The sequence below is a fragment of the Serinus canaria genome, chromosome Z (genome assembly GCF_022539315.1).
Source record: "Serinus canaria isolate serCan28SL12 chromosome Z, serCan2020, whole genome shotgun sequence".
NCBI classification, from domain to species: domain Eukaryota; kingdom Metazoa; phylum Chordata; class Aves; order Passeriformes; family Fringillidae; genus Serinus; species Serinus canaria.
Genome location: NC_066343.1, coordinates 4,262,047 through 4,550,404, shown reverse-complemented (window position 1 = coordinate 4,550,404; position 288,358 = coordinate 4,262,047). Strand labels below are relative to the sequence as shown.

At 39.1% G+C, this 288,358-nt stretch overlaps 3 protein-coding genes across 3 annotated transcripts; 2 read left to right on the top strand and 1 right to left on the bottom strand.

Annotated features, from left to right (window-relative positions):
• Positions 1-4,044: 4,044 nt before the first annotated feature.
• Positions 4,045-87,226, top strand: TRPM6 (transient receptor potential cation channel subfamily M member 6). Its single transcript, XM_050986918.1, has 39 exons — positions 4,045-4,128; positions 11,127-11,206; positions 12,007-12,045; positions 23,925-24,105; positions 24,469-24,682; positions 25,498-25,622; positions 26,400-26,571; positions 27,834-28,008; positions 29,329-29,452; positions 30,484-30,556; positions 30,671-30,771; positions 35,004-35,138; positions 35,696-35,749; positions 38,017-38,157; positions 39,446-39,580; positions 40,899-41,179; positions 42,259-42,487; positions 43,056-43,202; positions 43,826-43,960; positions 44,962-45,090; positions 47,162-47,413; positions 48,347-48,521; positions 50,018-50,132; positions 51,769-51,968; positions 54,226-54,358; positions 55,989-57,124; positions 57,819-57,931; positions 58,849-58,975; positions 59,883-59,980; positions 62,311-62,369; positions 63,921-63,946; positions 65,644-65,694; positions 75,786-75,851; positions 78,268-78,554; positions 78,819-78,901; positions 79,438-79,643; positions 81,567-81,618; positions 86,048-86,154; positions 87,058-87,226. The coding sequence occupies exons 1-39, from the start codon at positions 4,045-4,047 to the stop codon at positions 87,177-87,179; spliced, it is 6,162 nt and encodes a 2,053-aa protein (XP_050842875.1). The 3' UTR covers positions 87,180-87,226.
• Positions 87,227-113,134: 25,908 nt separating this feature from the next.
• RORB (RAR related orphan receptor B) lies at positions 113,135-244,186 on the bottom strand. The gene is made up of 10 exons (XM_050986891.1): positions 244,063-244,186; positions 148,115-148,200; positions 143,708-143,849; positions 140,381-140,782; positions 126,000-126,121; positions 124,635-124,767; positions 122,338-122,445; positions 121,117-121,227; positions 116,964-117,076; positions 113,135-116,481 (listed from the first exon to the last, which is right to left on the bottom strand). Exons 1-10 carry the CDS (start codon positions 244,067-244,069, stop codon positions 116,326-116,328), a joined length of 1,380 nt encoding a protein of 459 aa, XP_050842848.1. The 5' UTR covers positions 244,070-244,186; the 3' UTR covers positions 113,135-116,325.
• A 329-nt stretch (positions 244,187-244,515) lies between these two features.
• On the top strand, positions 244,516-263,802 carry LOC127061032 (uncharacterized). Its single transcript, XM_050986917.1, has 3 exons — positions 244,516-244,975; positions 255,212-255,280; positions 263,423-263,802. Exons 1-3 carry the CDS (start codon positions 244,516-244,518, stop codon positions 263,536-263,538), a joined length of 645 nt encoding a protein of 214 aa, XP_050842874.1. The 3' UTR covers positions 263,539-263,802.
• The last annotated feature ends 24,556 nt before the right edge of the window (positions 263,803-288,358 follow it).

The following is a 288,358-nucleotide window of genomic DNA, read 5'->3' as shown; positions in this document are numbered from 1 at the left end:
GCCCGGACCCGCAGGTGAGGGCGGCGCGGCCGGCGGTGACCCCGCTGTCCCCCAGCACGGGCGGTGCTGCGTCCCTCCGTGTCCTTCCTGTCCCGCCGTGTCCCTCCTGTCCCTCCGTGTCCCGCCGTGTCCCGCCGAGCTGCGGAGGCTGTGAGCGATCCTGCCCGGCCGGCTCCAGCGGCGGTGCGCGGCCGGCTCGGACGGAGCGCTCGGCTGCGTCCAGAGGCGCTCGCCGCGCTCGCCGTGCCCTGAGGGGCGTCCGAGCCAATCCGCAATTGGCATCAGGCTCCGTCTGAAAGTCCGGGCGGCTTGCGGGGAGCAGATCAGTGTTAGCTGACGGCAAAGAGAAACGCCTGGGCTTCTGGGGGCTGTTTTACCAGGGATTTGGTGATCTGGGGCCGGTGCTGTTTAGCTCCGTGTATTTCTGCAGACGGGGATTGGAGTGGTTTCATACAAACGCAGAGATCTGCTTGTATTCTAGTGGCCGTGAAAGTCTTTTGGCAAGAAAAAAGACTGCCCACGCTACGGGTAGGCAGTTTTGCCGTAGTGCTATTCCAAATAGCCATGAAGATAGGTGCAACATGTCAGAAAAGTGTCTTCAGCTTTAGTAAATTGTCACTTCTTTCTACTATGATGCTAACTGAATGTTTTTGTTTGTTTATTTGTGGTTTTGGAGGTTTTTTTTCTGTTTGTTTTTTCTTTAAAGATGGAATGTTTGTGATTCAGATGTTTGAGATTTAAAAAGAGAGCTCTGCTACTTTACATAACATTACGAACCTGCCTGATATTTCACACAGATCACACTGTAGCAACACTGCTGTAGCTAAGTATCTTCTGAATGTTTTTTGGATATACTTGCTGATGGAAGAAACGTGTATACAGTGGAATATTCTTTATATGTCTCTTTATGAACACCCTTTTCAAAATACACAGTATCTGCCTCTGTGTAAACTAAGCAAAAATATGAGTTAGTGTTTTGAGTTGTGAACACCTGAAGTTCAACCACAAAATTCTGCTACCAAAACACTGGAGTAGCCAATTTTTAGAGATTCATGTCTTTTGGACCTGTCAGGGGAATTGTAGTGGTACATATAAGAATCAGTGGATACTGATATGAGCCTAAAATGAGTGTAAGGAAATATAATCAAGTTTTCTTTTCTTTCTCTCTGGAGCATGCTCTAAAGTTGTGAATTCAATTTACAGATTTTTGGTAAGTTTATCTTCTACCATAACAACCTTATTTAAAATAGTATCAGGCTTATATAGTAGTATTAAAACCACATTAAGCAACAAATAGGTTATTGTGTTTGAACCAGTTTCCTTAATTGTTTTGTGGCCTGATAAGGAAAAAATGTAGATTTCATGACTGTTACGAGGTCAGGGTGTAGCCAAAACTCTCTTTATAGACAGCAGGCAGGCGCCGTCAGGGCTCAAGGACTGCCTCGTAGTGAATGTATTGAACTATGTTGTTCCTAGTAGTAACCAGAATCAGGAAGAAAACATAACAATCATCCAGAACTATACCAGAAAAAGACATTTCTCTTAGGGCTCCACGGTGACTTTTTTTTTGGTTTTTTTCTTATGGGAACAGGGAGCAGATAATTGTTACTTGTTACTGCTTTCCCCCTCTGCCCCTTTGTGAGCCCCTAGCGAAAGGCAAAATGCCATGTAGTAGCTTGAAAAGACCAGAAGGTAGGTGAGTTTGAAATGTCTACTACTCATAAAGGAAAATATAGTTTCAATAAACATGTCCGTTCAGGCATACATATGATTATGCAGTACAGACAGTACTCCAGTCTGGGCTGTGGGTAAATGATTTATCTGCCTCCATTTCTGTTTTCAAAATGGATGTTGTCACCTAAGAGCATACATCTGGGGCCAGTGAAATCTTGTGAACATGTTGATTAGTTTTGTGGAGAACTTCATGGGCCTGGAAATGGTGGAGGAACTCCTTCATTCTCCCCAGGAGTTCTTGTTTGCCTCTGCATAACCACACTGAGGTGTCCTTAATAATAGAAAAGAGGTTTTAATGGCCATGAAGTCAGAATTGTGCTGTCTTTAAAGTGGGATTGCAGTACAGGACAGCACGTCATAGGAAAGCTGCAGCAGTACAAGGGGAAGGTCAGTCCCTTCGTCTTGCTGTCAGCACTAGGATAAACATGACTGCTGTTACAAATAGGATGGCACAGACTGCTGTATCCCATCTACAATGTCTGACAGTGTGGCTATACTCTGGTCTATGGAAGATAAATGAAACTATTCCAGGAGGAAAAATCTAGGTGAACTATTGCATTACTCTTCATACCTAATTTCCTACATAAATAGCTCCTTCATCCCCCCTTTTTGTGGTTCAGATTATCTTAATTTTAATTTTTACTTAGTAGCACTATGTTAAGTGAAAAGGTGGATCCCTGCATGTGTGTCCTCCAGCAGCCTGATGTATGGGTTTTTCTGTGCTCTCCATGGAGGTGTTAGGTTCAAACAGGGTAATCCAATTCTTTAAGAATTGCAGCAATGAATTTGAGACCCCTCGGATGATACACAGCACAATAAGAACCTGAGGAGGTCACAGTTTAGCAAGCTTTGTTCTTTCCTCTGTGTTCCTTTCAGACAGGCTCTGTCAAATGCTGTGTAAACCTTCCTTGATTCTTGTAATACACAAACTTACTACTGTACAACATGCATTCTAGGTAAAACCTTGTGATCACCTCCATATGACTTGAATTACCAGTTCTTTTGCTTTACATTCTCCTCTCTAACACTTTCCCGCAGTTTTTGAGGTGGTCATACTTTCGCCTCCCCGCTGAAAAAACAGAGACCCTGGTCAGGGGCCATAGCTGTTTAGGTCTCAAAGAAGGCAGGTAGCATTAAAGCACTTGTCTTCATCCTTTCCATAGGATTGCCATTCCTTTGCCATTTCTCTGCCATATTGCTTTTGCTGGTAAATCCTATTCTAAGTTGTACAGTACACTCTGTCCATCATATAGGAACAGAATAAGGCATCTAAAAACAATTTCTGAACTTTCTTGGTGCTCTTTTTACCAGGTCAGGAGCTGGTTGCTGTCATGATGTACTTTGATAAATGGTAGTCAGAGAAAGGGGTTTTTAAAACCCATTGGTGATGTGACATATTGTCTCAGTTTCCAAATCACAAATCCTTTGGTTGCTAATAAAATTGTTGCTTCTGGTTTTTCATAATAATTAAGTCTTAGAGAGGAGAGTGGAGGTCAACCCTCTTCAGTGTTACCAGTAATGGAAATGTTTGACAGATGCATGCCTATCAGCCTTCAGTGGTTTCAGGTATAGTGGTCTGGAATGTGGTAGGCACCATGGTTGCACTTTGGTGTCAGCCCTGTTGTCATTGTTTGAGCCTGGCGCAATGCCAGTGCCCCCCTGAGAATACCTCTTTCCCTGGACATATGTCTTGGAGGTCCCTTCAAGGGCATCAAAAATATTGAAGTAAGAAAATTAGTGTTTCCACGATGGAAATATTTTCCTAGTCAGCTCGTAGTGCTAGAGGTGACTTGGACTAGGTTGTATCTCTGAAGGGTTGGCAGTCTGTTGTGACTCTAGTGCTACTTTAGGCTGCATTGTCAAGGTCAGGCTGTGGAAATAAAATTTTTACCAGCCTGGCCGGGGTGGGATGATCCCAGGTTTGATCAGTCCTAGTCCTATCAATCCTATAAACCAGTGCATTTGATTACCTTGTATTGGGGCAATTTAACCTTCAAAGAGGCATAGCAGAACTTCTACTAGTACATCCCAAGTGCTTATGAAATACATCCATCTCTCTGCCTGCTGCTCAGCCAATGTTTCAGAAGGGCTGTGTGGCAGTGCTGTGCAACCTCAGCCCTCACCTGAGGGCTCGTCCTGTCCACTCTCCTTACAGCAGCCTCCTTGCCCCTGCTTTGTCCCTTCTCTCATCACTTGTGCCACCACAGCCCATGAGACCATCCCAACACAGAGTGCTGCCAGAAGGGTGGGTGGCATTTGGAGCTGCCACTTGAGGGAGAGGAGTTGTCATCATGGTGCAGACAGGAGAGCATGCCTTGGAATATAGCCCACATGCTGGGAGACTGGAGCCACAGCCCATCTTTGTGCCAGGAGGGCAGTGCTGATGGCTGCCAAGTTGTTCTGTGCAGCCTGGCTTAAACTGCAATCACAGCTGCTCCTTTCTGCCTGGCCCCAGGGAAACCTAAGCCTTTGGGAGTCACTTTGGCCAGTGCTGCAACCCCCAGTGAATAAACAAGGGGATAAACCTGGTGAGGTGGAATACGTCCTGGACATGAGGCTGAAGGTGCAGAAAGACCTGGTGGAGATCTTAGGAGGATGTCCAGGTGGTCTCTGGGGCAAAGGGGCACAAAGGGGCCCTGCAGTTCCCTGCGGCTGCTCTCAGGCTATGGGTGACTCTTCCTCCAGCTAGCTTGTTGGTCTGCAATGTTTGATGGGTTGATGATGTAACTTATCTGTCATAAATACCGATTTATTATTAACTGTGAGCTGGCATTGAAAAGGTAAACTTTTTTTTAGAAGGTGCTGTGGAGGACAGAGCTGAGGAAAGAGATAAGACATGTCCAGAGAAGAAATGCAAAAGTGAGACTGACCACACCTTCAGCCTCTTTAGGAATTACCCAATATGTGTTTCCTCTTTCTTTGGAAAATGCAATTTCAGTTCTGTGACCTATTTTGTAGTGTGTGCAAGGACCACTGTATGCAGCTGTCAAACCCCAAAAGATTTTGTTACTATGTGAGACAAGCAATGGAGCAAAAATAATACTGATAGAAATGACAGTGAACAGTCATATGGCTCCAGAGATGAGCTGTGCGGATTGCTCGCATCATGGAATCATAAAAGCACAGAATAATTTGCCTTGGCAGCAACCCTAAAGATCATCTAGTTCTTACCTACCTGCCACCTTCTTCTAGAGCAGGTTGTTAATAAAGTGTGACTTCCTGAGGCCCTTCATGCTTCCTCCAGCTCAATTTTGCAACCTGCATCTCCTTTTCACATCAGATAACTACAGATATATCTGACCTTTAGAGAGTCAGCTCTGTAGTCAACATTAAACCCTGTATTGGGAAAACTTAAAACAGGCAAAAGAAAGCTCTGATATTTACTATCAGATAATTTTTTCTCTTCCCTCTCCTAGTTTAAACTAGGTAGACCTTTGTGCTCTGTGATTTTGAATCCTTTGATGAAGGAACACGTTTGTCACAGCAGTGGGTGGTTGACCTCTGTGATTGCTCAGTGCTAGGTAGGTGAGACCCAATTTTAAAAGGAGCAAGTTGATTAGCTCTTGATAAGATCAAGTGCTTAACAAGTAACGAGAATTGCTTTTCTGTGACTGGCTTTCAAAGTGGAAATCTGAATGAGACTTGAAGCATTGTATTGACTCTCTGAATAATATATTTGAAACATCATTTTCTTATGGCTTCTTGGATTTTCACTTTAAAATTACTTACAATAAGATCATTTAATTTGGGATAAGTAACTTGCTTTGAATAGTTATCATTTTCTGATTATGCTGTATTAATTAATAAAAAACCATCAAATGCCTGACTTTCTTTGGGACTGACTTCCAAAATATTGTTGGTAAGACTGGTAGGAGTGCCCATTAAAAAAATGGTGAAAATTTTTTCTCTGAAAGAGACACAGTAAAACAAGGCATGGTTATTTTTAAAGATCTATAATAATTTTCAAATATGGTTTGGATCAATTTGCCATTTCTTCCTCTATTACTGGTGCCTGCTTTTATTTACTGCAAGTTTTAGGCATCTCCTATAATTTATTCTGCAATTTGGACTGGTTTTTGTCAATTAGAATCTTTAAAATATCTTTACGTATGACTAACTTGTTCAATAATTCACATCTTATGTTGCCCATTGAACTGGTTTTATAAAAGATTATATACAGTATTATATTGTATACAGTGCCAAAATAAACCAAATGTCAGTTTTTAGCAAAGTGACTGCCATCAGCCTTAGGCAGGCTTTTTATTATGTTTACGGGCCACAGTTATGAAGCAGTCAGATCCAAACTGTCAGCAATCACCATGCTTCTAGAACAGTGGGTTTTGCAGTGACCTGCTTTCACTGGAAGGCTGAATTTTGTGTCATGTCACAGAGACTTTTTGCATTTACAGTTGGGGAAACCTGTTTTTATGCAATTCACAGATATCTCCTGCCAGTATAAGATTTTTAGCAACGTTTTTGAGACCTGTTTCAAGGATAAAGCTGAAGAATATAAATTGTGGTTTGAGATTTCTTGTGTTTACTTCTTTTGCAAAATCCTGGGATGTTGGCAGCAGTGTTGAGGTGAGGCTTTGCGTGTCCTTTGCCACCTAGCCCAGTGCCATGGGCTGTGCAGAGGGAGTTCTGCAAACCAGGAGTTCCTCTATTAGCACCTGTATTCTGATCTGGGTGTGCTCTTGGAGCAGTGCTCCTTGATGTGTTTTTCTAAGGCTTTGCATGTTAAGGGGTAGCAGAAAGGTTTACTTGATCAGTTAATAAACTTAAAAAGTACACAGTAATAAACTAATTAAAGGTCTAATATTCCAGACAAAGATTTCCATCAGTTCTTTGTTCCCTGTGTCCCACAAGTCAAGATGAGCTTTTTTCACAAGGAGGGTTTTAGTTCTAGTATTTTCTGCATTTTATTGTCATTCTGTACATGTGTTGGTATTTGTTGTGTTGTGTGGTCTACTCTGGATCAGAAGCACCACACTGGAAAGCCCAATAAAGTCAAAGGGTTTTTGTTTTTTTGGCTAAGCTTGGGTTCAAAATAGTGGAAACAGTTTTATGAGCCTTTGATGCAAGACCCTAATCCAGAAAATCACTTAAGCATACCTACTTAGCTTTTAAGTACAGTTGATTAACTGTGAAAGAAAATGCTACAGCACTCTGTAAAGATTGAATTAGTGTATTTTTGAAAAGCTAAAACACTACTTTTGTTCTGATGAAAAAAACCCTAAAATCTCTCTTCTGAATGACTGACTAGTTATAAGAAGTTCTGTTATCCTTCTCTGACTTGGGTCTGCATTTATCCTGCAAGCACAGGTGACTTCTGTTAGTGTTTGTGCAGTATTTGTGAACACCTAAGAATATGTTTCTAGTGGATGAGGTTGAATTGGTTACTGGGAAATAGTCTCAGAAATTCTGCTGTGACCTGAAATTAGGTACTGTCTTTAAAAGGGGAAAATAGAAAAGTTTCTCAGTGCTACTGAATCTGCAGTCTGCTTGCAAAGGCACTCTGAGATTACCTGACAGTTGTTTTATGATTTGCCATGGTGGACAGGTGGACAGTGAAAGTATTCAAATGAAATTATTTGCACAATATCTTTCAAATCTTAGTGAATTTTAGTGATGAAAATTTTCTGATGAATTCTATTGCTTGTTGTTGTGCATTTCCATAATGTGTAGAATCTTGAACACTGGGGAAAAGAAGTAGGTAAGAAGGACTAGAAAAGCAAAAGCTGCTAGTTAGGAACAGATGCACCACTGTTTTGTAGTAATGGAGATCAGAGGAACCATAGCATGTCTGCGTTACAGAGCCAGTTGGTTGTCCTATGACAGTGTAGCCTGAACACAAGGAAACTCTACAAGACCTGAGAGGCCATTGAAAACCTCTCATGAGTTCTTATTTTACTACATGTGACCCTGGAGTTTTGCAATGTTTTTCTACCCTCCATGGATCCAGAGTGGTGTTCTTTGTTTAGCAATCAACTGTTATATTACTTCATACCATAAGCATGCATGGAGTGGGTGCTGAACCACTAAGTTCCTGGTCTGAAAAGGTTGTGTGAGACAGCCTGTTAGGTTGGAAATCTCTTTAATGCTGGCAGTAATTTAACCAGTTGGTAATGAAGCCATGTAGAGTTTTCAGGGGTAAGGAAGGGTTCAAGATATACCAGCGTGCTTAAGCCCCAAGCTCTTGTGAAATAGTCTTGAGTACTAGCTTACAGGAGCTCTGGTACATTTCAGGTATGTAATGCTACTGCAAGTGACTTGCTACATGTGAAGTTAATTTGGAAAGGGTATAAGAAATTTTAGGATGCTCTGCTTGCAGTGGATTCTTGCACTACCTGTAATAAGAGGAAGTTCTTTCCCTTCTCTGATGTATTTGAATAAAGGTTTGTCACAGACTGCACCATACTAACTTCTCACAAACACCTGAAAATAGTACCTCCCTCCTTCACAGGCACTGAAAGTCAATTTGGATCTTTCAGATATTTATGATTATTAACATCATTAGCAAGGATTTTTGCAGGTATGCTTGAGTACTGAGGCGATTCTGTTAGCCCCATGATCATCTATTGCTTTTTTAAAGAGTGTTTGCTTTCATCTAATTATTTTGAGGGTAAGAAAAGGCTTTATAAAAGTTGTATATGATTCAAAATTTTTAAATGCTTTTTTATTTTGCTAATATTTTGACAAATCTTTTCAACAATGCAGAAATAGAAACCTGGCACTAGTAGTTAAGATCCTTTAGAAAACCCCAGATCTTTGGAAGTGACATTGTGTAGTGGCTTCATTAAACAGAGAGTGCATGAAGAGCTGAGGTATGGTGCTTGACAGAACTTTTCAGCTCTTGAAATACTGTTTTGGCTAAGGCACTGTGTTTCTCTGTTATCAGTACAAATTTGTTGCAGTTTCAGTAAGCTACTTACAACTTGATTGTTCTGCCTAGTTTCCAGCATAACTGTACTTTGCCTAAATGAACTAACCTGTTATGTAAACTGGCTAGTCATTGTGTGATTTCTAATTATCTGCACCTGTCTGGAGCAACAATGTGTCATTAAAAGCAATTGCTGTTGTTTTGTCCAAAAATTGATTGTGTTTCAATAATGGGTGACATTATTCTGCACAGAGATGTGTGCCTTCTAGTTTTCTTTTGCAGGGAATTGAAAAGTGTCCAGAGCAGCATGGTGTTTCATTAGAAAATATGTGTATCTGTGCCTTGCACCCTAAAGCAGGCATAAGTACAGCTAAAGATACTAAAAGATTGTTGTTTTGTATTCACAGTGTAAGCTAATTTTCCTGAGTTTGGTACTTGACCAGTGAGCAGTGTTTATTGTCTGGTCTTGAAGGAGCTGAATATTTCCTGCTGCTCTTGGTTTAGTAAAGCAAATTTCAGAGCAGGGAGAGCAGACACTAACCCCCTGCTTGGCAGTGTTTATTTGTCATAATGCACCTACAGGTTTTGGCTTCAGCAAGTCTTTGCAGGAATGGTGGTGGAGGGGGGTGTGGGCTGAGGCAGAAGAAAGCAGAAGCAAAAATTGAAGCATTCATGCATTTTTGCTGGATGGGTGGTGGTGAAATCAGTGAGGGGAGCAGCACAGCTGGGCATCACAGGGCTGTGTTGCCCTGTCCCTGGAGGCTGCTGAGTCAAGCTCTCTGCACCTGCCCAGACACCCCAGTGGGATGGTGGCACAGTCAGTCTCCTTGTTGATAGCACCCCTGCATTTTGAAGGACCTCTGTGCTAGGCTGGGTTTTTAGATTTTGTCTGCTGTCATTGATCAACAGAAAGAATTTTAAAGAAATGGGTGGTGCATATGTTTCCTTATATATTACAATCTGATCTCTTTCTTTACTTCTGGAAATCTTAATTTTTGAACATTTTGACCTGGCAATGTCCCTTTAATACCATATTATGCAAGGATCTCAGACATTAAAGATATTGGAAAAGTGATTAAAAGCAATTTTCTAAAAACTACTCATGTGCCTTAAATTTCAGAGCCAAACTCTTGCCACTCCATTGAATAAATCAGTCTAGAAATCTCCAAAGCCTCTTCTGTGGCAGGAAATTATAAGCAGCAAACGTAATCCTCAGACTGGTGAGAAAAGAGAAGCCAAAAGTCCCAGACACAGGTCTCAGGACTTCCTTAGAAGAAAAAGTAGGAGGAAAGCTGCAATATGAACTTGGCTTCAGGTCTTTGGTATATCAGAGCAGAAATTTGCCAGTCAGAAGGAGTGTGTAGTTGTATTTTTGTCTCTTTTAGGATTTGGTGGTGAAAAGGATAAATGTCAATGATGGCAGAGATAGATGTACCTCATTGTAGTGACAGGGAATATTTTAATTTTTTGTTGAAATGTAATTAAATTATGACAGTTTCAGAATATTAGTCAGAGTTTTGTGAAAGGAGGTGTACATGTGACAGAAGTCTTTTACAAGACTAGGAATCAAGAGCTAGACTAGAAAAGCCTGCAGTTCAGAAGTCTCCTCTTTCCATTTTTATTTGCCTAGCCCTGAAGTCATAGATGACTGTAAAAAAGCACGAAGTTTTCAAACCCCTTTTCCTAATGATATAATCAGTCTAAAAGTCTAAGTAAAGCCTTAGGTTGAGAAATTAATATTAAGGTTCTGCTGTAAATTGTACATACTCAGTGAAGATTTTACCTATAAAAATTAAGAATAATTACCTAATTAAGTCCCAGAGATTTCAAAGTTCAGCATCCAGCAGTTACTACTCCTTTCAGGGAATTTGGTCCTGATAAACCTAAAGAGAAAGGTTAAAAATGTACAGGGAGATTCTTTGAAAAAAATCAGTGTGCCATAGTGGCTGTTCATTTTGCTGAGCTGTAACAGGCATCACTGACACAGCACCCCAGGAGGCAGGGGAGAAAGCCCACCCCAAGTGCTGGGTCCCTGCTTCTGCATTTCACTCTAGACCCAGGAAAAGGTAACCAGAATGCATCTGTTCTTGACTCTGTGAAGAATAATAAAAGAAGGACTCAACGACCTCTTTCAGATAAAATTAAAATCTTGCCTTTTTTCATACGGCTTTAGTAAGACTGCAGTTTGCTAGTCTGCCGACAGAAGACGAATACAATACTTAAAGCAATTTTGATTAATCCTTCCCACTTTCTCTATTGTACATGTGTTTAACAGAACATCTAAATAATTCTCATGGTGGCAATAAAATCGAATATTGATCTTCTTGGGGAATTCTGTAAAGCTTGGAGTTGAAGGGCTAGAACTGCTGTAGCTTCAGCATGTAGTCTTACACACAACATGATGGGAATAGTTCTGAGATATCTATATACAGCCACATTGTCATTACAGTGCAATTTTTGATATCATGTTCCAAAGTTCAAGAATGCATTTATATTTGAAATGTCTTTTTAGCCCCCCAAATCTTGGATCGAAGAGGCCTTCAGTAAAAGAGAATGTGCCCACATTATTCCCAGCTTAAAAGAACCACACAGGTAAAGCAAGGAAATTTTCTATTTTTCTGTTACATTTAAAAAGAATCAGAATAATTTTTTATGGGCATTGAGTTTGGTTTGGATGGTGTTTTTTAGTGTCATAGGCAATGATTGCTGTCTACAGGTTTTCATGGATCCCGTCCCCAGTCTGTTTTACATGAAACTATTTATTTGAATTAGAAATTGGCAACAATTAATCTTGTTGTGCTTCTTAGATTTGTTGCTGTCAGTGTGGTAACAAAAACAAGTATGGTATCCAATTAAGAAACTGAGTTACATGGAGTTACTGCTGCACCCCATTTTTTCCCTTCCTAAGAATAATTACTGCTGCTGATCACAGGAAGAGATCAAATCTGCAACCTGTGCTTTAGGACCTGAGGAAGCAAACATAACTTGGCATTCTGTATTTTATATTTCACTCTATTCTATTGGAATAGAGTGCACTCTATTCCACTAGAATGCATCTAGTGGATGGTGTGGCCTAGATAAATCTGGAGATTGCGCTCTGAGAATGTAAACTTGTAATTTTGATCATATGGTTTTGAACACATGGATAGTGTAGCAGATGTAAGATAGATAACTCATCTATGAAATGCAGATCTGACATACAGTCTGAGTTGTGAAATGCCACACAAATCACTGAAGTTATCCAGTACATTTTCCAGGGGTTAATGGCGGAGATGACAGCCTGTTTTGTTGTTGATGAGAATTCTTTCACTGTTGAATTGATACTCTAAGAATAATGTTAAAGCTGTCTTATTCTACACAAACATGGATTAATTATCCACTTTCCATCACAGATGTCCTGCAGGATGCCAGGTGTGCCAGAATTTAATCAGGTAAGTGTGCATAAATATATATGTGCTATTTTTACAGTGACCTAGTAATAGGCAATCCTAGTCAAGGAAGCAATGACAAGAGAAATATCCTTCTTGTTTTATGGTCAGAGTATCATTTCTAAGGATGCGCAGGAAATGCTTGGCATAAATATAAGTAGAATAAATGGCGTGATAACTTTTGATTTATTTGCAATAGAAAATTCTACCCAAACACCTTGTGTGCATGATTTTGTTTTAATCTCCTCCTGAGGAATGAAAGGCAGAAATGTGTCTTTAAATAAGAGTCAATTCCAGCTATACCCCAGAATATATGAAGGAGAGTGAGTCTATAGCAACAGAGAACAGTGAGAATTATGGAAATATAAAAGAAAATTAAGGGAGAAGAAAAAGGGTAAAAGAAATATCCCAATAATACGTTTTTTGAAAATTTTTCATCTTCTCTGCAGTGAGGATTGAGTCCCTGCTTTTGGGAAGGCAAACAATAAAAGTTTCATTATTTTGGTGCTTTTAAATTGTGTTACTTTCAGGGAAATTGTATTTTGTGACCTATATTAAATAGTTGTTTTCAATCCAATATTTGTCATTCAGATGGTATTACCAAACACATTTTGGTACTGCGTATTTATGAGAATACATTATCAGTTATTGGAACAAAAAGTTAAACTGTCATTTGTTTTGTGTTAAAGGCATCTGATAGCTGAGGCAACAACTGGTGACGAGAAAGCTGGTGTCAAGTAGTCCCATAATCTGTGTTAACATGATTATCTGCCTTTTCATTATGCTTCACATTTCATTTTGCTTCTGAGATTTACGAGTCATGTTTTACAAAGATCACTGTAAAGGGCTGATATGCAGAGTGGTGCTGGCATTGTAAGGCAACTGATTTGTGTTTCTGTTCAGAGAGTGTGAGCTCCTTCTAAGAGAATGGTCTCATGCATATCTTGCTTTGGAACAGAAGAATAGATATTCAAAGATTTTTGCAGGTCTTTCTGAGAGAAGAAATGCAGGGGGTGCTTCCTGCTAACCTGCAGACACTCAGCTGTATCACAACTAAAGTTACATTGTCCTTCAAAATACAGTAGGTTTGATTTCATCTCAGTCAAGACTACAGCAGTTCTGTGGTTCTCCCCTTCTCCTCCCTCAGACAATGTTGTTAATCAGTCTGGGAAGATCAGTAGGACAAAAATCAACCTACAGAAGTGGAAAACCAAAAGATGAGCTTTCACTAAATCAGCCTCCTAGTCAAACATTGTTTAGCTGCATAAATGTAAATACAACACTAGGAGAGGGAGGAAGAGAAACAGGAAATGTGCACTCCATTGGATGCATTTGTTTTTTTCTTTCACCATTCTCTGTCAAGACATCCTGTATCTTTGTGTGTCTTTTATCTTGTAGTTGTTTCTTTCAGTTTATGCTGGGCATTATCATCCTGTTGAGTTTAATATAAATCCACTTGGTTGGTCTGTCTACGTTTGCAGAATGTGTGTGGGTGTCAAATGCACATTTCAGTCAGTCCTTATCTAGAAAGTACATTTTCCAAATATTAACAGTTCTTGTCTTCTTGAGTATCTCAAAAGGTACAGAGAGCTTTGTTCTAGGAGAATTTTTCTATTTCTAACAAGGAAAAATAATTTCCATGACTGGTTATATTGTTATATTTATTAGATCAGCAGTGAAGCAGGTTTTGGGCCTCCTGAGTTCTGTAGTTTTCCACAATAGGCAAAAAGTCATGTGGATATACTTGATGCCTACAATAATTTGACCTAATATTGTAGGCAAATAAAATCTCCTAATGATTTCTTTTGTAGAGAACTTACAAGGTTTGTAAGCAGTTTGTGAATGGAAACAGTTTGCAAATGGGTTATGCAACTGATTTTTTAACTCTAAGTAGAATTACTCCATTTAGAAGTGGCTAATCAAATTTCCTTACCAGCACATTTGTCCATGCCCCATCCGGTGAGCCGAAATGGGTTTCTATTTACTCTTCTGTGCAATACTTACAAAAACATCCCAGACAGCAGTTAGAATAGACTGACTAAATGAGTATTCAGAAGTGAGGTGTCAATTTCCTGCATCCTTATGCATCTGAGATGTTCTTGCAACTTGTCTATATATCTCACCTTTAAGGCATAAGTTTTAGAAACGTTTCTAAATTGCTGTCTGGGTTTTGTAGTCCAACTCCTGCAGTTGCTTTTACTTCAGTGTCAACCCTTTTGGTTTTCCTCTGTGGCTCAAAGTGTGACTTTTCTAGTAGCCTGCTTTTGTGTTACTGATGATGCCCCCACCTTCTCCGGAAGTTTGGTGAGCTTTTGAGGCAAAAAAGGCGAAGTCATTGCAAAGATGCTTTGTATCAATACATGTTCACCTATCTGTAGGATCACAGAGTAAGTGAGACTGTCAGGGACATGGTATCCAGTATGTTCTGCCAGGGGGATCAGATGAGAATGCTTCACTCAGTTGTGTGAAACCGCCAAGGATGGAGATGATCCACCCTCCCAAGATCCTGACTCCACTGCTGGGTTGTCCAACTGGAAAAAGGGCTGCTTCTTATTTCTAGCCTCAGACTCCACGTTTCAGCTGTGCTGCTGCCTCTCACCCTTCTGCCATACCTCCCTGAAGAGCCTATCTACATCTTCTGCATCCCCTCCCATCTGTGCTGGTGTGTTGTTGGAGCCCCTGAAGCCATATCTCATCCCAGCCTCTACTTAGAGACCAAGGGCTCCAGCTCCACCATCTGTCACCAGAATAGTCACTCTGCCCCTGAAGACTCTCCAGTTTGCTGGTGTCTCTTCTGTGTTGTGGACTGAAGCCGGAGGTGGTGCTGAGGCAGGGGCTCTGTGACAAGCACTGAGCGGAGGGGACAGACCCTGCTGCCCCCTGTCTCTCGGGCCATTCCTGCTCACACCACCCCAAGCATCTGTGGCCTTGATTGCTGCCCAGGCACAAGGATGACCCTGGTTCAGCCCACTGACACCCAGGGCCATGTCCCAGAGCTGCCCTGCCCCTGGGGCTGCACATTCCTTCCATCCCTTTTTCCAGGTGGCAGGTGGACAGGCTGAACAGGACAGGCCCTGTATGGACCCCAAGGAACCCTTCTTGATACTGGCCCAGCCTGGCATCCCTCCCCTGCCAACCTGGCATCCCTCCCACGCTGTAATGTCACAGCCCAGCTGTGGAAGCCTGGTTACATGCTGCAGAAAGCGGTGAGGTGGGTGAGGCATGACTGACCCTCGGTTAATCCTGGCTTACTTCTTTCAATGTTTCCTCCTTCATGTGGCCAGATGCTGGCTCCATGAGGCCTCACTCCTCGATTTTACTTCAGAGCTATGGCCAGATGGCTGACCTGTTGGTCCACAGTGTGGGCTTTTGCCTGTTCTTGAAGGCAGGCATTGTTATGGATGAACAAGGCCAGACTTTCTTGAGAGAAAAAGGCTCCTGTTTATTTAAAAGGAGCTACAGGAGATGGAAGGCACGAGATAGGCTCAGGTCCCCACACAACAAGTCAAAAAAATAACAGTGTGTCTAACTCTCATACACTGCGCTCTCCAGGAAGCGTGTTCCTCAAAAGAACCCCGAACTTAACTGAACTCTCGTTTTTATACCCCCCTCAGGTCCAGGATTGGTGGGTTTTGGATCCGTGCAGTGATTGGCTTGTTTCTGGTGTCCCTATTGGTCTTTACTGCCGTTCATTCCTGACCAATCATTTCCTTGGGGCATCGAATGATTGGTTGGGTCTTTCGTCCAATCACCTTCCTGGGCGCTGGTCCCACTGCACTGTCCCTGTCTCTGGACACCACTCCGTCCCCCTGCCGCATCCTGGGCCCCCCAGAACCTGCACAGAACACCGACCAACCCCCCAGAACAACAGCTCCCCCTCCCAAGGTCACAGCAATCTACTCAACCCCAACTCAACACAAACTGAATCTCAGTTATTACATGCGTGACCTTTACTGTTCTCCAGTTATTTGGGACACCGTGATCTTCACGGCCTTGGAATCTGGCAGTACATGGGCATCAGCCACCTCCCTCAGCACCCTGGGGTGCAGCCTGACCTGTGTGTGAAACAAGTGCTCCTGTGCTAAACATCATCTCAGCCTGCTAATGCCACTCCACCTTGAGCCCTGTGTCCCGGAGTGTAGGAAACTTCCTTCTCCAATTTGCTTTGGCAGAGCATTGAATCAACCAAGCACAATTCGCCTGGGTTGAAAAACTGAGTGCTGACCTTCTGGGTATCAGGAAGTACCTTACTAAAGTGGCTCGCCTCCTGCATTTCCTTCCAGTTGTTTTGGGGTTTGGTTTTGGTTGCTTTGTTAGTTGGTTGTTTTTTTTTTTTAATTTATTTTTTTCACCAGTTAGCTCTCACTCATCTCCACTGAAGACTCTCTTTTAGAATGCTCATCTCCAGAGTCTTGCAGATGTTTACATCTAAGCTGCCCCTAAAGGGACAAGTGGTACAGCTGAGGCCTGAGGCAGATGCATTTGGGTTGTTGGAGGATGTTTGGTCTCTTAAAAGAGAAGTAAGTGAAGAATTTATCTCCATTTCCTAGGGTATATTAACTTCTGAAATGTCTAAGGAGACCTGGACTGTCAGCTGTCACTATAAATTACACTGAAGTTAATCCTGTAGGAGAGACTGAAGCCTGTTGAAGCCTGTGTGAGAGTAATGACTGAATTTGGAATCTGGGTTGTTATTCCAGATGCAAAGCTTTAATGCAAGCTGAGTTTCTGGTATCTTTCTGTCCTGTTTCTGATGAGGACAGGGTTAGTTACTGTCAGAAGCCAACCAGGGGCCTGGCTAGGGCCCAGAGGTTGTTCTTGGCCATGTCAGGTCATTGCCAAGGCTTGGGGGAAAGGGAATCCCTTCTGGGGAGCAGGGGACCCTTCTGGGTCAAGGTAGTGCTGTCTTGTCTATTGCCAGGGGTTTTCCCTGTGAATCGTTCATTTTTTGTGCCCCTTGTCATCAGTTTGTTGTTGCTGTTCATTTCCTTTTCTCGCTGCTGTTTCCAGCAAACTGTTCTTATCTCAACCCATGTTCTTTACCTTTTGTGCCTCCAGTTCTCCTCTCTGGCCCCAGCAGAGGGAAGGACAGGGAGAGGAGGAGGAGGAGCGAGAGAATGGGGCAAGGTTTGACATATATCAGTGGGAACACTGAATTTGGGAATTACAGAATCATGAGGTTGGAGGAGACCTTTAAGATCATTGAGTCCAAGCCATGCCCTAACACCACCTTAACAAAAGCATGGTACCAACTGCCACATCCAGTCTTTTTTTAAGCACGTCCAGGGATGGTGACTCCACCACATCCCCGCATATGATCCCAGTACTTTATCACTTTATCAGTAAAAAACGTTTTTCTAACATCCAACGCAAACTTTCCTTGGTGCAGCTCAAGACTGTGTCCTCTTGTTCTGTCCATTGCTGCCTGATGAAAGAGACCAACCCCCACATAACTACAACCATGTTTCAGGAAGTTGTACAGAGTGATAAGGTCACCTCTGAATCCCCTTTTCTTCAGGCTAAACACTCCCAGCTCCCTCAGTTATTCCTCATGGGGCTGGTGTTCCGAGCCCCTCACCAGCCTTGTTGCCCTCCTCTGGATGCATTCAAGTGTCTCAATGTCTTCCTAAACCATGGAATACCATTCCTAAAACATGGCAGCCTTATTTGGCACCTAATGTGCAGCTGGAAGAGCTGAGATAGCAGAGCCACTTGGAAACAAATTTTATGTGGGTGTTTGTCACAGTAGGTATAGAGTCACTGGTCACAGTGTTACTAGGTCTGTTCATGTGGCTGCGGTACCCGGGGCTGTGTATGATGCCATTTGCGCTCCTTCCAACGCTCTTTCCCTAAGTAGTGGGAAGAATCAAGATTGCTTTGTTGCTCTACTGTGTGATATCAGCTTATGGCATCATAGCATCAAGGGCAATGAGGGTCATTTGTGATGTGTGTTCAGTGTTGCTCTCCTAACCTGATCTTGGGTGCAACCTTTGGGAGTCCCTTAATAATTGCATCAAGTCCATGGATGATTTTCTCCAGCTTTTTGTCCCTTTTTCCTCCTTCAGGCCTGTTACAACAGCTTTGGAGACTTTTGAATTTCTTTTGGATGTTGAGGAAACCATGTTCTTGCTGCTAAGTCTGCCAGGTCCCCCAGTATGGTCTAAACCATGGTTAGAGTCAAGAAAGATTTCTGGGAGGGTTATTCAGAGTTCTGCCCCAAGGATGGACAATCATGAGTGGCATGCAATGTGGAAGGACATGTGCCAATATTTGGAAGACTACTCCAGTGATTTGGAAGGTCACCCCTGATCAACTACAGGACCCTGTTAAAATGACAAAATATATAATGGAAAAATGCTGTGGCAGTTCCAGAGAGGTGCAAAGTTATGCAACGTGCTGGGCTCTGACTGCTCTTTATTGAACACTGCTCAATGTGCCCTCAGGAGGAGGACAGGGAAAGCAAAGCAAGAATCACTGTGGCTGCTCATCTCCACCTGAACCAGAGGAACAGCCCATGCCAGCAGTGGTTGCTCTTACAAATGAAGAAATCCAAGACCAAATCAGTTCACTTCGTAGGTTGAAGAGGAAGTAGGGCCCTCATGACAGGAGGAAGAGGGAGGGCCAGATCCCCTGATCCCTATCCCTGGGTGAGTTGTGAGATATGTGAAAAGATTTCAGCTGCCAGTTAGATGACCTGGCTGCTCTGATGCTTGGGTGTTGTGGCCCACGATATGAAACTCGATGGCAGTGAAGCCAAGCAGCTGGGATGCCTGTTCCAGGATCTGAGCATTGACAGGGGCATTGGGAAGAGGACAGAAGCTCTCAGCCTTTGGAGGTGACTCCTGTCAAGCATGAGAGAAAGGTACTCTCTCAGGGATGATCTAGTAGTGCACCCAGGCAGGTGGGACACCACGGAGAAATGTATCCAGTACCTGGGAGAATTGATGTTCTGGAGGTAATCTCTAGGGATTCAAATAATGTGCATCCAAATGGGGTCCAGTGTGCACAATCCACATGGCAGGAGTTTGTATGGAGCACATGATCATCATACACCAACTCATTGGCATTGACTTCCATGACAGGAGGAGAACAAAGAGCTTCAGGTAACTACAGGATTCCAGCAGTATGAAGATTTTATTTTTTGTTTCCCAACCAACTTGCACATTGGCTGTGGAAAGACTGCCCAAGACTGTCCAGGACTGCAGACAGATTCAAAAGGCTCAAGTAAGGTAGAGAGGAAATGTCCCATTCCCCACCAGTATGGACTTGTGTCTCTATTGGGAGCAAGTGGAGCCCTTCAAGAGAGAAGGTACTGATGATGAGCTAACCTGTGGTTTTTGTTGCATGACCATGGAAACAACGTGTGGAAGTGGGATGGAAAATTCTCCTGAAAACTGCTTTTGCCATAAACCAAACTAAGGTCAACGGACTTGCCCAGGAAATTCAGTTTAGGATTAAAATTCAATTTAGGAGTAAAATAACAGGATGGATGTCATCAAATTCCAATGGATGTGGTCAGCACATTAGTAGCTGTGATCCCAGCCAACCAGCAAGAAAGAAGCATAGGCTTTCCTGGGTGTTGTGGGTTTTTGAAGGATCTGTGTTTAGGATTACAGTCAGATTGAAAGTCCTCTCAACCAAGTGACCTGAAAGAAGAATGATTTTCTTGGGGTCCTGAACAATAAGCCTTTGAACAAATCAGACTAGAGGCTGATCATGCAACTGGCTGTCATGACAGGACAAGATGTGAAGAATGTCCTCTATTTTGCAGGTTCAGAAAATGGTCCTTTCTGTAGTCTTGGGAAAAATATACTTGGGACGCTTAAGGATGACCCTGGGGTTCTGGAGTCAGGGATGCTCTTCATTGTGGAATGGTGCTCCCCAGTTCAGTGCCCCCACCAAGATTCTCCAAAACCACATGCCTCTCTTTCCCACTCCATCTTCCCCTCCCTCTTTCCACTGCAGTGGGGTGAAGCTGAGAATTGGAGACACAAAAAGCAAAAGATCATGGTTTGAGATAAGAACAATTTACTGGAAACAGCAATTTGATAAGAAAAAAAGCAAACAGTAACAACAACAATGTTAATTTAAAAAGCAGAAAAAAAAAAAAACCAAAAAAGAGTGATCATGCAAAATGATCACTGCAGAGCTTGTGACCCCAGCAGGGCCAGCCTCACTGCTCTGTTCCTCTTGGATCTGGCACCACCTGAAACTGTCTCTGGCTTGAAACCAGCTCCCTCCACTACACATACTCATCCAGAAATAATCCCTTCTTCCTACAAGAGAGAGAGATGCTATCAACTCTGCCTCCAGCAATGATGTGAGGTGCTAAAGAGTAACATCTGGGCCCTAGCCATGCCTCATTGCAGCTAGTGCAAGAAATTAACCCTGTCCTGGACAAAAGCAGGACAGGGATACAAAGGATCTGAGGTCTGCTACACTCTAACTGAAATAGACCCTGGCAGTTTATGGAGGGGTTTGAGCTGCTTCAGGAGGGGCACAAAGCACAGCTCCTCCTGGTGCCCTGACTGCCAGTGCTGGGCTGGATGTTCAAAGGGAAAGTCCCTGCCACACATCATGGCACTGATGCTTTATAGAGTAAGTGGAGTGTGCTGATGACACAGTGAGCTTGAACAAGAAAATCCAATTAACCAGGAATCAGGAACTGGCCCAAACCCAAAAATTTTGGTTTTTTTCTCAGAAAAAAACAAAGAGGAGGTGACATATCCTGTTGAGGAGGTCCCACCATATAATCAGCTACCAGAAAATGAAAAGTGATACACTCTCTTCACTGATGCTTCCTGCTATACTGGAGGGACACATCAAAAATGGGAGTCCTATGTGGCAAGTTGCAGAAGCTGTTCAGGGACAAGATGGAGCAAGTCAGGTTGCAGAGCTGAAAGCCATCCAGCTGGCTTTAGATACCATTGAATGAGAGAAATGGCCAGTAGCCCTGCACTGACTTGTGGGTGACAGTAAATGCACTGCAGGGGTGGCTTGAGCAGTGGAAAAAGATAAATAGGCCGTGCAGAGGTAAACCTGTGTGGGCTGCTGAGCTCTGGAAAGACACCAGTGCCTATGCAGAGAAGCTGGCTGTAAAAGCATGTCATGTAGATGCACACACCCCCAGGAGCTGGACTGCTGAAGAGCTTCACTACAATGGACAGGTGGATTTGGCTGCCAAGATTAAAGTGTCTTGGGTGGACCTGGACTGGCAGCATAAGGGTGGATTATTTCTGGCTCAGTGGGCCCATGACACCCCAGGTCATCAGGGAAGAGATGCAGCAATACAGATGGGCTCATGAATGAGGGGTGGATTTAACGATGGACACTATTTCCCAAGTGATCCATAACTGTGAGACATACACTGTGCTCAAGTAGGCTAAGTGGGTAAAGCCTCTGTGGTAAGGGGGATGATGGTTAAAATATAAATATGGAGAGGCCTGGCAGATTGATTCCGTAGATCCGTGGTCCAGAGAGCATGGTATTTAGTGGGTATCAAGTTCCCTGTCATGCACCAGCCTCTGGGAAAGTTGAATGGGACAATGGACTATTAAAACTACATGGAAAGCAATGGGTTGTAGGACCTTCAGATGTTGGGATCTGCATTTAAGAAAGTCATCTGGCTGGCTAATACCAGAGACCCTGCCAATTGAACTTGCCTTGCCCAATCAAAATCTTGATATACTGTAGAAGGGGAGAAAAGAGTAAGGTTTCCATGATGCATATGAGGAATATGTTTGGGAAGTCAGTCTGCATTAGCCTGTCTCAAGCAAAGGCAAACCCACCCATAGGAATGTTTTTTTTTCAATGACCTGGGTACGCTTGGTGGATAACGCAGAGAGACTGTAAAACAGGATGTGTACCTGAAGGGGATTTGATTTTTGTGTGAGAACAGTCTGTAATGTGTGTGTAGTTTTGGTTGCTGAATGACACCAGTTATAAACTGTGTGTTATAACTACCATGGACAGTGAGCATGGACTGCTCTAGATACACTGGTCATGAGCTCGTGGTGCTGCTTGCAACCACCTGACAGCACACCAGCCCTCCTGCCCTGGAAGGCATCTAGGACAGACAGAACCCACAGCCATGGGCTCAATGAATTCTATAGATATCTTGGAGGGATGGCCATTGACCTTGATACCTAAGATGATACCTAAGGTTGTGTGTCTGTATGTGTATATGTATATATATGTATAGACACACAAGCATATGTGTATATGTGTACATATATATATGTGTGTGTGTGTGTGTGTGTGTGTGTGTGTGTATGTATATAATTGGAAGGCATATGATTTGGTCAAGAGATAGATGGCATAGAATAAGGGACCTCATGTCCTCATTCCTGCCAGGACAGGGTTATTTTCTGCAGGAGCCATGAGGGAACATGGTTAGGATTTAAGGATTATTCTCCACCACCTCATATCACTGCTGGGAGTGAGGGATTCTCTCTCTTCCAGAGAGTATCACAGAGGATGGTAAATTGGAAAGGATCCACAGTGAGCATTGAGCCCCGATAGGGCTATTCTCGAGAGTCATACCATGCTCTGAAAGGTATGGGCTGGCATAGAGTGACAGAGGGAGTGGTTAGGTGTTGTCTGTTGTTGAGGGTTTTCTGTGTGAAATATTCATTTCTTGGGCTGTTTATTATTAGTATTGTTGCTGTTACTGTTTGTTCTCTTGTCTCGTTGATGTTTCCAGGAAATTGTTCTTATTTCATTCTGCAATTGTTACCTTTTGCATCTCCAATTCTTCTCTCCAGTGCACTGCAGGGAGAAGGGAAGGGAAAGGGGTGAGTGAGTGAGCGGTGTGTGGTTTGGAGAGTCTCAGTGGGAGCTTTAAAGTGAGGAGTACCATACCCAAAAGTAAGACCTGTGGCTGTTTGGGTCCAGTCTGGCTAGCTATGGACCCTAGCCCGCACAATCTCACATAAACCAAAGCAAAAGACGAGACACGCTCTTCTCCACGTGGGGACAAATGTCCTCTGTTTATTGGCCTCCAAGGAGACACCTCACACTCTGGTGACTCCCCAGGTGGGAAAGAGTGCATTGGCTCATGGTGGGAGACTTTTATACGCGGGGGAATGGGGGCGGAGGAAGAGGAGCACAGCCATTGGGATACAGGCGAGGAGTGGTGAGGGGAGGAGTAAACCAGGGAAGGGACCACCTGGGCTGACACTTGGGGGTGGGAAAAGAGGGAAACCATGTGGTCACAGGATACAAATCATGTGAACAGTGCAAATTACCAAACACCCAGTGCAAACAACTAAATAACTATTTAGTGCAATCCAACACTGTGACAATCTCCCTCAATGCTGCACTTCAGTCCATGTGTTTGGTATATCCACTTTGCTGGCTTCCAAGGCTTAACATAAAGGTAGCCCTGAAATTCTTCTCCTGATTGTTGAGGATAACTGCTAGATCTTTTTTTAGTACTTAGAATAACCAGTAGTAATACTCATAGCAAACCTCAGTGTCCTACAACATTCCTCTGAATTGGAACAGGTCAGAACCTGCATTGCTCAGGTCAGAATTTCTCTATGGGACTCTCAGTCACAGAATCACACAGAATCACACCATGGTTTGAATGGGAAGGGACTTTTGAAGACTGTCTAGTTCAACCCCCCAACTGTTATTAGTGTTCCTCAGAGAACAAATTCTATAGCCAACTAAACATAATTATGATATTCAATGATGTTCAATTCAATGCCACTTTGCTATTGTTGCAATTTTTTTCAACACGGCTAATTTTTACTGCATTCCATGTGAGACAACTGCAGTATTTTTCTTTGCAGGAAGTTATTTGGGCTGCTCACATGTAGATCCTAAAGTTGTATGCAAGTGAGTCTGATATAAAATAATTTCTGTATTTTTCATGTGAGGTGCTGCTGTGGACGGCTGATTGGAGAGCACCCAGGAATAGAATGCAGCTGGCCTGTTTGTCAGGCTGGCTCTCAGAGCAATGGTGGAGAATGGTCTGTGCAAAAACACACAAAGATGAGTCCAACAGATGCATTTGGTACAATCAATTTTCAAGATGGAGACCACACATACCATGCTAAGGTAATAGGTGCTGTGTTTATATGTCTGACTTGTTTTTGCAATTTCAGTGTAAGAAAAGAAAGGCAAGCAAAGACAAAAAATTTTATTGGTGCATATCAGATTGATTGTCTTAAGAGGGCAGGGGAATCAAAAAGTAAACTGGTTTAAAATGTGTGTATATTTTGTGTTGAACTTCACTGTGGTTAGGGATACGCTGTCTGCATTGCTCACGTGCATTTTTGTGCTATCATGTTAGGGTAGTATGACAGCTCAAATCCTTCACAAATCTGTAAGACATTAATCCTTAGAACTTTGTAATGGTTGCCGTTTCTTCTCCTGAAATATTTAAAAGAAGTTTATTTTACCCATTATTTTCCTTTCCAGTATATTAGACTTTCTTATGACAGCAATTTGGATCAGCTGTTGCACCTGATGGTTAAAGAATGGCAGATAGAATTGCCAAAGCTAGTGATCTCTGTTCATGGAGGCATTCAGAATTTCAAGCTTCCCTCAAAGATCAAGCAGGTTTTCAGCAAAGGGCTGGTGAAAGCAGCTGAGTCTACAGGAGCATGGATAATTACAGAAGGCATCAACAGCGGTAGTGTTATTATTTTTCTTTGTTTCACTTTTCCTTTTGGTGTTTTTTCCCTGCGTAACAGCATGTACATTTAGGTCAAAATAGATTGAAATGATATGAAAATTGGTGATATTTTAATACAAAATGAAGCCGTTTTTATTTAAGGAGCAGTGCAAAATTCAAAGAGTGGGATCATGTTAGTTTTCTGGTGACATGCATTCTGCATATTTTAATTAAAGAGCAGAGTATTTTGCATGTCATAAGAAACAATTTATATAGCCAGAACTTATTTGCAGTAAATTTAACTGCTGCTTCTTTAAAATATTTAGGTTCTGTGGACTGTGATTAGTATTTCTGAAACAATTTTCAAAGCTCAATTTAACTTGTGTTTTATAATTGATAAAGTTTTGAATCAGGATAATCCAATAATGAGCCTATTAGTAGCTGAAAATCCCTTTGGACTACTCTCAAAAACTCAGAGGGGTCAGTAAACTGTGGAACTGAAAGTTTTACCTCTTTAGCTGTTATTCAATCTGGTGATCTTACAGGAGAACTGTCCTGGGCATTTATGTAACTAGTGGAGTTTTATGGATGTGAAAAGCACCATTAGGAACATGTTAGGGTATTATTAATCAGAAATATGTGCTGAATTTGAAGCAGTGATACATTACACCTGAGCTGTGAAGAGTACATCAAATACACAAGTTGGGTACAATGTTTGGGTTTTGATTGAAACATAACTACCATACAAATTATGTGGTGTGAAAACTTTCTTGGTGTCCTGTAGCAGGTCTCTGAATATGGAAAAAAAAATTATCATTTGATTATCTGTTTAGGGGTGTCCAGACATGTGGGGGATGCACTCAAGGGCCGTGCCTCACCACACCTGAGAAAGATCTGTGCTATTGGGATTCCTCCATGGGGCATCATTGAGAATCAGAGGGATCTCATTGGAAAAGATGTGAGTTGGGTGCATTTTAATAACAAAACCCTTCATGTTACTGGAATGTTAGAGCTTTCTTGCATAGCTGATTTTCTTCTAGATTAACTTCACTAGTTTGATCTTTTTTTCACTATAATAGAGGCTTAGATTTTACTCAGCAACAGAATTTTGTGACATGTTGAGGCACTGCATTTTGCTTTTTGTGTATAATGGATAGCTTTAAAATACTTCTCTTCTTACAGCAAATTGCCATTCCTTTTAAAAATTATGTAGGCAACTCTCTTGTAGTTGTAAATTGTTTTCCTATATTAAGATTCAGAATGAACAGTCAGGTTAGCAGTGTACACAAATAAGCTATTAATATGTGTATTATTTTATTCACAATCTACTTTATATTCACAAACTATGACTTTATGTGAGGGCATAATCAACTCAAGCATCTAAAAGAACTTAAGTAGTAAGGTAAAATCATTCCTGATAAATGTTAGCTCACGTATTTTTAATGGGACTACAACCCAGGGAAACTATGCCATGGTGTTCCAGCTGTCACCAAGAGTGCCAGGCAGTGACTCTGAGGGTTGCAAACCTAATCAGAAGTGTTTTCTGAAGTATTAATTATGGGTTTGTTACTGTTAAGAATCAAATGCTAAGAATCAAATGTTTGAGTAGCTCAAAAATCATGATGCAGAGTTTAGAACAGCCGCACTGTGATAGAGAAGTACATACAAGTGAGGGAACATAAATTGTGGTATTTTGTTGGTTTCTTTGAGGACATTTTTGTTTTGGTTTTCTCAGGTAGTTTGCCTGTACCAGACTCTTGGTAACCCACTCAGCAAGCTGAGTACGCTCAACAGCATGCATTCTCATTTTCTAATGGCAGATGATGGGACAGTAGGCAAGTATGGGAATGAAATGATGCTAAGAAGGAATTTGGAGAAGTACATATCACTTCAAAAAATACACGCAAGTGAGTATTGCTGTGGCATATCTGTTTATGACGGAAAAACCTACCCTAAAAGATGGGGAGGTACTTTGCATTTCATGTTACATATTGTACATCTTGATTTGCCATAGCTTTCACTGAGGTCAAATGTCGTTAATTGTACGTGTTGTGAACTCTAAAACTGAGGAAAATGAAAAGGACAGCATTTTTATAAAACATTATGCATATGGATGAACTTACAAATGGGTTTCTCAGTTGTAGAGACATCTAAATGACGTAGGTTATTTAGTAAATATTGAGCATTTGCTCACTTCACAGTTTTATGTGGTCACTATTTCACCACTAGATACTTCCCCAGCATTTTGTGAGATGGAAAGATTGTTACATTCAGTGGAACTCAAATTCTTTTTACCATGTTAATTACTTTTGCCCTCATCACTCCTCTCTATTGCGTCTATGACTTCCTCAAGTACAGCAATGAAGAGCGGTTGCAGAAGTAAAACCTTTAGCCAATTTTTGAAAGATTGCATTGCTTCCACCATTTATTTATAGAGTAAATAAGTTACAGTAGAGAAATAATTAAATAAATATTTATTACATAGACAATTATTTCCTTTTATGCACTAGATTATACAAATTATTTGTGCAAGTTCACTTTTACCTGGTCATTCAAATCTTCAAGTACGTTAAAAAGGCATCAGTATGGTGATGTTGATCTTGCTTCCTTTATCTGCTCACATAATAGAATTGACAAACTTGGAAACCAACCCAATTCATAACACGTTCATGTACAGAGCTTTTTACTCGGACTCATATTTTCTTAGTGTGAGCTTTTGCAAGTCAGGCTTTCACTTTCATTTCTATTGCATTGTACTTGAAATTTCTTTCTGTTTTTTTTTGAAAACCTGCCCTGCTGATGTAACACTGGAGAGAATCTCTGAAGAAATACCTGATTACTTTTCTGTGTGTGTAGGTAAATACGTGGCTGTTTAACGTGTTTCAAATGTCCTTGCATGTGACAACTATTATAAAGGGATGAGGGATATTGAGAAGGATGTTCTTTCTTCCTGATAGTTTCAGTTTTTTCAGTAGCTTTTCATGATCTTTTTTGATCAGATTGAAGAAGCTTTCTGAAAGTCTTAAAAGGTGTAAGTGAAATTACAGATGATGAAGGAATGATTTCCTCTCCATGTTGAACCATGTATAAGTATTTTTTCCCTGATGTTTTGACTTTTGTGTGTATGACTGAGATTTGTTTGTAACTGGTTATATGTGTTTTGAAACAGGAATGGGCCAAGGAGTTCCCATAGTCGGGCTGGTGCTGGAAGGAGGCCCCAGTGTGATCCTGATGGTGTGGGAGTATGTGAGGGCCAGCCCAGCTGTGCCAGTGGTGGTCTACGAGGGCACTGGCAGGGCTGCAGATATCCTGGCGTTTGCCCACAAGCACACAGGTGACACGGGGTGAGTAGGGGCATGAAGCTCCTCCTCCTTGGTCTGCCATGCTGGCAGGCACCTGCAAATCCCTGTCTCAAAACTGCTGAGATAATTTCTAATGCTTCTAGTAATGATGCCCCTCTGGTCTTTTGTTAGCTTTAACTTCTGTGCTAGGAGAATGGAGTTTCTTTCTTTCTTTCCTGCCTCAAACTAGTGCTGAGATAATTATTCTCAAATTTACTATGGCTTTTTTGAAGAGAGAAAACTGCATGTAGCTGCGCTGAGTTATGAAATTTCTCACCTTTGGTGAGACACAATCATGGACTATGCCCAGAGTATTTGCTGTTGTTTCAGCTCAGCCATGTCTCCAGCTATCAATACTCTGTATGTGGGCTTGGATTTGTATTGTACAAAACTTTTGAGACTAGAGCAGGGGTTCACTGCTGTAGGAGCCTCAGGCTCCTACAGTAGAAGGAAGACCAAATTTCCTCATCTTTGGTTTTGAGTTATTCAGTGGTAGCCCAGATTTGTCATCCTTGTCAAGGTGTTTATGTCACCACGAGTCCAGTCCCAGCTACAGGCTCTGTTGAACCTACCCTGGTGAAAATTTTGCATCCAAACTGGACATGAAAATATATGCTTGCATAGCAAATTAATATTATATGTAAAAGTTTTTCAAAGTCAAAGAGCATTTTAAATAAAAAATTTAATTTTAAAGAGGTGCTCTGGGTTCACTCCCTTTAAGAAAATGAACTATTTAATCAACTTTATCTCCTAATTGTTTACTTATTGTCTTTTTATGAATATGCTTTTGGATATGTGGTATTTGCTCCTAGTGTGTTGTCAGAGAACTTTTTTCTTCACTTGCTTTTTTCCCTATATTTATGGCATTTAAAAAAAAATCCTTCCATTAAAAAAAAAAAAAAGACAATATGAATGGAAAGGTTAACAGAAAGACAAAAATGAGAAAAAAATGGGGGAGATATGAAGTCTAATGAGCAAATGGTAAGGAATTTCATTTTATGCCTATTTTTCTTTCTTTATTGAAAGAAAGAAAAATCACTTTCAGTAATTTTTAGCTCTATGTTCACAGAAAATCCTTTTAAAATTTTTAATTTACTCAAGTATTGTATTTTCAACAGTAAATATGTATGTCAGAACAAATGTGTATGTGATTAATAATTTATATTATGGGATAACTTTGCTTTGTGTTGAATGACAGATTAAGTCAACAGGGAATTAGAAAAAAAAAAAATTCTCCTAAGTTTCTTCTTTTCTGAAGAGTCATCTGGGTGGGTAAGAAATATCTAAAATGGAATTGTCATTGATTATATGTCTGTTTTCCAGGGATCTGTGTCCTCAGGTGAAGGAGGAGATCTTAATGATGATTCAGAACATATTTAGGTTGGAACAGAAACAGTCCAGTCGTCTCTTTCATGTTTTGATGGAATGCATGAAACACAGAGAGTCTGTGAGTAGGGTGCATGTGCTGAGTTTAGGAAGCCTTCATTTCCTGTTACCCTTTTTGCTCTTTCTCTGATGGGTTGGCATGAGCCCAAGTGTTATATCTAATATAAAGATAGCAAATGTGTCTTTGCCAATCTCTATATTGAGTACCTCTACAGAGCCTGTTTAATTAACTTATCAAGTTTCAGTTTCAGCCATTGTTAGGGGCTGATTTTAGTAGAAGACCAAATATCTTTTTTTTTCACAAGAAAGATCAAGTAATTCCTATAATTTTTTCTCCATTAGAGTCTTATTTATAATTTAGAAAGGTTTCCTTCCATTCTTCTTCTCACAACAGAATTGTGCTAGAATTTGTCTTTGAAACACCGCTAGTAACTGGAAATCCCCTCCCTCCAGCTGCTGGCCAGGCACTTGAGTAAACCATATTGGCTGCCACCAATCACCATCTTATATTCCATGTGCCTTAGCATAGTTTCCAGGAGGATCTGCACCATGCTTGTGCTGAAACTGATTGGCCTGTATTTTCCCAGGTTTTTCTTTTTAGCCTTTTAAAATATGGTAGTTTTGTTTCCCCTTCTCCAGTTTGCTGTCTGTCCCAACATTTCAAATATGATGAATTTCACAGTATTTAGGCAAATAATATTAATTGTACTAATAATCACTAAAATGGATACCACCCAGTACATTTTTAGTATTTTTTGTATTAGTTAATTCGAGTGTCTGTTTTGTAGTTGAGAACTGAGTGAATATCAGCAATGTTGCATTTTTACATTTCTCAGGTTTAGGGGTTAATCAAAAGGAAACAAATTTATGTAGACTCCTACAGTAGGTTTATTCCAGTTTTCCTGGGGTGCCATTGCATTAAAAACCAAAATGGTGCACTTTTGTCTGAAGCAAAGGAAAATTGTGTCTGGACCCTTGCCATTGTTTGTGTTGAAATATGTATGATTTAATCTACCACAGCCCAGACAAAGGAGAAATAACTACAGACTTCTCTGCCTCACCTCAAACAGTGTACTTCTGCAATTCTAACAGATAACCGTATTTGATGCCGAGTCAGAAGATGAGCAGGACATTGATTTGGCAATTCTGACGGCACTCTTGAAAGGTATTGAAAAATACGACCTGTTTTTGTCTGGCATGCAGTCTCACTGACTTATCTTTACAAAGTAAGAGGGTAACATAAATGTGTAAAAACTGATAGATCCTTGCTGCCTCCTAGGTACGAATATATCTGCTTCAGATCAGCTAGATTTGGCACTGGCCTGGAACCAGCTAGATATTGCCAAGAAACACATACTTGTTTATGGACAACACTGGAAGGTACTATTACCTGTTCTTTCTCACCATGTCTTTACACTTTTTTTTGATGACTTATTTTTAATGATTTGCATTTGTCAAGCTTTAATTAATAGTTTGAAGGTTGGACTCAGTCTTCCCTAGTCTACTTCGATATTGAAAGAGCATTATCCTTAAAATAGTGAAGTATTCAACTACACAGTGTGTCAGATCACATTTGTTTTTCCAGAGAGAAGATGATATCCTAATGTTGGTTTTGCTGCGAGCTTTCCAAGCAGTTTCAGTGATACTTCTGGATAGGTATTCTTCAAGCAGGTATTGGCAATCAGTGGTGGTTAGGAATATTTTATTGTAGTTTAGAAAACTCTTTTATCCAACTATATAAACCCCAAAGGGGTGTTGCATCTGTTTTCTAGCTCTAGACAGAAAGGCAGAAATCCCAGAGTAAATCACCAGGTAAAAAAAAAAGTAACATCATTATTTTAGTTACAGTTTCTTAGGAATAGCTGCAATGCAAGAGTTAGGATCTGATTATAAGAGATGTCTCTGCTCAAGATTTTCTCACTAGCAGGGATTTTTGGAATAGTAAATGTGAGGTATGAGAAGGGGAGAGAGAAAGAGAGTGAGAGAGAAGTTAAGCAAAAGATACCACTGTGTGGATTCCTGTAGTGTCCGGTTGGTTATTCTTCACCCTGGTCTTCAGAGGTGAGGTGCTTGAGTTGTTCTTCTGGAGGTACCACTTTTACACAGTCTAAGTCCCAGATACTCACCAGATATGTTGTTCCAATATGGGAAATCCCATTCCCATAACTTGAGTTGTCATGCAGATAAGTACTTGCTTCGTTTCTCACAGTGGGAATTTTTGTCCAGATGCTAACTAAACCTTTACCTCCCTTGGGCCTGGAATTAAATCTTTCCTGCTGTGTCATCTGTGCTTATCTCAGGTTCTGTTGTGGTGGCTTATTTTATCAGGACAGTGTTTTGGGACAGCTAAGTGTGTTCTTTAGGTCCTTACAGAAAGCAAGCTGTGATTTAGACCTGCATTAGTTACATGTCTGTGAAAGAACACACAGTAGCAATTTAATTGATTAATTAATTACTTGAATTTAAATGATGGTTTTCAAATTTTTATATGTAATCCAGTACTTAAATATAACCCTCCATAAAGGAGATTTTTGTGTACACAAGATTTTTGTAGATGACAAATAAAAAACTCTATGTGCCTCAACACATTTCTCTCGTTTGTTTTGTGAATTAATATTATCTTCAAGAAATAAAATGGGCCAAGAAGTATTTTTCAGAAGTACCCTTTGATTCCCTGCCAAGAATTACAAGGTTGATTTTTTTCAGTCCCCAGTGTGTTTTCTTCTTTAAAATGTAAATTTTAAAAAATTGGCAGTTGTATATATATGAGTGGCCATAGCTGGTTGTTTGCCACAACAAGAGGCCTTTTTTAATCACCAGATCATATTTTCTGTCATGCATAAGGCTGAATATAAGGAGAACTATGCCTGGGATGTCTACAAGTGAACATCCATGGATTAAAGATAGGATATTGGAAAAACATAATTAATGAGAAGCATTATCAACAGTTGGAACAGGCTCCTCAGGGATGCATTGAGTAATCAACCACAGAACTACTTTAAAGACATAGATGTGGCACTTAGGGACAGGATTTAGAGGTGGATTTGTCTGTGTTAGCTGTGCTGATTGACTTGATGATCTAAAGATCTTTTCCCAGCTAACTCATTCTATGATTCTGTGTATGAGGGTAATAATAACATCTCTCTGATCCCCACCTCTTCAGCACAGAAGGTTTTAGAGACTTATTGAGCAGTTCAGGCTCTTTACTCCTGTCTTTTCCAAGGTGAATATCAATTTGGTTTTTCTGTATTTTTAACAATATCTCCTGCTCTTCTCTGTACTTGAATTTTCAGATGTTAAAGTCGTCTTTTGGGATAAGTAGATCAGCACTCAATATTCTCATTTAGATATTTAGGGAAAAACTATTATTTTATATATTGTTCTATATTACCTAAAGGATAAATCCTAATAGCTTCTATGCCTTTTTAAAATGTTTCTGACTTATGTCCAGTTTATATTAATGATTGCAGAAGATAGGTCCTCTAGAAATTTCTTCTGTCTGTCACTGCCAGAATTCTGATTTCTCTCTACAAAGTAACTACCTTGCTTCTACTTATTCTACTGTATTTTTTCATGCTGTTATTATTGTACTTCTGCTAAATTTGTCCTTATAAAGTCCTAAGTGTATTGATATGCCATACTTTGATGACTCGTTATTTTTTAACAATTTGCATATTTCATATCTACTGTCTATGTTTCTGATGTTAAAGGGGCTGATTTCAGCTGTACTTCAGCTGTTCTCTGGAAACTCTTAGGTGAATACCGCAGGGTCCTGACAATTTGCCACTACCGCTTCATGGGTGGTTTCTATAATCTTTTCTACTGATACTTCAATTTGATACAGTTCCTCAGATTTTTCTGCCATAAAGAGCAACTCTGATAGGTGACTTTCCCAGCCTATCAGTTCGGTAGTGAGCAGTAGGACAACAAATTAGTTTGCTGTGTCTACAAAAGCCTTAAGTGTTTCTTTTATACCTGGTCATCCTCTGTCCTTACAGGCCCACTGGCAGTCCCCCTACTCCCACTCCTCTGCTTCTGATATGTTTGAAAAAAGTCAGTGTATCTGTTCATATCTATTTCAGTACAATGTTCAGCACTATTTTGAATGAACAGCCATTGTCAAATAATAATTGTGTTCTCCCGTTCACATAAAGATCTCATAATAAACAAGCCTCACATCTCTTGCTGCTTCTCCAAGCAAAAATTAGGATGACACATACTCCTGAATGCTTTTTTTTCCTAAGCAGGGAAAAAACCCCAACATTTTTCCTGCACTGAAAAGGAAAAAAAAAAAAAAGGAATACATACAAGGATGGTTTTAAAGCTTGCCTTTAACTTAGTTGATTTCTCAATTAAAGTGAAGCAACCCTCTGACTGTAAGGTATTGTCAGACCTGCAATTTTCAGGGGCTCCAGCTTCTGCAGAGTTACTGCAGTTGTGTGTTCAAATTTTGAGTTACATATTTAAGGGGCAGTTTTTAGGTGATTGTCTGTGGACTCTATAATATTTCTGTCTATTTAAGTGTTTCAAGGAAGCATGTGCAATTATGCACGTATCATGGCCATTTCTTTTTAGAAGTCTAGCCCTAGAAGTTTAGAAGGTAAAAGTTATAACCATCTGTGGCTGTGTTTCTGTTTAAATGTCAAGTCTACCTCAAATACCAAAGAATACCATTCTAATAGTTAACAAAGGGCTGCTGACCTCTTCAGACACACTGTCAACTCAGGGACTGTTCGAAGAAATTTAATGCAAGAATGGCCAGTCATTCTCAGATATTTTTGGAAGAAAATCCAGTAATTCAGGATCAGTGCAAAAGTTTTCTTTTTATGTGCAAGAATTCAGTAATGTTTGTTGGTCATCTTTGAAAATAATTTCTGTCAAACCTCAATATAGACATGGAATGTACTATTTTCAAGTTAGCACTAGCATCTGCCCTGTTAGTGCTCCAGCCTCCTCATTGTGCTCATTCTATTGCATTTTCTGTGCATATGAGCTCTGTAGAAAATCTTTATATGGATTTATATGAACCTCATATGTCTAACTCCTTTGCCACTTTGCATGTGTAAGCCCTGCTGAGCTCTGTTCAAATGCCATGAGTAGACTACTTCCACTATTTGGGCACTGCTTGTAGGTCATCTCTGCTTCATGCTTCCTCCGAGAGTGTTTATTCTAACATACATTCTCTCTCATTCATATTTGAAAAAAATGTTTGCTCTAAAGAACTTGCAGTTCTATAGAGACTTCTCTATGGCACTTTGAAATCGCCTTTGCCAGGTGTCAAAAAAAACCCAACAACTTCCCTCTGTGCCCTGCATTATCATAGTTTATCTTCTGAACTGAATTACAGAGTAGAGACTGTATTATCAGAGTTTGGTCATGAAGTTACATTTGTAGAAGTCTCTACAGATGTTTGCTTTATAGAAAGTGTTTTCCTTCCCCTCTACTGGCTTTTTACACAGATGTTTCCTCCAGCATTTTTTTCTTTTGTTCTTGCACTTTAAGTATACATAGAGACAAGACATTGTGGTGGAGAGATTACTAGCTCCAGGAATGTTTTATTCATTTCCAAAAGTAATTTTCTAATATTTTCCTTCAACTCTGTCCATTTGGAGGTTGGTGCCCTGGAACAGGCAATGCTGGATGCTTTAGTCATGGATCGTGTGGATTTTGTTAAACTGTTAATAGAACACGGAGTGAACATGCACCGTTTTCTTACCATATCTCGTTTGGAAGAACTCTACAATACAGTGAGTGTTTGAAATCCCAGTGTACCACTTTAGACATGACAGCCTGGAAAGAATGCTGTTTTGCTTGAGGGGTGTGATGATTTGGCCATGATTTTATGAAGGTTTAAAAAAAAAAAAAGGAAAATTAATGGGTTTGGTTATTTTTGATTGTAATGCGGGGGTTTGGGAATGGTGTACCAGGTTATTTTTGAATCTCTGTCACTAGATTGAGTACTCATTGGAAGCTGATAAGAAATATCTTCAGATTTTAATCTGATATGTAATACATGCTTACCTTGCTGAAAATGATATGTTGTTTAGACCAAAGCTATATCAGCTTCTTTGTAGAATAAGTCAAGATTTAAGATAGTAGAGGTGTTGCTGATTGGTGTTGAAGTCTTTTTGAAAAGATTTGTGGGTAGAGTGGGAGAGTTTGAATCACAGTTATTTATTTTGTAGATTTTTTTTAAGCTGCTTTCTTATATTAATTATATTAATGATATGATATTATATTAATGTACTGATTTTCCAGTGTAGAGCGACATGTTTGTTTACTGTCTTTTCTATTCACACCACAGAAACAAGGACCATCAAATCTGCTTTTACACCATCTGGTTCGAGATGTGAAACAGGTAATAGACATAGGAAAGGCTGGGGACAAAAATACTAGATTAATACTTCAGTGTCCACTGGCAAGCTGCTATTAGATAATACAGGGGAATTTTGGTAATAGAAGTGACAGCTTCATTACTGCAGTGCTATATCGGTTAAATGGTTTCATCTTAATTCCACTGACCCCCTAAGCAATTAACTAACATACTGCTGCTGGGGCTCCCAAGGGTCCTGTACCTTAATTTCAAAGCCAAGTAGTTCATCCAGATCAGACTCTCTTTCTCACATTACTATATTGGCATTTTGAAGTGATTGTTCAAAAGACTTAGTGAATTAGTGCAGTGGCTATGCTCGTTGCTTTAATGTTTTCCTATTTTTTCCCCAAAATTAAGGTCTTTCCTTGCTAGAGTAGTACTGAAAAGATATTGTGACAAGAGATAATATTTGGATGTGTTGCATTGCCTAGGAGAACAGAAGGTGGCAGTGGATGACTACTGCATGGAGCAGTGGTTCTATTAGTGATTTAGTAGCAGCCTTGTTATTTAGATACATCATGAATTTATTTCACAATTCTGTTATCTGTTATCCTTACAGCACTGCTTAGCCAGAAGGGATGAGCTGTTCTTTATGCATCTAGACTTCAACACAGGAGATTCCTAGATCCAAATCTAGACTAATTGGCTAATTCTTTCCAGGGTGTGATTGCTAAGATAAAATGAAATGGCAAGTCTGACTGTTTGCAGAGTTCTGTTGGATTTGTGGCATTGTTTGCTATTGTGGATGACTTTCATGTCAATTGCATTTATGATTCTTTAGATAGATGTAGGGTATCCTGGTCTCCCAAACAAACAGTTTGCCGTGCTTTTCCATACTGATGAACATATTCAAGATCTGTTTTAAGTTATAAACCTGGAATCTATATGTTAAAAGGTCTAAATCTTAAAACAACATTGAGCTCCTCCAGGCTCAGAAAATGCTCTTCTTCACCAAAGTGATTTATATGATCATGTATCTAAAATCCATATATATATATTTGTCTTTATATATCTCAGGACACTTTGGGAAAACCCAGTGTGTAATCTAAAGAGAAGCTTTTGGCACCTGACATACAGTAATGGAGTTGATGTAAAAAACGTCTGCACAATTTCAAAACTTTCTCTGCCTTTGTGTAAGCTGAGTTTGGGATCTTCAAACAGGTCTAAATGCTGAAAAGCCTTATTTGCCTGAGCTTCTGTAAGTTCACATTAGTGCTCTGTGAATGGGTTGTGCAGTTGCAGTCTGATTAAACATGGTGACACTGCAGCTGGGACAATCCACTGAGTGATATGACCCTGGATTTTAGAATATTTTCTGTTACTGTGAACAGCTTTGATGCTGATGTGATTGAATGAAGATACATTGCAGTCTTCTCTGATAATATAAAAGATAGGGATTGGTGCAGAGAGAAGCATCTACAAGCTTAGGTATTCAAAAATACTTGCCTAACTCTCAGTGACCTGGGACTAAGTAGCCTTAGCTGGCTGTACTGAAGTTTGCTACTGAAGTATATTGCAAAAACACCCTCAGTCCAATGAAGAAAAAGACTTTTCACAGTCTAAAAGGCTTACACTGCCAGGAATACACAAACTCTCTGATCCCATTTATATACAGGCTCATTTTTCTCTTCAAAGAGTTGCAGTTTAAGGTTTCACCAATAATTTTTTTGCGTTGAAGAGAATCTATTTCTCAGAGAATTTGTCACAAACCTTGGGTCTTGGAAGGACAGTGGAGGTAAGATGGGCGCTGCTCCTTTAGCAGAAGAGGTGAGATACTCCAAAGGTAGAGCTAGTGCATGTACTGCTGTTGTTCTAGTTGTCAAGATGGTCTTGAGCCTCAGCAGGATATTTCCAGTCTCTAGGAATTACTCTGTTTCAGCCTAGATACATGCTTCAGCTACGTCTTCAATTTTAGTTAATCGAAGTGCTTAATCATACCATGCTAATTTTCTCTTGTGAGAAGATTTTTATCCGTACCTCTGCTGTTGGTGCTTGTCCTGAAGAACAGTTGTCCTCACTGTTGGATGCAGCTGATCTTGTGAACATTGCAAAATATGCAATGTGGGTACAGTGAACTGCAGGAATCACATTTTCCCCTCTTTTCTAGAAGAGTTCCATATGCGTAATGAATGTGTACACTTTCTTGACAGATGCACATCTTTCCAGATTTTCCCTTACCGTAGGAGGGCTATAACATGGTTGAATGTTGCATATAACAGCATCATGAAATATTGGTGACATTTGTATTTCAGAATAGCCTTTCTTTGGATTACAAGATATCACTGATTGATGTTGGACTGGTGATAGAGTACCTCCTTGGGGAGGCCTATCGGAGCAGCTACACAAGGAAGCATTTCCGAATTCTCTACAATGATCTATACAGAAAACACAAGGTAGCTTCTTCCAAAACACTGGTCACCAAGAAAAGCCAAAATGTGACCCCTGAAAATAGCTCATGTTGTCATTCTGGTTTGTCTGAGGAGTATCATGTAAATGTGTGCTATGCTTCTCTGTTTGAGAACTGTAGAGAGGTTGCAAATACAAGAGACAAATCTCCAAGAGTATTGGTGGTTGTTGTTAAATTATTGATTACTTCAGTAACTTCACCTTTGTGTCCAGTATCTGTGCTGTGTTTTGTCTATCATTCATCAGTAATGTATGACAAGACTGTGCCAACCACCATTTTCTCTTTTTTGAAACAGTTACATATTTACTTCTTGCAGCTTGAACTGCTTCACAGAAATACTAAATTCCACACGCCTTGAAGTAGACTTAGGGCGTGTCAGCATTCTCCCTATTGGTTTCCCAAAATCATTAGCTTAAAAGCAGCCTAACCTTTTCAATAATTTAGTTGAAAGTCATTCCCCACATTGCAGAAGGTATAGATTTACTGCATAAAAACGACCCCCAGTTTTTGGAGTAGAACTGGACATTTAAATACTTCCATATGTTAAAAAACAAATGAAAACTCTCTCCCATCCCCATGAAATGTTTCCATGACTAAGAGAAGAACCTCATAAATATCAGGGAAAATGAGAAGAAATAATGAAACCTGTAACTTGGAGTGACTAGAAGCACAGAGACAGAGCTTTCTGTGTGTCACCAGTTTTTAGCATAATGCTTTAAAGAGATGTGAGCAGTTCTAACACTTTTTGCTCTTCCCTAATGAAATATGACCTTAACAGTGATAGGTGAAACCATATAATGATACAGTTAGGTATTGCTAACATCCTTCCCTCTTAGCCAACACTGAACAAAATTTACAGAGATGTTGGGCTTGCCATCCTTTTGAGGAAGTTATCAGCAAAAAGTTCAGAGTGTTCTGTCTTTCAAACAGCTTATGGCACATTTTATAAAGGTTGGCACTCAGAAGAGCTTCCAGACTGGGTGATTCCATCTGTTGAAACCCTGGTCGTTGCAATTTGTGGATGCTTTGAGTGGAAAACCACTATTTTGAATTCAGAGACTCAGAAAAATATTTATTTGTTAACTGAGATGTGAATCGGGCCATTTTTTTCCTTGATGGTATAAGTTTCAGTGGTAGTTATGGTGATTTTTGACTCATTAGTTTTTGAATAACATCAATTTCTACATGCACTATTGTAGTCAACAAGTACCAGAAAACTTTATTTCTACATTGTATTTTTCTCCTTATGTTTTATGGTTTGCTTTTGGATCTAGAGAGTGGTCTCCAGCTTGCCTCAAAGCCTGTCTCATGCCTTTCATCAGAGTAATCAGATGGATAGTGGAATGGGATCCACTGAAAGTACTTTGCATTCTCAGTTCTTCAGAACTGCACAGCCTTACAAATACAAGGTAATGTAATTGCTTATTCTAGACTTTTCTTAGGACATACCAGGCTTTTAATAGTTTTATTGACAATTTTTAGACATGTTGGTCAGGCTCTTAGTTTTTATATTTCTACTTAAATTGCTGTGGAAACAATGCTTTACTGCTCACTGCTCACAAAGTACAAATCTTGCCATTTTATTGGTGAAATCAAGCTCAGACAGTCTATGACTGTCTCTTTTTAACTCCCATCCTTTAGTTGCTAAGGGCTTTAATCACTGACATGTAGTATCACCAAATTTTTGAGTATCAAGCATGTGTGAAAACTCTTCTGAATTTGGAAGAAACATAGGAGGTCTCTAACTTTCCTAATGCTTTCTTCATGATTGGCTTATTGAAGTGCTATAGTAAGACTGTTAAGAAAAGGTACATTCAGAGAAAGAATGATAGAAGAGCAAAGATTGGCTATAATATCTATCTATCTATCTATCTATCTATCTATCTATCTATCTATCTATCTATCTATCTATCTATCTATCTGTCTATCTGTCTATCTGTCTATCTGTCTATCTATCTATCTATCTATCTATCTATCTATCTATCTATCTATCTATCTATCTATCTATCTATCTATCTATCTATCTATCTATCTATCTATCTGTCATCTATCTATCTATCTATCTATCTATCTATCTATCTATCTATCATCTATCTATCTATCTATCCATCTATCCATCTATCTATCTCTCCCTCTATCTATCTATCTATCTGACACAATAGAAAGTAAAATGAATTTAAATAGCTGTGTTGGTATTAGTCAGGGCCAAAAAGAACCCATGATAGCACTGAGACTTCCTCACTTACATCAGTAAGACTCTTTTTCCTGTACCATTCACCAAGAAATACCCAGATATGAATGCATAGTAAGTTTACATTACAAGTGTGACAGACAGGGAAAATAATCTTTTAGTATCCAAGGTGTTAATTCAGTCTACTGTGTACTTTTTCTTCTATCATGACACATATGAAAAAGAGAGTAAAAGCATGGGGTATCCTGGGGTTTGGAGAGTGCCCAACACTATGGGAAGGGAAGTTGTGAAAGGCATGGATGCAGAGTGAGGTGTATTTTTCCTTTATTATGTTACCAGCTTCTTAGCATTGGTAATCTGAACATGGTCCTAGCTGTGGTTTATGACTTAATTGTATATAGCTATCAAATAGTTTGCAACTTGCAATTCAGATTTGTGTGCAGTTTTATTTTTGGGAATCTGAACCTCAACCATTCACTGGAATTTTCTTTGTGGGTTTTTTTTTCCCCTTCTTTTGTATTTTAACAAATTTATAGGAAAGATCCAGCCCTTTCCCAAAGTATAAGAAGAAATCAAAAGAGGATATGAACTACACACAGAATTATGAGTCAACTGGCTTCATCTACCCCTATAATGACCTCCTGGTTTGGGCAGTATTAATGAAAAGACAGAAGATGGCTATGTTCTTCTGGCAGCATGGAGAGGAAGCCATGGTCAAAGCTGTTGTTGCTTGTAAACTCTACAGAGCAATGGCACATGAAGCCAAACAGAGCAACATGGTGGATGACACTTCAGAAGAACTCAAGAAGTATTCAAAGTATGAATTCTCCCTTCATTTCTGTTTAAGTCCTCTGGTTCTGAGAATGGTTAGAGACTGCCCTAATCCACTAAGAGTTAGTAAAGTTAGTGATGCCATGGATTATGGAGTATAAAAAAAGTACTTTCAGATACTCATTATTGATTCTATATAATGGATCTATGTACAGGTGTGTAGTGTGGTGGAGAGTTAAAGGAAAACTGCTGCATATTACCTGAATGCATATTTGAAAATAGAGGTGAGTAATGTATAGCTCATTATCTGCTAAGTGGTCAGGTGGAAGGCTGAAATTTTCCTTGCAGCTTCTCTTCCTGTTCAGTTTGTTGAAAAGCCATATGACAAGACTGTGCCATCCAGGCACATAGGTCTGGACTGTTCAAATCTGTAACAAGTAGTTACGAGCAAACCAAAATTCAGTGCTTAAATTCTGCTCTGTGTAAGACTAAGTGGAAAGTGAAATAACTGAATGAATGAAAAGGGAAGTAGACCAAGAATTTTCTTTGAGTTTGTAATTTCCATTTAGTATTTTCTGGTAGTTTTTCTAGTTAGAAATGTGTTTTTTGCTTTGTAGACTTCATGGTTAAGATTCAGGTGCAAGAAAATGTACTTTGTTCTTTTGTAGGTAGTTCCAAATCTTAATTTGAAGGAGGGTATGTACCTTCCTTTAAGAACCTTCTCTGCAGAAGTGTTTTAAAGCCAGTCCAAAAGGAAAAGGCTTTTGCCACTGGCTGCAATGTTTGCCCACAGTGGTGATGAATCTGTTGTTTGAAGCAAATACAGAGAACTTTGTAGAGTTCATTTTGATCACTGAGTGAGATTAACAACAAAATAAATGAAAAAACGACAAAACAGGATGGTCCTAAACATTGTGATTAGGACTAAACAGTTAGGTTTACATTCCAAATTGTTTTTCACTAGGTATATTGATAAAGCAATGAGAAAAATGGGAGAAGGCATGCTAACTGAGATTGATAGCTGAACTTGAGCTACCAGAGTATTCACAGCAACCTCTTTTCAGCAGTAACTCTGAGTTTGGACTGATCCCTCTTATACTGACTGTTAATTCCTTTCTCCTTTAGGGAATTTGGGCAGCTTGCCTTAGATGTGCTGGACAAAGCATTCAAGCAAAATGAGCAGATGGCCATGAAGTTGCTGACCTATGAACTGAAAAACTGGAGCAACTCCACGTGCTTGAAGCTGGCTGTGTCTGTGGGGCTGCGGCCTTTTGTGTCCCACACGTGCACGCAGATGCTGCTGACCGACATGTGGATGGGACGCCTGAAGATGAGGAAGAACTCCTGGTTTAAGGTAGCATTGGTCTGGTTTTTTCTGACCATTTTGGTGCTCTTTAGATGCTTAATATACAGGTCTTTTGGTTATGGACATGGCTAAGGCCGCTTCAGACAGCTTTGCTTAAGCATATGTTGGAATGTGAACATCTGGGAAACAAAAGCAAGGGAGGGAGGGAAAACAGTACTTGCTTCTGTTTTATTCCTTTGCAAAAGCATGTGTGGGATGACATTAGGATGCAGGATTTTTTGTTGCTCCTCCCATTCTCTCAGCACTTTTCAGTCCTTCCTCACCTGCTCTTGCTTCCGCATATTGCCTGTTCCCTGGCAGAGCTGGGGGTGGGAAGGATGCTTTCCAGACACAGGCAGCTGTATTAAAACCATCCCCAGATACAATGACACTCTTCAAATCAGGCATGAGCAGCACAAATGTTCAGAGGCTGTCAGACCCTGTGATACAGGTTCTCAGAACCAATGACTTCTTCCCCAGCCAGCCCTGGGTTTGTGCTGGCACCAGGCATGGTGGTCTGACCGTGGCTGTAGGTTTATTCTATCACTGCTTAATTAATTTGGTGTCTCTCTTTTAGGTCATTATGAGTATTCTCCTGCCTCCCACAATCCTGATGCTGGAGTTTAAAAGCAAGGCTGAAATGTCTCATGTGCCTCAGTCTCAAGACTTCCACCAGTTATGGTATCATGGGGAGCAGTGCCCAGTCAGCTCTAAAGATGCTTTGGTTAGTCTGTGAGGAGCAGTCATTTGTGTGCCAGAGTCTGTCTGTTTACCACGGTGCACTGAGGACTGAGAAAATGCTCATCATGTGGAATGAAGTGTGTGGAGGCCAGTTCTCTCCAGAAATATGGATTAGGTTCCTAGTTTGGATACGGACTTAAGTGGATGTGGTACAAGTTACTTCATCTGTCCTGGATGTCACTTCTCTGCTGACCATAATGGGAAAGTCCTTCCCAACCTCACGTGTATCGCTAGTGCAGGAGGGGAGCAGCCCTACCTGAGGCAGCTAGGAAAAGTGCTCACACATGTTCTGCTTGATGTTATGCTTTTGATTTTATCTATTAGTCTCTAGCAAAAGTTCAGGCTACTTATTTTCCTTAAATACTGTAGTACAAAACACTATGCAAAATCTACAGACAGTGTAGCTGTGCCATATAGAGCACCTTTCACAGAGTGCATGTTGATTATTGCAGATGAGATATTTATAACCAGACAGACCAAGCTACAGTAATGGTTGGTGAATTCAGAACTAAGTTTAGACATTTGTGTCTGTCTTCCCTCTGAAACAACTCCTTGCAATTATAGACCATTGTTTTTTTACTTTAAAAATGCTGTTTTCTTTTAAAGAAGGGTTATGATGTAGAAAAGGCTGTTCGGAAGTCTGATGAAAGCCAAGGAGATGGTGGACAAGGAAACCTGACTGGAACTAGAAAAATCTATGAGTTCTACAATGCACCAATTGTCAAGTTCTGGTTCCACACGGTTAGTCATCGTTCTAGAATTTGGATTGATGAACCCCTCCTTTGATCCTTCAAAAGCTACTTAATCCTGCTTTTACTTTTTCTAGAATGGATTTCAGTCACTTAGTGGTGGCTGTAGATGGGAAGCCATTTGAATGTTTCTCTGACTGTTAAGTATAAAAATTGTCTGCTAAAATCATGCAACTGAACTAAAAAACCCCCCAAACTCAAAAACCCAGAAAAAAAATTATAGGGAACTAAAGAAAAACTCAAGCACAGCCTTTTACAGTGGTCAGTTGCAAAGGCTGACATGGATTTGAAGGTGACCTTCTGTACCTTTAATACTTCACTGATATTCATGTTCCTTTCTTTAAGAACTGTCTCTGGAAAAGTGAATATTTATCTATAGGGGATCATTTGCTATAGGAAATGTGCATTTATTAAATCAGTTTTTGTAAACCAGCATCAGTAGAGCTCAGGATGTTTAAGATCAGGCTGTGATCATATGTGTTTTTCACCTAATATTTTCCCTGCATTTTGGAAGGTACAGATTAACCAGCAGTGGCTTATTTAACTTTGAGAATTGTTGCTCGTCCCTAGAGAAGTCTAGGATAAAAGTATAAGACTTCCCTTGCATTCAAGGAATGGTGTGCAGATCACAGAAAAAAAAAATCACAGAATAGTTATTGTTGGGAGGGACCTCTGGAGACCATCTAGTCCAACATCCAAGATAAAAACATCTGTCTGTTTTATGGGGATGAGCATATGCTGCAATTGTTTACCTTCTGCTCCTACCTATTTTTTCAGCATGAAAGTACCAATTTCCAATGATGTTTAGGGACATTCCCATAAAACCAAAGCAAAACAAAAAAAAATTTTTGAGAACTGAAATAAAGATTCTGGGCTCAGAAATGTGGCAGTGTCCCAGTAGTTTGAGTACCTGTAGTGAAGCCAATCAGCTGTTTTATTTTCAGAAATTTGAGGTTTTTTGTGTATATGGATTATGCACCATGTGTTTTGCAGATGTCGTACTTGGCATTCCTCATGCTCTTTACTTACACTGTGTTGGTGAAGATGGAACCAAGACCAAGTGTGCAAGAGTGGCTTGTTATCATTTATATTTTCACTACTGCTATTGAGAAAGTCAGGGAGGTAAGTTTTTCTATTCACGCTTCTCATCTTTCTTATAAACCAGGGAATACCTCTCGGAAGAGTGCTAAATCCTGCTTTATTTTTATGGAGAATTATACAGAGAATATATTTATTGGAAGTTATTTATTAAAAGACCAGTTCTTGGGCCATTAAAATGCATCTTAAATTTTGGCTTTGATTCTCTACTTTTCTTTGTAGAGCTGGTTGGTAATGTGTAGGTGACTGCTGAATTAAGATTTAGAACCTTGATGTAGGCACATGGTCCTTAATTTTCTTGAGCTGACCATTGGACTTCTAATAATTTGTAAAAAATTAAAATTTGTAAAAAAATAAAATTTGTCTTTAGATATTTAATCTAAGTGAGAATTTGTTATGAATTAATAGATGTTTTGCATAGAATAATCTATGCCTCTCTCCCTCAAGTCTAGCCAGCCTTCCATAAATGCACTTGGAAAAAACCACACTCTGCTTTTAATGCTGGATATATTGAGCACAAAAAAAAAAAAAAAAAAAAAGATATTCCAATCAAAATTATTGCAATTATTTGCAATTTATTAGACCCAAGCTTCTGAACACAACTTGAGCTCCAAACCTGAGTCTAAGGACAAATGCAGCTATGTATTTCCTCAATTATTGTATCTGCTCTGACATGCCTTTGCTGCAGAATCAACACAAAGTAAATAGCAGTAATGTGAATAGTCTTTTGTATGACTTTTAAAACTCTGTACTTTCAGAGGAATAAAACTAGCCACAAAAAGCCAGCCACAGTTCTGAGCAAAAGATACTGCAAATACAGATCACTCAGAAGACTGTGACATCAGTATGAGAGTGGTGAAAGATTCCAAGGGACAGTAAAAATACTGGGACTATATCAGACCTTGGATGGACTTGCAAGTTCTATGCCAGCATGAGATAGGACTGAAAAAATCTACACCAGGATTTCCTAGCTGAGAAAATTGTTAAATGTAAAATAGCAAGCACTTTTGAAATCACTGTTGTGCTCTTACACCGTCTTGATGCTGGGACAGCAGAAAGAACGGCTCTTCTTTCTAGTATCATTGGTTAGACATTTGAAATTGATGTCTTTACTTGATTTTTCTTTGTAGTTCTGGTCTGTTGGCAAAGACTTTGTAGGACACTCTGTTTTAGCTGTGCAGCTGTTTAGCTGCTGAGGCCCTTGTTATATATAGCTGCAAACTTCTCTTTCTCCAGATTGTATCAAATAATTGCTGAAGCCTTAGGCTCTGCAACTAGTTACTCATGTGAGTTAGTCTAGATCACTTGTCTACGTTAATGTGCTCATGTGCATAAATTCTTCCAGGATCAGGGCATAATGTTTCAAAATCTCTCCTTTGCTTGGTACTTATCAGTGTGATCTCACATAGCACTGCATAATTGGCCTCACTTGTGGCAATGTGCAAACATTTTATTTGCCTCCTCCCAAGGATTCCACTTCACATGCTTGCTCAGTGAAGCTTAAAATCCCTTTGGGGCACCTTACAGTTCAAGGAATGAACATTTCATTCTTTACCTTGCTAGTTGCCACTTCTTTTTTTAACCTGTCCTTGGCAGAATACAAGGATCTTTATATTTTTGGTCCGAAATAAAGGACATTAGTTATTTTCCCAGTGGCAAGGTTAGGCTGGTACTTTCCATGACTTAGGGGTTAATGAAAATGCTGTTGCAGGTCGTGACCATCCGATGAGAAAATGCTTGTTAATTTATAATATTATGTGTGCATAACAGTTCTTTACTGGCTGGTCTCTTTCGCTGAGCTATGTGCTCTTTAGTGAATGGATTCAGGTTTAGGATCCATTTATTTTTCAGGAACAGCTATCCCATTTGATGTGGCATACTTGAGCAATATGACAAAGTAGAACAAGTAAAAAACTCAATTGATGGTGAATGGCATTGTGCAGTAAATGGGTCCAAGACAAAAAAAAAAAAAAAAAAAAAAGAGGGGAAATGATACATTCCCAAATTTCATGAAATAATGCACACAGAAAAGGTTAAATAATGTAGATGTGATTTTAATGGCATATTATGGTGTTTTTCTCCCAATTCTTCTCAGGTATTTATCTCAGAACCTGGAAAATTCTGCCAAAAGGTGAAGGTGTGGATTTATGAATACTGGAATTTTACTGATTCTGTAGCTATCATCCTGTTTATGATTGGTTTTGGTTTGCGGTGGTCCAGCCCCCCTGTCCAAACTGCAGGGAGGCTGCTTTACTGCTTGGATATCATATTTTGGTACACTCGGCTCCTTGATCTTTTTGCTGTGAATCAGCATGCTGGCCCATACCTGACAATGATTGGAAAAATGGTAAGTACTGTATTTTGAAGCAGTATTTCTGTAACCAAGGCATCTACCTTCAGGAACATGTAAAGCTCAGAAGTGACAGAAAAGGAGAAGTGGTCTAATGGTTCACAGTGAATCTTTTACTTGTAAATACCATGATTTTTTTTGTTTGTGGGTTGACCATTATCAGATTACTCTTTAATTTATTAATTACACAAATTTATTCACAAAAGCCATTTTTACTTAGTTCCTTAGAGAAGGGTTGCATTTGAGTTAGTTTGCCAATCTAGCTTGATAACAGGAGAAAGAAAAAAGTCGCTGCCTCTTGGAGAGGGGCTCCCTGTGACAGGTAATTCCCCTCACTCCTGGAAACAGTATCATTATTGTTTTACTTGTTGATTCAAATAATTATATCCCCATTTATCTGTCAAAATTTATGTGAAATCAAAGTTAATCTTGTTTTTCTTTTGCTGAAAGAACTGTTGCTGAACAACTATCTACTCCTGGGGAACATGTGAAGATTCCTATTGTAATTTCCCTCCTTTACTGAGAGCTCTCTTCTTAATGCTTTTATATTCTGCCTTTCATGGCAATTGTTTATGAGGCAAAATAATTTTAACTGCTGTTCCTTGATCTCATTTTGAAAGAAGCACCACTAAGCAAAATCACCATTGCAAGATCTCTGCATTTTTTGGATCTTGCTAAGTAAGAGGGACTTGTCAAGCAAGTAGGACTTGTGGCTTTTTTTGGTCTAGGATGCTTTTAACATCTATAAAATGCTCATGTAGTCCAGGTCATAGAAACAAAATATTTTTATTTCCTACAGCATATTAGATTATTACCCCTGGTTTTATATTCTGATTTGTAAAAACAGTGACTAATACTCTTCCCTAAAATGAATGTCTCTTTTACATAGAATTAACACAACTAATTGTTTTACACAAACATGTCTTCCAGACAGGAAACATGTTCTATATTGTGATCATGATGGCCATAGTCCTGCTGAGTTTTGGGGTGGCACGAAAGGCGATTCTTTCACCAGAGGAGCCTCCTTCTTGGACACTGGCACGGGATATTGTATTCCAGCCCTACTGGATGATGTTTGGTGAGGTCTATGCTGGAGAAATAGATGGTAGGTAATTTTGAGACTATAGCTCAACAGCTTAAATTAAACATATTTAATTTAAGCAGTTGAGCTACAGGCTACTTTGGTCTTCTGAGTTTTGACTACCTACTGAGTCTATTCTTCCTTAAACAGTTCTGATTCCAGTATATGTATGTCTGTAATGGGTAATACTGCATGAATGAAGCTGAAAATATGAGCTTCTTTGTGAAAAATAAACAAGTTTAAACTCTAAACCCTTCAAATTTAGTGTTACAAATTAAATATACAGCAAATATCAGGGCATAGCACATAGGAACTAATACTAATCTACTTCCTGGTCAGGGGATCTGCCAGTGAAACAAATTTCCAATTAAGTGAATCCAAAGCTGCTGATCTCTTGGAGAAAAGAGAAAAGCTGCCTTTAAGGAAGAAAGAATAAAGGAGGAAAATAAAGGGAGAAATATGTTACTTGGCACCATTCTTAAACAGACAAACCATATGCACGTAGGAGAACTAGAACCAATCAATGTAAATAGGAGAAATTGTTTATCTTGATTATGGCTTTGATCTTGTTTCAGTAAGAGAGAGGAACCAGGCACTCCAGAGATATTTAATCAGAGGAACCAGGCACTCCAGAGATATTTAATCAGATGTAAGGCACTTTCATTCTACTGGCTGAAGGTACAAGTAAAACAGTCCCTAAAATAGAAAAGTAGTTATGCAAGGAGAAATATATATCTAAGGTACATAGTTCAGCATAGACTTAATTCATTAAAATAATCTACCATATTGCCTCCATTATTACTGCTGAAAGAGTCACATGTATTTTGGTTATATAAATCAAAATTCCTTAAATGAAAGCACACTATTAGGTTTCCCAGTTTAATCCATTTAATCACTTAATAATTCTAAACCTTTAGAAATTTGACATTCCCAAATAAAGCTATGGTTTCTCTAGTGACTCTTTATCCTGCAGAATATGTCCTGAATTTAGGGCTGCTTCTTTATGTTTCAAAGTTTCCTCAAAATATTTAAATTTGATTAGAAATTAAAAAGATTGTGAAGTATTTATTTTTACCATTTAAAAACATCAGAAGGGATCCCCTAATTTCCACGATTCGTTGCTTTATGTCTTGGTGCTCTTGTCTTAAGGATCAAAGATTTGGATTTCAGCTTACTTGGGTAGAAGTCATCCCCCAATTACATTTCAGCAGCATATTTCCCCTTAACAAGAAGTGGAATGCCTGGCATAAGAACTGATTTGTATGAAGAGGTGTCTGCATCTTCTGAACAGTGGTGACTAAGGTGGTAGTAGCACGAAGAGGTCTCATTTCTCCTTTTGGTAGAGGCTGATCTTTAAGTTGGAAATTTAGTGATGTGAAATCTCTGTGAAATTAGTGAGGACTATTCTGTTTCTTGCTGAGATAAATGAGGAGCACAGGCCATTGCTGTGCTCTGCTCTGGTTTCTGTGCTACCCATGTCTTTCATTTAATTTAATTTCATGTATGTCTCTCATTTCCAGTTTGTGCAGCCAATGAAGACTGTCCTCCCGGCTCCTTTCTCACACCATTTCTGCAAGCTGTCTACCTCTTTGTGCAGTACATCATCATGGTCAACTTGCTCATTGCATTCTTTAAGTAAGTACCTTGGTTTATTGCTGCAAAAGCAACTAATGTATGTTGTGCTCGCACTTCTGGAAAAGTTTTCACCTCAGCAAAAATGCCTCAGCAAGGGCATGTTGGTGGTGGTGGTTGTACCCCATCAGCCATGGGGGTAAGTCAAATAAAGGAGAGAATGGTGGTAGCCATATGGAGCAAGGAAAGGGATAGTGAGAAGGCAGCTAAACTCTTTTGCCACTTAAAAAGAATGTGACTCTGTGAGAGTGGACAATTGCAGCTGGCAAAAAACCCAGCATTAATTAATCTCTGATGTAATTTTCCCTTCCTAAAAGTTGTATTTGTTGTGCTAAGAGCCTATATAATATTCATCATAGGGCAGGCCAAACTGGCAGATAAGTGGAAGGTGTACAAGTAAAGAGGATAAAGTAGGAGTATGCTTTTCCTTTAGCAAATATTTTGAAAATTCTTACTTTAAGCAATCTAATATGTTCTAGACTGAAATCTAACAGTAGTGTTTCCAACAATTTGCCTTTTAATGTGTGCTACCACAGTAGAAAGGGTCTTTATAGTAATTATATAGAAATTCATAGTAGTTTGTCAGTGCCTTTATAGTACTTCTAAACCTTTATGCTTTAACAGGAACCCCTTGTAATGGAGCATGTTCTGTAAAATATAGTAAAGAACAGCCCAACCCAAGCAGTCATTTATTTTTTCTTATAGTTCTAGTATTTCTGGGGAAGAAACAGTCAGGTGTAGGTTAAAAAAATTCAAATTAATAAAAGAACTCATTCATATGCAAAAAAACCTGAACTATCAAAACTCATTCTATTTCCACTTCCAATAAGAAAATCCTTTCCCAAAATTATGTCAAGGAATCAAACTATTATTTTATACATTGCGTATTATTTTACATGTGTGAAATTGTTATCTGAAGCATTTCTGGAACTAAACCTTTAGTAATGATGATATGGTAAATCTTCTGAGTAGTGATTTGATTGTTCCAGAAGTGGGACCAGAAATGGGTGGGTATGAGAAGTACATTTAATTATGGTCTCAGCAGGAAAGTTGATGTTTTTGTGATTATATGCTGGCTGTGTAGATGACAGTGAATCTGAAATGACTAGAAATGGAATGCCAGAAACCACAACATTTTATTCCTGTGCTTGAATCTAACACAGTAGATACAGAAAATTATTCAGTGCCCTCACGTTTATTAATTTTGCAGCTCCAATGAGCGTTCTGCAGAAGAAAGGCTCATGTAGCCGCAAATTATTTTGTCACTGTTTTCCCTTAGCCTAACACCTACTTTTAATCCAGTCCAAAGAGGCAAACATTGCTGAATTCTATAGTTAGGTATGTATTAAAATTTAAATAGTATGACTGGGATTTCAAAGCCACATCAGTCACATCTTTTGCCCAGCTCCCATTAATGTGCATGGGAATTGGATCTCCAAATCTGTTAGGGCAGCTTTGAAGATCTCATTCTAAGTGCACTAGCTGCAGGCACATGAGTTGCTAAGCAGATTTACCTCACTGGAGGAATGAGACCAGGGTTAGATTAGATCAGTAGAGAAGTGTCTTGTGCTATATTGGGAGTATTCCTCACATGAGTGTTTTCCCCTCCTTTCCCTCTCCTCTGTGGCTCTCTCCTCAGTAATGTTTATTTTGATTTGAAATCCATATCGAACAAGCTCTGGAAGTACAATCGTTACCGCTACATCATGACCTACCATGAGAAGCCCTGGCTGCCTCCACCATTCATCCTCCTCAGCCACATTGGGCTTCTGATAAAGTGCATCTTCCACCACCAGCCCCAAAACGAGTTGGACCAAGAGGAAGGCGATGTTGGACTAAGTAAGCTGGGAACCAAAAGAAACAGTTCATCATCACTCCCATCACTGTGGAGTTGAGTTCCAACAAAAAAAAAAAAAAAAAAAAAAAAAAAAAAAAAAAAAAAAAAAAAGTGGGGAGAAAAAGGGAAAAAGGGGGTAATGCTTTCCTTTGTATTTGGCTGTTGCTGTGCTGCATACTGTGCATCAGTCAAGATACTTCACAGCTCTGAGCTGAAATAAAGGGACAGCAACTTACTCTGTAAGAACTAAATAATTTCTTATTTTAAAAGAAATTAACCAGTGCTGATGGTATAAATTTCTGTGTTTTTCATGAAAAGACCAATAATTCCTTTATCATTACCTGGGGAAAGTAGCTGCAGAGCCCAAGTGTAGAGGAGATCCAGTGATTGCAGATGCAGAGAGGCTTCCCACCTCCTGGCTGCTCCTGTCCCTTTGTGCACTGGCTTCTCACTGCATCTTACTTTCTTCACTTTTCCCAGCCTGGACTCTTCATCCAGGTCTTTCCTAATGCCTCCTTAAGATGATGCCAGTTTCCTGTGCCACTGTCACCAGGAGTAGCCTGAGCTGTTGTGGAAAAGGAACTTCAAGATACTGGGATGGAAATGAATACTCAGTGGTGGGGCTTGGTGGTAGGTGTGAGACAGGGGAAGAGGGAACTGTAACTGTATCTAAAAAAAATTGGGAAGCATTGGTATCTAGTATTATACAGCCCCATCCTTTTTGATGCATAGTACACCCTTGATGTCTTATAACAGAGGAGGGCAGACCCTGTGTGGGTTATGCCTCACTTAGAATTTTCTCTGCTGAACATGAATCCCTGAAGATACCTGGCATGCACACAGGTGAATACAGAGCTCTAAAACAGGCTTAGCTAATCAATGCTGAACTGCTTACTGCTGCTCCCTGGTTCAGCTCCCCCATCATGATTGCATGCACCAGCCTGGCTTTGAAGTGCCATTGCTTGTTTAATGTGCAAGCACAGCATAAGTCAGTGGCATGGCACAGAGGGTGACTTGTAAGGAGCATTAGGCTGAAGGAAAACTGCTTAGCACATCTAAAAATCCTTGTACAGAAGAGGGCTCCTTCTTTAAGAATGCTTTCCTTACCTTGATCTCAGAAGAAGATTTTTTTTCTGTTTAGGCACCTCTGGGCACCTTTTCTATGCACTTTTGCTTGATGGCTTTCTCTTATTTTAGTTTTGGTGTTTTTATAATTAACTGCTTTTCACAATGAGTACCCAGGGCCACCCTGTGGAAAATCAATACCAAGACACAGAGTAAAATTCTGGAGGAAAAAACCCCAGGTCAAATAGGGGAGAAAAGTGTCTGGAAGGTGATGAAGTCTCATTTGGAGTGAGAGCGGTCTTCACTGCTGAGCTGTGTGTTGCAGCTGAGTACTTCATCCTTGTAGAAAACACTGCCTTGTTGCTTGGAACAGGCACCTCTCTAGCAAGTACAGTGAGAACTTTGGTACATAAAAAAGGACAGAAAAGAGGACCTTGGGAAATATGAGTTTGAGCCAGAGAAGCAGCTTTCCACCATACGCATTTCTTTGTACTGCCTTGTAATGGAGCTGTTCTTTCAGAAGTCTTGTGTGCTAGAAGAATAGCACCATGAGCAGCCCAAGTTATGGAGTTTTAAACTTTTGAATGCTTTTTCCCCCCCAGTAATCTTGGGGTGGAAGGTCTTAATGTTTTTTACATATGAACTTTTATTAAGGATATCTGAATGTTTTATAGATATGAGCATATTAACCAATCAGGTGAAAAAAAACCCCCCCAAAAAAAAACCTTTGCAGCTTTGAGCACCTGAATGAACTGTAATTGTTGTAGGTGACAAGCTCTAAATGAATGCCTGAGCCAAAATGGAGTAAAATTTTTCTAAGGTTTACATGTTCGTATCTAAGTCTTGTGAATGACATATATATAACAAAATACAGGGAAAAATTGTGAGAAATTTAATCTTTGTGAGCAGCCATTCAGATACATATTTTTGAGACTTTAAAGAGGAGTGTGCTGGAATTTTTGTCTATGTGGTTTTGTTCCCTATCTGAGGAAAGACAAAATCCCATGTTTTCATGTATTTGAGTCTTTATACTCAACCCCAAATTCATCCACTTAGGCCGATTCATTCTTATCAAGGGAGGGAGTGTAAACAAGTTTTTTTACTGGATTTTTTTTTTTTCTTTTCCTCACGCATACTTATAAATGATTGCAATTATTAACATGCTTCATACTGATTCCTACCTTCACTATTCAGAGCTCTACCTGAGTGATGAGGAGTTAAAGAAACTCCATGACTTTGAGGAACAGTGTGTAGAAGAATATTTTCTTGAAAAGAATGAAAACCTGAGTTCCAGTGGCAGTGAAAGGATCCGTTTGACCACAGAAAGGTGTGTTTTGATGCATATTTATATTCTTTGTATAAATTTGTCCTTTAATGAGCTCATGCTTTTGAAGCACTCTGAACTTGCATAGGCCTTGTTAATTTGATGGAACTGTGTCTGTTTCTGTATGTCAGGTCTGCCTGGGAAGCCTTGCTGACAGAATTGCATCCCCAGACCACCCGTGCAGCGTGCACGTGGTTAAAGGGGTACAGCAAGGTCCTGCTCAGTTTCACTTGTGCATGTCAGGTAGCACTACCAAAGTAAGCCAGAGAACAGCGTACAATATGCAATTTTATTTAAAAGCTTAGTAGCGTAGGGACACTGAGAATATTGCTTGTGATTGGGTATAACTGCTGTTAACAGAAACAGCCTGCAAACCATTGTAGCATTATTTGCAATATAGTGTATTGGTTTACACAATGTCAATACACAGCTACCAGCTGGGTTTCAAAACAGTCAGTATTGGCCTAATTAAGCATTTTATTGAAATCAATGGTAAATCTACCATTAAGTTTAATAGGAGCAGTTTAAAAAAATGAGCACTATATAAAGTCTTACTGAATGCCAACACTGATTTCATCTAACAAATTTGTTTTGCCAGAGAAAGCATAACATTATTTTCTACATGTTAAAATTAAACACAGAAGCCAAAGAAACATCCTCTCTAAAAGAAATTAAATAAGTAGTTTTGTTCAGAAAGTGCAGAATTGATTACTTTGAGAAGGTCTCTTTTACTGGATAAATATATGTCTGGAAAGGATTTTTTTTTTGAGTGCAAGTGAAACACACTTCACAGCATTGCATGACATCAATGCAAGAAATTAAATGAGATGAATAAAATGTTCTGGAACACTGGTCCTTGGTTTTATACAGCAATGCCTTAATACTATGTATTTTAGTTACTCTGTGACAAAGGAAAGAAATTACTACTGCATATTGCCTGCAGCTAACTTATCATTGTCTTAGTGATAAAGTAACAGAGAATATCTTTAAGAAATATGAAGATACTGATCTGGTTAAAATAATTTAATTCCAGGCCAAGAAGTTCCTGCACTTTTCACTGGGGATTTGAGGATAATAAATAAGTTTAGTTTTTTGGGCAGTTGCATTTTACCTGAAAATAACCAACGCCATAAGATGAATAGAATCTGCTTCCAGAGGCCAAAAATGTTCTTGGGAAGACCTGTTTCTCAGCAGCCTCTAGTATTTGAGAAATGCAGGATTAAAGAGTTTGTGTGAGCCTAATCCTTCTCATGCTTGCACAAGAAATGTAAAATGCAGGATGTCTAACTGACAGGAAGTATACTTCATTTGCAGCCACACCCATCAATGTTGTAATCTGCCATCAATGTTTTAATAGCTCTATGGTAATGAATGGGTATTAGTAGGAAAACAGCCATTTTAAAAGTAGATATTCCTTGAGAAAAATGTCTGTTTCCTTAAGAAACCCACTGGCAGTTTGGCTGGGCTTTGTCAAATAGAGATTTTAACGGCAATGAAAGTCGCCATTAATAAAAAAAAAAGCCTGTTTGAAATACTGACTTTTTGAAATTGTTAATGGTTTCTTTCATCATCTATCAAACAGCTGTAAAGATCTATGTTTTGGTATTTGGTTATGTTTTTTTTTTCTACCTAGAGTGGAAGAGATGTTTCAACAACTTAAAGAAGTGCATGAGAAGGTATTTTATATCAAGGAGTCTTTACTCTCCCTGGACAGCCAGCTAGGACATTTACAAGACCTGTCTGCCCTGACAGTGGACATCCTGAAAGTGCTTTCAGCTGTCGACACCTTGAAGGTGGAAGAAGCCTTACTGGCTGACACAAAACATCAAACCTGCAGGAAGCTGCCCCATAGCTGGAGCAATGCTTTCTATTCCAAGACCTTGAGCAGCCTGGAGGGCTTGTATGACAAGAAATACCACTATTACAGCATGCCACCCTCGCTCTTGAGGGGCTTGGTAAGGCCTCAGTCTCCATCAGAGTGCAAACTCTTGAAGTCTGAGAGTAACAAGGCGGGAGAAGACAGCTCCCAAAAGGTAGGAATAGAAACAGACACACTCACTTCAGGAGTATCCTCTGAGACTAAGTCGACTCCTAGGTATGGGCAGTTTTTGCTGGTGCCCCCTAACCATCAGGGAGGGTCTTTTTCTGAAGATGTAACCTTAAATTTGTCCTTTTTGAACTCTGCTGCCAAGTACAAGGATGGAGCATTCAGGGATGACCTGGAAAGTAGCATTGTGGTTCCGCAAAACTTGCCAGCTATCAGCTTCCTTGGCAAGGAGACAGAAGGTTACCAATGGAGCCAGAGAGACTTTGTTATTCATTTGCCATCAGAAAAGATTAATGCTGCAGAAGCTGCTCATCCTCTTGATCTCCAGCTTCCTCTGGATATTGAAGAAAGTGCAACATCCCCCTGTGATGACAGGGAGGAAACTGAAGGTGGTTATGTGAACTGGGGGTTCTCTGAAGGTGATGAAAAAGGAGTTTTCACCTCAGATTCAAAGAAGAAAGCCCTGTGCCTCCATTCGTCCTATGACAGGGAAAACAATTGCCAGAATAATCCCACCAGGCATGTCCTGTTAAGTGAGTCAAAGTCCTTCTCCTACAACTCTGTCAAGTCATGTCGCAGCACCAGCATCTCTCAGAACAGGCTGAAGCGAAGCATCTCCTTCTGGATCAGCCCTCTCTGGAGAGACTGGAGTTTCTGCAGAAGCAACAGTTTACCATCCCCAAAGAAAGAGAGATCAGGGAAAGTCTGCAAGGCTGTAGGCGGTAATTATAAAACATTAAATGTGTACAGTATCTTCTACTGGAGAGTCCAAGACATCAAAAAATGTTTCCTTTTTACCCAGAAGATATCAGATGCAGTGGTGGATAGTAGCTGAGAGTTCAGAGTTACCCTTTCACTTTGCTTGTGTGGGTCTGGGTGTTGGGAATATCTGAAGTGTGCCTGGTATCCAAGCTGCAACACACCTGTGTGTCAGCCACCCTGATCTACCCCATGGAATCTCTGTGTCTGTGGCTACACTGCCAGGTGGCAGAAGAGTTGTGCTCACTCTGGGGAAGTCTCTTGCCCAAGACAGAGTTGCAGGAACCAAAATACATTACATGATCCCGTAGAGATACATTAGCACTATCAGAGACGGGTGCATGGAGAATGACAAGGCATACTTTCTGTAGTCAGTTTAAATACCTCTCTGTCCACCATCAAATTTGCTTGCCAAGTGTTAAAATACATCAGGTTCCAGTTTTATTTATGAATAGTATGAGGTGGTGGATGGCATGAGTTGTTTTATATCTTGTGATGGTGCACATTTTTGCACAGAACTCTTGAGTACTGAGTTTGGATATCACAGCTCTTTATCAGGTTGCTTTAGACATTTGCCAGTTCTCATTCCTATCAGATTTTTACCTTAGTAAAGAGAAACTCAGTAGCTTAAATGTCTTTTTTGACTCTTTCCCGCAGAATCTTTAGGATCCTTTGAGCTACACCACAGTGAGGCAACAAAGGCAAAACAGCAAAACAGAGACAGAAAGCCTGGGAGAGGAAAGAGGAATCAAAAACCTCTTCAGGTGCCGGTATGGGCAGATGCAAGAGAATTGTATACCTCAAAATTGTCTTTTTCATTCCTTAAGAGCAGTTCTGAAGTGTCGTTTAATTAAAAATGCAAACATTTAAAATGCTGCCCACAAACTGCAGCATCTCCTCTGTGTGTCTGGTTTTGGTTCCATTTTAATTTTTTTTTTTGGGTGTGTGGGATTTCTGTTCTGGATTTGCTGGCATCCAGGGACTTTGTTTTACCACGCTGATACTGATTTTATGGTGATTCACAAACGTAAATCAGTCGTTGCATTTCAGCTTTCAGGACAACTTGTGGAGGCTTTGTGTGATCTAGACTAGACTGAAGCAGGGACCATATCCAGGGGGTTTACAACTGTACTCAGGCAAGAGAGGCCTCATAACATTGTCTCCTGCCTGCAAGAGTCCTATAGACTTTTCTCTGAGCCCACCAAACATTTAGCACATTGCAGAAAGTATATTGGTTGTGTATAGGTGTGGGACAACTTTTGCAACTGAGTCTGTGTGTTCGTAAGTAAAAGTCTATTTCTAGCGCCTGTAAAGAAATTTCTAGGGTCTTCATTATTTGGAAAGAATTATCACTGCTTAATGAGATGAATACTGAAGGCTTTGTTTACATAAGATACACAAGTCAGCAAAGGATCTCAGACTTGAACTTTGAAATCTGGTATCTCTCAAGGTATTAGGTCTCAAAGTTCAAATCCCTTCAGATAGTGTGAGACTACAGTACTTGCTAGACAAAAGCAACATGCCTTCTGCAGTTTGTAACAGAACAGGGAAAATCTGCTTCTCAGCTGGCAGTGCATTCATTCCTTTATTGGGATTTCAGAAGTGCTCTGAAAGGCCACATCACAAGGAACTGTGGAGATGATAGTCATCCTGTAAATTCAGTGTTGTTTTGTCTGTGTCTTGGCAGGTGATTAGAGTGGATGATTGCCCCCAGAACACTCAAGTGAACTCAGAGCCTGCAGAAATCAATGTCTGGGACGAGCAAGAGAAACACAGCAAGAATTGGCTCACGGTGTCTAATTTCAGTCAGCTAAGTATGTTACATGGTACTCAAAATGAATTTCAGAACAGCTTTCAAAAAGAAGCAGTGAATATAACTCAGAAAATCCAGGTGTCATCCACTATTTTCAACTTAGGGCATAATTTTTGTAGAATTAGACTTAGTTTGTCTTTGTTATTTGATGCAACATTAAGAGGCAAAAGAGTCAGAGGATGGATGGAAGATCAGGTGAATCTTTTTGGGGCCACTACCTGTCTTCCATGGGAGATAGCTGAGTGCTAATCCTCAGGAATAAGTAGGAAGAATGATGTCTTTGTCTTCTCTCCTGGTGTCTTCTAAAGTGACATCTTCTAAAGTGGCATCCTGGCTAATTACAAAAAAATAAACTCAATATTTTTCAGGACATTTACCCTCACAGGCAGTGCTGTGATACTGTATTTGTTGGCAGATCCTCTGCCTGCATTATTCATTTCTCATTGCTCAGAAACACATCCTCCAAAGGGAAGAAATTTATTCGGTATTGTATCTTTTGGAGTGAAAAGGAATGGCATTCTGACCCTTCATTTTGTAATTCTCCATCTCTTTCATTCTCAAAAATTCCATGCATCATTCATCTCATCTTTCAGCTTTCCTGTGATGGGGCTCACTGGTTTCATCCTGCAAGCTGCTGGGAGAAGTACCACTTCTCCAGTGCTGTGGCTCAGTACCACTCAGTACTCAGCCCTCAGAGGAGGGCTGTACTCCAAAGCCTGCTGAAAAAAGTAGAAATAGTCTGTTTAGCCCTATGATATTCTATCACTGTTTTTTTAACCCATTATACATTACCTTGGACAATATGGTGTACAAGTGTTTATTTTATATCACTGTGTAGCTACTTAGTTTATAGCAATAGAGTTGTTCATTTACCCTCTAGAAATAGCTGACAGCTTCTCTTTTGTTAGGTCTGGAACGTCTCCATTACAAGCACCAGAAAATTAAAAATCCAGACTTTGGTAGGCATACTATACCATTCTGTGATTACCTGAGGCAATCTCGAGAGGTAAGACCTAGGATTACAAATCCTAGTCCATAATTTTGGCTGGTATGAGCCCAGAGTAGCTCTACAATCATCCCTGGATTTGCCAATAGAGTTTCTTTGTCGTGACATACCTCTTTGAGAGATGAGAAACTTTGTTGTCTTCTGGAGCACTGTATGTCTGGAAATAAATGAATAATTTAACAGCTGTTATGCTCTACTAAGATTATTGAAATAGAACATTAAATTATTGAATTTTCAAGTGGTTCTGAATATGAGCTTAGTCACAAGTAACATGTGTTGATGTTTCATCAGGCAATGAGTGAGCACACGGCTTGGTCTTGAACTTGTGGGCAGAATGGATTAGAAGAAAATTTTGGAGAGTTAACACTCACTTTTTCACATAGTCTTTTCTTGCAAAAAAGGTAGATAAATATTGATAATAATTGCAAAGCATGGATTTTTTTAAACCATTGTCTTATAAACATTGCATTTTATTGTTTACCAGACTTAATCTGCAGCTCTGTAATCTAAAGATTCACTTCCTGTGTGAAAACTAATATAGGGTCCTTGAATTTGATGGAGCTAGACCCATTTATATTTCCCGAAGACTTGAGCAGGAATCTGAATTTTGGAAACTGCTATCTGTTTTAAAATTATGTAGCTAATAGAAAAAATGGAATAGCTAATAGAAGAAAATGTACCATTCATTAAATTTTATGGGCATGTCTCAGAGAATTGAAAGGAAATTACCAAAGAATAAATTAAGAAAAGGAAATGTGAGCGAATAATTTCCTCTTTCTTTTCAAGACCACCAAGCACCCTTCCTTATTGATTTCACTTATAGAACTTTTGGTTATTAAAATGGAGATATTTCAAAAACGAGCTTATTTTTCACTGAAAATGTTATAATTTTTCTTTTTTTTTTAGAAATAAAAATGAAACAGGTAATTTCAGTTATGCTGTTTTGAGTGTTGTAGAACTTGAATCTGATATACCAGGGACAAGAGCTTTAATGTTTTAATTTAAAAAAATAGTGGGGTTTTGTATGAAAAGTGATGAGAGAGAGAAATAGAAGTAAATTTACTGATTTTGTATTCTATAAAACTGAAACTTGGACTCAAAATCAATGCATCTTTTAACTGTGAATCACAGGATCAGCCAGGCAAAATAAAGTCAGAAAAACTGTGTGAGGTAACCAAGCAATCTGGTGTTTCATAGCTTATATTAAGATATATTCAGATAAGACTCAAGTGTGATATTTTTTAAATTGTAAAAAAACCCATTCTACCTATTAATAGCAGTATTGGAGTTATGTTGAGACCAGTTGTTTCTGAAACACCAACTTCAAATTATTTATTCTTCCAAGGTACAGTTTCCAGTTATCCACTGAATTGTTATGCCTCTCTCTGGACTATGAAAGCTTATATTTATCACTGAGATGTAGCAAAGTTGCTGCATCCAACTGTTCCACTTGGAGAATGATGTATTTTAAAGACATATATCTTTCTGAAAATGAAGCTTCTCACTCATGGCATACCAGGGGCTCAGAAATCCCTCTTGATAGGAAACAGAGAGCAAAGTAAGGAGGTGTGTAGGAAGCTTTTGTTAAAGACTTTCTCATCTTCAAAGCAAGGTACACATTCAAAAAACGAGAGAAATTTTAAAAAATTTAAAATTTATTTTAAATAAATTTTCAGTTTAAATTAAAAGTCGAATTTTAGTTGATTCATCTTTAAACTTAGCTGTCCTTAAACTTTTGTGTGTGTGTGTGTTTTGAGGATTGAAATTGGTCTGAATACTATTGGGAAGAAAAATTCCATTTCTTACTGCCACATTAGGAGGACCTGGCTGGCCCATTTTTTCCTTAATATTGCTTGAAGTTTAAAAGATTATTTGAGTATTTCTTTTAACATAAGACCTGGAAAATATGTGATCTAAAAATCCCTGGAAAGCTGCTCAGAGTGTTGCGTTCTTCTGTTCCAGGGCTTATTTTCAACAACAGTAAAGGTTATACCTACACTGCAGTTTTCCAACATAAAGAAAGTTCTGTAATGCTGTGCTTATTAGAAGACCTTTAACCAGCTTTGTGAGTGTATGGAGATATAGGTGGTGACCTGAGCATTTATTTCAAATGTCTGGAGACAACATAGGAAATGGCAGTGTGGGCAAACTGTTTCCATTTTAGTGTAGGTATGGCAGTGCTATGATTCACCTGCCTGTCAGGGTCATTATTCATGTTAACAAAAATCATATCAACAACTGTTCTCAGGATTGTACCATCTTGAGCTGTGCAATGTGTAAATGATAAAGATGTGCATATTTTACCAGTAAAAGTATCTTTCTTTTTTTAGGATTTCAGTAATAGCGTATTTGGAAGTATCAAGAAGAGTAATCTGAACAGGAACTCCTCGTATGTATTATTAGTATGTTAAGATACTCATCACAGGTTTTCAGAAAGAGATGTCTGTAGTGTCTGCAGGTGTCCATTTCAGTTCTGCAATATACTTAGGATGACAAATTCCTGAGACATGGAGAGTTAAGGCCATTCGGTGTATATAAGTTTATTTAAAGGAAATCTTACTAATGGAGATCAAAGAGATCCATTTAAACAAAGTGTATGATTTTAGGTGGAATAGACACCCTTTCTAATTCTAACAATAATTAAATTTTCTAATTCAGTCAGTAAGATGACAGCTAGACCTGATGATTTACAAGGTATTTTCCAGCCTTAATGATTCTATGATTCTTTGGTGATTCCATGGTTCTATGACCATAGCATCTTTAATTAGCCCTTTGTCCAGCCCAGTCAGCATGAAAAGTGGTATTTGCTTTTGCTGTGCCATACTATGTTTTATTTCTTAATAATTGCAATGCTAGCATCTCCTGAAAACTTCTCTTGTTGACTAATTAATCTCTTTTGTATATTTACTAAATATTTAGCTCAGTTTTCTTCATGCATTTTCAGAAGTTATTAAGCTTTGATTACATTTAGTGAAACTATACTGGTTTCACAAGTGGTTTTCACTTTCTTGCGAGGTTTTGAATTTTTTTCCCAGATTGGTTAATCATTATCATAATATTAGTAGTATTTTTGCTATATGAAGTGCTGTCTTATGTTCTTTTTCCTTTTCCTGCCTATTTTCATCAATTTCTTCTAGATTTCTGTTCTGTTTTGTTTTTCTATTTTCTTTTCAGCCCTGTGCAGGTAATAAGTAGAAGATACTAGAAAGCTGTCACATCCCATGTGATCTCACCATGGCAAGGGGAGGGAAAGAGTTGCTGGGTGTTTTATGCATGCTCTGTGTGTGTGTGGGGCTGGGTGTTCTGCTGCTGTTGTGGGTTTGGGGTTTTTAGAGCCTTTTTTCTTTTTTATTTTTTTATACCTCACCATTTATAGAGAGTAGACAACCTGCACACTTACCAGCAGGATGTAGGGGCTGTCGAGTGGCCTGAATCTCTTGCTTGGTCTGTTATCTTCAGTGGGTTATCTCTGGTCTGTGAGGTGGATCATATCTTCTGTGTTCTGTAACCAAGATTGCTTTAATGTAGTAGTCTTTTTGCAATCAGTCTTGTTAACCCAAAGAATCACCAATTTAAAAGTATATTCTTGTGCAAGGAATGGCAATGGCAAAAGTAGCTGTTAATACATCTCAGCATTGACTACAAAATAAACAGTTGTGTATGTGACTGAAAGCTTTGTAACTGATACTGTTATTGCAGTGTAAAAGACGAGAATAGCAGACTCAAGAGCAGTTCAGCAAAAAGCAGAGAATGAAACATGTAGAAAAATGTGTCAGTTCTTCCATGCCAGAAGATTGTTTGCTTGTGGCTTTGTTGAACAAAATTGCACTGAGGGTTATTTTGCCTCAAGATTGCTGAGTCACATATGATCCATGTGTACTAATTTTAGCTTAATGACAGAAATGTTGGATTAAAATATCATATATTTGCTTTTAAACAGATTGAGAGCTCCAGAGGAAACTGACAGTAAGTTTTTCATTGCTTGTCACTCTTTTTAATTCCCATCTGCAATTCTCATGCAATTCTGAAATACAAAATCCAAAAAGAAGTAATTTACTGTAGTTGAGGATTATAGTGCAGATATTGTTTCATGTGTTAACTATTTTTTACTTTAAAGTGAATGATTTTTTATAAGAAACATGTTTTTCTCATAACAAGTGCATAATCTTAGAAGAAGAGGATTTATTTTCACTCTAGTCTGACCAGTAATGTCCTTTCAGCAGGAAGAAACTCTTTACGATGCTGCTGCTTTGATCCCTGACAGTCCAAGTGATCTCCTGGGTTAAACCAGGGTGTATGTCTGAAGTGAAAAGATTTTTAATGTATGCTTGATTTTTCAAAGTGCAATTATTTGTAATACCTCTGTTTGGGTTGTCTCCCTGGAATTCTGAAATCTGTGAAGGAGTGAGTTTATTATGGAATGTTAAATGAAGAAATTAAAGGTTTTAGTGAGGAATCAGTTTGTTCCTCAAAAGCAGAGTGTCGGTGCGGTATTTGTTGTGTTTTAGTCCATCTCCCAGTTTTCCTGGCATGACACTTAGCTGTAAGAGGCTGAGCAGCTGGGCACCCATCTCTTTTTGAGATTAGCTGTGGTGCAGGAATGAATTGCTCCTGGTCTTATCTCCACTTCAAGTGATGCTCCTTGTGGGTCCATCTGCACAAAATGCTGCAGGGCTGAAGCATTCTGCTGCAAGCACACTGAGTTGTAAGGCTGCTCTCTAGAGCACACCATTGTTTTGATTAAAATCCAGTTTTCCCATTCTCAAAAGGCCCCTTTTCATGTCTTGTTTTTTTGCAATACGCAAAATGCTGCAAATTAGATGGGTCCAGCAAGGAAAAATCACAAGGGACTTTGAATCACTAAGGGGAGTAAAAATAGCTGACCCTTCCCCCAATATCCATAGATGCTTTAATGTAAGATCTCTTTCACTAGATAAGGGACTAAAAGCAAATGGAATACACCAAGAAAAAAAGTATAAAGTTCAAAATATTTTGGTTGTTTTGATTTTGTAATTTTTTGAAAATTAATAGTAGTACAGTATATATAGATACTGAAATCTGGCATTTTGAAGGATGGTTTTCCAGGACAGCAAAATTATTTCATCTAATTAATGAAAATGTGTTAATTTTTCTTGGTTGTATTAAAAAGGCTTTTTTATAAAGCAAACATTTTTGGACCAAATTTGATCTGTCTGAGCATAGGTAACTACCAAAAATGTTTGCTCATATTTTAACAGCACTTTGGATGCTGTGGGCTAATGGGACAGTATTATGATTTTGGTGCAATAGTACAGTTAATGGAATGCTTAATGGAGGATAAAGTTGGAAAACAACTTTGGGAGACCATGAAGCACAGAGGATAATAAAGTGCTTTTGATTTCCATGGGATTTAGCTGACTTAACAGGTTTTTGAGGTTAATATATCATTTGCCCCACAATTTCTTTGAATAAATAAGTCATCTGCCTATATTACACTGACAACCGAAATTTGCCAGCATACAGTACATGATAAAGCCCATAAGCAATTCTCCTCTTTAGAACACCAAGCCAGCAATTCTGATTCATCTGTTTTGTGACAAATTCTGGGATGGAAGGAATTAAAAAATCATGCATTTGTGTCTGTTATAGTAATTAATACAGCAATCCTTTAAACATTATTTCAGATATCTTCTCCTGCTTGAAAACATCTCAAGATTTGCATCATCACTACTCAGGTAAGCAGGAGGCACAAGAATGACAGCTGAGGAATTTAAGAAATTAAAATGAAGAGTAGTTGTCCCTTTGTCATCCTCTGTGATTTTCATTTTGAGGACTTGCACAAATGCCCCCTGCTAAGAAGGTTCTGTGTTAATTCATGTCTAACACTGCAATGAAAGGATTATTGATTTCTTTTCTTTTTTTTTTTTTCTCTTGATAATTGCTTCATTCTGGGTATTTGTGGCAAATCCAGAGCAGAATGTAGATAGTCACTTTCAAAATATCAGTGGAAATCATGAATAGAGGTCAGCTTCCTGAGCAGGCAGAAGAGGCACTAGTTTGTTTATAGCTGTCAGTCCCCTCACACCTCCCAAACCCTTCTTTCTCCTTTCTGGAGTTCTTTTCTTCAGTTAATTGGTCCTGTGCTGCTTAACCTGTGTTTGTATATCTATGAGCTCCCAAAAATCTGGCAGGGAACAAATCTTTTAAATGTTAGTTTCCTGCAGTCCTGCCTTTCCTCAAGCTGAGTCTGCACAGATTTTCCTGCAAGGATTGGGGGATGTCAGTTTTTCCAGGAGGAGAAGAGAGCAGAAATTGCCAGTAGATGTCACCATTGCCCACAGGACTTGGCCTCCGGTACAGGCAGGGCTGGAATAAACCAAAACTGTTAGCAGCATTCTTAAATTCAAAATCTACAGCGATTTCACTGGGATTAACACCTTCTGGCTTGCAATCAACTGTACTGACGTAGTTTCTCTGGCATGGTGGCATCGTTGCAGGTATTGATTTGTTGTTTGTCAGGCAGGCTATTCAAGATGATGTTGGACTTTTTAGTAGAGAAGGAAGTGGTTACCCTCATGAGTTGACAAATGTCTTCAGAGGTTTTCCATCTTGGTTTTCTTTCCTCAGGAAGATTAGGACAGAATTTAGCCAATTAGGCCCAAAAATCCTGCACTAGAATTCTGTACCATATACTGCTTTTGTGTTATATTCTTGCTATCAATTTGAGAAAGAAAATATACTCCTGCCTCTCTGCATACTCGAAAGAACTAGATCTTTGTCCCAAGTTTGGCAGATGCTGCAAGTCCATGTCACTTGGCTTCTCAGAGTTCTAGAGAGACTGCTGGCAGGGTCTGACAGATGGCATAGATTTTAGCAGCTCCTCTGTTCACATCCTTCTTCCTGCTATGCACTGATTTCATGACCAGTGTGCTCTTAGTGCAGCACCAAAGGAAGGTCTTATTTTTCAGCGCATGTTCCAACACTGTTCAGGCATAGTAACCAACTCCTGTTTAATTTGGTATATGTAAACAACCTTGAACTGAAGTATGAAGTGCTCAAATGAGGACCCCAGTTCATAGAGGGGATGTGTGATGGGTGCCCTTTGCTCTGCCCTTCTGGACTCAATAATCTCCAATTACATCTTGCTTAAAGAGGTAATCTTAAAAGAAGGATGGCTGCTGTCCAAACTCTATAAGCTCCAGAGTTGGTTACCATGGCTTTTTTGTTACTCTGCCAAGAAACACAGCTAGCTCTGCTGTGGTTGACTCTCTGATTTGGTTCACTCTCTGCTTAGGATGATGCTTGTGCCTTCATCCATTGAATAGGGAAATTAGACAGAACAGCAGTGTCCAAGTTGCCTCCTAGTTCTAGGAGTGCCTTGTTTGACATCTCTCTTCCCCTTCCTGATAACCCACTCATTGTGAAGAAAAGTCCATAAATATTTGGTTGGCTCTCTGAAGTTTTGAAGGTGTTTGCCTGAGAAATATGCTGCAAGTTAGGGAGATATAATAATGTTACGGATGTTTTTTGGCAAGAAAACATCAGTAACAAGAATGAAGAAACAGTACTCTGTGCAGGGAAGTCTGGATTTTCCTGTCATACCTTGGCTTAATCTCCAGGTGCTTCTAACCCTGACCAGACAGACAATGAAGGCAGTTGGGTTCAAGGCATCTCATCAGCTCAGTGAGAGTGTGTGCTGGAGTTGGCAGGAGCAGGATGCAGAAGCAGGCTTTTGTGAAAGGAGGAGGATGAGGAGATAGCAGAAGTCCTTCTAGGCAGGGTGCAAGGGGCTTTCCCAGAGAGCCTTCTTCTTTGGAAGGAGGGAATTCACAAACAGGGTGAGATATGATGAGTCGGTATCCAGCCAGATGGGGACATGGCTAGGTCCTGGAGGTTATTCTGTACCAATTCACATAATTTTCTGGTGATGGAGAAGGGGATCCCTTCATGCTGGGGTGGTGGAAGTTTGCTTGTTGTCGGTTTCTGTGTAGTGAGCATTCATGTGTGAATTGTTTGCCTCTCTTGTACCCTCTGTTATTAATACTGCTGCTGTTGTTTCATTTTCCTATTTCATTGCTGTTTCCATTGGTCAGTTCCAGTAAATTGACCTTATATAAACCCATGGTCTTTAACTGCTGAGTCTCCAATCCTCTCTATTCCACAGCTGGAGGAGAGGGAGGGAAATGAATGAGCAGCGTTTGGTCTGGAATGTTTCCCTTATGCGGGGAGCACAATTCCTAAACCACAACGACCTTATTTGATGTTTCATATGAAATGTGAAGAGCTGAGATAACAACAGATCTGGTAAGAGTGGGTGGGAAACAAGTTGTGTTAGGTATGTCACAATGCTTTAGCCTAACCCTGCATGTTTCAGTATAGGCACTATGTGCCCATTGAGGTGCAGCAGGGAGGGGGATCAGGATTGCTTTGTTGCTGAACTGTGTGATATCAGCTTATGAAATGATAACCTCAAGAGCAGTGAGAGTCATTTGTGGTGTGTGTTCAGTGCTGGTCTTCTACCCTTGCCTCAGGCACTACCTTTAGGAAAACATTACCCATATCCTGGGCTGTATCAGCATTTCCAGCTGGTCAAGGGACATGATTGTCCTGCTCTGCACTGGTGTGTGGTCTCACCTTGAGTACTGTGTGCAGTTTGGGCACCACAAAATAAAACAGGCATTAAGCTATCACAGAACATCCAAAAGAGGGCTGAGAGGTCTGGAGCAGAAGCCTTGTCAGGACCTGCTGAGGTCAGCAGATGTCTGTTCAGCCTGGAGAAGAGGAGGGGAGACCTCACTGCTGTCTTCACCATCCTCATGAAGGGAAGCAGAGGGGCAGGTACTGATCACTTCACTCTTGTGACCAGTGACAGGACTCAATGAACTGGCATGAAGCTGAGTCAGAGGTGTGGGCTGGACCTCAGAAAAAAGGTTTTTCACCTGGGGAGTGTTTGGGCACTGGAGCTGGCTCCCCAGGGAAGCAGACATAGCACCAAGCCTGACAGAACTCACAAAGCACTTGGGCACCACTCTTAGGCACACAGTGTGACTCTCAGGCACGGGGCCAGGAGTTGGACTTGATGATCCTTATGGATCTGCTTCCTGATGGATCTCTCAGCATATTCTATGATGCTGTGTTTCTGTAATAACTGTACCCAGCATGTGAACAGAACAGGGAAGGATTATTTTCCCCAGCTTTTCACTCCTTTATCCTTCTCGAGGCCTGTTACAGCAGCTTTGGAGGATTTTAAATTCCCTTTGGATATAGAGAAAATCATGCTTTTGTTGCTAAGTCTTCCAGGTCTCTTCAGTGCAGTCTTACACCCTGATGAGAAGAAGGGATTCTTAGGAGGGTCTTTCAGAGATCTACCCTGAGGGTAGCTAGTCATGACTGGCCTGTAATGTGGGAGAAAATGGGCCAGGTTTTGAAGGATTATCCTGCTCCAATGGCTTGGAAGTTCACCCCTGAACAACTACAGGACCCTGTTAAATTGGCAGAATGTTTGAAAGAAAAACGCTGTGGCAGCTCCAGAGAAACGCAAAGTTCTGCAAAGTGCAGGGCCCTGGTTACTCTTTATCAGACACTGCTCTCAATACCAGACTGCAGCCTCAGAGGGAAGCAGAGGAAAGCAGGACAACAGGCACTGTGGCCACTCAAACAGCAGCTGAACCACAGGAACAACCCATGCTGGTACCAGGTGCTCTTATAGAGAGGAAGAAATTCAAGCCCAAACAAGTTTGCCTACTGAAGAGGAAGCAGGGAAGCAGAACCAGAGAGAATCACCCCCTAGGTGAGCTGCAAGGTATGTGGAAAGCTTTCAGCCACCAGTCAGGAGAGTCCCTGCTGACCTGGCAGCTCTGATGTTGGGATATCACAGCCTATGGTATGAAACTATGTGGTAGTGCAACTAATCACATGGGATCCCTGTCCCTGGATGTGGGCACTGACAAAGGGATTGAGGATAGAGCAGAAACTCTCAGAGGCAACTCCTGTCAAGTGTGAGGGAATGGTGATTACCTAGCTCCGGCAACATGAAGATCATCCTTTTTTTCCTCCCTACTGGCCTGCACCTTGGCTGTGCAGATCTCTCTGCAGGGTCTCCCTGCCATTGAGGGAGTCAACATCTCCTTCCATTTTTTTATCATCTGTGAATTTGCCTAGTAGCCCATCAAGCAAGCTAAAGAGGAAATTTTCCATGCCTCACCAGTATGGATCAGAGCCTCTGCTACTGGGAGCAAGTACCCCTATACTCAAGAGAGGGTACACACCATGAGGCAACCTGGGGTTTTTTGTGTGTGACCATGGAGAGGGCACGAAGGAGTGGGATGGAAAATCCACCTCCTCCCTAGCAGCAGAAACACGTGAGTTGAAAGGAAGAAGAGCCACCAAATGTCACTCTGGTTACCAATGAGCAAGTCCTCAGACAGAATAGGAGGGCTGGTGTTACTTTCAGTCCTCTTGAAGGGACCTTCAGCTGGTATTTACAAGAAGTGAAGAATTCTCTAACCAGAATTAGAGGGGTCCTTCCTCCAGCTAGGTCCTTTCTTGTCCAGGGGAAAGGGACAATCAGATCTACTGGGCTGTGTGGATCCAATGGCCTGGCATGTCAGTCCCACAGGACTGTTACCGACATGTTTTATGAAAAATCCTTTCCTTAGGATTTTTCCCCTCCTGAGAAGCTGAGAGGCCTCAGGAACAAACTGTAAACAATTCTTATCTGCTGCTGTGGAATGCAACAGGGGGAATCTGTGATTGGCCTCATCAGGCTGTTTCCAATTAAGGGCCAATCACAGATCACCTGTCCGGCCGGTCTCGGTCTGAGACAAGACTTTGTTATTCATTCCTTTTCTATTCTTAGCTTAGCCTTCTAGTGAAATCCTTTCTTCTATTCTTTTAGTATAGTTTTAATATATTATCTATCATATAATAATAAATCAAGCCTTCTGAAACATGGAGTCAACTTTCTCGTCTCTTCCCTCATCCTGGAACCCTTGTGGACAATACCACACAGGACTATCAAGATTTAGCTGACCCCAGAGCACAGTGTACCCTGATGCCATCAAGATACTGAGGGGCAGAATCCATCTCTGTTTCTGGGGTGACAGGGGGATCCCAACACGTGGCTGTACTGGAAGCTGAAGGGACTCTGACTGGGAAGGAATGGCAAACACACCCCACTGTCACTGGCCCAGAGTCCCTGTGCATCCTGGGCACAGATCGCCTCAGGAGAGGATATTTCAAGGATCCAAAAATTAGGCTTTTGGGAGAGCTGTAGAGACAGAGGAAGTTAGGCCACTGAACACCTTCCCTGGTCTCTCAGAGGGCACCTCTGCTGTGAGGTGGCTGAGCACTGAAGAAGAACAGGTACTGATGGCTGCCACAACAGTGCATTATCAGCAATATCACACCAACTAGGTCTCCATGACCCCATCCATGGGGTCATTCTTGAGCTGCTGAGTCAGGGAGTGGCCAGCAAGACTTGCTCACCCTTTAATAGCCCTAAGTGCCCGTGTGTAAGTCCAGTGGACAGTGGAGACTGACAGTGGACTGTCAGTGGCCTGAAGGAAGTCACAGCCCCGCTGAGACTGCCGTGCCAGACATGCTGGAACTTCACTGTGAGCTGGAGTCCAGGACAGCAAAGTGGTGCCACCATCAATATTGCAAATGTGTTTTTCTCTATTCCTTTAGCAGCAAAGGGCGGGCCACAGTTTGCTTTCACTTGGAACAGCTGGAACCAGCAGTCCAAGAGGTGGAAATACAGCCACAGTATTTGCACTGGACTGATCCAGACTGCTCTGGAAAAGGGAGAGACTCCAGGACATTTGCAGTACATGAATAACATCAACTTGTGGGACAACCCAGCAGAAGAAGATTTTGAGAAAGCAGAGAAGATAATTCAAATCATTCTGAAGGCCAGTCCTGCCATAAGTCAAAGTAAGGTTTAGAGACCTGCACCAGAAATTCAGTTTTCAGAAGTAAAATGACAGGATGGACATTGCCAGATTCCAATGGACATAGTCAGCAAAATAGCAACTATGCTCCCACCAAGCAGCAGCAAGTACACACAGGCTGTCCTACATATTGCGAGTTTTTGGGGAAAGCATAGTCCAAATTAGAGTCAGATTGTGAATTTTCTCTATTTTGTGACTCAGAAGAAGAATAATTTTAAATGGGATCCTGAACAACAACAAGCTTTTGAACAAATTAAACAGGAGATTAATTTGTAGCAGTAGCCCCTGGGCCAGCTAGGACTGGACAAGATGTGAAAACTGCTCTACACTGCAGGTGGGGAGAATGGTCCTTCATGGAATCTCTGACAAAATGTACCCATAGAGGCTTGAAAATGATCCTTGTGGTTCTGGAGTCAAGAATACAAGGGACTCAAGGCCTGCCACACTCCAACAGAAAAAGACCTTGGCATCCTATGAAGGGGTTTGAGCTGCTTCAGAATTGATGGGCACAAAGCACAGCTTCTCCTGGCACCCTGACTGCCAGTGCTGGGCTGGATGTTCAAAGGGAAAGTCCCGGCCACACATCATGGCACTGATGGCACATGGAGCAACTGCATCACTCAGATCACACAACAAGCTTCAGTAGGGAATCCCAAGCACCCAGGAATCTTGGAAGTCATCATAAACTGGCTCAAAGATGAAAATTTTTGAATATCTTTGGAAGCAGAGGAGGGAAAGGTGACTTGTGCTGAGGAGGTCCCAGCCTTTAATCAATTACCAGAAAATGAAAAGTTAAATGGTCTCTCAACTGATGCTTCTTGATGTATTGAAGGGTGCTCCCATCAAAAATGGGAAGCTGTTGTATGAAGTTCTACATGGTGAGTCACAGAAGCTATGGAGGGAGAAGGTGTATGAAGTCAGGTTGCAGAGCTGAAGGCCATCCAGCTGGCTTTAGATACCATTGAATGAGAGAAATGGCCAGTAGCCCTGCACTGACTTGTGGGTGACAGTAAATGCACTGCAGGGGTGGCTTGAGCAGTGGAAAAAGATAAATAGGCCGTGCAGAGGTAAACCTGTGTGGGCTGCTGAGCTCTGGAAAGACACCAGTGCCTATGCAGAGAAGCTGGCTGTAAAAGCATGTCATGTAGATGCACACACCCCCAGGAGCGGGACTGCTGAAGAGCTTCACTACAATGGACAGGTGGATTTGGCTGCCAAGATTAAAGTGTCTTGGGTGGACCTGGACTGGCAGCATAAGGGTGGATTATTTCTGGCTCAGTGGGCCCATGACACCCCAGGTCATCAGGGAAGAGATGCAGCAATACAGATGGGCTCATGACTGAGGGGTGGATTTAACCACAGACACTTTTAACCATGGACATTATTTATAATTGTGAAATGTGTTGAAATAGAAAGAGGATAAATCCTCTGTGGTAAGGGGGATGATGGTTAAAATATAAATATGGAGAGGCCTGGCAGATTGATTGTATTGCACATGTGCCAAGGCAAACTCTATGTACATACAATGAGGAAAACACTGGATGGTACAGATGCACCCTGTGCCTCACCCCTCTGCCCAGAACACTGTCTTGGCACCCCTCAAAGAGGTCAGTCAGACAACGGGACCCATTTCAAAAATAGCTCCCTAGAACCCTGGGTCAGAGAGTACAGTATCAAAATGGGTATCATGTTCTCTCATGCACCAGCCTCTAGGAAGGTTGAACAATAAAATGGATTGCTAAAAACCACATTGGTGGGACTTTCAAATACTGGGATCCACATTTAGCAGAAACCACCTGGTTGCTTAACACTAGGGGCTCCAACAATCGAGCTCAATCAAAAGCTTCATGTACTGTAGAAGGGAATAGAGCCTTTGTGGTGCATATAAGGAATAAGTTTGGGAAGTCAGTTTGATTAGTCCTGTCTCTAGCAAAGGCAATCCCACCCATGGGTTTTTTGTTCAATGACCTGATTGCTCTTGTGGAGAAATGCAGGTGGATGGTGAAACAGGATGTGTACCTGAAGAGGATTTGATTTTTGACTGAGAGCAGTCTGTAATGTCAAACTGTGTGTGTAGTTTTGGTTGCTGAATGACACTGGCACTGTGTGCCATAACTACCATGGACAGTGAGCATGGACTGCTCCAGATACACTGGTCATGAGCTCTTGGTGCAGCTTGCAACCACCTGACAGCACACCAGCCCTCCTGCCCTGGAAGGCATCTAGGACAGACAGAACCCACAGCCATGGGCTCAATGAATTCTACAGATATCTTGGCCATTAATTTGGACATACCAGTGCTTATGCACATATACATCTCTATATCTATGCATATAGTTGGAAGGTGCGTGTCTCAGTCATGAAGGACATGGTACAGAAGAAGGGTGTATCTGACTTCTTTTTGTCAATGCCTGGAGTTCTGTGGAATCCTACTATTTGTCTCAACTAGGGAAAAGGTGTGGGGGATACAGATAAGCTAATCTGTGTTGAATTGTCTTGACAAAAATTTGGGCAGTTTTGGTTATCCTGGGTGCTTTCTGACTTTTAGCTAACCATCATCATGCATGGGAGAATAGAATTGAAGTCTTTTCTACAGTGCCAGTCTGCCACAACTCTTTAATTCTCCAATGACTAAAATAGTTTCATTATTTGTTCCCCAAGAGTGTAGGAAACTTCCTTCTCTGGTTTGCTTTGGCAGAGCATTGAATCAACCAAGCACAATTTGCCTGGGTTGAAAAACTGAGTGCTGACCTTCTGGGTATCAGGAAGTACCTTACTAAAGTGGCTCGCCTCCTGCATTTCCTTCCAGTTGTTTTGGGGTTTGGTTTTGGTTGCTTTGTTAGTTGGTTGGTTTTTTTTAAATTTATTTTTTTCACCAGTTAGCTCTCACTCATCTCTACTGAAGACTCTCTTTTAGAATGCTCATCTCCAGAGTCTTGCAGATGTTTACATCTAACCTGCCCCTAAAGGGACAAGTGGTACAGCTGAGGCCTGAGGCAGATGCATTTGGGTTGTTGGAGGATGTTTGGTTTCTTAAAAGAGAAGTAAGTGAAGAATTTATCTCCATTTCCTAGGGTATATTAACTTCTGAAATGTCTAAAGGAGACCTGGACTGTCAGCTGTCACTATAAATTACACTGAAGTTAATCCTGTAGGAGAGACTGAAGCCTGTTGAAACCTGTGTGAGAGTAATGACTGAATTTGGAATCTGGGTTGTTATTCCAGATGCAAAGCTTTAATGCAAGCTGAGTTTCTGGTATCTTTCTGTCCTGTTTCTGACAAGGACAGGGTTAGTTACTGTCAGAAGCCAACCAGGGGCCTGGCTAGGGCCCAGAGGTTGTTCTTGGCCATGTCAGGTCATTGCCAAGGCTTGGGGGAAAGGGAATCCCTTCTGGGGAGCAGGGGACCCTTCTGGGTCAAGGTAGTGCTGTCTTGTCTATTTTCCCTGTGAATCATTCATTTTTTGTGCCCCTTGTCATCAGTTTGTTGTTGCTGTTCATTTCCTTTTCTCGCTGCTGTTTCCAGCAAACTGTTCTTATCTCAACCCATGTTCTTTACCTTTTGTGCCTCCAGTTCTCCTCTCTGGCCCCAGCAGAGGGAAGGACAGGGAGAGGAGGAGGAGGAGTGGGAGAATGGGGCAAAGTTTGACATATATCAGTGGGAACACCGATTTTGGGAAATACCATTCCTGAAACCCAGCAGTGTGCAAAGTGGAGTTACTCCCTGGGTAAAACAAGTGATGATCAGATGTGACACAGCATCACACTGCTGCCTCCTCCTTGGCTTTGCACACTACAGTAAAGTGCAGCCAAGCATTTTTGAAACTTAGCCAGCTTGTTTATTCCATCTAGCAGTGAAATCTTTATTCTTTGCAGCTGTTGAAAGAAATAACCTAATGAGACTTGCTCAGACCATACCATTTACACCAGTCCAGCTCTTTGGTGAGTACCAATTTCTTGCTCATGTTTTGCTTTATAAATAGTTGGTGCATTATCTTTTAAAAACCGTGTTTGAGAAATTGTCTTGGATTTATTTCAACAATTCTTATTTTTTTAAAGAGACAAAAGAAGATAGAATTGTAGTTGTGCAGTAGTTTAGGGACTTTTGGAGGTCATCTTTTCCAACTCCTTCCATTGTCAGTTCAGATCAGATTGCTGAGGCACTGTCGAATTGCATTTTGCTTATGTCTATAAATGGAGACTCCTCATTTTCACTGGGTAACCTCTTCCATTGTTTCACTGGCCTCATCACGAATCCAGGGTTTCTGTCTGTGTTTGTTGGGACTTCCCTTGCTGTAAATTGTATCTGTTAGTATTCATGTGACTGCTGTCAACCTCTGAAATGAGTCTAACTCCATCTTTTATGTATCCATCCTTAGGATAGCTGAAGACAGGGAGAAATTTCCCATTAATGTTGATAACTTCATTCTTTCTGTTTCTTTCACACGCACTGACACAAACACAGATACATATGTAAATCTATGTATAGCATATGCCATCAAGAAGAAAACCAGGTAGTGATTTAAAGAGCATTATCCTTTTATCTGGCACAGAAAACTTTTACTGTCTTTAGTGTCAAGGGAAAAAAATCTTTGCTGTAACTGAAGAATGGTAGAGCATGATCCATAAATTTTTAGGAAGAGTTCTGGAAATAGTGTGCAGCATTGGATTTCAGCAGCAGAAGGTCTGCCTCTAGACTCTTGAGATCTAGTTGCTGCCTTCTCAATGGGTAGAATATTTTGTCTCAGAGTAACTAATTGCTGATACTTGCAGCATCATAGGATTTCTTGGGAGCTGATTGCTGTAGATAATTAATATAGCCATGGCAATATTGAGCATTCTAATCTTTGAAGCTCCTAGGAGAGCTTTCTAGATATTAAACTGTCAAAAGATAATAAAATACTTAACGTAAGATTACAAATTTGTCTAGTTATGCTGTCTTTATTCAAGTATCTGTCTTTTATGTAAGGCACTTACTTTTCCAGTTGCTTTATTTTAAATTAAAATGTGCCTAAATTTCTGGATTCAACAGCATCTGCATTTGTGCTAGTTGGTGAAAGGCGATCTCAAGAGTGGGGAGAAAATCTGCTAGTCTGAATCCAATTTGTAATTGCCTATGACAATCCTTGTCATTTTGGCAATTTAGTTGCCTCATCACACTTGCCAGCAAAACCCTGTTTCTTATTAATTAATCTGACAAATAATGTGAGTTGTAGGAAGGAAAGCCAGATGTTTAAAAAATAAGTCCACTTAGCTGTTAGTTTACAAATGGCAACAGAAAAGTTTTGTTGATTCTGCTGCAGGAGAGGAATGCCACTACAACTCTCCAGGGGGAAAGAGAGTGCAACTGAGTTGAAGATCACTAGGTTCTGCTTGCAGAAAAAAATGTTGCCAGCAGGAGCAGAACACCTCAAACATTTTATCATTGCATATAACATTGGACTTTCTAGGAAAAACAATCAAAATAGTAATTGAAAATACCAAAACTGTAAACTTTCTGATAATTTGCTTAAGATTGTTCTCCTGGAAATGAATTTTTTAATCTGACTTCCCTGGCTCATCACATCATGGCCAAGTCACAATTTTTGAAACAAACTCAGCTCTCTGCAGCAAAAGGTGGCACTCAACTACAGCCAATATTGTATCAACTATAAAGTTAAATCCTTTTAATCTTTAATACTCAATAACTATTACAAACTGTTTGCCTTGTTATGATTTTATCCCTAGATTTATTTTTAACTATTATTTTAAACTATTTAAACTGTTTTTAGACTAAGATTTGAATTCAGATGTTCTGCTCCTGCAGGTTTGTTTGGGTGTTGCTTTTTGGGGTTTTCTTCATGAAACACGAAGTTAAAAGAAAAATTCAGGGAGTGTTCTACAGATTATGATTGACTTAAAAGTCTTGCTAAAAATTCTCCTTCCACATAAGTGCATAAAGAGAGGGATTACACACAGGCTATTTAGAGTTCATTCACTGGAGATAAAAATGGTGACCCTTTAAAAATATGTTATTTTAAATGACTGCTATGGACTAGAGTATCAGTGAGTACTGTTTGTGTTTGTGTGGAAGAACCCAGGAGGTCTTGAATTTATCTTTGTTTAGAGGCTTCAGACAAGCTGTTTGGACCACCTATTATCTAGTAGAAGAATGAATGTGTAGAAGAATAAATGGTATAAGTTTAGGCTGAGGAAGTTTTCAGACAGATGAACAGTTATGATAAAAAAGTTATTTTTAAAGAAGTGTGGCTTAGAAAGATGTGTAAAGAGGTATGTGATTTAAACATACCAAATGAAAATGCTGTTCTCTCCTGTTTCTGCCAGTGACTTTTGCTAACAAAACTTCTTTTTATTTAAGCTGGAGAGGAAGTGACAGTCTATCAGCTAGAGGAGAGTTCACCTTTGAATCTTGACAAAAGCATGTCTTCCTGGTCCCAGTGTGGCACAACTGCAATGATCCAAGTCCTGTCACGGGAGGAGATGGATGGGGGTCTGCGGAGGGCCATGAAGGTCATTTGTACTTGGTCTGAGAGTGATGTACTAAAGCTGGGACAAGTATTCATCGTGAAGTCTTTCCTGCCAGAGGTGGTTCAAGCTTGGCAAAAGATCTTTCACCATGGCACAGTATTACATCTCTGTCTGAGGGTGAGTTCAGACCTGAAGGAGCAACACATCAGGCCTAGCCTGATGTTAGACTTGTTAGTGTCTTCAACAAGGTTGACATGTGTTTTGATGTTATCTTTTGGAATTAAAAAAATGTTTTGATGAAGTTGTATCTCCCATTTGTAAAAAATAGATAATCAGGGTGTTTGTGTGTGTGTGTGTGAGATTGTTCAGGTTTTTTTGAAAAATTCATGACACCTTTCTTCATGAAAATGAAGTGGTGTTTATGACATTATCTTTTTACAGGAGATTCAACAGCAAAGGGTTGCCCAGAAGTTAATCTATACCTTCAACCAAGTGAAGCCTCATACTATTCCCTATACTCCAAGGTAAATTCAATGTTTTCAGGTACTAGGTGAAAGAGATTTCTCTTTTCAGCCTCCTTTTCCATTGTAGGTTGCAATGATAACGCAGTGGAGATGATAATGTCTAAGGATTGCTAATGAACTTTTAAGAGGAAAGGTAGGCAGCTTTGAAGTTTGTCTTTATAGTTACATTTAGTGGAAAAATAAACACTCTGTTCCATAGGCTTAAGTTCTTAAGCAAGAGCTGCCTTTCACATAATTAACTAAAATAATTTGATGTAGCTCATTTACAGTGCAGTAGGGTAAATCAGATTATGCTGTTTGTTCATAAGCCATACTTTCTGGTCAGGTGCTTATTTTTGAGAGCTGTCAGAGAAAGAAAGCCTTTGTTTTCTCTACCTACTTTCTCTGTTTGTACCTACCTACTGTTGTTGAAAATGCTCCAGTCAAAGAAGACATGTCCTCCTTTCAGGTATGCTTGCTCTGCCTCTTGATGGCTGCTGACTGTGAGGATGCTCATTATCTTGCCAGCTGCTGACAGACAGTGTTTGTATTTACAGGTTCCTTGAAGTTTTCCTCATCTACTGCCATTCAGCAAAGCAGTGGCTGACCATCGAGAAGTACATGACCGGTGAATTTCGGAAATACAACAACAACAACGGAGATGAGATTACTCCCATCAGCTTGCTGGAAGAGCTGATGCTGGCCTTCTCTCACTGGACCTACATCTACACCCGTGGGGAGCTCCTGGTCCTGGATATGCAAGGTGACTGCTAGCACAGGATTGCTATTTGAAACCAGATGAAAAGTAACAATCTCAAAAGAGACTTTAGTACTGAGGGCCAACTTCTCACTTAGATGAGAAAATGCAGAGCTCAAAAAACCTCTGGGTATCTGTTGTGTGATGCCAATAAATGAGAAGCCACAGAAACAGTCTAGGTTAATGTTGGTGTAATGGGAAAATAATATTGCTTCAAGTGCCTCCAGGATGAAAGACTGAAAGAGCGGTTAGATAAACTGCAGGAACATTTCATCCAGCTCCAAAAAAGCCACCCCACAGTTAAGGTAGTTTTATTTTTCATAAATAAATATTTTCCTAAATGTATAAATAATACAGAGATTCAAATGTACTCGTGTATATATCCACACAATGTGTATGCAAATCTGTCAAAAATGTGTGAACTATCTGCATTTTTTTATTGTTCATATTAATAGATCTGTATGCAGTTTAAATAAGCTGTAAACCTGAATGCTATTCAAAAAGTCTAGTGACTCCTTCAAAGAGCATGTGATCATTTTACTGTACATATGTAAGTGGGAAGATGGCATATTTTGAGGAGATAAAACAGTTGACAATGTTCAGATGAACATCACCCATCAAACGGTATAAACACCATCACTTTTCATTTCCCTTTTCAAGGGAAAAGTCTATGGGTAGCCAGAGACTTAACATATTTATATTTTACGGCATCTAGAAGCTCCAAGTTACAAAAAAGACATACTTATTATGCAAAGTAAACTTATAATTCCATCCTTGCCTTGATTTGCTTTAGCTGTATATAAAAAAAAGAAATTATACAGAAAGAATAAGTGTGTCTCTGCCATAGACTATGAAAATTTGTATGAAATTTGCTCAGGTTCATTACGTAACTCTCACAGTTCCAGAGCAACTGTATTGGCTCAAAAATGGAGAATATAAACAGGTATGTCAATCTCAGTTTTCATCTTAAACAGAGATCAGCTCTAGTTTTTGCCCATGTTTAATTCTCTAAATCTGAAACTCAGGAAAAGTGGAAGGGCTGCTCTCCCTGGAGTTCTGCTAGGATGAATCTCGATAACAATTTACTACCCGCACAATTTACTATAATGTAATACCATGGCCATCTCCACATCCATGTATATTGCCTAATTTACATCAACTGAAATGTCCTATATTGAAGTCTGGGGGTATTTCAGCCACTTGATTCTGTCTCCAGAATCTTTGTTTTTGTTGCAAAACATAAATTTACCATGTTGAAATAAAAATAATTGTGTATCACATGGTCATATGACCACAGATTTTTCATTAGTGAAAAAGCACAGTGATTTTGTCAGATTCAAGAAAAGATGGTTTTTGTAAAAGAAGTATACCTTAATCAGTTTGGTGAAAACTGCAACACAGGTATCAGCATTCAGGTGTCATAATGTAAATATTTCTTTAACGTGCTTCCTTGGCCACCCAAATGAAGAAAGGGATAACAGATGCAAACATTTGCACACCATGAGGCTGTGGTTTCTTGTGTTTGTTACCTTGAAAAAAACGTGTGTCTGAAAGTAGCTCTATTGATATTGGTAAGATCCATATCTGATTTGTACCTTTACTCCAAGTAAAATAGCAATGTTTTGGTTGGTCACATTTTAGTTAGTTGAGCTTCAATATAATATTTATTGTATTTTCATGCACTTTCCATCTACATATAAGTTAACCTCAAAGCAGCTGAAGACAGAACTGTAGTAAGAACTGTAACTGTATTGCCAGTACTTTGCAAATTTTTATAGTCACAGCATTTTCATTCTAGCTCATGACCACTTTAACTATGACACTTTATGATGTACAAAGAAAATGGTTAATTACATCTTTTGTTAGGTGCCAGATTATGAAGTCATGACTACCTTCCTTTGTAACACACACAATGTTTATGTGTTGTAGGTGTTGGGGAAAACCTAACAGATCCATCTGTGATTAAACCTGAAGATAAAAGGTAGGTTTCTTCCTGTTGAGATTATCATTCATTTCAGACATTCTGCCAGCAGTCTGCATATTTAGGATGGTTTTCTATATTTTGTGGGGGGTGGTTTCATTTCTTTTTTCACATGGTGTTTGAGTTAAATGATAGTATGGTGCCAATGGAGGGACTGCATCTTCTGCCAGGCTTTGAGGGACTGAGTGTCCCACCTCTCACCATGTGGTAAGAGGTGTATGAAAGGTGGGAGGGTCTGCGCTGCTGTGCTGGGAGCAATCTCTTCACAGAGTTGTACAAAGGATATGAGCGTGGCAGTCCTGCTTCCCCTGACTTTTTCTAGGAGTATATGGGGCCACAATGGCTTAAGAGGATGAAGAAAGGGCTCCTGGCCCCTCTCCAATAGGTTTTAGTTTTGCACTTAAACATGCAGCATGATTTCAGAAACATGAAAAGAAGATGGTAAATCATGAGTGGAAACTTACAAAAACTGGATAGACTAGACACACAGAAATAGCAGTCTGCCTTTGTGAATCAAAGTTCAGAACCAGAGGCTGTTCTCCCATTCTGTGACCTTGCTCTTCACTGGTATTTCCTGCAGGAAGAGCAGAAGCAGTGCTGTTGATGGCTGCTCTCCTACAGCTCTCCTACTCTTCCTAAGCCCCACACCTCCCCAGATCTGCCCTGACATCCCTGCCCTTCCCCTCTCTGGCTCTCATCTTAACTGCCCCTTGCTCAGCTCATGCTATTTAATTGAAGGGAAGTCTCATGTTTGGAAGGTAGGAAGATGCAAATGTAATTAATCTAATTTAATAAAAAGGGCAACTAACCATAGAAATGTCAGATTACTTGCCTACAGCTTGGAAATCCAAGTTTATTTAGCAAGCAAGTTCTTGGTTCTGGGATCAGTATTTCAGAAAGATAAGTAATAAATGACTGTCTTAATGTTTAATTATGACTTTATCTGTATTGTACATATAAAATTTATTTTTTAAACAATTAATATATGAGAGCAAAGATATGCTGAGCACGTCCCAGTGACAAAGTCCTTGCCCTATGTAGACCATAGGTTCATAGCAGAAGCACATAGACAGCTCAAGTTAGAGATGCAGGGAGGTCAATTATGTAGTTGTTCTCTAGACTTTAGCAAATGCTTTTAAGGTACAGATGTATGAAATTCTGATTTTCTACCGTTCAAGTAGATTTTTTTATTTCAGTGGTCCCATAAACAGTAACAGTTATTGCTGTGAACAGTAGAGGGGCAATGGCCAAAGTAGTTCCCAAGACAAGGCAGCTTATCCTCTTTAACATAAGGATAATACTCATCTACATTATTACCATGAAGTTTATTTTTAGTAGTGTTCTTCTCTATTGTTTTTGCTATTAAATAATTTTGTTCAATTGATTAATAAAATTTGATCATGCAGATCTTATTTTAAGGACTTTTTGTTGTTTTTCATCTGCAAAACAGTCAGTTATAGTTAGAGAGCAAGTGCTGATAAATTAATCAAACCCAGCTTGATTTTCTTATATTCAGGGAAATTTTCAGAACAGCAAATAGTGAAATTATATTTTTTGATTTAGGGCTCTAAAGGAATAAGGCAGTGAAACTGTGGTGTTTTCTGTAAGCAGATACCAATTCTAAGAAAGACTTTCTAAAACAGTAATAAGAATTAAAATGTAAAAGCACTGTCTTTGCTCTAACCTTCATTTGCTCAGAGGAGAAACATTTCTGACAGAGGCAAGATGTGTTTTAAGTTTTCTTTTGTAAGTAAGATACTTAGATAAGATCAAAACCTGACTCAAAAGATACTTTGAGGTCATGTTCTCTTGAAAATCTAGCATAAAATACATGGCACCTGACCTATGGGGCTGATTGAAATTTTAGCTTCACTTATAGTTAAATTATTTATGTTTTGCTCTTTTAACTCCATCAATTTATTGGCTCGTGTCATTATCCTGTCTTGTGTCATGTAAGTCTTTTATTTCATGCATCCCATATTGTGTTTTGCAAAGGTCTTTGCACTGGCAAAGTGTGACCTCCAGGTCCGTGATAGTGCTTTATGTCTTGGTTTTACACCCAGATAAAGACAAATATATTAGATCTGTTTGGAAAGTATGCCTCATGTTGTGACAGCTCAGACAGATCCTGAGCTGGTGCAAATCAGTGTAAGGTCTGGCCACATGCACAGGAGAATGTATGAAGTGATGAAATGGTACAGGTATGACATCCACAAGGAGATTTCCTTTAATACAGGTGTAATTGAGGCACAGGAGCAGGGCTTAACACAGTCCTTGCAGACTTCTGCCCTGCCCAAACATTGAGAAGTATTGCCTCAAAAGGAATACTCTGGGTGCTTTATGTAACATGTACTTCTTTGCAAGGCCAAAACAAAGTTAGTGAGGGCAAATGTTACCTCACATTCAGAGATAAGGAAAAGATTGTTCTGAGTTTCATACTGGAAAGAACTGATACATTCACAGAACATCTGTTTCCAATTGTTTGATATTATCACTGCCTGAAAGATTGTTCCTGGGTTTTTTGTTTGTTTGTTTTTGTATTAGTTTGGTTTTGTTTGTTTTGGGTTTTTTTAAATTGCAATGTTTCTTTCTGGTGTTACCTACTGACAACACAGAGAAAAAAAATCAACAGTCTTCTCCTTCAATCTTTTTTTTTTTTCATGTTAAACTACCCCCTAATCCTTACATGTTGTGGTTTGTAGGCTGATGATCATTTCCAATTTTTCCCCAGATTCCTTGAAATAGTTTTCCAAACTTAAATGCAGTATTCCTCAAGAACCATTGTCTATACTGAGTAGACAGGAAAGGTTACTTCATATATATTACAGAGATATATGTTACATATATATTATTATATGTAATATAATATTACATATAATATATACTACATATATAATATATATGTAACATATATTACATACATATTATTATATATATTATTATACATATATATTGCATATATATCTTTTTATCTCAAAACAGTGTGAGAAGATATTCTGTCTTACTTGCTTCGCCTTGCTTGGAGTAATGGTTAGACCAGAGGAAGTATCAGAGTCCTTGTGTGGCCTTGAAATTAGCAAAGTCTTCCTAATTTCCTATATCTGCTCAAGCAAATACTTAGGTACATTCTATTGCTATAGCATTTCATCAGATTCCAGAAAAGGACAGAAATGGCTATACTGCATCATGTTACTTAAAGTTATTTAAATATTTTAAATATGGCCCTCGACTAATAATTCACTTTTTCCCTTGTTTGATGTATTACTTTGCATTAGAAGATTAATGCTTCACTGTATCCAGGAGACACATGTTCTCCAGAGTCTGCAAGAAATCAGAGAGATGCTAAGTTTTGGATAGTAGTTTTGACTAATCATTGCTGTTACCTCATGTGAAAGGGAAAAGTTTCATGTTTGAACACTGCTTTCCTTCGAGAGAATATAGTTTTATTAGTGGGAATTGCAGAGAGATTTGATAGAATTAAAATATTTTTTCTATAGCTTCTCAGAGCTGTTATTGATTTCAGCTTTGGAAATGTGCTGTTTCCACTCTGCATATCATTAAAATAAAATACTAGCATTTGTAAAGTTTCTTTGGAAGTGTTCCTTGTGTGCTGTGTTCCATAGTGCCTAGACTGTCAAATTCTTGAGAATAAAGGTGCAGTTATGCTAAAATACAGTATGGTTTTCAGACTACCTTAAGAATCTGTGGTAACTGTGGGGTACTTCTAATACACGTGTGGATAGAGGTGGTTTCTGTTTGTAATTGTGGCAGTTTCTTTCAGAATATGCAATATAATCCCACAAATGGATCCCCTAATAGCATTGGTGAATTGGTCAGAGAACTAACACGTGGCAATGAGCACAGGATGAAGACAACAAATTTTAAAACCTTGCTTGTCAGCAGCATACTGTGGGTTTTGAGGTTTTAATTTTTTTTTTTTTTCCTTTTTTCTATGCTGCAGGTTTTTGTGGCTAGGGTTCTGCTAGACTTTGCATTTCTGGTTTTAATTGAAGAGAAAATAAGTCCTTGTTAGCTCTGTTTTGTTCTCACATGCCCAGCATCAAAACTGGAACCAGACTACTTGCTTGGGAACAAGTGGTGGCTGCAGCAGAATCACACCGATTATGGCAAATGTCCTCAAAATGTCACTGTGCCCAGATTTCTTTTGAGCTTTTTAGTAGGGACTGATGAGTCTGTCATGTCTGCCTTTAGAGAAAAAAAAAAAAAAGTAGTGTGGGGTATAAGTAGGCTAATATTTTACTGGAACTGACAGTTTTCTTCTCTCATATCTAAGAAACTTGTGTATTAATCTTTGATTGTCTTGATGAAAAGGGCTAATTGATTAAAATTTTTTTTAAATGGCTTCATCTCCTTCCCCTATAACTGCTTCAGTTTAGATTCACTGATTTTTTAAGAATATTTCTTTTAGGTCTGGAAAGATGGTGTTTGGACCAGCAAACCTAGGAGAAGATGCAATAAGAAACTTCATAGCAAAGCACCGTTGTAATTCTTGCTGCAAAAAGCTGAAGCTTCCTGGTATGCAAAGAAAAGATTAATTTTTAATCTATGTATAACTTTATAAGTGCAACTAAGTAAAGGCCTTAATGTGCTATAAAGACAAGAACTGAAATTCTATTGAGCTGAAAGACTCTTGTAGGCATTGTCTTCCTGTGCAAATGCAGATAAGAGAATACTGCTCTATTTCCTAACATCCATGTAATAGTGGGAGCTCATCGACCTGATGTTGGCATTCAGCATGGAAGCTTCTTCCCATTGAATTATTTCCCTTTCTTCGCTAAATGGGGGCCCATTTTTCCAGGGTCATCACTACAGCTAGCATCTGCAATAATTTTTAGAATAAAAAAGAGTAACAATAGAAAATTTGCACTGCATTAGCTGGAGGAAACCTGGAGGTTTTCTGGCCCTGCTGCAGCCCCTACTTAGGCTTAGTTGGATTGCCTGTTCACATTACATTTGGTAGGATGTGCTTCTGTGGGATGTGTGGCAGCTTTTAAAGACTGAAAGCCAAAATAGATTGCTTTCTGTATGACTTTTCAGCCACTGATTTTTTTTCTGTAGAGGGAGCTCCTTCCCTTCATTGCCTACTCCATTTCCATGGAGTAATAATTACTGTTTGATTCTGAAACACAAACTGCAGTGATATTGGTTTGATTATTTTTGTCTGTGGCAGCTGGAGACAATAGAGGGTAGAATCAGCTGAATGAATACAGTCAGGGAAGGTTTATTCATATGGGCTCACACCACTGAATTCCCCAGGGCTCTCAACACCCTGGTTCTTATTTGCCTTGCTCCAGATTTTCTTCCTCCTGGAAACATCAAATAAACTGCCGTGCATTACTGGGTTGAACACTGATTGAGATGTTTGTGCTTTTCAAACATTTACTTGGCTGCATTATTGAATTTGTTCTCCTGTCCCAGATTTGAGAAGAAGTGCCTGCAGATTGGAAACTGCAGGTCCAGCCTTTGGAATGGAAGTGGAAACAAGCACTGAAGAAGCTGATGAGGCAGATAAGCCGCCTGAGTGTGACACACAGATGTGAAGCAGAGAGCTCATGTGTTAGCATACTTCAAAACCTGTCCTTTATCACTGCCAAGGGTTTGTCCAAAATCACAAAACACAGCTGGCTGAGTCCAGCATCAGTCTGTCCTAGCTAGACCCTATAGACAAGGAATGAAAAAACTTAGCTTTAATTGCTTCCCCCGCATGCTCTTGTGCTGGCCTTTCTTGTACAGATTAACAAATCACCAGGAGCAGGTCACCCCTTACCTCGATGAGCTCTCCCATCAGTGCCATTTTTGATAATGTGGGTAAAGGTTCCAAGTTATGTTTTCTTAGGAAGATGACCGTGACAAGTTTATTTCCAAGTGGTAATAATTTTTGTTTCTCTTTCTGCTCTTTACTAAACAAGTGAGTGTATATAGGTGCAAATAATCCATCTTCAGTCAGAACACACTCAGCCTCATGCTCACTTTTATTGAGCATGAAAGGCTCTTCAGGAAATTGCAGAAATACTACTTTCTCTTTATTATTGATTTTGATGCAGAGATAAACCAAGAATAAATTAACCAAGTAATGAAGTTTTGGGTTAAACAGTAGTCATGAAAGACTGAAAAATTTTGTAGGAAGTTTGCCTTCAAATCTTTTCACATACCAAGAAAAAGTTTCACAATAAAGTGGCAGATTATTGGACCCACAAGCATAGATTTTTCTCATTTTGATGAAGCTGAATATTCTGTGGTATTTAATACAAACATCCTAAATATAATCTGACTTTTAGGACTTGCCTGCCTTCACAATATTTTAGCTTCTGAATATTTTAAAGTTGCAATTGGAAGAAAGATTTGAGAAGTCACAAAGAATAGTCTGTTCCATTTGGTATTTAACTTGTTGTCAGTGTCAGGTGGAATGCAGGATTTTTGTCCAACAGTGGTGCAATTATATTAGGCAGAATTCACATTGGTTTCTTTTGATCTCCTCTGGTTACAGCTGAAGTTCAGTTTATAATTCTCATTTTGCAAAATATATAGTTTCCTTTGTCTCTTCGTTTTGGAGCAAGCCAATACATCAGAAAACTTAGCTTGTGTGTGAAAGAGGTAGTTTGATTGCATCTCTGCAAACTGAGGGTGAATTTTGGTCCATATGCTGTAAGGTGTCATTCTGCTTCCTGGTCATCATTTTAAAATCTGACTTTAGGGAGATGTCTGCTTACATGAATACATATATATTTTAAAGAAAGATCTTTCTATCAAGGATCTCTAACCATTTGTCTGCCTTTGAATTTAGTTAAGTTAAATGTCACATAGATATGTCTTTTAAGTCAAAGACAATGTAACTCCTGCCCTGACAGTGTTGTTTTCCTGAAATATTGGAAATATTTATTTCCTGAAATAAACTCTAGGCCAGGCTGGGCCTGAGTACATTTCATTTCTTACAAGTTTTGAAGGGATGCACAAATCATTCTTCAGATGACCTTTTCTTGGCAATGCTCCTATTGCCTGCAAGAGTGGGTGCCTCCTGCATTCATAGCAACATTTGTGAGAATTCCTATGATGTAGAGCTAGCTGAGTGTAGATTAAACTTATTCCTTCTTGTCAGTATCTGTCAAGGTAAATACTACATTACAGTATGAAATTGGGGATCCTTGCAAGATACTAATCTGTGTTAAAATGCAGTTTATTTAATTTTGTAGCTATTTAATTTTGTTCAGCATGAAATATTAAGTGGATGAAACAAGAAAAAGACATTTCAGATTGTTCCACTGTATATTTTTATCCTTGCACTAATTTTTCCAAGCATAGAAATGCTAAGTTGAAGAAGTCCAGTAATTCTGCTGGCTGATAAATTATGCCTCACCTATCTTTTTTGAAGTGCTGATTCACATTTCACTAAACTGTAAACTTAAGCATATGACTGAAGACCTTCCTCCCCTCCCTTTTATAGTTCAGTAATAAATTATCTTGAAAATAATTTTAAAAATATTTCTTTTGAGATCTTTCTTATTACAAATTCTGTACATTCTTTAAATTGTCTTTTGATTTCTAAATACTGACCTTGGATTGAAACACATGCCCACTGAAGACATGAAAAAAAACCCCAACAGCCTCTTAAGGGGATAGCAGTAAGCCCCACTCACACTAAAATTTGGGTTCATGTGAAATGAAAGATGTAGAAGTCAGGTTCTTTCTCCAACTGCTTGACACCTAGAGTGGAAGAGGAAATTGTGTGTATCAAACCAAACCTCAGGAGTTTCTGATTATTAGCATCAATATTAGCCTATGCTGAAAATCACATACAGGGATTTCTTTTATAATTCTGGTGGGTTCAGGGGAAAAAACCCCACCTGTTTACTTTGTTCAAAAGAGTTGGGCAGTAAAGTTTTGAAAGAACAAAACAAAAAATCCACCAGAGTATTTATAAGCTCACTTTTTAATATGAGCTTAAAAGAAGCTTACTTAAGAATTCAGTTGGGATTATCCACAGCAAAATGGATTTTTGGCATCTGCTGCATTAGAGATGTAGCTTGAACATGTGAAAAATATTCAGAAATTGAAAACCTCATACTCAGGAAGGCTTTTTTTATCTTTTATTCATAGTTGTGGTGTATTTGAGGTTATTAATTTATTGTGAGTGCAATAAAAAATCAAAAGGGATATTACACATGTATTTTCTAGAAATGGACCTGTATTTGTTGTAGTTTTGTCAGTCTATTTAATTTTATTTCTAAAGAATAAAAGAACACTTTCATGATGTTTCTGTTCTTGATAGGTGTAAAATGAAATAACATTTCTGAGCACTGAGGGAAACAGGTGAAAGTGACATACAGAAAATAATGCAGTTATTTTTTCTTTAATCTCAAAGTAATAAACATCTATTCTATATTTATGACATGGTTTCCGGCTCCTCTTTTGTTTTAGTTCTGAAGTAGTATTAGTTTCTCTTCTTGTAATCAATATACTTACAGCAAGAATACCTCTACACCTGTCTCATAAGCCAAAATTTAATTTACAGAGGAAGAAAGTAGATATTTTAATTTACTTACTAGTTGTTCAATAAAGTGTAGATTTTTTTTTTTAGTTGAGATGTGTACTCAAAAACTTGGTAAATCCAATCAGTCCTGCAGGTTTTAGAAATACAGATATCACTGCTTTAATATGACAGTCTTATTTTTGACTGTAAGTTTAGTTCTCTGATGTGAAAAGCCTGCATAGCCACAAGTGTAAACAAGGAGCTGACATAAATGAATAGCACTCAATTATCAAATCTGCTACGTTTTATATCCATTTTCTGTTCTTAGATGCTGATGTCAGTTACTTTTTGCTGAAAAATTATTCCCAGAGATAAAGAAAAACTTCTCTGGATTGACCTGGATCTTCTCATCAACTGTGGTCACACCAGAGTAGTCAATGCTTCCCTTATTGCTGGATTACTTGCAAGATCTGTCATGATTTTCAGCTTTTCTTTACTGTCTTTGTCATCTCTCGACTTATCCTGGAAGACAGTTTGATCTCCCAGTCCATGGTAACTACTCCAGAGGAAAAAAAATTCCAAACTAAAACTAGGCAAAAACTACCTTCCTCTTTGATTCTGGAGAGTGTGTAAACAGTTAGAGTGCTCTGCCCATTTGCCTCCACAGAACTGGTTCTGTTTGCAGAACAGAAAGCAAACCAGTGCTTTAAAACACCCTGGCTACATTTAGATGGTAATATTCATAATAATGCTCTTAAGGTTGGAGAAGAAAAATCAGAGAAAAGTTCTGCAGGAAAGAAGTAACTTTGTTACCTAGAGGAAGTATGGCTGCCTTCTTCATGTCAAAGATTTCGGTAAATGGCTAAAACCTTTCATTTCTCAGGTTGCCACTGAAAATAATATGATTTAGGTTTGGCACTTTGCAGGTAGCCCAACCTATGCAAGGCTGGCAGAAGGGAGGAGGAGACGAAATAGGAGGAGAGAAGATGAGGAAGGGGAGGGGAGGCTGAGGCACAGAGAGCAGTAGAGCAGTCTGACTCCTGAGCCCTTCTCCTGCTGTTTGTCCTGACTGAACTCTTGACCCACAGAGATCCTGCCAATGTCATCTTGTTTCTGTGGCCTGTACCACGAGGCAGTATTGTGAACTAAAACACATTTACACAGTGTAGTCAGGGTGGCCTGGTTTCAACAGGCGTCTCACCTGATGATGGAGAAAGAGATGCTTCTCCTCAGATGGCCCCTGCTATGACATTTGAAGTGTTTATGTGCCCTCTGAAAACATCTGAGCAGGAGACAGTCAGGTCAGCAGCTGATAAGGAGAGCAAGGGAGGTGCAGGGCAGTCAGCTAGGAATGGCCACATATTCCTCCTGTTCTACTAAATGGATATAAGGCTGGCCTCGAGCAGCCATAAGGAAATGTGGTCTGGATTGGCTTCAGGTGACCTCTGTGCATTAAAGGAGCCCAGGCTGACCCTCAGTGATTCCTTGGTGTAGCCAATTGGAGTCAAGGTTGATATCAGATGACCCATCTGACAGGTTAATTTGTTCTGAATAGTACTCCAAACAATCTGTCAAATGGAAACAAGGACCAATGTGATCCCAGGAAACTTACTGAGTGTAAAGCTGACCCCAGGCATTGACTTCAGATGGCCCTGGGCAGATCACCAGCTATCATATTGTCCCAAAGTGACCTCTTTTATCTAATTTGCTAGCATCTTGACCTCAGATGAGGTCAACATTTCCTCCTTGGGGCTCCAAAATTAAGCCAATTGGACCTTACAGTGACTCCCATATGTTACTTAAACTCATGTTTTCTTGAATTGACCCGTGCCATGACTGTGAGAGTTGACTTAGATGACCCTGCAGTAAGAGTTGCATCTTCAGATGAACTCACATGACCTCCTACAGGAGTCAAGGGCTGTGACTGACCTGTTGGCACCAAATGAGGGGTAGGTGGATGTCAAATGCCAAACCAAACAGTTAATTGGAGCTGAGGTTTACCTGAATGACTTCTGGGCACTGAGCAAAGGCTGCACTGGCCTCACATGAGCCCTAACAGGCCCTCATATGTATCCTGATTATTTAATGGGATACCAAAGAGACTTTAAATCTTTGCCCCACCTCCAAAGAAGAGTGATGACTTCAAAGGACCTCTGTGAAAGTCAGAAGTATGTCAAGTCTGTCAAGATGTCTGTATGCCAGGTTAACCTCAGATGATCCTAGGCTCCAAACAAGAGCCTAGGTGACCTCAAACAGCACCCTGCATATTCCTGGGTCTCATGATGGTGCCAGATAAGCCCCTATTTGTCAGGAACTGACCCCTCAGATTCACCTTACTTGACCCTACAGAAGTTATTTAGCCCACAAGTTGATCTCAGATGACTTCCTGAGAAGTAGGCCAGGTAATTGATTCCCATTTAACCTCTTCTGACCCCAAGCAGTTACTTGGATCTCATGCTCATCTCAAATGACATTTAGAGTCTCTGACTGTGCTACAAGTTGATTTCCAATGACCTCTTAGGTGGAAATGGGGCTAATAATTTGCCTAAGTGACCTCCTCTTGGAAATGGGGCTAATAATTTGCCTAAGTGACCTCCTCTTGGAGCACAGTTGCCTCTCTCAAACACTGTTAAGGCCATAGAAAGAAATAATTTGTGACAGAAAGATGCTACTTCTAAGATGTGCTGGCAGTAGGACATCCTGGTTAATGATACAGACAAATGTTCCTCAGAGTGATAGACTGTGTGAAAAAAAGCAACTGTTCATAGCTGATCATGTCACTGATCAAAGGAAGATCATGTTTAGGACAGGTTACAGGACAAATGCCATCTGCAGCCATCCACAAAGCTCCCCAAATATGCCTCTGTGAATCCTGGAACTTGGACAGTGTAAAGGTGGTACTGTGGTCTGGGTGTTAGGTCCTGGGGAGAGGTCAACAAAGCTTGAGAAGAAGGTCTGACAGTGGATACAAAAAATACAGAATTAACAGGTCACCAGGTAATACCAAGATAACAAAGTGCCAAGATAAAGAAGAAACTAACAAAGCCAACTCAGCTACTGTGCTGAATCAGCTCCAGCTGGGTGAAAGGTAATTCCTGCAGGCAGATATGCAACCACCAGCTCACAGAACACCAAACCAAGAAACCCACTGGCTCAAAAGAAGAGAAGGGAGAAAGACTGAGCATGTGGACTAATTAGTATAAGATGCAAGGGAATAATTTAATCACTAGAAGATAGAGTGCTATTTAATATGAGAACTGTGTAGCTTGCAGTCAATAAGGATTAATTCCTTTGTTTGCTAAAATGCATAAAGAGTGAAAAGATTTGACAATCCTTGGCTGACCTTGTGTACACAGTATCCCTTCCTGCACAGAACACACCAACAGAAGAACAAACCAGGTGCCCGGCTCCACCACTGAGAAGCTGAGGGTGAAGATGGACCAGTGGGGCACTGCTGGATCCACAGGTGGTGACCATAGTCTGCTTGCACTATCTCCTTCCCTCTCTCTCCCTTTTGCTCCTTCCCCTGTCACTTAGTATTACAAAATAAGGTCAGTGATGTTAAAACAGCATTTGGTCTAATTTGAGCAAAGTCATCTCTCACTAATCAGATCGTAGCACCTCCAAATAGGTAAGTGGTTCTCATGTTGATATCAATTGCCACAAGCTGCAAAAGCCTGAAATAACCTCTGGGGATCTGAGTGGATCTCAGGCTCACTTCAGTTGACTCCTGTGCACCATGCAAGGACTTTGTTAATTTCAAAGGGTGCCCTTGTTGTAGCACGATGAGATTGTGTCCAGGGGGCCACAGCCAGCAGCAGGAGAAGCAGACAAGACAAATCTCTTGGTTGTTTAGCCCTGGAGTCCATTTATTACCCCCACCCCATGCCAGGGAAGGAGGCAGAGACCCGAGAGCAAAGCACCCCCATGGGGGGGGTTTTATCAGGTGTGCCATGGGATGGGTCTTAACTTCAGATTACAGCCTCCTCAGAGCAGGAAAGCTACACACCTTGTCCACTGTTTGTGTAACAAATTACCACCAGATGACCCTGGAGAAAATATGTGGGATGTTTTCAAGTTGAACTGATGATCTGGTGGACTTCAGACTACCCCAGTGGAATTCACTGGATTGACTAGACTTTAGATGTTAGGCAAACAATAGGAACTGTGATTGACCTTATGTGACTTCTTGTCTCTGAGTTTAACCTGAGATGACCCCTGGTCAGGCACTGGGAATGAACTGACCTTCAATGACCTTTGAGCTACTAATTATTGTTTCTCAATGACCTCAGATGGCCCCTGTAGAGCAAATGACACCCAGGACTATGCTTGGCTTTTTGACTAAAATGTAGAATCACAGATCCTTCTTTTCACTTAAAACATTTGGTAATTTCCTGCAAAGCTCCTTCTAATCCAGCTGGCCTCCAGCCTGTACACCTCCATGGAGTTAAGTTCATCCATCCCATGCACAGGACTTTGTTTTTGTCTCACTTAGCATTGCTCCTGCTCATCCTTTTCCATCCCGTGTCTGTCAAATAAGCTGATGCATCATCTGCTTATCCCAATTTGCTATCCTTCATTAACTGGGTAAGAGCACACTCTTGCCCAGTCATTGCAGTTGTCTATCTCTAATTTCACTTTGTTTTTCACACATTTCCTAACTGCTCTAGATCCCAACTCATGTACTTCCCCAGGGATGTCAGCTGAGGCCATGTGGCTGGGCCTGGGACCTGAGGAAACCTGGGACTTCAGCAGAATTTAAACAAACCCCAGAGTGACAAAAAAAGAGAGTGGTTTTCTGCAAAGGTCTATGGTGTGTCAAATTGAGGACAATTTACTTTGGGCCAACTAAACATAGGACAGCACTTAAGCTAAGAGAACCCCTGACTGGTAAATTGGTGTAGTGTTCTTTCCTCTATTGCACTTAGGAAGAAAGTAGAAAGATATTTGCTGATTTTTGCCCTATTTAGTTCAGTTTTCTTCATGGCAGCTCATATGGGGTTTTGTTTTGTTTTGGATATGTGCTGAACACAGTGTTGATAATTTGGAGATATTTTTGTCATTGCTAAGCAGGGCTTATGCAGAGTCTTCTCTACTTCTTGTACTGTCATACTGGCTAGTGAGGTGCACGAGAATTTGGGATGAGACACAGCTGGGACAGGTGACCCCTATTGACCATAGGGATGTTCCATCCCATATGACATTAGACTTGGTTTGTAAAGTGGAGGGGGAAGAAGAAAGAAGGCAGGAATGTTTGGAGTTATTACACTTGTCTTCCCAAGTCACTGTTACCTGTGCTGGAGCCCTGCCTACCTGAGTGTGACCTGTCTGCCCATGGGAAGCAGCAAATGAATTCTTTGCTTTGCTTTGCTTAAATGTTTATGCTTTCCCTATTAAGCTGTCTCTATTTCAAGCCACGAGTTTTCTGACTTATTCTTCTGATTCTCTCCCTCGTTCCACTGGTGGGGGAATGAGTGAGTGATTCTGTGGGGCTCAGCTGCTGGTTTAGACCATGACATTATGAATCTTGTCATCAAAACTGGCAAAATAAACTCCCTGACCACTGTGTTAGATTAGAAAGTAGATATTATTTAAAGCTGGTGCACATAGGAATGGCTCTACAAAACACATGCATCAGTCATCAAACATTTAATTGTTTGTACATTCTAGCAAACAAAGGAATTTGTGTTCATTAGCTTACAGGTTATGTAGTTCTCTTCCTTAATTAGTATTTTCTCTTCTATTGCTTATTGATTTCTCACTTCTCATGACCATTAGTCCACCTCTTCAGTCTTATTATCTTTTTCTTGGGTGGTGACAGTCTCAGTAGTTGTTTGCTTCTTCTTCATCTCTGGTTTCTGTAACATGTCTTTGTAGTTTATAAATTCGGTATTCTTGGTGTCCAGGTCTCAACAGGAACAGGCATGATTTCCTCTGTCTCTCCTGAGCTCTGCCTTGAAATGTCTTTCAGCAGTTTCACTGGGATTGCTCTCTTCCCATCAATACCTGCTAAAAGTTCTATAATCCCCTTACAACAGGATTGTTACTGCTTTCTTGACCCAACTAAACCTAAATTCTCTCTCAGTGAGAGTGGTAGAATGAGCCATTGACTCCCATAAAACAGAGAATCATCTACTATAGAAAAGAAAATACCTTTATTCAATGTTCCAAGTGTCGCCAAGATACTAAACAACACATCAATGAATGCTTTACTTGGGCAAATATCAAACATTCTCTCTGTCCCTTATGGAATGGTGTATCTCAAACAGAATCCTTACCCCTGGTAGGTCTGCTTACGTGACCTTCTTTTTGTCAAACCCTGTCCTGGCTACAGAAAAAAGGGGCAGAATATTCTAGCCCTGTCTGTTCAATACCACCCACATCACTGCTGGTGGTGTGATTTTGGCAAGACAAAGACAGGGCCAGAAACTGAAAGTTTGCTATTTTTCCTGGCTCACTCAGGAGAGTGTGGGGACCAGGGTCAGAAAACCTGCTGAGCACCAGGAGAGAGCCCTGCTACACCAGGAGTGTCCTGTGCCAGCCCTGGAGAGCCCCGGGCACTGCTGCTCCAAACTGCAGAGACCTGCTTGGAGAACTCGGACTGTCCTCGGCACTGGGACAGAGCCACCACAGCAAGAGAGCCACAGGGGAGCCCAAACACCCAGCTGGAGCAGAAGCAGCTGAGGGGACACTTCTGAACACAGCTGAGAACAGTGGGCTGGAGAAAACAGTGGGCAGCATGGCACAGATAATCTGAGCTCCCAAAGGAGTAGTTTTGTCCTAGTTATTTGTTGGTTTGGAGGGTTTTGTTGGTGTTGTTTTTTGGTTTGTTACATTTCTTTTTTTTTTATGGGGAGGTGGGGGGCAAAGTTTGATGGTGAACGTGTTTTTGAGGATAAAACACCATCTCTCTTTTGTAAATTGTTGTTGGGCTCTTTTTTGCTATCAGGACTCCTGTGGGTATTGTGATTTTCAGTAAACTGTTGTTCCAATTTATAATCTCTCCTAGTGTTCCTCCTTCATGAGAGGGGAAAAGGGAAAGCGAACAGCTTGAGTGGGGTTTAATCTGTCAGATGGGTTTTAAATCACTACAGACCCCTTAAATAGTAAAGGAGCAGCACACACAGTTCCTTGCAGAGCATGAGAGTAACCTTCACTCTCCAGAGAACCTGCTTTAATTAACTAAACAAACATCCCAGCAATGAACAGTAGAGTGCCAGACTTCAATAAGTCCATGAACCTCCCACATGCTTGTGTGCCACATCTTTCTTTTTCTTTTTTGCTTGGGCGTTGTGCTTGTGAGTTTGCGGGTTGCTTTTTTTCTTTTTTCTTTTGTTCCTTTTTTCTTTTTCTTTTTTATTTTTTTTTTCTTGTGTTCTTTTTTCTTTTTTTCTTTTTTCGTTTTTTCGTTTTCTCATCTTTCCTACTCTAAAAATGTTGTAAATAAGACTAAGGATCAAACTGGGCTCTTTCTGCATGTAAACCAGGAATAATGAATGGTGCTCTCTGTTTGCTGCTGAAAAATACCAAAAATCTGATGTGCTCTTTATCACAGGTTGCATTTTAATGCTGAGGGAGGCAGCTGCTACACTCAGACATTTATGGTAGGACAAAGTGATTAGATTGTCTTCTGCTGGTATCTCTGTTCTGCTAAGCCTTTTTGTACTGTTCTTTTCAGGATCAGGCACATGGCTTGCACAGTGGTTGCACTTGGTTTCCAAATATTTGAGGTTGGACATGAACTATGAGAAAAATGGATTGCTTTTTTTTGCAAATCTCTATGGCTTGCACTAGTTACACAATCAGTTTTTACTCCAATAACATGAGTATAGATTATTTTTTGTTTTCTTATGTATAAGCAGACTCAATGGCACTGAAAAAAGAAAATAAAAAAGAAACAAAAACCAGAAAAAACACCCAGTCATAATTGTTTTTGGAGACTCATATGCCTGTTAGATTAGATTTGGAAATCAGATTATCAACTGCAAATTTGGCACCTCTGTTTTGCAATATTTGAGTACAGAGCCGTTCTTCACAGATTAATCCACCTACCTTTCCATGCAGAACAAGAAAGTCTGTGGCCCAAGGACTGGTGTAAAGAGAAAATGTGGAAAGGGAAATATGAGTCTAGACTCTCCTGACTCTCTTCTTCTCAGAAAATGTGGATCAAGGCTACAGAAGAGACATCCAATTGCATCCTGCAGGGTCCATGAAGAAGAAGAGGTGATAGACTGAGCTGGTGCCAGTTTTCCAATTAGGATATTGTAAAATCAGCTACTTTTAACAAGGGTATATGTTAATAAAAAAAGAGAAAAACCAAACAAAACCCCCCACAATACCACCTGTACCCAAGCCCCGAAACCAGGACAGTCCCAAAAGTCCTTATAGATGTTTAGATGCTTACTATCCAATTGTGGAAAAGACCAAAGAAAAAGAGGAAATATTAAAAAAAACGGAGTCTGTGGGGAGGAGCAAGGTGAAGATCTTTTATTTCCCTGCAATATTAGGAAGCACAGCTAACTGCTCCTGAGTCCAACACCTTCTTATCTTGTAAGTCTGCTGTTTCACATAGGGACATGCTAAAGCAAGTCTTATGATGTGGTGACAAAATTTCTGTAATGGCTTGAGGAATCAAGTATTCATATTTTCATTTAGATTACTGCAGCAGCCTTCAAATAGGGCTAAAGAGGTGTGATTTTTTTGGAGTAGCTGAAGTTTATTGCTTAGATTGTAAGCTCTGAAATGCGATGCATAATACACAAAAAAAAAATGCCCTCTAAAGAGCAGCTGGTAGGTGTGAAAAGTCAATTTTCTTTTCTTTTTTCAGAACTACATTTGTTACTAGAGCACGTCTGGAGATGAGGATTCAGACACAATAGTTAAGGGAGGTTTAGATGCCCTGTGAGGACATCCCTGCAGTTTGAATCCAGCCTGAGGCCCCAAAAGAACTGAGATTTGGACAGCCTTCTTGATTTTGGCAGTACCCTCCAGGGCCCCTGACTGTCACAGCTTAGCAACCGCTTCTCAGCAGTTCTTGATGTTTGGAATTATTACACCCCTTCCCTCTCCTTGGAAGATCAGAGCTTCCCTACAGATTGCAGAATGGATTATGGAATTGCATGAAGCCTCTTCTAAATATTGTTAGTCTCTTCAATTTTCCAAGCTCAAGCTTATGCAAAAATGGCTCCTATGCACGTTGCTCTACAAATCCATGTAATGAGGAAAGAACTCTAGATGACTTCTTGTTTTAAAGATGCACCATTTATTAGATACTGGATTTCTGTCTTGAATTTTCAGTTCCATGCACTCTATTTCATTACCTAGTGTGAAATCCAAAAATGCAGATACTAGCTAGTTATTTCCAGCACTGTGCCCTCTGTTCAAATGATTAGGCAAAAGGAAAAATATGCTTCCATTTGCTGTTCTAGGTTATGGAACGTCCCATGAACATCCTATCTCTTTTTTGTTTATCTCAGTCCTGAATTCCAGTCCCCACCTATATGTTGAAGTCAGGTTAGTGGAAATATTATGGCCCTGAGCTTCCATGCTGACTCCGTGATCGCTTTTCCTTGAATTTCTCCATTATCTGAACTGCCCTGTTTACCAAACCTATTATCCTTCCCCCTCGGTTTTCAAGCTGAGAAAGCAAAAGCAACTTCATTAATGGCTCACAGATTGATAATTAACAATTTACATGTCCCTTGTAAGGCTGGCAAGCAAAAGAATTGCTTTTGGACAGTGAAAATACTGGAGGGAAGGAAGTGGGAGTCAACTTATGTGGTTAAGTTGTACTGCTTCATTAATCACAATCTATCTTTTATCGCATTGCTCAAAGCCAAATCCATTCTGTTTCTTGGGAATGAGTTGGATTAAAATCAAGTGCTCTTAATGCATCTTTGACATCTGGCCTAGCAGCTGGCTATCACTAATATTGCTCTTTAGAAATGTCGGGAGCCACATTTACTGTGACCATTCTAGTCCTTCTGATTTAAGCTGCTGTAGAGGGCAATGAATTACCTTAAAGGAACTCCTCTGGAAAGTCCTAAGTTTTATGCTGGATCCCCTGCCAGCCTCACCACTTCATGGGTATGAACAATCATACAATTGAACTGATTTGACTTTGCTGCTCCTGGAGTTTCATTGCTTTCAACCTTGGGATGTAATGATGGTAATGCCATGCTAAGTGCCTCTCCTACCTGGGTTTGTCTGCTCCAGTAGGGCACCCATTCTTGTTAGCTGAAAACTGCTCTGATTTGCAGTGGGAGGGGAAATAGATTGAGCGTGATTAATGCCACTATGAATGCAACCATTTTTCTTGCAAGGCTTTTGAAGGTGGTAGTCCTCCAGAGATATTTCTTTATTAATTGTAAAGCTTATGCCTAAAAAAAGCTAGGATTTCACACCCCGTCTCCCACAGAGACATCAGCCCAAACCCTCTGCTCCCTCCTTTCTCCAGGCAGACTTGAATATGGACTGCATTAAATTTGGGGGCAATTGTTCCCCTCTAATGAAGGTGCAGTGGGAGGAGAGTTTTCTTTTCCTGGCAGTGAAAGGCAAAGAAATTCAGAGTTGGTCAGTGAAATTGTCTGTACCATAACTTGGAGGACAAATTAAAGTCCTCAGCATTCCAGATACTGTGTTGCCTACCTTATTGCATAGATGTTTTCCAGTGCCCTCTCATGTTACCTGCTTCTGACCCTGACTTGGAAAGAATCCAGGAAATGTGATGAACACAAAGCAGAATAGCAGTTTGAGAGTCTCTATTATGACTTGGCCATTCTCAGATTGAAGGCTTTTAACAGAGGCATCAGCTTCCTCCACAGATGTTGTCTGAAGAGGTCATGGTTTGGACCCAGAGGAGCCAGTTGTTATGGTTCTTTTCAGCAGAACTCCTGCTCATCGGCTCATTGGGGCATCTGCAAGGACATTATAGGCTCTGGGAGGGGCCCCTCTTGACACAGTGCAACCTAAAACCTCTGGTGTTTCCTAGAAAATCCCAGAAGGAGAGATAACCAGGGCTTTGTTTTTTTTGTCAGCCTGTGAAACATCCAGGTATTAAAATTCTTAGAGAGATGTCTCTGCCTGAATAAAAGTGCAAAATGAGACCATGTGCTGAAGTCAACAGGGTTTATATTTAGCAATAAATGTGAGGCAAGAGAGGGAGACTTAGAAAGAAAAAGAGAGGGCAGGGGGAGAGAAGCAGAGTGACCAAGTAAGTCACCACAATGTGGATCCTGATGGTGTCATTCCCTAATCCTCTGGGGTGGGGGAAGCCCAGGAAACACAAAGTTCACCAGGTTTATGTCTGTTCACAGTCAGGTGAAAAAGTCCAGGTACCTCCTGTGGGGCAGGGAGTTTTACACTAGATGATGTCAATGCTTTGGGTCATGGGACACCTCAGATGGTTTATGACATCTTCAAAGATGTTACAGCTGCCTCTTGCATCAGCAAAGCTGAGTCAATTATGGCTCATTACCAGGGATGAATATTTTCAGGCTATCTGGAAAACCACCATTTGTCATGGAATAGAAAATGGATCCGTTCAGTGTGAAGCATTCCTACTGCTTTGCTGGACACAGGAAGAAATACACATTTTTACTATGAGTTGGGAGAAATGTGCCAGCCTTCTGTGTTGCAGTGCTGCTCCATATTGAAAGGAACAGCAGCTCAGAGATCCCAGTTCAACACAGAACTGGAAACAGAATCCCTGGGAAAAAAGCCTTAAAATAAACTGGCCAAACTTTCTATGCCCCAAACTTAGCTAGCAGAGACTAGTCATCATTTCAAATGGTTCAACTATATGTAAATTGAAAACAGAATCAGAGTTACTGGCTGTGCTTTTGGTTCACACTGACTGGTAAATAATTAGTTGTATACAGTCATCAAATGACTGAAGAAGTTTAAACAGAAATTCATTTATTTGTCTTCTGTGATGTGTGCTGGTTCCTTCCACAAAAGAGATACTCTTTTAATTGTAATGAAATAATGCATCATATTGATATAATTTTATCTTTCTTTCCAAAGCACTATTTTATCTTACTTTCTAAAGCTCATAGGAAAACTGTGGACACAGAATTTTGATTATTAGATTCAATACTAATTGCATTTTTAAAATCTTTTGACTGTTTACACTTTTACTATCTTCAGTTTGCTCTCAGGAGATTTTTGGTGGGAAATGTCTTGGTTAGGGTCTTAAGGTTAAACACCTCTAAAAGTGTTGAAAGGAAAGGACATTTTTATTGCACTCACTGAATGCTTTCAAATTAAAAGAAAACTTGTTATCCTATTTCAGACAAAGATTTTTAAATCTATTGATTCAGTTCACTAGTGTGCAAGAGGTATGATACCTCTGCTTTGCTACAGTTTGGAGAAGGTGAATGTTTTAGGACAGCTGGATATCCTTTAGCATGCAGCTTTGAAGGTTAGGAGTGAGGACTTTAAATCCTGATTTGTGAACAGCCACGGCTTCTCAGCATATTGTTTCAGTGAAATCACAGGACTGCTGAATTTTCCCTTCATAACAAAAATTTTGTTACAGTTCTGACTAACCTGCAGAGAACAAGTCACTCTGAGACACTGGAACAATCACTGTTCTCAGAGAGAAGAGTGGATTTCATTAATAATCCAGATGGAAGAAAGAGAATGAGGTAGTAATTGCCAATGCAATAGGTGTTTGTGTGATAACATCTGAAAATCTTGACATAAAGATGAAAGCAGCGCTTATTCTGCAAAGCTGACAAGAAATAGCTAAATATATACACAGACGTCAAATTATCTGTTTGCCTAGAATCCCTAAAATACAGTGTTTAAACTTGGTGGTGTTGTCATTTCCTAGTAGGCCTCTCAATTATCCACAGAAAGGTATTTTGATTTAGTTTTTGGACATAAAATATAAATTCCTTCAGGCATTTTTTTGCACAAAGTTTGGCTGCTATAATGTTCTGTACTTGACAAAGGTGCATGGGTAGCTGCACTCAGACAGTTACTTGAGCACGCATCTTTGCTTTCACAGAGGAGGTGGTGATTTCTTTTTATATGGCATGAGTTTAAAAAGCACACACAAGCTATTACTGCTGACTTTGTAGGATGTCCTTTGATGGCCTTCCATTTGATGTAACCATGCTCCTGAATGCCCTGCTGCAAGAAAAATGGGGAGGGGGGTGGAAATTACAAGCCTAGTATAAATGACTGACCTAACTTCTGAGCCAACAGCAAAATTTTATTGGTAGAGGAATACTAAGCATGTAATTGCTATAACTTCATAGTGTTACATGTGACATGCTGTCACAAAGCAGCAAAGAATACACTAAATCTTGTCTGTTTCAATCACTGAGTCATCCAGAGGAACCACACAAGGCTGATCAACTACAACTGCAATTTTAGTGATGCTGTCTTTATAACTGAATGCATTTTTGAATGCCAAAATACAAAAAAACCACCAGGATAGAGGATGCAATTTTTAAAGCCCTCTGATAAGGCTTGTTTTGCTAGTCTAAGGAAACTTCAGATTAATTCAGCATTTGCTCAAATCTGCTATTGATTAATTAGTGGAACTGGAAACGTTACATTACACTTTATTAGGACTGAGTTGAATCTGCTGATCATGGAAATGCTCTCTTAAGCTCTGTAATGCAGTTATTTTTGTGAGGATTTTGAAGGCAAATGACAACAATTATTTCTAAATCACTGGCAGTGTCCAATCTGTTTACTTTCATACACCCAAAAATACCAGGCATTCATATTAAATATGGATGTTGTGCACGAAAACTTTCTATAGATATCTGAACACCAGCACAAAGCTACACTGGAGTTGCCATAGGTTATTCCAAATGTCCATGGAAAAGGCCAAGAGGAGCAGCAGGAAAATGTCATGTGAGGCATCCAAGAGCAATGCAAACAGGACCAGGGCACCTCTCTGGACAACTGAATTGAGCCCTTACAAGTAGAATGTGCAGGGGAAGGGCTTGCCAAGATCATAGCATACTTTTAATGCACATCTGTAGGGAGAGGTAATATTTGTATTAGGCTGTCCACCATAATTAGAATAGAAACCTTCTGGGATCAGTCCCTTGATAGGGATTGACTGAAAGCCTTATGTCTCCTATAAATTTCATTTTTCTCCTATATGCAGAGAAATTCTCCTATATGTGGAGAATTTCTCCACAATTCAACTTCTGAAGGTAAACAGACATTTTTCAGAAACAGAAGCATGACCTTTGACACCAACATTACAGCTACACCTGCGCCAGAACAAGTCAGAGTTTGTCCTCCCAAAGCAACCTGCAATCCAAAGGACTTTTTCAAGATGTACTGGGTACGAGGATGGGAAGTGAGGTTAACAATAAAGGAGTAAGAAGGAAGAGAAGCAGAAAAATTGTTTAGCCAGATATTGATTACCTGAATACAAATGCTGGACTGTTTTTAGGATGTTGATCACAATTCATGAGACAGCTTCTGTTACCAAGATGTTGCCTGAAGTGCATGGTAAATTATGATTGAATGCATCTATGATACATCATGATCCAGGAGGCTGCATTTGAATGGGTTTACAACTAATTGAACATCTGTAAGTATGTAATTTTTCTGGGACTGTCAACTATAATTGTTAAATGTTATTTTGTGTAATGCATTTCACCATTGCGAAATGTGTTTCTAGAAGGCCTTTATTCATCCATCTCCCTTCAAGAACCTGCAATGTGAGAAATGTATAAAATAGTTCATTCTTGTAGGAGGAGATCTGTTGTGGGCCTGCACACACTGAAATATGAAATGACACTTAACCAGCACAATAGTGTAGTAAGTTATGCCCTGTAAGACTTTTACATAACTGTGTCTCAAAATAACGTGTGCAAATGCAGCACTCCATTTATTTCATGATGCTAGTAAACTCTTCAGCTTCATCATATCTGAAATATAAATGTTTATATATGAACTCCCCATTGCACTTGTCTGAAATTTTTTCAAATTGATGTGAAACCTCGGAATGAGCCTTAAATACTTGGGGCTTAAGAATCGAAAAAAGCTAAGCTGGACTTGCATCATCTCATAACTCAAAGTCGCTTACCTGTGTTGTGCTGCTGTCACGTGTGAAGGGAGGTTTGCTCAAACCCTCAGTGTGTGATCAGCTGTCAGTGCCCCAGGAAAGCCTCAGCCCCCGTGCCTGCCCAGTCTGTCAGCATCCTGCTGTGGGGACCCCTCACTGAGCAGTTCAGGGGGCAGAGGTGGGTCAGGGTCCCTCCCTCCTGCATCTCCACATCTGCAGCACTGCTGGCTGTGGAACCTCTGGCTCAGCGAGGGCTGGTGGTACCCTGAGGGCAGATATCTCAGGGCAGCAGCTGAGACAGCCTCGGGATGGGCACCTGTGTCAGTGGCCTCCCCCAGAGCTGCTGCTGACTCCAGAACAGGACATCTCCCTTTCTCTCCCCTGGTTTTTAGCTGCTGGGAGAGTTCTCAGCTGGAGAGGACACTGAGTTCCCTCTTCTCAAGAGTTCTGACAGAGCCTGGCTGTGGCCTCCCCACCCCACCCTGCATTTAGACCCCACAGATTGTGTCCTGTCCAGGAGGTTGGATGTGCTGACTGCCTTCCACCCAGGAGCAGAAAGCATATCTTCCCCTGTAATTTCTGTACTGTTTTCTTTATAATCTCAGTCACTTTCCCACAGATGTGAAAAACATTTAAACACAACTGGCTCTAAGTATAAACACTGCATTAAGCCTGCTGAGTATTAGTGTGCTCACTAATAAACATGTGCCCAACAGTTTGCCAAATGAGGTCTTTTGATATAATTGTTTTTAAGTTTACCTCTGATTTAAATTTAGGGTCCTAAAAGTTTACAGTTAGTATCATTAAAAGGTACTGCTTACAGCCTTGTCCGCTAGACATACACTGACTTTAAAAATATTTGACTTATTGTCCATTTTAAATACTGTATCTTCTTTTAAATAAAGTAACCTTCTGTTACACTACTGCACAGTTTGCTGTCACACAATTGTTTCTATGTGGTTTAACTTTTCTACTAGCTGAAGCTTTCCCCTAAATAAGCGGAGAAATAAATTAGGAAGTACAGCAATTTCCATATTCAAAAGCGACAGCTGCACCTTAAAATGCGAAACAAAGCCACTTTACTACCAGTTGATGTTACAACATGCTATTTACCTAATTCTATGGGTTAGGAAAACCCCTGAAAGTACAGGCACCCGATCACAGAATCTTAGAATGGTTGTGTCTGGAAGGAGATCTTGAAGTTGGACTAGTTAAAACTCCCCTGCTGTGGGTATGGACGCATGAAGTTAAGGATTATTTTCTCTTTTGTAAATGCACACACTGTACCTTTTCCTGATAGATCCAGGTGATTTAAAGGGACAGGAAAAAAAAAAAAAGCCCAAACCAAAACCCACAACAGGATTTATTTTCTTATTGTTATTTTTTTTTTAATTTTGCATTAAAGAAAGGAACTTCATCAACATTGATTGTCATTTACAGAAAACATTCAAAAATCATGTGTGCATTATTATGAAATGCTAACAGTGTTTAACTAATAATTTACAGGTCATAAAATAAGACAAAGATCTATTACATTCTAAAGTAATATAGAACTTTTTCATTTGACATGGATGCTGGTCCTACAAGATAAATGATAAAAAACCCCTCAATGGTCACTTTCTAAATGAATCAGGCTGTCTTTTTACTCACATACACATAAATTAGGTCAATTATATTAAACAAGGGAGAAAGATCAGAAGAGAATTGCAGATGTAAAAATGCTGGATGAACTCCTGGCACTGTTGAAATCAGTGAAGGGTTGGCTGCTGGTTTCAATGGAGCCAGATTTTTACCCAGTACATCACAACTCATTTGCAGTTCTGCTTTTTGCATCTACAAGCCAGTTAAGATACATGACAGTTATTACACAATTAAGCTTATTAAAAAATAATAAAAAAAATCACTGTTGACTCTATGAGGCATTTGATTTTAGAAAGGAAATTTTATTTGTCTTTTGAGAGTGATTAATTTTGAGTGTTACTCATTATTTTATTAGATTGTTTATTATCATACTTCTTGACAGGCAATGCAACTCTTGTGTGTTACCAACAGTGGCAAACATGCTTACCAAATAAAAAACAACACACCCCTAAAATTAAAATTAAATTGATTTACAACAATATAACTACAGCCAAGCACCAAATAGCTCAGGGCTTGGATCCTGGATCCTTAATATCTCATTTCACTCTAACAAAATGAACTGGAAATAGGATAAAAACATTAGATATTTGAAAGTGGGAAGTATATGAAAAATCATTTCTTCTCATAATCCTAAAGCATTTTCAGGGATATTCCAAAAATATTAGAAAGCTTCATTTAAATCTAAATATCTATCTTAATTATGTTTTTATTTTTTTTTTTTTATAAATTGGTAATCACAAAATACTAGCCATTAAAGTCACATTTGGATGCCAGAACAGCATCTAAGTACTTTGCTAATTATTTATGCTCCTGCCTGTATTACATTACAGCTGTTGATAAGCTGGACATAGTTTCTTTTTTCCATTATGATCTTTAAAATGTGCATTTGGTGAAGATCAGTTATGGCTTCAGATTACAGCTAATGAGTGACCCGACCTCAAATCTGAGTAAGAAATTAAAGGCATACAAAAATATTTTGCTCATTGGAAAGAGAGAAATGTTCCTATTAATATAAGTAATGTCAGAAGGATTCATAAAAGCCATATGCTATAAGGAAGCGTTATTTGCTTGAACAACTTTTCTTCAAATCAGTCAAATGCAGTCTGCAGGAATTACTACAGTACTCACTGTGCAGACTTGCTGGGATCACGTTTCACTGACAATCACACATTTTTTTCCGAATTATGAACAGAAGCATACACTAAATATCAACGGCTGGTCAAAAGGCTTTATCTGTTACAATCAGTTTCCATAAAAACTGAAGAGTACATTACACTTACAGGAAGCAAGTACATAATTTGCTCTTTGATGTTTTTCCTCTTTAAAAAAAAGCCAACATTACAAAGTCTTATGTTTAAACAGAGACATAGAAAAAATCAGTGTATTCACTGTCCCAAGTTATTTACAGCAAAAATTACAGAGACAGCATACATAGTATTGGACCTTCCACAAGCATATATTAAAAGTAATTACATATGAAAAAATATTTTATTTGTCTTCTACATTTCTACAATACATACTCAGGTTTCTTTCTTGTTGTTCTGTTTGTTTAGTTTTTAAGTAACTTCTTTAGTGTTAAACAAATGAGGCAGAGAGTGCAGCTGTAAAATAAGGGATTTTGTAGCTGTTATGATTCCTCTATTCTTTATATCGTCCATTCATTACAACTGAAGTAATTAGTTTGACATGGGAATTATAGCTATTAGCATAAATCTCAAAATACCCAATGTATCTGATTTAGCTGAGTGTGGATGACAGCTCAGAGTTCAGTTGTGCTTTATTTGTTGCCACAAGTACAATCACAGAGCCGCTCCCAAAAGTGTACTAGAGGTCACATGGCAGTCACACAAGAGGCAAAGACTATCATGGCTAGTTCACTGGCTATGCTACTCAGTGGCTTTTTAAAAATAAGTGCACGAATAAATCCCCATATACTGCACGAGAATGTGTGGTCCACACTCCGTAGGGTTAAATGATTATTAACTTTTATTACTAACAACAAAACACCTTTTTTGCCTGATTCTGACATCGAAGTGACACATTAAAAAAACCACAAATGTAGTGCATCTGAATCTGAATCCCCAAAGTCAACAGCCTAATGTAGTTACTTTGACTTAATTAAGCTGTGTGTCTAATCAAGACAAGTATAAGTGCTTTTTTTTTTTTTTTTTGCTTTTTTATTTTATTTCAAATAAGCTGGTTTTATCCAAAACAGTTGTCAAGGTAAAGCGTTCCTGTAAAGTTCTTTCCTGTTCTTTCCTGTTCTTGGTGGTTAACCATCTGCTCCTGCTTGTGTTTCAATGTAGTTGCATTCCTGTTGCCCAATAAGGGGCCGATGTGTTCCTAATATTGAAAACTTGGAGCCACTTTTTAAAATTCTCTCCAGACACAGTCTTATATTGAACACACTTTACTGCTGTCCATGTATAGTCATAAACAAGGACCTCAGCATTTTCAGCTTTGAAGCACAAAAAATTTTCTCAACAGCAGTATCTTCATTCATAAATTAGCAGCTATATCCAACAAATCAAAAAAATATGCAAAATCACCATATTTACATTAGCTGAACTTTTTCTTTATGTTATTGTACAGAAGACCACGTGCAAAGCAAACAATTTCTGCAAGTACAGTTACAAAGAAACAATTACAATTTGCTTATTGCTGCTATATCCAATGCTGTTTTCTTTCGCTTTTCCTACGTGCTGTGCTTGAATTGTGAGGATGACAAAATGATGCAAATGCAGTATGTCATGTTACCGAACTCACTGTGAGCAGTATTATCCTCGCTACCCGCAGCAACACCCAGGAAATACTTGTTCTTTCCCAGAGCATTTTGTTCATTGCCTTATCCTCAACAGAAATGCAATGCAAGTGTCATTTGGAGGACACAGCTGCCCCTGGATGCTCAGCCTGCCTTTTCAGAAGTGTTACAGATCTGTGAGCTACCACTGTGGAAGTTTTAGGCCTCTTTTCACAATGGCTCTTGTCTGCAGACTGCACACACAAGTGGCTTTCAGAGCTGCAAACAACTTCTGGGATGATGACTTACTGTGGTGCTGGGCTCATTGTCACACAGTCATGCAGGGACAACACATGCGGGGACCACATGCAGGGACAACACAGCTGAGTGAGAGATGAAGGAAGAGGAGGAAGGAACTCCTTTTCTACCACCTGGGTGGAGCTTCCCTTGCAGGTTGCAAGTACTGATCAACTTTGAGAAAGAATGAAGATGAGTCATTTACCACTCCAAGCCTCGTTAGCTGGGAGTGAAAGGAACAGGAAAGAGAGGCCAGGCGCTCTGACCATAAGACTGAACCTTTCAGTGGGAAGCTATCATGCTAACAAGAACTTCAATCACTTGGACATGGCTCCTAGCAACCTGAAGGATTAAAATAAAAATTGCAATGGGATGCTTGGCAAAAAATATGGTGAAGATCCTGATGCAGAGGGATGCTGGCCTCTTCACCTCCTGAAGTTGTCCTTCAGTCTTCTAGATGGAGGGGGTTCAAAGGATGGAAGGAGGCAAAAGCCACACGTATTCACTGTGTAAACAGGAGCAATGATCATATTCAGAGCTGAGGAAAACCTCTTGGTTGAGGACTGGAATTAACTTAATGACTTAACTTAATGGCAATGTAATCCACTGCAATTTATCCTCCTGCGTGTGTTCTTGTAATGACAGAAAACCTGTGTTGTAAAGCTAGGCATAACCGCGTTTCAAAACTCTAGGAAGCGGGAGTACTTTTCACTGGCACAGTATAAAATGGGTAATGTTTTCTTGATGTGAGAAAGGAACTAATCATACCATGGAGAAGTATTGCTACAGAGTCACGGGCTAGCTATGATTTTGTGCATCCCTGAGAGAAAATGGTAGCTGTTAGCCACTTGCTCATGTCTGCTTGTTCTTCACAGCCACTTCTCCATGTCCTAGCTCGGTGCTCTTGTCATTGCTGACATACTTATTCCATGTCTTAACCTTTCCTCTTACACACCTGCAGCAAGTCTGAATATGAGCTCACATTAATGGTACATAAACTGAGTGCTTTGAAACTTTGTCAGTTGTCTAAATTCAGCAATTCATACAAAGTTTGCTTACACTTTGTTCCCAAAAGGACCTTAACATCATGAGCTGATGGGTCAGTAGGACTCTGCTGACTGTGAAACAACAGGCAAAGTCTGACAGATCAAGCTGAGGAAATGCTGACAGTGAATTCAGTTTATGGCAATGTTACTTCTAATCAGTGGCTTGAAAGCCTTGTCTGGGTCATGTTCACTTGGGCAGCTCAACCCATGCCCTTCAAAGCCTCTAACATTCTCTTCCATATTATCACTGTTATATTTATAGTTATTTTCAGTAATGAAACATCCCTGAGTGGCATAGAGTGCAACGTTTGCATCAAGCAGTGATTGTCATTTACAAAGCATGAAACTTAAAGAGTAAAGACGAGGACAGGGCCTCCAGCACACTGTTCCTAATGGATGTCAGAGATAGGATTTAGTTTCTAGAGTGGAGGCAGAAGGTGCTGGGACAGGCTGGTACACATAAATACACCCGGATTTTATTGGCCAGGGAAAAGCAAGCTGCTCTGTCTCAGGGTTCCATCTCACACATCCTTAGACATAATGATTTGGACAAAAAAAAATGAAAATGTTTTGTGTTTCAGTTTGATCTTATGTGCTATATTCCTGGGATGTCCAAAAGACAATGACTGAAAATAGGAACCACCTTTCAGGCTGGACCTTAGCTCTTCTGGAAACAGCACAATCAATGCAGAGTCAGGAGGGAGGAGGAGGATTGGGGGAGCCTGAACATCTTTCAAATGACATTTGAAACACAGCTTCAGAGGGGTCAAAAACTCGACAGGGAAAGGAGCCATCAGCTGCACATCTTTAGTTAAGCTGCCTGTCCAGTTTGTGGGACTGCTGCAATCTTAGAGAAGCTTGTACAGCCTGGTAGAGGGAGGCCAAGAGGCTAGCACACAGGAGCAGCTTTGCATCCTCTTTGTGAGGAAGCTGTTACATCAGAAATCCTGCAAACTGTCCCAAAGGGAAACACACCCCTACGCAAGCTGCCACCATGAAACTGAACAGAGAAAATCCCATAACAAAGCTCATCTTCATGGGCAGCCAGGTTAGCTGCTCCACCTCAGCACCACAGCCTGGCACAGGTATTGAAACAGCACTGGTGCCCAAGGAGCAACAGGAGAATGAGCTGACCCTGTGAAACTGGGCTGGAATGAACGGAGCATGGAGTCAAAGCATTTAGGGGAGTAACATCTGCCTTCTGCTCAAAGGAGCTCAAGTGGGACCTCTGAGTGCCAAGGGCCACAGTCTTGCTATCAGTTGAGCTGAAGTGCCTAAATTTTTATTGACTTTAGTTAGGGCTAAGTGTCTGACAACTTTCAGAATCAATTAATTAATGCTGTTCATTCACAAGCCAATCAGACACCGTATGTTGCTTTCAGAAACAGGTTTTCTCAACTGAGGTGCCTTCTACTACCATGTTTCTTTTCTAGCAATTTCCATTAGAAGGAAATATGAATCTTAGAATGAATTCTTTATAAAAACAGCAGGCAAGAGAGATATTTACAGCAAAATGAAGGCTTTGTGGTAGTATAAAGAACACTGTACATTTGCTTCCTCAATGCCAAGGGTAATTTAGCATAATATGGTTGAGTTACTGGAGAGCAATGCTAGGAGTAGTAGACTCAATACATGCTTTAAATATGCTTTTGTTACAGGTCCCAGGTTAATCAATCATTAAAAAATATGTCTCATTTGAAAACTTTGTCACTAAAAAAATCAACAAACATATCCAGCTACTACAGAAAGAAGATGTGGCCAAATTTTGGTTTTAGACACTTTAGACACTTATTTGAAAAATTTCAGGTTTTACTGTGGACTACTGAAAGCCGAAAAAAAGCCTGAAGAACTAACATTGTGAATTATTCAGTTATTTACTAAAATTCATGCTATATTTTCCTTAAAAGTCCATGGATAACTTGAATATGTGAAGTCCAACATCATGATTTTGAAATTTTGGGTGTAAGTGACTGTGTCAGCAAAGCCAATCACAAAAATCCAGCCTGCGGCATATGATCACCATGTGCTGTTCTACACTCAGTCAATGAAGGGTAAAAGAGGTACTATACCTATGTGGACAAGCCCAAGTGACAGAAAATAAATAAAATCTAATTACAGTTACCACAGCACAGTTCCATAAGTAAACAGTGTCTGAAAATGAATTTTCATTTTCCAAGTTTCCCACCACATTATTTGCTCAAATCCTGTACTAATAGTAACAAAAATTTGTTTGGCCATATTTGAAAATCTCGGTAGAGATTATTGCCTGTCAGTGACAACGAGGATATTGTATGGCAGAGTATTAGAAATTTTAGGACAAAAGCCAAGAATCCACTTTTATTTCTAAACTGGGTATTTCTACCTTTGTGGTCTCTCACAAGTTACTTAACCTTTTTTCTTTTATTTCCTCATCTTTAAAATGTGATCATAACCATTACTGATTGGAAAGGTCATGACATTGCAGTGATATAAGAATAGTGCTTTAAAGATTAAAGGCCCTGCAGATAATGAGTAGTGTCATTTTCACTGGTGACCTCCATTCAGTTATCTTGCCTGAGAAGTAATTCAAAAATCCCAAGGAGCAATTAGCAATTATTAGAGAGGAAAACAACATTTTCAAGATGTAACACACAGTTGTGAAGGACTATTTATAAACACGACAAACCTCTTTATTAAGCAGCACTATGAACAGTAGTATTAATCACTTATTCTGTATTTCTAGGGGTTGGCTAAATATATACTTTGATATACTGTAAATGAATTTATAAAATATTTCAAACAGTGTATGTGTGTTCTTGTGTTGGGAAATCAAGAAAAACATGAATCCCCTGCAATTAAGACTGAGCACTTCTAGAATTCAGTATGACTCAATTTTTTCCCAATAAATCTACACAAATCGTACGTAGACATTAAGTTTTGACATACACATACTTGAAATTTGGGATCCTTTTCTTGGATTTGCCATACAAAAAGGGCTGCAAGCAGGTAAATCACCTTTTAAAGGAATGTCAGTCTTACATTTAGAGTGGTGTTAGTAAGCATCAAGAAAAATGCTTTATTATGTTAATTGAAGACATTTTATGGTAGTCACTAGAGAAATGTCCTCTGATTTTGGAGTAAAAAAGGTAACTTTAGTAACTGCTGTTCTATAGCATTAAGCAATTTTGAAGAGTATGTCATATTTGCAACAAAAATCTCACAACAAAATTTGCTGGACAGATTTTTCTTTTTTCTAAGTTGTAATGGACCTGCGCAAAAACATGTATTAGCTGAGAGTTTGTAACTACTCTTGCACTTGTTCTGACATTGCTAAAACAGAACAAACAAATTGTGATATTCTCTAGACTTGATTCTGCCACAAAATACATATGCAAACTTGCAAACTGACTGATGGAAGGCAGGGGAGAGCTCCTCAAAGTACTTGAAATAGCCTGTGAATTATCTGCTCATGAAGAAAAGAGAGGCTTGAGACCAGAGCTGCACAGGGCATTAAGTTATGCCTTGTGAATAACACAGATTGATTTTCTTCACCCACCCCAGGGCCCACCTGTGTCACTGTGGGCTCCCTGTGACACTGCCCTTCCATGAGCCTGCAAATGGGCAGGTCCTTCGTGCTTCCCCTTGCCTTGCCTCAGATTGCACTGGCTTCTGTGTGGTTTGAAATAAAGAAACACATCTGCTTGTGATCCTGCCTTCACTTCCTTTTTTCTCTACTGCCTGCCTCTGCTGATTTCTGCTCTATGCCCTTCGCTGGCATCCCAGGAGGGGACTGCTCTGAAAAAGTTCACAATGGGTAAAAGTGGTGGTAAAGAGAGATGTAGCAGAAACTGAATCCCTCTTTCAAAGCTAAAACATCTGTCTTTTGTACTGCTGGCAGAATGCAGATACATTAATAATGACTGCTGATTAAACTTAATTAATCCACAAGATTAATTCCATGGCAGCCTTCCACTCCCCTTCGTGTTTGCCTTTGGTTTTACAAGCAAATGCACGTACAGTCAATTCAGAGACAGACAAAAAGAAAGCTCCAATCCTTTGCTCCACTCCTGAAATGCATCTAAAATAAATCCTATATATGCATATATATATATACAGTTATATACATACAGATATATACATACATATATGCGTGTGTTTAAAACACACACAGATGTATGAGTGTAAAGGAAACCATCATGTAGATACGTCCCATGTAGATGATGGCACTCAGAAACAGTGACAATTACACTGTTGTTTGCAGTAACCATGGACTTCACTCACTTTTGACTTTCTTCCCCCTTCCCTCCTTTCCTTCCTCTTCAGAGATATATTTTAGGCTTGCCATGGTTTTCACTGAGCTTGCTACCTATCCTTCTAATGAGTTCAGCAAAAAACAAACCAAGACTTGAAGCTACTTTTCAAAGCAGTATATATAAAACAAAATCCTGCGTGAAATCACAAAAATGTACATATGGGATTGTCTACATTTTTACTCCATGTTTCAGATACTTTACTGAGATCAGGTCCTACTATGTTCACTTTTATATATGTTCTATCCCTGTAACAGTGAGAAAATAAAAAAAAAACCCAATCCTACTCCTCTTTTCACTAAAACCATCCAGACAAGGCTTTTGCACCATTGATACATTCCTGATGTTTGATTTACACACAGCACACATGCACTACATTACACACATGTCAGAAGTGATCCTGTCATTACACATTGGCAGCTGACAATTTAACTCTGGCAAAGCAAATCTTGATTGCCCAAAGTAAACCTAATACATTACTTGGAGGGTAAGAAATACATGACAGCTGGGTTGAGCATCCTTTAAATGTAGGCATGTGATTTTAAGTTACAGCATGTATGCATATAATGCATACATACATATATACATACATACATACACACACATATATATATATATATATGTATATATGTATATATGTGAGAGTGTGTGTCTTCCATATATGCACCATAATTTCCAAGACAGCTACAAATTTCCACATGCATTAAACTATCTAAAAACATAGAACTAGGCAGTCTAATAGGTGGAATTTTCTTAAATTATATTTTAACAATAAACAGCAAGAGTAATACTGCAAAGTACTGCTCTATTATCATGTATATCTACAATAAAATTCTAGGAACATTTGTCTCCCAAAACATCCCCCAATAAAAGTAAATTAAAAAAAAAGGTAACACCCAGTGTCCTATATTTTTATATTCATTGTCAGTTCAAAAATGAAAAAAAAAGAAAAAAGAAAAGTAAACAAAAGAGAAAAAAGACATCCCCACTCAGAGTTGCATATTTACATTCTTCAAACTGTAGCGGTGAAAAATAATTCTATTAAGTGCAGGACATTCCTAGTGTTGCAGTAGTGACATTTTTAATAATTTCTTCATGAAAACATTTCTCTTTGTCTTACTAGTGATGCATTCCATGACTACGTGAAAATTCTATTATCCCCTTCACTTGCAGCCAGTGGTTGAGTCTGGATTGAAAAGCTCCTTGTATAATGGAGGAAAGAGTGTGTTCACTATGTCTGGATGAGATTGCTTAAATACCTGCAGTTTCTCTCCGTGCAAGTTGCAAAGTGCAGTAATTGTTGGTATCTTGGCTATTAACTGTAAGACATTGAAACAAAAAAAGAAAAAAAAAAAAAGGAAGAAGGTGGAAGCATATTTTGTATAAATTACACTTTCCAACACAAACTATGTGAGCTTCTTGCTGAGTAACTGAAAGTTAAACTCCATCAAAACCCACTCAGAGGACTAGCCACTGTTCTTACTCTAAGAGCCTAGAAACAGCTGCCCCTAAAGTTTTAGCCAAGGGCCAAAAAATGAGCATTAAAAAAGTGCAGCCTCAAAAAGCATATTTTTAAGGCAGTCACATTCTCTATAGGGTACAAAAATAAAATTATTGGTATACTGAACAAAAAAATGGAGTAAGAGGGAACAGGGACAAGGGTCAGACAAGCCTCTACACGTGGCAAGAACACAGTGCATTTCTTTTAGCTTACATTAATGTGGCAAGACAGACAGAAATGGTTGCAGAAATAGAGGAGTCATGCTTGAGAGCTGCTTGGTATTTTGTTTAAAGAGCTTACCTTTGTCAATGTCTCCTCGTCGAGGTGGTTCTTCTGAATAACATGTTGAAGTGCAAAGTAAATCTTTTCCTGAAGCTTCTGGACCTTCCTTGGCTCTATTAACCAGGCTCGATCTGAGAAAAAGGGAAACAGAAGTTAAAGAAGGCACGGATGTGGGGCATGCTCATGGTGCATGTGCTGGCAAGAATCCACAGGAATGGTAAATCTCACAAGGAAGGACTGCACCAAAATTAAAGACATGGTTTCAGAGGCAAAGTGTCTTAACCCATTAAAGGATCACCTGTGCTCTTAGTTACCACATACAAAACATACAGGAGCACAGCCTTGGCTCTGCATCTATCTGTTCAAAACAGGATGCTAGGCATAAAGATGGGAACAGAAATGAAACATGGCTCAACATTTTATTATTCTCTGTTGGTACAATCAATGTTCTAATTTCATACTGGCTAGGTGATAAACATGTCATGTTATCTCAGTGTCTTAATGCATAAATAATAAACTTACTGATCAAAACAGTTCTTTGAAAATAAGATAATTATTCAAACATTAATATATCTCATTATTTACTAGGCTAATATTTTGAGAAAAAAATTCTAAATAAAAATAAAAGGCTTTCTTAATGAGAATTTTTTCAATAATTCAAAGGAATTGCGATGCACAAGTTTCTCATTATTTAAAAATGTTCTCTTCTTGAACAACACAAAATACAAGATAATCTGGAATAATAGCAGCTACACAGTTGTTTTAAAACCTAAATGGCTTCTACTGGACTCAAATCCCACTTGCTGGAGGTTGTCCTTCTGATCTGTATTTTCACAAGTCATAGGATCTGGAGAAAACACACAGAAAGAGAAATAGCAGACCCCAAGACAATGCAAACCCATTAATGCAGTGTGCTTGCAGCACCACTGAGCCTTCTGTTTTCCCACACCGCAAACTATTTTTTTCTCTCTCAATCCAGACCAATTCTTGGGTATAGATTTTAGCTTTCTTATAGGAAATAGGAAAACTACTTTTATCACAGGCATGAATCTTCATGTACGAATTGAAAAATTCAGAAAAAAACCCATTTCACTTTTTCCTGCATTCCCTATCAGTAAAATAAGTCACACAAATGAGTTAAGTTAACCACTTCAATGAACACACATGCCACACAGGCTGGAACTGAGCAACATTTCATGGCAGGAGTAGTGCAATTCTGCCATTTGCCTGACTGTGTCTGGGAAGGAGTGTATGAAAAGAGTTGGTTGTCAAGTACTGTGAAAAGGGAAAAAACCAAAACTCAGCTACTTAACAGATGATCAGGAAAAGAAAACAGTATTTTGTAAACGTTAGAGAACTATGTTCCCTGAAGGTAAGCCAAGGCATCCTGTGCCATCAGGGCCATAGAAATAGAATTAGCTGAGAACACTGCACTTTCTACACAATAGGCACACAGTGATGTTTAGACTTCAGAGGTTAGGTGCCAAACTTTATGCTATTGCAAAACCTGGTCTTTAAATAGTGTAAAATTAATGCCTCTTGTGGCAGATTGGAGCTAGAAATATGTACCATAGAGACCAGTCCCTAAAGGTTTACCTTTCTTCATGAGAATAAGGTTAAAAATAGACTGAGGTGGTTGAAGACAGGTTCATCACTCACCTGTCATGAAGCAGGCTGTATATTACACAAGAGTTCTTAAATTCATGACGAGAGCTAGGTAAACATTTTTAATGGATGCTAAGTTTCTCTCCCAAAATGTGGTCTCTAGCACCTGAACACCATCTGTAAATTTGGCTGGAATTTCAGAGGTAACTCTAGCTGTATACACAGAAGTGCAAGAAAAAGTCAATAGATCAGTGGCCACCTTTAAAGGACATAAGAAGCAGTGATTCAATAGTGCACTTTTCCTCTTGGGTTTTGAACCTGTCCATCTTCAAAAAGTATGCTGTCCACTAGGCTAGAGAACAGTGTAGGAAAGAAGATGAGAGGCAGCTCAGAAACAGACAAGATCTGCTTTTGCCAAAAGAAAGATGGGAAGAAGGAAAATGCCCAGTCAAAGTCTCAGGAGGGGGACTGGCACAAGGGAGCAGCCATGGTGATGTCTTACCATGTGCCTCGTCTCTATGTTTGAAGGTGGAGATGCCTCTGCAGCCTTTACTGGATTTGTACAACATTTCAGCTTTTAAAATCAAGCTGGAGATTCACCTTCAAGCAGTGTGGTTGTGTTCATCACGAAATGGAAATTCCAGATTTGTGCTCTGAATTAGACGGATAAGACACTGGCCTTTGCAACCTTTGCAGAGCCACTGATGGATGTTACTCATGGATGCCCTTCTCAGGTGCCCTTACTCTCAGTGGACTGCTCTGGTCTCTGTAAGGGGCCTAAACACTGAGATGAAGGCTGCAAGAATCACCTTTCAGGGGGTGACTTCTGCAGAAAAGAAACCTGAATATGAGTACAGAATCTTTATACATTTGTGTTAGTCGATGAAAGAACTGGTGCAGGGACTTCTGTGAAGCAGTGCTTTATTTTCAAATTTTTAAATTTGTTCCCACGATGAAACTCTTTATTGTGAAGGAACCAGAACATCAAGTGTGGAAGGAAATATTTCTTTCTCTATTGTTTACTGTTATTGGTTTTGTAAGAAAACAAATGGCACATTTCAGCATCAGTTCATTCTGGACTATTTTCTCTGTCTTCCCACCCTCAAACATAGCAGCCCAGCTGAAATGGGAGTTATTTAGGCAATTGAGGTTTACAGGCTTTTTATGGAAGAAAGATTGCTTTCACTCATGCACATGTTCCTGCAGCCCATAACTTCTTTCTTGCTGTGTCTTAGGACTAGTTACACATGCTCACACACTACAATCTGCATGCACCAAACACTTTTGGTCCTTTAAATTTTTTTTTTTAGCTAAAACAACAGGAGACTTTGCATGTATCCTCTGGCTTGCAAACTAAACATATGCAACACTGCAGAAATTAATCAGAATTTTGATTCCACCTAATTTTTCCAGCAGCTAGCACCCTTTGCCAGCCACTCATCTTTGATCTTTTCAGACTGAGGGAGGTATGATGGGCAGAGACCCATGGGGACATTGCTGTCCCAGAGAAAGTCAGGACATCTGGGGGTGTGGTGCAGAGGCAGCTCTCATGCCTGCACACAGCTGGGACACCTTTGAGGTGGAAATCATCAATGTTTGGAGGGTTATAGGTGTGATATTTTGGCGTAACCCCACAAAGAGTCGCTGGCTCAACTATTTCACTTCTGAGCAGACAGTGGCAAGAGCTGCTCCAAGTGAAAAAGAAGGAGTAGAGTCCTTTCAGGAGGTGTTGTTAACAATGAATGTGTTGACACCACCTGTGATAGTCTAATTCTGACTAACATGATCTCAAACACAGACGTGCAAAAGCACAGGGTGACCTAGAAGAAGTCTTCAGCAGAAAAAGTTTGAAAAATCATGGTGAGTTTTTTTTTGTAAGGTATTTTAAGAGGTTAGCCTTAGATGAAAATGTGTGTCTATATTCCCTGAGGCATATTTAAAAATCCCACACCAAACTGTATACTCGCTCTTGTACAGAGCTTGTATACTAGAGCTTGTATACTAGATCCACCTTCTGAGTCAAATCACAAAACAGATTTCCTCTCAGGTCAGCCAGCCACCCCTCCCTTAAATGCATACTTGCCTCTGTAGAGTTATGATATATGAATACATGAAAAAGAGCATGTTGCACTTGTAATCACTACCTCTCACCTGGAACTAAGCTCAGACAGGACTGATCACTGATTTTTACTGTTTGCATTCTCATTCCCAAGAAAAAAGCCCATCATAGCTATGGACTATATAATCTACTCAGGGTGGCGATTTTTTTGGTCCCTGGAAAAGCTAAGAGAAATATGCACCTCTTGAGTAACATGCTTCTTTTCACGTGGCCTGGAGGAAGGCCAGGCTGCATTTCTTGTCTGCACAATCCTGCTCCATGTTTGTTACACTCATCTACCTCCACTGAATGTAATTCCTGGTGGTGTATTTGGGTAATTCAGGCATTCTTCCACTGCTTAATACATTGCTTAACATTATTTGATGCAGCTTAAGCAGCAATTTAAGTATGTAGAAATAGAGGGGGATAAAGAGGGGAAAAAAATCAGTTTTTGGAATGAAAAATTACCTGGTGATATCAGAACAGCAGATGAAAACAAGGCAATCTCCTCCTCAGTCAGCTGTAAGGAACACAAATTCTTTGCAAAGTCAAATGCTTCATTTACCAGATCATCAGAACCTGCAGACCAAAGAGAACAAAACCAATGCTAGAAATCAGCTCTTCAACCTGCAGGGATTGTTCTGGTGTCGGAGAAAGTTGTTCCTGAATTTCTGTACTGCTAAAGCAAGTGCTTTTTATTTACTACTGAAATTCCACTGAACCTGAAAATGGCACTAAAATGTACACTGAAGCAAAAAAAATACCAAGAATTAGGATCAAGTACAAAAATTGCACAGATATCTTGGAGGAGAGTACTCTTTCCCTTGCTCTGAGGCAAGAATTGGTATTTCTAAACAGGTATTAAAACTAAGGAGGAGGAAAGACCAGCCTTAAATAACATTCATATATAATTTCTCTAATTGACAGTAAAAATGTTTATGAAAATTTGCAAAAGCATCATAAAGATAAAAATAAATCAACGAATACACATTCATAAATGCTTTAAACTTGTAAAGAAGTAGTATGTTTAATGATACGCACTAAGAAAAAATATATATGATAAATATATACATTTGAAGGCAGTATCTCTCCTCCAGTTTTGTCCTATATCAATTTCTGATCATATCAGTCTGATGGATGCACAAAACACAAACATTTCCCTATTAACATTTCAGGTAGCACTAAATATCATGTTGAAAAAACAAGTAATTTTTTCAGTACATGAATCCAAATGAGCTTACTTAAAAGTTTTAGGCAAAACAGTACTTTCAGCAAGGTGTACCAGTTTATTATTTTAGTCTCCTCATTGCTGGGGCTAAAATTGCCTTCTGCAGGACACAGTTAGTGGGAGGGATTTGATACATCAAGCGTAACTGAACAGTAAAGATAAACAGCTTGGCTCCTGCCTTAAACTCATGACTCTTCAAAACTTCAGAAGGCAAGAAATCTATTTGGAAAAACCCCCTTGCTGTTCTCTTTTATTAGAGAAAAACCCCTATCATTGCTGGCAGCTAATGGAGTCACCTTTTTTTTTTTTTTTTTTGCTTTTTCTGTTCCAACCTAGGCATTTGGAGACTTGGGGATTCAACATTTAGTGGAGATTTCCACTGTGGATCACAGTTCTCATAAAGACAAATTTCTTGCTATGTGTCTCATTGCAGTTGGTTGGAAAAAAGAGGAGCAACATACCCAAAGCTTTAAACATTTGCATCCCTCCATACTTTCCTTCAAACAGAACAGTATTGTTAAGCGGGTTGAAGGCACGGCACATTCTCACCAAAACCACTTCCAAGCAGCCTAGCAGACAGGAAAAAGAGCAAAGGTACCAGGTATTATTGCCTAACATCAGAGCACAGGAAATCTCAAGAAGATATTCACTAAGTCATCAGTCGTTATAAACACCAGAAGGGACAGATATTCTTTGAAGATATCTAGATAATACATCTGTGAATGTGAGAAAAAAATATTTCTGTCTGCCTTGTGTATAGAGAGGGATCATTTCTGGTCCAGTCTAACCACCTTTTCTATAGGTTGACTTTTTCACCTTTTGCAAATAATTACCATTCTGGGCTGAATCTGAATTTAGATCTTGGGCAAATAATTTCAGTTTGAAATACTTTATTCTGAAAAATAAGCATTTATTGAAATTGCTTTTTAATAATTAAACTTTTTTTTTTTCTAATAACAAAAAGCAGCTTCGTTCAAAGCATATAAAATTCCCAGCTTATTTTGGCTGGAGAGGGGGAACATCACAAAGCATTTTTAGAAAGAATGTACATGTTAAAGCTCTGCCAAGAGCACCCCTAAAATAGGTTTTAGTTTTTGTTTGTTTTTCTTTTGCTCTTTTACTGGTGGTTGAATAGAGAGAGATACACTTCTTTTTTCACTCCTTATTTCCTAACTGCAAAAATATGCAGTTAGAAAAGTAGAAGGAAGAATTTTAAGATTCCTTAACTAAATCCAGATTTCCTGTAAGACAAACCCTGAATCTGAGGATTCTTCTGCAGACATGCTTTTGAGAGAAAAGTCCTCATTTTCTAACTCCTGGTCAGCATTAACAGCAAAACAGAAAATAAAACTGTACATATTTTTATATGCTAAAAGCTTAACAATGTTTTCCAGCAGTAGAGTGAAATAAATATCTTGATGAAGGTGCAGTTGTGTTGTTAGCTTTCCCAGTCAAATGAAATTTCCTGGGGGCCCACTGGTATCTGCAGAATTTTCAAAATTAGTATGAGAGTAAAAGAAAATAGTTTTTATGTTGCAACTCCCTTTTTCCAGGAGGTTGCCTGTGTGCTCCCTGTGTCTCTGCATCACTTCCCTTTGCAGCTGTGCCCATCACCAGAGCCCAGTCCCTTCCCAAGACACAGTCATGGTGCTCATAAAGCCAAGGCTGTGGGTTTGATTTCCCTGTGGGCCACTTCAGAGCTGGACTCGATGATCCTCGTTGGGACCCTTCCACCTTAGAATGGTCTGATCCTGGTTGTGCCACTGAGGTTAGCTCAGTTGGTTGGAGTATGGTGTTAACAATGCCAGGGTTGTGGGTTTGATCTCTGTTTGAGCTAGTCACTGAAAATCTGGCCTCAATGATCCCTGTGGGTCCCTTCCAACTCAGAACAGTCTGTGATTTCTGTGTATGGAGTGCTGAATCACACAGGCTTTCAGCCTGAGTGAAGAGATCTCTCTTCAAACAGAAGCACTTCTTAAGTTTTAACAAGCTGCCTCACACAGCATCCTAGCTTTTACACATGGAGAGAGCAAGAAACTGATATGACAGAGTAAATGTAGTTAATTACCAGTCATGGTTCTTGTGGCTCACTAAGTCATGCCATTTTGTCCTTCTGGGCTTGGCAGTGCTGCTGCACAGTCACGACAAATCTTGTCAGGATTCTTTTGGAGGACAGAAATTACTGAGTCCCTTGATATGAAAGGAAAGCCTTTTCCCCCTTGCCCTTATGCACACACACATGCAAACCTGGCATGCAGAGAGAGCATGGCTGGAGCACACTGCTGTAATCTGCTCTCATTTATTCTGAAACCAACTGGCACCAGCAGGAATTTTCCCTCCTGTGCGCTGGCTGTAGAGTATTTCTGTAGTCTCATTAAAAAGATTAAAGATGACCACAGAGGCAGACCCCAGTGAGCTTGCCTTCGTTTCACTAATGACAAGTGGGGATTTTGCAGGGTGGCAGATGACTGATTCGACCAGCTCAATTTTCAGGCTCCTTCCACCACATGTCATGTCAGAGACTGCAGTTTTTGCAATGGTTGTGTATGTGAGTGTGTGCACTTAATAACCACAACTGACTGTAGAGGGAAGGGAATCAGAAGGCAGTAGAAAGGTACAAAAATACAGCAAGGTTAATGTACTTAATGCGACAGACAGAAATTAGGGCTCCTTCGAAATTAAAATGATTTGCAGGAAAAGACAGGAGAGCACATTTCTAGAGTGCTAAACTAGTCTCAAGCCTCTGGTGTTTACCCACCTGACTTAAGAAGGAGAATTTGGTCATTCTGGCAGAGCTCCATGAAGCCTGTTATGCGCTTTGCAAACTCCACCACATACTGGATAGCATGGGTGATCTGAATGGCACACTGCTGCCACAGAGCTTCTCTTGTCTTCCAGGAAAACACACATGGAAAAGCAAAGCGGTGAGCAAGCAGGTACATCAGTGCATTAAGTTCTTCAGGTGGCCTTGCAGACAGCAGCACTCCCCAGACTCCACCCCATACCCAGGCAGAGCTAGCAGCATCTCTTTTTCTCTAGGTACCCAACACTTCTTGTTAGAAGGCTGTTTTCACAAACCATTGCCCCACTTATCTTTGCCTTTTCAGAGGAGCAGAATACAGTGCCCAGTGTTAAGATATGGTTCTGAGGTTGGCTTTTTTTTGGCAGGACAGACTGATAGTGGCACAAAAAATGTACACATTCCACAGCACTCTCAGGCAAGAAGTGGTGCAATGCTATTAATTTATTCAACAGAATAGTTTTCCTAGTTTGAAACATAAAATATATAATTGAAGTATCTGAATGCAGATTACATAAAAATTTGGACTTCCTGATAATCATTTTCCTTGCACACACATGTGTCTAAATATAAACGGATGGTCCTGGTTTCATGCCACAGATCTGCAAACTGTGGTGTGTTTTTATTACTGCATAGCCCCTCAGATCTCAAAGAACAAGCTGGAGTCTCTCCTTTGTCTTACACGAGCAGCTAATGTACCAACTGAAGTCTGACTGAAGACCCATCACTAATGAAGCCAGTGCAAGAGGCACAGAGATTTCTGCTGACTGTACTACATCTGGGGACATGCCAGGAGAAAACAGACTGAACTGGATCTGAGAATGGCAGGAGCAAAACAAAAATGAAGTGTAATGAGATCGTTTTTCCACCCAGTATTAAAAAGCTTCAATTTAAGGTGTACTTTCAGTTTGTTATTATCTACTGTCCTGACAGTTGTTTGCCATTCACATAAAAAGTGTTTTCAAAATTATAAGGAAACAAGGTTATTTTGTCTAATTTTCTTAAGGTCCCTACAACAGAGGATCTGATAATAATCACATTCAAGTTAACAGAATTTGTGCATGAGGTTTAGATCTGTAACAACAAGCACAGAAAACTGGATCCATGACCATGTCTAAGTTTTAACCTTACAAACAACCCAATATGCTGGAAAGATGCTGCTTCTTTTTATGCAGTGTCACTGCTTTGCTTTCAGGAACCAGTTCCCCAAAGAGAGTGAAAAGTGTATTTTGACTTGTACGAAACTCTTCAGTGTATTCTTGCCAAATAAATTACTCTGCTAACAATTTCAGGCAGGAGATAATGCACATTACAGGATTGTACCTTGCTCTGGTAAACCTTTATTTCTTCATATGTGTGGGTCTGCCACGCTAGCTGATGTAATTCCTCCATCGTATATTGACATGTCTCCAAATGAGACTTAATGATATTCTGTGCAATTCGGTCTGTGAAAAAGAGAATAAAAAATAGCTTGCATGAAACAGCGATCTGCAATGGCAAAATGTTGAAAACAATGAAGTTGTTGGAAAATGCACATTTAAGAAAATTAACCTTTTCTTTTCAGTGCTACCTTTCTCATTTGTTTTTAATTTGGAAGTTGAATATTGCAAAATGTTTCAGTATTCAACCCAAAGCCAAATGATCTTGATAAAAAGTGGATCTGCAGATGAAAATAACAATGATTTTTGTGAAACTGTACAGAATCTTCATTCTGAAAGTGATTTAATATGTTTAAACAAATTTCATTTGGAGACCCTGTTTACCCAATCGCTTTTGTCTGCCCCAAAGCTAGGCAGTAACTGGTGGACTCTTCTTGCCTGGAGAAGAGAAGGAACGCTGCTGTTGCTTACCAACCCAGCAGGGTACCTCTTCAGGCTTTAGGCCACAACCTCTGCATGATGGCAGTGTCTCCCCTCCTGCTGTGTGTAGGTGCTTGCTTTCTTTCCTCATTGTCCACTTCTTTCTAGCTCTACTAAAAGAACTAATCTGCTGAACTCAGTGGTCAGCATGTTTCAGAGCTGCCAAGTCTCTCACATTGACTGACTGCTTGAAATTGCCATGAACATTTGCATTACCTTGGTGTGACTCACAGAATAAGAGTAAACAGGTCTCTTTTTTTCTCAAGTTAATTTTGGATCATTTTTGACTGAATTTGATGAGCAAGAACATGGAGACTGGTTTTAGCAAGGGGTAAAAGCTAAAATTAGTATCCTGGGGTTTAGAAGGAGAGATGGAGGACGTAAATGTCACACACAGCACTAAGCTACCATAACATAGTCCTGAAATTGCAGCCTTAGAAACTACTTCACAACATGGAATGCAGGATACAAGCAGAAAAAGCATTCAATGTTGCCCTGGAAACCCACTGAAACTATGAGTAAACTTCTTAGACAAGTATTTTAAAGCAAACCTTTGCCCTTAAAGCCACTTGAGTGGATTAAAAAAAATTTCACAAAAACTTCCAGCATGAATTCATTAGCATTAGGAGTTGAAATGCTGTGATAAAACATTACACTGAAAACTGATGATTTTCTATTTTGCAACTTTGGGACCTACACATCTAATGAAATTCATTGCTTCAGCCTGGAAACTTTTCTTAAGCCAAACAAAGGAACAAAGTTGAAGCCACAGAAGTGAACTGAAGCACTTGCAGCAGAATCAGCATTGCACAGAAAACATTTGTCAAAAAAGGGAAAAGGACATTGAAAATGCATTAGCCAAACCTGAGCATGTGAGATAGAAAGAACTAGGTATGCCATTGCTCACTTGCTCAGATCCTCAACAGTTTGCACAGAGTGTAGGGATCTGGAGCCTGGAGTTCCAAAATAAATCTGCTTCTTTGGCCAAATACTGACTGAACCTAGAAACAGCATCAAGAAGGGAAGCTGAAAAAAGAGCACCAAAGTGCACGTTCCCTGTAAACACTGCCAGAGGAGTGCTGTTTGAAGGACAGATGCCTGTGCTACTCACAGCTCATAAAGAGAGACTCAGTAGAAAGATGGTGAAGATAAAAAAGTTGTAGGTTTGCACAGGAAAAATAAAACCTGCATAATTGAATTTGTGTATCCTTTTATAGGTCAACACTATCTTTAGTCTTCCTAATTGACTCCAGCCTATAGATAACTGAGAATGCATATTAAAAGAGTGATCTACCCACTGCTCTTTTATGGAAGGTTAGATGGAAGTCTTGACCTTTGAGGCGTTGCATTTTATAATAAAAAAGTTTGCATTTTATAATAAAAATCTTGAAGATCAATGGGCATCTCTCTTACAATAAATGTCTCACCTAATTTCATATTATTGCCTAGACAGACTTCTAATCAGATAAAGTGACCTGATGTCAACAATCTGAAAACAAGCCTGTTGATTTCACTGACTTCAAAATATATTCCATTAGCAGTTCTACATGACTGCAAAGCTCCTCAGCTCTGCTCCTTTTCCCAGCATTTATGTATTTACCTCAGGAACGAGGAGATGAGAAGCTCTGCATGGCTTTCTAGGGATGGCATCCTGTGTTTTACCCAAGCACCTTTCCTTACCCACTTATGCTTGCGCTGAGCTGACATTAAAACCCACTTAGATGTGCAGAGGCCTGGGGCAATTGCAGCGTGCAGCAGCTCTGAATGCTGACATCCAAAGAGGAATCAGGTGCAGGACAGACTCGAAGCTCTTGTGCCGCAGGCCAGGCAAGGCTGAGTGTGTGACAGAAAGGGTACATGCATCTCTGAGGAGAGGGGAGCTGCTCATTCAGCACAGGAGGCTGCTTGCTTACATTTCCTGCTGGAGTCCCTGGAAGGAGCTTTATGCAAATATAGCCTGCAGCCGGGTGGCAGAGCTGACATGATGTAAAAAGTAAAAGAGGGATACGCCTGTCTTGGCTTCTCAGACGGCCCAGGAACAGAAGATCCAACACAGGCAGAGCAAAGAATGTCACTCCTAAAGGGTTCCACAGGCCATGGTGTTTGTTTTTCCCCTGACATTTTCAGATTTAGCATCTTTTTGCCTGTGAAGTTGGAGTCAGTGCACATCTTGGCAAATCCCAAGGAGAATGACATTCCTAAACCACTGGCAACAAAACAAATGACATCTGATGTAAACCTGTCCTATCACAGGTACAGTCCTGTACCCAAAATGTATTAATTCCTGGGAGACCTGGCAGCTCTGGAATAAGCTGACCACCAAGTTCAACAGGTTAGTTCTCTAACAGAACTAGAAAGAAATGGACAATGGGGAAAGCAAGAGAAGATCTACACCCAACAGGAAGAGAGAAACTGCCCTGATGTGGAAGCCCAAAGCCTCTGGGGGTACCCTGCAGGGGTGATAATCTAATAAATAGCTAGGTTCTCCAGGCTGGTGGAGGAGTCCACTACAATTACTTCACATATCAAGTCTTGACTTTCAGTGGATTTTGTTTTCAAAAATCTCAGGACAAAGATTTCAAGGGTCCCCTATCACTGGGCAGCTGCATGTACACAACCAGAAATCCTGTTCGGGTGAACTCCAAGGACTACAAAAGACAGCTCTGTTCTTGAGACTTCAGTGTGAACTGCATTTCTACTTGAAATATTGTCAGCTCCCATTTTACATAAGTTACAGCAGGTTTGCTGTGTGAAAAGGAAAACAGAAGAGATTATTCTGGCCACACAGGTGTGAGAATCAAAGTCTGAAACATTTTATTTTCTAAGGACCAACTGCTCCAACTATTGAGTGAAAATTAGTATTTCTAATGAAAATCACCCCTGATCCTGGGTGACAGTACATCACCAGCCTGTAAATGGCAGGATTTGCAAAGCTTGTCTATCTGCCACAGCACGTAAACACAAATGTAGACTAGGTGCTTTACTCCTCCCCTTTTGCCTACATACTGGGTTTATTACATTAAATCTCCTATCTTGGTCACTTGATACAGGAAAATCACAGCATATCCTGGCAGATTTACTCTGTCTGGGAAACATGGTCCACAGAAAATAATGTTTCCAGCATCCAAACTCTGGTATACATTGGGATGTGGAAGCATTTGCATTAGGCAGCTTAATTCTATATTTGAGATTTTCTTAGTATTGGTAAGTTGAAATTTTTTTTTGAAAAGCAAACACTTTTTCTAAAAATGCTCTGCTTCATTTAAAAAAAAAAAAAATCTAGAAAGAAGTACTTGCTTCCAGAAAGATAAACCAGAAACAACATACTCAATCAAGGAAACTGTCTATAATTGTAACCAAGTTTCAAAAACCAGAAATCCTCAAACAAAACACATTGTGGGTTGTCCACTTACATTTCATTACTGTCCTGCTCGTCTCTGACTGCCTTTCTATAATGGCCCACTATTGCTGTAGAGCCTCATCTGTTCTTAGAGGACAATGGTGTTTGTTGGCATGGCTGGAGAGCAGAAACCCGAGAGGTCAGGCTGGTCCCCACTCCACACTGCCCTTCCTGCAGCAGGGCCTGGTGGGGCCTTGACCAGAGGGTAGGTAATTTCATTGGACTTCACAATGCAGCAGTTAAAAATATAGAAAAGTTGAATGTATAGCTGGAGATGTCCAGAAAAAACTGAAAATTGTATGTCATGAAGAGGACTGTGAGAGGTCCATGCTGTTTCAGGAAAAGAAATGGTTTTTACATTTGTCCTACCTGAAACAGAAGACAGGACCAAGAGACTTGATTCTGTGAGGATTGCCCAGTGAAGTAAGCTATGCAGTGAAGTTAGGGCAACAAACCTGGGTGCCTACAGATGCATCAAATATCACCTGGCCCTCCCCTTGACCTTCTGTCCCTGGTGTCGGGGTGGGTGACATCCCCACGTAGGAGCACGAGGGACCAGGCTGCTCAGTGTCACTGGTCACCAGCCACTGCCATCAGGGCTGAACATGGGGCTGGGTTCTGGCTTCCTCCTGTCCCTAGACTTGTCTGTCTCCTCTGCCTACTGAGTAGCCACTTCTCCAAAACTTGTAGGAGATCAAGCATCTGAGACTGCTGCTTCGCCTCCGTGGAGCTGGAGAATAGCTGAGGAATCATTGCACAGCCCTGACAGGAGGACTGGGGAGAAAGAAAGACTGTACAAGCCCAATTGCATCAACAAAACAGGCCAAAAGCATATGCGGCAAGAGAACAACAGCACATAAGCTTAGGACTTTCTGTTTCCAATTTTGTCTGCTCTGGCAGACTTCCCTCCCCCCAGCCCCCTCCTTTTTCCTTTTCTCCTACTGTACGTTCTTATTTTAGATTTCAGGAGTTACCTCGTGAAAGGCACTCTCCAAAGATGTGAATTGCTCAAGCATTCATTGCATCAGGAGAGTAGGAATTGCCTAAATACAAGAACATACAGAAAACTGAACGCTGCAACCTTGATAGCAATCGAAATCAGCATACCACAGACCCACAGGGGTCTGCCATCAGATGATAAATCAGTACTGCCTTTTTCAGGCACTTTCTTGCAATATTCAGAGGTCTCCAACTACAACAGGGGAGAAAAAGTCTGACTTGAGGTCAAGTGCAGTGCTGGTGGGTATGGATGTAATCCACGGAGTGCACACAGCATTCACCAGCTGTGAATTTGGCCTGCTAAGCGAAACTTATCTACAGCAGCATTTGTTTCCTACAGGCTCCTTAGTTCTTTCACTTGTCTCTCTTTTCTCAGGAGACACTCTAGTTTTTCTCAGCATTCCCTTCTTTTGCACAGGGAACTGAAAAACTTTGAAGTGTGCCTTCTAAAACACTGATAATCTTCTTCAATTAAAATGAATAATGAATCTTTAATTTGCCACTTACCCGTAGGATCCAGTTGGGTAGCTAAGAGCTTATCTCAGCTTATATCCTAAGTTCAGCTCTTGCAGGGATCCACTTTAAATTAATGCTGCAGTAACATCACAGCTTTGGCTGGCTGCTGTAAGCATACACAACAAAACTCCAGCCAGGCACTCCAAATAAAATCTCTGTTCTAGGACCTAAAACTTGCCAAGATAGCATTGGATCCACAATTTTTTGTACACTAATTCAAGGGTATTATGACTACAAAATGAAAATTTTTTGAAAATCAAATCATTTAATTCAGATTATTCTTAAATTCTTTGACAGTTGTAGAGACAGTGACACAGCTAATAAAGTAAAAATATCTCCGTGGTTGCTGTAAAATGTGAATAATAGGTCTTGCTTTTTTTAAATGAACTGGATGAAAAGTTTGATTATTCTTTTTTTCAGAACATTTTTTCCTGAAAGTGGTTGCAAAAAGCTTGTTCCAGTTTTCACCTGTCTGTGGCATTCTCAATGCCAAAATGCTAGGAAGTATTTCCCTTTAAAAAACAATCTAGTTTCATAACCCCTATTTACTTAATAAATTTGCAAGACTACACAATATGCAGCCTAGGAAGACAGTATGAAACATAAAACACTAAAATGAGACTAGAAGTGCTAGAATTTAGTTCAGGAATAACCTCTCCTTTATGTTTAAGTTATTGAATGCTTAACGTCAGAGAGTCCACAAAGATTAAAAGTCAAGTGTGAGAATTCTCTATTTGTCTCTCTCCTCAAAAATACATCAGTGCCTCGTTTGCCTTTCTAAAAAATGCTAACAAATTAATAGAAATTATAATGCAATGAAGTCCTTATCTTAAGGAACCTAGAGGATGGACCCAGAATTCTGTTAGATCCTAGAGGATTTTTATAAATGCTTAATGGTCTCTACTTAGTAATACTTCTCATGGGACTCAGCCAATTTAGCAAAAATTAGAAGACATTTAACTGGCAGCAAAAGCTCTAGCCAAGGAAATAGCTGGAGTTCAAATGAACTCTAAAGGCACCGTATAATTACCACAAATTTATTGAGATGAGCTGTTTCTTAGCTTCTTCCAGCACAGACTGCACAAATAGACCTTTATATTAAAATGAGACTGTTCTGAAACAAGAAAGTGGTTTTGTTTTTTACAACAAAGCATACATTACCTGAAATGGACATTCTTCTCTACTAAACTGAGAAATAGATATGGAATAATTAGAATATTACTGGTTTTAAAGCATATTTATGAGGGTTTGCCCTGCATAGCCTTCAAAAAGCTGGGAGATGTAAATATATGTTTTAGCACTTGTTTCACTGTCACAGTCCTCAAATTAGCTTTCTATATAAAGATTTTTAGCAATCAGTCTACAGAAACATGTTAAAAAGTAATGGCAAAACATTCTACAATGGTTCTGTTTTCCTGTAGTGTGGCAAATGATTGGATGAAAGTGATGTTAGTGTACAGGGTCAGAAAGTGGAATAGCTTGGTTATCATAAACACTGACAGAATCTTCACTGATCAAAATAAAAGCCATCCATGCAATCAAAAAGGAACACAAGACGGGGCTCCACACTTTAATATCTTGTATTAGCTATTCCCATTTACTTGTGACTTTCATTCCTCGAAGATTACTGCACTATAAAATCTGCATTCTGATAGCCAGGTTCAGCATTTGTCTCTGAGCCCAGTATCTTGTCATATTGAATTCTTCCACTGTGCACATCTATGTTCCTCTCTCGTGCATTTCACTTGAATTCTTTCTCATATCTTTTCACTGCTGTATAAAGGAATTGTTGCTGTTCTATGAAATAAAGTATCAAAAGCTGAATGGACTGATGAAAGACATCATTACCTATGAAGCCGGAAACAGCATCACAGAATGCAAAACAAGCAGAGTTACTTTATTCTCAAGAATAAAGTGAGAAGTAGTGAAGTTCATGAAGTGAGTGATGAAAGCTAGCAGACAGAAAGCACACAGTATGAAAAACTGGACTATAGCTTTGGAAAGGCAAACTTAGGATGCTCCATCTGGGAAAGAAAAAAAAATTGTAAACACAAACTTCTGATGCCTTCCTTGTGCCTTTGGATTAAGGAATGATCAACCAGTGCTGTCCAGGATGACAAAGAAATATAACAGGGACCCAAGGTTAAGCTCCCAGAAAGTACAATCACCTTGCAATTTTTGGGGCTGACTGCCCAGAAACACCAGACAAAAACACTGAGGTGAAAGTTGACACTAAATCCATGAAGGGGTTACACAGAGGAGGATGAAATCAACAAGCAACCACGAATTCAAGCCATAGCAATTCTGGCAGACAGTATGCCACTTCCATATAGTACAGTGATTCCTAAAGCATCACTGCCTTGACCTCTCGATTCTCATCTGCAGTTCGCCTCTTTGTGGGCTGTGTGTGAGTCACACCCCCAAAAGACAACACACTTCTTTCACACATCCCAGCCCCTCTGTGCTCTGGCCCCTGCTCTAGACTTCTTTTTTTGAGCATTACTTGCAGAAAGTAATGGTCCAAAGATTGTGACAGGGAACCAGCCAGAAGCCTGGTCTTAACTGGCAGCAACAGCGTGCCTCAGTGCTTACCACACCACTGGATTTACACTAGTTCCTGTGTGATTTGTAATCTGACAACATTCACAGCACAATGCTATTCCTGAAAAGACTGCCATGATATATGGTAATATATGGGATATATGATGCAGTATTTTACATATCTTGACTGCTACAAATGGTTGATTTCTAACAGCTTTTTCTGGACTCTTGGTAGAATGAACATATTTTGCCAAGTTTGGTCATGGAAGAAAACATTCTTGTCTTTGGAGAGAAGGAATAATTTTATATACTTTATAGAATTAGAAATTTGATCTCTTTAAAAGATTACATTATGATGCTTAAAAAATGTAGTCTATTGATAAGTTGTTTTTAATCCCACTCTATGTGTATTTTTAGCTCATTTGTAAAACAAGCTGAGGTTCTAAGTGTTGTCACGTGAGCTGAAAGGCATACAGAATTGAAATATGAACATATTCTGATTGTCATCTTTAAATAGGTAAGGAAGGTAAGATACAGTGCCCTGACGGCATGTGCATAAAATGCACATGTTGCATTTTTAAATGCTCACTAGATGGCAACATTGCTTCTCTTAAATACAGCTGCCAGGGTGTAGACAGCAGCCCTGTAAAAATTTGACTGTCACCTTGGTAGAAGGAATATTAAACCACGGCCTGGAAAAAGAAGTGGAAGAACGTTACACAAGACTAAAAATCATCATTGCTGTTTCGCTGTGGGGTGGGTGGTGGCTTTGTAAATGGAACATAAAGATAGATGCTGTTGTCATGCTTAGGTATGGGCTTTAATTAGTGAGCTCACTGCATTTTGAATGTGGTTTGGAGTGTCCCTTGAAATTGCATCTAATTGACCAATACATGTTCAGTAAGCTGTCTGTTAACACTTGATCTGGCACAGGGAACAAACCCTGGAGATAAAGAGAAGGGTGTTAAGGAATGAGAAATGCTTACCACATGGAGAAGTGCTTTCAAAACCAAAGCACAGCAGACTTTTTAAGACATCAGTCTGATGCTGATATGTATTTGTGTATTGCACATCCAACATTAAGTCTTGTGGACATTCATGAAGAGTACAGACATAGAGGAATAAACTAAGTTCTTCTTTAGTTAATGAGGAGATTTCTGCTGAAAGGAGAAAGGTGTGGGACTGGCTTTCAAATAGATCTTCAGCAGAGGACTTCAGAATGTTTACAGGTAAAAATCTCCCTTCAAGGAGAGAGAGTGAAATAATTCCTGCTTGTACAATATTGCAGCAATGGAAATTAAATAACTTCACAGAGTGTAAATCCCTGGTCTTGAGATGATGTATTAATCCAGCTAAATTACAACTAAATTACAAATACACAGAATGTCATTTGTGGTTACCAAGACCACAAATTTTTTTTAACATACCTATCCTGGGCAAGTTATAAAAAAATTAAGGTTTTCCTTTACTATCACTTTTCAGTCTATGTGCCCAGGTCAAAAGAACTGTGCCTTACAATATAAGGCAGGTGAGGCCTCCTCCAATCCACATTAGGAACGTGTCCTAGGGAGTTATTGCCCATCCTAAGATGCACATAGCAGGGCAGGCTTAGAAGGACTGGGGAAAGGGAAGGTGAAGGGAGCTCACCAGCCTTACTTTATTTTTGGTAGAAATGTAAGCTCTCCAAGCCATTGGGTACCTTCAAACAGGCCTGATATTGAAGAAATGTCATATAAATATATGTAAACAAGACTTCCATCTACAATTATAGAGGCTGGCCTATGTCATGTCCTGTACACTCTAGAAATGTCTTGCTGACTACCTACATGTACACAGCTACAGGGTACCCTTAAGTTTGGCTTGCAGTGAACACTTAGCAAATCTGTTTTCTCCATAACAGCTGGCTAATCATTTCATCTTGTCCTTAAGAAATCACAGGCTGGCAATCTCAACTGGAGTTAAAGCAGGGAAGCCTTTCCAATAAGTTTTACAGACCAAGATTGGAGACACATATTTAGAGAGGAAAATGCAATATTCAGCTCAGTGGCAGATAATATTATGCACATATATTTAAACAAGATAATCTTTTAATTTCACCAAGTCCAAAAAAAAGCCTTTAGTGCCTCCTAATTTAATACCACACTTGGGAGCAAGCAGTGCCATCAGGACCTGGAGCTCCCTTCTCACTTTAGAAGTTCCCACCCTATGGTTTGAGCTCCCACTGCATCATTTCTGCCTCCCCAGATGTGCAGATGGTCATGGAAAAACAGGATGATGCTGCCAATTCCCTGGCAGCTTGAGTCCTTGGGATGTGGGTGTCTCCCACTCTGGCAGCATCAGTGGCTGATGGAACACACCTGGATCATGCCACCCGTGAACAGAAGGACAGGCAGTGGCAGAGCCTGCCTAACTCATCTGGTCACCTCACCTATTTTGTGTTCTGCCTACCCAAATCTATATCAAGTGTCCAAGAAGATGTTTTGAGTTAAGGACAAAAATGCATCCCTTCAAAGAAAAGGGATCTGGACTGGAAATGGACTTGATGACAAGTTAGGGTTCTGCTCTCATGTGTGTATTTATGAGGTTTGGAGTGATGCCTTTATGCTTTGAGGGTTTTTTGTAACAGGAGTGGAATATTGATGAGGGCTGTGCCTAATGGGGAGTTACCTGATTTTGTACACCTTCTCTCCATCATAAGCTCTGACAGTTACATGAGAAATTTGTGACTGTATCTGAAAATGCTTTTTGTTACACTTAACCCCCTCTTCTACAGGAGGCATTGCCTATCCTACTTCTCACAGAGATCAGATAATGTGCAGTTGTATCTAGGCCTATTTAACCCATTTGGAGAAATATAATAATACCAAGCACGTGCAAGAGAGCCCTGTCAGCATGTCTTTCTCCTACACCTATTTGCTAGCACAGTAGATAGATACCAGCAACCATGCAATACAAGATAAGCTATATTTTCCTTGCCATTCCATTCTAATACTACGTGTCAAAACAGTTGCTATGTTAAAATTTTGCATTTCAAAACTGAAATTGTTAAGTTAACAATTTCCATTTCCACTAAAAAGTCTTCTGTAGATGAATGTATGTTCATGAAAAGGAACATTTTCACATTCAAATTAAAGTATAGAACTGTTAAAGATTAAAGTAGCTGTAACCATTTAGATTACTTTTTAGTGGAACTAAAAAATTAACATGTGAAGATGAGCATGTAAATTATGTGTAAATTATGTCATGGAGTATCTTAGAAAATATTATTTTTATAACCGAATCAAAGTGACAGGGAAAGGAAGACTTGTGACTTGGATTTTACAGACTTACTGTTGGATAGCAAGCCAAATATAAATATTTAAGTAATATATGCAATTGCAGCAAGTATTTTAGTCAGGTGCAGCAGGGATCATTATTAGGATTTGTTTTGCAAGCATTTAACATTTTCATAATAATCTGAAAGAGAAGGTTCATAGCATGCTATTTAACTTCAGAGACAATTCTAAACTGAAGGAAATCACAAAGTATCAATGAAGACTGAGACACAATGTGACAGGATTGAAAGAATTAGAAAAATAAGAAAGAGAAAAAGAGATTCAAAAAATAAGAAAGAGAAAAAGAGATTCTCTCCTGTGTAGGATACAGTCAACTGTATCTTACACAGGAGAGAAGTGAGTTTGAAACAAATAAAGCATCAACACCAAAGGAGTAAGTGAATTAGATTTTGGTTGATATGTAATGCAGAAACTGCACAGACTACTTTTGTTCTGAGTGCTTGTGAAGAAGTCTGCTCCTTGGAGAGCTTACAGAAACTTCCAGGAGCTCAAAGGATGAACAAAGTTCCCACACATTCATTCACGAGGAAAAAAACCACAATAGTTGCACTCAAGATCAGGCAAGTGGCAGCAGAGAATGTGCTTATATACATACATTTATTTGAACAGTGTAAGGATCAGAAGAAAGCTAAGACTGGAAATTTTTACCTGGTAGAAAATCATCAGTGCAGGAAAGAACTATCATGATCTGGGATACTTAGTGTTTCTCTAGATCATAGACATGTTGGTACAAAGAAATTTCCATCAGCCACAAGGATCAATGCAGCATAGCTTTTCTATCTCCTATATATTCTCTATGATTTCATCTAACAGTTAAAAGCAGTAACATCTATTTAGCATAAGCTGAGTTTATTTCTAAATGTCACTGTAGTGAGATGCAATTCTGCAGTGAAATTTAAGCACACTATAATATGAAATCAGCACATCCCAGGGCTGCAAGACTGCTGCTCCACAGATGGTCCCACAATCCGCTGCAGCATTAAGAGACATTTTCTACTTCTTTTTAAACACTGAAAATATAATTTGCCTGTGCACTCATCCAAATGTTTTGTGGTGCATCTCTTCCAGTTGTCAGCTGATTTGTTATAACACCCTATCTCTCACTGTCTCCCTTAGCCCCCTCCTGCAGGTGCCACAAATGGCAGACAGCAGTACTTGTATAAAATCGAAGCAATTTAGGAGCTCTAGTTTCAATTTCAAAAGGAAAAAAGGGTAAATCCCAGAGCCTCTGCATTTTGCCATCAGCTCAGAGACAGGCCATTTGCTATGTAACACTCCCTCTGCTCTGGGCTTTTCCCTGCTTTACGTGCTTCAGAAGAGGATGAAACACTTGGAAATGTGGGGTGGATTTACGGCATGATGCTTTAGAGCTAGGAGAGAAAAAAAGTGGGTGAACAACTGAGAATGTTGCATTATTTCTGAGTGAACCTGCGGGAGATAAAAGTTATCTTGAATTGAGTTGAAAAGATGAAACTTCGTCTGAAGTCAAAAGGTCCCATTGACTTCATGGGGATTCTCTGGCCACTAAGGATATAGCGGCCCATGGCCATATTTCGTCTTTGCACTCATTTCTGGAGCTGAGCACAAACCCCAACTCAGGGACTATCAGAACACCTGCACTTCTGGACATGCCCTGGGTGTCTCTGGAAACACTTCCCTTTGGTACTGGTCTCAGGGAAACAGCTCTTAAGGACTGTTTAAGTTGCCTCTCAGCTGGTTTGCAGCAGTGTTGCGAGACTGAGGAATGCACAAGCCAGGTGTGAGCAGCGTTCATGTGGCCATGAGGGCTGAGGGAGCAAAGGTTCATCTCCAATCCTACAGGGTGGGTGTACAGTTTTACGAGACAGTGGCCTAAGCCAAATGTGATAATAAAACAGGTCTTGATAAAGAGAGTGCCAGATAAGTTTTAACTTTCTCCTGGACAATTTGCAGCTAAAGCACACAACGTGTTATAGAGTCCCCTACAAATAAGCACACAAGGGCAGAATACATGCTATCAATTTTAGCTGCAACTTCATTCTTTTAACTTGACAGTAACTTCTACATTCTCGCTACTGTAGTCTATATTGAGGGGAGGCCACAGTCCTCAGTAGGTCTGAGCACAAACACACAGACCTCAGTGTACATCCATGTACACGAGACAGCAAAGTTAGGACAGAACTGTAGGGTTTTTTCCATGATTTGAAATGAATTAATTAAGAGTGTTCTTGAAGATGACTTTTTGCCTTATTCTTTTTTTAAAAATTAAATTCCACTGACAAAGTGTTACCCTTTGATTAAGTTCTTGGCCACAACTGATTCAGCATATTTCACTTCTTCAGGTACCTAATTAGGGTGCCAGTCTTTGTTCATGTTATTTCTTTGGTGAAATACAACTAGAAGCATTAGATGATCAGAAATCCTCCTTAGGCAAAAGTCGCGGTTAGTCATTGAGTTTCTGACAGCCTCACCTCACAGAGAGGTCTCTGTCAGTTGTCAAAAATGAAAGCAAAGGGACAGGCTCTCCAAGGCCTTCAGGCAGAGAAGCAGGGATATCCACAGAAATACATTCAGAGTTTGTGCACTTTATGAATTTAGTGAGCTTGCTCACATCTGTGCAGCTGAAGTGGGAACTGGTACTTTTTCACAGTAAGTACCCTAGAATTGGCTGTTATGGAGATTCTGGGTGTTGACAGGAATACGGATGGTTGGCTGAAGAGATCATTTAACCCTGCCAGTAATGAGCTCATTTGAAACAAGCCCCTTCCTAATTATCACTTAGTTATGATTGATTCATCATCTGCTTTGATGCTCCTATTTAATAAACAGAAATGAACTGCTGGGTTTAAGAACTGCACAATTTTTAGTGAAACCAGAGCTGCCTTAATGTTATGTCAATTAGTTCCCGACTTATTTTCTTTCCCATACTCTCCGTACATGTGTGCACACACATGTGTGAACATGTAACTGTTCTGTACCTGTGTATGGAATGCTTCTGTGACATTTTAATGAAGACAGTGCTGGAGCTTAGCTTACACATACACATTGCACTACAGGAATAAGAATTTTCCTTACCGATTTCGCTCATGGATATCCCTGGAGCTAACTGCCCGCTGTTGAAAGAGCTATAGGTAAACAAGTTTGGTACAGAGGTGAGGTCATAGATAGGTTCCTGCTTTATCTGTTTGATTCCAGTCATGTCTAACCCAGACTGGTCTGGGGAGGGCTGGGCAGAATCCACGTTGTAGTAGCCCTCAGACTTGGGCAGGTCGATGACGTGCCCGTTGGCGTAGGTGCTGCCAGTTTCGTTATTCAGATTGTTCAAGCCATTGCTGATGCTGCTGCTGTAAACCCTGGCCAGAGCTTCTGCCTCACCACTCTGCTGCTGCCGCTGCTCCTGCAGTCGCTGCTGGTGCTTCTGCACTTCAGCATACAAGCTATCCCTCTGCTTTTTGGACATTCTTCCAAATTTCACAGCTGAAAAGCAAAGCACAGTGTGAACTATTGTGGTCTTTAAATTTTTTCCTGATTCCCCTCAACCCCACCACTCTTCTGGTATTAAGTTTCAGGGTTAATTTTGCCATAGAAACATCCTTTTCTGTGGAAATGAGAAAGGCTGCAAAGCTTTACCTCACAAACATCTCATAAAGGGAAAAATATTGTGTACTTAAATTTACCAGGTGACAACAACGACTCCTATTTGACAGGAGGGCCTCAGTCAAGCAATTCACTTCCCATTAAGAATGTTAAAAAGACCATGCATCCTTTTATATCACTGTGTTCACTGAGCAACCACCCAGAGACGTATGAAATGTACAGTCTGTGAAGTCACATCCATTTACTAACTTTTCACAAACCTTTACACAGTACACTAACAAGATTAGTATTCTGGGTGAAAACGAGCCCTAAAGACTTACTATCACATCCTTTCACTGGGGTGTTATCCTCTTACTTTAAAAAAAAAAAAAAAAATACAGATTAGAACCTAGAGGAAAATAGATTTGAAGGTAAACAGCACAAATGACTGTCATCTTTTCCACTGAGCAAATGCACAAATCCATGCACTCCTTCTGATGAGAAAGGGAGGAAAATATTAGAGGCCAAACCATTTTCACCAGAAACAGGGTTCATCACACCGAGATTGAAATTTTCAAAGGTGACAGGCTGATTGCTGTGGAACTAGGAGGAGTAAATTCACAGCCTGTATATACAGTAGATCACAGCTGATCATCACTCTCCAGCCCCATCTCTCTGTAAATTCAGGTCTTTTACTGCACTAGATCTTGGGATCTTAGAGCAGAGACAGTTGTTGATTGTACTCTAAAACGAGTGAGAGATACAGAATTCATCAGAACAGGTAAGGGGATACAGTTCCAGAAATACAGACTTCTACATATTATGAGGTGTATTTTCTATATTGTGTATTTCAAGTCCATCTTAGATTTGGATCAATTCAGAATCACATTTATTAGCACATGACTCTCATTTAGCTCTTGAGAAGAGTTTGAACCTATATGTGGATAAATGTGAAATCCTTCAATCAGGGAAAAGAACAGAAAAAGTAGAGCATAATATAAAAATACAGTGCCAGAACAACAAGGTGACAGCTGCTTTGATTTATTTTCACTTTTTTTTTTTAAATTTTTTTACATCAAGAGGGTTTTTATCTTATTGCCAACCTCAGTTTAGCTGCAACCCTACACTCAGGCAACCAGCTATGTCACACAAACTCAGCCTGACCCTGGAATCAGTGCACGGTGTGCTGCATACCCTTATAGACAACATTCAATGACTGTATTTTAAATAATTCTGAATAATGCAACTTTCTTCAAATTTAGGGCCTTGGCAATAAAACCAATGTTTATCCACATTATATATTCATTAATTGGATTCTCCAGCTGCTGTCAATTAGCATCTTGCCTCTGCATGATAAAAATGAATTTATTACATGGCTGAGAGGTAAAAATCAAATTAAAGTTTTCTGTCAAAAAATTCACACCGCCAATTTTAAATTTGCAAGAGCTCTTAATATTCTTAATCCTAAAAAATCATAAAGATGCTTACATGAACTATGAGAGAACAAAGCAATGCTGTTGAAAGAATCACTCATTTTGTCTCTGAATTACTGGTTGGGAAGATGGCACTGTCAGTCACATTAAAATGCCCCTGTGATTTACCTTAAATCATTGGAAGATACTACCTTCAGGAGAAAAGCATGTGCTGTTAAATTGTTGAAATGTTACTTTACTCACCATGAAGAATTAGGAGCTAAGGTGTCAAGTAAACTGGATGCTAGGACCAAAAAGAATTCATGGACCAAAGGCCCTTCCCAGGTGAGGCTGGTAAACAAGTAACTTCAGTGAGACATAAGACACACTGAGGTAGAAGAAGACCTATTGTGGTTCAAATTTTGAACAAGTTTATAGTCTGTGGACCATCTAAATAAATAGCTCTCAATGTAACTCAATTTAAAAATACACATGTTGTGTCAACCTTTTAAGAGAGAAAAATTGCTTCCAGGAAAGTGAAATAAACATAAAATGTTAAAAAAATTAGAGCATTGTCCTCTAATACTTTCTCACTACATAAAACATGTTTTTGAGCTGGAAATCCCCTGCACAAGGAGCGGTGCCCAGGGCATGTCAGCTGTGGGCAACCTTGCCCAAGCCTCCCATTCCCGGCAGCTTTTGTGGGATGCATGTTCTCAGCCTGCTGATATTGGCTGATCACACCACAGTCTGGGAGGTGGACCAGAGCTCTACAAGGAGCATAGGACCCTGAGATGGCACAGACTGTGGAGCTTCCCTCTGGCATAGGATACACTTTCAGTACTAAATTAGGAAACAGTCTTCTACAGACCCAGATAGGTACAAGAGGCAATGTGCAAGTAAAAGAGATTTGGTTTCTTCCAACGCAAAATATTTGGTCAAGTGCACTGACTAAAACAACCAGAAACCCCTAATGATATCAAGGTGTAAATCTGTGTAGGGTTGTGCCTCCTTACTACCAGTCCTTTAGAGATCTCAGGGAAATGATGCTTTCACACATCAATATTAAATGTTAAGATAAATGCCGATGTTTAATGTAATACTTAATATAAACCCACCTCTCCAGAGGTGACCTTTTTGTGCTCTGCGCTTTTGATTAGAATAACATATTTCACTTCTGACTCTTTTTGCTCTAAACTGATACTGCTCTCCATTTTGTGATTTCCCCACCCCCGTCCATGAAAATAGCCTTCTTTGTTAACCGGATGGCAAAGATCGTCTCACAGCGCACGCATTACAAAGCACGGAGCTTCTCCTCTCTCTCTTTGCAGAAATCTACAGGGAGTTTAAGTAAGTCAGCAGCGAAGAAAAGTTTCAAAGGGCTTAGATGTGAAGCATGGATTTGACTCCTTACCATCTCGAGACATTCCCAGGGCGAGACATTTCTGCAGTCGGCAGTGCTGGCAGCGATTTCTGTTGGTTCTGTCAATTAAACAGTTTCTCTGTCTTGGACAGGAATAGGATGCATTGTTCTGCTGGCTCCTCCGAAAGAATCCCTTGGGGCAAGAGAGCAGGAAAGACAAAGTATTGCCACGAGTGTATTTATGTGTGTGAGCATGCATGCAGACACACACACACACACAGAGCATGCAAACAACCACAGCAAACCCCTGTTTAGAGCACTGCTACTTATGCTGTGGCTCTGCAGGGATGGTGGTATTGTATTAAAGAACATTTAATTATAATAAGGAGATCTGTGTATTATTCTGTAAAGAATATTATTCTACTTTGTTAAAACCTAAATTATGTTACAGAATGCATTTTTATTGTGCAATAACGACCCTGTATCATTTAATTCAGCTCCTAATAGAGGAAAAACTCATCAGCATTTGTAAGAGATGACTTCAAAGTGCTTGTTCTGACATTTCTCCCTTTAATGAAGAGACTCACTGAAACTCTAGAGGTAACAGTTACTGGGTACACATAGCATGAGAAGCTGAAGTCTGCTGTTTGCTGTAACTTGGCAAATGTAGATCTGATCTGGAGAGGCATATGATTCAGGAGTGAAGTAATTAAAATTCAGTCTTCACAAAAGCACTAGGATATAATGACTGTATCAAGTGAAGCCAACACACAAAGGAGAAAGCAACACCTTTAGGTACTACCATGAGAATGTAATGGCATTTTCCACAGGCTGTTTGTCTAGAGATCTGAGGGCTAGAGGGGGAGCATATCCACCTAGGTCCTTAGGAGCTTCCAGCTGCTACGAGGTGGTGCCAAGAGGGGCACCAAAAGGTGCTTCTACTGTTAGAAGCAGCTGAGGTGACAAGAGGAATGAGCCAGGGGGTGAAGAGAAAAAAAAAAAAAAGATCTATGGCAAATAAATAAATGAATAAATAAATAAATAATAAAGATCAGGAGTATCTGCAAGTCCAGAGTAAAAAAAACAAAGTAGAGAACTTCCCTAACCAGTCTGGCAACTTCAAATGCAAGCAGTGCAGGTTGTGGTGGGGAAGCTGAAGGATAGCCTGGCCACTGGCTATGAGTAGTAAAACAGCAGAAATATCATTACTGCAGTTACACCTCTCTCCAGAAGCGACACCAAAGTGCTTGTGCCTTTCTGGTGGGCTTGCAAACACCTTGGAAAAAAGCCAGAAAGCAACAGCTGACTTCCTTTATGAGGAAAAAAATAGTGTATCTCTGCATAGGTTGATGGATGTTAATACTGAGCAATGGACAAAGTCACAAGGTGACAGTGCTACAGCTCTCAGCTCACTTGCTACAGTTTATACATGAATTCTCACTCAGGTCCCTGCTAGCTGAATGTGTGTCAGTAACAGTGACAGGCATGGTGTTCCACCAAAGACACTGCTAGTTCTTGAAGCCAAGCAGAGACACCCACTTGAACTGGGTTGAGCTTGTTCTATCAGTGATTACCTTGTATCTAAAATATAAAATAAATTTTATCACTCATACTTTTCAGAAAATAGATGTCTTTTGGGGTAACTCTCAGAAAAATTCTGGTGGAAACTTAACTGATCTTAGCTGACCAAATCTTTCCTGATATGGCAGAGCTGCCTTTAATTTAAGACTAAATGGATGCTAATTGCAGATGTCTTTGCTGAACTTTATAGCCAGTCTTGGTTTTGACTTGTGAAGGGTTTTCTGTTTTCAGTTTTAGATTTTAGCAGCATCTATGGATTTCACAAAAAAAAAAAATATTCAGTAATGTTAAAAAACACACTCAACCATTTAGCATTGACAGTGCTTTCTGCTGCAGTACTTTTTGTTCCCTTTAAGGTTGATCTCATCTCAGAGGAATTTGTTTCATCTTTGCCCTCCTTGGGAAAAAAGGACCATATTATGTATCAAGGGTTACATAAGAGAATTAATTTACAGCGGGTAATTAATTTTTCTGAGGAGAATTTTATGTTCTCATTCTTCTGCATAAGATCTAAATGTTGTCTTATAAAATAGAGATAATCCTCTCATTTTATTTTTATGGTATCTTTATATAGATTTGGCTACATTGTTTTACACTGGAATAATTCAATTTTGTGTGAAGGAAGATGTATTTCATAACTGAGGAGCTAAAGAGTTAAAGACAGATTTCCCAGTACTTCCGACATGGACAACAAATCTTTGAGCAAATCACTTCACCCACAACCCACAGCCAATCTGAGAAAAGAAACTGCTGAATGAACTACTTTCTAATTCATGACAAAACAGTGGTGGAAAGTTCTTTGCTGTGGGGGAAGGCACAAGAAATGATAAAAGGCTTCTTAGTGAAGAAGAAGCCACATAGATAGATGCGATGCAAACTTATCCTCAGGTTTCACCCTTTCTGTAAGAATAGTGCCAGAGCTGCAAACTCACTCAGTGGTCCCAGCAGGACCACTGCAAATGCACATTCAGCATAAGGCAGGTATGCACACAAACCAACAGCAGTAGTTCACATCACCCTTAGGCACTTGGAATATGGATCTGCCACGGCATAGCTTAAGTAGCAACACTGAGTTGAAGGATTTTGTGTTCCTTGAAGTTTGCAGCACCGCCACTGGCACTGTAATTCTTGAATGTGGTATCCTGAAATTCTGTGGTTGGGTGGTGCCCATATGTGTGTGCTTGTGGAGTGATTCCACCCTCTTTCTTCCACTCATGGCCTCTATTCTTAATCGTTTCAGGTTTCCAACAAACCGAGACAAAAAGAGCCAGAAATGTGGATTATGCAGGCAGAGTGAATAGCTGTTTAAATGCTGGGCACTCACATGGGTAGCAGAGCTTCACTGCCAGAAATAGTGCTTGCCTTAACAGGGAGCTCTGACAGGCTGGGATGCCTCCCAGTGGAACTGGCATGAAAAACCCACACCTTTTTTTCATACAGGCTCACAAAACAAGATTAGACTAATTGATCTGATACAGAAAAACTGGCACAAACCCAGTGGGGTTAAAACTCATACGTGGAAGAGAATCTCTTTATCTCAATGAGGGGTCTACTCACAGAGCACAGTGGTATCATCTCTTGAGGCACACACAAGGGCCAGCATTAACCCTAATTACTTCTACGGAAGACTATACCCCTAGACAGTCTGTGGGCTCTGAGTACTGAGAGAAGATGCTCTTTTTCTGCTTAAAGAAATTTCCTTCCATAGCTTTTGTGCCAATTTTGAAGTATCAGATCAATTAGTTTAATCCTGTTTCATGTGATTGTCATAAGAAGATGCTTATTTCTAGTCCAGTGCTGCAGTAAGACAAAGATACACTGAAAATTGTTCTGCTTACAATTGTCAATGTTCCTGAAAAAAACCCTTGATCTTTACCAGTATATCGGTTCTCAATGTACTGGCATTAAAGTATTTCTTTTGCAAATGGGTGCACCCAAATTTTCAGATTTCTCAGCTGCTCTAATACTTTGTAAAGCATTAGGTACAGACTTGTGATTTCACACTGCAAATAGGCACCCATTTTCAAAAGTCCTGGCTTGTGTGTTCCACATACAAGAAATCAGAGATTCTGCCTCTCTATCTTTGCAATTTCCCATTTACAATTAAAACTGAAATACCAACATGTAGTATGAAACTCTTGTTTGTCATGAGTAATAATGTTGTTCCTCAGATAATGAAATCATAGACAATTTTCAAAACTGAATATCGAGGCCTTTCTTCTCTTTGCTTGGGTCTGATTTGTGTTATTTGAACTAATGCCTGAAATAATATGTCAGTATGTCTAAGCAGTGGGTCTGTGCATTTCCCCCTCTCCACCCCTTTTTTAACCCCCAATTCCCAGCAACTGCTCTTGCACTAATGCCTTTAAGGAAGAGGACAAAGAATCCTTTTACACTGCTCATAATGCAAGGCATTCTTTCTTTTTGAGATTACAGTTTGGTCTGGAGATTGTGCAAAAAGAGATAAAGAAGGACCCAAGTCACACCTGTAAGCTCTGAAAAAAGACTGACCAGAAGTAACACGCCAGCTGTAATGCTACATGGGTTGTATAGGAAACAAGATAAGAAATCCACCCCTTTCAACGCTGATTTAAGGTGGAACAGGTGTGACTTACAGTTGCCAGCCTCTGTTGGTGTCAGCACTTACACTGCACCAGATGTAATTAATACATGTTTCAAACAAGGAGGTAGCTCTAGAGACTATTTGATAAAATGGAAAGCAACTAGGAAAATTAGACATGAAATACATCTTTTTCATCAGTAGGCTTTACAGCCTTTGGCACCACTTGTTTGAAAGCTTGTAAGAGTGTATCATTGTACAGGGGTGCCTGAGGCTAATGCAAATGATGATGACTATGCTGTATTAAAATCTCATACCTTGCAGCCTTCACATGTGATGACTCCATAGTGTATTCCCGAGGATTTATCACCACAAATTTTGCATGGTATTACTTCAATTTGTGCTGAAAGAGAAAACAAGACAGATATTTTGGGTACATAATCGTATTTAATTTCTTTTTTTCCTCAAAATGAGATCTTTAGAAACAGAGAGTAGATAACCAGTTGAACCCCAACAATACAAAAACGCTTTGAATTGTACGTCTTGTTTCTGAATGCTTTTGTTTGGCAAATTTTAAATGCTTCACATTATATAGTTTTTGCCACATCCCACAAACCTTTTCAGCATTTTAAAATGTCTCACAATTAGTGAGCTTTTTCTTATGTTCCTTTTTTAAAGTTTTCTTTTTCAAATGGCTAATTTTATAACTATTATTGCTAATGACAGTCATTAAGGGTCCTAAAGAATAATCTGGATCGTCCTTTCCTACATGCTTCAAATATTTGTGACTTTGCATTATTCTGAGGTAGTGATGCAGGATGTATTTTGATGCCCTTTTTAAAGCAGAGTAGAGATGATGAAGTTTTCACTTTCTTCAAATTACATTCAAGACATGAAGATACTAATACCAGTGTCAGAGACAGGGGGGTAAAAGCTTGCTTAATCTTCCTCTCCTCAAACAACTTGTTTTGACACTGGGTCATTAGCAGGCAAGGCCCAGAGATGGAGTTTAGGCAGCCAGTGGCTGTGGGCTGGGAGAGTCAGGTACAGTCTGAAAAATGCTTAAATATGTATGTGCTTCAGATCCTTTTATAAACATAGTGGTCATCTGATTCTGAGAGGGAAAACACATTTCATTATCTTTCTTTTTTTTTTTTTTTTTGCTAATGCAACTGTTTGATTCTCTCAATTACTTTGAATCCTGTGTCTTTCCTTTGATGATGTTGTAGGAGCAAATACTTAGACACATAAGGAAAAACTGTGCCTTTATTTAAGTCAGATGAACTGAGAAGAAATGTTAAACTTATTTTCTCTCCCTTTCATTTTCTTCTGTGTAGGATGCATGCCTCCATGCTATTCTCCTCCTTCTTGGAAGCAGCATCACATTTGCAAAGTGCTCCTGGCAGCTGCTGTTTCTCCATGCCCAGGGCAGGAACACCAGCAGTTCTCTGCAGCTCAAGTCACCCATCAAATCCTTGAGTAGAAAAGCTTTTTTAGTAGAACTAGCCCAAGCACAAGGATAGGTAACTGTTAGTACGTTTAACAAGACACATTTAACTCTAAAATGGATTGAGACAGGGAAACAAGATTATTGTCCAGATGCTAATCCTAAAAAGAGCATCCCATTTCAAACTTGTGGGCTGTTAAAAAGATTAAAAAAACTGGAAAAAACCCATGCTTAAGAATGACTGCACATTGTAATCTAAGCACCAAATATGCTTGCACAGTGGATACTGAGAAAATATAATCATATAGCCTGGATTATGCCCTGTTTTTACTTATGATTATCATTTGTCTCTTTTAGCAGAAGCCAGAAGTTTCCTTCCTACCACTTCCTTCCTTCCTTCTTTCCTCCCACCACCCTGTAGTTAAACAACTAAAACTCAGTTCTGTGTCCCAGTGAGCCACCACCACACTTCCCTCTGAAAGGTGCAGTGCCTACCCTACTGCTTTATCCTCCTTTTTAGTGTAGAGGTTGAAGGGGTAAACTGCACACGGGGAACACTAGCAGGGACTCTAGTCTGGAAAGTCAATTAACTATTCCCTTGGCAAGAGGAACTTATATGGATGGCTGAAGAGGCTTTAGCTCCCCACTGTGAGCTCATTTTCCTGACATACTCTTTCTGATCTAGCATAATTTAAGGGTTGGGCAAGTAAACAAGTTTTAAAACTGCTCCTAATCCATATTGTACAGAGGAACTCCTTAATAAAAAAGTGCTTGCAGTTCTTTGGAAATTTTTCCGGGTTGGCCCTGCTCAAAAATTCCTATGCCTTATGCCCACTGGGATAAAAAAACCCACTTAAATATGTGCCTCCAGGCACTGCTGTTTGTGAGGCTACTTTGAGTAACTGCTCACAGGTCTCTGCTTGAGAGTCATGTGGATGGAGCTCTGGGACCATGTGCTGCTTTATGTTTAATTGACGTATGTCAATGTCAGAGGCAGGAACTACAATGAGAATTGAAATAAATCTGCAGGAAAAGACAGGGCAGAGATAAAAAAAAAAAACCACCACAAAAATATCAAGGTACTTTTAATGTGACTTGCACATACCATTTGTAACTCTGATAGGAACAGAGAGAGAAGAATTGGTCCTGAGACACTGATTTAGCACAGTACTTTTTACTGTAAGCAAACAATAATTCCATGCATGAGTCTCAGTTATAAGCTCTACATTCATGGTGTTTGTGGATCAAGTACCTAAAGGCTAAGGCTTTGTGTTTCAATTAATATGTAAAAAATATTTTAGACTTGCGACTCTTCAGTTAATTCAAACCTTTATTTGAAAATAACCATTCTATAAATTAGTAATTTTAGGTTTGTCTAGGAAATTGCTACCATTTCTCATTAAGAGAACTCAAAGAAAAGACATCTTTAGGACACAGAAGGGATTTAAATAAGTTTGGGAAAATGTATTTTGCGCCTGTCCCAGACATTTCTTTCATAAAAAAGCCAAACAATTTCAGGATTCCTAACAGACATCTTGGTTGTACAGGTCAGATAAAAAAGAACCCACTGTATTCCCAGAAGGGTTTTGAGGTACTGTAGTGAACCATACACAGCATACCACGTTTCCTTTGCAGATATAATCACAGGTCACAGACTGCAGAATATTCTGAGTTGAAAGGGACACAAGAATCCTCAAGTTCAACTCTTAAGTGAGTGGCATGTATGGGGATTGAACACACTGCCTTGGCATTAGTAGTTGGCACAGGGTACTACTCTTTTTGCACGTTCTGGTTCTATTTGTCCACCTACAATCTTATGTTATTCTTCTTACTCCCTTCACCTATTAAACCAACAAACATTTCAGGGAGCTGTATATCTGACTCTCTTTACAGCTGTTATAAATAAGCAGCTTTCTTCTGAACTCCTTAAAAATATAAAAGGCATTGACCAAGTGCCGCTTCCTAAGTGTTGAAGGCAAAAATTTAATGAACAAACAACAGTGGAGCTGCCACAATGGTAACTGTCACCAGCTCAGGAACCAAACTTCCACTGGGAGAAATCCCAGTGTGGTAAACTTGAGGAAGGAATTAGAGCAAAACTACTGAGCTCCACTTTGAAAGTCTTTCCCCTTGTCTTTTCACCAATTTTTCCTCTTATTCTATGAGCAAGAAAAATGGCTCCCACCTCTTTTCAAACAAATCTCAATCTGAGCCCACTTGTCCAATTTTTCAGTAAGCACATTGAGATGCACCATTCAATAAAGGCCTGCAAACCCACTATCACCCTAATGTCTAAAAAATGTTTATAATGTTTGGATATGTGCTGCACAGTGATTGCCCCCTACCACCTGCTGTAACATCCTTCCTCAGTACCACAGAGTCATGCCTCTGCAGTACTCATCTCTTATTCTATATTGAGGTTGAAAGTTCTTTAGGATAGGATACTGCCTCCAGTTTTATGGGACAGTCTAAAAGTTGTAATGCCACAATGGAAATTAATTAAATCTACATTTATCTACATTAAATCTACTAGTAATTCTCATCCACAGATGATGGGATAACAACCTGGAATCTAATTCAGTCTCGCAGGAAAACAGAAAGAAGAGTGGAATTCTATCAAAGAAGCAAATCTAAAATTGTCTCACATATTCGAAATGAGCACTTACATATAAACAAATTGGTCATTAGAAACATCTTCAAACTAAACATTAGCTCAAATGTGCCACAAGAAAAATCAAAAGTTCGTTGATGGGTTTTCTTTCTTTCACCAATAGAAAGAAAGAAAAAAAATCCTAAAGGCAGGAAAAAAAATCCTAAAGGCAGGAAAACAATCAGGTTTCAAAAGCTGTTATATGGGTGAAATTAGGAATTAATCTGTAATGGGAGACAGTTTTCTGAATTCCTCTTGAAAGGAAGGTAAGAGTCAACAAGGCAGACGTGTCAGATGTGTATTTGTGGGGATTGTCAGTCACATGCACATGATGCCCAACAGAGACAAACAAAGCTCACATTTTATATAATTTCAGTTTAATATCTGAAGATCTTCACTTGAGAAAGACAGGATTATAATCTCACAGACCTGTAGTTTTGGTTTAAGGGGAAATAAAGACTTGAGCTTTCAGTATTCGGTTCTTGATCAAAAGACGATAATAAAGCATGCCAGGCAAAAAACTTTGAAAAGGAAGTCCTTTTTGTAATTTGTAGATCCAGGAAAGGTTGCACTTGGAAGCATCAAAGCTAATCAGAGAACTGATAGTGAAAAAAACCAGCTGCTTTACCTTTCAAGAATTCCCATCACCCTTTTGTTGGAGTTCCTTGAAAATTGCCTGGTAGATTGGCCTAGTTCCCTTCCATGTTTCTATTCCTAACTGGTTTCAAATTAAGTGCATTCACCATTTTTATCTACTTGCCAACTCTGCCTTTTTTATCCTGACCTCGGTGAGCAGGAAATGCTTTTTTTCCTTGCATGTAACTGTAAGTAGAAGTTTCCATGGTAAGTTAGGCTGGCAATGAGATCTTGGCATCCCCTTTGCTACTGGAATAGATGTTCTCTAGCTTCTCAGCAAGATGTCAGGTGTTTTGCATTTAATAATCTGAAAATATAGAGCTGAGGATACTAGTTATGTTTAGAGCCTCTGTCCTACCTCATGCAGTGGGACCTATATAGTTAGTAATATCTCAGCAAGTTAATTAATTCCAGATAATGTTAATTAATGTCTGTGGAACATTAGCTGTCAATTATAACCCAAATGAGCCATTAGAGGAAACCGATATGGTGCAGTTAACCCAGAAAAGTAATGTTTTCATAAAATCTTAGCACTTTTGGACAGAGATACATTAAGCTCTGACTGTGGGTCTGGCCCCTGGCTTTGTTATAGCAACAGAGACTCTCTGCAAAGCTGATGGTTCTCAAATAAGCCAGTCCTACATCTCATGAGCACAGATACACAAATCTCAAGAAGCAGCAGTTCTTGTCTATCTCTGTGTCTCACTGGGCACAGATATTAGATATCATCTGTACATAATACATAAAAACGTGTCTTGAGTCTCAAGGTAATCAACAGCCCTAGAATTTGGATATTGAGAAATCTGATAGATCATTGCTCAAAAGAGAAATTTGGTACATTAGTGCAAAAAAAGTATTTTTTTCCAATAAGTGCATGCAATTGTCATGTCTGATTTCTTTCATTGTCTCACATTCCTAGACGAAGTTCTTTTAGTTTATAACCAATATCACTTGGAAGGTTATTTGGTAAAGATTTTTTTCTTTTCCCCTTCTTCTTTCATGACTTTCCAGTGGGGAAAAATTAAACAAAAACCCTCCAAAAAAACCCCAACCCAACCCAAACCATGCTGAATTGTATACCAGCTCTCCTTACAGATCAATTCTGCCTTTTGCATGCCTACTCCAAAGACTACTGAAAAAGAGTATTTTAAAACCTAAAGTTTTTTTAATGGCATGTTTTATGTAGTTTCTCTCTGCATCCTTATTGTGTGCATTTAAAATCTATTAAAACACAAGATCAAACCTTAGAAATATGTGTGATAATGTTGTAGAGTGACAAAAAGTTTTAAAATTACATGCTATATATTAGTCTTTTTGTGTATGAAGAAATATGCTTATATCTGCTCTGTAAATACTTCGGAACATGCCTTTCTGAGTTCCATGGCAATAGTAATATTTACTGAACATTGTCAAATGGTTTTAAATAGCTGAATATGAGTTCAAATTATTACAGCTGCTCCACAGCTAAAGGTAATTTAAAGCTGTTCATATTATATCATCTTTTTATATCTTATTGCTACACAGTAATTTTGGAACAAGTCTGGAAAGAATGATATACTTGCCTTTATGTTCAGCAGAGAAGGTGAAATTATAAGGAGAAAAAATGAGCACAGTATAACAATCTTTAGTGCTAATAAGCACTGAAGTAAGAAAAAATGTTTTGTTCAAATACTGTTTCTTTCCTTTCCTAAGTGTAATAACTACGGTGGATCTAAGACTATAATTTAACAATTTGTGAATAGCAGAAAGTTGTTACATTTGTGATGATCCAGGGTTACAGATGAGATGAGATTTTCAGATAGATTTAATATCTTTTATTAGAGCAAGAGATACAATCTTTTTAAAAGAAATGCTTTTATACCCTTAGCTTTTTATCATAACTTAGACAGGAGCAAAGACTTCAAGCCTCTGCAAGGCTGGATGTTTCTCTGTGAAGCAAAGGCACTTGTGAGCAAAAAAAAGGTAACAATTTTAAGAGCAGTGATATAATGTGGAGATAATTATACACTTTGGATCACAGGATTTTTTTTTATTTTCTGTAGACCTGATTATTTCAATCAATTAAAATAATTTCTAATTTTGTAAAAAATTTGTAAATTTGTAAATTAACAACAACTCTGGATTTTCACTGGGTTATTGCAAGATTCGTGCTGTAATTTCCTGGACTCCAGTAAAATACCATATGCTTTGTTGTCAAAAATGTCAGCCCAGCCCTTGGTGAAACACCAAGAGATTAGGAATCTGACAAAGGTACACAAATTGCCACCTAGAAGCTTGTTTGTTTCTTTAATCTGGACAAAGCAGAGTGGCTGAAGTGCATAATAAGCACAAGTGTTCAGGGCTTTCCCAGATATTTTGGAATGGTTCACAGGCAAGGACGACAGCAGAAGAGAGGCAGAACTGCTTGAATGCTCTGCTGGGCAGTGAATACAAAGTACAGCCCACTGTCCAGATCCCAAAAAACAGAATTCAGGTGCCTTGTCAGAAGCTGTGGCTCAAAACGTGATCCCTGAAAGTCTGTGCTCATACAGGTCAGAAAGTGACAAAGGATCAGCAAACTCTGGTGGCTCACTTAGCACTCTGTAAATCTGTATGGAAGCATTTTCATTGCCTCTCAGTGTGAATGTCTCTATATTAATCCATGAATTCCTTTCCCCTGCAACTCAAATTCATGGAAATTATGTGTGTAACTTCAAAGGATGGTTGTACAGTAACACAAGTCATTACACAGCAAAAACATATTGCCAAACTGATGATTTGGGCTCCACGTGTGAGTTAAATCAAAGTTACTTAGCTAAATGATCAAGGCCTTATCCTGGGCTCCCTAAAAAGCTCAGAAACTTGCCCTGTTCATAGGGAAAGATTTGAGAATAGAATATATGCTGAATTATTATGGTACAGTTTATGTTTCCCTCAAAGACTCAAACAATGGTTCTGCTGATACTGCACACTTTCCCTAAAGAGATTATTATGCTAATCCCAAATATTATACTACCCAAGCTATCCTATATTTGACTTCATTAGATCCAATGTTCTGCAAATAATCTCCAGCAGCTTTAGCTAATGTTTATATAAGCTGGTCAGGATGACTGAGTAGTGGTGAATATGCAATACTCTATAACAGTGGAAGTGCACTTGGCTGAAAAAGAGCTGCCTATACAGAAAATACATAGCAAAGTTCTCTCCTATAAGAATCACACATAGTATTCACTCTGCCAAAATGTTTGTCATAATTTCACTTAAAATATTTTATAATATATCAAGCATTTAGCAGGACATATTATCCTCCCTTTCTATTTCTCCTTAGTCAGAAAGCAACTTAGAGTGTGCCAGGTATTTCTGACCTCTTGTTTCCTGAATACAACAATCCACATCTGCCTTCTGAACAAATGGACTAATGAACTCTTCAGAGAAAGAGTTCAGATACCGTGATAAATACTTACAGTCCATTTTGCATGTTGAAGCTGGCTGAAAGGGTCAAACAGTAGTCAGGACCTTAATTTTCTGTGTCAGATATGCACAGATCTCTGCTGTACATTTACAAAGCTGAGCAACACAGAGAAAGATGCTGCAGGAACATGCTGTTTTCCAGGCTGTGGGATCACACACAACCTTATCTTTCCTCACACCCAGCCAAGTGTTACTGCTTGCTGGAGTGGGATGGAAATGAACTTAAAACTTAATTCATCTCATAGTGGAAGGAGGGTGTACTGGTTATTTTTAGCTCTGTCTGTAGCAGCATCCTCTCCAGCTTTTTGCTACCAGACTGCAGCTGCAGCACACTGACAACCTTTGCATCCCTCCTCTCCTCCCCCTTTACCTGCCCAGATTCATTTGAATGTCCCCAAATTCCTACACTTTCAGTAACACTCAAACCTAGAATTCCACACCATGCAAAATCTTCAAGGGAAATGAGGGCTGCTTGCTGCACTGTTAGACTAGAGCACTGCAGCAAAATGAGGGTCAGACTTGCAATATCTGGCACTTTGTGTGGCTGCCACTACAGTCAAAGGAACAACTTCCCATCCACTTTCCTGCACCACTTTTTGCAATACCTTGCTTTAGACACAATAGAACTCCTACAAGGCAAAATTATGAGAGACACAAGCAATATAAAACAATAGTAGTGATTTCAACCTGAAATGATTCTGAAATCATTCTGATGTTGCCTTCTTAATACTTCTTGAACTTCTTCATATTTCCTCATAATTTTGATTATCACTATGGATTTCCACTTTTGCACATTCCTATTTAAATCTTTGCTCCATCTTTTGAAAAGCATTTAAATCAGCTGGAGATATTCTTGGATTTTCATCTGTTGCTGTTTGAAAAAAATGTTGTACTTACCAGCTGTCTACTTACCAATTTAATCTGCCATCTTTTAAAGACAGTAGGAAGAATTACTCTTAGAAAAATTCCAAGTACAGTTGTCTCAAGTAGACTTGAACAACATGTTTAATATCTCCCTCTTTATTTTTCATTGCAATGTCCCATAATGTTAAGGAAGTGAAGAATAAAAATGTTTCAACTCACCAGTTGCGTTAACTTTTATGTTGGTTTGAATATCACACATTTTGTTGTAAATAAATAAATAAATAAGACTTCCAGGAGCAGAACAGTAGTCTTCCTACCAGCCTACTTACTCTGAGTTACACCTGTGCTGTTGCAAAAGTGGAGTCTTAACAGACTGCATTAACAAGATTAAATGGAAGAAGTAATAAGGCATAGACTGTTCCATGTCATTAAAGAAGGGAAGGAGGCTGCTGGAGGCACTTAGTAATGAAAAAATATTTCCTTTTGATACTCTATTCATGTATGCATCTCCTATTTCATTCCAATGATTTTAAATTTTTTTCCCTTGAAATTCTGAATAAATCTCAGATTTCCTTTGTCATCAGTTTTTGCTTAGATTCTATATAAAGACATGGAGGATTAGAGTGGCAGATGTAAGATGCCAAATTATTACAGATAAAATCCCCATGCTGTGAAACTCCATGAACCTACATCTTGCCTACTTTCAGCCAGAGTTAAAAAGTAAGTTTTCTTCCAGTGTTTTCAGGTGTCATGTGACAGACCTGTCTGAATTGCCCCTCTTGAATCCCAGTTGCCCTTAGGTTGCACAGAAAAGGGGAGCTGAGGGGTAAGCCCTCAATATGAACCTCTAACAGAGCTGCTCAGAGCCTGGAACTACTACATTTTTCCCCCTAGCCTTCCATAATGGTTGGAAGTGCATTCCTGTTTCATGGGTTACATGTGCAGAGGCATGCAGTGGCTGTTATGCACCCAGTGTGGGGCAGCTGAACACAGAGCAAGATTTACACAGGCTTCCTGTCAAGAGTAAAACACAGCAAAAAAGTACTTGAGAAGAGAGCATTTCTACAAGACAACTAATACATTACATGCACTGCTTCCTACTAATTCACTTTTCCCTTTTGAGTCTTTGTGGACTTCCTGTGCTTTGAAAGAATTCCTCTCACCTCCCTGTTACATATTCCCAGGCTTTTCTGCAGCGCTGTTACCCCACCTCCAGGTAACCTTTCCTTTTTAATCCATTTTCTTGTGCCCTAACTTTTTTGCATAAAGAAGTTGTTGGAATAAGGGATGATTCAGATTCTAACAGTTCTGTATTTCCTGCCCTGCATATCAATTTCCTTGGAATTCATGCCAAAGATAAAACAGGGAGAAGTTAATTTTCAAGATTCAGTTAGCCTGGTACATACAGAAGACTGTTAGTCATACATACTACTGGGAAAAAAAAAGTTAAAAATTGCCATCTCAGCCATCTTTGCTTTGAATGCTTGCTTAGTTTAGAGAAAACAGTTAAGGATTTTCAAATAAAGAAACCCATGCAAGAGGAAATATTAGGGGAGAGTTCTGAAGTTTAGGAAAACTAGCAGAATTATTGGAGATTGGGAAAAGTACAGAAAACAAACAAATACATGAGCTGAGACTAGTCAGACTGAAAAAATATTTCCCCAGTAATACAGAAAACATTATTTGAAGGATAGTAAGGATGAGTTAATTACTTGCAACAACTCATTTAAATTTGCATAAGCATTACACAGCTATTTGTTCATGTCTGTTCCTAGAATCAACCACATATAGTCACATACATGTGTTGCTCTGGATTTATAATCTTAAATACAGTCTCCAGCTCTTGGCCTGTGGCATTTTGATGAATAAACATTTTCTGGCCTGGTAAAAAACAGTTCACTCTCTATTATTTCATTAATTGAAGCCCTTTGATGTTATGGAGCATGACTTTTCCTGACTGGGTAAATAATTGGTGTATAATTTTCCTTTTGTTGCAACAGTGTTTCATTCTGCTGAAGTACTGATTGCCTAAGAAGATCTTTAAGTCTCGCTGTTTCATAAAATATTAGAGTTTCCCATTAGACACAGCACTTTCCTCTCAGATAAAAAACATGGATCAAAGAAATGGCCAAAAGAAATGAACAATATTTAAGTGGGTTTTTTCCCCCTCTTTTGCCTCTGTAATTTGTGTAACTGAAAATTAGTTCTACATGAGTCAGAAAGAAATCATAGATTGCTGCCAAATACTGTGTATCCTTCTGATGCATGATTTAGTATCAAACTAGTACTGAGCAATGACTGCAGACACACCAGCTTTCAATTCCAGAACTGCCATTGACTGGTAGCCCAATAAATCCCACTGTATGTCCTGCTGGATATGCTCTGCCTCTCCAGGGATCAGGGTGAAAGGACTTCTAGAGCCCAATGAACTGACTCTAACTCTGTGAAAATAGGAAGTTCTTGTAAAACAAGCCACCACAACAGGAACTGAAGAAAGGCACAGATGGCAAACAGGGAGGCAATAACAGCAGACCTAAATGGAGGTGAAGGTTTGGAATTAGCACATTGGACAAATTCCACTGTGCAGTGGGACAGTGGGAAGAGTGCAGATGGCAAAGGCAGGAAGATGGGGATGCCTGGTGAGGCAGATCTGGGTAACCTATCCAGACAAAAATTCCCACCATGGCAAACGGTGAGAAAGGAAACAGCTGCTGACACACATGCCATTCCAAGTTGTGGGAACTGCATCTATGCCTCATGGGTAGTGGTGACCTGGAAATGAGGGGCACCTCCCAAAGAGCACTTTGGGACCCCCAGACTGAGAGAACCAGAAGAATGAGGAGGATGCCAGAGGAATCCATGCGGTGGTATCTCTTGCTGAATCTCTCACTCTTTGTCTTCCCCATCTTCCTCCTACTCCTGTTGCTGTCTCCACCTCACATTAACAATTAAATAAAATCTGCACTACTCATTTTGGTCTTGTTTGCACCTTAAATCAGTCAGAGGCATCTCTTAACAATTGTATGCTAACACAGAGCAGGCAGAACTTGGATGCAGAAATCTAAGCAATATTTTCTTTTTGAAATGAGACCTGAGTTCAAGAAGAAAATGGAAGTATTTTAACTCTTACAGAAATGTAATGATACACGGTAATTTTCAGTTCGTATTTCTAGAAATGTACCCCACTGACTCTCAGCTGGAAAAAACCTTATGTTGAAAAATTATTTCAAGAGCCAAACAAATAGAAAATGAATACTCCACTCATCTACAGCACAGGCTACAGCAAGCTCTGAAATCCATATATTATAAGCTCCCTTTTGACCATGAAGCTGTCCTCAGAGCTGGCCTAATAGCCTGAGGCAACAGACAATCTCAATAAAAGGCATCACCATGCACCTAGCGTTCTTTTTAACTGTTTGAACACAAAGAGATCATAGAATCATAGAATAGTTTGGGTTGGAAGGGATCTTCAAAGGTCATCTAGTTCAGCCTTCCTGCAATGAGCATAGGATTTGCACATTCATGGCAAAATATTACCCGATTGTGTTCAAAAGGAAAGAGATTTCTTTCTTTTGTATTATATTATATTTTTGAGGTAAGGGGTTATACAAAAATGGGGTGGAGTTTCTAGGGCTGTTTAAATCTGTACCATCCATATTGTGGTGGGGATATGGTTTCAGGAGGGAGCCAGCAGTGGCAGGGTTGCCATCTTTTTATGGGCTCGAGGAAGGAGGTATGCAAGTTTTGGGATCAGCCTGGCCCCGCCAGCCCCTCTCTGCCACTGGCAGTCTTTTCTCCATTCCTCTGAGCTGCATCTTTTCTGTTTTGGTGCTACAAGACACAGAGGAAAGAGAGCAGCAGCGGTGTGGAGCAGAGCCCAGCCCAGATGTGCAGGGCTGAGCTGCAGCCACAGCAACCACAGCTGCACCAGAGCTGCTGAGTCTCCACTCCTGCTCACACACAGCTGGAGAAGGGACCCTGACCTGCTCCAGCGCCCTCTCAGGGCCCACCAGGTTTTGTCTCGTCCCTGTTCTTCAAGTGTTTTTGTGCTGGGGGGGCACAATTTGGGCTGTGACTCTCCCTGACACTATACTGCCTTTGTTTTCCCAAAAGCCACACAGCCCAGCTCTGGACCAGTCACCATTTTTGCCATTGTCTGGGAAAACCACATTGGGCATTGTCTTTGGGAAGCGTTTTTGTTTGTTCAGTGACGAACACTCTTTTTTTGTGCAAATCACTCTCTCTTTTCTGTGCTCTTCTATTGATATTTTTGTGGTTGTTGTGATTTTTCACTGAAGTGAAAGTTTATAAGCTTTCCTCCACTGTCAGAAGAGGGTGGGGGAAATGGTATTCCATTTGAGTGGGTTTAATTTTCCTGCTGTGTTTTAAACTAGCACATTAAGAAAGGAAGGAATTTGACACCACTGAACACTTTGTAATACAGCTTTATTCCGAAATGAGTTAATTCTCTCATCAGTCTAATTTGCTGAGCAGTTAATAGCATCTTATAAGATCCACAATCACAGAATGAACTGTGGAAATGAGGAATGTAAACAACTTATCCCAGTAATTTAGAAAGAAAATAAACTATTGAAACTTTTGCACAGAAACTGATTATCAAAGTACAGTAAAAAACTTCCACAAAACTAATAGCATTCTCCTGAAAGACAAATATATTAAAATTCAAAACCTGATTTTTTTTCTTGGTAAAAACTACTAGTACTCAACAACATGGTCTGCTGAAGCCACCCTGTGCAATTCTGTAGCTCAGGGAGTCCTTCAGCTTCTTGTAGATAAAATCTGCTTTGGTTGATAGCTGAGGTAAAAACTATTTAGCTAAAGCAAAGAAAATCTGGCCATCACTTCAGAGACAATAAATGTGGAGAGCAGGATGAAGGTACAGTGGAATTCACTTCCACCTAGCAACCTTACACTTGCAAAAAGCAGACACAAGATGCACCCTGTCTTGGTTCTGGTCAGACTGTTAATTTTTCTCAATAGACAGGAGGGGCCATGGGTAGGACATGGAGGTTATTCTCTACTACCTCGTGTTGTTGCTGGGGAAGAGGAAAGGCAGTCTCATCTGGGAAGAAGGGGCTCCTTCTGGTTGAGTGAGTGTGGCAGAAGGAGCAGTCGGGTAAAGCTGGCTCTAAGCCGGAGCATGGGATTGGGAAAGTCCCACGTTTCCAAGCACTCACATGTGAATCCTTTGCCCATCCTATACACTTGGCTATTAATATTGATCTCATTGCTCTTTCCAGTAAATTGCTCTCATCCCACTCTGCTCTGCACTGAGGCAGCCTCACTCTAAGTACTGTGTGCAGTTTTGGGCATTAAGCAGTCAGAGAGCATCCGGAGAAGGGCACCAGGATGGGGAAGGGCCTTGAGGGGAAGCTGGATGAGGAGTGACTGAGGTGCCTTGGTTTGTCCAGGCTGGGAGGAAGCAGAGGGGCAGGCACTGACCTCTTCTCTCTTGTGGCCAGGGAGGGCACTCAGGAAACAGCATGAAGCTAAGTCAGAGGAGGTTTAGGTTAGATATAAGGAAAGGAGCACAATATTGAATGGCTATATTATATTCCTTATCATACACCAGCCTCTGGGAAAGCTGGAAAACACAACAGACAGCTGAAAACCACACTGAGAGCATGGGTGGGGGGACCTCTGCACACTGGGACTTTCATTCAGCCAAGGCCACCTCGTTAGCCACCACTAGAGGCTCCACCAATTGAGCTGAGCTGGCCCTGCCCAATCAAAACCTTCACAGATCACAGATGGGATAGTGTCCCTGTGGGGCCCATCCGATGATGTGTTAGGGGACACAGTTTGGATTAGTCCAGCTTTAAGCAAGGACAAACTCATCTGTGGGACTGTTTTTGCTCAATGACCCAAATGCACTTTGTATCTAATGCAGTTGGATGGGGAAACATGATGTGTACCTGAAGGGAATTTGATTTTTAGGTGAGAGCAGTCTGTAATGTTTAGTTGTGTAATATTGTAGCTGAATGCCATAACTAGCATGGACAGTGAATATGGACTGCTCCAGGAACTAGTCATGAGATCGTGATGCAGCTTGCAACCACCTGACAGCACACCAGCCTTCCTGCTCTGGAAGGCATCTAGGACAGGGAATCCACAGCCATGGGCTCAGTGAGATCAACACATATCCTGGAGGGACAGATATTGACTATGGAAATTGTACTTGTGTATATATCTCTCCCTATATATGTATATAGTTGGAAGGTGTAGGATCAAGGTGTGATATTGATGTTATAGGATATGGGCTGGATAATGTCCAAGTTATGGTCAGGACAGGGCTCATGATTTGCAGTAGCCAGGAGGGGCCATGGCTGGGATCCAGAAGTTATTCTATACCACCTCAAGTCATTGCCAGGGCAGGAGTAAGGAAGTCTCTTCTGGGGAGAATGTGTTCCTTCCAGTCAGGTAAATGGGGTAGAAGGAATGGTCCTGTAGCTCTGGTTCTGAGGCTGAGAGTGGTTGGGTAACATGCATTCTGAGCCACCATGTGTGAATTGTCTGCCTCTTACATTTTGTTGTTATTATTGTTGCTGTTACTGCTAATTTTCTTACCACACTGCTGTTTCCAGTGACTTGTTCTTATCTCAGCCTGTTACCTTTACTTTTTGTGCCTGCAATTCCCCTCTCCATCCTGTAACGGGAGAGGGGGGAGAGTGAGTGGCACAGGCAGAGTCCCAGTGGGAGCACCAAGCTGGGGAGTACCATTCCTAAACCACACCACACCCATAGACAGAACTCTTTCTGCTGCTGCTCTTGGGAGATTTATCAAAAAGTATCCATCTGTCTGGATAGTTGTCTGGGGAGTGAGAAAAATGAAAAAAAAAAAAAAAAAAAAAAGTGTGTTTATCTGTGCACAGGCAAGACCACTGGTTCAGAGCCTCATTTGGTATGGGCTGATGCAGGGTGGCCAAAGTCAGTGAAGCTGTGCCAAACAATATTAACTATATTGACTGTGGGTCAGCTCCTCTTTTAATTTATTCTGATGTCACATAACAGCTAAAAAACAAAGTAGAGTGTAATAAAAAGGCTGTAAGTAATTGAATGATTCTCATTCTGAAGGCTGTCTGTGATATAGCCCCCAGTCTTAACTGCCAGAACTGTAGAAAATTGAGCACCAGCTTCTAGATTGTAGCCTGCACCATTATGAAGAGGGTGCTTCTGTTCATTTATTTTAGGAAGTAGGTATTGTCCTTGGGGAATGTGATCAGATGAACCTCGCTCTGTCTTTTGCTTTGTATATTCTGCAGCCATGCAAGCTCTGATCAACCTTGCAAGTGCCCTTTTGGATGTTGGCCTTCCTCCTTTGCAGATACAGAACAGAAAGAAAAGTCTTACTGTATCCTGAAATCCTTGTGATCTGTAAATCTAAGTCTCTGCAGCCCTAGGGACATTTCAACAATGTGAATCAAGTTCTATTCCAATCGCAAGCTAAAGATACAAAAATGGTGATGCTACTTTCTAGTTTAAAGAAAAATCAATAGAAACTTAAAAAGAATGCTAGTGCTTTAAACAGAGCTGCTATGTTTGATAGAATATGGATGGCATAATATATATGTGACTCCCCCAATCACAGCAAAAGGATTAGCACAAGAAAATGGTAGCAGGATTTTCTGTCAGCCCTTTTTTTATTCTATTTTATTTTTTCTGGTGAAAAGTGATCCCAGGAGACTGCATGAAGGGGAGCCATGAATGAAAGAGAGTATGCTCTAAAGGTCTATTAGTCCACTGTACAGTACATTTTAAGTTAAAAGACTTCAGAAATGATAAGAGAGGCCATACCTCTATGTACAGAAAATAAGTGTCTTTGGACAACCTTATAAAATTGAGGTGACAGGTTTCCTCTGCTGGTATGAACTCTTTAGGTCTTTGAAAAACACTGAATGAGTGTTAAGAACCAGGGACCAGAGTATGAAAAAACTCGAAAATAAATTATGAACATGTACAAAATCGTATCTTTGAACCGCACTGGAAATAGTGAGCTAATAATAGGGTGGTTTAATATCATAGTTCTCCATTTAAGCTTGCAGGGTCTGTGGGATTTGCTCTGCCTGACTCTTTGTCTCACCACTTACCTATTGTTTTACCTCCCAAGAAGTGACTGACCGCTCTCGATAAAAAAGTCTCTTCCCTAAAAGGGACGACATATGTCCCTGACATGTGTAAAGAGAAATTCACAGCTAAATACATTCAGGAGCAAATCAGGTGTTTTAGACTTCTCTAGTCCGGATTACAATTTGTAATGGGCCATTGTCTGGGAAGCTATTGATTATTTCTGTAGGTCAGTTTAGTTCTTCTAGTGACCAATACGATTTGCTCCAATATTCACTGGCTGCCCAATTTATTGATATTTTTTACTACAATTCAAAAAGCCAGTAAATTTTTAAATTGTGAGTTCCTTCTGGGAAGGAAGACTCTGATAGCTGCTTCCAAGTAGAAAGCACTGATCTATATTCCACACTTTCTGCTTGATAGTCTGAATATGAATGCCATAGTTTGGACTCATAGAAGTACATTTATTTGCCTGCTCAGGATAAGTAGCTACATGCCCCAAGTTTTCAACGTGAAGGGAAATTATTTTGATATAGCTATTTTCTTTGTCTGTTGACAATAAATTTCAGCTTTCTGCAGCAACAGAACCGTAGTCTCCTGAACACTTGGTCTGAACTGTTAGGGAAAGCTGTGCTTTACACAGACTTACACTTCACAAGAGAAGCAGAGATAAATCTAAGATGGCATTTTTTTTTTCTTTAAGCAAGAGTAAATGGCATTTTATAGTTTCTTATAAACCAGAAAAATCAGCAACCTGAATATTTTTCTGCAGATACTGAAGTGATCTGTCAAGAAGAGTAGTGATTACACATTGAAAATAAAAGCCAAACTAGAAGGATTTATATAAGTTATATAAGTTAGGTAATTAAATAATCTATATAAATGAAAGCTTTTTCAAGAGTTTTCTAGTATCTAAGTGTAAGTCTTATTTATACTTCAATCAAAGTATGAAATGAAACCCCTTGATTTTATTCCTATAAACTACTGTAACCACACTCTGCTTTCTATAATGTGTTTCAATTTGAATTCTAGGCTCACTGTAACCATAACGTCTTGTTGGAAACCTAATAAAGTGGGACAATTTATCTGTCAATGACGGCAATCACTATGCATAATTCAGTGTGAAACCTCTGTGTTTCCACTTCACTGTAAGGAAACAGTAAATTCTCTCTGGGACCTCTTCATTATATGCATTAGCAAATGGTATTTGATGGGCAGCAATGCTGCTTCTGAACTGTACTCATATCATGTCCCTCCAGTCTGCCAAGCCCAAACACTGGAAACCGAGCAGTGAAATGACAAATATCAGAAATATTTCAGTGGGCATCCTGAACCCAATGAATTTATGCTCCATCCAGCTGGAAGGAGAATAGGGACCTTGTGTCCTAAAACTCAGGTAGTTTTCACGAATAAGAATACTGCCTGCCATATTATAAGGTCACTCACAAAGAAAGCATCGCTGCTGGGTTTCTAATAATGAATCTCATGCTCATTAATAATACACAAAAGAACATCAAACCCTTCTAAATCAACAAACTCAGAGCTTTGCTGTAATACCTCTGCCAGCACTCCTCCTCTGCACTCCTGAAGACACATATTGTGCTTTTCACAGAAAGAGTGAGTGCTTTTAAGTCACTCTTCTAGATACTACCACAGGTAGTATCTAGAAGAGCATGTGAATAATAGATGCAGAATTTAACAAATTTAAAAATAGTGAAAAAAAAGTTATTAACTAAAGATCATCATTACAGGTGATAGAGTGAGCATGAGCCACTCAATGTACTGTGCTGTTATTTTAGTTATTATGTTCCACAGAATCTTTAAGCGCATGACAAAGCTTGTGGCATTGTCCTTCAAAGTTCTCTATAGACGCAGGAAGTGGAGACAAACTCCAATCAGCTTTTTTTTTAAAGACAGCTTTACTTGGACTGGTGACATGAAAAAGATATTCATCCGCACTGAGATACCTTAGGGTCAGAACAAAAAAAAACCCCAAAGAACCGAAGCACCTCAGAATTTGGTACTCAGATATCTGTCTCTTGAGACACCTAAAGTGGGATTAGTAAACCTCTATGTGCTTAAAAGTTTCTGCAGGGTAAAGGCAGTCCAGTGATCTGGTCTGGGTTTGTGAACTGCTAACACATAAATGCTGCAGAAGAAAAGAGTATCTTCGGTGCCTTGGGCAACATATCTAGGGATGTATTTAATTTTGAAAATTTGCCTAATTTCCTTCTCAACAGCAGCTAACTAATAAAATTGTACTAGTGACATTAGAAAATAGAGGAAGGAGTGAACAAGGCTTTTCTTTGCAATCATTAGGTACACCAAATGTAAGCATTTGCTTACACTGATGTTTTTGCCCCTCTGCCCAAAGTACCCGACAAAAATTTTTTTTCTGACAAAACTTTAATGAACATTGCTGTAACTTCATAAAGGCTAAGTGGAACACAGCTTTGTCATCTTGGTTGTGTAAAATATACTGGGTGGGTTTTTGTTTATTTGTTTTGTTATTGCTAGAGGGCAAAGAATACCTAGCAGCTTCTGGGATGCTGCCACACCTGAGGCAAAGCACTGTGGCTCGTAGGTCCCAAATATTGATGCAGAACAAGTGGAGCAAGATGCTGGAGCCACACAGAACTTCAGGGATGTTTGGGTAATTAGGCAAATGAGTATTGGTGTACTAGAAGCAATGTATCTGAACACTTTCACATAACGTGGTGAGAGGCCTCACTGAGAACCTCCCTTTCATCAGCTGATAAAGCCTATCACTAGCTGTGGAACAAAGGGAGGCAGTAATATCAAATGAATCACAAGAACAGCTTCCTGCCATGCTAGTGAAATAATACCTTCTTGTCAGAAGCCTTTCATCCAGACACTTTAAAAGAAATGAGAACGAGCTGTAAGAAGAGAAGAGACCACTAAGGAGAACAGTGGTGTTACTGTAACTTTTTGTCACTGTCACACTACTCCCTCATTGTGTTGGGTATATTTTTCTGGCTTCCCTTTCCAGGAGCTGCCAATGAATTTAGAGAAGTGAAATTTAAACTTTTATGGTTTACCTCCTAGATTCCAAAAAAACCCCTCAAAACCAAAGCTAAGGACAAAATCTGGTTGACCAGCAGTGTTAGTCATCTTCATAAAACATAGAAGTGTACAGCAAAAGGACTCTGATTAATGGTTTCCTAGGCTATGGAAGAACACTTTTTCACTGGTTTATATTGATTGTTCTTGGAAACAATGCAAGATATAACTGCATAATGAGGTAGACTAGCTGATGAAAAAAAAGTAAGCGGAAAAAAAAGTAAGTTAAAAAAAAAGTAAAACAAAAATATTTTCATTGGCATTTTTCATTCTTACATGTCTCCAGACAAGACATATATTTGAAAGTGAAAAATTTCCCACTCTGTTCTGAAACAGAGAACTAAATTTGCTTTAAAAATTAAATGAATGGTACAACAGAATAATCATATTTATCAATGTTACATACTATTATATTTAATAGTATTTACTACATATTTATCAATGTTACATACTATTATATTTAATAGTATTTTATTTTACTAATATTATTATTGTTTGCTGCATTCTTAAAAATAGAAGTACAGTTGTGTTACAGATGACAAAAATAGAATTGCTATTAAAAATGCCTTAATGGTGCCGTATGCTCAGGTCTGCCTATAATCACCTTTTTACCTGTTTTGCTTCTCCCTACAGATGTTATTCATTGGGAAAGAAAAGTGTCTATCACCTAGCCCTTCACACAGGTGTCATGCATAATGTAATTCCTATGATTTTCTGCACCTCAAAAGTGCAATGGTTTCCCACAAATACACAGAGAAAGAAAATCACCCAAACTCAAATTACTGTACAAGAGACAGTCCTTACTAATATAGCTCTTTTTACTTAAGATGACATTGAATAACTATGGATAGCATTAGTAGTTTCAGTTCAGGTGGCTCTACACTCAATTATTAACCAACCCTACCTCATGTTCCCTCGGACACCAATTACTTCTGGTCATGCAACTCAGGAAATCTGAACAAAACTGTAGCACTGGTCCCACTGGGGAAACAATTAGCCAGGGATATAAGCCATAAGTGCAGCCAATGCTAACATCTTACTCACTGTAGCTTTAGTTGTGAAGAGCCAAGAAGGCAAAAGAAACTACACTCTGCAGTATTTGGAGGTTTTTCTCATACTGTCTTAGCAAGCATTACTAAGCAAATCTGGCATTCAAACTGAAATGTTCTGCCCTGCAGAAAAACGCTGAAAAAATGTTATTGAAAAACCTCACGAGTATTGTTTGATTTGGTTAAAAATCATAAACATTAAAAAATGGTAAGAAAAGCAATTCAGACAAGATATTTTCACTATGTCTGCATGAAACATTCTGTAACAAATTTCTCTCTCCACATCACGGGTCTAAAACTTTAATTGGCAGACAGTAAATTCTGATGGGAGAATAACAGTGTTTTAAATACCTAGGAATGAAAAGCAAATTGAGTTATCACAGTGTAAGATGCAAGCAATTAGACAATGCCAATCCTGTTTTACACAGTTCAGTCTTTAAATAACACATCTAGGAGAAAATATGAATCTCCTTTCTTCAAGTGACTCATTCTCTTTTCCCAAAAAGTAGTCAGGGCTATTACATGTAACAACAGGCTCTTTGCTTAAGGATTTCTCACATGTGGATGATGCTAACAGTTAATATGCAACTATCTACAATTTCCTCTTCATCTTGTCAAATCCAAGTATCAGTAACTAGCTATGAGAAAACAAGCCTTCACTGGGCAAACTTCAAAAATTATCTCTTCTGCAGAAAGAATTTCTATTATCTCTGAGAAAACGCCCCCACAAAGAGACATAAAAATCTGATTGATGTCTCAACAATACATACTATGCAGCTGTGTATTTTCATTGATACATTAAATATTCTGCTGAAAAGCAATCAGATCACTGAACAAAAAACAGAAAAGGGCGTTTTAGATGGCTCATGTCACAGTTCCTGCCCGGTATAATTTCCTAATTTCCCACATCTCCTTAATTTCCCACATCCCTTGTCCTTATGACATGCACACTGCTTCAGCTGGATGTCACCTAAGAGACTCAACATCAGGGAAGGCTTCTACGGAGGGAGCAAGATGGGAGGGCAGAACTTTCTCTCTACACCTGCCTGACAGGACATTGTGGTCGGGAGGGAGCCAGCCCCTTCCCCAGGCAGCCACTGAGAGGATGAGATGACAAGGTGCACTGGGCTGGACATCTGGAGAAATTTATTTATGCAGAGGGTTGTTAAACATCAGAACAGACTCTCCTGGGAGTGGGTGGAGTCACCATCCCTAGAAATGTTCAGGAAATGAGTGTATGTGGCACTTAGTGCCGTGGCCTAGTTGACAAGGTGGAGATCATTTAAAAACTGGACTCGATGACTGCAGAGGTATTTCAAAATCTAAGTGATTCTGTAGTTCACTGTCAGATAACAGCGAATTTTTCTAAGCATGATGGTCATGTGATACTGTAAGAATTCTAGGAAATATTACTAATTCATTTACCTTTGACTAATTTGCACTTATAAACTTTCACCTTATATCATCCCAGGGGCAAAAATTACCCCCCAGCAAACACTCATCTCCATTCTGTATAGGAAAGGCAGGTGATTGTGGTCCACAGTGGTACATTTACTAGAGCAACTCAGTTTATCTGTGAAGACATGGCATCCGAGTCCTTGGTGTAAGTAATTCAGCTAAACACAGTCTTGGTAGGATCACAGACACTGAGCTCATAAAACAATTACTTGAAAACAACTATTATGAGCATTATTATCTTTTGTTACAGGCCTCCACTCTAACTACTAGCAGGGTGCTTGCATTTAAATTACAATGTATGGATATTACAAAAGGTGATAACCTTTGACCACTTAGCTTTTCCAAAAAGGGATGGATTACATGTTTCTCCAGTTTAGGTTGACGTGAATTTTAATATTTTGTTCTGACAGGGTACCTACAGGCATCTGGAAAACAGTATTTGATTCTTTTGCTTTGTCTTTCTCCTCTTCAGAAGAAGTGAAATCAGCCCTGTGTTCAGTGTTCAGGCTCAAAGATGTTCAGTCTCCTTTCCAAAAAACTGGGTAAAGATGTTTTCCTGCTAGCATCCCAACACTTGGACTACCCATCTGATGCTCACATCCGACTTGCTAACTTCTTTCCTGAAAGTAATCATGGATTTTCATACATGTTTTTTTTAATAACATAGTTCCCCTCTCCTTTCCAGTCGAAGGTGCAGGCATGAGTTCTTCCTTTCAGTTTCCTCTTTCTTCCCTAGAGCCAGAATAAAGGAACAGGAGACGATCTCCGTTTGCCTTGCCACTGCCACCTCTGGCTCCAGGTGCAATGTGCAGTTTAGGATGGCAGGTTTTTAGGGCAAGGATCACCTGGCTGCCCACCCACCACTGTGCCAAGGGCTGGTTCACCTGCCCTAGGCACTGGTCGCTCACTGCACCAACGCTACATCGCACGCTGGGATTCATTCCGTACTTTTTAAAAGTGTTTCAAGAATTTCGTAAGCTGTAATATTTATTTGTGCACAGCCAAAAAAAATTGCTGCAAATACAGCAAAACTGCAATATCAGGGCCCAGCTCTTGCCATGCGGAACTGGAACAAAAAGAGTCCTTGATAAATATTTTCAAATGAAAATTATCCAGCCACAGCCAGCTAAAAGGAAAACAAGAGGCCACTGGAAGATGTCAGAACTGAAAAATTATTAGCATCCACCTATGGTGCTTTAGTAGTCAAAATGTATTAAAGATGCTTGTAATAAAACCCTCTATAAAAGAATTGCTTCAGACTCCAAACACAATTTCTTTTGAATCAAAATGGATGATGACAATCACTTAAAGTGCAAAAAAGGCATAGATGTCACGTGTTGTGAAAGACAATTTTCACCAATCAGCTAGAACGGAGTATCTTGTTACACATTAGACTTGTTAGACTCACATGAAGAGTTAACTAGGGATTTTAAAGCAGCAAACATGTTACATTTGATAATTGTGTTCTGCTGCCCGTATGTACCTGAAAGGATTTCTTGTCTAAAGCTAAGACATTAGTATAGCTTTTCTTTATAGAAACTTCAAAACAATGCAAATCAATCAAATGAATAACCCTTTTAGACCAGAATTATGTTTATGTGGGATTTAAGTAGTAGTTACTGACATATTCAAGAAAAATATCCTGACTCATGAGTGCTTGAAACTGTCATGTAATCACTCTAATTATTTCAACTTTGTGTGTGTCCAGAATTTCTGAAGTGTGTTGATGCAATGTAAGACATGCATGTTTCTTCTGATAAAGACATTTGGACTGTAAAAAAGCAAACATGTTACAGACAGGAGAGTATTGAGGTCTAAAGAGTTGGCAGCTCAGACTACTTTCCCTGGTACATAATCAAAACTGCCTTATTAGCCTTTCATTAAATGAACAAAATGTGATCTCTTCTACTCCAGGGTTCTTGTTTATTTGGTGTTTGTTTACTATAGGAAACCCATTTTGGAACCATATACAATTATTCCCTCTTAGGACAAACTCTTTCTGGATCTGAATGCAGAATCAGCAAGGAAATGGAGATGCTGACACTTCCTTTTACCCAACAGATCAGTTAATGACTGTGGCAGGCTAAGTATTTCTTGTTGCCTAAGGAATTTGTAGGCACATCTCTTTCATAAACCACTTAAAATGCCTCAGCAAAGTCTAAAATGGGATTTCTATCTCTCTCAGAACTGAAGTGTGTAAATTCTGGAGCAGAAAAAGCTTTCTTCTATTCCAGGACCCGGGAATTTTGCAGTACATGAGAAGTTACAAGACCAAAAATACCAATCGCAGGAAGAGTCATTTACTTGTATTTTCTGTAGGGAAATGTCAGTTCAGAAGATGCAAGTACAGGCTGCAGTATGATGGACTGCCCTTGAGTGCAGAGTGCCTTTAATAAGTCAGTCAGTGTGGTACAGAGGAATGATGTGCCTGAGTCACTCCCACCTGCACTCCTTATGCGAAAAGAGAAGTTCCTGCAATCAGAGTTCAGACAGTGCTTCAGTTCTGAACATTTAGGGAAAGAACCTTTTTGTTTTTTAGAAAAGGACATTGCAAAGTTTAGCTATTTTGAGGTTAACAAAGAACCAGCTCATTCAGAGATCTTAGAAAATCAGTCCAAATTGTTACAGTTGTCATTAAACAGGGAGTTAGAGAAAGCTAAGGAGAATCAGAGCTCTTTCTGACACGAGTATTCAGAATGAAGTTAAGAGGGATAAGGTCCCTGGAGAGTAGACAGGTGGTAGTTGGTAGAGGAAGGACTAGTTTTTGTTTTAGGGATGATGCTAGTACACAAGAATAAACATCTCTCCTGAGAAAATATCTTATTCAAGTATACTTTTCTATTGGATCCTGGATTACCCTGCCATTAATCTCCATATGAAACCATAGGTGCAGCTTTTTCTTTAACATAGACTCCATAAACAGAGGCTTCTGTGAACTTCCTGATTTACAGGTAAGCTTATCAGGTGCCATAGCTCTGTGTGAGCTCTATCTCTCCTTTGCTCTCCTTAGCAAAGGAGAATCCATGATTTCTCCATGGATCACTGCTTACATTCTCTTAGCACAGGAAGTAGCTAAGAGAATGTAAGCGTGAGAAATCCTTCTGTGGGATTACTGGAAAAATCTTATTTGTGGCTTCAAATCTATGGTACATATGTGTACAGGTCCCAACAAGAAAGATAAACCTGTTGCTGGGGTTTCTATTTATTTTACCCCAGAGGATGACTTCAGAAAGACAACAGATTTGTGAACTATAAATGAACAGGAAACCATCAGAAATAGCATAATGTTCCAAGATAGGAAGGGGGACTAGTTGTAGGATGTTGGGAATATTTTGATTTAGGACTTTGTATACAGTTAAAAGGGCTTTATGAAACTGTAGAAAAGCCCTCAAACACTTCATTAAAAATTCCCTCTTTCCTTTTTCATTGCAAGAAGACTTTTGTTTCCATTTCTTCTAATTGTAGGTCCTAAAATTGCAGCACCTGAGAATCCAGCAGATCCTTTTTTATTTAATAAACAGTTTATCTAGAAAAATAACCTTTATTTCTGCCTCCACTGTCTTGTGGCCAGTCTTTGGAGACAAAGAAAGTGCAAACTCCTTACCTGAGTGGCCATAACTATTTGAAATTTAACAATCAACCTGCTGAAATACAAAGCCAAGCAGAACATGGTGAACCCCCTCTCACTTGGTTTGGAAATTGCAAGTCCAGCAAAAGTTTAAAAGCTTGAAACATTAATTTTGGACTAAAGTTACTAAAAAATATGAATGCATGAATTTCAGTCCAAAGTTTTCTTTACAGAGGCTCCAATATAATGGTATTATGAACAAATAAAAAAAATTACAATGAAGAATTTATTACAAGAAAGAGAAATGAAAATTTGCAACACAACACTCTCAAGACTTTAAAATCTTCCCTAGCTTCACACATTACCTAGATCTATGCTGTTCTCTTTTTACCTACAATGAACCAAAGGTAAATTTTCTCTAGATTTAGCCTGCTGACTAAACCAATCGTTTGTGTTAATCTTGATACAGCTATGAAATAATTTACCACAATTTAAAAAATGTGTTTTCTGTTTCACACTGTTTAGAAGTAGCAAATACCAGGTTAATATCTTTGTTTTCTTAAAATACATGCCTCTCACAACTCTGATTAACAGAGGGATGTAAAGCACTGATGTTTACTTTGATCACTAGTGGCTGATGTCAGCCCACCAGTGGGCTTTTTTGCAGCTTTTTTGTACTGTCCCTTTACCTTGAGAAGATCTGTTTAAGTTCCTGAGTCACACATCAAGCCCAAGCTTCATTTGAGCAATACCACCCTGGTAACACTTTATACAGTGTCGCTTCAGGCAATACAACTGAAAGCTGGCATTAGCCAGTCAGATACCAATGATGTGCAAGGCTGGACACTCCTTGTGACAGGAAAGCTTTTCTCTGCTGTTTCCTCTTCTCTGGTTTCTAAAGTTCTAGTTCTAGCGAGAGGGGCTGCTGCCCATAGCAGAGGGTGTTGGGACTAGTTGATCTTTAAGGTCCTTTCCAACCCCCTAACATTCTGATTCTACAATTCTCTAGCCAAAACAGGCCCAGCTGCTGCAGTCCCTCCCCACAGGAGATAGTCAAGACCTTTCATCACCTTTGCAGCCCTCTGCTGGACCCTGTCCAATGACTCCTTGTCTCCTCATCTCCCTAGTGAGAAGCCCAGGACTGGACTCCAGATGTGGAGCAGCCCAGATGTGGCTTCACTATGGCTGAGGGGGAGGATCACCTCCCTTTACCTGCTGGCCACACTCTTCCCAATGCACTCCAAGACAGCACTGGCCCTCCTGGCCACAAGGCACACTGCTGGCTCATAGCCAACTTATCCATCAACTTGTCACCCACCAAAACTCCCAGGTTTTTCTCTGCAGAGCTGCTCTCTAATAGGCCAGCCCCTAGTCTGTGCTGGTACTTGGGGTTATTGCCCCCCATGTGCAGCACTGGCCCTTGTTTACCCTCACTTGCCCTTGTTTGAGCTCACTAGGTTTCTCTCCAGGCAATTTTCCAGCCTATCAATGACAATTTTCCTCTGCTCCATGGCAGCAGAGCCTTCGGGTGTATCAGGCGCATCAGCCACTCCCAGCAGAGTGCCTGACACATCAGGCTATTTGCATTTTTCATTCATTGAGGAGATCCAATTACAAAATTCACTGCTCCAAGATATGATGCTGGTTTGTGAGTGTTTAAAGTTCTTTGGAGCCACAAATGGATGAATGCCATATGTTCACATCTGTATGCAGTTTATCATCCTTGACATAAAGAGGGGCAACTTTAAAGAGGTAATTCAACTAGTGTCCAATACAGGTAACTTATATAAATTAGAAACATTACACATGGAAAATTTCAGCTTCTGATGTACACTTATTCTGCATCAACAGGTCCACCTGGGCATCCTAAGTGTAAAATTCACAATTAGACTGAGCATGAAGCTTACACACTGTAATTTTTGATTACACAACTCATGAAAAAACACAAGCAATGAAGGTGAAACAAGTATTATATCATTTGAAGGTTGTGCTGTCACATTAAAATAATGTACTTCCATTTGAATTTTGTATTCACTTTGCTAAAATTTATCAGCCCTGTATGATAAGATGAACTGAAATAACGTACAGCTTAAGGATTGTTTGCACAGGTTGACAAATAATAATTACATTCACAGGATAATCTTTCATCTCTGTGTACCTGAACAGTTAAGATTTTCTCCTAAGCATTTTGAAATAAACACCTAGTGCATATGGACAATAACTTGTGTTGTGCTTTTGAGATTATATTCTCCAATTTAGTAAACCCACTAAAACCACATGCTGCTCCCCTTCTTCCCTCCCCTCCACCCCAAGTGCACCAAAGCAAGGAATTGGGGCACAAAAGGTAACAACTGTGGGTTGAGGTAAGAACAATTTACTGGAAACAGCAATGAGATAAGAAAACAAACAGCAGCTGCAAAAATACCAGTGAAGAGGGCACAAGAAAAATAACTCTTCACAAGAATCCCCCTACCCAACAACAGACAACAGTGCATGGCTCTCTGCCATGTTTATTTGTCTGGAGGAAGCCCCTTCTACTTGGGAGACAGTCCCTTTCCTCAGCCCCTGGAAATGTTGTGGAGTGGTTCAGAATAACCTCCAGGTCTAAGCCATGCCCTCTCCTGGCTACTGCAAAAATAAATTCTGTCCTGGCCAGAACCAGGAGAACTTTTCATAGATATTGTTAAGGGATGAGGCAAATTCATCGCCCAACACATGTACTGTATGATAAACACGTGCATCCTATGCCAAGAAATAACCATGACCCAGCTAATTCACTTTTTTCTTTAAGCAAAGACTGTGACATAGGTTTGCTGGGGAGCAGTGGCCAGGACAGAAACAGGAGGAACAGCACTGTGCAAATGTTTCAGCTGTTTTTCTTAGGCAAAACAACAGAGCAAAGGGAATTACTGGTAGCAATTTCCAAAGAAAAATGTGCTGGGGTGGTCTGCTCAACACCAGGGTACTCAGAAGGAGTGTAAATGAACAGCATTTTCACAAGGAATATGTGCCCACTGTTTACCATGGCAACCTGGCATTAGACCAATATGGAAAATTGACCCTGAGGGAACAACAAGTCCACAGAGATGCTCTTCTTTATCTGAGACAGCATTGTGTGACTGGGATCGGTGCTACACAAAGCTGGCAAGTCAAGGTTTTAGAAATATGAATATATTGGCAGCATGAATGGCTACCAACAAAATGTACCTGGCATGAATGTTTTCTGCAATACCATGCAGAGTCATCTACTTAACTGGTTCTGCATGGCTTTTTTTAATCTCCACCCTTAAAGACAAATAAATGATCTTCCCAAAGAATGGGTGACTAGTGACAAAATTTGATTTGCAGGGAATATGGATAAAGCAATAGGTTATCCAACTTGAATAAGATACCTCAATAGAACCCACAAGAGTGGGTGTCTTTTATCTTTATCCCTCAGGTATTCAAAAAAATAATCTTCTTTACTTTGCTTTGCCATTTTGTTGCAAAAACAGCAAAAGCAACAATGGTACTCTTTGTGATAAAAACCAAAGCAAACTAAGCCAAAAAAAGCCCAAATTATAGTTATACAGAGTAGCAACAGTAACTGCACATATTCCAAAATATTCACAAGCAGAACCTGGCCCAAAGGGAAGTAGATTGATCTGAAAGAGCAGAAGGGAAAAAATGGTAATTAAAATCATCACTGCATAAAATCAGCTTTTCAGGGAGAGATTGAAAAGTTCATGCTAATGATGACCCAAAAATGGACCACAGTTTATTGATTCTGCCTTAAGAAAAGGCTCAAGTGAAATATATTATTAATTATATTAATTATATATATTTTTTTTCATTTACCCTATAGCTAAACAAATGGCAAGAAAAGTCGTCCTGGAGTTGTTTAGCCACTCTACTTAGAAACTTTGAAAAAATCAGAAAGTTCACCACAGCTGAGCAGTAATAAGGAAACACATAAAATGTCTTTTTGAACTTTTTTTTCAAATAACCTCTTGTGGGTTGACAAGGAAGTGAGTTTTTTGGGAAGTTATAGTCAAACCAATCAGTGGTCAGACATGAACATTGACACCTGGTGTCTGCTCTGTTTCTGGTCACATCTCACAGCAGTCATTTGAGAAAAATATATTTTCACGGGTGCACTGTGTCAGTGCCAATCCACAACAGAAACCTCTTACAAGGCTCCTTTGGCAGTGGATGCTTCTCCTAGCATATGCAGTCTACTGTAAGCTGTTTTGAAATGCTGTCTAAATAATCAAACAATAACTTATTTTTCTGTGATTTTGAGTACTCAAAATTGAGTGATTTTACTCAATTTAAAAAAAAAAATTAATTTGGGTAAAACAGATATTTCATAAAGAAATATTCTTCTGAAAGGAAGCTTAAGAGATTTGAAGACTAATCTAGTAGATTGGGAAGAAATGCTCCAAATCCACAGCAGGGAATAAATATGATGAACAATCTTAAAAAAAATTATGACCCACAAAAAGAAAAATTATAATCCACACAAAAGTGAACTAAAAATAACCTACCATTTAAAAAATACAATGCAAATGATCAGCAAGATTTCAGTCCTAAGGAAATAAGTTCTAACTACTAGAAACTTTTTTTGAACAGAAACAGATCAAGAAAAGATTTGAGAGAACGTTCAAACAATTTACTCTGGTAAACAACTTACTCTAGTTTAATATAATCTACAAATATATTTATGCTATTTATTCCAAAGACTTTTGAGAAAAATGGGACCATTGCAAAAATTGCAATTTGGTATTAAAATGCTATTTAGGAACAAATGCAGCTATTTATGTTCAATGCTATCTTGACAATAAAATTCTGTCCCACTTACTTCTCAAAGAGCTGAATAAAGCAGACATATTTCTACAGCAAGCAGACCAAAATATCCATTTCAATACAGATATTTTACAGTATGTATGTATGACCTGAGAATTATGTACTGCCAGTGTCTGCTAGAAAAGGTTGTCCAGAGCAGCTGTGGATGTCCCATCCCTGGAAGTGCTCAAGGCCAGGCTGGATGGGGTGTGGAGACTCCTGCTCTGGTGAAAGGTGTCCCTGCCTGTGGAGGAGGGGGGTTGGAACTGGATGATCTTTAGGGTCCCTTCCAACCCAAAGCACTCTGTGATTCTGTGAATTCACTTGAGACAGAATGCAGCCATTGGTCATAGTCAGCATGGGTTTTCAAGGGAAAATCCTGCTCAACCAATTTAACTTCCTTTCAGCTTTATAATTCAGAATCAAAGCTGTTCTCTGATTTTATTGTTCAAATGCATTAAAAACACATAGCTGTCTTTAAAAGTATATAGCAAATAAAAATCTACTCCACTGACAGCACTACGTGAAAATATGTCAATTGCCCATGGTATTTATTTACCCCAGTGCAAAACCAAAGGGGAGATGGAAGTCAGACATGGGTCACAAGAGAGCCTGGCTGAACAGCCTTATGCATTTTAAATTTTCTTCCAAGTGTCAGTACTCCAGGGAGAGAAACATAGCAAATGTGAATAAAATGATAATGACAGCAGAATATATTCTTGACTAGCTTTATACTTGGACAGTTTTATAGAACCTTACAGAACTGTACTGATCAACTGATCTCTGTTAAATTACAAAACAACACTTCCATTTCTGTTCAGTCTTTGATGGTGACTATTCTCTCATTGTTGTGGTCACATTCAAAGTGATCTTTATTTACGAGATCCTTTCAGACCTCTGAGATACTTTCAGTGTATTGATTCCCAAAAATGTTTTAGGCAGCCTTAAGCACTAGACAAGAATAAACACAAATCTTAGTTGCATCAAGGCCTTTTAGAATGCAATTTTCTTTTTTCTCTGCTCTGCATGGCATACCTGCCTACAATATTTTTCTGTTGTGAACCTGGCTCTCAGCTATGATATTCATTCATGGATAAATGTCATCCCCATAAATTTTAACTAACACTTTCTCCTTTATATTTTCTTCCAATAAAAAGAATCATTGCTTCTTCACAGGATGTAAATATTTTCTTTATAACTACAGTGTGAAACTGAAGCTGGTTTAAATCATTGTGTCAATGAAATTCTGCTTAGCAATGACAGAGATCTTGTTTCCCCAGTGCAGTAACTGATTATTCCCTTCAGACTTGGTAGCAATGGAGCAGTTTTGATTGTTAAAATATCAATGTTTATAAGAGGCCCACATTGTAGGTCACTGTTTTTAAGCAATTTAAGAGACCTGAACTTCACTGGAATAGCTAGAACAGCTTATTAAATGACTGGCTTAGACTGTACAACAGTGGCTACACGAATCACTCAGGGAGCAAAGTGCAACCATCTGTATTGTTTGTTGTTTCTCTGTTTCATGACAGGTGGGTGGAATAACTTGGTTTTATGAAACGTTAATGGTGAGCTGCCTTATCCTCCCTTCCTTGCATAAACCTGTGCCATAATAAGAAGCAATCTGTAGATACTCTACTATTTAGCATGCCTTTAACCCTGGGTAGCTCCTGCCACCCTTGAGCTTCTGTTCACAACAAACCTTAGCAGCACTGGCTGCTGCACTTGCCAGTGTTCATGTAAAAAACTTCTTGAAGTTCAGCTTTTCCCTGCAAAAGCTCACTAAAGATAGCACTGTAAAGCTCCACATGCACCTTTTCTCACAATAATCACCATTCTAGATGCACTCACTTTAAAGTAAAAGAAGTGAGTTTGTTTGTCACTTGCAGCTTTGTACACACAAACACCCACAGTGTCACAATGAGTCCTCTTTGTATTGTATAATACCACCTGGATAGTGCCTTTAAAACAAAAGCTTTTAAAGCCCTGGTGAAGTCATCTATGACAGTCATGTGTCCCATGTCCTCCCTCATCTCATCGTGTCCAGCCCTCGGCATGAAATCCTCCATACTTATGTTAGGTGACACACAGAGATCAAGAAACCATCCTCCAACCTCCTCCTCAGCTAGATACTGAGTGGCTAATTAATGGAATTAGCCACTCAGTATCTAGCTCTCACATTTTTCTTGCTAGCAACTGCGGGCTTGACCATCAGTGCAGTTTTTAACAAAAGAATTTTAAGTATCAGTTGCAAAAGGTGACACACTGTTCTCTCAGGCAGGTGAAATGTGGCTAGAGCTATATAAGCAATTCTGCTCTTATCTCTGGGAAGATTTTTTTTTCCTTTAAAATTTGTAGCTGTAGCTTTTGCTAACAAAATGCCTTGCATTTGAGCAGTGGCAAAAATAAACTCTGGAATTCTGAAATTCAGCAATAGCAGTGGCAACTAGAATAGCCTTTTCTACATCTCTGTCCTCACTATATGGTTGCTTTTTTACCAGCTTGTCCTTTGGTCTACAATGAGCAGAGACCTTGTTAAAGTTCACAGTGCATAGCAGAGGACTCCAGCTTGGTGGCATAATCTGGTTTTTGTAAAAAATGTATCACAATGAGTACTTAAAGCACTAAAAGATAAAATTTGGATTTTTTTTCTTTCATGCAGTGTTATGTCCTATGGAGAATTTTAAAAACACAAGATGTTTGTAGACTTAGCTTTACAAACATGGAACATTTTTTATTTACTTTCTTCTAGAATGAGGCCAAATCACATATCTTAAAAAAAAAGTTATCTCACACCCATGACAGAAAAACAGCTAATTAAATGTTAAAAGCAGAAGTCATTCAACTAAATGGTAGTGCCAGCTGTACAGGACTCATGCATTTTTATTTCTTGAACCACTAAGATGTACTGTAAAAGATTATTACTAGCTCATTTTTTTTAACATTACTATTACTCCAAAATCTGCAAGCCGTGACAACTAATCATACACTTGTTGGTGAATTGTTATCACACATCACGAGTTGTGTTTTGAACCCCAGTGATGCAGAAACCATTCCCAATGATACAAGTGTTGGATTTCCACTTGTACCCGTGTTCCCTCCCTTACACAGGGTGCATTTGTACATATAAAAGGGTAAATACACAGTGATTTGTCTGTATATCACTGCCACCACAAATTCAATTCTAGCAACTAGTGATTATTGGTCAATGATTATTTCTTTGCATGGTTGCTACTTATGCTACCATGCATGCAAAATGAATATGCAAAATTAAATTAGTGGCAGGCTTGATTCTTTAAACTTACATATTAGACTCATTGCATGTCTATTGGCCAAGTTCTGAGAAGTTTTTATTAAAATATCATTGAAAGGCAGCCTGTTTCTATTAAATCATATGAAAGCGTAGTGGGATGCAAAAAGAATCTTTATCTGCCTGATCTATGGACCCTCAGGTACATATTTCACTTTCTGAACACCAGTTTCACATGTAAAACAGATAAATAAACCTCTTTATTTTTGAAATTCATTGAGGTACTATCAGGAAATGCAAAAAACATAAAAATCCAAACATTGTACCTACTTATTTTGAACTGACATAGTGACTGAGCACAACAATTTAATAAATTAATTGCTTTGAGGGTTTATCACATACAAATAGCTACATAAAAGTTATCCAAGGAAGAAAAAGGTTTAAGAAAGCAGTAGGAGAAAAGGATGATACAGTATATTACAGATTCTTGGTGATATTTCAACACATCTAATATTGTTTAACAGTACTTCTCACACTTATCATTCAGTTAAAAACAATTTATAAAGAACAGAGGTCCATAGAGCTCACTTTTGAACAGTTCTTACCATATTTTCACTATTTTAGGAAAAAAGATTTAGGAACAACTCAGTGAGCAACGCATTTAATTTTGAGTTCACAACCAGCATCCAGGGCTTCCTGTCACTCTGCAAAACAACACACCCAAACCTACTCTCTAAGACAGAGTGAACTTTGAGGATTCATAGTATTTGTACAATTAATATTTTAAAGGTGATAAATTTTAATAACTCCCAGAGACATGATGGCACAGAACACTTACCAGAGGGTGGGCTCAGTCATGCCTACAGTAGTAGACAAATGGGGTCAAGCTGCCAGTCCACATTTCAACACATTTGACTTCCTCAACTAGGATTCAGTTTTAATGCACCTCAGGATGCTGCTTAACTTGCTTTTCTTCCTAGTTAAGGAGGAACACTCTGAATTTGAAAAGGGCAGTACATATGAATTTGATACTCATGTTCACCTAAACATCTCTTTCCTAACATGGATCTCCTTTACAGGAAGGACAGGACACTTCAGATTCATCCCTGGCTCTAGGAGCACTCCCAATTTCTTTAGGCAATTTTTTGTTAAGTGTCCAGCAATCTGGTGTATCAGGTTTCCCAGATCCATAGGTGGCACTGAAATAACAGCAGCCTTTCCAATGTCAACTAAACAAGTGGATGTAAAAACTGCAGAACAGGCAGCACCTAAAATCTCTCTTGTCATTCCAGGATTGATTTTGAATACAGAGTAACATGTGGAGTGTCTAAAGCACATGGCAGAGCTTGGTAACTGAGAGGAAAGGTCTCATCTGGCCCTGGCACAGATGTCACACAAGTTGCAGCCGAGGAGATCTTCTGCTACATCTTTCCTCTGACAACCATGATCCCGTTGTAATTTACCCACTTGTTTTTACTACACCTCAGTAGATTGCTTCAGCTTCAAGTGCCTGGAAGAGCCTCCTGCCCTATCCTTCCAGACTCCATGCTATGCTGGTATTCAGGCAGGCAGTCTCAGTGGGAAGTGGGAAGTATCCCCTTCCCATCTGCAGTCTTGTGTGGATTCGACCACAAGCAAAATTCAAGTGCCTGTCATCAGCAGTACCAATAAAACAAATCCATTGACCAATGAATTTTAAATACTTCCACACAACCCCACCCACAGTGTTCACATACCAAAACCTCTGTTTGGAGATGCAACCTTTCTTCCACAGAAAAGTAGGTCAGGTAGCTCATAGAAACAGATTAACATCTGAAAATACTTTACAGGGAAGTTAACAAGTTAAAATTCCATTTTGGAATATGAAAAAAGTCTGAATTAGTGATTTTCCTCAGGGACTGGTCATAAAGTAAAGCTTCAAAAGTGTTTTCATTTAACCAAGAAACTGCATTCTCTCAGTTTGTCAATTCTACCTCATTATGAACAAACCTCTTACCTTGATTTTTTTTCACAATAGCTGTCTGCTTGTTACCAGCAGTTTAGGTAAAGAGAAACAAAGCTGATAAGGAAAAAGGATTACATGGCTTGTATGAAACTCCAGTTCCACTTCAGTTCTGGCTAAGGAGAGAAAAATTGCTTTATTACTGGTATTCACACTGCTGCCTACCTAAGATCAGGTTAACTACTACTACTAACTTAAACCTTCAAGGTAAGAGGATTTAACAGTGAGAAAAAAATCTCTATAATTCTCTTACCTCTACAAATGGCTCCAATGTGCTTACCAAAGGAGGAGCTTAATCATGGGTATGCTTGCAATCACATTAATTACTCAACCTTCTTCCTGCCTTCTCTCACATTATTACAGCTTTAGACTCACTCAAAGTCTTTCTACCCAATTAAATGTTTCTGCAGGGTCATCTACTTTTTATATACCTGTTCCTGTTCAAAACAGAGTGGCTAAAAAGGGTCATAATTCATGATTTAATGAATTTATTCTCTGGACCCTTAATCTCCATTGGGGCAGTGATGTAGCTAGATGTGGAAGCAGAAAGCCAAAACACAGAATGCTTTGCCACTTGAATGGATACATAATTAATTATCACCCAGATGTATTTTACTCCTTCAGAAAGACTTGTTGCAGCCCTTTCACGGAAGGAAATCTCTCCCTTATGCAGAGCATAATCCCAGGTTACAATGCACCTTTTTCCACAAAGTCTAAAGTAATCACTACATGAAAACAAAATGCAGAACTTGGGCTCCAAAGCAGTATTTTCAAGGATGGCAGGATGCTGTGATTTACTTGTTTTCAATACAGCAATTTCACATACCACAAACCATTCTCTCAGTGGAACAGATGGTATTTGAAAGATCATCTTAACTTTGAAAAACTGTTTCAAGAGAAAGAAAAATACTCCCTTCTCCTCCAAAAATATTCATTTTGCCATCTTTTAGAATGTATAGGAAACAAATACATCTTAAAAATTAAAAATAATTAGAGAAATTGTGTGAGGACAGTAAATAATTGATATTTGAAATACAAAAATAAATAATATTAAAATAAAAAAATAATATTTATACCTCCTCTATCTCTTACACTGCACTTTCAGAGACAGATTTTGCTCTGTTGTGGTTATATAAATTGAGTTCAACTCCTTAGTTTTGGATTGAGTTACTTCAGGCTTACCAACATAACCAATTTCAGAGGCTGACAAAGTGGCTGTCCCAAAGGGAATCACGAATACAAAACACCAGAGAAGGAATCAGCGCTCTGCAGGACCAGTCTCCTCTTACATTTGTCATCATTATTGAGAGATGCAGAATGACATCTGATTCACTGAGGAAGCAAAATACTGCATTTTCAAAGTGCTCCCAACTTAAAATTTGGACCCCACTGAACCATCTCAGGGTCTGACTGCCATCATTCATGCTACAGAATGTGCATTGCACACAAGAAGAAAATTCAAGCTGTCTGAAGACAGGAAATACTAGAAGCAATTTTCCCCTCTGGTGTGCATGCATTATAATACAGCTGTGAATCACAAGACTCAATTATTGTTCTCCACAGAACTCTACCTCACATAATACACAGGGTGAGTGGTGTTCATTGAAAAACAATCAATCAATAGCTTGTTTTCTGCTAGTTGTTCAATGTTTGGCCCAGAGTCTTATTTACTACACATGCTACATGATACTGCTCTAAAAAGAAAACTCTTCATTTCTCATTAGCCTTTTTTTTTTTAACTATTCACTGGTATTCTAATATTTAGAATTATGAATATATTTGTTTTTACAATATATTAATTAGATAAGCATATATCAATTTTAGAAAGCAGCAGCAGAGGAATAGGGAGACTGAAGTAAAAGAAGTAAATCTCTTCAGAGGTTTCCTTAATCAGATGATTCACCTTCTACGACACTGATTTGTCAGTTATTTATGAAAACAATTTTGATGAAAACTAAAGGATGTGTTAATTTTAAGACATTTGCCATTCCCTGACCATCAAAAGCTACAGAAAAGCTCACTACCAGGGAAGATGACACTCAGCTACAAAAAAAGAAGCGAATGTTTCAAGTCTGTCACAGACCTCAGGCAGGCAACACCAACTGCTGGCCAAAAATTCCAAGCAACTAGCCATCCTACTAGCCATGAAGCAGTTGCCTCCACATCACATATGTGCAAAATACAGTGCCCTTTTGGTGAACCTCCATGATAATGGAAGGATATGTATGTCTGTGAACCAGGGAACACTTCCCTAACCATCAATGTTTTACAGAGTATCTCAGGTTGGAAGGGACCCGGAAGGACCATCAGATCCAACAGCCCTAAGCAGATGTGGATGGTGATGGGGGTCACACCTCAGCCCCCGTCACCGACATGTTTTATGAAAAATCCTTTCCTTAGGATTTTTCCCCTCCTGAGAAGCTGAGAGGCCTCAGGAACAAACTGTAAACAATTCTTATCTGCTGCTGTGGAATGCAACAGGGCAAATCTGTGATTGGCCTCATCTGGCTGTTTCCAATTAAGGGCCAATCACGGATCACCTGTCCAGATGGTCTCGGTCAGAGACAAGACTTTGTTATTCATTCCTTTTCTATTCTTAGCTTAGCCTTCTGATGAAATCCTTTCCTCTATTCTTTTAGTATAGTTTTAATATATTATCTATCACATAATAATAGATCAAGCCTTCTGAAACATGGAGTCAACTTTCTTGTCTCTTCCCTCATCCTGGGACCCTTGTGGACAATACCACAAGCCCCCTTCTCCAAGGGGAACAAAACAAGTGACCTCACCACTCCTCATGAGCCTGGCCCTCAAAGCCTTTCACTGCCTCAGTCACTGTTGTGTGGACACGCTCAAGGAGTCTGACATCCTTCTAGGAACGAGGCACCCTTACACCCTTAGTACCGAGGGTAGGGCTGCACCAGCGCAGGGCAGATTGCTCCAGAAGGTGATGCTAAGGGTTACAGGGCATTTCCCCCTATTGCCCCCAGTATGTCAGTATGCCTGATGATTTGGACTGCTTGGTGTACAGCACAGTTCTTACAAAGCAAGTCAGGATGTGGTGAATGGCAGCATGGGGGCATGAATGCCTTGATCAGCTCTTATTTAGAAGAAAATGTCAGCTGAGAAGTCTGAAACTGTAAATTACTGGATTTGGTTCCAGATTTTCTTTGGAACCCCTTCTAAGCTGTCATAAACAATGTGTTACATGCACTTGCTAACACAACAGGCATTTCTACACTCAGGGGCAAAGCACAGCAAATCTAAAGAGCTTAGGTACTGGGGTTAGCAGCAACACAGTTTAGTTTTGCTCATGACTTCAGGTTAGACAATATGATTACTATTCTCAAACCTTCAGTCTTTGAGCGAAATTCTTTACTAAAATTTCCCAGGAGCACTTGTTGATAAGGAAATCTTGAGTTTTGTGGGAAAAAATTGGTCCAAATGATTCAAATTTTAAAAAGCTATCATCAGTTGTAATTGGAGTAAATCATGTTTGTGCAGACAAATGAGAGGTGTCACATCCACTAGGAATACAAGTATTTTAAAACATTAAATTAGTACTGTAAATTAATATTGATACATTGGTAGAGGACTACAAGGAAACAATTCAGTTTGAATGACACATATATAATTTGCTGGAGAATTACTATTGGACTTGTCAGCCTACATTAAAGGAGAAATTATGACTGTCATCATTATTCTACAATTTAAATGGAGACCACCTCATTAATGCATTATGAAGTAAATTTTAACATGCTCTTCCCCCAAAAGACCTCACCTAGACAGAGAGGGTCACAAAGTGACCAGGAAGTGGAACACAGGTTCCAGAGGCAGCTGAGGCAGACTCACACACTTTCCACCTTGCCCTGTGGGTGATTCACGAGCAGAGCTGCTGTGTTTGTGTAGCTGCTCACTCGACAGAGCCCAGCCCTAGCAGAGGATGGGCGCTGCAGCCTGGCTGAGGCTCCTGACCCAAGGGCTCCATGGCCGTGCCCGCAGCCTTCAGGCTACCCCAACACTCTGCTGTGTGCCCACCTAGGCATCCACTGCCAGACCAACTGGGCAGCTGCCCACTGCACACCCCTGGGATGAGCAGCACCCACGGGCTCAGCACCAGGGGCAGTGCCACCAGGTCTGGGGGCTCACAGGACGTACTGCCCAACACGGTACTTTGTCCAGCCTGTTGTCATCTGCTGCTGCACTTCCCACCGCTTGCTATGCTGCACAGTGGTTTTACAAACCATTTCAAGAGCACTTGAGAACAAAGAAGCTTGTATTTTCTCACCCCCCCTTCCAGTAATACACAACACATTTGTTCAGGGATTCATTAGCAAAGCGCTCTTTAGCATAAATCTAGAGAAAAAATCCAGCAGTGGTTCCTTAAGCTATTGCTCCATTAACATTGGGAGTAACTAGTCTGCAGGACGGAGATTGCAAAAATGCTTTGTCCTTTCTACTCTGCAAAGCATTATAACTCATTAACAAGCCCTGCTAATTGAATTTGATTTAGTGTCAACACTGTCACAATCACACAGAAGCACGCCACTAAAATTTCAATCCTGCTTGCTGTGATCATTAAGTCCCATTGTCAAACAGAGGCTCTGCCTTTGTGGTGAAGGTTGTCAGATCAGACTCACAGGGACTCTGCATTTCAGTTGCTATGTGAAATACATAAAAAGTGGCAAAGCTACCACCTAACATGTAAGATTAATAGAGAAATTAATTAGTTAAAATTACATTAATAAATGCTGCTGGTGGCTGCTTCTTCTGTTTCTGGTCTCAGTTATCCTCTTCAATGCACAAAACCCTTTGTGGGGTTTGAAACAATGAATGTCCAAGGAAAATGACTGGTTTTTTTCCATATAAATGTCCTTTCAAATAAACAGAACAAAAAATATGGAAGGAAAAGGTAGTTTCAAAGTACGTCATTGATAACTACAGGGTTTTTAATATACTGAGCTTGCCAGAAGATTTTAGGCTAGATTTTTTTTTTTTTTTTTGGCTCTTTGTCCAAATCAAGTAGATAAGCAGCAAACAAATGTTTCAAATACTCTATCTAGGGGCTTTTGGTAAACAATATACCATTACTAGTAATAAAATGAAACAAAAGAAAACTAAATCCTAGATTCCGACTCTTAATGAAATCCAAAGGAAAACATTCAAAGTCTGAAGGTTCTGTCCAGAATTGTAACGAATCATTAATGGCACTGACCATCCAAGCTGACTTTCCACTTTGGCCCATCACTGGCCTAAGGAAACACACTCTTCTGTTTTAAGATCAGTGAGTATTTAATCACATCCATAAGGCAGAGTTTCTTTTCTCTCTGGAGGGAGAAGATCATGAACCAATGGAGTTTCATTATACTCCATCACATCTTTTTATTTTAGTATTTTACATGAAGGCACAAATCTATCCCTCACCAATGTGCGTGCTAGGGGCTTCCCTACCTCAGCAGCAGTGTCATTAAATCCCTCTCTCAAAGATGGCAAGAAAGTGACATAAATACTGAAGTACTAGAAAACTATGAAGTGTAGTTGGGGGACACCTTATTGGGACGAGGCAATACTGTGAATCTATTTAAATCTCCTGTGGAATCTCACCTGAAAACTTAAATAAACCCCAAACAAACAAACAAACAAACAAACAAACCCACCAAATCAAATCCATCAAAAAATCCAAACAAAACAAATAAAAAACCAATCAGTAGACTCCCCAAAGTCACAGTGGAAATATTGTGATCTGATGATTTACCACCTTATGCTGATCCTGCTCTTTGTCATTTTCCACAGCCAAGTTCCTGCATTACAGAAATCCAGTCATTATATCCTCAATTATAGACCATAACGTTTGTATTACAGAATTTCATCCCATTTTTATTGCTATTATGGCTATGTCTGTTTTTCCTACAGTAGATCCCAAATCCTGTGTCAGTTCATCCATAATAATCATGCCATAGTCACTAATGGAAATATTTAATAAGGTCAGCACAGAAACTGATGCTCGAGGAACTCCCTTAGAAAAATTATTCTATTCAGTCCATTACTGTATGTCCCTGTCAGCAATATGGCACTTTGTCCTACATGGAATCCCAAAACCCTGAGATGAAGTAAACCTAAGCTCATGTTCTAGAGTAATCCAGTTTTTCCACTGATAACTACTTGTTTATTGTCTACCCGTGTTTTGAACGATACTTATCATACACTGAAAATTACCTTAAAAATCCCAAATGATTTCAAGGAAACATTTATCTCACAAGCATACACTCTGAACATTATCAGGAGCTTTCTGTGAAGAGGTGGAGTCAAACCAGGTCTCCCCAAATATGTACTTTGCCACACCCACACGTGAAACTTGTCCTTAAGCTGAGCTCTTGCAGAGCTCTAACCCAGCACTGTTCTGTGCAGCCTGGACATAGCCTAAATGTCTCCACCATGAAAAGGTAACTGTCTGATTTTTGCAAGTTTCCTTTCCAACATCACTGTTCATTGGTGTCACACACTGAATAATTTTCAATTGTGTAGAATTTCCTCTGGCAAGTTACAGCCTCACTTTTTCAAAAGCTCTGGTCGTAAGAATAGTGCAGTAAAATATTGAGGAATATTTTGATATACAGAGGACAGTCCACTCAAAAGCTGCATCATGTAAGTGTGTCTAAAAATACTTACTGCTGGTCCAACATAGTATATATACATTAACTTGCAGAAAAACAAAGCAAAACAACATCTGAGCAATATGCATGCTCTTCTGTCTTGAAACTCAAAATCTTTGGGGTCAGCTCAATTATTTTTTTTCCATTTGTTGATGCTAAAATTCTTTTGTGTGGTTTTTCTTAAATGCAGAACCACTCCCCACCCCCCCCACCCCCCACATCCTAGGAATTTATTAGTCTTCTTCTTCTGTCTGAAACACATATTCTGATGATTCTGCAGTCTGTCCTTTCCAGATAGGCAATGAGTACAATAACTTGTCTGTTGGACAGCTCTTTGACTCGTCTATCAGATTCCGAATTTCTTTCTTCCCTGCTGGGCTGGAAACGATTCAGCTTTGATAAGAATCAATACTGTGCTGCTTACAGATTGCTTTCACCCAGGCTGGCCATTTCCCTTCTCTTTTCATGGATTCTGTGGACCCTTATTCTCTGTCTATGAGAACATCCTTCCCTATCAGGGTTTTCACGACAAATTGATGTCACCTCTCCCGAACTGGCCTGTAGAAACTTACCAACCAGCCCTCTCTGTGCTCGCCTTTCCCTCTGATCCACCTTGAATCCACAGAAGTGTGCTCTTACTATCCAAGGTCAGAATAACGGGATCAATCACTTGCTATCTTTTGTGCCTATCCTACCCTGCCCATAGAGAGACTCAAGATGCTTCTGGATTTTTTCTCTTTTCCACATCCACATCTCTGGGTGGGAGAAGAACTCAGAAACCTGTTTTAAGCATTTGCTCCCCAAATTGCGTGTGGGCTGCTGCCTCACTTCATTCTTGCCACCGTCTAGACTATTCTGTGAAAAAATCTAGTCCTTATGTAAAAGAAACAGACCAGACGTCTCAGTTGTCTAGTATCTATTTTTAAATTGTGCAACTTTGTGTCATTCCAGTTCGCAACAACTACATGAAGTATAAAAAGATGTCCATTTTTAAGCTGCCGAAATCCAACCACTTACATAAGACGTGACTAATTACCAAGAGGAAACCAAACTTCCACAGTACAAATTTGCTGGTTTAAGTTCTGCACCATTCTCCCCATCATCTGGCCAGAGGACCTAATTGCCAATTGCCTGACTGGCAATGCAGGGATACAAAGACTTTGGTTAAGATCAAAAAAATCATCAGAAAAAAAGACTGCTGTTGGTCCTTATTTTGGTTTGATGTTTTCTGATGTTTCTAAGATATTTTACACCTAATGACTGAATTATCTTTACACTGGGGGATTACAGCTGCTAGTATGGCGCTACTGTTTATAAGTAGAAAATACCTTCCATTACATTCACAGATAGTACACAGCCCCATTTTTTTCACTAGAAATGGTTTTCAAAGAACTGAAATGGAAATAAACTCTGAGGGGAAAATAAACACCCTTTTCTTCTGTTCTTCCTAAACACACATACCCTGATATTTTCTAAAAGGTTGGGAAGGATCACAGTAGATTCTGAGCAAAAATGTGCCCACAAGGATGAAGCCCTACTCTTAAGTGAATGGCTCATATGGGGATTGGACCCACAACCCTGATGTTACAAGCACCATGCTGTAACTGACTGAGATAAATTATTCCAATTTTCAGAAGACAATGAAAACACCATAACGGGACTATTTATACCGTAATTGGACTATCTCTGAAAAGATTTTGCATTAAATGTTTACTGCACCAAAACTTTTTTCGTAAGTAAAGAAGATCAGGTATTTACACATACATTTTAGTTATGGTCTCAAATCTTGGTAGTTCAACGTGACAAAAAGTCAAGACAAAGTCAGAAGTGCAATAAGTCATAGTGGTATTATGCCCTTAAAACTGAAACTGATGCTTCTAAGACAATTCCTATAAAGCCATATATCTTGTCAGTAAATAAAACAGCAATTCTTAACAAAGAGTAAGTAATTTCAGACCTGAAATCTTTTGGTCATGGTATTAATGTTCAAGAAACAAGCTAATGAACTGTACTGTATGGTCCAAGTATCACACAAAACAATGCAGATGTATTTTTGCATTCAAGTCTAAAGATCAGATAGCACCATGGAAAACACTTATGTCTAGAGTTACCAAATAGTGCAGAAATGCCAAGAGAACTGCAGTATGATGTTCTACATGGTTGCCTCTCAAGTTACATACTTTTTAGGGATGTGGTCATTTTTCAAACTTTGCAGGTCAACAGTTTTGGCACTGCCATAGGAACTTCATATTAAAAATATTCCTGAAGCTGTTTATAAGGTGAACCGTTCACAACATAGTTCTCAGGTAGCTACCACTTCGGCTCAGCAGAACAAACTTTTCAGCACAGCTGGAAGTTGTGGTATACAGCTTGTGAAGTTTGAAGAAAGGGGAAAGAGCCCGGAATGACAGCTTGATTTACAGGAATACCTGCTTAGATTCAAAAAAACCCCAAAAACGCAAATAAAAACATATGGCCTCATCTCTCTAGATTTGTCAAGCATCATCTAAATATATCTGTTCCAAAGCAGGGAACAGATACCCGAACCCATGAACAGAATCTTGAAACTGCCAATTGAACTGAGAACTCAAGCTGCAGAAGAAGCTGATCTCAACCATGCCTGGCTTCAGCTACTGCAATCCACTGACTGCAAAGCATTGCTGAAGTTGTTCTACACGTGGTGGGAAGGTATTTTTCTACCCTGTGGAAATTTTGGGCATTTCAGAGGCCTTCTCATTCTGCAATAGGAAACTACCTCAGAATCATCTGAGCTGGAAGGGACCCACAGGGAACATCAAGTCCAGCTCTTCAGTGAACAACCCAAGCAGGGATCAAACCTGCAACTTTGGTGCTAATTAGCACCATGCTCCAAACAATGGAGCTAACCTCTGTGGCTTAAATTCAAGCTGTCTTTAGATGTAGTTTGTGCAAAACATGTCAAACATAGCTTTAGAACAGATCAAGACTTGGGTAAATCACTTATATGAATGTAACAAAATTTAATTCTCTGTCCTGCTTCTTCCAATAAAAGATAAGACTTGCCCTCTTGTAATGCAGATGATCTCCTCACTACTCATCCACTGGTGATTCTGTCCCACTTAGGGTTGTGCTACCTTGAACTAATATTGAAATACTTCTTGCAGTAAAGACTCTAACTACTTTACACCAGAAGTCCATTTGGCTAGCTTACCCTTCAGCAAACACTGTTTGCCACAGGATAAGGTTTTGCTAGTTCTCACTTTCTTTGCTTTAATCCAAGTAATTTCTGCTTGCAAATGTGGCTTACCTGCTGCCATAGACAATTTCAACTTTGAATATTAAACATTTTCAGACTGAAAAAAACCCCAAAAATCACAGGGTATGTTTGATCAATTCAAAAATTAAGGAATCTCAACCTAACCAAAATCAATTGCTTTCAAAGTTACAGTTGTTAAATTTACTTCACCAATATCGATGCTGCTGCAGGAAAAGTGATTTCAATACAGTCCATCCCACTGAAATACTACCTTATTTCATAGTGTCATGCCCCAGATTTGTTATAAAATATCACAAAATTGAGGACCGATAGGTGCATTAAACTAATTTAGAGGAACATAAGGCAAAGGTTCTTTTAGTCCTTCAGACTTGAAATTATTGCTTCTATTTGGTTTAATATCACTTCAATAATGAGACTTAATAGTACTATGGCTAGATTTGCCCACTCAAAGAGTTTTGGCTCCCAGTTCAGTGTTTACCAGCACAGTTTCTCATCAGTGTGTGCTGGTTCTGTCTGACCCCCACAAGTTACTGGGTGACTCATACTGTAGAAAATGCAGTTTGCAGTTTTCTATTGGCTGTAATTTCCTGCTTTAAAACTAAGCTCTCTGAGTGACCAGAATGCTTTTGTGGTGGGTCCCAGCTTAATTCCAGCACTGACACTATCCCTCTTTCCTTGGGCACTCTCAGAGTTTGGAGACAAGCCCAGGGATATCCAGTTACTTAATTAATAATACATCACAGTTGTTTCAGAAAATTTCTCTGATTTCTTTAGGCTATAGTGTTTCTGTTAATTGTCTAATAAACTGTCAGGCACCATAAGCCTTATGAAAAGTGTGTATCATTCACACACACAGTCTTAATACTATGACAACACAAAAATCCACTCCATGTCTTTTTCCTGATGTTACAAGCAAGAAAAACTCCGGGGCAAACCTTCAAAAAAATTAAAAAACAGGAAAATCAGGCTCTAATTAGAAACTTACAATGGTAAGGCTCAGACAGAATTATTTTTTCACAGATTGGGTGTCAAGTAGAATAGAATGTCCCCATTTTAATGCACTCATGAATTTATCACACAGCTGGATGAAGCTATCAGCTGTATGATGAATCTCTGAATCACTATCAGCTATATTGTGTCATGGGTATTTACACAATCCTAAATGTGAAATTTACAAAATAGTATGTAAAAAGACAATCTGGATATAATTCCTTTATTTACAGTCCGATTCATTGGAAATAGGTCAAGCCTAGTTATAACAAGGTTGAGCTTGGTCCAAAGGCTGTTTTCCCACATACAAAGACATTGTATTTGTTGATTTTTGTTGACTTGTCATGGAAGATGGAAGATGGTTTTATTCTGGGTGGTTTTTTTTGGTTTGTTTTTCAGTATTTCTGACATGAAGTTGTGGGGTGCTCTTTCTCTTTTACTTCAGCTCCCAGACATCACCAAGATTCTTGCAGGTATTGTAACACAAAGCATACACCATCCACTGAATCTACCCAGTAGGAAGACTGTCTCCATCCAAGTAATAACACTAGTACCTGTGTACTAGCCAAAAAACCTAGGCTGCTCTAAGCTCGGTGTGATTATTGATTTGCTGATTCTACCACGTATTATTAATTTATTAATCTGTCTGGCTGCAACTTGAAACTAATTAAACTAACTTAAAATTTATTTTACACAATTACTTTTGCAGAAGGCTAAAATCAGGGAGGGAGAGCTCATCTGTCAGTAATGAATAGCTTCATAAATGTGCAACGAGGTTCACTTGACATGGTTTACTACAGTAGCTGAAATGCTTTATGTTGATACAGAAGCATGCAGGAGCCAATCTGGTTCCATCTAGTGGAAGTTACTTGACTTGCTTGTAATTTAAATGTTTATAAAACATTACCAACCATGCACTAATTTACGTATCTTGTCATAATTGAATAAATCATTAACAACTGGCTAAATGTATCCAAACATAGGCTAAACAACCCACAACAGCATATGAAGAAACAAAAAATTTACTTAAGATCTCTGGAGATCAAGCTTAGATCCATAATAATTAGTCTTTGCAGAACTGGGTTCCCCACCCCACTCTAGTGACAGACTGAGACTAATGAATACTTCTTGAATGACAAGCACACCATTAGCAGGAAACAACAGGAATATTTTCTTAAAGGTCCTTTTTTAAGACTGCATTGCGTTGTAATATTTAAAGACTATGGTAATTTAAGAAAAGAAGACTTACCATGTTAATTAGACAATGCAAATCCCTGTGTTTACACCAAGGAAGAGGTTTGTGTGCTCCTGTGCATACTCTTACATGTGCTTTGCTCCCTGCTCAATTGCAAGAGATCTAAATCACAGGATGAGAGGAGTGAGGTGTGGTCTTGGCCTTCTCAGGTGTACACTGAACTGCTTGTAAGCATTCCCTACATGTGGAATACCTTCTAATACTGGTCTGTGTCAGTGAGCCTGTCACCACCCAGCTGGGTGTGCCCCACAGTGCCTGACCTGCAAAATCTGTGCCAATTAAAACTCCACACTTCAGATTTGTACTTGTACTTCAGATTAATACTACAGTGACCTTAATGGAGCTACTAACTCACCTCAGCTGAGAGCCTGGCCAAGTTTGCTTCTATGACTTTAGATTTGAGAATTACAAGACAAAAAATGCTATTTGTAACTTTTTTAAACTGGTATAGAAGGTATTATAAAAAAACTTGCGTAATTTGTTAGATTAGTTACTTGTGAGTTCCACTTATATATAGGCTAGATGATCTGTGAATACAGTCCCACTTGTACAGTATACCAGCTGTACAAGGATAATTTTTTAAAATGTCTCTGATGACCACCTCACCTTCCCTGCAAATGTTCACCATCAAGCACCTTCACAGGGTTCAGAATATGACCGTGACAGCTTGCATGTAAAGAGCAACATTTGCTGCTTTTTTTCTAATATTTCAGTTGCCAATACATAACGCTGAGATTAATGAATTTCACTGTTTGGATCCACAGCATGAATTCCAGAACATGGGAGATTTAGAAATGCTTGCAATATATTTACATTTTTTAATGACTCGAAGTAATATTTTGTATTTAAAAAATCCCAGAATGTTGAACAGCAGAACATTTCTAATTTGCCTTTTTTAGTTTTGTTTTAAATTATGAACAGAAGATTGAAAGCTACAGGTTACTTATTATGAAAAGAAATCTGTTATGTTCTAATTTGAACTTCTGGGGAGAATGAGAGATAGTTGTGTTTATAGATACATTCATTTTGCAACTTTCCTGTATCACTAGACAAAATAAAATATATCATCATCATCATCATCATCATCACCATCACATTGACTTTAATTTCTGTAAAACTAATGTAAATTAATGTTGCAATCACAAATAGAAATGAAGCAGTTTTTATCTGATTCATTCATTTTTTAAAAAATGCTGTCTGTGCTGAACTGTATTTAATTTTGCATTCTACCATGTCACACATATTCAGCATCATAACTGCAGACTGAATTTTGAGATGTGTTTCTGCGGGCAGAGATGGGAGGACAATGGAGCCGACTGACATTTATCAAAAGGATTAGAGGGTTTTGCTACTGAAGCATCATAAACTGTTTTCCAATTCACCACATACGGTGCAGCTACAGAAGTTTTAACAGCCAAAATGAGAATCACAAGTTTAAAAAGTTCTGAAAGCCTTTTATTAGCATATACCTAATCAGGTGTCCTCTACAGCAGATCAGCTGCTTTCAGTGCCCACGCATAAAACACGGTCCAGTTGTACAAGAAATACCAATGACCTGCAGTCCCCCAGTTTTCAGGATATTTTAACAGGCAGCTGAAATGTTAGATGACCTGGTCAAAATGGGGGAGTGGAAAAAAAAATCCCAAAGAGAAATCCAGATAATCAGACACATCAGATTGAAGTGGGGGGAGAATTGTTGGCTGATACTAATCTGTCAACCTTAAGCATGATAAAAGACTTTTATAGAAGAAACAAGCATGCCATTAGGGATTTGAGGGCAGTTGCACAAGACGCCTTTTTAATTTTTACATTCTGTGAACTGCAAAAATTGCTCCTGGAGTATAAAAAAAATTGTGGATAGATCTGCTAGGAGTTCAGAGCCTGTACCATATGCAACATTTCCTCTGAATATCTTCAACTCTCACACCAGGAAGTAATATCAATTTCTGCATTCCTGTAAGCAAGAGCGACTTGGGCATCATATAGAATTGTGTGCATGCTCCACTGTGTATGATTTTAGAACAAACTTTCAAGTTTAAGGTCTTCAGATTGCTTGGTTTAGTTAAAACTAGGGACCTGAAATACCAGGTATTTCCTAAGGCTTGCTCCCAGACAAAATTTTGTGGGAGGAAAAAGAAATAAGGCTTTTGCACTTTCTAGTTCTGCAAAATCCATAGAAGAATCAAGATGCAGCTTTGAAATTATGTTGTATTTTTCTATGCTCTTCTTTTTGGTGTCAGCTTAATTCTTTTTCTTGATAATCATAAAATCTGAAATTGCTTAACAGTACAGCTAAATACAAAAATGTACAAATGTATATTAAATTTAATAGAATTTCTCAATCACTCCTTTAAAATGTCATTCCCGACCTTCTAAACTGTTTTAATAAATTTGGCAAATTTTACATGGCTCTAACATTTCTGGAATGATACATTTTGACCTCAATTATATGACAACTATTTGATCACATAATTACCACAAAAGTAACTGAAATAATAGACCTAAAGGAATCTTTAGCAATTTAAAATTATCATAGATTCTGTAAAACATTTAGACAAATAAAACAAGGTTGTGTGCAAAAGGTAAATTCAAAGCCTAGTACTATTAAAAAAAAAAGGAAGGAGAAAAAAAAGAAATATCTAAGTTTAAAAAAAGATTAAGTATTTAGAAGTTTTCCAATTTTTTTTAATTATTAAATTTGTTTCATGTTTTTTCTTACTTCAAAACAATTCATACTTTTCTGCCATTTTTTACCCATTATTACAGTGGGTAATTTTGCAGAGATTCTAATTTAATGTTCAGGCCAGCTAACACTGACCATTATTACTGTGTCATTAGGAAATAGGTGAATACAGGAGATACACCTTGGTTTTTTTTCTAATAATGTACATGTATGCACAGACACATAGGACTGTGGGACTTTAACCTGATTTATACTGAAGAAATTTCAGTTTCTGTATGAAAAACTGAAACATGCAAATTTAGGTCAAGGTATTAATTATGCTGACATTGTCTAGCAGTCTTCATTTAACATGACATACCTAATAAAATCATGCAACCTTTTATTTTTTTTCTTGCTCCCACCTTCTTGGGCAACATTATATTCAATATTGCAATGCAAACATCTCATCCTTTGTGGTGCTTTCTATCAATTGAATAATTTCTACTGCTTGATGGAGATGTTATGTAGTCACAAAGAGGTGAACATTAAGTTCTCTGAGTGAAAACAACTCACTCTTTAGCTTGTAAATTGTAATTTAACACCCGAAGTCTTGGACATGCACCTAAACTTAGAATACCCCAAACACTTAGTGCTAATGTGAGTTACCATTAGTAGCAAAAACATCCAGTATAAAACAGAGTTACTCATTGTAATAATTTTCCTGTGAAAAATTTATAGAATCATCCCAGTATGAGTGTAATTCCTGTCTTTGCATGAAGCCCACATAAATAATGAGTAGGCAGAGGAGAGATGAATGTTTTTATAAATTCAAGCACTATAGAGGGATAATCTGAAATTAACTTAACTTCAGATGATTATACAAAGAAATGAAACCTTAAAATGTGGTAAGAATTTCAACATCTCCCAAATGTTGCATTATAATGTATAATTTCCTTTAAGCCTGTGCAAATTTTATTCACCAATTTATAAAACAGCACGTGTTTTAACTCATGTATTGAGCAAACAACACTGATTTTAATAACCCTGTAATTTTTCTGTTTTCACAGCCTCTCACCCAATACCTACAGTTTTCCCACCATTTTTCCTTTTTATTTATTTGTAATAGAAAAAGAACCCCAAACCATTGCCTTGCATATAAACATGTATGTTTATGCAAAATACACTCTCCTGCATTTTCACAGCTTCACAGAATAACTAATAAACAACCAGGAGAAAACTCTTCATCCTTTGTTGTTTCATCACATTCATTTGCATTTTCTGCTTATTGGAGCATTGTTTTTAGAGAACTAATGGGTTTGTCTTAGTCCCTATGACTTCTCTGAATGTGGTTTTACGCATCCTAAGGCTTAATTTTCTTTTCACTGTGCAAATGAACAAAAGTTTTATTAATATCCCTAACTAAATCCATATTCAGACTATTTAAGTCTAAATGGGAGCTTTACTGGACTGCATGTTTATCCTAGCTGTCTGCAGAATTGACCTGTGCATGCTATGGATCAATAGTAACATCAGCAGCTTCTTAACCATTTATGTTTGCAACTTACATTCTGTAAGGAGGAGCAAATGTTCCACTGGCCAGCTAAGCCTTATCAGACTGCAGAGATCAGGAAATCTATCCCGTGCTTCCAGGGAGATTTTGGCATTAAGAATGATAAAGACCCTGGCACAATGTTTCCTAACTAATCTATATGAAGCTTCTCAATGGCTCAGAAATTCAGTGTAGAATCGGTTAACTCCACGGTTTAAGTCTTCCAAAACGCTTTCCTCAGAAATCTAGGTTAAAGTGACATATAGGCAGAAGATAGATGACACTTCATAACAATACACTGCATGATTTCAGTGGCGTCTAGCTAAATCTTGGCAGAACAAATACAATAACTGACAGGAATTTCAGGCTTAAATACATATTTTTAAGTGCCTAAACTGTGTATTCATCACTGTTTGTTTGATTTATTTCTTCTACAGAAACTTCTGGTAGACTTACAGATACTTATTCCTTCTTTATTTCTGACACGGAGAAGCTGCCATGTCAAATCCACATTCAGAAGCAGCTAAACATGACATTATTGGCTCTTGTTTACAGTTACTTAAAATGAAAAATTAGTCCAAGTCTTGGTTCAGTTTTGTAGTATTATAAACAGTAAAAACTTTCAGGAATTAAAAAGCATGAACAAAATACTGCCTTCTTGACCCACATGGATCTCGCAGTTATGTCTCCAGTTATTAGCCTCAGACCTGTAATTTTTAACCAACATCTGCTCAGTATTTTAGAATTAACCCTGAAATAAATACAAATTTTCATCTGTTTCTATTTCTTTGTGGTTTTTCTTGTTCATATGGGGAGTTGTGTTTTGTTGTTGCTGTTTGGTGGTTTTGCTTAGTGACAGAATTTTACCTTCTCTCTGCATTCTCCCTGGACTAGTTGAATTCCTCCCGAAACAGCTCCTGAACACAGGTCCTTTTACAGCTGAATAAAGCCTGGTGAGCCACAAGGGACAAAGGTCTCTATTGAAGTGTATGTTAAAAAGAAGACAGCCAGTCATATGCTGTATTGAGCAGCACTGTTGAATAGAATATAGCATACTGCCTCTTTGACAGGCTGAAAGAAACCACACGCCAGTTCTGATTTCAGAATTGCACAGGATGCAGACCATGTTCTGGCTTCAGCACATCAGGACATCAAACAGTCAAAGAAAAGAGGAAAAGGGGAACTGGGAAAGAAAGGAAGGTTCAACCTGATTTTGTTTTTGTCCTACATAATATTCCCAGCTTCACCTTTTCTTAAGTTACATATTCCTCAGAGCATTAGATGGCATTTTTTTGCTTTTAACGTGGTAACATAATGAGAAACTACAAACAAGATTCTGTTTAACATCATTTAACCCAAACAGTCTGGGGAAAACGTCTCCCACTCTCTTGTTGCTTAAGTACTTTGGATCATCAGAACAGGCAGGTTAGTTTTTCAACTACTTTCTGTTTCTTCTGGAACTATCTGCTTTAATTCACTCTTTAACGGAAAGGGAACTTATCTACAAGTTTCAGTAAGATAAGGATCCTGTGAAAGGAATAATGACATTTCTTTTTTAAAGATACTCAATTGCAATATTCAAATAAATTATACGTCAGGTAGGAGCATGTTTTGTCCTTACATTTACTAAGGATTTCTGGAGAGAAAGAATTCAAAATTATGCCACCTAGATATAACTGTGACTGCTACCCTAACATTCAAGAAAAAAAGACAAACAGCAGAAAAACATTAAAAAGTTTAGATGCATACAGGACATGACAAAACAACACAAAAAAATTATATAGAATATAGTCCGACCCATATAGTCTTTTATGCTACAAGCAACATCAGTGAGCTTGATGGAAAGAGTGTATGGATTGTTCTTAAGCATACATATGATTTTCAAAAGAAATGTTAAGTTTTACAATTTTGCATGAATTTCTCTCATATAAATGACTTCTAGACTGAAGCTCGTCACTGATATATCACTGTGCTGCCAAAATATCACACGGCCAAAATGGCACTTTGAAGGTCTTAATTCAGCTCCTAAAATGGTGACATTTAAATAGTTAATGACAATTTTTAGTAGTTTGAGTTGTTCATAACTACTCCAGGCATGACCACATGTTACGTATCTAGCATAGAAATTAGCTTAGGTTGTTAACAGAAGTCGTTTATTTCCACACCCCAAATAAAATGATAGTATTTGTTTAAATGTATTTATACTGAAGTTGAATCACACTCTAAATCCCAGTTTCAAAAATACCAAGACTTCAGGAGAAAATTATTTGGGAAGCTGAATACAGATTTTGACTAAAACTTTATGCAAAATCCTTGTTCCCTCTCTCTCTCTCATCTCACTAGAACAACCTTTGGATGGACGTCTGGATACATGGAATGTCTTCATTACAGGCATTTACTGGTGCAACAGGAAAATTTTGAAAGAGATAGCCATACACCTGCAAATGAGACTGTACTCACAACTTTTCATAGTACATAATTTTCCCTGATGACATCCAAGCCACCTTCCCTGGGCCTGCATTATGCATGACAATAAAAAGGACTTCATTTTTTGAAGCCACATTTCATTGGTGAATTATAGCAAATTGTTCAAAAGTAAGTTGCACAGACAGCAACTAAACCACCTTACACTTAGGAAAGTAGGATATGTCATGCAGGATCAGAGAGTCCAACATGCTTGACATCCTCCTTCCATACAGTACAGACCTGATTCTTTAGGGCCATGCAAAAGCACCTAGAATTTCACAAATCTCAGCCTCAGTTACAGAGCCGGCAGAACCACAGAATCATTCAAGCTGAAAGGGAGCTATGGAATCATCTTGTCTGACCTCCTGCTTTAACAGCAAGCTGAACAACGCCTTCCTGACTCACAGCACCACTGAGTTGATAAAAGAACACAGAACTTTTCTGACGGCCTCCTGCAATGCATACATACGAGATATCAATATTTATGGACACAAAATGGCCCGCTATCAGGCAGTACTATCTTAATACCAGTTCAGGCTGACCTCTCCTTTTATCTATGAATGATGGATGGTCTATCTCCCTCAGCACACCCCAGCTCCTGGCACAGTATAATGTACTTAAAGGCTTCCACAGATTGGGTTGTTGGTTGGATATGACCGAATTTTATTACTTCATCTTGGAAAGCATTTCAGCTCCACATGATTCCCTGAAGTTGTGGTCCTGTTACTTTTTTTCCAAATTATCGTTACTTATCTGCAAGACAGAAAGGAGCTAAAGAGAGGTCCTATCTCATTAAAAGTCATCAAAACTTAATTTAACAAGTGCATGACTACAGAAGAATAAAGACAGAAGACCTGATCCCCTTGTACCTTATGCCAGTCTAAACTGATTTCCTTAATGCACAAAAAGAAATTTGGAATGATTTCCTGATTCATGTTTTCAGGAGCACATATATAAATCAGATTTTCCGTTGCATCCATTTACAAATCCACTTCCATCAGTGGTTTCTGTGGAATTAGTATGAAATTAAAAAGAAGAACATAGCACCTTGACTTCCTCTCCCCTTCCCTAATACAAGCCATAAAGCATTTCTAAGCACACTAGTAACTTGATTTCTCTTTTTTTTTTGTTTTTTTTTTTTTACTTAGGGATTTATATTACCAACTATTCATTGACTTATTCAAAGGAAAGGGAACAGAAGATATTCTCCTAAGTAAAGCTTTCTGTTCCTGAAAAAGCTTAACAAGAAATGGATACTCTAGCAAGGGATCAGGGACAAGAGGTATTTCACACTGAATAGAAAAAGAAATCTTTTATAAACAGTTTACGTTCTGCCTAGCACATATCCAATGTCTGTTTGATTGTGTACCTGCCATTACAGAGGGTAGCCACTAACTTTAACTAAATCTTTGTAGAATGTTCTCACAGGTTTGCACAATGACTTACAAGATCACTGGCAACAGGGACACTGCCCCTTCCCCCCAAATTTCAAACTCTTCAAGACTCAGATTTTGCCCAGGCATCTCCCTGAGAAGATTGTTTTTTGATAACTCTGGAGCAACTGCTGAGGTTTTAGATGCTGACCAGAACCCTGCTGTGGACTCTAGCACTGGTTACCACACCTTGCACAGCTGATGCCAGGCAGAACTGGTGCTCTTCTTCCCTGAACACTGGCTGGGTGGCTGTGAGTCAAAAACACTGCACACAGTAAATAATCCAACTGGCACAGAGATCTTGGAAGTGCTCTGTGTTTCTCAGTCTGTGTACTGCACTGTGACAGCATTTTCCCTCTCCCTCCAGTAAAGAATAGATGCAGAAGTTGCAAAGGTTCGTACAAGAAGCTGCAAAAATCCCAGTGAATCAAAAAGCCCATAGCATGAAAGGTAGGAGCTTAAAGTACCATAGAATATCCCTCAGCAGTTAAAGGTGAAGCAGTTAAAGAAGGGTGTTCTAACCACCTGAACACCTGAAGATAAGAACACTTTGAATACATGCTTACCTTTTGAAACTAAGGAGAAACTTGAAGAAAAATTATCTCATGGATTTACCTCCATCTTTTGGAAGGAAACACTTGCAGACTAAGAAAATAGAATTTTGTTTACCTCACTATTGTGATATGAAAGAACAAGACTCAACTTTATGATTCTGAATGTTGCTTTTGCTGACTTGTATCTACTTTGCCCCACAAAATGTGAAAAGAGCAGGGTGTGTGGGTACCTACCAACCAAAGCTACACAGTATTAATACACAACTACTTTTTCAAGTCTTTCACTATAGCATGCCTGTAGGAAGGGCAAGTAAAACAGATCTTGGACCGGGAAGCTTGTTGGGTAACAGGTAGTTGAGATTAAAATGAAGTTCCTGAGAACCTGCTATGCATGTTCTCAGGAGATTATGCTTATTTAAATAAGTGTTTATGAAAACTGGCTTCACTGTGAACTACACCAGAAATATCATTGTACTTTTGAAAGGAAGAAACTATGTGGTCATTAGGAGTGCCTCCATTCTCTCCCATGCTGCTCCATGTTTTCTGAAAGCACTGGCATGCAACAAACATCCATTCCTAGGTCTCTCCTCATAAGATGATTTCTTTACCTTATGAAGAAGTATTTAAAGTCCTGTACCTTCTTCTTCACTTTGGACCCATTCCTCCACCTGCCCAAAGCAGGTCATCCTCATGAACTGAGAAGAACAGGATGGGTAATTCTATAAATATTCACATACCCTGTTAACACCTCTGGAAGCTGGAACTTGATTATTTACTTTTAACTGCTCCCCTCGCTAGTGGCTGAATTGCATGTCCCTGGGGCTCTTCAAGTGCTGCAAAACATGACTGACCAATGCCTTGCCACCCCAACAAAAAAAAATTAATTTTGAAAGTTATGTATTAAAACTGTTATGCAGGGAAGATAAATCACAGACAGCTTGCATTCTGGAAATTCTACGGTTTAAATTTGACTGCCTTCAGAGTTATCCCTGATGATCTGCCTCTGGAACCCCTGGCACGGAGACATTCTGAACATGGCCATATCACTTCAGAATTTACAGTGCTGCAAAAATGTATTTTTTTCTCAGAAGAGAAAGATCAGCAAAAATTCCTGAGTTTATGTTCTACTTCATATAAATTTAAAAGACCCCTTCATTTTTGTCAAGACTTCAGAATGAGGTATATACCAAAGTATGTTGATGAACTAGGTATTTCCATCTGTTATGTTCACTAAAAATATGAAATCTTTGAGGCTTTACCCCCTCTTGAATAAAGCAAGCCATTGCAAGGGTTGTCCCTGCTTCACTGATAGCCTAGACCACCATTACAACCAATATCAGGCCCAGCAAACCAGGGATCCAGAACAATACACCCTGCATAATCACAACATTGGATGGTTTCAAAGTTGCTATTTGAACCTGAATTTTCTAATACCAAAGGTCTGCCTGGCTTCCATGCCTGTCTCAGTGACCAAGACAGTAATATGTTTTTTTATGAGTCACTCACTGCACAGGCTGCCACAGAACTGAGCCAGTTTTTGAAATCCTGTGTGCTGGCACTTCAGAAAGCAGCAACTGCCCGTTGAGCAGATAGAGTTGTTTCATATTCAACCTGGGGTCTGTGATCTCCACCAACAATGAAACAACATTTACAGACAGTGAATGACACTGTAGGAAATTAGCTAAGCCCAGATAGTTATACACAAACTGTAAAAATAAAAAAAATCTTCAGATAAGCCTCCTAAGTGCAGTTTCTAGACTGACATCTCCAGATTAGTGGCTAGTCCCTAAGTTCATGCTCAACAGCCTTCAGCTGCCTCAAAGACACTATTACTCTATTTTCATTTAAATAGTTTTTTTAAATTAAAAGTTTAAGGCTAGGGCTCAGTAGTGATCTGTACAGAAATCTGAAAACCATTTAGGCACAGTGATTGGAGAAAGTCTGAGAGCTATCATATGAAATGCAATGTCATTAACATCTTGACAGTCCAACACTGCAATGCCACAGGCAGATCTCCATCAGATTCACATCACATGACAGAAAACAGAACAAGTTTAACATGGAAAACAGAACAAGTTTAACAGAACAAGTTTAACATGGAAGTTAAACAACTTTTTGTTGTTTAACTTCCATGTTAAACAACAAAAATTTGTACAAACTTATTTACTAATTTGTCTTTCTATTCATCTCTCAGATTTCTGAACTGACAATTGATTTATTTAATTATCATTTTCAGAACAGGCTATAAGACTGACACATCTAGTCTTTAGTCTTTTCCATAGTCTCATGTTAGAGAGAATAAGCACTTTTGTTTCTGCCACATAGCTTTTTTCAACAATAAAAATGCTTAAAATCCACTTAATTCTTACACTTATTTATTTTAACTGAAGTTTTATGCATTTCAATTCCATATTCCTATTCCTATGGTTACTAATGGCTTCATTCAACATCAAAACATACAAAATTCATATGTTCTTCAACAGCTCTTTGAAATATTTTCTTGTTTCTAGAGTGTCAACTGCCTCTAAATGAGAGCCACCACCTCTAACTGGGATGGATTTTCTGGCATGTCCAAACATTTTAATAATTCAAATTCTACAGGCAACCAATGTAACCTCTAAAGCTACTTAAAAAATATCTCTTATCCATGTCACTAGTTTCTAACTAAACCATGTATTTCCATGCCAAAGACAGATGATGGTACTTACCATATCTATACTATTCTTCTCATGATCATCTATCAATTCACTAACCTAAGTCTTTATCTCAAGACTGTGGTTTTCAGATTTGTATACTTAAGTTAATGTAGTAAGAAAGAAATTCTTTTTTAAACAGTCCTGAGCTGAGGGGAATAAAATGTGTTACAGAAAAATAAATTTAAATTGAAAGGATTGTTTTCATTACTTCCTTTTCTGGCTTCTATCTACTGGGAGATATAGAAGTATATGATGTCTTCTTGAGAAAGAATGTTTTGGGGGAATTAAGGGGACTAGGTATAAAGTATTGGTATGGAAAAGGCTGCTGTTTTCATTTTAAAAAAATTGATTGTTTTACCTTGTACTCTGGGCTTCCAAATTGCCAAGCTTGTGATGCACTGTCACAACTTATGCATGACTGACTGGTTAGAGAGCTTGCTGATCTATATGGAGAGGTGAGAATTTGTCACTGTGCAGAAGCAGAGAGGTCAGCCAGATACAGTGATAGGTCTGTTCTTTACATAGGTTCATATACTGCTATATTATGGGAGCTCACTGACTGCCAAATCAAATTCTGAGCCCATTTCTGTGGTTGAAAAAAACAGGAAAAAGAGATAAAGATGTCCTGACACAAATACTTTTAAGAAAAAACTTCTTAGAACCTCTGTAGTGCTGTGCTCTATCTTCCAGGGCAGCCACAGTGATCCTGGAGTTATTGAATAATCTCCTCCTGCCCCTGCAGTTCACTCACTACGCAGTCCAGCACAGCACAATGTGGAAGCAGGTATCTCTACCTCTCCTGGGTTTGTCAGTAATGAAGATATTTTGTACAGCTAAATGTGTCACTACCAAAGCACACAAAGAAGTAGATAACACTGTAAAGGGAACTTGGAGATGGAGAGCCTCCATGCTGTGTTTGAAGTAGAGAAAACAGTCTACTTGATTTTTCTAAGGCTTGCCTTAAAACTGCAGAGCCATTGCTGCAAAAAAAGCAAGCCTTGTGTAGGCTACTCAGACAAAATCACCTCTGTCTAGAAGCACTGTTAGTGGGCTGTTCCACCTGCAATCCCATGTCTGGATGACACTGACTTTTTAAGTGCAAGCATTGCCATATACCAACATTACTCAGTGGACTGAGATAGTTTATGTCTGCCCCAGTAAAGAGTTCAGAAGGCAGTGAGAAGGAAAGAAAATCACAGTCTCTGCTCAAATCTGATGCCCCAGGCAGGACCTCATGTGACCTGCAAGAAGAAGAGCCCTTCTTGTCTCTCCAAATCTACCATACCCTGAGGAGATGCTGTGATGTCTCTGCTAAGGATGGGGGTTACAGTTTACAGAAAACCACATAGAGCATCCACTCAAAGTCAAAAATAAAAACACACAGGAGTGAAAGAAGGGATAACAGTATGAAGAGGGATATGCTGGGTGCCTGCATACGTAATGCTCTATTCCTGGCCTGTGTTCTCCTATCTGTTCTCTCTTTTGCAACTGGTCCTGTGACTCTCTCCACTACAATCTTTCCAACGTGTTGTGCTTTGTCAGAACTCTTGACCATAGGTCAATTAGACCTAAACATTACTGAAAAGTAAACTTAAATACTTAAATAAAAAAAAGCATATCAAACCACAATTACCTTGCAGCTAGAGATATATTTCAATATAACTGTTCTGGCAATAAAATTGATAAAGTGAGGTGAAAGGCACACAAGATTTACAGAAGTAACTCCCAGCCCTTCTCCGTGCTTCTTCCAGAAGACACACCAGAGACCAACAGGCCTAATGTAGGTCAATTTTAGTGCTTTTAGACAATGTTGTCCATGCCTTTCTGTAAAATTTGGCTGCTAGTTCCTATTTGTGGTGGTGCTTTATAGTCTCATTTATTATTTTTTAAGCTAAAAATAAAGGAATAACTTTAGAAAGCTAGAATCCACTCTATCAAGTGTATTTAACCATGCTGCTTAAAGGCTGTTTTTTTGCTGATGGACAGAACACTCTATTCAGAACATCATGCTCCTTACCACTCACCAAAGGAATAGCAGTAGAGTCTATTTTACCTTTTTTACACACTAAATAATAGAAGCTGTATTAATTTTCCTTTCTAGGGATTAATGTAACTTGTATGTGGCAATTTGTAGTGATGGGACAAAGAACCATTGTTCCTCAATGATATTACCAGACTTTTCTCTGACTTGTGGCTTGATCTTGGGCAAGGCATTTACCACATCATCCCCAAGGACAACTCTGCTAGGCATCCAGGAGCAAATTCAGCAGGGAAGCTGTGATGTTTCCCATGCCTGAATGTCCCTGCTAGACTTCAGAGGAGAGACCTTGCTGCAAACACAGAGCACAGACTTGGCCATCAGTTTACCAGATGGTTGGTACATCACTGGGGGACCATGAAATGGGCCAGTCGCTCACCACCAGGATAGCTGAAAAGCGACATAACTCTCTGCAGACACAGAGTGAAATAACCACTGCCTCCACACCTGAAGCACAATAGTGTTACAAACACTGCATTGCTCACAAGAGGCTTTTTATCTGGGGTTCCACTGGAAGTAAAGGGAACACTGGTTGGTAATAAAATTAGCACAGCCCTCAAAACAAACATTAAACTGGGGTCTTCTAGTCTTCCAACAATAAATAATAAAATAAATAATAATAAATAATGAAATAAAAAATACCACACATTTTCAGTTCCCCTGAAAGCAGCAGCAGCACCAACAAACAGTAAACTTGTGAGTTATTATGTGTTGTGCTGTTCCTTACAGAAATGTTTGTTTGTCACTGGTGTCTATTTAATCATGCCTGTTATGCTGGGTTTTAAAGCTTAGTAAATACCTTACAAATCCACTCTGGTTTTAGAGAGGCTTGTTCTTTGTGAAAGCTCAAATGACTGGATTCATCAAGGGTAAACTTCATGCACAGGCCTAATCTTTCTGTGTAGTGCTTTATGATAAAAACCAAGGTGGCAGGAAGAGAGTACACCAAGGAGTTACCCTGTTGGTGCTGTTGCAGTACTTTCTCACTCTTCTTTCATAAAGAACTGACTTGTGAAATAACACTGTGCTTGCCACATAAAATAACTCTCACAGAAACTTATTCTTCCTGAATATTACAACTGACATGTAGCGTCATATTTAACCAAAGCTTATTGAGTCAGCACACAAGAATAGGTTCAGCAAAAGGATTTGTGTATAAATATTTGTATGACCCCCAAGGGAACATGATGGAGATTTCCACAAATGCTGTGTATGTATGACCAAACAACTTAAAAAAGAACACCACTGTCAAATCTAGAGTATTTTTTAATTAATGAAAAACTTCCATTATTTTGCTTTTGATCACTAATTAATGGTTCAACCAGAGCAAAAAAGTGAGGGAACATGCCAAAACCTGACCTGAGATGTGGCTCTCTAAACATGTGCATCTCTCTGTGCATACATACATACCTGAACGTGTATTACACATCTTATTTATAACTGTATACAAATGGGTAGACAGATACACACACAGAGAGATAATTTCAAGTAGGCCATTCTAGTGTGGTGGCAGATTTTCTCTGAACCTATAATTTATCAGTGAGTAGATGCCAGCAATTGAGAACATCCCCACTTCACTTTCTCGCATTTGTACAAATTAACATCAGTAGATGCATTGCAATCTACTGAGCTGTGTAGGTGTCTTTAAGACTTGGCAAAAGATTGGGAGAGCTGCCTAAAGAAAAGTAGCCTTGACAGAATGCACAGCCCAGAATCTGGTTTCAGCACACGGAATCAGTTTATTTTCAGTAAAGAAACACATCAGCTTGGCTAAGAAAGGTCACAGGGATCTCTTTATGTAGTGCTAGAAAAGTTGAAGAGTTACCAAAAATCTCTGAACCCATGAACTCCAACGTGAGCTGAGCCAGTATTCTCAAGGTAGACTATTTCAACATACAAGTGGCTCACTCTATCCATGTGACTTACAGATTGAGTCTCAAGGATGGAGTGTATGAGGGGAGTGGGAGATCCTCAGACCACCTAAAAAGACTGCTGCTTTTCAAGATCAAATGGTGTAATAACTTTTGATGTGGAAAGTTTGTAATTTCTAATAGTTCATTTTTCCACAGAAATAGCAGAGAGCCATAGATAATCAGGCCATTCCCTAAAATGTAAAATTTCTTTAAAAAATATCCAAACCAAATACAGAAAAAACTCTCTACATTTCAAACTAATTCACATCATGCATATTGGAGAAATTTCTCTTCAAAACACTTGCAGGACTGACCCCTAACTATAAGCAAAGTACTACCACACGGAAATATTATATTGAAAAGTACTATTACACTGGAAGCATTATATATATGTATATACTTTCTATATATATGTATTTATTCATATATGTGTGAGCTTGGCCTAATTTCCAAATGACCCTGCACCTTCCACTGAAGATGTTTTAGATTAAATAAAAGAGTATCTGAAACCAGGAACATTTGGGTCTGACCTTACAGTTGTTAAAGATTTGTAAACCAATATGCATTCAAGAAGTATGCTATATTCCACATCTATATTTTTATTCTGAATATTATATATGGTGAGAAAGAAAACTCCTAAAACCCCTAAGCAGGTACTGAAAGCAACTAGTGCAACCACTAGGCAGTTCAGTTTGATTAGTTGCCATCAGCTCGGTAAAATAATTAGAAAAAATGCCAGTGTGCTGCTTGTCAGTTTACAGCTTTAAAGAGGTGTTAGCTCACACTGATAGACAGAACTGCTCTTTCTCAGTACAGCAAATGCAAGAGCACACTATGGCAAACCCATAAATATTAATATGTATCATCAGGTTTACCACTTAGGAGTGTCACCTTGTGATTAATGGGCTGAGAGCCTGTGAGCTATAAAGCAAAGCCGAGCTGAGCAAGATGTGCTAGCAGGCTGAAACGTAATTCCTATGGCACATTTCAACACATTGGCAGTTTTAAAAAATAAAATTAAAAAAATTAATAACTATTAATCATCATATACAGAATGATTAACTGTTTTGTACTGGCATATAGAGGGAGCTTCCTGTTCCATTTCAGAGAGTTCACTACAAAAAATCTTTCATGCACAGGCTAAATTCTTACTTGCTCTATGCAGATACTAAAGCTGCACTGATATTTTTGGCAAAAGCCAGTATTTGCCAAATTTTCCAACAGGCCTGCTCCTCTTTTCTTACTGGCTGCTTCTTCCACTGCACTAGGAGGTCTGATCATTGCACGGGCCCTTATAAAATTGCACACTTACATGCCCAGGCAGACTCAAGCACGGGGACATATCCAAATTTCAGGAGAACTCCAGAACCTTCTGAAGTCCCGAATGCATTGCCATCGGGTGAAGAGCTACTTTATATAGCATCTTTACGTAAGACACCCTCTATGAGTCAGACTTGTCACAGTACAGCCACTGTGTGTACCAGGAACCTGCAGAGGGTTCAGCTTCATGTCTTATCCATTTCATGTAAGGTTTATCTATTTAGATGGAGGGATCTTAGAGCTTTTAGGGACTACTGTGAGAGGGACTGAGATTGCTGACATCACCACCACAGAGTTCCTAATGCCATGCAAAAGAAATTATTTGCTGCAACACTGTAACATCTTTTAAATACAGATGTATTTGTAAATGGAAAACTTAATTTTGTGTTCCTTTAAAAAGATATTATTTTTTGTATCTAATATCTATGTCTTGTTTACTATAAAGCTGCCTATAAAAAAAGAGTCACAATATATTCCAGCAATCACTTCCATTTTATTTTCTGAAAAGAAAGGTTAAAAGATCTCTAAAGAAGGACAATGTAGAGAAATGAAATAAGGATGCCAAAGGACCCAACCAGAAAAATTTATACTTTTTACTTATTCCATGCCAGCCCTATTGTCCACTATATAAAAAACAACCAAACAAACCAACCCCACAAAATAACACTAGTTTCAGGGCCAGCTAGTAACAGCCACATCAACATTCATCAAAGCTGATATGCTTGCTACGTGAAACAATCCAATTTTTTACAACAATAATGTGTTTATCAACTAAAACTTCTTTTCTAATATATCTCCATATCAATTAAGAACTGGAAAATTCCCCTGCTTTATATAAGACTGTAAGAAATATGGAGAAGAAATGTGCTTAAACCTCCTCACAGATTTTTCCCAAGGAGTGTTTCCGCCTCTGGTTAGTGGACTGCCTCAGTCCTAGCAGACAAAAAAGAATGCAACGGCACGCTTGTTTTAGAACAGGGTTGAAAATAATTACTACTACAAGCTTCTCTTGTACTTCTATGATGCTGTTCTGCCATGTGGAAGTCAGATTTAGAAGAAAACATTGGTTTCTGTAGTTTAGCCTACATGATACACACCATGCATCTGTGTTTGTGCATGAACAAGATGGAGAGCTAGGATCTGGATTTACACACCTGGATGCTGAAATTCAATGGCTCATCCTCCTCCACATAAAGTGACAGATCCATGTAGCAGGCATGAATTTGAAACCTAGAGTCCTAGGTTCATGCAACAGCTGGGAAATATTTCACTATTAGCAGTCTGGAAACAAGAGGATACTCATATTCAGGAATGAGTGCCCACACAACCTGTTAAACGAGGAACGGCCAATGTTTGGTTTACCTCCAACGCATTCAGTGAGAAGCTTTATGATTTTCCTTTTAATTTGGTAAAAACTCTGCCCATCTTTACATACAGGCAAATCTCTTTCCTTCCCTTTCTTTCTTCTCAGGACCACCTAATCCAGCTGCTATTATGATCATTGGGGTGAATCAGCCATCTTGCATTTTTTACCAAGTCATTCAGGGCTCCTCTGTAGCCAGGCTCTTCATTAGTGCTAGAAGCACTACCATCATACAAAAGCACTGTGCAGACACTGTATAAAGAATTCACTTTAAATGTAGCCTGAAAAGTTTCAGGAACTGTGGGTAAATGTCTGTAAATGCAAGCAAAGACCTCACAGACAAGTCTTAGGTTACCATGTCAAAATAGATCTATTCTACCTAGATCTCCCCAGTTTTAATTAGCTCCACGAATCAGTAATTCTTAATTTCTTACAAAAATATTTTCTTGTATCAATGAAATATTATCAGTCTGGCAAAGGCAAGAATTTTGTTTGTATTCAAGAGATGATTATAGGGCTCATTTAAACCTCTCATACAGCATTACTATCATGGGTAATTTTGGGAAGCAAGTTTTCAGAATTCTTAATCTTTTTCCTCTCCCTTAAGCACTAACTTTGTTGTTGTTCTGGGTTTTTTTCTCCTTCTTTCAGCAACTTCCATCTTTTGAACTAATTTTAACATGAACAGTTTTTTATTAATTCTCCTCCCACTTTTTTGAGTTCTATCCTGCCTGGAGGAGTCTTCCTTTCAAACCACCAACAAGCTGTCAAAATACTTCTTTTAGATGTCTGTCCTCCCTACTGCAGCATCATCCTGGATCCTTTGCACTCAAAGTCTGTGTGCATGGGAACATCAAACTACATGAATGTGCACCACAGATTTGAGCAACAAGAGCCATATTTTTAGTCATTTAGTTATTCAGTCAAAAAATGTGCATTATAATGACAAAACCTGCATCGTCTTACTGAATAATAATGTCAGAGGTAATTATAGAGGATTATTTTAATTATTCCATGTTTTCCCTGTAGCTAGAGTAGGGAAGCGATGATAATATTGAAACAACTCAGGTAAGTTATCTAATTGCAAACTGGCAGGTCTTTGAGCATGGGCAGTATTAAAATATTGTCACACATAACAGCATTCATTCAGTATTACAAATATTTAATATTTCAATACTCACTTTGGAAAATGGCCATGTTCTGCATTTTAAAGTAACTTTTTAATGTGGATATAATAACTTCTCATCCTAGCATTACATATGTTGACCCCACAGATTCATGGCAGAATATAATCTTCATTGTGATTCTTTTAATACTGATTGCACGTGGTCTTTGTATATGACAGAGATTGTATTCTACACTACATTTTTTTGAGGTCACTGACCTCACTTTTGAAAGGTAAAATATAACGCTTAACGCGAGATAGAGAAAACTAAACTATCCTTTATTCACTAACTCAGTTACAGAATAAGAGAATTAGATTCTTCAGGATAAAATGAACCTCAGTAACCTGAAGAATAGCAGTTGTCTGAAAACAGTAATGGTTGAGAATACCAAGCATAATCCCAGTGTAAGAAAGGTCAGAATCAAAATTTAGCAGGGAGCATCTAAATAGGAAACCTTACTAAATACATGTTGATGTCAGCAAGGTCACTTGAATTTAGGGTTTTGGCTTTGATTTTTTCCCCCCCCTTTAGTTTCTTAGCAAAATTCATCTGACGATCAATGTCTCGGTGGCTCAACACAATTCAAGAGCAGTCTTCAGATGCAGGAGTAAAAGATTCATGACTATCAGATTGACACCTAATTTTCCCCTCATGCCATGGGCTTGGACTCAAAGAGGAGAAAGTCAGGCCCTGCATCTCACCCGAGAGGACCAGTAAGGCAAAGGTGCTACATGGCACGCCACACCCCATATGGTTTCAGACACAGCTGGCAGAACTGGCTGCCATGTAGTTAAAAAGTCTTTTGTACATAAATAAGCTACTCAAGAAAATCCTTTCTGCATAAAATGTAATGCCTGCCTCTCATGGTAAGGCAGTTGAGGATCTGGGACAGTAAGCTCAAGGATGGATGTGCCCAGCTTTGCTCTAGGTGGGATGTCTGGACACCCATGCAGTCTGCATCTGACTTATTGGCAGAAGGCTTTTTGCATCTTAATTTGCCCCTGCATACTGTAAATCAATCAAAAGTATTTCTGGGCTTTCATCTGGGTTTTTGTTGCTGTTTTCTTTGTTTGTTTGTTTCTTGTAACTGACAGATTTCCTGTTATATGAAATACAATGCCTGGAGTAAAGTTTAATAACTCTCTCAAGAGAGCTGTTCTTTTATTCAAAGGGAAGCCAAACAAAGTTTGTTCAATTTTTAATAATAATCTCATTTAGATAATAAAACCACACGAAAAAATGCTCTTGGGAATATGCAAGTGTCAGAAATTACTTACAAACCAGCAAAAACAACATACAGCCACAATGTTCTGAAAACAGAGCCCTGGCAATCAGAACCCTATGACCTACAAGATGTATTTTCAAATGATGTTTCATGAGGTTTGACTACCATCCACAGCAGTGGCTTTGTAACCTGTGAGGCAGAACTCTGCACAGTTAAATTCATGGAAATTCCCATGGAAGCTTAGCAGCGGTCTTTTTTTTCCCTAGAAAGTCAGGCATCTGCATAGAACAGGAAGTTTTCTAAATAAAAATATGCATAAAACAGCACAGTGGGCACTTATGCCCTTTGAGAAATCTGCAGGAACACCTCTATGGAAATTAGAAGCTCACACTCTGATCATTTAGAGTAAAACTATACAGCAACACAGATGGTGTTGCAAAATTCACACTAAACTGTGTTCGGGCACTAAGTTATCTCTCCCAGCAAAACCAACAAGACTTCCTTTCCTACTACCACCCTCAAGTTCTCCAGAACAGCAATTTCGTATGTGCTTACAATGAGCATTGCACGAAGTCTGTGCATCAAGATAAGAAAATAACAGTTTTATTTTGTTTGTATGTTTATTCATTCATATATTTTATTTCTGTTATAAAACCAGCAACCCAGCAACCACTGTGGTACCAGAAATAGTCTGATACAGCCCCTTTGGTCATAACTGAAAAATAAAAAAACAACAGTTCAATTAAGCAAAAGGTTACTAGTCCAGAATTAAATTTAGGGGGTTAATATTGAAAGGTGCTGATCAATCCCCTTAGAGGCACTGAGCAAGCTCATGTACCACAGTAGCTGGTCACAGAAACAGTTCCCCATGATCACTATGTACCATTATAGTACAATATTGGGGTTTTGGAGTTATTAGTTGAAATAATATTTTTTTCTTTTCTTTGTGTATTATCTGTTTATGTGCAGCTTTGTGAGCATGTTTTACATGGATACAATATTGACAAATACCTAGAAATACTTTCAGAAATCATTTCAGGGGAAAAAAAGACATATTATGTTTCTTCATGTACCTTTCAGAAACCATTTTAGGAAAAAAACCCCAACTAACTTCCATAAAAACTGATTTTAAAGAAATATTAAAGGATGTTAAGGAATTTTGAATTTATTAATACTTCCACTAGGAAATCACTTGTTAGAACAACCTTCACTAGTTAAAGAACATGTCAGATTTTAGAAAGAAAATGAGCCCACCTGGAATTTTAAATATCAAATATTGGGGAAAAAACCCATAATGCACTCTCTAGAGATTTTAGATTATTTATGGAGGAAATTTGGCAACTAAACATGAATAATTGAAGGAAACTGCAGTTCCATTTTGCATTGCTTGAGAATACAGAAGAAATTTCTTAAAAAAGGATAGTTTGACTGGATTCTGTAGACTTGATTATAAACATACACAAAACAAACCAAACAGACACCAAAGATTTCCCACCCATGTCCTGAAAATCAGAAATGAAAAAAATCTTCCATCACGATCTGTACACACCACACAAACAAGAGAATGAAGGCAGATGGGTGTTCCTGCTTCAGTTGTTTTCCACAAAAGGATTTCACAGACATTACTATTTGCTCCCAGTTTTTCAGTTGTAAGCAAACCTTTGTCCAATAATGAAAAATCAATAATCCACACATTTTTTACAATGTTTGTCTTCCATTTCACTGAGTTTTTAACAATACATGCAATGCAGAAATTTGGGTTATTTTCATTATTTTTTCCAACTATCTGAACTACGTGATGATGTTTCTGTAATTAGAACGCACTGAACCGATCATTGTAATTTAAGTTACACACAATTTTTTAAAAAAAATTACAAAGTTACAGAAGAAAAAATCCATTGCTTGTGTAAGACTCAAAGTTACTGGATATTGGACACTGCATTGCCTACCTTAGCTTTAGAATCTGTCTAGTTTAGAGTCTGTCAAAGCTCACTTAATTTAAGAGACAACATTAAGTATGCTTTGATGGACTCTAAACTTCTATCTTAACTATGTTACATATTCTACATACTACATGTATTCACAGAACTTGGAAATTTATTTTTTCAAATTTCAACCAAGTTTCCAACTTGAGACAAGTAAACTTATGAGATATTTCTAGTATTGCAGTAGAAATGGAAAAAGGAAAATTTCAGCTTCCTCATGGTATGAAAACTAGTGTCTCTGTTGAAAATCAAATGTAAATGATTTGACATAAAGGAAAACAGTATTAGGTCAGAATGAGAGGCAACTAAGAGGATAATCTTTCCATATTCCCACACCCTGAGTTGAACAACTTGACCTCTTTACACCACAGAGTCTAAAGCTTTATTTTGGCACAACAAAATCACTGCAATGGGAACTCATGTGTACAAGGAGAGGATACAGTGGTAGAAAATACATAAACGTATACAAATTACCAGTCTGAACCTATTCCTCCCTAAAATAGCTTCTGAAGTCAAATGAAAGATGCAAGAAACGTTAAAGGTATCGGCGTAGCTCCCTCGATGATGGTAACAATTATCACAATGCAGATTTTCCTATACCAGAGTAAATACTCCAAAGCCATTATCCAAAACTGACCGATTCTAATGAAAATTCTGAGAATTCCCAAAGACCTTGTGACCAATTAAGGAAAGCAAGGAAAAACTGAACATCTGTGCAATTGAACCTCAAAGTTTTTAATATTAAAACTCTGGTAATTACAATTATATACATTTTTGGTTAAGATAAAAGTAACATTTAAAAAAACCGCACCAATCTACTGTGGTGAAAACAAAAACATTTTGATAGCTTTTCTACAGGGTTCTCTTTAAAAATATTAATGGCCTGCAAAAAGGTCTTACTTCGTGCTGCACTGAAGGCAAAAAGAGTAAATGAGCCAAAAATGCAGGGAAAGACTCCAGAGCCTTTTTATGTCTAATGAGCCAAATGTTTGAGACATGATTCTGGGAAAAGTCCCAACAGTTTATTTAGGGCAGTACATCAACATCAAGTAAAGGCAATCAGATATCAGATGACTTCATTGTGTGGTTTGTTTCAGAAATATTAAAACAACTTTTTAATTTGGCAAATTCTTATTGTCACCCTTCCTATTTCAGTAGGACAATTCTCTCCTTCCCACAACTCTTATCTTCTTTCTGTAATTACTCTTCATTTGTACCAGTGGGTAATATGGTGTGGAGGTAAAGTAGTGACTGCATTCAATTTCAGCCATTGATGTTAGAATACCCCAAGGGAAAATCTCCTACCTGCTAAAAGGAACTTAAAAAATACCTTGACCTTGGTATAACAACGTGCAGATCTCAGCAAGTTAACAACCAAATGTCCCAGAAGTACAAAAGTTGTTACTCTAACTTTACAAAGGAGTGAAGCTGAAATGTAGCAGGGTAAAGAACATTAGAAAATTTATTCCTGTGCATCTTCTGAACATCCTGCCCAGCACTTCCAATTTCATGAGAAAATTTGGACAAGAGTTGGTAAATCAAATACACATATGAGCAAGAACAGAGAAAAAGACTCAAAAAAGATGAAAAGATTTTATCAGCTGAACTCAGTTACCAACAGCTCAGTTACCAGTCACTCACTGGCATATGACAGGAATTGGAGAAGTGACCATGATATGATCCAGCAATCTTAAATAACACATTATAAAAAAATACCATAGGGGTTGATGCACATGAAAAGGTATTGGGAAATTGACTTTTCTTTGTGGAGAATTAGCAGCAAAGATAGCCTTCTTACCAAGTGCAGATCAGGTATACAAGTAAATACAGCAAACTTAAGTAGTGGCAAAATATTCATTAAAACAAAACACCAAGAGAAAATGTAGAAATAAAAGTAAAGGCAAAGAGATAATAGAAGTATTAATACACTATTATTACAAAAACCTACAGAAAATTGATATTTTCCAGACTGGAGGCTCATACAAAGGGTACTGAATAGAAAATTTTATCATTCAAATACTTCAGGCTACTAGAGACATCATGATGTTACTATTTCATGTAGTGACACCAGAATTTGGGACATTTAATAAATCTCTTTTGGTCAGAAAGTCTGTATTTTTACCATTCTATGTCTGATTGTGTTTTGATTGTTCAGCTGAATTTCCCCAAGAGGAAACCAACACTACAGAATATCTTTCAAAAAGTAACAAAGAGCAGAGCTAGCTGGGTATGCAGTTCATTAAATTTCCCGTGATTTATTTAGTGAATGTTGCCAACACACAGAAAGAGATGTTATCTGTTAAACCATGTATCATCATAGCTGGAGAGAAATTAGGACACAGTTTCCAATAGGTCCATCACAAAGCACATCTGGGATAAGAGAAGAAACAGAGGTAACTGCTGCTAACCTAGAGAAAAGAAACAGACTAGAGGCCTAGGAGGACACATTGCATACAAAGTTTACACACAGCAAAGTATTTACTACCTGGTTAAGTGCAGTCCTACTGTCTGAAATGGTAGGTGAAGTGCACTGAGGAAAGGGAACTTAAGAGAACAGTTGCAGGCTTGCCCTGGCAGTGCTGAACTGAAGGGGTGGGGGCAACACCAAATGCAGGGCCAGGTTTGCACAGATTACCTCAGTGTTACCACAGCTATGCACAATCTGAACAACAGTCTTCAGCGATGGAAAGCAGTTTTCCTCAAATATCACCTAAGTAAGAGCAGAGGAGTGATGGCTAAACACAGGCTGTGCTGCATACACTGAAAATGGTTCCCAAGAAAGAGGTATCACTGGCAGAGGAAAAAGGCTTGGGCTCAAGTTTATTTCAAACCTCACTGAAGGCCAGTGTCAGAAACAGCCAGGAACACCCAAATAACAGCAGAAAAGACAAGAAGATTGCTGAAGGGAAAGAACCTGAAATAGTGACTTACTGAAATAGCTTGGCAATGCAAGGAAAAGTGTTTGTAGACATATCCAGAGATAAGAAGAGAAAAGGTGAGGAGCACACAAGCAGAATTCTATACTGCATTGCTGACTCCTGCATGCAGACATTATTCTGAGTATTAAAAGGGGGGAAAACAACAACAAAAAACCTAGTACAAATTGATTGCAAGAAGCCAGGCCTTATTTCTTTCAGAAGCAGAATTTTAAACAAAATACCCCATCTTCAGTTACCTGAGCTGAAGTCAGCTATACAGCTCGAATGACCAGTGTATCTTTGGATACCCTCTGTCTTTGTCTTACAATTAGCAATTGAAAAAGACTGACTGAATTTAGTCAAAAGTAAGCCAGGAAAATCAAGTTTAGCTAACATAAAAGAAGAAATAATTCAATTGGCTACCTAATATTTTAGGAGAAATCACAATAAATCCCCTCGAAATTCTGTGAAATGTCTTTATTGTACACAGGCAAGAAACTGAGGGACAGAAATAACAGTTACTTTGAGACAAAAATAAACCTCATATTCAGTAATACTTGCTGTATTGTCTCCAACCAATTTGACAGGGACTGTCTGAAGAACAACCTGCTACAGAGGATGGCGCATAAATTAAGATGCATTAACTATGCTCAACAGCACCTTGGTGATGTTGTAGGTCAAGAAATGACTGAGGACCCAAACCTGCTACTTTTCTGCTAGGCCTGCAGACAGTGCCAGAACTACCCTCTGGGGACAGCACTGTCCCCACGCTGCAGAAGCTGCTGCTGATCCATGCCACTCAGCAAAACACCTGTACCAGCCTGAGTTTGTGAACTCTGTGATCACTGTGGATACATACACCACACAAAACTGGGAACAAGGATGCTTTGCCTTGTTACAGTAACCAAAAAATTGAGGTAATGAAACACTCCAAACAAAACAAGCCATCCTTATCCATCTTTATTCATTTTTGGGGACGTTGATAATCCTTTAACATCCCAGTTTAATGTTTGGCATTTGAAGCAGTATATTTAGAAGACACTCTCATCATTCCATTAAAAGTGAATGATGACTTTTTATTTTGACACAGATGTCTTAATTATTGTTTTTAAAAACATTAATACAACTCATTCATGCATGCAAATTTTCAGCTGGAGAAAATTATCACAACTTCAGCTTTTTCAACAGAATAGTGTTGATTAGTACAAGCTGAAAATCCAGACAATTATTTCTACTGTTGCATGGTACGGCAGCTAAAGCCTATATATATGTTGAGGAATGAAGACACAGTAATATTCACCTTTATGAGCTCACAGAGGTTTCAAAGATGTTACAAGGGATCATTAGCATTCTTAGTTTTTCCTCATGTCACTGTTCAATTTTGGACTACCTGTTATTTAGTAAAAGGGGGAGGCAAGGTGAAGGTCAAGGGACAATGAGAGAGCACAGCCTCCTTAGGAGGAAGATCTTGGTTCAGTTCCAGAGTCAGTAGCAACTTTATCCAGGTAGTTTCCGATCTGGAAAATAGACCCAAGATTTGAGTATGTAATCTGGATGTTCAGTCTTGCTCTCTGGGGTTAAGGGATCATGCATGACCTATTTCTGAATCAGTGAATCTTTAAAAGTATTACAAATAAGAACCATCAGTATATAGCTTGGTCATGTAAGGTATATCTTTGTGTATTTGTGGATTTGACCCTCCAAAGAGCACAATGCAGAGGAACACTCTCTGTGCTGTATGGATTATGCTGAGATACAAAGGCAGCAGAAAATAGCAACTTTTAATTTCTGCAGCAGCTCAATCTGGAAAGCAAATGTCCTCACATAGCTTAAGGATTCTGCAGCCAAAAAGAAGCTTTTAGAGTCACAATTTTGTAGTTCACCACCTATCATAGGTGCAAAACTGAATTTATAATGATTTGGTGGAGAATAATCTAAGTTTTTATGGCATTGGAAAAATATAGGTAAACTTGCACCAGCATAAACTTACCTTCAAAATCAGTAATATTACAGTGAAATCAGTAATTTCTTTAAACATATTTAACCCTTTTGGAGACAATATGAGCTGTGTAAACCCACCAAAGAGCTTTGTATGTCCAGGATAACCACTGATTAATTTTGCAGGCACACCTTCAGTGGTGAAAACATTAAAGAAACTAACTTAATCTCATCAGAAAGCCTGAACTGCATGCATGCATGACCTTTGGAGAATCAGGGGTCTAAGCTGCACCAGGGGAAATGCAGGTTGGATATTAGGGAAAGATTTTTCATGCAAAGAGTGATAAAATACTGGAATGGTGTGCCCATGAAGGTGGTAGAGTCACCAACCCTGGATGTGTTTAAAAAAAGACTGGATGTGGCACTTGATGCCATGGTTTAGTTGAGGGGTTAGGGCATGGGTTGGACTCAGTGATCTCGAAGGTCTCTTCCAACCTAGTCATTCTGTGTGTGTGTGTGTGTGTGATTCTGTGTGTTTAGAGAGCATGGCCATAAAAGCTGAGCCTAGTGAAAAGCCATATTTTTAAGGGCTAGAGCTATAGAGTAGGAATAATCCATGTACAGGGAGAAAAGCTGACATCTGGAGATTGAAGGGGAAAAAGTAACTGAAAGTGGAGAAGAATGCAGAAACACCAGATGAAAGAACAAGGCTAGTAAAAGAGAAGTCAAAGTAGAAGCAAACTGGAACTTTGGAACAGATGGCTGGAATGCTTTATCAGAGGTTGGCAAGAAACATTTTGGCTCTAATTTATCCTTTTCACCTTGTTCCTACAAAGTGATGGTTGAGAAGGAGCCCTCAGACACACAAGCTAATGACTTAACTACAGCAGAAACAGTAATATTCTCAGCAGAGTCACAGAAGAGACTGAAAATGGGGAACAAGGACCTCCTACCTGACTTCAGGCTATGCCTTCCAAACGTACACTCCAGAAACTTGTAACATACCTATGCCTCTCAACTTTTTTTTCTTAGAGAATGTATCACAAAATCATCATGATATGGTGAGAAGCCTCCTAATGACACTTACTCATTGTTGCCAGAATGACTCTGTCTTGAATTTAAACTTCTGAAAAACATTAAGTGATTGTTTCTTACAGACAGTAGACTCGTAGAATTACCTCCCAATCTCCCAGTTTGCTCTTTGTATTTTACTGAGCAGGTGAATATAATATTTTTCAGTGCAGCTGCCTTCTGTATGAACACTAATTTTGCTTCTTCAATTTGGTAAGTGCTTCGCTGATCTACACACATGAGAAAGGGAGCAGAATTTACACCCTGCAGCTATGTGAAGGTCAGCATTAAAATACCTACATCTGTTAGTAGGGTTCTGACATACACTGCTTTCACACTGCCTATTCATCCTTAGATGGTCAGAGCATCTGTGTCAATCACAGTTTATTCTACAAGCGTTCCACGGGTTCTCCTACCAAACCCTACTTTGTTTGCAAATTTAAGAGAATCTAAGGTATTACATAGCCCTGTGATGAAAAATCTAAATCACCAATAATGTTTCTAATCTGCATCTACATTGTCCTGTGAGAACACAGCTGAGAAACTTGCTCTGGGCAAAATTTGTTGTGTATAGTATCTTTGCCTTTGGGCCATTCCTGAAAACACCACTTCCTCAGCATCCCTAAGCCTGCCAAGGAGCAGCCTTCAAAGCGCTTGCCCCAGACAGCTGCTCCATAGGCACACCCCAGAGCCATGCCCAAGAACATCTCTGCTTCACCACAGTCAGTCTTTCCTGGCCTGTCTACAGCTGGCTTCTTGCAAAACTGAACTCAGCTTCCAGAGGAGGATCATTCAGACAGACTTGCCAGAGACTGAAATGTGTCACAAGGAAAAAGCTGAAAGCTGGGCAAGTGCAAGGGTAACACTGACTTCATGTGATTTCTTCCCTCCAAGATTATTATTGTAGGCCAAAAAATCAAGTCAGCAGTATCCATTTGCTCAACTTCACACTACAATTGCTACAAAACACAGACCAGAAGATATCGTACCATTTCTACAAAAAAGATAGCAACAATTTTTTAGTGGAGTTCTTAACCTCAGAGATGGAAAGATGCTGGATAGCCACAAAAAAGTTATTGACTGTTTAGGGATAGAGATGATACAGAGAATATTTCACTTATAAGACAAGAAGAGAAAGTGACTCCACAACATATTTAAAAGCCTTCTTCCTCTCCGGGTCTCTCAGAGCCTATCACAGAATATTAAAAACAGGCTGAACAGATACCAAGAAAAATTCTGTGCATCATTTGTAGCTACAGCACATGATCTGACCCCGCTCCTGAGCTTCTTCTTCACCCCACTATCTCTCCCTTCTTCCTCTGTCTTTTCTGAATAAGCAATAGCCAATTCACAAGGCTTTAAAGGTTTGACCATTACATCAGCCTGTCCTAGCCATGAGTTTGTTAAGTTCATGATAATTTGGCCTGCCATCACAGAAGAAAAAAGATGTCTATCCTTTCCTCCTGTCTGTGAGTAAACAGAGGAAAGATGGGATTTAGTATTCCAGGCAAGGATTGTCCTAAGATATGACCAACACAAGCTTTAAAAATATTTCCCTAGAGCAAGTAGTCTGGTTATGAGCTAGACAATAAACATGTAGGTTGGGAACACTGCAATAACATTTAGGCTATTAGAAGAGTTAGCATGCAATGCTTTTTTGGCAGGGAATTGTCCTGGTGGTTTTTTCACCTGTCCAGTGTTTTTTTCATCCAGACTAAGTGTCTGGAAAAGAAACCATTATTCTTACCCTGAAGCGAGATACATCTTTCTTTGATGACAATGGGGTTTTTTAGTAGTTACTAATGATTTTTTTAATATTTACTAACAGGGTTCTTTTAAAGTATTAACTGTTGTGGACACAGATGTACAATAAATTTAATAGTCGTTTTGCAGAAGACTATAGTGGAAGACTTTTATTTTGCTACTGTCCATTTTCTGCTGCTGTCCATTCCTCACCTTACGGTCTTGGTGGCTTCAGTCTCATTTTTCAGGTGCTGAATATCATAGCACTACACAATGTGCCATGAACATACCCCTTCTCCAATACTTTGAGCAGCTTTCAGAAAAAAAAAAAAAAAACTACAGCAAAACAAAACCAGACCTTTTCCAAAATGAACAACAGTTTTTTTGTTTACCTTTTCCTTTTTTGACATCAAGAGGAATTGTAGTGAGTCTCTACCTACAGGCTGAACAAGGAGAAACAAAGTACTTGATCCTTGTCAATAATAAGCTTTATTGGCCCTTGTTGAGTGTTAAGTGAATACATTATCCTCTCTCCTGATTTAATGTCCTGGTAATTTGGATTAAAATTCCCCACACTGCTCTATGACAAACCCCTTTGGTGCTACTGAGTTTTGCTGACATGCAAAGGGGTATATGAAATCCACATGGGGGGGCCACGAAGGCAATGGAGGAACTCCTAAAGGATGGACAATGGCATTAAATGAGACAGCAATGACACAATATGGAGTGGTTCATGGGGGTTTGTATGGAGCACCAGCCTTGGGTAGCATTGTGATGATCTCAGTGGAGATGCTTGGAAGGATCATGAGTTAGGTATGCAGCCTGATGGTGCCCCAGAGACCCTCTCTGGCAACCAGAAGGAGTGAATGACAACAAACCTCAGGAATTCTTTAGGAGAACTAAAACTGTTTAGACATGGTTCCTTAAAAATGGACCCACAGCATCCATCTCTTTCTCTGCTGAATGAAAGAACATTCTTTGCATTTGGAGAGAACTTGGTGAAAAAGCAATACCTTGGATACAATATAATAATAATAATAAAAAAAATAAAACATAATGCTCTACAGAAAATCTCTACATCAACATTGGCAAATTAAGGGAAACTACAGAATTGCATTCTGGCAACAGAGATCAGAATACAAATTGTAATAAATTTTACTGCACTGCTGTGGAAAACCCTGCAGAACCTGCTCACTCTGTGTGATCTTACTGCGTCTTTCTTCAGTAATGTTTCTCCACAGAAAGACTAAATAATAGGTTAGGCCTCTCCATTATCAGAATTTGGTGCCGTGTAATTCTGACAAGCAGAATTCTGTATCACCTTTGAAAAACATATGTTAAGGGAGTATTGAGGAATAGAACAAGAGACACACTTCTAAACATGAAATAAATGGCTAAATTCTGGCTTACTTGCCCACAAACATGATGTGCAATAGTGAAGTATTTACATTTTGATAGTGCAAGATAGCTGCATGGTGACAAAAGCACCCCTTCAATCTCTGCTTCAGATTGTGTAACTAATTTAACTTGGTTAAGATAGCACAGCTGACCAGACGTTTATCAAATGACACCACGCCAAAACTTGCTTTTGTCACTTCTGTTTTTCCAGCTGTAACGTAGCACACGTAGTTCTAATTCAATTTCATTTTCATAGATTTTGAGTTCCTGCTAGGTCCTAAACATAAAAAAACCCAGACTTTTAAAAAATTATTTTAGAATGGCAAGGCAATATGTCAATCCCAAGGCTTCTTGATTATTCTCAGTTTTTGCTTAAGATGTAATACTTCCAACCAGATCCCAAAATGTTTTTGAAAATGTCGAATACACTCCCTTCTTTGGCAGAAGAGAACACTGGGATTTGAGGGATTCCTAGTAATACTGTAGATTAAGATGGGATTTTCTGTTGGTTCATGTTCAGTTGTTTATCCCCACAGCACAACAGAGCGGGGATAAAATCTATTTTGAAAATGAAGGGGAAAAAAAAATCAATGCAAACACCAGATTCCCCTGAAAGTTGATGTATACAAGAGAAAACAAAAAAAGCTCAATTATTTGTTTAAATATTTTTCTAAGATACCTAGAGTGAATTTACTACAGAAAACCCTAAGGAATGAAGCTGCTGCACAGCACAGCTCTTGAAGCCTTTCCTTTTACTACTGGAGCTGACCAGCCAGAGAAACCAACTGTATGTCCAGATCTTTAATTGAAATCTGCTGCTGAGGGGAGTTGCTCTGTCCTTTCAGCTGGTTCAAATGGGGCTGCCTAGCAACTGCAGAAACAAGTTTCAGCAAGGCGGGATGACACAACCCACCACCGCCTTTGTGGGCACAAGTTTGTTGAAGAAATGTATTTACCAGTGAGACCTCTCCAGACAAGGAAAAAGAAGCAAGAAGCAAGTCAAAATCAGATGATAAATAAAGTATAAATATGACTGCGTTAGTAATATGCATTTTTAAATGCCTGGGTTTAAGCTGACTCAAATCAGCTTTCCATGTGTTGTTGACAAACCCACGTTTTATTTATCAAATACCCTTTGACAGAAATGTTAATGTAAGATATGAACCTGCAGGACAACTGGATCAGCCATAAAAGTACCAATAAAACCTCAAGTTAAATCAACCAATGAGAGATTTCATTAATCAAATTTTAACCAAAATTGTATCATTGTGTCTGTCTGTAACTCTGAACACCAAAGCACTACTTCTGTTTTGATAGCTGAATCCTACATTACTCCAAACCAAACTTCCCCCACATCTGAATTTTTCATTTTCTACTTCTGAAATAGCCACATTTGTGGAGTGGTAAAATTGAGAGCTGATGTCAATACTCAGGGGGTAAAGGGTCATGCTGGGTAAGATTCATGGGGGTACGTGAACACACAATAAAACTTCATTCATCATGAAAACATACTTGCAAACTACAGGAAAAATTTATGCAAAAACATCATGATAGCCCTAAATCCAGAGGGTCAAAGATGAACTTTGCAAAATTATGTGCTAAATGAAGGTAAAACCATTCTGAACTCTCAAACACGAAGAAGTTGCTTAAATGAAGGAGTAAGAAATGTCACACTCAGAAGTTTTGAGACTCCTGAGAATGAAAATCAGTAGTGTTCAAAGAATTAGATTCAATATATTCTTCTAACAGTACAACTTAGTAAAAAAATAATATTTTCAGAAGCAAAATTATTTGATACACTTGTCTTTAATGGTTTTCTACTTGTCATTTAAGAATAATGAAAGCACTGCTCCTCTACAATACACATTTATACCATCTCCTCATTATCACAACCAGATAATGAAACAGTATCTAAAAATGAAACAAAATCATCTCTAAAGTTCAGCCCTCCTTTAGCAGAAAGTCCCAATCAGGAGCATTTCTTTTAAAGATTTACAAAAGCAACTACAATACCAATATTTGTGGTGCAAACTTGCGTCTTTGTTCTGCTCTCTCTTGCCCACTCTCTTTTTGAATTTGCTATAAAAGCTAAATTAAGTCTCAGGGGCACTGCACTGCTAAACAAAGATCTCTTCTAGCCCATTGTGATGAAAGCAAATGTACTCAGGAGGGAGATGTACTCAGAGGCTAAAGTGTCTCCCTCAAATTCTCTCATTTTTGCAGGGAACTCCTTATCCCACTTCACAATATCACTCCCACAGAGTCATACACTTGCCCCTCCTGCTTCTAGTCCTATCTCTTTCTCAGATAGGTAGCCACATGAATGTACCGAAATGCAGTAAATGATTTTTTTGCAGACTTTGCTAAGCTATTTCAACATTTACATGATTTACATGATTCTTTTTGTACACGTATTGAAAAAGAACTTCTAATACCCTTTTTGGAACTGAGACAGCTATTTGAAGTGGATATATCCACAGTCAAATCTGAGCCCTATTATGATTTAATAACAACCCAGTTCTGCTCTCCCAGTGCTGTCCTAACTACTACTGTTAGTAAAAACAAAGTTCTAATACTTCCTCAACTTCAGCTTCACTACCTCACGATCTTAAATTGCAGATATGCTTGTAATATACCTCACTATAAAGGATCACAGCTTGCACTGAGTGGGAAAAGAAAAACAAAACAAAACCCAACCAAAACCTGAACTGTATAATCTACTTCCCCTCAGTTATGAAAACAAACAAACAATTTAAAATTTTAAAATATCAAAGTACTGCAAAAGCAAAAAGCCAAGACTGTTGCATTGAGCTGACAAGTCTATTACACACCCTCATATATGTCACTTGAAATTAGGCATTAAAGATTTTAATAAACACAGACTCCTAGATATCTCGTCTATTGGACGCTAAAAAAAGCTTGTTCATGCATATTTAAAAGAATAATAAAAATAAAAATGATAAGTAAAGTAACTTTTATCCAACAGAAAAATAAAAACTGTTTCAGAATTACCAATTTAATCCTGGACTCCACATACTACTAAATAAAAACTTCATTTTTCAGCTCTATTTTCTATCTGTGAAACCTTAGAAGTTTGTGGCATATCTGTGTTTAAATACTTTTGACAGAAAAGACCTGGTAAACTAAAGATGTCCTAAGATCAATTATGAGATGTACATAATAGAACAGAGACTCTTATGTTTCTGTATTAGTTTGCAAAGCTTATTGTGACACACAGGATTCTCCTTACTTTTTGCAAAATTCTAGTGCTCCTGTCATTCCTGCTGTTCCCTTTTTGTATGTCTGGTTAGTTCTTCAGAGTTTTTCCTAAAATTTGTGCATTTTGTAAGAGCAGAGTCAAATTCAGTAACCACAAGAAGTAAATTGAGATATTTTACGTATTTGTTACATAATACTATGCTTATTCAAAAATCTTACTTCAAGAGCAAACCTCTTCTACCAAGTACAGCCATTTAAAATTAATGGTAGACACAGAGACTATATACAGATTACACATGCAGGTTCAACACCAGGTCAGTAGCGACTGAGCAAAACAAAAATGCCACAGCACTTGGTGGCCTGCATGAAATAAGCTGGTGGTATCAGTCCAGTCCTCAATGGACTTTGTTCATTAGAAGGGAAAAACAAACCCCACCACAAAGCACTAATTGGCACCCCTGTTGTCACTGTCAGTGGCTAGACCAAGGTTACAGCAGCCTCAGGAGGAGGGTCCTTCGAGGTCACTGTGGAGGCACAATAGGGAAGCGGCACGGGAGACAGCGAGCTCCAGGGCCACGGGCAGTTCAGCTCCCTGACCTCTGCACCAGACAACATCAGCCTGACCAGGACTTTGCACACCAGCCACCCCACCCATGCAAATACCTGCAGGGCACAAGCCCCTTCAGGAACAGACCCTAAACCTCTGCAGGGTACAGATCAGTTAAAGGATATAGCATGTGAGAAGGCACTTAAGAGCAAAACACCTAGGAAAGTTCCAATTGAACTGACTGACAAAATTTCATTGCACAAAAGGCTTCTGCTTGTTTTCCGTGATGCTGACCAAGATGCTGACCATATCTGCAAGAGAGGGGGAACTATCATCTGTCACACCAGTAGAAACCATCACGCAGAACAAAGCAAATTAAACTGCATAACTCAGTATTCTTTCTGGGTTTTCTTGTATATGAGTAGTTGCCAAATGCCACTACAGAAAGCATTAATGAGTGTGTGTAGTTGTGGAGTACTCTGGCATGGAGACTCATCTTCAATCTGCCTTTCTAATGACTCTAACGAGAGATGTGGAAGGACCATTTTCCAAGCTCACCCGTAACACCTCAATAGTTCAGCACCTCTTATTCTATTGAGTCTGCCAGTGCCCCTGTTATAGAAACAGGTCACAAAATTAACAACCACAAAGACCAGAAGAATATGATATGTACTGAGAAGCAGCCAGTAATCAGAGAGCAGTGGAGATGGGAATTTAAATGAATGCAGCACAAAAAATCTAAAAAGGTTAACTGCAATAAAACCCCAAACCAATAAACATACATTGAAACAACTGGTTAGCTCTAAGAGAAAAAATCTGATATACAAACAGGATTGGAACATGGCATTTTATTTTCACTTTTCAATCTTTAGAAACAAAAAAAAAATGTAGCTATTAAAGGAAAATTTGTATACTTGGATGTGCATCTATCTCCTACTGTAACTTTTTTCCTGAATTCACATAATGGGAAAATAACATCATTTAATTTTTAAGAGACTGATCAACACAATAATGTATAAAAATACCACCTATAATCTAACATAACAGAAAACATTTATAAACACACATCTAAAATCCAAAGCCTTTTCAGTTAACTTCTTGAACAGCATGCAAATTATTAATTGTTTAGTGCTCCTTAAAATATCAACAGTTCAGGCTCCAGGCACATACAAAAATAGCCTTAATCCTTAAGTGAAATATAACTCCTAAACAACTCATATTATTCCTAAACAGTAAACTAAGACTTACTAACTTAGTTTACTGACAGTAAACTAAGAGTTCATCCTTTGTCTCAGTTTTACAGTGAAACATATAAAAAATGCTATTTTGGACATTATGAAAAATCCCAATATGCATTTAATAGCATTTGTTTCCTGGAATTATTTTATACTGCTGCTCATTTGTGCCGAAAAGACAATGCAGGTTAAGACTGGCTCAAAACTGGATGCATTCCTAAATATTTCAGTAATAGCACAAAGACTCTGAGACACATACCCTCCTCTATCTCAGCTGATCCTGTGAGAGGATGAAATAGATGTTAACACATGACAGCTTGGCACTCTGCCTGTTTTATGCTTAGGACTCACAGAAAATTCCAGGAGGGATGTGGGAATTTCATATAAATGTACCTCCTACACTTTCAGTGTAGTTTTCTGAAAATTGAGATCTTTTTCTTTTTGGTCATGGAGAGTCCTGCAATTGTTGGGTTCTGTAATAAGGTCTGTGGGGCAGCTATAGAAAGAAAAGTTAGTCAAAGGCATATACTTAAAAATCACCCTGGTCTTGGAGAAATGGAGAGCATTTTAAGAGTGTTCTCCATTTCTCTTTTTCTTTTGAGCATGGAGAGAAGATCTGAAGATGTTTTTTCTGTCTTACAAAAAATATTATGCTGCAATCAGATAAGACATTATTCCTTTATTACCATGTATTTCCAGCATCTCCAAAAGCTAAAATCCATGTTACGGATCTGTGGGTTTTTTTTTGAAAAACAACAACAAAAAACCAAACCCCACAAAACAATCAAAAACACCAACTAAACAATCCCCCCAAACAACTAATAACAGCAAAAAAAACCAACCAAAAAACCCCAACACCCCACCCCCCAAAACCCCACACAAACAAACCAAACAAACAAACAAACCCAACAAACAAATTGAAAGATACCAGCATATTCTTTTACCAGGCAGGAGAAAGAACAGGTGCTGGCAAGCAAGAAGAAATAGGGAAACAGAGATTCAACTCTCAAGCACCTCATCTATTTCGGAGGCTACAAGCATAAAAATGCCATGGAGGTAACTCATGGAGGTAATCCAGCCATGATTTAACAAACTGGTTATTTCTTCATAGCAGCATATCCCAAGCAAAGCAAACCAAATGAAACAAAAGGTTAGAAGGAACAAAATAACTCTGTAACACGCAGGGATGTATGATGTGTAGTTTAGGGAATCAATTATATATTTCCTAACAAGTGAAGGAATTTCAGTCACAAGTACTTTCCTTGGCTGAGCTTTTCAACAAAAGTTACTAAAAAAAATTCAGAAAAAGAAAGAGGAACAGAAAAAGTAATAGAAATATAGGGGGAAAAAAATCTAACCAATTCTAATTTTATTTGATCCAGAGCTGAAAAAGATCAGTTTTGGATGTATTTTGCAAATGACATTTCAATTTCACAAATTAGTAACTTGGCTGAAGTGCAGTGAATGCCAAGCTTGTACAGACAGCTTACATAACTGTATATGTGATGCCCTGACTTGCAGCATTCCTGAGCAGTGGAGCTCTGGATATACACAGTCAAATGAATGGAAGAGGATGTCTAATGATAGTATTTAGCTGAATACCAAATACTTTGAAGTCCCATTACAACAAATTTACATGTAGCACCAAGTAACTGAAAGCTGTACAATGAATACATTTATATTGTATATTTGTTCCTTTATTTATTTTTCTTCTCTTTTTCTGTTACTTACACTTCTCTCTTTCTTTCTCATTTCCAACAGCAGGCCCACTGTAGTTAACTCCACCTGCAATGAGTGGAAATTGAAAAGTCCAGCACTTTGTTGTACAGGACTGTTCACATCAAATCCCCTTCCATCTCCTCACTCTTCTGTTTTATATTGTTCTTTTCCTTTACATTTCCACTTAATTCTTGAACATAACTCTATTTCAAAACAGCACCATTTCTATTCAATTTCTTGTTTATACGAACTCACCATCCTTTTTTTTCCTCCCAATTTTCTCTTGCTCATGATTAAATTCCCTCTTGAAAGCATGCATTTCTCTCTGTCAGTTTTATGATGCAACTGGTGCAATCTTTTTCTCCCCATTTCTGTTGAAACCTGAAAGTAGCTCACTGCAAAAAGTCTTATTTAGTGTTCTGTTTTCATGGCACTTCCACTAGAGTTCTTAGGAATGCTGATTTAGAACACATCCTGGCCAATTGTATTTTGGAATTTTGGCAACTGCAAATCAATGATATATCAAGAAAGTGACTTTTGCATAGACACCTGAATTACGACAGCACAGGTTTTCTCCCCTCTTATCCACTGAATCCAAAACTGATTAGTTCTCCCATTTTCTAAAAACCAGGGGGTTGTAAACAACCTATGAGAAGATATTGCACCTTGATTTTTACATAGGACATATTTTTAGTACTGTAACAGCTGGTACAGCGCTGGTAATGCCTTTCTTATCAACCAGTTCTGAATAAGGAGTTTATTTTCATAAGCAAGTAGAATTGCTTTACAAATTGTAGTGGAACATAATGTTGACATCCTTCAAGCCATGGAGTAATCTGTAGTTTAAATTACCGTCAGTGGATGTTAATCAACCATATTTTGTCTCCACTGACATCTTTGTTTTAATCTTCCTCTTTGTTCCAACTACTCATGTGAGAGATTAATATAAACTGAATTTTCAAAAGTTGGCTATGGCTACAAGGAAACCAGCACTCCAAATAAAATACATAGATTTCTGAATGGGAAAATTCTGTGGAAGTGTTGCTAGTTCTTTACTTTTTCCAATGCAATATTAAGTGCTATTGTCCCAGTATTCTAGTGGGTTTATCTAAAAAAAGAAATCTGGTGCAGTACTGCATACATACTACCTATCTTATTAATATTTGTTAGAGGTTTCCATACATTAAACAAAACAGTTAAGGTGATATTCCACGTATCACCTTTCCATTTCTATATGTATTCCTACAGAGAGTGGTTTGTGCAACTAAAAGGAGAAGTCTGGCTTGATGACAGGCACTTCCAATGACAGGACATGTACAGCTTAAATAATACACTGAAAGAAAACAGTAACAGATTTAATATAACTTCCTGAACAAACCAAATTATTTCTCCTTGGCCACCAGTGGAACTCTTTTCAAAAAGTGTCTTTTCTTCACAAAGATGATATCAATGTATGGTTTTGAGCCTTATTAATACTTGTCTTCTCTAATGCCATTACTTCTCTGTGCCACTAGACTGTGCTGCATTTGTTTATATTTCTGCTGCCACTGCATTTGAGTATCTGGCCTCAATTCTTGTGCATGGTCTCTCCTTTCAGTTTATTCCAGTTACTTTCAGCTCATCCCAATTAATTACCAAACACAGTTCATTGTACAAATACTGTACAAAGTCCCCCAAACAATGTGCACTGAAGTAAGCAATGCTTTTCATAGCCAGCTGATGCTTCATTCTTCCAGACATGACAAATATGAAAAGAAATAACAGAGAACCTGCTTCACTACTCAGCCAGGACCTGAAATGTAATATTTATTTTCATTTTCCATCTTGTTTAGAAAAGCAAAATCAGTGCTGCACTGCTGACATGCACAAATGATCAAGTAAAAATGTGCTAGCAGGGAAGTCTTAGGATTTCCAAAATGCACTTCTGTGCCAGGCTCTCAAATCAAAAAAGCTGAGTGGAAGAAATTTACCCTCACCTAGTAAAAATAGATGTATTTTCCAAGAAGAAAAGAGAAGACAACACACAAAGTCTCTAAACAGCACTTTTAGTGAAAATAGGGTCCTTAATTTTGTTAAACTCAGTTTTATACAGTTCAGATATAGTAAAAACCCTCAACTGTCCTTCTCCAAAAGATCCTTACTTCAAATAAATCTTCTGGAAAAATATTTGCTGAGCACTTCTCAGTTCTCTAGCTAAACAATACATGCCTCCAACTTTGGACTGAGACTACAGCTTCCAAATATCTCTGAAACAAGTGTGCACTTCAATGTGTAATGCACACTAAATAATGTAGCCTTTGAAAACTAAGCAGGTGAATAAAGCCTATCACTCTTTACCTCCTGTTGTAGTGGGAATAATAATTTAAGTCTTGTTTATTTATAAGCAGCTTTGTCTTTACTTTTTACATTTGAAGTTTATTTTAGGAGAACCATAATTTCACCTGAGACCAACAAAATGTAGTATGCTACCCACTTGACAGCTCATTATTTTGACAGTAGACCAAACTGCAATTTAATGTTTTTGCCTCCTTTTGATCTGTTTTTCCCCCATGAATGTCTTGATTAAAAAAAACCAAAAACAACCAAACAAACAAACAAAAAAAAAAAACCAAAAAAAAAACCAAACCAAAACCAAACCAACAAACTCCCCCCAAAACAAAACAAAGAGAAGAAACAAAAGAAACAAAAACCAAAAACCACCAACAACTGAAACTTGTAACAAATGGATTGCTTGTAAAGATGTTTTTCCTCTAAAGGATTGCTTAAGAGGGGGGAAAAAATTAAAAGTAATACATGTCTTGTTTAGAAGTGTCACTCTGAAGGATAACTTCACTTATGAATACGGATTAATGGATTAAGGAACCAGAAATACGACTCCTAAAAAGAAACATTTTGTTATGGAAAGAATTTGCTTGTCCAGGAAACCTAAGTGACCATGGGTAACAAAACCAAATGAGTTAAATGTGAAATCACTGAGGAGCATCTGTAAGTAGATAATTTTATACACTGACTTTGTAATAATCATTGAAATTGCCCTTAAAATTTTATTGCTCTTTAGTCATACTTTAGCACAATATTTATTACCCTATGTAGCATATTCATGCATAAATACAATACAAATATATGTATTTTCCTAATCTTTTCTCAAAGATCTTTCCAATCTTTGCTTGGACACTATTTACTAGCAACAACACAGCGATGAGCATAAGCGTAACAATTAAACAAAGTAGTTTATTGGTAATTGGCAGAATAACAATGTTTTTGAATGCTTTTTATGTGCTAGCCTGAACAGAGAAAACATGTATCATATTTACAAACACTTCTTTCCAGCATATATAGCAAACAGCTGCATTCAAACACCGAAGAACAGCAGACAGTGACAACTGGAAGGTGATTTTACCGAAATTTCAGAGCAAGAAGACTTTTTCTAATTTGGCATGCTTTTTATGATATTGATTCCCTGTGGCCTCTATAATCATTCATGCTGCTTACAATCTCAAATCATTGGGTTTCCAAGGGACACAGAACAAGCAGACTTAAATTCAGCTTGCCTTATTACTGTGAATAGTCCCATAAAACCTAACTGAACTACTCACACATACAAGACCCACGACAACTCTTCATAAATGAGTTTGTCTGTCAAGCAAACATAATTACTTGACGCTTACTCTTTAATAAGTATGTGGTTTTAAATGGCCATGATCCAGATAAACATAAATTTACATTTTAAAAATTATTGCATTTTTGTGCAGCAGTAAAAGTGTAGATCCTCCATTAAAATTGCATACATGCATTTTAATTGGCAATTCATCAAAATAATTCACAATTAACAGCAAAATAACAATGTTTATGTCAAGCTAAATTAGTGTATATACTTGTAGCAGAGGCAGAAACAGCTGTTATTCTGTTTGCATAAACTTCCAGTAGAATGTGTCTGGCAAAGTTAAGCACAAACATTTCTGCTTCATAAAAAATAGTTCCAAGACTGAAAAAATGCAGAGGGCCAAAAGTCTCATTAATAGGACCACTCAAGTGAGTAAGCATTGTTCAGTCAAACAAGGACCAGGCCATCACAGCTGTACTGTACTCTCAACCCTGTGCATAAATTAGAGTTTTTAATATGCTCATGAAACCAATATCAGAAACAAACAGGGAAATGGCACAATCCAAGAGGCACCTTCTGTCTGCCACCCCCAGTGACACTGTGTGATGTTTTATTCTCCAAGCTGCATTGCAGATTTTGCCAGACTGCATACAGAATCAGAAGAAAAAAACAACATTGAACTTTTTTTAAACACAGAGCACAAAGAACAACATTTTGACATCCATAGCTAGTCTATGAAAGTCATTATGGAAAGCCCCAACTGTGCTAAATGTACAAAGCTGTTAAAATTACTGTTTAAAGAAACTGATTTTAAATTCAAATGTATCAGTTTTTTAAAATTTACACTTTGATTTAAGTTGATATAACAGGTTTATTACTAAGCTCAACAGCCAGTGATCTAAGATAGCAACTTAGAACTGCAAAAAAATGTACGACCACTAACACACTACTGTTATCTCATGATCGTGTAGCAATGCTCAGACTTTCTTATCTTTTTCAATTATTTCATTTTTGAAACTGGAACAACTAATATATTTAGCACAATTTACCATAAATGTAACACCTGTGATTTTCTTCATTAAAAGCAAAATTGACAGGGTCATGGGTTGACAGGGCAGGGTATGGACTGCAAAACATCCATTATACTGCTGTACTGATAAAGCTCATTTCTATTCACCAGATGATTAGTTCAACCAATATTTACTCCTGTGTGCATCTTCAGCTACAAGGCACATTCTTCAATTTTGCAGTGCAGACCTTAATTTCTGGGAACTCACTGCACTGCTTGTGAGGTTGAAATTTCTTGGATAACTTGGGAATCTTTCACCCCTTTGAATTGTTTTCCTGTATCAGGTAACCAGAGTGCACACTACAGCAGACCCTGTGTCCTGAAATTGTTTAATAAAACTCAGTACTGTTGAAGGTATACCTTACCCACATGTTTTTGAGGAGGCAAATGTCACTATTATATACAACCATAACTTCCATAGCATCCTAAAGACTTTCACCAAATTATCACAAGTACATTTTAAACAGGAATTATGACTTCCAGAATACTTGTCTACTCAGAACATTTTTTTCCTGATAGATTCACTCCTCAAATGCCAAAAATAGTTTTTAACCATAGTACACAATTCAAATGACCTCTACTACTGCACTGTCAAATTAAAAAAATCATACCAACTTACTGCTTGCCACTGGATTTGTAAAAGACCAACAGTGGAAGTCAGATATTTTCCATACCACAAAAGACAAATTATTCTCAGCCAGTGCACAGGGTATTTTTTCAGTTTTTAAATTAACTGTCACCAGATTTCCATCTATGAAAAACAAATGTAACTTAAAAAATTATATTATATTATGCAAAATTCTTATAAAATATTTATATGCTATATATGCTATTAAATCATATTGTTATCTATTGATGAACTTTCATTATATACTCTCCTTTGATGCCCAACACTGTAGCATATAACAATTAAAGATAAATGGAAGATACAGTATGGAATGTAAGTACGACCCAGTGCTGAGGTACAAATGGGCACTTTTGCCTTCCCTTTTACTTTTGTTCATTCTAGAGGGGTGCCACTGTTTGTTGACTATAGACAGCTGTATTTTTTATTGTGTGACACAGTTTATTACTGACTCACAATTTTCAAATCATTTACTGACATTTATAAAATTTTACCTGCGAACACCTAACACCAGAAACTTGTGCTTTACCACATATCAAGGAGTCCCAATGAATCAAATAACATTATTCAATTAAGGAGTTGCTAAGTACACTACACTAGGAGGACAAATTGGTTTTACAATGATGGGGTGAGGTCCTAAGTACTTTCTTTAAATACTCAATGCAATCAATGTATTTTAGAATATTAATATTACATACTACAAATAGAGACATATTTACTTTTCCTGGAATAAATCACAAAATAAATTTCCTTTGGGGTTAATGAGTCTAGAAATATTCCCTGCACTCATCTACTCAATTAAGGAGAACTAAGAGAGCCAGTCTCTTTGTATGTGTTACTTAATAAGCTCGCTTAGAAATACTGCATATAGAATTTGTCTGAGCACTTTTCTAATTTCTTACAAATATTTCAGTCATGCTAATATAGTACCTACATAATATCATGCAACATGAGTTATTGCTCATCCTGACACCAGCAAGAAAAAACTACACAGAAAACTCACTTAAATAACTTGGCTTCAGGGAGTTGTGGTGGTCCTTTTCTTTAGAATATAACAAAAAAGCTTTTACTAAGAGTTTCAACTAAAAGTTTAAATATTACTTTTGTAATAAGTGAAGTACTTGGGTACTAATGTCACTTTCACAACTCAGATAGATACAATTACAAAATTGACTTTTGTATGTGTATGATTAGCATGTTCCCAGAATAAAAGAAGATATTTTGACACTTTTTTTACCACAGTCAACCTTCCACGTTTGTGTAACAGCTGCATTATACGCAGAACTGACTAACTTTTAATAGCTTTAAACTTTACAAATCATTTTAGTAAGAAATAAACTACAAGGAAAAATGTAAGTCTTCTTTTTCAGTTAAATAGCACAATCATTTTAGCGCTTTTTCCGTTCTCTTTTTCTAAAAAATATACTGAAGTACATATTCTATGTTCTTAACTCCCTCACAGGATATTGCCAGGAGTGGGACAGATGGAAGGAAGACTGTGATGAACACTCACTGTAAATTTCTTTTACACCTATGTTTGCCTCTAGAAAATACTGGTAAAGTCATCAACCCCAAAAAAATTCCATTTTCCATTCAGAGGGAAATATCTCGACCTACCATATAAACAAATGCTCAGTGCCCTGTATATTGCTCTGCTGTAATTCAGTATGGCAACATATGCTTAATGGGATTGAAATCAAGGTTTGAAGTGCAGAAAATTATTTTGGATAGAACATGACCAATGATGGTAACAAGACTGAAAATGTTAGCTTGGCTTCCACGGGATGGGACAACTGACAGTCTACTTGACTGTCCAATGCTTGGGATTCCGCAGAAATATCCAGGCTAGGTATTTTCAGGCACTTTTTGGCCTCCATCTCCAATGTGGAGCAGTAATGAACCACAGCAGCCCCTGTACACCCCACATCCCAGGTATGTTGTGCTAACTGTGCCAACCACAGCTTGGAAGGATCACAGCTCAGCTGGGAAAGTTTGGGGGAACAACTCACATGTTCAAGACTGAGCACTTCCTCTTTCAAACCAACTGCAAATACAGTTGAAAACAAGTGCACCCTTACAAGAAGGCTCGCAGCTCTCTAAAAGCACCAGTCCATGGGAGCTCACAATCTCTGAACTGTGACTCACATTTATTTCCATTATTTGGAAAGCCACAGAGACAGATGCTCAATTAACTTGTAATGCTCCTTTATAATTGAGGTGGTATGAAGCACTGCGCTTGCCTTGACACACACCTGTTGTAAAACTTCGCTTTACTGATCTCTTGCACATGAGTTTCAAATAAGAATGAAAGTTACCTGTTTGTTTTTCTCCTCCATCCAGCCCAGCCCTTTTTTCCCCACCTGTAAATTCCCTATTGAGTAAGCATAAATATAATGCAAATACTAATTTACATTCTAGAGGTAGAGCGGCACCTCTTCACAGTGGCTGACAGCACAGCTAAAGGGGTGGCAGATATGGCTAAGGAGCTGGGGCAGATCCCACAGGACATGTAACCAGATGTGCAGCAAGATCTGCCTCCCTCTCCCTGCCTAGCACAGCTAGACCACCCTGGGCCTTGTGTAGAAGGAACGTGTCTGAGGAGAGGGAGGACATTACACCTCTCCCTTGCACAGACCACCCCAGGGCAGGGGAGGAGAGGTGCAGGAGCCACGGCTTGTGAAGATGAGCTGCCCAAAGAAAGGGGAGCTGGGGCTCCTGATCAGGGGTCACTGGATGGACACGTTTATAAAAACAGCCCCTGAGATAATGACCGGCTTTACTCAAATTGGAGGCGCTCTGGAGCGCAGAAAAACAAAGAAGGAGAAAACCCAAACAAAAACCACAAACAATACCAAAACCCACAAAACCCCATGCTCAAACAAACATAAAACCTCCAACCCAAGCTGCAAAGCTGCAACTTTACAGAACTGAGTGCTTTCCCTTGTTTCCTGTTGCTCGTAAGAAAAACAAACACTGTTTAGCAAGTTATTGTTAGATGCCCCACAACCAACACCCTAACAAAGAACGCTTGGGGAAAAGAAGGTCTTTTTAAGCCGATCTGTGCAAATATCATAGCTACAATTCTTTTAAAGCCAATTACACACGTGTGATTTGTTAGCGCTGTAAACACATGCTGTTACAGGAGATGACATCAGACAAGCTGAAATTCTAGCTAGAAGTTCTTTATAGTACGTGCGTCTGTGTCCCATCCTTAAACGGAAGATCAAGAAACCTGCATGCAGTGCCGCTGTCAACCCCGAGCACATCCCACTCCCTATAAGCCCTTCTCCTCCGTTCCAATACCCTGGCAGAGACTACTTTTTGTCCGTTTTACCAAGCCATGGGTGAGGCAAGCAACCGCCCTGCCAAACTGGGTGATAAAGGGCAAGGTGGAAGATGGGGGGCGGAGGAGCTGCGTAAACCTCGCGGACGCCCGAGGCTGGCAGGGGCTGCTCTTACCCCCCGCCGGTGTTCGCCCGGCCTTGGGATGGAGCCCAGGGGAGTCTGGTCCTGGGAGTCACAGAAACCACGCATTCTCATGTCCTCCGCAGCCCTACACACCCGGTAGTGCCAGCACTCAGCCTCTCTCCAGCCCCACGGGACAAGCAGCTCTCCATGCCTGAGGGTGTCCCGGCGGCGACGATATTCTGTTCTCCGGCGGGACCCTCACCCAGTGCGGCTGCAAGCCCCGGAGGAATCTCTCCCGCCCTCCGCGATCGGGCTGCGCCGGCAGGACAGACTCGGGGACCCGAAGCGACCTGTGGGCACCGGGAGGGTGTTCTAGGGCAGCGCAACCCTTGCCGCCCAGTTAGCAACCCATGGGGAATGGGAGCCTCCAGGCGACGTGCCGGATGGGGAACAAAGTCGAGATAACTTTTGGGGAGAAAAGTGGAGCCCCTCTCCGTGCTGGCAGCCACCCGCGACTAAGCGGCAGCGGGTTCTACCGTACGGGACACCCGCCGGGCCCCGCGGGCAGCTGTAGGTGGAGACGACAGGCACAGACACTGCCATCCACCTGAGCCTCCCTTCTGCCTGTCGCCACGGGCCAGGGCGACGCTGGGCTCCCCGGGACAGGTACGCGAGCGGTGTCGCCCACCATCTGCCACAGAAGGCTCCTCGGTCTGGGTCGCGGCCCCGCGGGTGCAGGAATCACACCGTCAGTTGCCACGCCGGCGGGCGGGCAAGATCCATCAACTTTCTCCCCCGGACCCTCTCCCCTAGCACGAAACCTCTTCTCCATCCCGTTCACCAGCAGCTTTCCCAAAAGAGAGCCGCCTCCCGGCCCGCTTACCTCGCATGGTGTTGGTTCCTCGCTCCGCGCAGTCATGAAGCTAGGAGCCCAGGAACCGCACCGCACAAATCCCGGCTCAACACCCGCGAAGGTGACGGCGGCCGCAGCTCTGCTCCGCCGGGAAAACCATACCTCCGGGGCGGCTCCGCGGGGCGCGGCTCCGCGGGCTCCCCGCCGCCGGGCGCGCTGCTCCGGGGCGGCCGCCCCGCGACTGCCCGCGGCGGAGCCTCTGCGGGGGGCGCCTGGGCGGCCGAGCGGCGGCGAGGGGCTGAGCAGGGGAGGAGGAGGAAAGGAGTTACGTTAGAAAAAAACAAGAAAAACACGCGGAGGCAGAAGAGAGGGGGGTGCCGCGTGGATGGCAGAGCATGTGCGCTTTCACATGACAACGGCGCCCCTCAGCAGCTCCCCGGTGCGGATTTCCACTGCGCAGCCACAGCAACGCACGGAGCGAAAATGAGACCCAGTGAGAAAGCGGCAAAGAGGCTTATAGCGGGAGGTGGGCGGTGCCGCCACCGCCGCCCCGCCCGCTGTCAGCGCCGCCGCCAATCGCCGCGGCCCGCCCGGCTCCGCCGCCGCGGGTGGCCCCGGGTGCCACCGCCACCGCCGCCCGGCCCGGCCCGGCCCGGCCCGGCCGCGCGGGCTCCGCGGGCTCCGCGGCGCAACTTGTGCTTGCCCTGGGAGCGCCGGCGGGTCCTGTTCGGCAGGCGAGGCTGGGCGTGGTGGTACAAGGATGGGACCGGCGTGAAGAGCTCTGGAGCTTGTGGAGAAAGGCAGCGGGCGCAGAGAATCACCCGGTGTGGCGTTGTTAGTGAGGAGGCGGTGTCTCCGGGGAGAAAGGCGAAGGCACTCGGTCACCACGGTGTGACCGTCATCGGAAAACTTCATTTTCCGACGGGAATGGGAAAGTTTGGTGGTGAGTCATTTTCTCATTAAAGAGTGAATCCGGAGGTCGAAAGCAATTTGTTTTCTGGTGTAAGACTAGCAGAAGGTTCTGCAGAAACCGGTGTTTCTGCGGCCACCAGATTTTCACGACTCACAACTCTCCCCCTGATTAACTGATAGACAAACCGATGTTCGTCCCCAAAAAAACAAAACCCCAAACAAACAACCCCCACCAAACAAAAGAAACAAAAAAGGCAACAAAAACCACCCAAACAAGCAAAAAAGACTACGGGATCTTTTCAATTACTGTTTTGTTTGGTTTTTTTTTTCCTGTATGATAGATCATGGAACACAATCGGAGCTCAGTAAGACATCTTAAATACAAGTCCCTATTATGACGGTTTACAGTTCCTAGCTCCAAGCCTAAAATGAAAATAAAAAAAAATCCCACTGATTTAACTAAAATGTATCCATATAAAGTAACTATATCGACATTATAAATCAAAACGGGATACATAGTTTGTCCATCTTAATTAAGTTTGGACATACCAAAATAGATTTATTTGTTACTACATGAATTATCAGGGTAGGTTCATTAAGTCTGTTTTACAATACATCATAGGTATGATGTCTTGTGCTGTCTTACGATTTATTGTAGGAAAGATACAGAGTGAAGTGCCCACTGTTAGTACAAACTGGCAAAGCTTTATTTTTGGGGAGCAAGGTTACAGGGTATAGAGGAAACTAGTTTTTGTGGTTAGCCTGTTTCAAGCACCTGTTTGAATTGCAACTGATAAAGATATGAAAGAATCAACTCTGCCAGTATTGCAAATGTCTAGATTTACTTGACCATGGTGAATTTTAACTGCATTCACTGTAATGAAGATAGGGTCAGTTAAGAAAAAAAAAAAGGAAAAAATTTAATTCTTAAGATACTAGATGGTATTTGTATTCCTGACTATTGTATTTATGCAATTTTTATACTGCATGCAAAGTTGTTAATACTCATGTAGGACCTCATCCAGAAACTTTCTTGGCTTTTATTCTACTTATATCAGCACACCTTTCAGTAACTGTTACGTGCTCTCCATCTTTTCACTTCACAAGACATGGAATTTACAGTGGCATGTTTTCTTTTTAATTGGGATTTTAGCAGATGTGGTTGGTGGCAGTTAGGCTTGCCTCCAGGATTCTCTTCTATGGATTTTCCCACAAACCATCTCTTCAATCTGTTCCTCCTGTTCAAAAGTTTTTGAGGTAATTGCAATAAAACAACTCTTACGCATCACTTTGCAAAGCATTTTAGGAAGTCTCATCTCAAAATAGGTATAATTTACCTGGTATTTAATATGGAATTTAGTGGATAGTGCTTATGGCTCTTACAAAAGCAACTAGGAGAGACAGCAGAGATTCCATCTATTTGTTGTATTGGAACCAGAACACTTTTTTTTTTTCCCTGCTGAAGAGTCACCTAGCAGCAGGAACAAAAGACAGGTGGATTTCAAGAGGAATCATGCACTCTCTTTTCATATTGTCAAGATATCTTGTTCTTGGTTATGCCAAAATGATTTTTAGATTAGTTTTCAAGCTGCATCTTAACACCAGTCAAAACTTTATTAGGTAATAACAAGCTATCTACTTGCTGTGCTGTGCATTCAAAATACCTTACACTATTACAGTGGGTTCTTGGTCATCTTTATATGGGATTTGTGTGGTGTTTTTGACAATGGAGAAAAAACCCCTCATCATTCATTCTTAGCTTGATTTTGATAAAAAGCTTTTTTCTTTTTCTCTTTTTCTTTTTCTTTTTCTTTTTCTTTTCCCTACAAAACCCACATAATTTGGGCCTTGGAATTAATTTACATTCCTCACTACCATATCAAGTGGCAATTTTTATTTAGGCATTTTCATAAGATTTGGTAGACTTTTCGTTTATTCATCTTTCTTGTTCCAATATAGTATATGTACAATGATGTCTGAGATAACTTCCTCACTAGCTAGATCAAGTTGTTAAATTTCATTTTTTTAAACACTTATGATTAAATATTGTCTACTAACTACTAGTAATGGTGGTAAAAGAATTAGACATGTTATAAACATGTGTGAACTTCAGTGAGAGCCAGACAAATTACAAATTCTGTATTTAAAAATACAAGGCTGCTTGAAACTGTTATATGTTGAAGCAGATAAACAACACACAAGAAAGCCACACGATCTAAAGTCATACAGAAATTTAGAGAGTATTTAAAAACTGAGCACATATTTTCAATAGTTAAATAAACTGAGTAGTACAATTTAGCCCACTATTCTTCAAAGATGTTAGTTACCCTAGGTTTCAAAGAGAGCCTTTTCAGGTGTTTCTCATTTCAGGTGAGTAATTCAGAGAAGTTTAGAAAGTGTCAGATAAATATAGTTTAAATACAACTAATAATTTGTTTTGCTTCAAAATATAAACTAATATTTTATGGCTAAAGAGCTATATTATTGCTATTATATTTTCACTGAAAAATGACAGTGAGGAATTGCTTTTCAGAATATTCAATTTTATTAGCATCTTCTAAGGCTCTTTGGATCACAATATTCTAATATACTACGTACTTTTATCATTTAATAATTTGCAATATGTTCATTAGAGCTGTAGCAAATTATGCCTAATTTAGTTGCTTCATTAAAAAGTACTGAATAAACAGTCAAAACAAACTGTATCAGGCAGGTCCCATTTCATTCCCCTGGGTATCAATGGCTAATTTCTGTTGGTATGAAAGGAAGCCAGATGCACCCCTTACTCAAAATTTATTTCTTAGATTCAATAGGACTAGCATTGGTCACAATTTTCTTCATTTCATTTGTCTACAGCTTCATTACCAGACATTCCTAACTTCATGTAAGTAGTAAAGATTTTCCAGTTTTTCATTTCATGACTTTTGCACAAAGTTATTGACAGACTCAGGAATATGAGCTTCTCTCATGCACTCTTCACTTTAGATTAACTTTCTGAAATTCTTCCAACTAATTGTGCTGCCTGCAATCTGAAAACATGCACATGCACTATACTGTCTTTGTCTCCTATAAAGACTTATAACCATTTTGCAATTTTAAACAGTTTCTACAACATATTATTAAATTCAAAACTGCATGTTTTTCCAAACTGTTAAATTTATTTTAAAAGCAGCCCTAGAAAATCCTAACACAATAAGTAATGACATTTAGCAATTGAAAAATCTTTATTCATGCCAATTTAGTTTTAGAAGCTAAGTATTATGCATGAAGGACAACCAGTAACTTGAAAAAATTCAGTGAAAAACCATGCTTGACTTTTTCCTATATCTTGTGAAATGAAAAGCAATCCCTAGCCACAAATAAAGAAGCTCAACTCCTGTAAATACTTCATGACATCTATTTCATTCTGTATCTTCTTCCCTGCCTTAATGGCAGAAATTGTATTTTGACTTCCCCTGCTTTACATACAGTGTCAATTACTGATCATTTTATAAAATGTCCCAATTGAACGTATCTTGGAACAGAAATGGATACTAGCTGAGATACTAGGTTCCATCATCACCTTACCCCCCCTGACAAAATGTTCAGCACCTGAAAAAGCTGTCTGTTAAGGATATAATTGCTGCATTAAATCTAGAACACCAAAACTTTGCAATTATACTTTGGATTCTAAAACCTAGACAAGGAAGGTGTTAAATTTGACAGTAGCACCTATGCTCAAGTAACCTGAAGTTTGCTCTAGAGAAACTACAGCATATTTGAACATTGATGAGAGAGGAGGCAGCAGTGAAAGGCTGTCTTCCTGCAGCAAAAAGCCTGCCAAGAGGCAGTGACCTTCCAGGATTTGCATCCACGTTCTCCATCCGTGGAAGGTCCAAGGGTTCCTAAGTTGTTTTGAGGCAATCCAAGACCAAGAACAGGCTTCAATGAAGGAGATAGAAAGATAAGAGTTGGAAGGAATATGTGAGCAAAATAAAGTGCTGTAGAAAAGAAGCATGAGGCAGAAGACCTGCCTTTAATCAGTGCTTCAAATAATCCTGGCAGCCTCTGAGGCACTATAGCCTGGGAATGAAACTGAGTATCTTCAGAAGTATGTTGCTCTCATGAAATAGTTTAAAGTTTAAATGTGAGCATGTACTACAAGCAAAAATTTTTCCCTTTAAATGGATACTGACCCTCCAGTGAACTATTCTTTTGGCCTGATGTAAACAGTCTGATTTTTCAAATTTTTAATATTATTTTACTGGAAAGTTGCAAGCCTAGCACACAGTTATTTTATTCATCAGGAAATTAATTAATTTTCTGGTGGAATCTCAGTATTCCTATTCTTACTAATGCACTACAGTTTTACATTATAAAATCAAAGAAGTTCAAAACCTTTAGTCTAAATTCTTTTTCATTGTATGCAAAATCGATCGCTATTATTTCTGAGCTAATATCTGCTTAGAAAATCATAGTATTTAGTATATCAGAGCTGGTTACACAGTTTTTAAAAACTGATCATTTGCTATGAGTAGCATATTAAAAATATGCATGTTAGTAATTCTCTTCTAAAAGAGGTAAAATAAAGTCAAACAGAGATACTGTGTATTCATTTCAAAACAGAGTATCAGTGAAACTGGAATCTTGGATATAATGGATAACAAGAAAATGAAAGAGAAAAATTTTGAGGGCCTAACATTTTGGACTTTATAGGAAGAATGGAGCATATTGACTGAGTAATCCATAACATTCTCTTGATCATTCAGTTGTTTATTATTATGTCACAATAAGTTAGTAGCACCTGCAGAACAAGGCTGGTGGTAAAAGGCTGATTTGGACTAAGCAATTTTAGAATGGCTGTATTCCGTGGTTTTGAACTGAAAAAAATGTATTTATTTCTAATTTTCACTCAATTGAGAAATATTTAGATTTGAATATGTTGTCCTGTTTTCCGCTTTTGGGGCATTCATATCTGGTGTACTGCTTTAGACTAACCTCACGTGCACATCAAGTCCACTGCTACAGACCATAGCTTTAACTGTAGCTCATAGCAACGGCTGAAGTCCAGGATGCTTAAGGACTTGTCTTTAAAAGCACCTTTTCAGTTTTTTCTAACTTTTCTTTTCCTTCCTTCCTTCCTTCCTTCCTTCCTTCCTTCCTCCTTCCTTCCTTCCGTCCGTCCTTCCTTCCTTCCTTCCTTCCTTCCTTCCTTCCTTCCTTCCTCCTTCCTTCCTCCTTCCTTCCTTCTATCCTTCCTTCCTTCCTTCCTCCTTTCCTTCCTTCCTTCCTTCCTTCCTTCCTTCCTTCCTTGCTTCCTTCCTTCCTTCCGTCTTCCTTCCTTCCTTCCCTTCCTTCCTTCCTTCCTTCCTTCCTTCCTTCCTTCCTTCCTTCCTTCCTACCCTCCTTCCTCTTCCTTCCTTCCTTCCTCCTTCCTTCCTTCCTCCTTCCTCCTTCCTTCTTCCTTCCTTCTCCTTCCTTCCTTCCTTCCTTCCTTCCTTCCTTCCTCTTCCTTCCTTCCTTCCTCTCCTTCCTTCCTTCCTTCCTTCCTCCCTCCCTCCCTCCCTCCCTCCCTCCCTCCCTCCCTCCCTCTTGATAACCTTTACCATCACAGAATGTGCACCTTCTCCATGACAGTATTCCTCACTTCTATACACTTTTTCTTTTTTTTTTTTGCCTGCTATGCTTGTAAAGAATAACTATACTAAATCAATATAAACACTGTAGGGAATGACTGGTACATATCAGCATTGTAGATACTCCAAATACTTTGAAAATTGTATGCATCAGTTATTTCCTATTTTTATAGCAAAAAAAAAAAAAAAGTTGCCTTTGGCATAGTTAGCTTTAAAATTGATATCCCAAAGTACATTTATGTTCAAATAATTGGAATAAATGTGCTTAAATATAAACAATCAGGCTAGGAATATTCAAAGTGCCCATTGTTGGCCTAGTTTATGAAACAGATGAGAATAGAATCAGGTTTTTGAAAATACACATATTAAAGTATATCTTAAAGTATATTTTTGAAGAGAATAAAAGAGCTTACAGATTGTTTACTCTTATTTTTGGCATGATTTACAGGCCCATGGAAAGCAAACAAGATAGTTACCTCAGATAACAGAAATAATCTCCAAAAGGAGAAATTACTGTTGATGCTGCTCTTTCATTTAAAAGAGCTGTTTCTCTTATAAAGCTATTAGCACCATTTTAATTTATGCAGTTAATTTTTCCACCCAGTTCATAGGCCAATCCCAAGAGGGAAAAAAATGGCCCCCAGCTCTATCCCTTATATAAGGCAGGCAAATTTAACAAGTCTTGATCTGAGAAAGTAGTAATGTAAATGCTTAGGATTAAACATGTGGTTATGTGCTCTTTTTGAATTAGAATCTGTGTCAGAAGGGTTATTTAGCTACAATTCTGATACTAAGAAAATCTTCTTGTGTTGGCTGACCTGCTACAGAAAGTGGCATTGTTTTGAATGTTCCTTTTGTTTTATACATTTATGGTAAGATACATTGAATATATAAATATTTGTATGAGAGACATAGATTAGCTAATAAACATTTTATGTCTTATTTCCAAAATTATTTTTGCGATGCCTATTGTGATAATATATGACTATGACTAAGAACAAGAGAAAACTTTTAGATACAGTGAAATAAAAACTCTGAACCACTCATACTTGTGAACAGATGCACAAAGATGAGTTCTTATAAGATATATTAGAAACTAATAAATGCTGGTATAAATTGAGTTCTTGGCACATACATTACCCCATGCTATTTTTACTGTGTGTCACTACAACATGAAAGTAGAAAATAGTTAAATAATTCAACTATTAAAGATGTTCCAACTATTAAAGATGTTGGTACCTCCAGCCATAGCTGGCTGACAAATGCACATGTTGGCCAAAAATAAACAAGACCAAGGAGCTAATATTCCTTTAAATCTTAGGTCTCCAGGACAGCCACTTGTACCTGACAAACTGCAAATGTTCTCCACTGGTATTTTCAGTTTAAATCCCTGGAACAGGAAAATATAGAAGCCCACTAGGACACAGTGTGGCATAAAGACTAAAGCCAGTTTTAAATGAAGTATTTTGGGTACTGGCAGCGGTAAAGCTGTGATAGCAGAAAGCTTACTCTGTGCAAGAAGTTTATTCTGCTACATGGGCATGTTTAGCAGCCTGTTCTGCACTTCATGCTATTGTGAGGTGGCTGCTATGCAATGTTTTGCATAATACCTGCCATATAAAATGTATCCAATAGAGCAGAGGCACCTGACAAAAAACATTTAACTAGGCTAGAACTACACTGCACAAGACTATTTGTGTTAGACACATTAAACATATAATTAAAGGTATATAATACACTATAAAACTATAAATGCATAGTTTATTATAATAATTTGTGCCAATTGATTATACCACTTGCCCCTTTCTCAGAACTTTTTTGTGTAAAATGTGGCTGGTCTTGAGATGTAAGCTCTCTAGAAAGAAAACATTCACATGAAAGAAATGAGGCATTTCTGAAGGAACACTACTTGTAGTGGCACATGTGTGCAAATGAAGAGTATGTCTCCAAATGCCTACAGTTATTGCAAGATTCTCAGATGAAATGAACAACTTCAAGACTGCTGCTGCTAATAGGACACAATGAAAAAACAGCAAATATCTCTCTGTTTGCTGTTAATGCCAGTGACAAGAAGATCCTGGGTGCACCAGGCCTGTGGTAGGTTGCCACTGCATTGCAGGGAGATACCTGATGTGTCAGAATGCATTAACTTTCTTGGCAGGTGGGAAAGGAATGACTGTACAAAGAGGTATTATATGATTAAGCAGTATGAAAGGATGACAGTAAGTTAAATTAACAGAAAGGATATAGAAACATATGGAAAATGTTCATGTAACAACAGCAGGGACACAATTTTCAATACAGAAAAGATAATAATAATGGATAGGTTTAAACTCCTATATTCACAAATTAGGGATTTTAAGCAAAGTTTAGAATTACACAAGGAAACAGAAAAGTACAAAAATAATTGCCTTGTTAACCACAACCAATTGAAATTAATGTAATGTTTATTCTCCTGTTATCTTTCCAAATGTCTACCAATTCATAAATGCAGCCATTTTAGCTACACAAAGGAAGCAATTACCTAATGTGGGATAGAGACTCATACTGCTATCTATTATAAATATTAAAATAATTTGTTTACAAGAATAACAGTAGAGAATAATGAGGAAGATAAGTACTAACAGACACAAGGGCAGAAACTAAAAACAAATGGAATTAAGAAATATCCTTAAAACCACTGTATGATACCTTGGTGCCTTTCTTGGTACTTCATTACATCATGTTTTGTATAACATGTTTTTTGTAACTCTGCCCATGATACTGCACAGGTTACTGAGATGAGACCAGGGAGAGGGAACACTGAGGGGGTAGGAGGCTACATAATTCTTCTTGTAAATCTTTTGGGTTTTAGAAGAACTTGCACATGTTACACAAGTTCTTTCTACTCTGTGCAATGACAGTAGTCTGACCAGACTGAAAATGCTTGCAATCCACAGAAGTTGTGATTTTTTGAAGGCTGATAAGTGTTAAATTTGAAAAAAGATCTTAAATCTTTTTCTTTCAGGTCTTGAAGAAGTCTATAAGCTGTTGAAATTTTTATTTGTTTGCAAATAAAAAGTAGAGTGTTTGCAATTTTTGGAGAATAAGTATTGTCTTAGATCATTGCATGATAAAGTATGATAATTCCTATACTTCTAAAGGCTTAATAGACTGTACAAGTGCTATGCATGTATGACTTTGTATATATCAAAACAATTTTAAAAAGCTTTATCTTTAGGAGAAAAATGAGTTATGTTAGAAAACTTTAGTAGTGTGTTGTCAGCATCAGTTATGTAATTGTTATACATTACAGCTATTTTTAGACTGTAATATTAAATGTTTCATTTAGATTGTGAAGATACTAAAACCAAAGAGTCCACTAAGAAGAAATAAAAGAAACTGATGTCGAACACTTCTAAACCTCTTCAAAATTACAGAAAATTTCAAAGAAAGATGAAAACAATATTCAAATGACAACTGTAGAAACATACAAATTACAGTCATGTCAGGCTGTTTCTTGCAAGATCTCAAAGTTATAGTAGGTTTATGTTTCTTTTTCTTTCATTCAAAACAAAAAAGCAAACAAACAAATGAAAAAAATCCACAGCAAAACCAACAACAACCAAAGAAAAATACACACCAAAATTCCAAAATTAAAACTCCATTTTCATTGCTTCCTTGGTGTTAATGAACTATGCTATTGAAATAGACACTTTTAAAGAAGCAGCCACTTTTCCAAATATAGAGAATCAAACACCAAAGAAACAAATCAAATCACTCCTCTGTGCACATCCCCCAGGCCAGCCAGATTGTATGTCACATTTAGAACAGTTTCTATGCCGAATGAAACCTTTCATTCCCAAATATACAGGTGCAGAGAAAGCCAAGGGCCAGATTTCAGTTTCAGTCTTCAGCTATTTTGTTGCAGAGTAAGATCAGAAGTCAACATTGATAATTACTGTTTTGTCCATGGACATTACCCTCTTGCTCCACTAAATGGCCTTGTAATCTGTTAGGTTTTTCTGCAGCATTTTAGAGGTATTCATTCATGCCTTTGTCTTGCTTCATGTCTGTTAGTTGATGCCTGAATTATAAACTTACCTTGCACAAGGATCAGTTTTATTTCCCTTCAGCTCCCTACATAATTTGTGTAAACCACCAGAGGAGTACCTAAGTGCTGGCAGCAGATAATGTGATATTCAGCTCTAGCTGTCCAACATCTTTCTGTGACTTCCAGCCTGGCCAGGAAGGAATAAGCTGGTCAAAACCAGTCAAAGTCCAGTCCTATCTGGAAATAGCAGAGAAAATTATTTCTCATGGACAGTCCTGTGACAGTGTTCTGAAAGTGAACACTGGTTTGTGTGCAGTGTATGGCTATTGATGGGTTCTTGCTGATGCTAAACTTGAGCCAAAAAGTGTCAGTTAAAATAGTAGACAATAATGTCTTTATAGCTAGGAAATTCCTTCCAGCTCTACCAGAAGAATGACATCCTGTGGTTGAGCTACAACCTAAAACAGAGCTGGATGTAAAACCACTGAGGAGTAGGGAACTCCAAGGTAACCAACTGTTGTATTCCTTAAGTGGCACAGGTACCAGAAACAAAGGGACCTTCCGTGGTTTAAAGTAGAATTTTTAATTTGATTCAATGACTCTTTCCTTATATTTTTAGGTGACCCCAGACACTGCTTAAACTTGTGGAATGATGCATGTGTTCTTTTACACAGTAGGACATTTTATGGTAAGCATACACAAGTGGAAGATGAAGACTATGGACTGGTCTTGAGCTTGAAATTCACTTCTTTAGCAATGAGGACCATTAAAAAAAATGTTTATTGTGAAAACTGCATTTTCTGAATTTTCAAGTTTTCTGTGCCTGTAGCTATATTATATTAACACCACTTTTCCTCCCCTTTTCACTTCCCCAATTCTTTTACACTGTAAAGTATATTGTTTTGGTTAAACATTTCCACCAGCTATCTCATTCTATAGGATCAGAAAAACACCGTTTTCTAAATACATAGTAAATACTGTGAAATTGTGTATTTCAGGAAGCGTAGTTTTCTTTATACATGCTATAAAAAGAAAATTTTGAGTCAGTATGCTCTGGTTGCAGAGTCTGTGATGTCATTGAGAAACATCTGCATGTGGCAGTAGTTCTTTGACAGAATTAAAGGAAATGGCAGAATGATAGGAAAGGGAAGTTCTGGGAAGGGAAACTTAGGAAAGGGGAAAGGGAAAGGGAAAGGGAAAAGGGAAAGGGAAAGGGAAAGGGAAAGGGAAAGGGAAAGGGAAAGGGAAAGGGAAAGGGAAAGGAAAGGGAAAGGGAAAGGGAAAGGGAAAGGGAAAGGGAAAGGGAAAGGGAAAAGAATGCTGAAAGGAAGTAACAGGATGAAATGAAAACTATAGGTGATATGGTCAAGCCATACAAGCACTGACAAAGCTAAACACTCAGTTAAGTGATATGTGTAGTAAACTTTTATTGATACTTGGCAGAGAAAAACTGTGAATTAAGAATATTGGAGAAAAGTGTAAATTTGGTTACCTTAGATTTGAGGACTTATGCAGTTGTCATCCCAGATTTTCTTCTGATGGCATTTTAAATAAAGGTCCCAGAGAAACAAATATTAATTGGTGAAACTTAGAATTAATAATTAAAATGTAGTGTCTTAGGAAGAAAAGCTGTAAAAGACATAAACTGGTACATGAAAGAAAGTACAATGCCTAGAAAGAATATAGTGTGCAATCTGGAAATAAGACCTCTCTTTTCCTTGGTGCTTGCAGCTTATGAAACTGTTGCTTGTATAATTTTTCTCCTATTGTTCTGCACCATTCATACCTTGTATTATCTTGTAAGTGTGATCAAATGAAAGTTAGAGAACAGAGATGTAGGGGTTTGGTGTACTTGCTAAGATTTCTTTTACATATCAAACCTGAATTTAAGCAATGCCACATACTGGTTATATTGAACTGCATATCCTGCATTTAAAAAAAAAAAAAAAAAAAAAAAAAGAATGAATACTGAAAACAAAAACTGTTATACCAAGGAATTTTGGATTTGCTGAATTTTATGTTAATTTTTTTTATATAAAAACAAAGAAAATCTGATCCTAAAGATCAACTTTTGAATATAATACAAATCCTAAAGCCACATCAAACATTAACAAAAGCTATTTATCAAAATAAGAAAGCTAATTAAAAAAAATCACTGAGTCAGCCATATTTGACTAGTTGACAGCACAAATAAGTGAAAGGCGTCAACATTTTTCTCTTCAAAAATTAGGAAAAAAGAAGGGAATCAGCATTCAGTAAATGTGATGAAAAAATCTGCAGAAAAACATATTTATGAAGTATACTGAAAATGGATCATTACATTTATAATGAAATCCATACAGTTTCCACAGGGACTTGCTTGAACTAAGGCATAATTTTTAGACAAAGCAAGACTAATCTGAAATTTGTCAGCAGTGAATAATTTACTTTGTCCTTTTCTAAAGCAGCAGTAGCAACAGTTTTTCCTTATCTTATTAGAAATCTAAGATAGTATCTCCAAATTCAACTCATGCCATGTGAACTTACTGGGGCTTTATCTTTAAAACTTACCCTTTCCATTGCTGTCTTTCCTTCTTAGTGTGACTTTCTGAGTATCTTGCTCTATAGAACAGGTTATAGAGCTGGAAGTGGTCTATAGCATGGAAGTTAGTCCTGAAGCCCTCACTGGGCAAAATACAGGTTTTGTGCAAGTGGCTTTGTCTGTGAGTCCAGAAGTCTAGGAACAAAGGTGGTGCAGCAGCTCCAGCTCTGGCTCCATTGGCACATCCTGGTTGCAGCAGCTCATCCAATACACAGACTACTCATAGCAAGTGCAGCCCCAGCCAAGCCTGCAAAACCAAATTCTGCTCTTGGTTACAAGGATTCAGCTCTGAATAGATGCTGGCCTGTTTTATTAATTTGTGGCTCATACCAGTGTCAATGTCTTTGGAGATGAAAGTATGTTCATTCAAGCAACTTCCCACTCATGTAATATTACTGTGCCTACTGAAATTATGGGAAGAGATGACTAAGAGAAGAATTCAGAACTTAGTAAATATTCAGTTAGAGTATAATTTGATACAAAATTAAAATTTGTTTGAGGCTGAAGTAGAAGCAACTGTACTGAATTTATTGGAACTGCATCTTGTTTCAAACTGCCTCATAACTTTAAATAAAGCTCTGCATTCTTCAGAGAGGAATTTGGAATAATAAATGTTTCAGCCAGGCTGTGTAAAAAGTGTTGGTAGGTATTTCCTTTCACCCTAGCATCAGCTTTTATTCTCATACATACTTGATGCAAGACTGCTAAGAAACATGCTGAGATTTTTTCCCAGCATTTGCTTTCCATATCTGAAAATAAGAAGTGATAGGAGTGTTCCCATACTCTCAGTAAATAAATATTCCACCTTAACTGTATTCTGAAATTTACATATGCGCCAATTCATTATTGGGCATTAATAAAAAAAATTAAAAATTCGTCTTTATTAAAAAGTTATGGGATTTGACATAATATCCTAGGGTGAAGCCAAGGACAGATAACACTCTAGAAAACTGGCTATTAACTTTATTAAAGACTGATTTCCTCAAGATTGCTATTAGAAAGTAAATTCAGTGGTTTAGAACAGAAATTACATCATTTCAGTTGCTCTGCCCTCCTTTAAATAAGCTGTAGCATGATTTGAGACATATTGGAAGAACAGCTGCTTTTAATTTAGACTTTCAGTCTTTTTCTTTAGTCTAACTACCTTGGACTGTGGATTTTCAGCAAAATATCCTAAACTAGTAAATTGGCAGCATTAGTAAATCCTAAACTAGTAAATTCTGTCAAAAATGTAAACATTAATATTAGGCAGAGAAGGCACAAAGATCTGAAATGACATATACTCCAGCTTCAATATGGGTAGAACTGATGGCAATTAAAATTCATCTCCAACCTACCCAGGAGTATTTTCCCTGCATCTGTTAGGAACTTTTCTCTCCATGCTTTTCTTTTACCACTATTACAAAAGAGAAATGCAGTCAAATGGAAACTAGTATAAACTCCATACAAACAATTCATACAGTTTCAGTATTGCTCAATTTTACTGAAGCAATGCAAAGGATTGTACTACCAGCACAATGCTTAAGAAGCAGCAGTAGATTTTGAATAAAGAGCTCTGCATTCCACTGGCAGCTGAGGAGATCAAACAGAAAATATGCCAGCAGTATAGACCAATGCATTATCACCCCCTCCCTCTTGCTGCATAACTGTGCTTCATAATGTGCCATAACATTGGCAAGCACAGCTCAGAGCTTTTTAAGAACACAAGGAAGCTCATGAATAATGGTTGAATCAGGAAAGTGATAATTAAATGAGACAACTGAATGCCGGTGGAGTCCCCAGTGGAAAACACTGTTCAGTGAAGATCATCTTCATTTTCCTGGGTTTAGCAGTACAACACTAACACAAAGATATTTTCAAACCAACATTTCAATGAAAATATTGAAGTTCTCAAAAAGATATGAGGTATTTATTTTCTTGTATGCGAGCTCTGTATTAAAATGGAACGTATATTATGTGCTTCTAAAAGAAAAAAAAAATACTACCAAAAAAATTATAAAAGCTTTCATTCTTGATTCAGTGAGATAAATATTTGCTGGTTTGCCTAATTAGTTGACACCATTAACTTTATATTATAAAATGCAGCAACCAATAATGGGTAAATTGTAAGCATCTTTGCTTAATTGTTTGCTTCATGTTTCTCCTTGTATTTGAGGCATAGTTAGTTTTGTTCCATCTCCAGTTTCACCTACTTTGTGACCTTAGAGCAAACATGGTTTGCTGCTATTTATCAGTGGCCAGTCTCAAATTTTTATACAATAAACATCTTTACTGTCTCCCTGTCCTTTCACCAGGCCATGTCCTCCTAAAGTTGTGCTGCAAAGAGAGGCTGCCATGCTCCTTGTGCATTAATTAACACGCAGTGGGTCTGAAAACCAGGACCTGCAAGCTGTACACCCACATCCTTTTTGGTTTTGGACTCTCCAATTAAGCACTCTCCCACAGTTCACCCCTCGAAACAGAAATGAGAAATGAGTCTTGTTAGGGAGCAAAAAATTGCTCTTTGTAAAAGCACTAAAAGTCAAAGTGATTAAATGGCTTGACATTCATGTGGATATGATGGCAAAATCTGACTGGAACACAACAGTTTTTGTGACTTATGGTGTGTGTAATATACATTCATTCATCCATTTTTATTTGAAATAAAATCATAAAGTCTTGTTCCTTTATCACCTGACTGGTCATTCTTTAAAAAAAAAAAAATAGCCAAAACTGACTGACAATGGGTCTCAAGGTTGCATTTCAAACAAATTTAGTTTTTTTTTTTTAATTGGCAGTTTTTATATATCTTCTGCAAAGGATAATTTTAGCATCTGAACTGCCTGAATTAAAATATCTAAAAAAATTATTTGGGGTATGTTTTTGTTAAAACACCATACAGACTATTAGCATTTATCATATTTATGTGATTTTTTTTCAGTAAAATTTCAGTTTCAGTCTTTGCTATGCTGGTAAATGAAATGGAAGTTCAAAGAATTCTTATACTGCAAAGGATAAAAGCTCAAAGGCTTTATCACATCTAAATCAAGGCGGTGTAAAAGCAGTGAAGATTATTTATTTACAGAACCTTAATCCATTGTAATCAAGGTTCTGGGCTGGGTATATAAAAGCATGAACTGCTCTTAACCCATACAAGAATAATTAATAATACAATTTTTTTTTTTCTAGTAAGGAAACTTAAAAATTGTTCTCTTTCTCACTTTGCCAGGTGCCTCAGAAAACCTGGCCAATGCAGATTTAACATACAATGACTGCTCACATACATTTTTAGACACTCTTAGTTGTTCCAGATCCACTTTATGGCACACAAATCCAGTATTTTTTCTATCAGAGGAAACTGAATGTGGTGGTGGCCTGGTCGCAGAGATGGGGAGGGAGGTTTTTAGCGCTGTGTGGGCGTGACTACGGTGTTCATTTCATACCACCAACGTCTTCACTGTGCTCAGCAGGACAACCTGGGCATCAGAAACTAGAAATTCTTCTTACCAGGCTTGCTGGAGCCGAGTGGACCATTGCTTTAAAAACCCGCTGAACTTGGTTCCTTCTGCTGTCCACCATCTCCCCGCTGTCCCCTCTCTCCTCTGGAGCAGGAGGGTGCTAAAAGGGACAGCTCTGAGGCACGTCTGAGCCAGCGAGGTCAGCACCCTGGCAGCGGTGTTTCACACACACACACACACACACACGCGGACACGGACACACAGACACACGCACATCACATGGTGTTGCAGAGATTTGGAGGTGGCAGCGCAAGCAACTGCAGAGAGCTGAGCTCAGCCAGCGGCTGCACGATCCCTTTTTGGATGAACTAACTTCCAGGGTTTGTTTGTCCCTGTTTTCCATTGTTTTTGGGCTGGGGACTAGAGGGGGAATGTTAAGCTGCGGGAGATCTCCTCACCACATTACCTTTGTTTCCCAAATACCTGGTGTGTGAGCACCACCTTTGGGAAGCTTTTTTTTTTCTCCTTTATTCCCAGTGGCGATTACCATTTTGTGGGTCTATCACCTTCTCTTTTCTTGTACTCTTGTTATTAAAACTGTTGCTTGTGATTTTAGTAAATTTTTACTGCAATTTTGCAGTAAAATTTTGCACTTTTTGTCCCTTACTTACTAAAAGGGACTGGGGGAAAGAACGGCTTGTTTGGAATTTAATTGCTCTGCAGGGATTAAAATCAGCAGAGACAGTAGAACTTCATAGGCTAGAATATCCTTCTGAATGCCAGAAAACTCTGAATCCCTTCCGTTCTCAGGAAAACAAAATGGAGTGATGATTTAAATATTTAAATGGTTGTTTTCCAGCCATATTGGTTCCCTGGTGCACTGTGGTGGCACACAAGCTGGTGGAACAGCAACTGAAGGTTCTTGCTTAGGATTGCATAACTAATAAATGTAGCTCTGCACCAGCTTGATGTCCCTCCCCCATACTAGAAATTAAATAGCTGAATTAAAAACTTCCTGGGTTTTTGTTTCATTTTAAGGATCTTTCAGTTATGTTTCGGGGGGTGGAAGGGTAGGAAGTGAAAATCACTAGGAAGCAATAAATCTAAATAGATTTATTTCATTTAACTGATGAACCAAAGAAGGAAGAGAAAATACAGCCTAGTCTAAGAGGACACCCTAAATCATGTTTCATAATTTTTCAGATAGTGCATATGACACTGGCATTAAGAAAAATAAGAGAGATGAAGTTATGCAGAGTGATGTTGCCAACTACACATTTGCACATTAGAGATGGGTCAGATTATTTATATGTGACTTCAGAAGGGTAGTGTAGAAAGCTCCTTATAGCGTCCCATATGCTAATCTGTATAAAAAATGTTGGGAAATGAAGTGCAGTATAAAAGAGAAATTTAAAATTTTGGTTAATAAAGTTAGAGGTGTCAATAAAAATAAGACAACAATTCCTTTCCTTCTAAAAAAATAAAGAAGCTTTGTTGGCATGGGGTACAAGAATTAATTTCAACCTTGGTGTTTGTACTCTTTAGGGGGAATTATTTTTTGGTGAATAGGCTATTGTTATCTTCTCAAAGAGATGAGATTATTGCCCCCATTTTGTCCCAGATTTAGCTAAAGAATACTTGCTTTAGGCTGGGATGTAAGTGAGAAGTAGAAAAATATTATGTGAAAAAAAGCAAATACCAAACATGGGTAAGCACTTTAAATACTCTTTAAAAGTTCATAGTTCATGGTGAGTGCATCTTTAAATCTGTATGGCACTGGTTTAATTTAGATCAGATGTGAACAATTTTACAATATCATTCCTGATGCCAAAACAGATGAAGAAATCTGGAAGGTATCATAATCTCGTAATCTGGTGAATTATGAAGGATCTAAAAACCACAAAGCTTTGATTTATTACCTTTTCTTTGCCACTGCATTTCAGGTTAGTTTGAAGCATCTCTCTTAAATGGCTTCAGTATTCACAGCTGTAGGAAAGACATGACAATTTTTAACTAATTCACAAATTTATCAGAAGATAAATTTTGTTTGAGAGAGAAATTTATAGTTGAAAACCATCAAATGACGTTTTCTCCAGTTTTGGCCTGCACAGAGACTGTATGTAAGAAGGCACTTTAATTCTGACAAAAACAAGTGAATACAGCCCCAAATTTATTATCTCGTCTCCCATTAGCCAAATGTTTGGGGATTTTGTATTCCTCAGTTGTCCTAGAATAAATATTATAAAAGGGCCAATCTTTTTTTCTTTCAGATATAGAGAAACCTCAGAGTTAGGAAAAGTCAGAATTTTATGGATTGAGCTCTTTACTCCCAAGGGTTTAACTCTTGCCATCTTCATAAAAATTCATCTTAGTCAGTGAAGTTCTGAAACTTTCTGAGGTGGAAGTTATCATCTGGCTGAGTGAATATTTGCAAGAGTTTAATAAATAAAATCTCCAAAACCTGCCTCCCTTAGGATGTGGTTTGATCACTCTTTGCTACACTTCACATCTGTTACTTCCAGGAAAGGTATTCCACTGATTCCTGTTCTTAATTAAGGAGACCTATGCTAATCCACACTGATTTCAGGACCTAGAGTGATATTAAAAACTGTATGGAGGTCTTCCCTGTCTAAGAGCAGGCAGCCGACTTTCTTATTTAAAAGTACAATTCCTGATTGAGACAAAAATTTTAAAATTAAATTAATTTTAAAATTATAGCATTTACTGGTACAAATAAATAATTCTGGGGACCTGTTTCAGGCATTTCACTGTCTAAAAATCAATACAATAATGACCTTTTTGCCTTCTGTAGCAGATGTGGTGCATGGTGAGCTTTTGGGCACATCCTGCTCCAGTTGGATTGCCAGCAAGCTCGTCTGGGAAGCACTTCTGAGGAGAAGAAAGCTATGCCAAAGGCACAACAAATGAAAGTAAGACCTGTTTACACAATCCAGCACTGCAAGATTAATGAAAACCACTAAACTCAGGATTTCCACTAATCAAAATATCCTTTGACTTTCTTTTTTGAGAGGCAAATGGAAAAGAAATAGTTAAGAAAAGAGAACAGAAGAGAATGGGATATATGTCAAACAAATAAGAAACCTACAAACACTAGATGAGGGATTATAAAAAAAATAAAAAGATTTATAGTCCAGAAAGATAAACCAGGAGCTTGAATTAAGTACATTTCTTCCTCATAGAAAATGCAGGAGGTCTTTATGTGCCTAAAAATACTGACCCAAGTGGCGCATGCATGATTAGCCAAGGAGGCCTGTGAGCCAGAGGAAAACTTTGTTGGGGTTTGGGGTTTTTTTCCCTTTTCTTTCCTTGTTACTTGTGGAATTTTTTCCCATTGAGTTGCTAAGAAGTACTGATGGCTGGGTGCTTGAGACAGCACGAGGGCGAACTCCTCTGGTTTTTGGGAGCTTCTCTGGGGGCGGGGGGACAGAGATACCGCCACGACAGAGGCAGGAAATACACAGGCTGGGGAGTTCAGGACTCTCATTTGCTCTCGGCTTTCGGAGGACAATGGTGGAGGTGCTACTTGGAGAAAGGAATTTCGCTCCCACTGTTATAACCCCGCCGGGAGCTGCCTTCCTTCTTCCTTCCTTCCTTCTGCTGCTGGGCCCCACACCCCTGCCCCGCCCGGACACCCACAGTTCCAGCTATCGCCGCGCAGTTTTTGATATGTCTCGTAAACCACCCTGGGATTTCTGCTCATCCCTGCCGTTCCACCTTGCTGCTTCTGAGAGCACCGGGATCGACTGCCGCGGGGCTCTGTGCAGCAAAGCCTCTATTCGTTCCCTCCCCGTGTGGGCCCAGCCGCCATGGCCGCGTGCTCCCCGGGTGTGCGGCACAGCGCCCCCTGTAGCCGCGGCGGAGGCACCGCAGCGGCCCCGCCCGCCGGCAGCAGCAGCAGCAGCAGCGCCCCTGCCGGCAGTGTCCGGAACTGCAGCGAGGGGAGGGCGCGGCGGCGGGTCCGGGGCTGCGCTCGGTTCGGTGTCGCTGCCCGAGCTGGGCGTGGTGGGTTCGCTTTGTTATACAAACAAGTAAAGAACTGTCATTCCTATTCCCCCTCCTTGCCTGAGAGCCCCTTAACTTCAATAATTCAGACGGACGGGGTTTGTGTTCTCCATTCCAAGGGAGGAGGCTTCTGCCTTTCCTAGCAGACGCCTGTCTTTCGAACTGAGACAAAGTTCTGTCTCATCGTCCTTGAATCCCAGTGCAATAATTTAATGTCTTGATCACGTTGAAAATCTATTTGGACAAGTTTCCTAAGCATTTGGAAACAATTCATTTTTCCAATTTGTGTCGCAACATTTATTTGTTATTTGTGGTATATAAGTCTCAGCTGGAGTATAGAGGCACTTATATAATTTGTTCACGTGTACCTCAGCTATAAAGAAGAGTGGGTAAGAAAGAGCACTAAATATGGGCTTATGTGATGATGTCTCCTGACATCATGTAGCCTCCTTAGAGGAGGAAAAGCTGATGTAATTAGGCAGTGTAATAGTTCTGTTATTTTGAATTTTAGAAGTCCTTTCTTTTTATGATATTCCATGGACTGTTTTCAACACCATGGTATCTAACTGCAACGTATGTGACTTTTCTCCAACTTAAAAAATAGCAATTAAGGTCTTTACCTAGTGACTCGGCACAGAATACTTTTGCCCAAGTGGTGGATTTTTCACAGCACTTGGTCTATTTTGTGAAACATGGATCCATTGAAACTGTTCTACAGCCTTGAATAAGGCATCCGAGTTAATGCTCCAGTAATTATATTGTGTAATATTAGAGAGGTGATTTCATAATGCCTTAATTAAGGAATCATGTTATCAGCATGTACTTTCAGGGACTAAACACTTTAGTTATTGTGCCAAATTTGGTAAAGAGATGTCAATTGTTTGTAAAATGAAAGTAGAAAATGTTTTCAAGTAGTGCTTTGCTTTTCTCCTCCTCTCTGAAGACACCTGTTATATAACAGAGAACACAATTTTAGTAAGCCTGAAAGTTCTTTTCTCTTTTTGGTGCATGTCCCTTTAATTTTGCATAACAAACAAAAAGTTGCAAGCACTTCTCTGAGACCCAGAGACTGAATTTTACCAACTTGCCTCTTGTGGTGAGTCAATCTGGCTTGTAAGGTGTGGCTTCCATAAATGTAATTTATTTGTCAAAAGTCGTTTCTCCTTTATGACCTACTTGCCCTGTAGACCTCTTCCTCAGTAGGCCTCATACTCTGCTTTGCTTATTCATGTACCAACTTTAATCATCACTTTCAAGTACTATCTGTCAAGTGAGATTGATACTAGCATTAGATTTTAAAATTATTGTGGTTGGGAAGACACACACATTCCAAGTGCCAGCTAAGCTAAAGAAGACCACTTATTCTAAAATGTGTGCAATTAAATGAAAACTATATACATTGAAGAATGGTAATCTTTGAAGTTTCTCACTTGGTACTGTAGCAAAAAAAAAAAAAATTTGGTCTGAAGTAATTTGCACAATCCAATAATTACCTTTTTAAACTCTTCCTCTGGTACACTGAAGGTACATAAGCACATGCGATGTCTTTGGTAACACCAAAGAGTCAAACATCATAAAAATAATATTCTGTAGACTGAATTCTACCTCTAAAAGAACCGATTTCTTTTTTGAAAGGGAGTATAAGTCCTAAACACTATCTATTTTATTTATTTATTTATTTAAATATTTCTCTACCCGGAACTTCCATTCCCTTTCCAGAACCTCCCGGAATTTCCCTTCCCTTCCATTTGCTGGATGTATTTATTAATCATTATCAGGTCTTTTTCTTTTCAAGGGGAGAGGCAAAATAATGAAGTTTCATCCTTTCATAAAGAAAGCAACCATGGAAGGTCTTCAAGCATTTCAGTATCTGGCAGATCTAGCTCAACACAGAAAAATTAGGATTCATGGCCAGATCATTGGTGTTCACGTTGTCATTGCTACTCCACCAGCAGCTGTTTTAAAACTTGCTTTAAGCTCCTTCTATAAACTTGTAACTTAAAATGTTTTTCTTCTTCTGCAGTTGTTTTTTTCACTATTATTGGTCACATTATTAGTTCACAGTGCGCTGAAGAAATATATAGCACCATATATTTAAAACATTTGATTAGTTTGCCTTTTCAGATAATCATTTATTCAAAGATGATTGTTCTCCTAACACATGGTGACAAAGTTACAGGTGACAGGAGCAGAAGATTAAAGCATTTGTTCTGCTGAGCCTCTGCTTTGCAAGCAGCATTTTTACCCTAAAACAAGTCCTGTCTCAAACCTTCATTCCATTGTAGCCAGCCACTGATTTACTGAACGCCAAAAGTGAGCCAAGGAATGGGGAAGAGAGCTGAATGAAGCATATATCTCGCAATATGCCATCATTCATACATTATTTCATCTATTACTTTGTTCTGATTCATACAATCATAGAATATTAAGGGTTGGAAGGGACCTTAAAGGCCATCTAGTCCCAATCACCCCTATGAGCAGAGACATCTCCCACTAGACCAGGCTGGCCCAAGGCCTTTTCCAACTTGGCCTTGAACACGGCCAAGGTTGGGGCATCCCCAGCCTGCCTGGGCAATCTCTTCCAATGTCTCAGCACCCTCAAAATAAATAATTTCTTCCTATTATTGTTGCAATTCACCCCTGAATGCAGGTCACCTGAGGTTCTGGTCAATCCGTCACTTGGGGCAGGTTGGAGTGAAGTGTTCTTGTGCAGACATTTCACCACCGCACACCCAATCCACACACCCATCCTCCCTTCCCCTTTGGTTGGGAAATGCAGAGCTGGCCTTAGAAAAGTGCCCTGCCATTTTGCAAATAGTTAACTGTAAATATTTCAGTCTCCCACAAATATCTAGCCAAGATTTTCTCTCTTTCAGTTTGTACCCATTACTTCTTTTGCTATCAGTATTGTTCCTGATGTAAAATCCTTCCCCAGCTTCCCTGGAGCCCCCCTTCAGATACTGGAAGGTTGCTCTGAAGTCTTCATGTAACCTGCTTTTCTCCAGGCTGCACAGTCCCAAATTTGTCTTTGTAGGACACATGCTCCAGCTGTCTTACCAGTCTCATGGCCCTCCTCTGGACTTGCTCCAACAGTTCCATGTCCTTACCCTGGGGACACCAGGACTGTGTGGAGCACTCCAGTTAGAATCTCACCAGAGCAGAGTAGAGGGCAGAATCACCTCCTTCAGCCTGCTGGCCACACTCCTTTTGATGCAGCCCAGGATGGTTTTCTGGGCTGCAAGTGCACACTGACAGCTCATATTGAGTTTTCATCAAACATCTCTTCCAAGTTCTTCTCCGTAGGACTACTCTCAACCACCTCTCCACCCAACCTGTATGTGTTTGGGATTGCCCCAGCTCAGGTGAAAAGTCCTGGTGCCCGTCCAGGACAGGGTTAATTTTTGCTGTAGCCAGGACTTTGGGGTTATTCTGTACTACCTCACCTCATGTGTAGGAGATGGTGGAGGGGGAAAGGCTCCCCTCCAGTCAGGCTAGTGATGAAGCAAGTGGTCAGGAGAGCTCCAGGTTCTACATGGTGAGCACTTGTGTGCAGGCCATTCACCTATCTTCTAGACTGTTATTGTTGGTTTTCTTATCTCAGTGCTGCTTTCAGAAAACCATTCTTATCTCAAACTGTGCTCTTTATCTTTTGCGCCTCCAATTCTGCTCTCCATCCTTCTGTGGGGGGAGGGCAAGGTGTAAGTGTTTGAGTGGCTCACAATTTGAAGTGCTTCGGTGGGAGAACTAAGGTGGAGAATAACATTTGCTAAACCATGGCAAGTAGGACCTTGCACTTCACTTTTTTGAAGTTCATGAAGTTTGTGTCAGTCAAAGCATGGCATGGTCTCTGTGGGTGGCAGCCCTGCCTCCAGTGCTATGTCTTCACCATGCAATGGGCTGTTGTCAGTGGATTGCTGAGACTGCACTCAATCCAGCTATCCATGCTGGTCACAAAGACATTGACCATTATTGGTGCCAATACTGATCCCTGAGGGACACCATTCATTGCTGGTCTCCATGAGTACGGTGGGACATTGACCACAGCTCTTTGTGCATGGCCATCCAGCCAATTCTTTTTCCACTGAGTCAAATCCACGTCTCTCCAATTTGGAGGAATGAATGTCATGTGGGAGAGTCAAATGCTTTGCATAAATCCAGGTAGATGATGTCTGTTGCTCTGCCCCTATCAAGTGCTCTCTCCCCATCTCAGAATACCACCAAATTTGTCAGACCATCTTTGTAAAGCCATCTTGGCTGTTAGCAGACACCTCTTCATTTTCCATGTGCCTTAGCCTAGTTTCCAGGGGAATCTTCTCCATGATCTTGCCTGGCACTGAGGCGGGACTGACCAGTCAGAGGTTCCATGGGTTCCCTCTTTTATAAATGGGGGTTATATTTTGCTTTTTCCAGTTATTGAGGACTTCACCTGCCTCTCACAATTTTTCAAAATTGATGGAAAATGACTTAACAACTATGACAGTTCCCTTGGGACCCTTGGATGAATCTCATCAGGTCCTCCCATGGATTTGTACCTATTCAGCCTCCTTAGGTGGTCTCAAACCTGATCCCTTCCTGTGGTGGGCTTGGGGTCTTCGTTCTCCCAGTTCCTGATTTTGAGTTTTTTCTCGGCTTGGGTAGTGTGGCTGGAGCACTTCCTGTTGAAGACAGATACAGAACTCATTGGGAACCTCACCCTTCTCTCTGTTCAGGGCAGTCAGGTCCTGACTGCAGAGGGTCTGCATTACCCCTAGACTTTCTTTTGTTTGCAACACACCCATAGAAGCTCTTTCTGTTATCCTTGTTATCCCTGGGTGGACTCAGTTCTAAGTAGGCTTTGGTTTATCCCTAGCATCCTGTGCAATTTCACTGTATTCCTCCTAGGCCACCTGTCCTCATTTCTACCTTCTGAAAGCTTCTTTGTTTTTGCTCTGAGTTTGCTTGTCAGCTCCTTATTTATCCATGGAGGCCTCCTGACATTTTTTCCCAATTTCCTCCTTGTTCGGATGCATTGCTCCTGATCTTGGAGGAGGTGATCCTCAAATACCAGGCAGCATCCTTGTGCCTCTCTGCCCTCCGGGGCTCTCTCCCAGGTAGGTCCATGAAGAGGCCAAAATGTGCTCTCCTGAGTCCAGGGCAGTGAGCTTACTGCATGCCCTCCTACCACCACTGTCTTGTGGTCACTGTAGCCAAGGCCATCTTGGATCACTACAGTGCCCACCAGCTCCTCCCTTTGTGCTCACCCTTTGTGCAGGTGAGCATGAAGTCCAGCATGGCAATTCTTCTTGTTGACTCCTCTATCACCGTGTAAGGAAGCTGTCATTGCCACATTCAAGGAACCACCTGGGATTACTTGTCCATTACTGTGTTGTCCCTCCAACAGATATCATGGTAGTTGAGGACCAGAGCTCCTGTGTGCCTGTAGAAGGCTTCATCAGCACCATGCTCATGGCTGTGAGGCCTGTATCAGACACTCCACTACAGTGTCCCCCATCCCTGCCCTCCCTTTAATCTTGACCCACAAGCTCATGGTTGGCTCTGCATCCTTCCCCAGGCAGAGTCCCATACACTCCAGCAGGTCATTGACATAGGGGCTATACCCCACCTTTGTGTCCCAAGCCTGTCTTTCCTAAAACACCTAAAACCTCCATTCCAATGCTCCAATCATGGGAGCCATCCCACCACATCTCTGGGATGCCAATGATATCACACCAATGCAGGTGTGCACATCTCTAGTTCATTCTGCTTCCTCTTATTATGTGTTTTTGTGTATAGGCATCTGAACCAGATGAAGGCCCCAGATAAAGCCAGCTCACAGGCTGGAGTGTCTGGAATCCCTTTGCAGCCAAATGGCAGGATTGGGATGGATGTGTGCCCCGCGTCCCTTAACACTTCTGGTTTAAAGCCCCCTTTATTAGTTTGGCAAATTCCCGACCAAAGATGCTTTTCTCCTTCTTTGTCAGATGGACCCTATCAGCCCCTGTAGGCCAGGCTTGCCAAAGCAAGTCCCATGGTCTGAGTGACCCAACTATGGTACCCAACTATGGTTGTTCTAAACATTTTTTGACCTGCCAAACTCATCTGGCCATTTCAAGTACCTCTCCTTTGACCTGGAGAATTGATGAAAAAAATAGTTGACCTCCAGAGTCCTTTACCACCTATAGCAGGGCTCTCTAATCTGTCTTAGTGACAGCTGCTGGCTATGTCATCTGTGCCCACACAAGGAATACTAATAGTGAATAATAATCCTTGGGTTTAGCTAGGCTTGACAGCTACTTGAAACGTTCCTGATTCAGGCTTGAAAATGGGCCAGATGTGCCTCTATGCCCCTTAAAGTAGATTCACCTGCTACTATCACTTGCCACCTTTTCTTGAGTGAACTGTAGGCTGTTAATTTCTTGATTTGTGTAGAAGACTGGGCTGCTCCAGTTATTTCTGGCTGTTCTTCCCATATGCTAGGTGTTGCCTCATTAGTCTGCAGAGCTGTGAAGTGGTTCTGGGTGGTGATCTCAGCTGGGTGGGAATATCTGGTTTTGAAGAAAGCCCCTTCCTTTTATTAGTTCCTTTCCTCTTCATTTAGTTTTTGTTTGAGGCTTTTTTTTTCACTACTTCCCAACTTCTTATGTTAATGCCTTCCTTCTCTTCCACGAGTGCCAGTGGATGAACTTTTGGCCTGTCCTTAGTGGGCTGTGTTTTTCCCACCATCAGGGCTTGGATCAGCTGTCCCTCTCCCTATGAGCTTCCCTTTTGACTGTCTCCTGCTGCTTGACCACCTGTTGCTGGAGGTCCTCTGCTGGGCCATACCTGTTAGAGTTCAGTGAACTATCCCTCTCTCATTCCCTGATACTTCCTGACCTCTCCTCTCCTCTTCCTCTTTCAGCACTACCAGTAAGTAGCTCATCCACCTGTTCACACCACAGAGAGGTGTTTCTGCTGCCTTCCAGCATCAGGGATAAGCTCAGGCACCCATTGCAGCTGACAACCTAGACATGTGGAAGTGTGAGGTCCATCTGGACCACCACATTCCTACAGTGGCTTTAAATTGAGTGGAAACAACAGTAAATTCTCTTCTACTTGGTTGGGTGATGACTCACTCTAAATTAAATTCTCCTCAGGTACAGCTGGGGAGACTGTGTCCCACCCTTGTGAACTGCTGTGCAAACTGCCCTGTCACACCATGTCTGAGGTGCTGCACCCTGCTCCCTGGAGCTGTTTAAATCTCCCACAGATGCTCCTGGCAGCTGCCCCTGATTGGCTTGTGAGGGCTCCCAAATCTGCATGAGGCCCTGAGCTGCTGGTGGTGTGTCCCTGAGCCCAGGAGCCCCCTGTGCAGTGTGAAGCCTCCAGGCTTCCCTCAGTCCTTGCTGCTGCCACCTCAGTGGCTGATGGTAAGTTCAGTGCAGCTATTAACCTGAAAGAGCAGAATATCAAAATGACTGTATTTTGGCAATCACGTATTCTTTTTTTCAGCATCCTCGACTGGCAGTCATGGGAGTAATTTTTTCTTGCAACCATTATTATTTGAGGTTATTGCTTGCCATCTCATTCCACCTTCAAGGAGAAGCTGCATATCCCATTTAGGTAACTACTTGCTTTGTTCTTCAAGTTGCCTATTAGTAGAAAAAAACACCAACTTCATAACCATGAAAGGCTTATCTGTGAATTTGAAGCAGTTCTCAGACCTGCTGGGAAAGAACTGCTTCCTTTCTACTTCCTAGTGGGCTAGGAAGCTGCTCTGGCTTTTTACAAAGCAGTACTCACTTTCTCAGCAGATTGGATGGTCCATGTGCTCAAAACCAAATGAAATATCAAAGAAATTTGTTAGTCTGTGGTAACATGACATGAAGGTTTCACCAGTTCAACAAAATCCTTGTAGGGAAAGAAGAAAATAAGTCCTCCAAAGCTAATTATTTAAAAGGTGGAGATTAGCACATTTCATAATTATGTTCTACTATTTCCATTACATTTGCTTTTCCTGTGTTTTGTTTTCATGAACAAATTAATTTTATCATGAGCAGTGAATAGCAGAATCAAAGAATTTCCTTGTTTGGGGCTTGAGTTTGTGTGAAAGAAACTGATTGCTTTCTGATGGTCCAGGATTGAGAGGAAAATTCCTGATCAGTCAGGTGTACTGTGTTTGGATGGTACCTGAATCTGGAATACTGGAATGCAATAGACAGCTCTCATAATTTCACAGTTTACAGAATCTTCTTTAACAAGTGCTCATAGATGTAAGCTACTTAAAACTCAGTTGAATCCTTCCCTACTTTATGTATTTTTTTTAACAAGGGTTTTTTTCCCCTTATAAATTTTAAAAATAATACAGCATTTACATGGAAAGCACTGTAATTTTTATTGAGTAAAAAAGCTGTTTCTAGTGGATCTTTTGTTGGAAAGACAACTTTTCAGAATTACTACTCTAGACTCTCCCAATACAGTAGAATACTGTACTTTGAAAGAAAACATCCAGCCAGTATTCCAATAAAATCTTGGACACAGAGGTTTTATTCATTTCTTATCATAAATATTACAAGGCCTGTTGCTATTCTTTTTCCTCTAATTTTTTGCTTCATAATTTTTTGCCAAGACCAATTCCATGACTCATTGCATTTAATAACTGCGTTCCCATTACATGTGTTTCCAGCCATTGCTTTTCTGTCCTCTCTCCATATTCCTCTTAACGATTTTTTTTTTATACTAAAAGGACTAAAGCAAGAATTTAGAGTTAAATCTTTTTTACTACTCCCTTAGGCTGTGCTGAATTAAATAAACCCTACTAAAAGTAATAAACCACTCCTAGCTGTGTCGTAGTGATATCAGTTGTCAGAATGTCAATGGGAGTGTGAGGGCTGACAGTCACTGTCACTGCTATTGAAGGAAAAAGAATCTAAAAAACCGAAAACCATCAACATCAGAAGTTCTGTGTCTCAGACCTGAGAGGAGCTGAAACAGAAAAATCTGTCTTCCTAAGAGAAATACATATTTGCAGTAGCCTGATGGAAATTATTGCTGTCAGGATCAGTATTTGAGTACACGTTCACAAAGCGGGTGCGGCATTTCTGATGAAAACGTACTGGACCTTGCAAGAAAGATGATAACCTCCCCCCAGAAAAAACTCCAAAACAAAGAGAGGGAATCGCCTCTTCCAAGCTCTCTGGGATACTGCAAGTGAGCACTGTAACATGGCAGAATTTATGAGTGTGACTAATACAAGGTGACAGCTCAGTTCAGATCTCTCTGCCCGTCTTTAGTGAGACCATTTTAATGAAATGTTTGTTTACTCTTCAAAAGCTGAACTCAGCTTGCAGGGAGTGCCTACTTTGTATTTATCTGAGTCTGATCTGGAAGAGCTAGATATTTAAGTGACTAACAAACCATAGCATTGGTGAGTTGGCCTCTTATGGGAAAAACAGCTCAGAAAACAACTGCCACCTCTTCACTACAGGCAGCCGATTCTTGCCTTCAGGAGAGCTGTAGCTATAGGAGTTCCCAGGGGAATGAACACAGGAAGAAAGATACTTCAACAGGGATTATTTGTGAACAGTGGTGGATGGGCTATTTTCAGCAATTATTATAACAAATTTACACAATGTTGTCATCGTTCCCTAAATAATATAACTATTGCAAAACGCTCATAACAGGAGATTATGGAGTACAGTTAAAAGAAAAAAAAAAGAGTAAGAGTTTAAAGAGAGCAAGAATAATTATGGTGATAGGTAGCTGCATACAACAGCAAATTCATTTTTCATTGCATTTAACCAAAAATGAAAAAAAAAAGGGTCCAAATAGGACAAGCACATTTCAATTCTGGGATGCTAGAAATCTAGGTGAATTTTCTTTCTTTTTGTTTTTTCCCTTTGGATTTTGTCACAAGACAAACTAGGGACAATATATAAGTGAAGTGAAGATGTGCTGTGCTCTGCTTATAAACCCAGAGGATCATAAATCAAGGGTCCCAACTAACAGTTAAAAGAAGGGGAAGAAGCAAATCACAGGCTTTAAAAGCACATCTTTTTCCCAAAAGGCTGAAAAGATGTTATTCAGCATGGCATCTGAATTTTTTTGGGGCTTTTGCATGGCAGAAGAGAAAGACACAGAAAGATTAACTATAGAAAATAGCACTGCATGGGGTACAACTGAATGCCCCATGGCTTTCCACTACATTCACGGCATCACAGACCTTTGCAGGCAAGACCATCATTCTCTGATGCAGCCACAACAACTTTCCAATAACTCTGTCTGAGATCTGCAACCCTGCACCAAGCTTTCCTCCTTCCTCAGCTGCACCATCATGTTGCCTCTGGGGCACAGAAAACCAGTCAGCATGAGCTTGTTCCATGAGCTCCTGCTGTCCACAGCAATGTGGAGGTAGTTGGCTTGGGGTTAACTCCCTGTCACCCCACTCACATTTCTCATTTCTCCCTTGCAAAACAGCAAGGGAGAAATGAGAAATGAGTATTCCATCACAGGCTAGGCTACTGAAATTTTCCCCCTTAAAATGCTGCAACTCAGTGGACATAAATACTAAAGAATATAGTATTTTGCTAAACTGTCAGCCAAAAAGCCATTACTAACGAGGGCAGATCAAGTTCTGCTACTTTCTTTAGGAAACAGGCAAATATTTCAATATGAACTAGAATCCAGACTTACTAAGAAAAGGATGTAAAGACATTGTAACATTCATTTAATCATTTATGAGTACTCATATAACATTTGTGGCTGCCAGTATCAGTCACAGTAAATGCAGTAAATATGTCTAATTTATTGGGTTTCTAGGATATAGCAATCTAATAAGAGTATACACAGAGTTTAAGACATAGTGTTACAGACTTTGTATTAAGTGCTCTGCATGAGTTACACATTTGATTGTTGTCTCATTAATTATATCACTATCATTGTATGTTACTATGAGCTACAAAATTGAGGAAGCATATTTTGTAAATATTTTCTAGTTAAACAGTCTGCTAGTTGGCAACATGACTTTTTTTAACCTGTTGTGAGATGAGATCCAATATTGGCATTTATTTCAACAGTGGTAAAATGTAATCTTACACGTTCTGGCCTATGCTTTTTCTCATTTTTCCCTCTTCTGTGAAGAACACTTAAAAATTGCTTTTATGCTTTTTAATGGATTTTCTTTTCAAGTCTTCTTATGTTGAAACAGACCAAATATACAAGTAGAGATTTACAGATTATACACAGAAGATACTCTATAAAGAATATGTCTACATGTTTTTCTGCCTGTATATCCCGAAAGCATATGGACAGATAATCGCACTTTAGATTTTCTATAGTCAGATGAAAGAGTTCTTTTTCTTATTTCAAGTTTATTTTTAATCTCTGCTCTGTGTTTCTGAATAAAAATCTTGTGGAAATTGTAATAGTCATGATTAGGATATTTTTCCCTTATCTCTTGGATGCTGTTTAAAAGCTGTTTTCCCAGCAGCAGCTAGATCTTCATCATATTCTAGCTCAAAAAACTTCACTTATACTTGGATGACAACCGTATTCCTATTTCTCAAAGGAAGATAATGAGACTTTTTGTACACAAACCCCAAATTTCACTCACATAGAGAATTTTTTTGTCAGGCAAAGGTAATATTTGTATTCATAGCAAAGTAAATAAGTCTTAAATTTCTATTATGCTGATTTCCAGCTGTGAGTAGTTTTTAAATACATTTCCATAAATACTTAAAATATTACAATGATTTTGAGCCCATAAGACCTATACAGAGAACTGGAAGAAAATTCTATTTGATTTTCACCTTTTTTTGGCAATTTCACTGAAGAGCGTACTGCATTTTGCAATTACAGCATGCAGCATTAGTTGTCTTTCCAGGCAAACACACAGGCCTGCACTGTATGCTTAACATTATGCTGCATATTTTATATTTAAAAGACACAATTGATAGCCTATGCCTGCTGAATTGCAACATTATTATATGGGTTATTTAACTCCAGCCTATAAGTGAACAATAGCTTTTCACTGTTCTAGTAGCCTTTATTTTTACTGTTTCAGGTAACCATTGAAAGCCAGAATATTCTGGAGTATCAATTCAGGGGAGAATATGACATGCTAATGAAAAGAACACTAGTGATTCAGTCAGCAGATACCTACTAGTCATGGTAGATGTAATCTCTTTTTGATCTTCAAAAGTGTTTTAACTACAGCAGTTTTTTGACTTGAACATAAATCTGATCCCCATCTAAGCTTTTCTTATTTGATGCAAACCAATTTGTTGTCATTTTAAAATTCTCTGTGACAGAGAAAAATATTTTAGGCTTATTGTTCACATTTCATTCCACAACCTTCAAAGGTATCATCTTCTGCTGGACTTATGTACTATTTCTGTATAGGCTGGGATTCCTAAAAAGGAACCTGGATCAGCACAATGTCATTTACTTATGAAGGCATTTAGAGCCTTCATCTTCTTTCATCCAGTTAGAATAAACATGTGATAAATATGCCACTTTTATCACTCACCATAACATCCCTCATAACACTACTCAGCAAGAGGTGCTAGAAAGCAAAATTAGCTTAACCAGCAGAACCTTTGTTCTTATCCAGTCCTAATTTCCTGTCCATAGGTGGGTTTTGAAACACCTCTAAAATCACTATTTTCCCCAAGGAAAAGAGGAAGTAAATTTAAAAATTATTTTTACTTCTGAAGAACTAGATCATGCCACTTATCAGGTAACCGAAATAATTGCTCACACTATAGACAGCACATCTAGAAGGGGAGAAGGTGAAATAGGATGTGGCTAGGGCTACATCAGTCCTTGTGTACCAGAGCTGAATTTAATTGTGCACCTTTAAACTCTCCAACAATATCCTTGTTTTGTTCATCCAGCCATGGTAGGTGCATAGGTTTTGAAAAACTGTGATCTGAAACAAGATAAAGGGATTTATTCAGAACAAGTGTAAGTCAGAGATTCTCCAGATAATGAAGACCATAAATTCCCCAAACAGACCATTATGCCAGCCTGAGATTTCCAAACCTTACAAAGTTTTGGAGTAACTTCCTGTCAGAAGATGATTAAATTGTGCAGCCTTAACACTGAATATCTTCATGTACCATTAAAGTTTGCCCTGAAAAATTCCAAGCTTAGAGGGATAATGTTTTACAGACTAGATGTGATAGGAAATGTTTTGCTGTCACTTACTTAGTTTTGGGTTAATTTCAGAGACTTCACAGAAATTATTCTGGTTTTAGGTCAGCATAGCTGACAACTGAACACTTTCTTAAATCCCTGTGATGTTTAAGCTTGTGGTAAATATATGCTCCAGGCAGATGATTAACAATTTCAAACTTTTGAATACTATTTTGTGAACTGTGATGATGCAAAAGGCTGGGTGTGCACAAAGGTGGTAAAGGGAGCAGCTTTCTGATGTGAGTGAAAATGGAAGACACACCATTATCTCCAAGGTCCTAGAGCCTCTCTGCTGTTAAAATGCTCTTAGACAGCCAGATCTGGGAATTCATTATGCTTTTAAAACTTGACTTCTGTAAGTACCCTGTGTAAAGGTCAGTACCTTTAAACACTGAACTGCAGCACAGAAAAAAATGTTCTGAATACACAGATATCAGAAGGAGTTTAATAGAATTTGAGCCATATGACCATTTTTGAGAATATTATTCCCCAAAACTGGAATGTGGATTCCTCTTTAAAGGAAAAACTTCCTTAAGATATTAATTTAATTGGTTATGGTAAACCTCTGGATAGACCTGTGAAGCTAATTGTCTTGCTTACAAGAGTATGAGTAAGGAGGCTCCTTAACTCACTGGTAGAAAATCCCTACTGACTTGGATTAGTATAACTCTGCAAAATTCAGAGTGAGACACACCACCATAAACAAAAATAATAGGTGCAGAATGAGACGAAACAAACTTCTGTTATTCTGAAATCCATGTGATTCTCCTTTCTTGCACAGGCTACATTCCAAAACCAGGCTGCAATTTTGCACAGTTATGTCTGGTTTTGTCTAGTTCTCATTGTAGCTTTCCATATTCCACACACAAAATGACAGATTTATTGCCTGAATGAAATACAGCAAGAAGGAAATGTAGTCCATTTGGACTTAAGAAGCCAAAGCTTAATTAAAGTACTGGCACATTCAGTTCTCACACAGACCTGAGTAAGTTGTCAAATAACTCCAGTCACTTTGATAATGATTCCTTAAATATACATCCAAAAGAAAACAGCCTCTATTGGCACATTTTTCCTATTATACAGTACTCCTATAACACCAGATACTATCTGAGAAACTATCTGATATGTTTGTATATGCTGATATACAAGTAGTCTCCTTTGGAGCACTTGTATTGTATACACAAGAATTCTGCTGTATGTTTTCAGCACAATAAATTAACAGCATATATGTTGGAAAGACACCATGCTCATAACATGTCCAACAAATAGAATGAGAAGAAAAGGTGAGAAGAAAGAGGAAGAGAGAGAAGAGAATAGAGAGAAGAGAAGAGAAGAGAAGAGAAGAGAAGAGAAGAGAAGAGAAGAGAAGAGAAGAGAAAGAGAAGAGAGAGAAGAGAAGAGAAGAGAGAGGAAGAGAAGAGAAGAGAAGAGAAGAGATGACTGCTAAATCAGTGATCCATACTTAAGTAAGAGGTGATAATATGTATCCTTCATTCTAAGCAATGCCTTTTTCTTCACTTTTTATAGATAAATGGGCTGGAAATATCACACCTAGGTCAGTTAAGAGTAAGATGTCCCTTTACTTTGTTAAACCTGAATCAAAGCTTCTAAGCAAGTATTGTGTGGGGAGGACAGGGGTCAGTGAGGAAGGCATCCAGACTTTTCATCAGAGAAAAATGATGTTATAAAGCTTAAGCTCCTTCAAAGGCTCTCAGGGAAAAAAAAAAAAAATGTTCTGCTAAAGGTAGGACAGAAAGAAAACCCAGACAGCCTCTCTCTCTTTTTTCATCACAATTGAATAATCAGAGAGATACACATATTTGACTGGCTACAGGATATTTTCTGGTTTGTTTTGGTTTTGGAAGAGTTAGTTAATCAGAGCTTTTTATATTTCAGTTTCAAAGGACTAGACTCCCACTGATCATGTGAATCCATGATGGAATATGATTTGATCTCACAGTTAGAGATAGTACTGATTCTTTAGGCTAATGTGAGGATAGGATGTCTTATATCTATATTTCCTTGGTCTAAAATCACACAGGCCTCTTCTTAATCTAACTTCCATATGTGAGTGAAAGTGTTTGGGTTTTAGGGTAAAGGAAGAAAAAGTATTAAAATAATGAACACTTACATGTAAACATCAGATTGTTTGGGTAAGGGAAGTGGTTGGTGGGTCAGACCACTACACCTTTTCTTACGTTCTGCTGTTGCACTGAAATCATTCACCTTCAATATCTCAGAGATGCTCCTGCATCCATATTGCCTTCCAAAAGCATGATATTCACAGATGGTGGAGGTCTCATGCACTGGAAACACCTCCCCCCCAGTTTTCTGGCTACATGCTCTTAAAAAAAAAAACCTCCAAAAAAAAAACCCCGTTATGGAGAGCAAAGGCCATTCCTTTCTGCACCTTCTCCTGCTTCTGGGAACACACCAATAGCCTGAAGCTGTGCTAGGTGGAGATGGGGAAAAGAGTAAATTTGAGTGTCTTTTTCATGTCCACTAATCTCAACAGCTGCATGTAGAAAAGATGAGACAAAGTTCAGGTATTTGGCCACCACTATCTTCTCTGAGAAGTTCATGTCAACTCAAATTCAAGAGCGACTTTATCAGAAAAAAAAAATTCATTCCAATTTTCCTACCGAAATCTTTGTGTTATGAAGACAGTTTCTGTGAAAAATACTATACTTCATTATATTTGAAATTTGGAAGACATTTCAAATGGTATTGTTTTCAAGGTGGCATTCTTTTCTCTGGCATCTCCTGAATGTAGGAATGCTCCCACCATAGCTTGGGAGATTTGCAAACAGTCAGGCCTCTGGCTCTTACTTATTTTCCATTCTTTTCTTATTTTCCATTAAAGTATTTCTAAAACTACTGAATAAAATAATACATTAATTATCTTTTTACATAGTAGCTGTTGCAGTCCCCTGTTCTTCTGTTTCTAGGCTGCTACTGGGACTCTTTTGTCCACCTCACAGAGACCCAGCCCTCTTGCTTTGTGTATTAGGATAAGTGGCAGTGCTATATTTAAAACATAATACAAATATTAAATTATTAAGTTATGAAGATCGTAATTGCAGTATATCAGTGAGATAAAACTCTGCATCTTCTTCATGATAAAATGGAATATTTTTACCTACAGGTTTCTCATAATTAGCACATTCAAATATAACTGCTGCACTAGTTAATCTTTAAAAAATAAATTTTGTATTTAAAACTCACAAGTGAAGTGTCTCTGAGAGATAATCTCTGTTATTTTCCAATTTCAAATTCAAAGGTAAAGAAGGTTTCTACACTTATTTATGCTGCGAATTCAAGTGGGAACTGCTTCAAATGGGAGTCTCATAAAAGAATAAGCAGCTTCTCTTTTTTAGAGAAGAGAGTGGATTTTTCATTTCCTTTCCAGCTCCGGAAAAGGGCTATAAGAGTCTGAAATAACATTTACAGAAGTCATTCTTAAGTGTCTGTCCATCTTTTCTTAAGATAAAAACCCCACAGACACTGAACTTTCCTCCAGTTGCTACACATCATACAACAAATGGAGATAATCTGTTTGTTTGAGATAGCTGTTAGTTTGCCCAAACTATATTGGGTGCTCAGGAGCTGTCTGTTAGTTTCAGTGTATGTAGAGAATGAGACAACTAGTAATTTAGCTATTGATTTTAATTTAGCTAATTTATTTATACAGCAGTCTGATCTGTTTGGTAGAAAAGTTGATTTAAATGACCCCTGGTACTGCAAGCTCAGCATATCTTAGTGACAATTTTCAGTCTTAATTGAATTTGTATAAATGTACATATTTGTATGTGTCTGTGTGTGTTAATTTACCTTTAGAGAGTGATACGATTTTATTTAACAATTTCCTATGTAATTTTAAGTTCTCACACTACAAACTATTATCTTCCCGTAATTTTGGCATTCTTTTATCCATTAAAGATAATTTCTAATGAAGAAATTATTCTTGAGAAATTATTCTTCTTATTGAGTTCTTCTTTTCAGTCCTTTCCTCTCAAAAAGAAAGCTGGAATTTTTAGCACCTAACCAACATCTTCTATTGTTGTTGTTGTTGCTGTTATTTTGGCGATTAAAATACTTTTCAAGCTAAATCTGAATTATTCCAATGAGTGTAAAGGAAAACGCATTTCTTAAGTAAAGAGAAGATGTTTCCACCATTATTATTGTATCTAACTCCCAACACGTTAACTCTGCAGCCCTAACAAAAAATATGCCCGGAACACAAATTTTATTCTTTCTGTCAAGGCAAAGATTTGAGCCTGATTTGTTGTATTTCTAACAATAAATAACTTTCTAAAAGTTCTATTTTTCATGAAACTTTTAGGTTTTTGTTTGACTACAAGGAAGGAGAACAATTAAAAATCTCTTTGCTGAAAATTCCTCTCCTGAGGCGACAGAACCCCCTATTCCATACCTTCTCCAATGAACACCTGTTAGATGTTGAGCAATGCATAGATGGCTACACAGGATATAATGCAAGCTTTCTCCACAGGAGATAAGTCTTCAACATAAATCCTTTTCTAAAATAAGTCAATAAGGAGAGTCCAAGTCTTCCTTCACATGTGAGCCTTCAGTCCCAAGCTGCTTAAGGACCACACAGCTGCACACTCACTAACTCTACCACTGGTGGCATGTGGGAGAGAGTCCATAGGGCAAAAATGAGAATGCTTGTAGGTTGGGGTAAAGCGAGTTAAAGAAGGAAAAAAAGAGGGTAAACTCCCTCCAAATTTTGCAAAAACCCAATCTCTCACCACCAGAATATCAATGCCTAGCTAGTACCCACGTAAAAGAGACTTTGGAAGAATTTCCACACCTCTCCATTCTTCATTGCTGAACATGATGTTCTAGGGCATGGGATAGATCTCTGGTTAAGGCAGTTCAGCTGCCTTGGCTGTGTCCTGTTCTAGCCAGCCTTCTCACTGAGAGGAAATAGAGGTAAATAGAGATGGTCATGATGCTGTGCAGGTAATGTTTAGCAATAGCTAAACATTAATAACTAATGTTATTAATAGCATTATTAACTAATGTTAATAGCTAAACATCAATAACTAAAACATCCGTGAGTAGCAACACAGTTTCTGTCACATAGGCCACAGCACCACATGGAATACTGTGAAGATAATAAACTCTAAGCAATTACAATTTATACCTTATTCCATACCATTTGTATTGTGCTCAGGTACCGCATTATTTAATCTATTTTCCTAAGACACCACCATACTCTGCCCTATCTTTTGACATATTTACAGATATAATTCCCTTCATTCATTTCATAGACCACCCATTTCAAATATCCATTCAAATGTACATTCAATAATTTGGTCCTTGACTTGGGTTCCTCAAATTTTGGTGGTCATTCAGGACAGGAGAGATGCCATGTTAGGTCCTTGCTGCATTTGCCCAATTCCTTAGTAGGTTCTACCTCCATTTTTTGCATGACTCTTGATTTGGTACTTCTGACATAGAACTATGACATCACACAGCAATGGCAACATACAACTGAGACCACAGATGATTTTCACCAAAGTAAAACCTCCTTGGGGTGCACACTAGATATCCCAATTGTTTTGTGTTAGCCACCAAGGTCCTTGAGCAAAATGTCTCTTGTGAATGTGTTTGGCTTTTCCTAATCCATATTTTCTCCGAGTCACTAATGTAGACTATAGTAACTGTATGTCCTTCTACAATATGTAGGGATTTTGTCCGGGCAGAACCAGGTTGTTTAACAAACTCTCTAGTGTTGATCATCCAAGTGACCTCTGCTGGATTTGTATCCCAAATGATTGAAGGTTCCAGCCCCCATCACTCTAAGTATAGTTTTTAACTGTTCAATTAAAATTTGGTATGTGATATGTCAAGGTGTCTGTGATAGCCTGATTTGATTTATAGTGGAGTACTTTCTTGCCTTGAGGCTTATTTTCCAAGGTTCAGGATGGTGTTTCTGGCAGTGGAGTTGGTCACGTCTCGTGTTCTTGGCCATCTGGTAATAGTTCCCACTGTTGGAAGCGAGTGGCAATAATTGTGGCATGTTCCTGGTAAGGTGGGCCTCCCCATGTTAGTATCTCAGCCACCATGCTCTGTGCTAGAAAGCCAAGCTTCGCCTGTTTGTGTCTTTTGATAATGGCATGTTTTGCTTTCCCAGGATAACCCAGGAGAACAATCTCAATTGGTCACATTCACCATACGAACACGATGCTGCATTCCCTCCTTGGTGTCCTGATGCATCAGGGATCCATTAAATGAAGTGTTGATGTCCTGTCCATCAGTGTTTTGATCACCAGCCTTTAGCATAGCACTATATAGAGTGCTAAATTAACTCCATCCCAGCCAAATCCAGTGCAATAATAGATGATGATGAGCTCATCTGAAGCAAAAGTCACCAAAAGATAAATGATTAAAACTTTTCCATGGGGACTACCAATTTAGGGAAAATATTCAAACTCTGGGCTAAGTTAACTTTTCTGTAAAAAGACAATGACAACCCTAGGTTTGCTACTCTTGATCTTCCTTGCATTATTTTCTTTTATTGCAGATATTAACTGTGAAAATGGTGAGGCACCAAAACAGGCTGCTCCAAGGTGTCCTGGGTGCCCCATTCTTGGAGGTGTTCAAGGCCAGCTTGGACAGGCTTTGGGAAACCTTGTCAAATGAAAGGTGTCCCAGTCTGTGACAGTGGGGACTTGGCACCAGATGATCTTTAAGATCCCTTCCAACCCAACCCATTTTATGAGCTGTGAAGGGTTAGGATTGGCTGGTTTTTGTTCTTGGGTTTTTTTTCTGAAGCGCCAGTTGGTTACTTTTCAAAGATGCTTGAATCAAATTAAGACAGTAGAATATTTCATATTATTTTAAATTTGGTTCAGGTTTGCATCTGCTGATGTATCTGCCAGATGAAAATGCAACTTTTTAGAATAGTAAATTGCATTCAAACAAAAGATTAAGCATTAGACTTTTGGTGGATATTACTCAGAGAAGAATGTGAAAGGAAAAATGCAACTATGTTGTGCTTATTCTGTAACTTAAGACTGAGCATTTTACTTTCATTTGATTTCAAGTGCAAGATCTAACAATAATCACTGATATGAGGTCTTAAGTTAAACAAGTATAGAAACAGAATCCTTATAAAGTGGGAAGAAACATGATTACTTCCTGGTAAAAGAAAAAAATACACCTTTTTTAAAAAAAGGATGGCTTTCATGTTTTTTGTCTCTTTTTGTTTTCCTGGCTATAATAAAAGGGGGCTAGTCTGAATTCAGAGATCCATAATGTCTTTTATAATTGGTCATGAATGATTTCTTTTCTTTACTGAAAAAATGTGTATTTTCTTCTTAACTACTTATTCCACAGTGCCTCAGGGAACATATATTTTTCTCTACAAAAACTGAGCAGTTTGTATAGTTTAAAAGAACCATTGAAATGGTCTTTTCAATTTCCTTTGATAACTTCAAAAATGTTAACTTTATCAACATTTATACATTACAGGAAGAAATTTCCTAGAAAAATATCCAAAACATCCAAAGAGACATTTTAAAATTTCTTTTCGTATGACCCAAACTGTTGCTTGCTCTGTTGACATTTAGAGATGATTCTATCATAAATCACTTGATAATTTTATTTTTTTTTTAGAAATAGACAGGGTTGGAACAGTGCCATTCTCCTCTTTCATACAGTATCTAACCCAGTTTGTATGCTAGAGAAATAGATTCAAACAGAAACCATTAATAATAATGTGTGACATGGGCAGATCAGAGCTGTAGGCAGAGGCACACAAACATGCAATAAGACACTTCATTTTGCTCTTGTGAATTCCCAGTATATTCTTACCAGACAAATGAAAAACACAAGAGAAACACAAGAAACAATAGCAATCTGACATAAGAAGAGCTATGAAAACTTCTTACTGTGACTTGCATCTGGATTGCAAGCCTGATCTTATTATTATTATTAGCTGACAGTGAGGTCAATCTTCAAAATGTCTCTAAAGTTGAGTTTTACACTGATAAAGAATCTAAACCTAAATTGTTATGGCTCTGTGGAGCAGCATGGGTTCAAACCTGTCTCATATGCTATAAATGCATGTCTCCTTTTCCTCCTGTAACTTCAAATTATCATTAACTATTATGAATAAAAGGATCTGTGAAATGAGCTTCTTTGGAAAATCCAAGACTCACAACTTCCTAAAATTTGCAGTTACACAGCATATTATCCTAAAAAGACATGGGATTTTTAACTACCTCATCTTAAAGTCCTGGCTTCAAGATTTTTTAGTTTATTAGATTGACTGTTTATAAAATAGGCAAGATTTCCTCCTGGAATCTTGTTCTCTGAGCTGTATGTTTCAACAAAATTAGCTATTAGCTAATGGATTAAGAAATATATAATTAAATGTGAAAGCCAAATGTGAGTGAATAGTAGTTCCAAATGCAAGACACAGAATTGATTTATCTCCTAGTAATAGTAACAAATTATTTTTAATAACTTTTGCAAATGAAAAAACATGTGGACTGTCTATTCTATTGTGCACCCTTTATTAAGAAATTAATACTATTATAGTAGAGACTAAGCTCTAATGAATGTTCTAACTGCATGCAGGCTAGGAAGACTTAAAAATGAAAATTATCCTCTTCAATCTCTGATATTGTTTCAACAGAAAACACCCTTTGCATTTAAGTCAGGTCACAGTGCAATGAATAACTCTGGTGGCATTTTATTCATTATTTTTTTGTCTTTGGGGTCTTATATGATTGAAACTAATGAAAATACTAACTGCATTCTGATTTGTCTATGTATCATATATATCACTTTTCTATTTCTGTTTAATATTATATGTGTAACATTTCTACTTCTCTGATTATGTATATCTATAATTTTTTCATTGCTTATAATATTTATCTTTGAGTGTTGGAGTGACTAGCTTTGGAAAAATAACCAATTTGTCCCATGTAGACCAAATACTCAAAACGAGAATATACTATTTTTTTGGCATGTGTTTCTGTGTGTTTCTGTGTGTGTGCATACCTCGGTGTAAATACACCATTATTATTTACACATACATTATTAATAAATTGTTTCTTATTCCTGTTCTCAGACTTCTGGTGTTTTGTTCTCTCACAACTGACTCTGTCAAAGAAGACAACACAGAAAATTCATTCACTGGTTGAGGAGATTGTAATTAATTTGCTACTTCTTTACATGGTCAAAATAAATAGAATCCTTACCATAAAAATGTATTTCCTTAAGCTTTCCTGACATAGTATATCTTCTTGGCAGTCTTGTGTTCTGAGACTTAGCAGTTCAGTATGACTGAGATATTACTTCTAGGATTTTGCACTCTTTCAGAGAATTTCTGGAGTCTGTCTGTGAATATTAGGAGGTAGCCTTTCTAGGAACACACCTCTCTGAGATCCCTTGGACTTTGCTTTTCCTTACAATAAAAATGACATAATAAATACTCTATACATTGAGTGTAGAGAATCAGAGACTGGTCAAAGCCCCCAGGTTACTGACACCTCTGCATGTAAAGAGAATTAGAAATTCAATGGAGTTCACTGTGCTTAGATAGCGGTGTAAAATTTTGCAGTTCCTTGCAGAGCTGGAGACCATATTCAACTCTTCCACCAAACATCTTAGCTAAGATACATCTTCGTATCACAGAGGAAACGTGTCATGGTTTAGAAATGGTTCTCCCCACTTCAGTGCCCCCAAACCATGTTCATCTCTCCCGCTATCCCTCACTCTCCTGTTTTCCTGTCTCTCTTCCCCCTTACTGGAAACAGCAATGAGCTAAGAAAACAAACAGCAGCAGCCACAATACTAATGACAGAGGTTACAAGAAAGAAAAGATTCACATGGAACCTGTCGATATGCCAGACAACTTCCTCTGCCATGTTTACTTGACCAGACTGGAATCCTTTCTCCCCAGAAGAGAGTCCCTTCCCTGTACCTTCAGCAATGACATGAGGTGGTATGGAATAAACTCTAGATTCTAACCATGGCCCCTCCTGCAAGAAATAACCCTGTCCTGGCTAGAACCAGGACAAAATCAATCAGGAAATAGACTATACAAGGGATGTGAAAGAACAGGTGTAGATGGCATATGAACAATCACAAAAGTAATTGTTATTTGCATCACTTAATGAAAAAGAAGATATTTAAAAAATGTATATTAAAAAAAAAAGAAAAGCACAAATAAGAGAGGAAGAACACATGCTAAGAAAATTATTAAGAAGTTTTGAATTTTTTGCCACATTGAACAAATATATTCCTATCTGAAGCTACATATAAACTGTGGTTTAGGAATATTGTGGCATAATCACCAAAATTTGAAGTCAGCATATTCAACAGGTTTCAAAAGGGATGGTTTATACCAGCCATCAACACGGTCTGTTGTTTATGATCTTTCTTTCCTAACCCAGCTTCAAACAGCATAACTGTAAGTTTGAAGTGAAATACAGTTCCCTGGCTCTCACTGATGCCAGCTTAGTTCCTCTGACACTGTTGGTATGTATTACTTGTCAAAACTAAAGATGGTAAACATTAATTGCTAAAAAAGTACTTA

Excerpts from the sequence above, each read along its gene's own strand:
- TRPM6 (XM_050986918.1), top strand. The coding sequence starts at position 4,045 with ATGCCTTGGAATATAGCCCACATGCTGGGAGACTGGAGCCACAGCCCA. Across the intron at positions 57,125-57,818 it reads AGTCTGCAAGGCTGTAGGCG|AATCTTTAGGATCCTTTGAG; the intron begins GTAATTATAAAA and ends TCTTTCCCGCAG. Across the intron at positions 57,932-58,848 it reads AAAAACCTCTTCAGGTGCCG|GTGATTAGAGTGGATGATTG; the intron begins GTATGGGCAGAT and ends GTGTCTTGGCAG.
- RORB (XM_050986891.1), bottom strand. Across the intron at positions 122,446-124,634 it reads AATTCTCCTTCTTAAGTCAG|GCTGCTTGGAAGTGGTTTTG; the intron begins GTGGGTAAACAC and ends CCTGTCTGCTAG. Across the intron at positions 121,228-122,337 it reads GCAAATGTTTAAAGCTTTGG|GTTCTGATGATCTGGTAAAT; the intron begins GTATGTTGCTCC and ends TTTGGTCTGCAG.
- LOC127061032 (XM_050986917.1), top strand. The coding sequence starts at position 244,516 with ATGAGACCCAGTGAGAAAGCGGCAAAGAGGCTTATAGCGGGAGGTGGG. Across the intron at positions 244,976-255,211 it reads GGGAATGGGAAAGTTTGGTG|GTGACCCCAGACACTGCTTA; the intron begins GTGAGTCATTTT and ends TTATATTTTTAG. Across the intron at positions 255,281-263,422 it reads ACACAGTAGGACATTTTATG|CAGATGTGGTGCATGGTGAG; the intron begins GTAAGCATACAC and ends TGCCTTCTGTAG.